The following is a 205690-nucleotide window of genomic DNA, read 5'->3' as shown; positions in this document are numbered from 1 at the left end:
TGCCAGCTGGTCTCTAAAAGAACCTGAGCTAAAGGTCAGACATTTAGTGTAATCGAGCAGGAAGAAAAGGATTAGCTACAAAAGCCCACTCTGGCTTTTGTTGCCAGTCAACATTAAGCTGACTTGTCTCAGCTTAATGTTTCTTCTTTTTTCCTTCAGTTTTCAATAAAAAATCTATTAGCTCAACTAAAATTTGTTCAAAACTTCCACTGGGCAGTCCTATTCAAACTGAAATAGTAAGTTTGTCCTGAAATTTGACTCAAACCTCCTTTAACTATTATCGTAATGCTTGAAAGTTAGTCTGTTGTGTTTGTACTCATGGATTATTTTTCTAATTATGAATTGATGAACTTTAATGTGACACCAGTAAAGTGTGAGATGAGCATCTACTTAGGATGACCACACGACTCGGGGGCCCTCAAGCTACCATGATAAAATATATATTTTAAATAATATATACTAAATGCAATTACACATGAAAAAACAATTTCTGTACTATTTTAGTTGTTACACAAATAATAGATTAAATTAATATCTTCCTGCTGTTAGCTGCTGTCCTGTTGGAGAAATATAACTTAACTTGTTTACCATAAATTTACTGCTGACATTACTTACAAATAGTAAAAACAATATGGCACAGTTAAATACCACTCTACTTTTCAAAATCCAATTATTTTTTTATTTGCTACTCCTGCATGGTTAAAATCAAGAACCACAATAACACTAGTTTGATGTGAGCTAATTACAAGTGATGCTAATAATAGTAGATATGTTACATACATAGAGTAGCTTAGGAGTGATAAATCATCTGGTTTTGACATGTTGATATGGGAGAGAGGACCCAAATGAAAATCTACTAGGGCCAGCCCTGCAGCAGAAACATAAACATGTATACCGAGGGTTGATGTTCTGCAACTTTTGGATTAATTCCTGGTGCAACACACCTGAATCAAATGGCCTGTTTACCAGATCCTAAAGAAGCCAGCAAGTTCTCCTGAGTCCTGCTAATTACCTAATTATATGACTCGGGTGTGCCCTGCTGTAGAGACTGGGAAGGAGATCTTGTGTTTTCTGGAATTTCATTGCATTAAGTTTTGCTTGAGGAGAGTCTTCTGGCAGGTCCTCTCCACTCTTATTAAGATTGGCAACTATTTTAAATGTTTCCCGTATGGGAATAATAATTTTCCACATAAATATAAGGACTTCAAATAGTTTAAGAATTGATTTACAACCTTTGATTGATCGATGGACGTCAACAATTGACTCTAGCATCATTGCCATTGTCTTTTTGCTGTGACTTGTGAGTCTTGCATATTTAGCTAAATGTGATGTCAAATTATGAAATATTAGTCCCTCCCAATTTGAGGATAAAGTACAATGCAAAAGCACAATGTTTCAGAGTATTTTTGGTCTAATTTCCTATGTATCTCAGTACACTTGAAATAAGACAAAACTAACTTGCAATAACTCTTGTAAGTTAGTTTTTTCTTACTTCACTTGCACTAAGATAAATGTACTAGAAACTGGACAACAAATGCCAGGTAAGATTTTGTGTTTTTCAATGTAGCATAGTGTTATTGAGGAACATATCACAAATTTTGTCAGTAGTGCTACCGGTTGTGTACCAAACATTTGACTCCAACTGTGGCCAGTTGAATCAGGCAATGAAATCCCATGACAGCACTTACTCGGTCAATAGAGGCGTGTTAACGAACCTATTTAGTGTACAGCAAACATGAAAGCAGCGGCTCAGATCCAACACCATGGAAACCCCCGCTGGTTTATTCCTGCAGTGCTTTTAGCAGAAGAAGCTGTCACCATTGTGAATGAGCCATAAAAGACATTCCTCCTTGTGTTCCTCTCTTTAGAGTTTAAAATCTGAATGCAGAGTGAATCTTTGGACAATTATTGTCCAGGAAGACGCACATTTAAAGATTTAGGTGTCAGTGTCTCTGAAAATATAACGTTTTATTTCATATGTTGAAATTAATGAGCAGTTGTAAATTAAACGTATAGCTACTTTAATGCTTTACTGGAACAGCTTAGTAGTAGCTTCTTATGTTGAGCCAGATTCTCAGTAATTCTCTCCAATCAGGCACCATTTATTTAGTCTTAGTAGAGATCCATTCTGTTATTCATTTCTTTTATTTGAAATAGGTACAAGTCAATATAGAGGATAATTTTTCTTTTATGCCGCCTGAAATGATACTACTGGTCCTTTGTAAACCACGTATTCAAGTGCTGCTGTTTTGAAAAAAATTGCTGCTAAAATTTTGAAGATTTTCTAACAGCTAATTACACCTCAACTCAAGTGAGACTTGATGATTATTTCCCACTGGGATGATATTCATTTCAGATCCTCTTTGTTCGGCTGAATTACACTTAACAGGAAACAAGGACTTTCTGTATGTTTGAATTGAATTTAACTAAATATCAAAATATTCCAAAATTAGTCACAATTGTTAATTTCTCAAATAATGCCATCGTTTTGTGATCCTAACACTTTTTCCTAATAATATATTACAATAAAGCAGATTAGACAAAATTTGCATCTCAGTGTTCAACAATACATGTCCAAAGCTTTAAAATATAGCAAATATTTAAATAAAGGTTAAAACTTTTACACAGACCGTTTTGTGAAAAACACAAGAGGTTGTCACAGCAACCAGTAATCATCTTCTTATAACTGTAGTCATTTATTGATGCCCACAACCCACCGCAGGCCTACCTTTCAGCCAGACAGTAAAATTACTCATGTTTTTTTCTTCCTTTTCTCCGTGTGCTATTTATGTGCAAATTTAACCTCCATAATATACTTGCCATCGATTAAATTAGACATCGGCCTCCATTATGCAGGCAGAGGGCTGAAATGTAAACAGAATAATTGTCGTTGAGGTTTCACCGACCTCTCCAGATCCGGAGCCGTGTGGTAAAGCACATGATGACGGACATTAGTGAGCACAACTGAATTACCTGAATCTAAATGGATGTATTACTGCCCTCAGTGAAAAATCAGCTTTCAGTCAAGTCGATTTCAAATGCAGCTTCTTCTTGCCTCCATGTAATAAAACAATTCTCTATATATGGCATTAAAAAAGAAAAGCTTGCTTTACATTGGTTCACACAACGCAATTTTAAATTTACAGTCAGTAGCTTAGCAACCGTAAAGTTGATGTAAGAAACTTTTTTTTGACCACTGCACGTCCTAATAAGCATCAGGTGGATTTTTCTTGTGGGCACTGTTGACAGCAGCGCACTGTCTGGAGGTGTTCGAGCCCTGTTTGATCTCTGAAGCAGGGGTGAAGATGGTTATTTGCGCCGCAGTAATGAGCTGTCGTTTTTCTTACTGTTCTAACGATTGTGACTCTTCCTGCTCTGCCTTTGTTCACCCAGGTCTCTCTCTTGCCGGACAAGCTGCTTCACCTTTTTAAAAAATGGAAGGAGTACATCTGAGTTAACGCCCCCACTCTGTTTTACTCTGAGGTGCCGTATTTATAGTAGCCTTTGTTGTTTAAGGGGTTCTGGTGTGCCGCTGAGTGAAAAAAAAAAGCAACTGATGTCAACAGGGTAGTTTATGAAGCTGAAAAACCTACAGGTCACATAAATATTCACAGGAAGGAGAATGGTGTTTTCAAAGATGATAATGAAATAGACTTGATTCGATTGGCAACCAAACTTTGCAGCATTTGTTACATTTTCGGCTGATTTGGTTTGCTTTCACTGCACTGTCAAACAAACCATAAATACTTCAAAATCCTGTTCACCCCTTAAGAAGTTTGCCCATTTTCCTTGTGTTTTTATTTCTAACTTATTGCTAGATTAGTTCATACTTTAATTATGTTTAGTTTCTTAGTTTGTTTGGATCTGTTTCCTGTATGTTTGCAATTATTTCCTTGAGATTATAGTCAGGTTTTGTACTTTTCAGCTTCTTCGTCTTAGTCTCCTCCCTCAGATTTTTCTCCTTGCCTCAGCTGTCACATGTTTCTCCCGATTAGTCCATCTGGTTCTCATGTCACTTTACCACTCTTCCTCAGTATTTAAGTTATATTTGTTCCTCTTTAAGGTAAAGAAGTGGATTCTTCCATTTATTTTCTGTTTCATGCCATTTTGTGTCTTTGTTTATTGTCCTTGTTCTGCACCTGGTTCAAAGTTTTATAAGATGTTTGTTAATATCTTCCTATTGTTATTTTGTTTCAAAAATTTGTCAATGCCATATCTCTAAATTTATATATGAGACATTTAGGCTGTAATCTACAATTAGAATAAAAATCATTTCACCATGAACAAACCATGTCCAGGTGATTCTCGCAAAATTTCTAACAGTCAAAAGAGGAATCAGAAGAGTTATCCAAGAGACAAAAAGCAGAAAGTTAAGATTCAGTAGGTTCAGTTTTTCCATGAAAATGATATCGTTTTCATATTACTTATGAAACTTTCGGTAATATCGTTTCATAACGATGTGACAGTGGTTCTGTAATCCACTGTACAGATTTGCACTGCTTCAGACAAAGAATTTTAAGATTTGTTTCAGAACATCTGGATAAGCCAGTGAAATATCAGGAGAATAATGCTAGATGAGACAAAAGTTTGACTTCGGGTGTCTTTGCAGGTTTTGTCATGATTTGAGATGGTGGTGAGGAAACGCAGCAGACCCAGGTTATGGTTTAAGAGTGATGGATGATGAATTTAATGATAAACACTACAATCCAGAGTCCAGGCAGCACAGAAAGGGTGGAAAGCTAAGAGCTCATAGCTGGTAGCAACTGGTAGTACAATAGACAGCTGACGACAGACGAGACACCAAGACGAGGACCTGACCAACAAGGAACACAGGTGGGTTTAAATACACAGGGAGACAATCAGGGCAAACAAGAAACAGGTGTAACTAATCAAAGGGTAGATGGGACAAAACTGAGACTCCACAGAACACAGATCTAAATATAAACCCAAATCCCTACAGTTTTCATTCATCATGTTTGGAGGAAAAATGCAATTATATACCATCTCATTAGAGTGATGTTTGTAGGTGGGAAAAATATGATCTGAATAATATTTTTAGCATGCAGTACTGTCAAATGTCATATTAATGAATGACTGATAAACTGGGAAAAATTGTTTTTTTTAAAAGATTGTGCAGATAAAATGAGGATCAGTTTTGTTTTTAAGAAGAAATTACCTCATAATAGACCCGTGGAAGGAGATTTGGAAAATGCTAAAACTAAAGTTCCAGACTTTTAAGGTCTGACTACTGCAAGACAAAATCTTTTTACAAAAGCAGTTAGATTTTCACAAAGCAAACCTACAGTAGGAAACATTTATTGAACATGTCAGCATTTTACTCTAGACCAGTGCTTCTCAATACCAATCTTCAGCCCCCCGCTCTGCATGTTTTAGATGTACCTCTATTTCAGAACAGCTAATCCAGATGATCGCGTTACCTCTTCTGCAGGCATCATTTACTGCAAAAGCCTGTTAATCACCCATAGATTCAAGCCAGGTGTGTGGCAGCAGGGAAACACCTAAAACATGCAGTGCAGGGGGGCCTGAGGACCGGAATTGAGAAGCACTGCTCTAGATCCAACCTGAGTTTGCCTTTCCAGTTCAATCCATTCTCTGAGAGTTCTTGCAACTGTGTGACCCAAAACTGTCATATTGCATACATACATGCATACATTTTGTTTGTTTGTAGTAATATTTATTTCATGCACCTGTAGAGTTTAATATAACATCAACAATCTGAAAGACACTACAGAAGCTTTCAATCGCCTCAATTGGTCAACAATCATTTATAAAGGCACAAACAGCAATTTGAAAGATAATACACTATACAATTGACCCAGTACATGAAAAATACAATTTATAACAGTTACAGCTGCACTTACTGTCGCAATTACAGCACGGATATATTACTTTATAATATCAAAATCATATTTTAAATTTCAGAAAGGAAAAATGCCACACCACTGGCTTCAATATGTAGGAATGATCAAAATTTGTGTTAAATGCTTATGTTCATGTAGGACTCATGCAACTCGGCCTGAGTAGAAATAAACATACCTGAGTAATGAAATACTATATGAATTCCAAAAAAAAAAGCGTAATTATAAAAGAAGAATACTGTTACTGCAGAGACAACTCTTTAAAAAGTTGTCTCGTTTTTTATTTTCTAAGTTCAGGAAAATGATTTGTCTGAAGTAATATTGACGATTCCAACGTAAAAACAGCAAAGATTTGATATGGTAGCTAAAATTAACAAGCTGAGATGCACCAGGTGGGTTCTACTGGTTGCACAGAATCACTCATCTAATTCAGAAATCATTACTACTTCAAGTGATGCAAATTTTATTACCACAGACTAAAACATACTTTGGTCTATTTCACAAACAGAACAAAAAAAAGATTGTTTTTCAATATAAGTATCAGCAGAACTTGATGGTTGGTAACAAGCGTTTCATATGGCATTGTTGTCGATTTCAGTGTGAAATCCCATTAACTGGAATTAATAATAACTGCAAACAGATTCGGCTGTGCTGAAAAAATGGAACATGTATAAGTTAAGAGGTATTTTCTGCTGACTTTGAACTCAGTTCAGGCACTTGTGGTGAATGAGTTTTGACATTGATAACTAATGTTGTCTTTCTCCTTTTGATTTCCATGAAAAGAGTTTTGATTGTTGCACGTGTTCTGGAGGATTGGACAGTACCTGCTACTAATTAATGTCCATGTAATTGGGTTAGAAGTTCAAAATTAGTTCCTATTCTTGCCTGATTCAGTGGTCTACAAAGACAGAATATGTAAGAAAACTGTTTCCTACTTAAATTGATCTTCAGCTAAGAAAAGATCAAAGGTCTGATCATTTTTCAGACATTAAAAAATTCAGTTTCATGAGCGTCACATCTTTGGGATGCAATACATGCCATCTACAGGCATCACTTCTATAAACTTTGCAAAAATGCTGAACAGATTTCATAATAATGAACTAGTGGCATTTACCTCGGCATAGTTAATGCTTAAAGTGACTGACATGGCAGAATAGTTGGGCTTATTTTCCCGTTGATTCAGCTAATAATTATTTCGATCACTAAGGGGCATTCATAGATTGTATAGACCATTGAACATTCAGCCCAAGATGGTTGATGTTGATTACTATATACTGAAAAATGTGATGCATCAAAAACAACCTGGCCTATCGACATGCTTATAACACAAAATTTGGAACAGTTTGGCGCTACATATATATGTTGCAGAACAAAATGTGCTTAACATTTTGTGTACGTGAACCAGATCTATTTAATTAAATGTTTTATTTTTTTAACTGACTAATTAAATTGGTATTGAATAAAGCTGAATTGCTACCACCCTGAAGAAAAGTTGTAGTTATTATGGACATTTCCAACACAACTTTTCTAAGCTACCACCAGGCTGACAAAGTGAAACCACAGAAAACACTAGGCTAATTAGAGTGAGTGGGAGTTCACCTCCTATCATAAAAAATGCCTCGCTCACCTCATCTGATCCATTCAATGGGATCAGAAGGAACATTACAGAATAGAAGAAATATTCTGCCTTGTGTACTACCGTTTATTTTGATTGTTTTGAATTCATCAAAGAGCTCCAACAATAATCTGTGTTCAAGTTAACATCGTAGGTCAATTAAGCATTTACCTTCTAGTCTTGAACATCATTTGATCGAGCTGCTCCATGAATTATTTTTTTCTGTGTGCTATAAGAACTTCCTTTTCATGTTAAATGAGAGTGTAGAGTCTGTAGAGAATTTCAAATGAATGCTCACCATTTCCAGGTAATTGGAGAGTTACAGCAGAGAGTCAGAGTTTGTAACCTATACCTACCCACACATTTGACCCTTCCATCTGTGGAGGTGTGTAGCTGGTGGTGTGATGAGCAGAGCCTTTCCTTACATGCACTGGAAAGTCTCACATATAAATAACTACATTCCTCTCTGATGTTGGTGCTTTGATGTTTTGAGCCTGCTAAGCTCACTAACCAGAATCAGGACACTTACTCTGACAAGATTAACCCACGCAGCAGCAGCAGCATCATTTCGGGCTGCCCTAGATTATACCTGCATGGGCAGCTGCCAAGGTTTGTTGTTGATTACACTTTTAAACATTTTCTTTAGAAAAGTTTTTTCTTTTAGTTCATTTTAGAGCTCAAGACTCCCCATTATGCACATGACATGCAATGTTCGCAGGGGTTAGGAACCACAATTAAAATCCACAAATACTTAAAGGGGACCTAATATGGATAGGTTAGGATAGGATAGGTCTATGAGCTTTATTTTGAAAAAATTAAGCTTTTCACTTTAAGTCCAAACAATCTACTGCTGGTCAGAACCCCCAACTCAAAGTTTACTATAATTCATACATCTATGAAAAGCAGAAGAGACTCCTGCAGAACCAACAAGGATGCAGCAAGTGGTTTCTGGATGATAAGTCAACAACAAAACTCTTGTCTTTTCCAGCAGCCATTGTACAGCGCACACAGCAGTAAAACCAGCTGAGCAAATATGCTGGAGCTCAGCTTGGGTTGTTAGGTGACAAGCTGGGCTTCACTGGAGTTGCTAGTTGACAGCGCAGTGCATGCTAATTTGAGACGTTACATTTGGAAGGTTTTTGAAATGGCTCATTTTCCAGACACCATAAAACATTAACTTATTGCCAAAAGATGGCTGGGTGGTTTTTTTAAGTGCTTGGGCTGCTTTTAGAAGCAGTTGTTACCCAAATGGAAATATTCAAACATGCAAAATGTGAATTTTGCATAGGTCTCCTTTAAGACTTCCTTTAAAAGCACTTTTAACTGCCTATTTTAATAGTTCAAACACAAAATATGCCTTAATATTCATTAATATGCACAGAGGAAACCATCTTGGCATCATGGTGGAAGCTAACATCCCTGGGCTTCCATATCTGTGCTATCTTGGGGGATCAGATTTCCAAAATCAACCAATAGCAAGTGAAGCAGCTAGACATTTCAGCTTCAAAAACCGTATTTTCTTTTGAATACTTCATATATCATCCACTAAAAAAAAAAATCAGTGAAGGGATAAACAGAAGGCAAAGGTTGCTAAATGTTAATGGTATCATGTCAGACATGCAGGCCTAGAGGCACAGATAATGCAATAAAGAGTCCTCTGTCAGCAGCAAGTTATAACACCATTACAAGGAGATTTTTTTTTGACAGACAGTAATAGGGGCACACACTTGTTAGCACACAGTGTTCAGCAGCTAGACATTTATGAGACAGATATGAAAAGATGAGCCGTTAACGTCTGTGTTTCAAAAATCCTGAAATCAACTTGATGGTTCAAAAAGCCATGTATTAATGGTGCATGTTCAAGTTAATTGGTTCAAGTATCTTCTGGTTCAGTTAGTAAAAGTGACACTAAATTTGAATATCCTAATAAGTAAAAATGTATTTGAAAAATTGCATTAAATTTTTTAACTCAATTCCTAAAGTATCAGCTGTGACTAAACTTTCAATTTCTTAAACTGGACTAACCTTGAACTCACAGCCACACTACTCTTTTGAGCCAACACCAAAAATTATGTTTTCTTATTAAAAAAAAAAGCACATGTGAATTAAAATCATTCAAATGAAAATAACCACAGTATTCACCTAAATAAGGCAACAAAAACATGCACATTCTTCCATTTATACCAGATCCATATATATATTTAGATGTCAACATACAGATTTAATATTTTCTTTAGCTGTTTGCATATTTTTCAGTCTCTGCTACACTTTAAACAAAACATAAGTAGTAATAACATTGTAATAGTAACAGACACAAGATAAAAGAGGAACAATACCACTAGTGAGAACCCAAATGCTTCTTAGTAAAATAATCTCTGCTTTTACAACACAGCTAAGTCCAAAAATGCAGCAAATCTGTATCAATAAATTCAAGAATTTTTTTTTCTCTTAGTTTTGCAGCATTCCAGCCAGAACATCCATATGATGACAACAGTAGTGTTGCTCACATGTTGGCCGGTCCAACATGCTAAAACGTTTACACTGATTCTCCACAAACCCATAAACACGGCTCTCGCTTACGGAGATCCAGTGGGTGAGCCTGGCACCGGCGAGGTTACAGCTTAGAAAAAGTGTCTCTGACGAGCCTGTGATATGTCAGGAGGAACAGCACATACAAACAGAGCAAAACACACATTGTTCACCACTGCAACAGGAAAGGAAAAATCAGACTCCAGAGCACAAACTGCTCTGTAGACAGTGCTTTGCATCAATACCCCTTGGATTGTTTTTTTTTTTCTTTAACATTCGGACACATTACAACCACCAAGGTCAATATATATCTATAGGATTTCATGGAACAGACCGACACAAAGTAGTGTAATAGGAAAGAAAGTACATGATTAATATATTTTTAGGAGCAAAAATCTGAAAGGCATGCCATACACTTCAGTTCTGTTCCCCTAAATGCAACTCATTACCATTGGAAGGCACCTGGTTGGGGGATAAACAGCTATTTTATTTAGTAGCCCTGAGTTAATACTTTTAAGAACCAGATTATAATACTGTTACTGCTGGAAAACCTTTGCAGGATAGCTCAGTTCAGCCAGATTGAACAGAGATCTACTGAACAACAATTTTCAAGTTTTGGAACCGATTCTCAGTTTGATTTAGGTCTAGAAAAGGGTTCTGCATCACCCTCAATAACTAGATATAGTTTATTTCATGGAACAATTTCATTTAGTTTCCAAAAACAAAATTACTTTTAAAACATTTTTTCTTGTCATTAAGTTGGTAAATATGTGACTTTATTTACATACTTTCTGCAAACCTCAACATCCCATAGAAGATAATGAATTGTATGCATCCTCTTTCTTGCAAAAGTGTTAGGTTTTCTTTATTTTAAAAGAATAAAAAGAAAACAGACATAAAAAGATAGTAATTAAAAATAACACTTTTCTTATAGTAGATATATACCAGAAATTATAGATTGCCTTTTGCATTTTTAATTACATTTTATCTTGACTTTATCTTGAGGATAAAAACGGTTCTTTGGATTGTAGAGGTTGCAGAACCCTGGTCTGAACTTTGACTAGGCCAATCTGATCCATCCATTTGCTTTTATCTGAACATATCCATTGCAGTTTTGGGGATTATTAAGTATATTGTGGGTTGACTTTCGGCACACAGTATGCTGAAAGTCAGCCATAAATTTCAATTTTGGGCTCCTATTCTTTGTTTGCTGTGTTTAAATATTAATCATAGCTTTCTTTCAGAATTTACAACCTTCTTGCTATGTTTCCGTAAAGGCCAGATTTGTGTAAGTCCTATCAGATGTTTCCCCCACCTGGATCTCTGCAGCTCCTCCAGAGTTACCTCTGAGTAATTTTTCTCTTGCTACCCTTGTGACACCTGTGACATATTCTGGATTTTTAATGAAATTACACAAAGTTGGGCTGTATTTACTAATACTTTGTAATTTGTTGGATTGAATTTTACTTGGAAGTATCAGAGTAAGGGGGGCTGAACACTAACACATATTTCACTTTTCAGATTTTTTTATTGTAACAAATTTGAAAACCATGTAACATTTTCCTTCCTCTTCAGAACAAAACAGTATTTTGTGTTGGTCTATCACGCAAGATGGCAAGATAAAACACTGAGGCTGTTGTGAAATGGAAAAAAAAAGTTTAAGGGATATGAATACTTTTGCAACGTCACTGTGATGGTACAGCCTTGGTTAGCATAGTATCATCTGGTATGGAGTCTGTTTAAGGCCTCAGACAGAGCTGGGGTTGTAGCAGAGCATGTTTAGCTGCAGGTTTTCATCCCAGTGTCTGAGGATGATGAAGAGCTGATTGGCAGCAGCCTTGATGGAGGCTAAATCTTTCCCCTCTGGGATGTCCTGCGCATTCAGCCACATGCTGGCTTTGGCCGCCACCAGCTCCCATTCTGTGAAATAACTGGCAGAGCTGTGCTCCAGCCAGGCCAGGGCGACAGCCGTTGCCCACACCATGTTCTCCGGATCCTGCATCCTCTTCATCGCGCTGCCAGGTGACGCCGTTTCTGAGCCCTCTGAGAAAAACTGGGGTTCAAATGCAGCGGACTGGCCCGCGTCCGGCCAGGCATTTCTGGATGGATAAGAGGGGCTGTTGATGCCAGCAGAGTGATCTGCTGCCGGCTGATAAGGGTCTGGCTCAAACGGCAATCTGGACCCGTCGTCGGTGCTGTCAGTGCGCCGGCTGCCGGAGTGAGACAGGTGGCCTAGGCTGGAGCGGTGGCTGGCGAAAGGCGACGTCCACTTCAGCTTGTCCATCGGCACGTTAATGGCTTCACAGAGAGCTGAGTCCAGGGGAAATGCGCCGCTCGCCAACTGCAACAACACCTGCACAGAGGGGAGTGGAAATTATTCTCTATTGTTAGTCCTTCTAGAGGGAAATTTCAAGTGGAGTATCGTATTTACACTACAAATCATCTCCCAATTATATTTGCTTTCAAACGTAGCTTCAATAACACAAGAGGAGAGGGTGCACCTGAGCTCCTGATTTGCATGCATGCTCCTCATCTGCATGGTTTTATACATTCCAATAACAATGGTCTTTTACAGCTGGAATCAGCCCCTTAAAGGCTTCCTGGTTGTTATGGAGGAAAAAGTTCTTTCTGCATATTTTTATTCCACGTATTTACTCTCAAAATGTGTTTTTTCTTTCCATTAAATTTGTATAGCAATGAATTGGCTAGCAATAGCTAGGTCTCTGAGGGGTGCATGTAGAATGCATATAATATTAACAATACAACACAAAAACAACAAAAGCTAAATAATTTATATTTTCCGCACTGATTTAAATAAAGTCAAAAGGAAATTTATCAACAGTTGGAAACAAAACTGTAACCCCTACACCCTCTGTGCTGAGTCCCTCCAGGAAGTAGTGATGTTACGATTGCAACTATTAGTCCAGCTTTTCCACAAATCTGACCAATCACTTTAACGTTTTCTGTATGTCCTTCTTTTCTGACCAATCACTGCAACTTGTTGAATTTTGACCAATTCTCTGAGCCCCCTTCTAATTTAACTTCGTTTTTTTACACATGATTTTAATTGATGGCTGATTAAGTGGGTCTTTGTTGAATTGCAATCATCTGACTGGGGTGTGTTGAAGCAGGGGAACTTCCAAAACATGCAGGTCAATGTGCGTTGAGGACCACAGTTGGGAAACAACTGTGAATTTTTTTTGTTTTTCAGATTGGCCATTCGGCTCATGTCAGAGTCTACATCAATAAGAAAGAGTGATCGTCTAAATTTAATAACGTTTCCTTTTACAGTTGATGCACATTGCAAACCAAAGACTGAATAGATTTGGAGAGATGCTGTACACCTTATCATTCAACAACTGGTGTTTCTTGTTCACATTTTCTGCCATTAATTCATATCAGTGACATACAAACATGCATGTTGAAATAAACGGAATAGATCTGAGGCTCACCAGGGGAATGTAGTCTTTGTTCTCGTTTTCACTTTCTCCTATTGAATCACCAGACTTGCTGTGCGTTCGACACATGAATCCTTTTGCAGCTCGGGTCAGGAGGCGAGTCCTGCTGAGGGCCAGCCTGACGGAGGAGAGGTAAAGCGCAGCAAACACTGTGCGTGCATACAGATGCTTGCTCTGAATATTTCTCTGAGTTATCTATCTTTTTCATATAAGGACCAAGAGGAGAGGTAAACAAGAAAAACAATAATAATGCAAGAGTTTATATTTTTTTAAAAATTTATCTTTTATCATTCAAAGTTTCGCATTTAATTTTCTGCTGTATTTTTACTTATACCTATACATAAATCATTCCTGCATAAAAAAAGGAAAACTAAGTGCTTTAAAATAATTGGTATGCACTTTGTTGTCATAGAAACTTGTCATAAAGTCACAATATTTCTTGCTATTTTTCTTCCTGAATCTACATTTGAGGAAAATAAGAAAACTGTACCATAACTTCACAGATCTTAACAGTATTTTATGCTAAATAGATGGAAACATTTTATGTTTTTAACAAACAAGTACTGAACTTTCAACTGATCAGACACCAGCTCTTTGGGAGCCGTTTCTCTCTGCAAACTGTTATATTTTTTGAAATCTCACAATAAATGCAACCAAATTGTGTTTTCTTTTTCTAACATTTTAAGGTATGTTTTATGTGTGGCTGAAAAAATCTAAAGAACTTTGAAGGAAATAGAGGACATTACCACAGCTAGTGGTTTCATTATAGACTTGTTTTCTCCTTACCTGAAACAGCACATCAAGTTTACTTTAAAAGATTTAAAAAATGTTTTTGTCTTGTCAGAAGTAAAATCTTGCAATGCAAAACTTTGTACCTCACTATCAAAGTGGCATTTCTTGCAGATAATCATGTTTTCTGAAATGTCTGAAAAAGCATTGCTGGAAGCAACAAAATGTCATATTTGTTGAAGGATCGTAATAATTTTCTATTACATAGAACAACTGGTGATGGATAAAATATTTCCTGGATACTTTGAGAGCATATCTTACATGTCCGAATACATATTTAGAGCATTTTCTGGTCTATCAGTAGCTCCATTTCATCATCAATATGCTCAAAACTTTATCAATATTCCACAAATGTTGATAAAACACAATTTGAAAAAAACAACTAAAATCACAAGTGAATAAGTTTGTTCATATGATAAGACATTAAAAAAACATGCCGTGCCATTATCCTCCAACTACTTCCTGTCTTTGTGGTTTGCGCCTGTGGCAACATCTGGTTGTTGATCATGTGACTTGTGTGATGCAAAAAATAAACCAATTTTGATATGGCCAGAAAACCACCTCATTCTTGCACCAAAACATTTGATCAAAAAGTTAATTTTTTTCAAAATCAATTAATTAAGTTTTTTAAATGTCAAACTGCAGTTATATAGTCACTGGTGTTCTTTGCTGAATGCAGCGACGATACATTTAAACACCAGCCGAACTCTAATCACATACCTGGCAGAAAAAAGACTCTCCACCGATTTCTGTGATTGGTCTGAGGTAACAGATGGACTCCTTTGTGGGGCGACTTGGAGACAAAGAGGCAGATGGAAAAGAAAAGAAGCAGAGGTCTACTTATCATCTTTCACCATCTGGTAATTAACAAAACTATGGCACAGTGAGATGTAACAGTGAAAACAGAAAACATTCAACACACTCCAGCATCTCTGTCCTGTCCAGGCGAAACATGCCTTGTTTATATTTGGGCCTTCAGTGGATTCTCATGTTACAAATCGTCAGTTTGAGCCAAGATAAAAATTGCCGACCTCTGTTAACCTCTCCAAGAGTAGGAACTGTAATGTCAGTGATTTACAGTTTCACATTTGGTAGAAAATGTTGCTGTGTGAGGCTGGAAAAGGCAAGATCCACTCAGACGTTGCATTTCAAAGGTCTTAGTGGGGGAAAAGTGAGGAATTGCAACAAATTTGCTGATGTGCTTACCCTCTGTGAAGCTGCATTTGTCCCAGCCGGCGGAGGAAGGGGTGCTGCATGGAGAGACGCCGTCCTCTGCATCTGAAACAAGAATTAAAATCATTTTCTAAAGAACCATTACAGAAGAATACATTGTTTCTGTTAGTTTATTTACAAAAACTCCAGCATCAAATAAGCCTGTCACTTTGCTTGATATGGCCTTGGTTTGAAACCATTCACTCAGTTTGCTTGCTACTTAAACGAAAAATTGGAATTTCAAAGACAGGCAAGACAAAAAAATCTCATAAATGTCATAATGTCTTTCATTTAATTGTCAGCTTTCCAACATTTTGGTTTGAGTCATTAAAACCTTAAAGCTCCTCCATATCCAAGCCATCTGTACTATTTTTTTTAAACCAGCATATGCTTGAACATCTCTTGCCCACATTAGCTCGTGCTGTTGCTATGCCATCACTGAGGATCCTTTTAAAAATGTTGTCTTGCTGCTGAAGTTGTTATTTATAAAATAGCTCACAAAGTTCTCTGAGAAATCCACATATCTCACAGCTCTTTCCAGTTTTACATGAAAGCAGGTTTAAACTGACAAAAACAAATACAGTTGCTTTCAAACATATGTTACATTTTTACATGAAGGATCAAGAAAAATTGTCTATAATTCTGAAGTGGAAAGTAAATGATGCATGGTTTTAAAATTGTCACCATCCTAAGATAGTGGCCTAAATTATTTTTGTCAAAAGGGATTTTTTTTTTTTTACCAAAATCACTTTAGGCAAAAAATAAAATAAATCACTTATTAGGCATGCAATCCACCAATTTATTGTTAAAGCCATATGAAGTCATATTTCCATTTTACATGAGGCATGCAAGGACAGGAAGTTGCTCTTGTCAAATGAGAACAAAGGTGAAATTTTTGGCCTTCATACCAAATTCATAACAATAACATTAATAATAACATCACCAATGAAAATTTTCATTTGTATGCTGATGTTACAGTTATGTATAGATCGAGCCCTTACTCAGTTGAAACAGGTTTTTAATACTGCAGAGGCTAATTTTAGTGCTTTAAAATCTGTTTTAACTTAGAAAACAAAATGTTTGTTACACTCAAATTGGAAATTAATCAATCACTCCTTCTCAGGTATTTTATTGATGACTCCCTCTCCATCAAGTCTCACATTCAATTATTAGCCAAAAGACTACCGTTAAAATTGGTGTTATTTTTAGAATCTTGTCCTGCTTGACATTTCATACTAAAAAGGATTTGTTGAGGCCACTTTCATGCCTGTGCTTGATTATGGTGATGTGCATGCTTCATCACAAAGCCTTGAAAAATAAATAAAGCCACATACTGTAAGGCAGGAGAACATCTTCGGCTTCCTCTGACATGCCGCCGGACTGAGAACGACCGAGCCCGATGGAGTATCCTCTGTTCTTCCTGCTTCCTGAACAAGACCTGGAGCCCCTCTTCAGGCTTGCATCTCCAAGAAAAATGGAAGTCATTACAATCTTGCTTGGCTCTGCAGAGTGCAATCAACACAGCAGATCTATGTTTTTTTCAAACTGATTTTCTCAGTTAAAACTCGGGAAAATATACAACTTAACCTCGATCAATCCCATATTTACAAAATCAAACAAATTTGGTGTCAATTGACTGTTCTGGAGCCGGGTTGATCTCTGGAAACCTTAAAATTATAGCGACACTAACGAAGCTTTTGCTGCACAAACGCAGCACAAATGTTTGACACCAGCTTCATTTAATTTGAAGAAAGTGGGAGGGGGTGACTTCAGTCAGGAGAATCAGAATCATGTAACTTACCCACATTAATGCATTCAACACTTGTTGGCAAATACTCATTGGTGTCCAGGTCAATGGGAACAAATGCTGTGTATTTGCTCAATATATTGCAGGCTTTGCTAGTGTGAATAACGTAAACCTGGTACTTCCTGCCAGAACCTGGAAATTAAAAAAAGCATACAGTAGCTACAAAAACCGTGATATATCGAGTAATTTTATATTTCATGACGTTTTACTTCTTTAATGAATTGTACAAAATATACGTATCAAATTACAATATTAAATGAAGGTGTAATGGAGATGATTACTATAGAAGTGTTAAGCGAGAAATCGAGAAATATAGTGGTGAGTTGTGTGTATCGAACACCAGGATCTAACTTAGAATTATTTACTGAAAAATGAATAGAGCTTATTGAAATGAGTAAAAATAAAACATTATTTCTGTGTGGAGATTTTAATATAGATTTAGGAACCCAAACTGATTTAAATAGTATGTTTGTTGATACAATGTGTAGTTTGGGTTTCTTTCCATTGATATCAAAACCAACAAGAATTACGACACACTCTGCCACAATAATTGACAATATTTTTACTAATATTACGGACGGAGAGGTGCTGAGTGGACTCTTCAAAATCGATATAAGTGATCATTTACCAGTTTTTGCTATTTACAAAAATCACCAGAAAATTATTACTGTACCTGTGCCAACGAAAAAAGTGTTCAATATGTCAAAAAAAAATTTGAATAAATTGAAAAATGATTTGTGTCAACAAAATTGGACTAATGTATATGTGGATGATGTACACAGAGCATATGATGAGTTTATGAATATTTTGGGAGTTCTGTATAAAAGACATTGTATGACAACTAATTTTGTTAAGAAAGATGCTGTTGACAAGCCATGGATGACAAAAGGGTTGAGAAATGCTTGTAAAAAAAAGAATAATTTGTATTCATCCTTTTTGATGTTAAAAACGAAAGAAGCAGAGGATAGATATAAGAAATATAAAAATAAATTGACATGGATTATAAGAAAACATAAAAAAGAATATTATACCGACCTATTAACAAAAAGTAACGGTGACACAAAAGCAATATGGACAGTTATACATAGTGTTTCTACAAAGCATACAATAAAATCTGGTATTGCAACACACTTTTTAAAAGAAAATACTGAAATTTATGATCGGAATGAAATAGCAAACGAATTCAATCATTATTACGTAAATGTTGGTCCAAGACTTGCTGCTCAGATACCAAAAGATGATAGCGACGTTACCCAAAAAATTGGGAGTTGTCCAAACAGCATCTTTCTTGGAGAAACGGATGAGAAAGAAATACTGAGTATCGTAAACAAAATGGCGAATAAAAAATCAAAGGATTGGGTAAATATGGATATGAAATTTGTAAAGGAAATTATGTCTTATGTAATTAAACCATTCACCTATATCTGTAATTTGTCATTCTCATCAGGAAAATTTCCAGACGCCATGAAAATAGCAAAGGTAATTCCCATTTACAAAAATGGTGAGAAATGTATGTTTAGTAATTACAGACCGATATCGTTGTTGCCACAGTTCTCAAAAATTTTGGAGAAACTATTTGTAAATAGATTAGATACATTTATAGATAAAAATAATATATTAAGTAGTAGTCAATATGGATTTAGAGCCAAAAATTCGACATCAATGGCCCTTATGGAACTGAGAGAACATATAACAAATGCTATTGATCAAAAACAATATAGTGCCAGCATTTATGTCGATCTAAAGAAAGCATTCGACACGATTGACCATAGCATTTTACTCAAAAAACTTATTAAATACGGGATTAGAGGGCCGGCATTACAGTGGATTTCGAGCTACCTGGAGAATAGAAAACAGGTTGTACAAGTACATGATACTAGATCCGAATTTTGTGAAATTACATGTGGAGTTCCACAGGGCTCAGTACTTGGACCAAAGTTGTTCATCTTATATGTAAATGATTTGGTAAATGTATCAGGGTTTTTCAAATGTATTCTATTTGCGGATGATACCACTTTTTTTTGTCAGGGCAATGATATAAAAGGGATGTTAAAAGAAATGAAAATAGAATTTATGCAAATACATAAATGGTTCAAACTTAATAAATTATCTTTAAATTTGGACAAAACAAATTATATGTTATTTACAAGGAGACAAAGAACTGTAAACACTCCATTTAAAGTTGATGGTGTAGAGATTTGTAGAGTTAGTGAGGTGAAATTTTTGGGTGTGATAATTGACGAGAAATTATCATGGAAATCCCATTTGAATTATTTAAGAACAAAATTAGCAAAATCAATTGCAGTGCTTTATAAAGTACGGGATTTTCTGAATGATCATGCACTATTTATGTTGTATAATGCACTAATTGTTCCACACTTGGTTTATTGTGTTGAGGTATGGGGAAAGGCATGTTATACTAGTACAAAATCTGTTTTTGTTTTGCAAAAAAGGGCAATAAGAGTTATTGCTCGAAAACATGGTAAATATCCAACAAATACATTATTTTGTAATTTGAGGTTTTTGAAATTCAATGATTTAGTTGATTATAATATTTTGTTGGTTATGTATAAGGCACACCTAAAAACATTACCCTTAAACATCCAAAAAAATTTTGAAAAGAGAGAGAGTGGTTATAACCTTAAGGGGACACAGATTTTTAAGAAACCTAAATTCAGAACTTGTTTGAAAGAACGATGTACTTCGATACAAGGAGTCAAACTGTGGAACGACCTGCAAAACGATGTTAAAAATGTTAAATCATTACACATGTTTAAAAGAATGTTAAAGATTGTTTTTTTGAAGAAGTATGAAATAGTATAAAGTCACAGTATAGTATTGTTCAGTTGAGATTGATGATTGACCTTGTTTCTTTGTTCTTTCTTTGTTTTCTTTTTTTGTCACATAAGACAAATCAAAAAAATTTTAGTTTTTTTTTTTTGTTTGTTTGTTTGTTTTTTGTTGTTTTGATCCATAGTTGAGAAAAAGGGGCAGATATTATAAGATTATTTTCTTCTTTCTGCTACCTTTCATTTCATTTTTAAATTATTTTATTTTTTTCTTTGTATTGTATTGTATTAAAAAAATTTTTTTTATTATTTGTATTGAATGAAATGAATAAAGATTTAATAAAAAAAAAAATAAATAAAATAAAAAATAATTAAATATGGTTAATAGAATTTGAAAACCTCATCCTTTGACATTTGAAATTGTTTTCCAGTTGTGTCAGACAAGTTTCTAAGCTCACCTTGTTCTATCTCAGACTCTTTATCAGCCATATGCTCAAAGTCGTGTATGATGGAGCTCCCGGCCAGGTGGTGAAACGTCTCGTTCCACAGCTCCTCGTGAACCTTTTCCTCACGTTCTCGGCCGCTTAAAAACGGCTCGATGTCAAAAACCACCTCCCACTTCATGGGTTTCCCACACAGCAATCCCGACACCACTGCTTTGCAGTCTCCTTTGTGATGGCTGGTGGTCCCCAGATGTGACATGTGGGTCTCTTGAGGGGTTTCTGCTTGACACATCTGATGGCCATATCCATCTGAAATATCAGAGAAGTAACATTTTAATGCATGAAAGGGGATTTAGGGATATACTACCTAAAATACAATATGTACATATATATATACACCTCATAGCAAAGGGGCCACAGAAGATGAAGTGGAACTCATTTTTATGCAACCATTTCAGTCAGAATAAATATAATTTTAACCACTGAAGAGCCAAGCCAGTAATTCTCACTCATTGTTGTAGTTCAGACATCAAAACTGCAATGGAAACATTGTTTTGCGTCACGAAGATCACATGATCAACAACCAAATGTTGCCACTGGCAACAATTTTGGGCTTTTAATAGAAATAAGTATAAATTCTGCCCTAAAATGACAGACTTAACAAGTGAACATGTTTTTGACACATTATCTGGCATAAAGAAAACATTTCCCATTAAACCAGAAAGGCTTTCTTTGTGTTCTCACCTGTGTCTCCAATGCTGCCAACAGAGGGGCTGTCTGTGGACGATCTGGACCCATCATCCCCAGCAAGGTTGCGAGCCACAGGCACCCCGGTGCCGTCGCTTGGCTGAGGGCCATCCTGTAGCTGGGGTTGGGGATGAAGCTCAGAGTCCTCCTCCTGCTGTGGAGGCGGCTTGTGACCGGTGCCAGGTCGCCCTCTGAAGGACGGGGCGCACAGACCAGCCAGCTGTGGCTAAAACCAAAAAACCCAGGTGGCATTAAAGCGAGATACAACATCAGCCCATTATTATTCTGATCATTTCTGTGAGCTCAAACAAGCTCTTTTTTGATAGTGTCATGGGATGTTTGAGCGGGAGACTCTGCTGGTAATTTTTAATTAAAGAAAAACAAATGCCCATAGCCTGAAGCCTAAGATTGGAAACTCACAGAGACTTGCTTAAGCATTCATATAATTTGAATTTTTCCAGTTTTTGTCCTGTTACAACCACAAATTTTAGTTTATAAAAACAATAAAAACTTATTTAAAATATAAATAAGATCTTAAGAACAAGACTATTTTCAGTACCTCGAAAATATGCACCATTTATTTTATTGTTTATCATATAAAGTCCAATAAAATACACCAAACGATGTGATTGCAACATGACAAAATGCAGAACGTGAATACTTTAGCACAGTATTTTCTTGATTTATCCGATTATCAAAAGAAACACAGAGCAGAAGCTCGCTGTGTGCCAAAACACAAATTAGTCAGATAAATGGAGGCAGTCTGACAGACGGATTGTTTATCCTCTTGAGAAGTTCAAATGCCCCAAGGTTTCCATGTCTCATGACCTCCTTTAATTCAAATAAAGATTTACTATATCTATTCATTAAGTCCGATTAAGCAAGGATTCTTCAATGGAATTTACCTGGAGCAGACACAGCATCCTCCTGTTAATTCTGTTTAGTCATGGCAACTTGATTCCTGAGTTATTCTAACCTAATTGTGATTCATTAATTTTGCCCTTAATTACTGAGAAGGACACGTTAGTCTCTTCTTGATTATACTCCAATCCAGACAGGGGTCAGGCAGCTCCCTTAGCTGCCAACTCTTTCTGAATCCAAATATCATTTTCTACTTGACAGTATGACGACTCTATCATTAGATAAATCCACAATCTGCTGCTTTAATTACATGCTAGCGCTTTATTTTGTGTGTAGGGACTTTAAACAAGCAGCACACACTAATCAGATGTAGGGAAAATGGTTGACCTGATTTAGTGGTAACTTTCAACGACAAGTTATACCTGGCAGTCGTTCTTCCAGTGCATTTCTTGCTCAGGGCTCATCTGGCCTGTCAGGTCCTGGACTTTGCTCCTCCGCAGGGGATTCTTGGGCACCACAGAGTTGGGGTCACTGGGAGTAAAGGATTTCTTTGCTGGGTTGTAGTCCATGAGCTGGTTTGTGCTGTATGCACGTCTCCTTGGTGATGTGTCATCTAAACGTGTTCAAAAATTTACAGTCACTACATTAGAAACCAATGTTATACTTATGTACCAATAATAATTTAGTCCTCAGGGTATTAACGCAAATTTCAGCAAATTAGTATATAGTCCCATACATAAGCAGGTATAAATTTATGCATGGTAGGGTCCCAAAGAAATTGACTATAAGTTCATAATTGAATATTATTTATAGTCATAAAAATATAAATATTTTTATCCTGTTGAGATATGAAGCAGGTAACTCATCCCGTTGAGTGGTTTTTGGCTTATTTGATTGATATTATATATATCAACACAACTCACTTAATTTGGATTTTACCAGAGTTGTATATAAAGAGTACCGGTACATGTCTCATGTCTACTCAGTACTTTAGACATTTTACCAAATACATTTTCACTCTTGAGTAATTTCTTGGATGGCTACTTTTAACTTTTGGAATAAAAATATGTTGAAGTAGTGCTACTTTTACTTGAGTGTGACTTTTGGGTACTCTGTCTACCTCTGTCTACGAGTAAACTATTGCTTAAAGTAAAAATTTCTGCACTTTATGATAAAAACCACACAGATTTAACAAACGAAAGGAAAACCGCTAGTGCAGTTCTTACCTGTGAGGTCTGGCTCTGTGATGACCAGGCCACTCTCTGTCATGGTGTCCTGGTAGGAGTCATGCAGCGTGCCGCAGGGTGCTTCCCAGTGGGACCCCTGACTGTCCGCTCCAGTCTTCCCCGCCTCCTCCTCTTGTGAGTGGTAAAACACCGAGCTGGCTGACTCAATGGAGCGCATCATGCTGTATCGCCTCCTTTTATCCTGTTGAGATGTGAAGCAGGTGACTCATCCTGTTGAGTGGTTTTTAGCTTATTTGATCAAGCAATTCACAAGGCTTCATTTATTTATTTTTCCATTCAGAAAATATTTGTCAAGGACTTCCACTCGGGATTTACCTTCAAACTGTTTTTGTAGTAGTAGCAATTTTACAAGACAGTTTGTAAAACAGAAAAGGTTGCTTTTCTGACCCACTGATAAATTAACCTAATTGTTACCCTTCAACAGGTGTCTTACAGATTTGGGGTTGTCGTGGTAACGGGTAGTGTCGCACACCACACTGTAGCCAATCAGACTGTCTCCTGGAAAGAGGAAGGTGTTGCCAACAGGGGAGAGCAGCACCTCTTTGGTTTCAGGAAAGAGCCATTCGATGGAAATGTCACTGAGTACCGGGGACATGGTTTTCTTCAGCGACTTTATCATCTGTGGAGTAAAGCCATAGAAATAACACAGCTTCCTTCTGATAGTTTCACAGAGGGGGTGGTGTCTCACATATGATGTCTTAATGGGTATCAGTAGCAGGCACTCGGTGTATTGAAATGGCTGCATAATGGCTCTCCGGTGGCCTTCAGAATAACTATAGATGTCATTATGAGTGACACTCCATGCTGGAAATGAGTACCTTGGGCTGCAGCCTCTCTCCATCAGCCAGGAATTCAGCTGTTCCTTTGGAAACAGCCGCCAACCCCTGCACCAGCCTCCGGCATGCATTTTGTCCAATGCCAAATGTGAAACATCTGCACAGAAACATTAAAGGCAGCACCTTCAAGGACAGATCAGGAGATTTTTCAGCATAGCAACAGATGTGCTCACAGGATGGGTGCACATTTCCATCAAAAATCAAAGACACAATGCACACAGAGTCTTGGAAAAATAGCTCAGCTCTTGAAGTTTTTTAGATTTTGCCACATTACAACCAAAAATCTTGATGTTTTATATGCAGTGGACCAAAATACATAGTTCCCAAACTTCTCAACAAATAAAATTCCAAAATAGTTTCTACAAATACAGGTGGAAATTAGCCTGGTAAAAACCAGCCCCTTCTTCTGTTTATTTTGTAGGATTTTCAAGACTCTCGGATATTGAGAAGTCATTGTTTCCTGGAAGCATGGACTCTGTTGAAGTTTTAAACGTTACCCTGTCGCTAACATTTGTCTGTGACCAGGGGCGGAGCTTCAGGGGGGGCCACAGGGGGCTGGGAGAATATGACTTCAGGTATCCAACCCTTTATCATGTCTGATGAGCGCTGGTGAAAGCGGGCGAGTATGGTGTATGTAGAATTATATAGAATGGTACCCCAGTAAATTATATGGTAGGCTGGCCCCAGTTGTTAATATTAATTCAGTATTTGGAAGCAACACGGACTGAACAAATTCTTTCACTTCCTCCATTGCCATTGCTAAAACTACAAACCAATTGCAATCATAAAACAACGCTGAAAAGTGATGTTCTCGATCACAACTTCTTCTTTTTGCAGATTAGTCTGGTAGAAAATCAATGTAGGCCAATGAGAGAAATTCCTTACAGACCAGTGAAGGGAGATGAGAATTGTCAGAGTAAATGTAAATGAATGCAAACTCCACTTTTTTTTATTTATTAAAAAAGGAAAATAAATTATGTATTATTCTCACTTCCACTTGTGATTATGCCTAAGGAGTATGAATGCTCCTGCAAAGGTTTGGAGTTCAAAGCATAATTTCATCTTTCATGAGGACTAAAGTTCCTCCCAGCTCTTACAATTGAGTGAAATATGTTTTTAGTTGCATAATACAGTCAGTATCTCAAAAATGGATGGGTCAGCTAATTGCATTGCACCAATACTCTCTTGAATTTTTAATGACATAAAGGATTGCTGATTAGAATGAGTGTGTGGCTTTCCATGCAGTTTAGATCCTGACTTTAGTCTTTTGGAGATTCATCCTTGTTTGATCTGGTCTCTGAGTGGCTGTGCTGATTTGTAAGCATAGAGCGATAATGACCCGGGAAGTGTTGATGAGTTGGCCGAGCTTTCCGCACATAATGCAATTATCCCGGGGCAGTCATCCATTAAAAGGGGAAGACAAAAGTCAATTATTTCCAGAAAACGACTCTGGACGGGGATTTCACAGCGTGAGTCTTAAATGCAAGCAGCAAAATAAAACGACTTCCTGGAACGCTGCAGATTTGTTGTGTCATGAGCGCTCCCTGCAAGTTGACAGATGGAGCTCACATGCTGGTTTCTTATGCCTTCATTCTAGCATTCGCGCAGCTTTGTTGTGGCTGAAAGCTGCACAGATGTTTCCTCCAGGACAGATTTGTGATGTTGGATGCTTAAAAGAGGTAAGACAGGCTCCATGTTCCCACATTTCATTTTAAAAGGATTACAGCTTTGTGGCCTGGTTTTCATTTCAACACCTAGATAAACCCACAGTAGTGATTTTATTTTGTAAATAAGCTGTTGATTTGTCTTGTGGAGCATTAGAAGATGATGTCTTAATTAATTTAAATCTGCCTTAGCTCTACGTTTTTAAATAGCATTACAAAATCGAGGAGCTAGTGTCTTGCAAAACTATTCACACCCCTTTAACTTATTCAGATTTTTATATTGATGTCTTACAACTAAGACATCAATATAATTTATGTTGATATTAAGTAATAACGCATAATGTTAAAGTATAAAGTAAACAACACATGGTTTTTGAAATGTTTTGAGAGTTAAAAAATTGGAAAAGTGTGTTTTTGTGCTTTGCCCCATTTATCCTGAAACCTCTAAATAAAATCCCCTGCAATCAATTGCCTTCAGAAAGACTAAACAGGGCTTAATTTTTTAGTACAAGTATTATTCTCGCTGACCTCAAAGGTTTTTCAGAGAACATTAGTGAACAAACTGCATTATAAAGAGTAAATAACAGCAAATGGAGATGTTTTAGTTTTAAAATTGTAATCCATATTTTCACCATCTCAGAGAGTACTGTCCAATCCATCGTCTGAAAATTTAAAATGTATCATGTAAACAGAAACCCAACGAGACATTAAATGTTTGCATTCACAGTTTACTATTAGTCATAAGGTGACAGAGCAAATATGTGGAAGAAAATCATCTGATTAGATGTAAGCAAAACCCTGTGTGTGGCCAACAATTTAACTACAGTACGCAAAACTTCTACTCAAGTAAGAGTAGCACAATTTGTAATATTTCTAAGTAAAAGTAAAAAGTATCTGTCCAAAATATCACTTAAGTAAGAGTAGAAAGGTATTTGGTAAAAAGGCTACTCAAGTACTTTGTACCTGATAAAAAAAAAATCTATCATTTAACATAAAAAAATTACATAATAAGACAGAACAAAATATAAAGCTATGTCAAAATGTTATTTTAAATACCAAAATGAAAATTATTCATATAAAAAACATAATTACAAAATAACAAAATCAGGCATAAGGAATATTTTTCCAAATCAGTTTCTTAAAAAGAAAATTATGAAACTAACAAAAACCACTGATATGTAGTTTTTGTTAAAATGTCTGGGTGTGCGTCTGGTGTGAAGTTTTGGTAAAAATAAGTTTGTTCTTCATTCAGTCAAGTTACAGTGGGTAGAGAATCCAGAAATTTTCCTCAAGTAAGAGTACCAATACTTCATAATAAAACAACCCAACTAAAAGTAAAAAGTTAAACATGGTAGTGGCAGCATCATGCTGTGGGTACACTTAGATTTTGACATTTATCATTTTTCATTTTTCTTTCTTCTAATTATACAACTGCCCACTGCCTTGTGTTTTGTGCAAGATCCCAAAGGAAGGTTGAAGTTTGTAACTGTAATGTGAGAAAATGTGTGAAAGTACAAAGATGTGTGAAGGTGTGAAGCACATTTTTGATCAAACATCAAGGTTTTTACAGTCCAAGACAGCTTTAACAAGAAAGCCTGATGTTATACAATATTGATAACATTTCCGACAGCATAACGTATTGATCTGAGTCATACAAGAAGATGTGTTGACGGTGATACTTGCCTAATGTAGCATGCGTGGCTGCGGACCAGCTCAATAACCTTGCCTGTGTTGCTGACGGCTCCGTCTGTGAGCAGAAAGAGCAGCCTGGGGTGACCGCTGAACGTGGGCTGCCTCACAATCCAGGTGAGCGGCGCCAGCATGTTGGTGCCCCCCATGTCAGCTCTCATCTTCCTGATATAATCACAAGCCTGCGCCAGGGCCTCCTGGATCATGAGGATAAGTAGGAGTTAGTGAAATATAGAATCCTATTCTCACAAAGAAGACGAAACAGAAACACCTCTAATCCCTTAGATACAACCGAATCCACTTTTTCAATTAACTGAATTAAAAACACCAAATCATTAATGATTAAAAGTTATGAGCGTAAAACACATTAAAGTAGAACAGAGAAACTGATGTCATGAAGAAATAAACATGTTCATCTTTTATGTAACAGACCTGGCCCAGCTCCTGATGTTTTATACATTTTTTCCTCCTTTATTGTGAGGTAAACAAAACTAACAAGAATAGATAAACAGACGAAAAGAGATACAAAAATATTACATATTAACTATGCACAGTACGGTATGTGTGTTGCTTGATATGGTAATTAAAATAATGCAATCATCAGGAATAAATTAGAAATAAAATAAGTTGAAAAATGCTAAATAAAATAAAATAATGCTCTTAGATGCAGTAATAATAATGATTGTTATTGCTATCATTATGTTTGTTATTACTATCATTATTATCATTAAATTATTATTAATTGTAGCAGTAAAAGTAGTATAATTAATAAAATTTGATAAACCAAAATGTGGAATCATACAGTGGTGCCCCCAAGAGGAGGGCAGGAGGTGCCATGCCCCCCTCTTGCAAAATGTTGGCCACAGTCTTTGCTTGGGTCACACAGGAGTACCAGTCATCCATCTTTTATAGGTAACAATATTTTGAACACTGACAACAGTCCAGGAAAGTCAGCATGTCGGTTTGCAAAAATAAATAGCCTGATTCATGGTTGCTATTACTAAAATAAAAATCAAGAGACTTAACTTGCTAACATAAATTCATCAACCTCTCAACACACATTTTATCAGAGAAATAAGCCATCAGCGCTACAACTCTAATTTAAAGGTGTTTATTTTGTATGAAAGAGTGCAAAATCACTTCTACATAAACTGCTGTCTCATTTGAGCTTCAGACCTGAGTCTAGCATTTCACCCATTGTAACAAAAACTATGCTAGCACACAGTCATCCAAGCTAGAAGTTTGCACTTGTTGATTTAGATCTTAGCACTGATGTTAATGCCATTGATCTGCTCTCTTCTCTGCAGACTGGATTTGTGTCACTGGGATTAAAGAAACAAAAGTCTCCTCATTAAATTCATGTCGATAAAACAGATTGGAAGCAACTGACTCCAACTGTGTGCAAGACTTCTATTGAGAATGTACATCATGAAAATGTTTAACCTTCTTCTAAGTTATTTAATTTAGCCCCAAACTGTACTCTTCTTTAAATTCTCAGAAAAGACCGGTTGTCATTATGAAGGTTTTTATCTTTTAGGATTCATATCTCCTCTGTTATCATCCTGAATACATTTTAAAATATTCTAACAAACTGTTTACACCTGAATTGTTGAACCACGACTTTGTTTCAGGTAATTGAAGTACATGCCTGCATTGTATACTCTTACCTCCTCGTAGTTCTGGCTGGTTGTGAAGAGTGATTTGAACATGGATCCAAATCCAACGATGTTAAAAAGGCAGCCAGGCACCAAACTCTTCAGGATAACCACCATGGCGTCCTGGAAGAGAAAATCGAGAGCCAATTTGGATTTTAAAACTAAAAACTGTCACCACTCATCTGCGAATGTTGCACTGATAAGTGAACAGCATCACACCTTGTCATTTCACCAATCACTGCCTCTTCACCAGCTCAAGGGCAGTTTCTGAAATAATACCACTTACCTCCACTTTCATTCAGGTGAGCAGCGTCAAGGCTGCATTGATTCAAACATGAATACAACTCAGAATTCAATTGCATTTAGAAAAGGAAAGAAAAAGAGCTTCAAAGAGGAAGGTTCCACTTTTTTATAAGTATCTTTTAAAAGATTTGTGGAAAATTGTCATTATATCTGTCAAACCCACTCAGAATGACCATGAGCCCAGACAGTGTGATGTCTGACAGATCCAATAAAAGATCAAATGTGAGTTTGTTTTAAAAAAAAAAGAAAGAAAAAAAACGGCTGCTGGCATCACCAGTCAAATAACATAAATGTTTAAAGAAAGCCACATAAATAAATAAAAGTTGCAGAATTCCTCGAGTCTGGTTGAGAATATTCATTAAACATGATGCAACCTAACAGAACCTGCTAACAAACTGGAGGGATGGAAGGACAGACAGTATAATATCCATAGACCACAGTTTTACACACCTAAAATCCCCCCTTTAAGCCTAAAATTGGCCTTCAGTTAAGCTGCTTTTAAAAATAAATTATGTGTTGATAACATAATTATACAAAATCAACCTTGATAAGTCAGAGTCAGAGACACAGGAAGTATTTGTATGTAAATAACAGGAGCTAATAAAACAAGATGACATGTCAAGCTGAGGTAATAACACCTTCACACGGTGGATGTTGAGTCCGCTCATGCTGCCGCTCCTGTCAATAAGGAAGATGAATTCGCCGTGAACTTTCCTCAGGTCTGAGCAGATGGATTTGAGGTTGGGACAAAAGTTCAACATGACCACGGGGTTGTGGAGGATGTCCTTATGCAGCCGTCTGTGAATGACGTCTACCTGGATGAAGAAGCGGAGCAGAATGATAAATAAATTACTGGGGAGATAATGAACTTGAGAGGATTTGCAGAGAATTCAATACAAAATGCACAAGTGATCAGATTGACAAAACACATCAATTATTGAAAACGTGCAGGAAAAAAAATCAGGCAGAATGAGCCTCGCCTTTGGAGTGTTTCCATAGAAACCCATTTTTATGGCTAAGTGCTCTTCCCCTCCAGTTTAGGTCTGCTGGTCACTTAATAGTCTCATCATCAAAGCTTGATGTGAATGGCCCCATGCAGAGATAATCGCAGAACTCAACCTAGACCCAGAGCAACAAGACTGTCTTTTATGATCAAAGAGCCTAGATGTACACAATACAGCAGAGATGTCAAAAGATTTCTTCACATTGACCAGAATTGTCTGGTCAGAATTATTACCAAAGAAAATTATCATTTCTAAACCAATTTACAATCCTAAAGAAATTCTATTGCCCTTTTTTACCTGCTTAGCAACAAACTAAGCACACAATTATTTAAATACACAAAGTAGTTTGATGTTTTTGCAAAAAAAAAAAAAGGAGTGTATAAACCGTGTCACAAAATTTAAAAAGAAATTTGCATGTATGCTTTATTAAAAAGAAATTCAAGTTGCAAATTTTTGGAGGCTCAAATTTAGCTATAAAACAAGATCACATTTTGGATAAAATTGTGGTGTATTTAGGCACATTTAATAAATAAATTAAAAGCGGATTCTGGTTAAATCAGAGTATAGGTTGCAGAGTAGTTGTGTTCCTGTTTACTATGAGGGTAAAGGAAATTCAAAAAATTATTAACAATCAATCAATCAATCAATCAATCAATCATTTATTTATTTATGTAGTGCTTTACATAACCAGACCAAAGGGCCTTACAGGATCAAAAAGAATATGCAAGACATAGCAACAGGTAAATACAAAATACACAGCAAAGTGATGCAGAATGAGCAAAACAAAACCAAAAGTGTGACCACACATTTAAGTAGTAAAAAAAAAACAACAGATTTTTACTTCGTATTGCATCAAACATTTTCCATTATAAGAATATCTTAACTTGTTTGTAATAATTTTGTCCTAATTAAAAAGAAAACATCTGCAGTACAGTATGTTGATTAGCAGATGTGTAGGAGTTGGATATACAGTACAGACCAAATGTTTGGACACACCTTTTAATTCAATGAGTTTCCTTTATTTTCATGACTATTGACATTGTAGATTCACACTGAAGGCATCAAAACTATGAATAACACATGTGGAAATATGCACTAAACAAAAAAGTGTAAAACAACTGAAAATACCCCTTATATTCTAGTTTCTTCAAAGTAGCAACCTTTTGCTGTGATTACTGCTTTGCACACACTCTGCATTTTCTTGATGAGCTTCAAGAGGTCGTCACCTGAAATGGTTTTCACTTCATAGGTGTGCCCTGTCAGGTTAATAAGTGGGATTTCTTGCCTTATTTTTTTATTTTCTTTATTTTCATGACTATTTAGTCATGAAAATAAAGAAAACCCATTGAATTAGAAAGGTGTGTCCAAACCTTTGGTCTGTACTGTATGTACAGCAATAAATCAATGTAATGCCTGAAGAAATTAATAGCTTCTTATGTTACTGTAAATTAGAGCCACTCTTCTTGTCTGATTAACACTGGTTTCTGATTAACACCCTTCTTTAAAGGTCCTGTGTCTTTAAGGTTTCTTCCCTAAAGAGCCTTTCCCTCTGATTGAAGGAGCCTTGACAACAACTAAGGCACTTCAGGAAGTGGAGGAGCGCTTTCCTGTGTGTTCTCCATCGATGGCACTGAGGTATACAAAGCTGTCAAAAAGGAATATCCCCATTACAGGGATTCTCCAGGTTTTGCTTTTTTGTTTTGTAAAATCTAAATGCTTCAGATCACCAAAAAATTATATTTTTTCAGACAAAGATAACCTGACTAAACACAGAAAGCAGTTTTCAGATGATGGTTTCACTTGCCAAGAAACTGGGTTTAACAACAACTAATCCCAGATACAACTTGAAAGGCAAACTTCGTGTTTCAAAATGGCTACTCCTCCTATCAACAGTAGTATACAACAATGTAATAGGGCCAATGTAGATAGAAAAAAAAGAGTAAATTTCCACTAAACAAATTTGGAAATTTTCTACAAAAAACAAGGAAACTTCTGAGTTTGAAAAGTCGAACATTTACTAGAAAAAACTTTCTGAGTTCACAGAAACTATTTTAAAAAATTTATAAAGTCTAATTTCTTGACAAAATAAGTTATAACAGTTTAATTTGCATTTGCAGTGAAAGGGAAAATTAATTATTGCTAAAACATTTTTAAAGGCTCATTTGTATTCAACCTTTTGAATATGGAGGTCTCAGCAAATGTAAAATCAGTCAAATATTTTTAAGGCTCAGATCTAATTTGACAAAAACCTGAGATTAGAAAGACCAAGTCATAATTTGATTACCTCAGAAAAATATCATATTAACTTTAGGAAGGAGAAATACAAAATCTTAACGGGAACTTTACGTAGATGATGAGGAGGATTACATTTATGAGACACTGAATGAACTGAATTATCTATATCGTTTTATTACAAACTTATAAAAATGTCTGCAGTTTTAGAAATATTCAACTATACAAGCAACTCCCAGATGTTTCATGATTATATCAGAATTATAGTCTGCTGCAGACTATAATTAAAATAACATAAATGCATCTTTTAAAAAACATCTGTTGCAGTTCTTGGCTTTTATGTTGACGCCTTCTGAAAAGAAATGGGTATAATATTGTTGTCATCAGTTCAAGTAGAGAAAGCTAATGTTGGCGACACACTCACTTTCCTCTGATTGCTGGAGTCCTTCTTGGTTGCTTTGATGAAATCACTCCGACTGTGAAGAAACTCGTCGTACTCCTCCTGCGTCATGTCTCCATTCTCGACGAGAACGTGCGGCACATGGGGCTCTGGTGTAGCACAGCGATGGAGAACATAGACATCAAGATGAAAACTGTCAGTTTCTGTGACTGAAAGCTTCACAGGGGAGTAAAAGAGGTAATCCAAAAGCACAGAATTACACCCACACTGATTGTAGAATTAATTATATCACAGTGGGGCTAAAGAAAAGAAAACTAAATGAGAAAAAGGATTAAGTTTCTCTCTTTCTTGTTAAGGGAAAGGATGAAGATTTAGTGAGCGCTGCAGTCGGCACACTCTTCCAAGTATAGGGTTTTACAAATCAGGATAAAATAAAATTTGGATCATTGCCAGGTTTTAAAATAATAACAATTTCACACTGTCACTCAGTTGAAGTTTAAACCAAAATAGAAAATTCACCAGCTTAAAGCAAACACTTTTCTGTAACTTTTTGTTTTTATTCTGTGTGACTTTATAAAGCTCCCGCATCATTTTGAATGAATTTTGGCCTACTATTTCCTTCAGTTCATTAAAGCCCAGCACCTCAATGGACAATGGACCCCCTTTGACTGGTCCACGTAATGTGAGACCTACACACCCTTTCTGGCTTTCTATCATAAAGACAATTAGGTCATTCAGTTGGGAGGAACATGTTTATGCATCCCTCCCAGTCCACCTTATGTTTCTGATTTTATGGTCAGAAACATAAAATCTTACCAAGTATTTTAATATTTTCGTGTGCAATAAATCTTAGCACACTTGAAACAAGGCATAACTAATTTACAAGTAACTTTTCAGGAAGAAATATAAGCTTGTTTTAAGTCAATAATTTCTTAATATTGTTGAAAACGTATAAGCTATTACTTATACTTTTTCACCAATATTGAGGAAGTATTAACTTAAAGTAGCTCATATTTTTTGCTGAAAAGTTACTTGTAAGTTAGATTTTTTATTTCAAGTCTACTAAGATAATGGCACAAGAAACTAGACTTAAAATACTTGGTAAGATTTTGTGGTTTTTCACTGTGTCGGTTTCCTAGACATTCACGCTTATATAATTTTTCTTCTGATTTGCTCCTTCTTTAACTATTTAAATCCTCTGTTCATCAGCTCAAATATTAACGTTGATGCATTTAATTTAGCCTTGGTAAACATTGTGTTATGCATAGATGCCAGAATTTCTTGTGAAAGTAATTTTGCCACTCCTTTTCCATTTTTTCTTAATTTTAGGCCATTGAAAATTTAAATAACTATCATGAGATTTAAACCTGGACTAGAAATATGTATAATATATGTAAACAGTAATGCCTTTTAAGGTCTTACATTTCACATTGTATTGTTGGTAATCGAAACACAATGCTGTTGCTAAAAGCTATGTGTGAATGTTTGAAGCACAGCTCTGTCTCCTTCATCCCTTGGCTGAAACTGAGCCTCCATGTTGTGGCAGAAGCAGCAGCACAAGTCTGCTGTGAATTAGATTGTCCCAGACTGACCGCAGGTCTGCTTGTGAACAAAGTGCTCATAAGATGCCCATCAGCTCAGTTTGTCCACGGCTCATTCCTGCCTCAGGGCGACAACCAGCCCACACATCCTGGAGATCAAGACGGCATTGAGGGACAAAAAAAGAGCAACATAGGAGGAAAAACCTTGGCAATGTACTCTTACACCATGGAGAGAAACTCTGCTGGCATGCAATTTTTTCTTTTTTCCTGGACAGGTACTCTAAGAAAGGTAGTGAGTCACCTCGCTGCTGATCTGATAACAGGCAACATATTGTGTAAAAGAAAGAAAAGCTAAGAGCCAATTTCAGAATGTTTTACTTGTAAATGAATAAAAGCCTAAGTGCAGAGCTGAGTTTTAAGTTATAAACCTACCGCTGGGGTAGATGAGTATTTCGACAGGGCAGTCGTAAGTGTACTTGTCAGCCAGTGTGATGACGACGCTGGTTGCCGAGCGGGCCAGAGGGTCTGCATCAGCTCGAATGGCGTGAGAAGGGCTCTCCACTCCTACACAGACCAAACAACAAGTGGCTCTAAAACGCCGGCAATTACTCCAGTCGCTAACAGCATCCTGGGCACACATTTCCAGAGGAATTCACACACAGAGGAGGCAGCGTTAACAATCAACAACTCAACAACTCAACAAACTTACCTGTGCAGTTTAAATAAAAAGCTGCAAATAAAGATTATTTTAGTAATTGATTAATCCATCGATTATTCTGACAATTAGCCAATTAATCAGATAAAAATATTGGAAAATTCTGGTGATTTTAACTAAGCCTTTTCAGTATTAAAAATACATTAAAAGATACAAATAAATAATTCAGTTCCTTTTTAAAATAAGAAAATAAATGTTTTATTTTCTGAAATGCAATATAATGTTGCATTCCTTGATCATTTGTATCAAAGGAAAAAAACAAAAGATAAAAAAATAATCCTAATAACATGCGAAAAGCTCAACCTTTTCTGTTCAACTTAATATCAGTACAGTGTTGGACTGATCTGTTTATTATTATTTTAATTAATTGATTAATAATTGATTAGCAAAATATGCCAAATTTTTTCCACCATTTGAACTGGGCGGAGCTAAAAGTATGCCAGTTGGGGTGTTTGGAGCCAAACATATCTACAACATTTCTTTGCATCTTAACTGCAACATTTTGTATGATTTTAGCTTAATTAATGCTCTGAATATGTTGTTCTTTCAGCAAGTGACCTGAAAGAACATTTCAGGTCATTTGAGTTAATATAGACTCATTAACTGGAGTCTATATACTCCAGTTAATGATTCATTGATTACTGAAATAGTTGATTATCATCTCAATAACCGATTCAACACAATTAATCGTTTCAGCCTTAGATATAATCTAGCCCACTTTTGTATTAGAAGGGAGATGCATTGAAGCTACACAGACATTAAATAGGGTCACAAATTATGATATAAGATAATATGAGTGGCTGTGTGTGAGATTCACCCAGAAGCAAACACCATGAAAAATTGCAAATTTAATCTGGTTGGTGGGAGACTGAGAGAAGTTGTGACTTTTTCAGTTTGCAAGTCAGAGACTCAGTGATCAGCTCAGAAACAAAAACCTTGATTTTGGACTTTGCATGATTGTCTCTGACTACAGAAAAAGCATGTTTGGTTGTGAGCTGTATTTGTGCAGCTTCCCCTACATTTTCTTATGATTCAGAACAGCATCACTGATGTCTTTTTCTCCAAATAAACTGATGGTGCAGAAACCTCCCAAGTATGTTGAGAAATTCAGCAAATATCAAGAAAAACTCCTGGTACTCCCAACAGCGTATTTGTATTAGGATAGGTGCATGTATTTTATTTTATTTTTTGTGTTTTTATTATTGCATGACTGTTCGTGTTACTGGATATATGAATGTCTCTCTTGGGGATAAAGTTTGTCTGCCTGAAGCAGAAAAGTGGCATAAAACTGAAATCTTTTAAGTTACTGAGGATTCTTCTAAAATAAAATTTATCACTTTAGACAAAATATACAAGCATAGACATATGCAACACGGAAAGTGTCACCATGTTGGAGGAGTTTTCATATTACAGATGTTAAGAGTCTCCAATAATTGCATGTAAAAAAACAGAGATCAAACCTGCAAGAAGGTACGGAGCTCGAATCTCCAGCTGGAAGTTAAATTCATAGTCCATAGAGTTTATGGCCTCATCCTCCAGCAGCGTTGCCAGCCACAGCGGAGAGGAGTTTGGATTCTGATCGTGAGGACTTGAGGCACAAGTGGGTCTTTCACGACTAAAAATGTAGATATTATTTTTCAAGAACTTTAACATTCCACAACAGTCATGTTCAATATCTTACTTAATATGTATGTATTTAAGTAAATTTATGCATTTCAGTAACTCAAGCCACTAAGTGCATACACTGCAAAAACACAAAAGTATTTTTGGCCTAGTTTCTGGTGCTAACATATTAGCATGTGAAATAAGGCTAAATTAACTTACAAGTAATTTTTTAGCAAGAAATATGAGCTTGTTTTAATTAAACAATTTTATAATTTTGGTTTTTTAAAGTACTAGTTCCACTAGCACATTATTTCACCTATAACAAGACATTTTTCCCACATTAGAAGTAAAATAATCTGCAGTTAGTGGAACTAACACATCAATGTCAAGGAATTTTTTATTTAAAATAAGCTTCTATATTTTTGCTTGAATGTTACTTGTAAATCAGCTTAGTCAAATTTCAAGTGTTCTAAGAAATTTGGACTAGAAATTAGACCAAAAAAATGCTTGATAAGATTTTGCATTTTTGCATTGTGTTGCAATTAGTTGTACATATACTGATGTTTTTCTAGTTGTCAATGTGATATATTTTTTGCTTACAGTGAATGAAAACACAACATTCAAGATTAGAATATTAAGTGTTCATAAAACCAAAATGATTTAATGAAAAGTAGGTTTAATGTCAGCTTAAAGATTGTTATTATCTAAAAGTACTTTTAATCTGAGTCTCACCATAATCAGACTTATTGAAAATAACTGTTAAACCTACATTTAAAACACAATAGAATGTAATTTTAACACACATCGGTTTTTCATCTGGTTTTTGATCTCTTACGTTCGGGAGAAGTTTGGCGACAATCCCTGCTCCTCGTTGATGGTCCTTTGTACCCGAGGAGTACAAACTGGTGGGGATGAGACCCTGATACCTCCACTGGGCAAAGTGGTGAGCTCAGACGATGTGCTGACCAGGATATGTACCGTCTCCATTGGGGGGATAATTCCAAGGTTAACCACTAGCACAGTCCTCTCAAAGTCCTCATCCACCAGTATGTTCCCTGTAGCTCCAGTTTAGAAAAGATAAAATATTATTTAGTGTCAAAAAACAATGTAAATGTATTTTAAAGTAAACTTTAATAATATCTACATTTTAATAGTGGATTCTTTGGTTAATTGTTTTATTTTTGCTTTCAAACAACTTCCTTGTTACAGCACAGTTTTTTGCAGACAGAAAAACTAATTGGTCTGCAAATGGATCTTTAAAGATATGTCTAATGTTGGATTTAAAATAGTAGCTAGGTGAATTTTTAGAAACCCTTTTGGGCTGAATTATTAATGGTGCTTGCAGTCTCTGAAAATTAATCCAATATTTGCCATTTTTATTCTCTGAGTATGAAATGACAGAGCATATTAATATAATTACAGACAGAAAAATAAGTATTGAGCATTTTAACATTTTCTCAGTAAACATATTTAGGACACTTGTTCAGTAGATGTTGGTAACATCCAAAAATATCCTCACATACAAGAAAATCATTGTCCATACATAAAGTATTTTATGTTATTGGCAATAAAGTGAGGGGCCAAATGGAAAACCGATTGTATTTAAATAGTAGAAGACCCTATTTTGATGTTGATATTATATTATGTAGAAAATCCAAGCTGCTTTATTTTCTTTCTCTGAAACCAATTGAGCAGTTCCTTGGCTTTGCTTGAGGCAGTCTGCCACTAAGAGCACAAAGGAGCATCATCATAGATTCCTCCTTCCAGCAGCTGTCAGACTCTATCCATCACTGCTCTCAATTATTTGCACAGTTATTTGGACATTTTTAGTCATTTTAAATAAAATTTCTCCTCACATTCTCACATCTCTGTTGTTGCACTGTTTTCATTGTCAGTTACTGTCATTGGTCTGTTTTTTTAATTCTCAAATACACATGCACATTTTTTTTGCACATTCCTTTGGAACAAAGTAGGTTATTTTTAATAACTGCACAATGTTTATTTAGTAATTTTGTCCTTATTGCACAATATGGTATTCTATATTCTGTTTATATATATTCCTTGTTTCATCCTCGGAATTATGGTAGATTGTAACAGATTCACATTATTAATAATATCTCAGTAAATTCACTGTGACATGATCTTCACACCACCAAATGTTAGTGTTGCTGAAGCAAACTTTAAATGAGTGTGTGTTTTCTCTTCAGCAGTGGAGTCTGGTGAAGAGAGGTGGCATTGAAGCTGAGTGTGTTACTTCTTGGGTTGGTTTTTATCTTTTAATCAATAGTACAAATTAAGTGCAGGTTCTTCTACAACCCTCTACAAGAGGTCCTTGGCTCCTTAACAACTCTTATTATTATTCTCTTGACTCCACTGCTGCTAATATTGTGAAAATAATTTTTTGGCCCACTTCTGGAATATTCAGAAGTTTATAAATATATATTTGACAAATGTCATCAGTATTTTGAGCAAAACTGAGGTGGTGAAGGTCTTGGGAGAGCTTTTTTCCTCATGTCACCATGAAATACATTTGTGTTACCATGTAAAAGAGGAATGTCTTTACAGGCTATTAATAAAAAAATAAAGCACCTGACATTAATTTCTGCTCAGGGAGGTAGAATTGCTTTCTAAATACTCATTAGTTTGCCTTTCTTCATTTCTTTGTATGTAATTTCCCCCAACTTTTCTTCATGTTTCTAAATCTTCTCATTATATTGTACATGTGGATGACTAATCTGTTGTAAATGTCATGTCAAAAGCCTCAACAGAAATATATTTACAGAGAAGGATTTTGAAGTGCAATATTCATTTTCCTGCATATGCCTAATGCATTCATTAGGAATACAGCATGAGTATGAATAATACCCATGTCTCTCAGTAGCTTCATTGATTATGACTTGCCTGCTGCAAAAACACTGAACCAGACAGTACAGAGGAGGATCTAGGATCAACATTAACACTTTACAGAGCTGGAAAAGATCCTCAGACTTTGATTGTGCTGTTCTGCGCTTTCATCACAGCAAACCCCCTATACGCCGCACAAATAGAGGCCTTTGGACTGAGCTCATATAGCAATATTGATCTGAGTCACTTCAGCCTTACCGGTGCCGCTCTGGAGAGCCCCGTTAGCGGTGTGGCAGATGTCCTGATAACAATCATCAAGTTTTGCCTTGCCTTTTATTTGCAGGGTTATAATTTGACTGGATATCATAGCCTCAAACCCAACAACAATGGAATTTTCTTCCAGTGGATATATGAAGATACCTTCAGGGAAGAAAGAAGAAAAGACTGATGCTCAAAGGTTTGAATTGCCTCAATATGGCTGTGGAATGCAGTCGTCTCGCTTACCCTCAATTGCATGATCCTCAATATTCTCGTAGGTCATAGAGGCCGTCAGAGCCAGAGTATAACCCCTGACGCAGCAGGTGATGTCAGACACACTGAGGGGCAGAGCACACTGGCTCTCCTTGTTAATGAGTCCAGGCATCCTGCTCGCTTTAGGATTCTGCTTTGAAAAGCAAACAGAACCAAATCAGTACATTTGATTAAATAAAACAGAAAAATTGTTGGATTTTTTTTTTTAATTATTTTTACTTCACACAGTGAGAACAAAAGAAAGGTTCTCCTTTACTCTTTACATAGGATTTGTGATGGAAAGCAGTAGTCAGGTGCTTTTAATCCCCAGTTAAAATTCCATGCTAAATCTTCCAAAACCTTGTGAGAGAATTGTTGTATTTTGGTGATAGAGCCACACATTACCTAAGACAAGAACTACATTTTTCAGATGAAGCTGAGGTTTTTGTCAAAGTTGATCAAATTATAACTAGTTCCAAAATACCAGCCAGCTTAGAGCTAAAACATACAAATAAATTAATATATTTCATTTTCATCATCACACTGACACCAAGCACACAACCAAATCAACAAATAAATCAATTTATCAAGTTAAAACTGAAAATGCCAGCACCTTCTTCCCAACAGAAAATCTGCAAGGCCACATAAGGAGAGCTGTGCACAAGATATGTTCTCACCTCCTGGTAAATTTAGAAAACTTTTCCAAGGCAACGTGGGCAAATAGAACAAAGGGGAGATGTGGGAAGCTGACAGGTGCCTGACAAAGAAGACTGGCTGCCGAAATCAGAAGATGCTTCAACAAAACACCAGCTGAACGCTGTGTACACGTACACTTTTTTTTTTAATTTAATGTAACAGATTTGTATGTCATTATGTCGTGTTTGCATATTAAAAGTGAAGTTATATGTGGAAGAAGTTCTAAAAAAATTGTTGTGATCTCATTTTACATAACCAAAACTTGGCATTTTAACAATCAAGCCGATTGTTTGATTAACCGATCAACTTCTACAAAAGCAGAGATTTTTAAATAATGTGCCAGTGTATGTGTATCAACACAATGCCAAGATAGAAAGACATCAGCATCGAATTTAACTGAAAAAAATCAGCCTGTTGCCACCTTTTTCCAAGAATAACATCCATGTGTAACAGCAATGCTCACATATGACAAAGTACACATTTTTCCATCATCTACCTGTCATCTTCTCTCTCAGGTTAAATATTAAAGTTTGCTAAGCTGCAACTGAATGATGAGGCTGCTGCATAATGCACAGTTACATGTTATGGAGTTTTTCCTGAATGTCGCAACTAATCGCATAACAGCTTCAAGTATTTTTTTATAACCAATAATTAGTTGTGCCAGTTAGAATTTACTGCAATTTTTGTCTAATCTATACTGCCAACATCTAATAACTTCTGGTTCTTATGAGTCAAATACAAGTGTTAGCATCACTCGTATTTGCAATATGCCACATATTAGGAAAGTTTTTAAAAAAAACACTATATGCAAGTATATACAATTCTGATTAGGACAAATGTGGATAAAGGAAAATCTATTAAAAATCCAAACTTGTGCACCCAATTCTTTTTCTTAAAAAAAATCTCCAAGCATGTTAAATATATTCACTCAGTTTGGCAGTGAAAGCAGGAAAGGATTTTTTTTTAGAAAAAAAGGATGTAGATATTTGCTCTTCTCATGCTCACAACTTTTTGTATCTTTCTGCAAAACATGGGGCTTTCGCAGATGAGCAAGATGATCATTTCACAAGCACAATATGAAGTTCTAATAATGAAAACAGATGCTAGCTTTCAAACTGTGCTTCAATAACAAGCTGAACAACATCTCTTTCTTTGTTCAAAGAACACATTTCATTTCAAAGGGAATTTGACAATTTATTCTGTTCACCACTGAAGTTTGTTTTCGTCAGCCTTGATATTTCTGATAGGCTCTTCTTTTGCATTAACCTGTTTCAAACTAAGGTAGTGAGCAGTGAAAACTTCCATCCATTGTGCTTCTACTGTCTTTTTCTGTAAAAATATGTTTTTCTTTATGTTTTGCACTCTTTCACCTCCAATAATTCAAAACTCTACCTCAATATCTTCCCAATATTATTTATGAGCTCCAAATTTCCGTTCAAATTGAGCACTCTGCACAGAAAGTGATCTTGTTTCTTGTTTTTATTACTTTTGATGGCCAGTATCAATAAGATTAAACACACACCAGGGACACATTACAGATTCAAACACTACAGCTAAAGCTGTCAGTGGAGCATTCTTTATTGGTTCTCTAGCCTCAGTAATCCTCCTCAGTGTGATGTAAAACTAAGAGGTCTGGGGTAAGGTGACACCCGTGTTAAAATCATTCAAGATAAAAGTCGTGGCAATAAAAACAAAGATTTTAAGGTGACATTGCCATTGCTGTCCAGCAAGAAATTTGCAGGTAAAATACAGATCTTAGAGATCTATTGATAAAACTAAAATGTTCAGATACATTAAAGAGATAATAAGAGCAATTATTCTGTTTAATAAATGCAGTATTCTTCTTACTTCTTGGAATCCTTGGTAATGATTTGTGATAATCCTTAAAATATGTTTTTATTAATTTTTGCAACAGCATAAGCTCAAAAAAATTGGGGGAAAATACAACTTTTAATTTGAGTACATTTATTCACGAAGGGAAAATACTCAGACAATTTTTTATTTACTGGTAGAGTGGGTAATATGAGAAGTAAAATATCTGATTTTTTTTCATACCATAGCCGATATATATTTTTTATCTATTTTTAGCTTTTTTTTCCTCCTTTTCTTCAAAAGAAATGTTACATAAGAACAAATACTTTCAAAAACCTTTATTTCAATAATCTGTTCTGGGAGTTGACATGAATTCAAAATGAAATACAATCTGTAAAACAAGATGGTCACTGAACTACAGATGCCCAAGCATTGCACAATCCAGATTTTTCCAAAAATGTAATCTTTCTTAACTGCCAATTTGATTAATCGATAAAATCAATCAATTGCCCAACGCTACCGAACAGAATCTTAAACTGCAATGTCCAACATGCAGCCCAGCAAGTTCCCAGGGACTCACAATAACGCCACAATACTCTGCCATATTTAATACTTGGCAAGAGATTATTTTCCATATTAATCCTTTGCTTTATGCCATACCTGTCTATATTGTTTGGTGCCAAAAGATCAGCTTTTGCCTCATCTGGTCAAAGAAAAATCCTTAAAATTTTAACAAACTTCAAAGATGTATACATTGTGATGACATAAAAGACTTTTTCATGGCATGTCTCTCAAATCTGGTCTTAATGGTTTTAAAATGTTTGAACTTGAGATGTAACACTTTGCAGCTGAAATAAAAGATTTTGTTTTGATCTTCCTTATCATGGAGCTCATTGTTTTAGCAAGACAAGGTTGTCACGCAGGCTTGTTCGTCTCATTTTCAGTTATTTAAATTATTTAAATCTGATTTGAGCAGATTTAGGTGAGTAAGTATTTTTGTGCAGCAATTTGATAAATTTGAATAATGTTCAATATGTTGTGATTGCCTTGAGTGCAATGTTCTCTTATCTTTCCTGTTTTGAAGAACCATAAGCTAAAATGATCCTGTCTGTCAGATTGCATAAGTAAGGGTTTTTAAAAAAATACAAAATAAATATGCCAGTAAGATTTTTCTTACTTGAATTGTTAACAGTGTCAACAATAGTGTAAAAATCAATTATTTCTTTAAAGGGAATTTCAATTGGTTTTGTTTTTCTATTGTTTTTTGTAGTCTGAGATTACGCTACTGTAATAAAAGATTAATTCATTTTAAGGTTCTCCAATTTTGCTAAAACAAAATTAGCTGCTGCATTACGGCTCCGGTTTATTGTTTGTGCCTTCTCCTGCACAAGTAATCTTGCTGTCATGGGGTCTGCATCTGCTGCACAACCAGAGTCCCTCTGCACGAGCTAGATGGGAAGTGTAATGACGAAAGCAATATCCATAGAGACAGCTCTGCTCGCCTGCTTACCTGCATACTGACCAGCAGCATCACCAAACTGCATTTAATCTGACAGTGAGACTAATCACACTTTATCTCACACCACAGGTGATTTCTTCTCACAAAAAAAGAAAAAACACTTTAAAAATAAAAAAAACTTCAGGCTGTAATGTCAGGTCTCATATTCACAGACATAGCCAATAAGCAATAAACTCATTAATTTTATGATAATATCATTCTCAAGTGCTTTTTCACTGTGAGGAACATACATTTTAATGCACTTACAGATTTCTGTCATCTCAATACTGCCATCATGTGTCCAACCAGACACATACTGAGAACCAGACAGGAAAGCTTTATCTGGACATAATCAAGTCTTGTATAAATTAAGCAAACAAGCACAACTGGACTTGATTATATCCACACATGTGCAAAGGGTGTTTTATTTTTCGCAAAAGTTTTGTTTTGAACTGCTTTAAATCAGTGATATTAGTTCTTTTATGTCTTCCAGTTTTAGTCTAGTCAAAAGTGGGCTCTCTCCTGATGGGCTCACCCTACCAACCTCTGGATTTTACTAAAAACACAGTGAAGGCATCAACCCTGAACTCAGACAACATCCTTCATTTGGGTCAGAACAGACAGCTGCATGCTGTGTCACCACCTGTTGAGGCACAGTGTACCTGTTTACATCCGCTGACAGATTCAACCATTGACCCTTTTCCTCCTTCAGTTAAAACTACTGACAGTGATGTCTAAAGCAGGAATCGCCAGACGGAAGCAAACCAGCATTAAAATGCATTAGTGTTTCCCATTGTCTTACCTTTCATTTGTGTCAAGTGCACCGTGGATCTCTCTCTATCAGAAGTCCACTTATCATGAAAGATATCCTCTCCTCGTCCAGACTCTCCTTTGCTCTCCTCTCCAATTGCTGTTTTTTTTTTTTTGTTCGCTTTTGGTGGCGTACAGGGAATAGGAGTGCTGCCACAGGTGGCAGGAACTACACATGCAGACGCACAATGCAAGGAGGGGAGAGGGTAGATGCTGCTGCAGCAGCCAGTCGTGGTTTAGTCAAACCCAGCAACATGTGGTTGCAGAAACTGTTTCATTTATTTCTTCCTCTGCCTCCTCCTCTTCATCCTCCTCCTCCTTGAGAGGAGGATGCAGGAGTTTGAGGTTCAAAGAGAGAGAGAGAATCCAAAGCAACCTCCCCACCTAACCCTATTCAAAGCACCATCCCCACCCACTCATTGTAAGCTCTTGTTGACACTATCAACAATTCAGATATCCTTTTTAATAACATGCATGTCATGCAATGTAACAGCAGCAGCAGATGGGTGGAAGACAGCGCACATCGTCTGTCATGCAACCTCAACAGGCAGGCGGTTGCACAGGAGCGTTTTAAATCTAAAGTGGGCATTTGTCTGTCTCAGGGTTTCGTGATCACTTTGTTTGATACATCTGGGGGGAGGGTGGTTTGCTCTGCAACCGTTTCCATGACAATTAATGTGTGTTTGAAAAATCATTTTGGTGCTGTTATAAATGTGGAGATGGTCTCTCTGCATGTGTGTGTGTGTGTGTGTGTGTGCGCATGCGTGTGGAGGGGGGCGGGGGCGCGTGTATGCGTGTGTGTTGGTGGGTAGCTGGGACTCAACATCCGCCTCTAAATTGGATTAACCTGCAGCCAATGGAACTCACCCCTTTGTCCTCCCCCTCTTTCTTCCCTCAGTGCCACTCTCGTTTCCTCGCTGTCTCTTTTTTTCACAACCTAAGGAACAACAGAGGGGAATGTAGTCAATTTGTTGCCAGTATCTCTAAAGTTATTCACATAATGTATAAGATGTGAATATAACAAAAGTGAAATCATCATCTGTAGGAGCCGAAATAAAGAAAGTGCAAGTTTTGGTTTGAAAGAATTTATGGCACTCCATAAATTGTAAGCTTTTCTTACTTCCTTTAGAGCCTTGCCATGCTGCACAGTCTTTATTTTGAAATGTTGCCCTTACTGTACGGTATTGTTGTCTTTATACTGTTTTTATATGTTTTATATTCTATCTTTGTGTGAACCTATTGTTTTGATTTTCTGTCTCTTCATTTGCTGCTGTTGCACTGGAATTTCCGCATTGTTGGAAAATTTAAGAATTTAGATTAAATTCTATTTTACAATTTAATAAAATTGTAAAATGTTATTAAATTGTAACATTTAATAATTTTACAATTATTATTAGTAAAATTATTGATAATAATTTTATTATTTTATTATTAAAATATTAATAACAATCTTGATTTGAAAAAGTCGAGATTCAGCTTCAACTGTACTATTCCATTTGTTTAGTCTATTGACAAAGATGCTCAGGAATGGAGGAGCTTGGTGGAAAATAAAAAAGAAAACTGAATAAATTATGTCTAATTGCAACTGGCATTGTTATTATTGTTGGAACATACAGTACAGACCAAAAGTTTGGACATAACTGTGTCTAAGTACGGACCAAAAGTTTGGACACACTTTCTAATTGAATTCAATGAGAATGTGTGTCCAAACCTTTGGTCTGTACTGAATACAGTACTGTATATTTACAGTTATTGACAGGGAAATATACTTAATGTGGAATGTACCAACTTAATTCATGAAAAATATATTTTGCCTAAATGCAAATTCAGTATTAATTTGATGCAGACTTTTCTACTGATGTCAGGAATGGGAAATTTCCTAATCAATGCCAATCTTGATAGGAATTTTTAATTACGAGGGAAATTGTTATGTCCTCCAGGCACCACTAGGGGGAGACTGCATCTTTGGGAACCTCATTTTCCCCGTCGTAATAATTCGCTGAGCAAAACTTGGATGCCTTCAGGTTATTATTCCAAGTAAAGTGAGTACATGTCTTTATACAAGCATTTCGGGCGTTTCAATTTTAATCTAAAAAAAGCAAATGAATTAGAAGTATTTTTTTTAATGAATACAAAAATGTTGAAAAGATATTTAAATCAAGTCATTCAGAGGAAAAGTAGAAAATAACTGAACGAGTTAAACAATTTATATAAAAAAAACTTTTTTCAGAAAGATATATATTAATTTCACCTCTGTATAATCTCGTAAATAATTTTTATTTGTAAATAATTTATTTGGAGTCTATTTAACACTTTTATTGAACGTCCATTTTTATCGGAGCTTAAAATTACTATAATGATAATGGTTGTGAAGGCAGCAGTAACCGTTGAGTCTAAAGAAGGCAACGTGAGCACAAACTTTTGTGAAAGGTTCGGTTCACTTCTTAAAATGGCTGAAGACTCTTGGGCGTTAGCAGTGGACGTTCAAGAGGCGACAACGCCATCATTTCAGGTTAGTTAAATGTCTCATTATATAACACCTGTTCGTTGCTCGTTAGCAGATTAGCATACGGTGTTAGCTATCTGATGCTAATTGCCTTGAGTCATGTCTGACAGTTTCAGTTCTCCAAAAAGATCAACAGAATACGAGGTCCATTAAACGTGAAGGAAGACGTAAATGGTAATTTAATATTTTTTGTCTTCATTAAATTCTAGCTGTTTAAGAGAGCTAAATTTCCGCGGTGGTCTCTGTTTCCACCTGCAGCCAACGTGGTGCAGAACAAGATCCAAAATGAAGGGGGTGAAGGAGATGGCGACAAAGTTGACCTTGCCGAACAGTCTTTGCTTAATAAATTGATCCGCCACTCTCTGGTGAAGAACCGGAACCAAGTTGAGGTCCAGCAGGCGGATCCCAGCTCTCCTCTGTTCTCCGTGAAGACTTTCCAGGAGCTCAGACTGTGAGCTCTTTGGCGAAAGCCATTTTTTCATACGGTTTACTGCTTATTTAATTATTTTGTGAAACCTAACCCCGAGGGCCTTCAATGTTAGGAAACCTGAATTGTTGCAAGGTGTCTTCAGCATGGGATTCAACAGACCGTCCAGGATCCAGGAGAATGCTTTGCCTCTGATGATGGCGGAACCGTGAGTTGATATTTGTACTTAGGAAGTATTGGGGGAAAAAATTAGTTTTTTTTTAATATGTACTATCTCCAGTTGAAGTCTAATTTGGTTGACTTAACAAAAATGTCATCTACTGTTTTGTAAAGGAATTATATGTTGTCAAGGTTCACCAAAGCTTTTCTGACATTCCCATTCATCATAGAAAGGAATGCCTTTCTATGGCTTGTCCCTACTATGGTACGCTCAGTCAAGCCGTAATGTTATGAACATCAACCCCTGAATATTTAAATCTGGATTTCCCAAGTCCAGTATTCGAGAGCTACCATCCTGCAACTTTTAGATGGGTTTCTTCTCCAACACACCTGGATCAAATGAATGGCTTGTTATGCCTCTGCAGAGCTGAGTTACTGCTAGAGAGGGAAGTCAGCCTTTTGACTCTGGTGTGTTGCATTAGAGATGTATGTAAAAGTTGCAAGTTGGTAGGGTTGGGGACCATTAGGTTAAGGTATCTTTGTTTCTGTTAAAATGTTGATGTTTTTGTGTAAATGTATTTAGTTCTGCCTCACCTGGTCTCAGTGCTGCCCTCCTTAGGTTGAACAGTGGCTAGTTGAACAGTTGAATTTTCCTATTGATTAAAACTGTACAACTTAAGACAACCATGTCAGGGAGCCCTATGTTCAGGTATAAAACTATCTCACTCAGACACAGTTTTGAGTCGGTTGTGAGCATGGATATGACCGGAAAAAACACATTTATAGGGTTTTGTAGTCGTTTTATTTACTTGCCTGTAAATTGGTACTATTTGTTTATGGGGACCAAATGGCAAAATGTGGAAGCAGACAGATGAATTGACCAGAGCCAGTGGTGAGCAAAAGATCTGAGTGCTCTGGGTTTTTTTTTACTTATTTTTTTGTCATTTTAGTTAAATGCATATATTGACAAAGCATTAAGGAGCTCTGTTCATTAATCAAGGCTATTAAGTTTGGTGTAACATCAACTTGGCTTTAAGTGAATACTTTTTCTGTTATTGGTGTTTCTCATTAAAAATGTAAAACATTTCTTCTTCCCATGCATGTTCTCGTTCTGTCTAGACATCAGAACCTGATTGCTCAGTCGCAGTCTGGCACTGGTAAGACTGCAGCTTTCTCTCTGGCCATGCTGAGTCATGTGAACCCTGACAATACCTGGACTCAGGTGAGCAGAACACCTTCAGAGCATCCGACGCCTCCAGTGCCAGGCGTCTTTAACGAAGACTGAAAATCTCTCTTTTAGTGTCTTTGTGTTGCGCCAACGTACGAGCTCGCGTTGCAGATCGGCCAAGTGATCGAACAAATGGGCAAATTTTGTCCAAATGTGAAACTGGCCTACGCCATTCGAGGGAACAGAAGTAAGATGCTGAAATGGCCTTTTTGTTTTTGGTTGATAGGATAGTCTGTGTTTACCTACTATATTTACATAAGTATCACAAAACTTTCAAGAAATCAATTAAATCTAAGGAATTAAATCCTTTATCTAAACAAGGAGGAGCTGCTTTATCACATCATTTATAGAAGAAAAGAGGAAATTTTGTTTATCGTCACTTTCCAAAAATAATGACTTAAGTCATTTTTTGCCAAAAGTGACTTTGGCAAAAGAAAAAAAATCTTTACAACACCCACTGCCCCTGCCCTCCAACTTTTGGCTAAAAAAATTATTTGGGCCATTAATTTAGGAAGGTGATGATATATAGAATAACATTTGTATACATTCTTAATTACATTTAAGTAGGGACTGAATTAAAAACTAATTACTTAGGCCTGCTAAAATGAAAACTATTTGAAGAGAAACATAAAGGGTGAAGGAAGTTAAGTATGTTAGGTTTCTAATGCACTCAAGTTTGCTGTTCTTTATCATCACCACTGATGTTTTATCAGTGGTGATATAAAACATCAATGGTAATGCTTTATATCTGCATGACACTTTGTGTTTTCTAGTGGAGCGACATGTCAAGTTGCAAGAGCAGATTGTCATTGGAACCCCAGGCACTATCCTTGACTGGTGCACCAAGTACAAGCTTATTGACCCACAGAAGATCACAATGTTTGTGTTGGATGAAGCTGATGTGATGATCGCAATGCAGGGTCATCGGGACCAGAGCATCCGGATCCACAGGTGGTTTTCTTCCTGAAAAACCCGATGTTGAATTTAAAAAAAAAAAACATATCTGATAACTGCGTTCCGTTTTAAGGCTGCTCAACAAAGACTGTCAGATGCTGCTGTTCTCTGCAACGTTTGAGGACTCTGTAATGAAGTTTGCCGAGCGAGTGATTCCCGATCCTAATATAATCCGACTGAAACGAGAAGAGGAGACGCTGGACACAATCAAGCAGTTCTATGTGCTCTGCAGGGAGAAGGAGGACAAGTTCACAGCGCTCTGTAATCTGTATGGGTGTCTGACTATTGCACAGGCAATGATCTTCTGCCACGTAAGTTGAAAGTTATTTTTCAAATAAGCTTTAGAAATTATTTTTTAGTATGTGAAATAAGTCTGTTTTGGTTTTCTTGCGAAGGAATGCTACTTGTTCCAGTGTTTTTTTCATTATTGTTCTAGTTTGCCTAAAAAGTCCAGTTTGGGAAGGTGTGAATGCGCAATCGAACTGTTACGTGGACCAAAAAAACAACAAACTCTGGTCCATTGACAAACCTAAGTCTCTGTTCAATTGAAATGAACTTTGGTGAGGTTCAAATGCATATGAATGTCAAACGGACAATTTGAGTTTTTCCTTTTGTCGCAGACAGGAAAATTACAGAGACCTCGCCAAAAGCACAAAGCATTCTGGGTAAATAAAACTAAAACAAATCCGTGTGTCTAGAGCTAGCAGAAGAAATAGCTTGTGGTCTTTTACCAACAACAAAAGAGAAACCTTTCAACTGCTAAAATATTGATGCTGCTCAATTTTTATTAACATTTTATGAGGAAGGAAGTTGCGCACAGTGTCTTCAGAGGTTTTCATGCTGTTTTCTTCAGTACTTCATGGTGTAGCTCCACCACGGGTGAAGGGGGGGAACTGATTTTTTATTTTATTTTATTTTTTTAAAGGGTTTGGTTTGTTTAATACTGCAGTGTGAAACCAAACTGCACAAACTTAAAATGTAATAAATATTGAAATTTTAACTCCCTCTTAACAATATCTGGAAAACTATCACTAATGAGAATCTATAAATAGATTCTCATGAGAATCTATTAATAGATTCTCATTAGTGAATCTATTAACAAAGTGACACCACTTTGTTTCAAAGTGTTGGGAGTTTCCTTGATCATGCTCAATTTGCTTGTCAGACTCGGAAGATGGCTGCCTGGCTGGCCTCTAGCCTGATAAAGGAGGGCCACCAGGTGGCGCTGCTGAGCGGGGAAATGGCAGTGGAACAGAGAGCCGCTGTCATCGAACGCTTCAAAAACGGCAAAGAGAAAGTGCTTGTGACCACCAATGTGTGTTCCAGAGGCAAGTAGATCTGCAATTAAAACTTAATGATGCTAAGGGTGTTTATAATATCCCCGACACATATTTCTATCTGTTTGCAGGTATTGATGTGGAGCAGGTGTCCCTTGTGGTGAATTTTGACCTCCCGGTGGATTTGGAAGGGAACGCCGACAACGAGACCTACCTGCACAGGATCGGCCGCACAGGACGCTTTGGCAGAAGAGGCTTTGCTGTCAACATGGTGGACAGCATAAACAGCATGGAAATCATTAAGCAAATTGAAATGCATTTCAGTGAGATTTCTTTGTTTTGATAAATGTTTCTGATAATGACATCATCAGATCCTAATTTGAGTTTTTCCTTTTGTCCCAGACAGGAAAATTACAAAACTCGACACCAGCAACCTTGAGGAAATGGAGAAGATGACAATTTAATGTTCTGCTGCTTTCCAGTAGTTGACACTGTTTACATTGTGTCACATAGTTTGTTTTCTGCTAGTTTGCTATAAGACACTGTTTCTGGTACTTTTTTTTTGTTTGTTTTTGTTCAGATTTTTTGAGCTGCTTCAACACTGAGGTTGTACAGTCACCATAGGCTGCTAAAAGATGTGTGTTTGCAGTGTTATTGTTAAGTGAAATATCTGTTATATTATGTGACATGTATGTAGTGTATATATTTTTTCATGACATGTTTGCGGTTGTTTGAAAAACCTGTTTCAGCCCAGTGGGGACTTCAGTGTCAGTTTCATAATGCATTTCTGTGCAATATTGTTTTAAAAAAAACAAACATACAAAAAATCTTCTCTGCTGTTTCTGGCTTCCTGTGTTCAGTCGTGTTGAGCCTGTATTAAATACAAGAATCCATCTCTTCTTTTTTTTTTTTTTGCAATTTGTTTGAATAAATTTGTCAGAGTGACCAGCAATCATCCGAAGTTCAAATAGAACGAGTTTTATTTTCTCTCGTGGATGCAAAGCTTTTAAAGTTTCAATCGTGTAAGGCTCATTTTGTGCATCTTTTTAGTGAGATTAAATGTAAACACTTGATTTAAGCATGTTTGATAGATAAAGTCAACCCACTGTGAGCTGATTGCTTTCTTTAATGATTTAATGCTTCATCAGCTCAATGTTTAAAAGCTTGGGTCTGATGAAATGATGGCATGCAACATTCTGAAAAGACTAATTTCATAGTTAATGGCATTGTTAAAAAAAACATTAGCTGATATGAAAAAATTAAAGAGTTGGAGAGAAACCTTCAAATCAAAAGAGGGTGTTGGTTTTTCAAAAATAAATGCTTAACTCAAAAATGCCTTGACATTTTAGATATAGTAAAGCTTATTTCAAGGATGATGCATTATCATGTACAGTTGAAACCAAAGGTTTACGTGCACTGATGAGGACTATTTTTTTTTTTCTTTCTTTCCTGTCTGAGTTGAAATCTGACCAAAACGTCTCATTTTAGATCAGTCAGAATTACCAAAATAATTTTTTACAAACTGTTTTGAAAACAGTTTTTTCAGAAAACTAATTTGATTAAAATCTTCACTTTTTAATTCTTCAAATTAAAATATGTACATATATTTGGTCAGTGTATCAAGACTGACTTACCATGACTTGGGTGAAACCTTTCTGGCTCTCACCCTTCCAAAAACCTCAGATTAACACATTTTGTTGGTATAGCAAAAATATACAAGATTGAATTAGAAAAATCAATCGAGCCCAAAATAATTGTCACTTTATTTTAAGGCAAATCTGCAAAATGCTTTCAGTTTTTCTACAATATTTGACTGTTTAAAACACAGGTGTCAATATCCAGTCCTCAAGGGTTGGTGTCTTGCAGTTTTTAGATGTGCCACAGGTACAAAACACTGGAATGAAATGGCTTAATTACTTCCTCCCTGTGTAGATCAGTTCTCCAGAGCCTTGCTAATGACCTAATTATTCTATTCAGGTGGTGCAGCAGAGGCACATCTAAAAGTTGCAGGACACAGGCACTTGAGGACTGGAGTTTTACACCCCTTGTTTAAAATATTACATGCTTAATTTATTAAGCAGGTAAAAATTACAATATAATCTTTGTGACTTTAGTTTTATTTGGCCCACAAGTACTTTTGATTTATGATTTTGGCCAAAACAGCGAAAAATTTGGACACCTTGGTCTCTAGATTGCGTGTTATGCAACTGGCGACGTGTTCAGGATTTACCTCCAGGAATAAGCAGGTATAGTTGATGTTCTAATTTGAGGTGCATTACTAAATTTTATTTAATTCTGTTATTGAACGTTGTTAAAGTTTATACCAAAAATGGTTGGCAGTTTAAAAAAAGAAAAGTATTTGACCTGCTGGTCACCACACAATGAACAAAATCGACCTATTCCTATTTCTGATTGGTGCGTTGTTTGTTGCTCAGAAACGTGGCTCATCCACCAGGTTAATTCAAATCCAAAACTACTTTATTGATTTGGCTCAATAAAGTGTGGTATTTCTGCATCAGCGGTTTGTTTAATAGTGCTGGAAATGGTAAGAGATGCACAGCACTGATCTGTTCAGGATGCCACACTGCTCCAGGGTCATGTCCATGTCTGTAAAGGTTCTGCGTGGCACATCCATGGTCTCGATGAAAGCCTTTCTGTAGGTGGCAGCAAACCGGGCCTCTGCGCTGGCTCTCACCGTCCGCAGGGTGTCTGTGGGGTCAAAGTACTGCTCAAACCTCCGACCGCACGGCGCTCTTATAGCCAGAAGCAAACTGCCTGAATTAGGTGTTAGTGCTGTTTCTGAGGGTTCACACCGGGCTCCCATACTGAGCTGTCCATCTTTTCTTTTGGTCACTTCTCCAGACAGATTGAGCTGTACCATCATTTCATCCAAGTTCTTCGGCGACCTCTCCTCGGACTGCCTGGTCGGTATGGATGGAAGGACTTGGTACTTGTTTAGAGATGCTTTAGGAACAGCATCATGCTCCTGCGGTAGCAAGTGCAGAAGTTCCTCCCTGTTCCACCGCCGGGACTGCCGAAGCTCAGGCTCGGACAGGGAGCGGACGGTTCCGTCCGGCTTGCCCCTGAGATGATAGTTTGGGGCCTTCGGGTCGATGTGTGAACCACCTGGATGTAGCAAGCTGTCAACGGCGGGTCTGCTCCTCCCTTTCGAAGACTTTGGTCTTGCTAAATGCATTGATAACCTCCCTCAGCTGCTCCACTTGATGATTTACAAAGTGTCAAGAAAACGCTGTTAGTTTACACGACGACTCACACTGAGAGGCCTTTTAAGAATTAAAACCTACTGTAAACACAAGTAAATGTACTCACAAATGTATATGAAGCGTAACTGGGTCGTTTACCTTTCACGCAGTTGAAGGAGTTCCTTTCACTTTTTATCGGCGTCGGCAGGCGATCTGGTAACCATGGTAACCGGCTAAGCTCGATTGACACCTGGCGTTGGAAATGTGCAACTGCAGCAAACATTTCATCTCAAACTAATTTTGAAGGACACTGTGCTGGTTCGGTAAAATCGCCCCGGACGAGCTTAGAAACATTAAGAACTAAATACACGGAGGACACTTTGTTTCTGCAAACAAAATAAAATGTCGTTGTGTTTTTAAAGCATTGCTCTCAAGGATGAATAAATACTTAAGGTCTGAGCAGTCAAAATGTGTAAGATTTTATAGCAAAATATAGTACTAAATACAATGCTATCCTTAAAAACCTGGTAGAGGTTGCAAAATATTCGTCTTTCAGCAGGAGACTGACAAAACATACAGTCAGCCAGAGCTACAAAGGATTGGTTCAAATCAAAGCATATTCATGTGTTAAAATTCATTAGTCAAAGTCCAGACCGAAATCCAATAAAAATCCGTGTCAACACTTCAATTTTCTGACTGAGCCATTTACAAAAACAAAGATCTCCAGCTTTATGTACCAAGCAAATTGCAGCAAAAATTGTTGAAACAACACTTTTTGTTTCAACAAAATGTTGACCCAGTTACGATGAATGCAGAGGCGCCAGTCAGATAAAACATCATTCTGCACTGTTTATTTAAAAAAAAAAAAAAAAAGGGTTACAGATAATGTAGTTTAAAATAACAATTTACATTCAATAAGTAACCCATCAGCGCTTTTGTGGATGTAAATTTCTATCAGCCCTAGGACAAATGTATTAACTCTTGATATGGGCTGGATATATAGCAATACAGTTTCTACCAATCAACAAAATGTTCATGTATACAGACATTATTCAACAATGCCATTTGTATTATGCATTTTATTTACGAGATAAACTTCTGAAATATTTATACTACTTTTGCTGAAATTGATTTAAAATGGGAGTAGATTTTTTTGTTCAATTCTTTTCTGTTTTTACAATATGATTACCTATAAAAAGAACATAAAGCAATTAAAATACTGGCATTGTTTTTCGCTTATATATGGTATCAAGCTAGATTTAAATAGAACAACTGATAGGCTATCTACTGGTATTAGGTAATGTATCATTTTTAAGACTAATTATTTGTTTCATGAGTAATGTGTCCACAGTTATCAAATACCTCCTGCTTTTTAATTTAAAGAACACCTAAGAAACGGTAAAATGATCAATTTAAGTTACATGACAATGAGTCCAAGATAAACAGGCAATATTTTACCTCAAATTGTAATGCAATCAGTGTGAAGAATTACTCTTAGACATAGCACACATGCTGGGATAATCATACAGCAGCAGCAGTTTCCACAGCACTCCAGCAGGAATAATTTACAGACAGATAAAATCTAGCACTTGTTCCCTTTCTATGGTAAATCGTGCAGGTTGTGTTTCTGGTAAAGTTCCTCTGTGATCTGGTACACCTCACAAAGGAGAGGCACGGCCTTCCCCAGGACGTCCACGACCTGCTCAGGTGTGCCGACGTTCATCACTTCAAAGAAAGCCAGTCTTACAGGAAGGCTGTAGAAAGCCATGCCAGCTGACTTACGGATCAGCCACGGGTGGTGCTGGGCCAGGGACTCATTGTAGGCGTCCCTGCACATGACTGAAGTCTTGTCGTCTTCCTTGCTGGTCCGCAGGCGTTCCAGGAAGAGCTGAAGCCACCTCAATGCACGGTGGAGCCTCAGCAGAGTGCGGCAACCCGACTCAGGATAGATACCCTTCTTGTCCACGTCCACCAGTTCATTGTCCAGCTCAAACTTGACCATGGACTGCACTGTGGCGTAGTGAGGGCCGTTCTCACTCTTCAGGTAGTTCATCAGGATCTGGGTCTTGCTGACAGCATCTTTAGAGATGAAACCGAAGAGGCTCCCCAAGCTGTTCAGAAGCCTATCGACAAGACAAACAGACACACCGTGTGAGCACTTTTATATTTTCTTACTGCAGTCAGTGTGCTTACAGGAGTCTAGCTCCGAAACATAATCAGATAAGAGTTGTAAGAATCTACCAGGCTTAACCTCCAGTGTTTCCTTTTCAAGGCCCATGTACATATGAATAATAAAATTAATCAGTGACAACTGATTGGGTCATAATCAGAACGCTAACATAAATATTGAAAAGCACTGTTAAGACTCAGATATTCCCTTATGCGAGACATATATATTTATTCTACACAAAGTTGTGTGCTTCATGCGCTTGTTTGCTAATTCTAATGAATATGGCATATAACTTATTAAAACCAAAGTTTTAGTTCCACAAACAAAATATTACATAACACTGCTAAAAAAGATCAGAGATATGACATCTTTGCCATCCTCTGAAGGCTACAGTTATCCTTGCTACTTGTGCACCTTGTTTTACCACAGTTTTTCCTCCCACTTAACTTTCTTCTACAATGAGTGGATACAGCTTGTTGATAGGTTTTTTTGTAACTTTTTGTGTGTTACTCTCATAGTTAAGAACAACTTTCCAGTAAACACTTTTCCCTATGACAGTGTAGACCATAACATTTCTACGTTAAAAACCCTTTTAAGTTTACACCATTATATTTTACTGATCATAAACCAATATTATCAAAATGAATATCAGAAATATTACTTTGCTTGTGGAATGATATATTTTATGTATGAGATTCACATTTTTGATAAAAATAGAACAAAATAAATTAACTTTTCACTGCAGTGCTGGAAAGTTCCATCAGTAAAAGAAGTGGTGTCGTCAGCCATTACTCCTAGCATCTGTTAGACAATTTCAATATGTTTTTACATTCCTGCTATTATTTGTACATCCCTGTTGTTTGCACTGTTATTTCAACTTCTCGTAGATTGTCTGCTGTTATTTTATGCACAAATATGCATACGGTCAAAAAAAAAATCCAACTCAGTTGCACATTTCTTAAATCAGAGTATGCTGTTTTTTCTTATGCTGTAAATTACTCACTGTATGGTTCTGATTTTGGTTTCTTAGTTCTGATATTATATGTTTATTACTATGTTAATCTACATGCTTTGCCTTATCTATCTCTTTGCTGCTGGTACACCTGAATATTCCCACTGAGGGGAAATAAAGGTTATTTCTGTTCTAAATTAATTTACTGAGATGCCCCTGTATTGTGCAGCCCTACTTCAAGCAGGGATTCTAGTTTATTTTTCAAATAAGGAACTCAAATTACAAAGTGCAAATGGATTAACTAGAAGTGACGTCGTCCTTGAAACAAATTCGCCTTGTGAAAAGCAGATAAGCAGGAAACAAAGTACAAAACTTATGTGAAGAATATGGCTTCAAGCTCACCAGCAGTGAGTTTGAAGCTACAGTGTCTAAAGAAGCAGAAGGAGGCTGGCAGTGTCATGGCCACACGTTAGTGATCCAACCTGAACAACACGTTACCTCGAAAACCCAAGACCTGAAAGGTTGGTTTGGTCAGCTTTCAGGAATCCAGTCATTGTACTTTACCTAACCTGCTTTTTAATTTAGAATTTAATTAGCACAAGCCTTGTACCTTACTAAAAATGCTTTTTCTTTAAAAAATATCCAGCTATTTTCAATTACTTTAATCTAACCCATTACTATGGAGGATTAAAACACGACAAAAATATTTAACAATCACTTACTTCACAAGACCCCTCCATCCAGAAACGTAGTGTTCGATGTAGATTTCTTTTTCTGGCGATAGACACGATTTAAAACTCTCCAGGACCTCCTGCAGACAGAATTTCTGGTTCTCCGAATCTGCCATTGTGGGTTTTTCCACTATCAGGAAGCGAACTAAATAAATAAAATATAGCTGTTTAACAGCGACCGACTCTTGAAAGAGGAGTCAGGTGTAAAGAGAGAGAGTGAAATGTCGAACACATTACCGGTGAGAAAAGCTCAAAGGTATGGTAATAAAATTCGTCATTGCAGTTTTTCTGCAAGTTATTCCTGTTTTTAAGTCCATACCTACTGCGCAGACTCGAACCGGAAAAGTCCCGGAAATTGAAGAAATGCCTTCAAGATAAAAGTACGCGGAATGTTAAGTCAGACTGATTTACTTTTATAATTGAAAATTCGTCGACAAGCCAAACAACGCACATGTTCCAAGTATTATTTACACATTTATGTGCAAGGAATATGCAAGAATAATCACAATTACATTAATTTTGGTTTAACATTATCAATCAAAACTAAAAGTAAATCGTGCCATACTAACTTACAACGTTTTGCAGGAAGCCTCTTTTGTGGTATAAAGTTTTAAAGTATTCCTCGAATTGCGATTTTGGAGGATGCTGTGAGAAAAAGCTAGACTTTATTTTTGAAAGCTTTTATTTTGGAAGCGCTTACCGGAAGTTCAGTTGTAGCCCCCTAGCTTAATGTCACTGTATGTAGCGCATGCACACCTTTCAACAACCATTTCTTTCTCATTTACTGTGTTTAGATAAATTATTATTAGAACTTTAGACGCATTACTCATTAGTCTACAGAATCCAGCAGCGGGCCGATGATACAAAATGCCTGAAATAAAAGTAACACCTTTAGGTGAGTATTGTTGCCTTTTATCCTTAGGCTAAGCTAGTTCCGTCAACATTACATCTTTAACTTCAATTTAACAACTTTAAAACTGCGCGTGGCATTTCACTCTCTTCCAGCAAAGCTTCGGGGTTTTTTGCGCACGTGTATCGATAATATAATAATTGTTTTCAACATTTTCACTCACTTTTTTAAAGCAGAATTGTGTTTGTAGATTCTCAATTTCTGCATTCCCTATCCAAGGTGCTGGACAGGATGTCGGTCGCAGCTGCATTCTCGTGTCCATCGGAGGCAAAAACATCATGCTGGACTGTGGGATGCACATGGGATACAACGACGATGTAAGTGAATCTAAAATATATAAATACATGTGTGTATCTATTAAAAGTTCAGGCCTGTGCCGACACAAGGTCAACTTCATATGTTGATTTAAAACGTTCAAAACACTTATTGGTACGGTATCATTGTTAAAGGTGTGTAAAAATTCTTTGAACAAATTCATATTTTACTTTTATTCATAAAAGGTGCGTTGTGTAGCTTTTATAAATAGTTTTTGATGGTCAGTGTTGTAAATAAAATCATTTTGTATGTCAAAATGTTTCCTTTTATCTTCTTTGAAGGGTGTTGTTTAGTCAAGTTAAATGTCCACATAGACATGAAGTACATGGTATATGGACAATGACTGTTTTTTTTTATTCCAGAGGCGTTTTCCAGACTTTTCCTACATAACACCGAACGGCCGTCTGACAGACTTCTTAGACTGCGTGATCATCAGGTTTGTTGTGTTTTTCTTCAATGCTCCATTCCTGAAACGTTCATACAACCAATCTTTGTGCTCACCTTGTTCCACCTGTTCTGATGCTCAGCCACTTTCACCTGGACCACTGCGGCGCCCTGCCTTACATGAGCGAGATGGTAGGCTACGACGGACCCATCTACATGACCCATCCCACCAAGGCTATTTGTCCCATTTTACTTGAAGATTTCCGAAAGATCACCGTTGACAAGAAGGGAGAAACCAACTTCTTCACCTCGCAAATGATCAAGGACTGTATGAAGAAAGTGATTCCTTTGAACCTCCACCAAACTGTCCAGGTGCCGTGCTGATGTCACACTTTCGGATGACTTTGTCTAATCCCATCTTGTTCTGTGCCAGATGCTCGACCCGTTTGATGGCAAATCAAGCTGTTTCTGTTGTGCTCCTGGCAGGTGGATGATGAGCTGGAGATCAAGGCGTACTATGCAGGCCACGTTCTGGGAGCTGCTATGGTGCAGATCAAAGTGGGATCAGAGTCTGTGGTCTACACTGTGAGTGTAAACAAGTTTGCACTGTGTCACAGCAGGTGATTGTAATGACTGCAGCCTGAGATAAATCTCTCTATCTGTTTTAGGGAGACTATAACATGACGCCAGACAGGCATTTAGGGTAAGTTGTCTTTGCCATTTTTCACCGGTGGTTGTAAAATGTTGCTTTACTGCAATTCAGCGCAATCTTGCAGAAATAAAGCATGAAGCAGATATGAAGAGAGTGGTGAATGCCTTACTCGTGTCAAAGGGAGCTTTGCAAACTTATTTTTAATTAAATTGTCTTATTTAGATGTAATTTTCTTATGTTTAAAAGAAATGTACTAATTTTACCCATTTGGATGCAAAATTCCTGGTTCAAATTGTAAAACTTCACATAGATTTAAAATAACTTTTCTTGTAGAGAGACATCACCCTATTAAACACATAAAAAAATAAAATAAATGATGAAAATATTGGTTTCAGTCCATTTCTACCAACAATTTTACCTGTGTCTTTAATGATAACTCATTGTCTATTGCCCACATTTAATTCAAGCAAATTTAAGTGTTTAATTTTCAGAAGCATTCTATGAACATTTCTTTCAGCTGAGATGTGAATTGGCCAAAGACCTGAACCACACAATTTTCCATAAAACAATTCTTCATATTTTTATGTATCATACTCCAACACACCTGATTCAAGTTCTTTAAGAAATCTATTATTGACCCATTTATTTAAATCTGGTGAAGGATAAAAATGGAGATAAAAACAGGATAAAAACAGGAGAGTGAGTCCTGAAACCTAAGGTTGGGTCCACTGCCTTTTTGGATAAAGTTTTTTTTGAGGGCCAGTTTTTCCTGTCAAACAGGTCAGAGAATCTCGTCAGACTCAACAAATGAAGGGCTTTTTTGTTGAGCATCAGACTGTCGCAATCAATGCAAAGGGAAACAAAAAACTGAAGAGAAGAGAACTACTAGTGCAAGAAGAGTTTTAAAGTATTAAAATAAGTCTTAAATGATATCAACATTTCGTATATCAGTGTAAAAACATAAAGAAGGGAAAAAAATAAAAGTTGAATTTCTGTGAGAATTAATGACCCTCAAATTTTATTGGATTTTATGAGAAGTTATGATCAAAATTCACAAAGTATTGCTTAAGTTTAGCCTTTTTGGTGGTGGGAATAAATATCTTCCAAATTGACTTTATTCTGCCAAAAGGTCAAATTTGTTACTGTAGAATATGTTTTTACTGTTAAGAACTCAGACAGAATATTTTTCCTCTTGGTAATAAGGCAGAATATTATCTTTCTGATTACATATTTCTTATATGCTGGATTTTAGGCAAGTCCTGAAATGAACCATTCACAGTCTAAATATACTGAATTCATTTTTTTATAAAACAATTCATTGTGTTTTAAGCTATCAAACAGATGGTATACAAGTGGTAGACATTTGCCATTATGAAGTTGGGTAATTTGTATGCAAAATTAAGCATAATTTGCATAACCCACCGCTAGATGGCGGTGTGTTTTATATACAGTGTTTCCAGTGCATTCCTTGATTGACGCAGAATAGTCTATAAAGGGTCAAAATGTTGATCATTTCTCATTTTGTTAATGGAAAACATCAGCTAACAGACTGTAATTAAAAATAACATATTCTTCCTCAGAGAAAACCTTGTGCAATAACTAAAAACTGCTACATTGTTAACTTGACTAAAAAAAATGTAATTCTGGGTATGTTTACATTATAAAGGTTGGACATTTGTAAAACTTTGACCCAGTTTACCACATACAAAACTGTATCAGCAGTGTAATCACCAATCAAATGACTGGAGCACAAATGGCAGCTGCAGGCTTGTTGATAGCAGCACGGCTAGACGCAGGGAAGGTAAATGAGGTTTTTATTCCTGGAAGAGAAACTGTTGTGATGCAAAATATGCAATCTGAAATTATGCATCTACAAATTATCACATCTGATATGTAGCTCAGGAAATACTTTTTAAAACAAAAGAAGAGGCTGCAGTTACAGTCAGATGCTAACAGTAAAAAGAAATAACGGATGTTGAAATTTATTGGTAAAAATAACTTTGTTCTGTATTGAAAGTAGAAATAAAACATGCTAAAGCCTAGAGTAATTGTGCAGCCGCTACATTTTCAACATTGTTTGTGTTTTCTAGCGCTGCTTGGATTGATAAATGTCGTCCTGACATCCTAATCTCGGAATCAACGTACGCCACAACTATCCGTGATTCAAAAAGATGCAGAGAAAGAGACTTCCTGAAGAAAGTTCATGAAACCATAGAAAGAGGAGGAAAGGTAAAAATTAAATCTATTCTAATTTAATATTTTGTTACTGAATTAGAATGTTGTGTGACATTTCTGCTTTAAAATTCCCCAGGTCCTTATTCCAGTTTTTGCTCTGGGACGTGCACAAGAGCTCTGCATCCTGCTGGAAACATTTTGGTAAAGTTTACTTTCAAACGAAACATCAGAATCAAAGCTTGAAGCATTTTTACACATTTATGTCAAAGGAAGAAAATAAGAAAGCAAAGGCAGTGATGTGTGGAGATAATTGCAACCTGTTCCCTGATATCAGATGTAAAGCTTTTTTTCTGTCAAAAGATTGTTGACATTCCAGTTAAATAAAATAAAACCTCTCAGCATGAAGCAATTACTTCCTGACTGCAACACAAAAAGCAAGGCGTCTATCTCGACAGCTCATTATATAAGATGCATTCATTTTATTAGGCCTGAAAGAATAATTACATGATATTAACATTTTTTGTTCACTAACTGGGCTGTCTTTAATTCCCTCTTTGCACACAGGGAGAGAATGAACCTAAAAGCCCCGATCTACTTTTCCACTGGGCTGACAGAGAAAGCCAATCATTACTACAAGCTTTTCATAACATGGACCAACCAGAAGATCCGAAAAACCTTTGTACAGAGAAACATGTTTGAATTTAAACACATCAAGGCCTTCGATCGCTCCTATGCAGATAATCCTGGGCCAATGGTGAGCTGGCTTTTCTACAGATGTTAAAGTTTCAAACTGCTGCAAAGTTTTTAAGATAAGCCTGTTCTTTCAGGTGGTGTTCGCCACACCGGGTATGCTGCATGCTGGCCAGTCTTTGCAGATATTCAAGAAATGGGCTGGCAATGACAAGAACATGGTGAGTCTTTTATGCAAAGGAAAATCTTTTTATGTTCCTAGAGTCCTTATTCCAAATTTTGTACAAAGTTTACTTCATTCACACATTTTATGATCCCTTGTTTGGAAACCTTCTCCTTAAGAAGAAAAAGTAGCAAACAACAAGCACACCTCTCTCATCCAACGTCACACAGGACACAAATAATACATTTTCTGCAGTTAAATTATTTTTTTAATGTAGCATTCATGTAATTAATTTACAGTTTAAAATTAACTTGTCATTTATTGATATATATACAAAAGTTTAGCATGAAGAGAAGTGGTTTGGAAGAAAACAATCTTTGAAATGATACAGCACTCTACTTCATTATACTTTGACAGCTTATATTTTATTACAAAATTGAGCTATTGCCTTTCGTTTCTTCAGACAAGATTTGTTCTGTAAACAGAAAATGTTCCATTTGTTTTGTTCTGATTTTTGATGTTAATAAACTGTTTGATCATCTCAAATTATAAACGCTATTTCTTTACGTATTTTGAATATAACTTGCAGAATCTACATAGTAGTCCACCAAATCATAAAATTGTATACATTTTATGTTGTAAAACACTAAGATAGGTTGAAAGCACATTTTAAGCACATCGATTTATGTAATGATGTTCTAAAACAGGACAGCAGTATGGTCGTCTGTTTCCTAATCACACTAAAAAATGAAAATTTTCCCATTGCTTTGATCATGGTGGGAGCGACCTGTTTTCAGTCCATCAGTTTGAAATGATCTGTTTTGAAAAAAATGAAAAGACCTTATTTTTATTTTTATATGGTAGCACTGGGAAGTTTTCTATCCTCCTTAACTGACACTACTGAATGATAATTAAAGAAAAAAATTCTCTTTTAAGGTGATCATGCCCGGGTATTGTGTGCAAGGGACTATTGGTCATAAGATCCTTAATGGGCAACGAAAACTGGAGATGGAAGGAAGATCAACGGTAAGATTTTTCTTTTCTTTTCAGATAACTAACATATTGGGTCAGATTATTATAATGCATCTTTTTTACACCTCATCTTTCCTAATAGCAACACTTTTTAGGCTTAAAGTGGAGCATAAGATCCTTCTCAAAGCAAAAGCAAATCTTTAAAAAAGGACACAAACTTGTTTATTTTGAGTAGCATAAAGGATTTTATTTTAAGAAGAGCTAAAGAACGATTTGTAGTTTTTGCTTCACGTTATTCAAATTCAGTTAAAAATAAATAAATAAAATAAGCACCTTTTAATGCCAATTATTATTTGGTTAATAAAAAAAATAAATTAAATGATCAAACATACACCAAAGGAATGCTATAGTATTGCATTTTAGGCAATAAATTGATTTTCTTTTTCTTATTTAAAAAGAAACTGAATTATTTGATTTACTTTTTTATGTATTTCTAATATTTCAGCAAGTAAGTGTAAGTGGTTAAATTAAAAATATGCAGAATGGCTTTTTTTATCTGATTAATCGCTCAATTGTCAGAAAGATTTATTACTAAATTAATCATAAGATGCAGCCCTAAATAAATAAGCTTGTTAATCTTTTTGTCCGTTTTTCCTGCATCCACATCTGACTGTGATCGCTGCAGTTGGATGTGAAGCTCCAGGTGGAGTACATGTCCTTCAGTGCACACGCTGATGCAAAGGGCATCATGCAGCTGATTCGCATGGCAGAGCCTCGCAACATGCTGCTGGTGCATGGCGAGGCTGCAAAAATGGAGTTTCTCAAGGGGAAGATTGAACAGGAGTTCAGTAAGTGCTGCTGAAGACACAGCCTCAAACATCTGCAGTTAATTTATTGTTTTGTTGTTTTGGAAGATGTTTTGCATCTGGGGGCAGAAGGGATTTCCAGCCTGGTTAATTCTAAACTCTTTAAATGGCAGGTATAGACTGTTACATGCCAGCCAACGGGGAGACGACGGCCGTGACGACGAACCCCAGCGTTCCTGTGGACATATCGCTCAACCTGCTCAAGAGGGAGATGGTTCTTGGAGGTTAAGTGTTATCTAGTGGTTTTTGTTCATCCGGCTTTTTGTCATACTTTACGCTTCTTGCCGCCTTCGTACAGTAACTTGACCCAGATCAGTTGGAATGATAAGGTCGACTAAGTAAATCCAAAACGGCTTGATTACTGAATGCATAAATGGTTTTCCTGATGTCATTTTATTATTGTGGTTGGGTAATTCTTTGATTAGAAATGTTAATAAAGCCAAAAATTTGCTTAATTATTTACATGATATATATGATCAAATCAAATCAATATGTGTCCTCCATTTATTCATAATCATCACCCTTATTAAAGACACTAGTAGGTCCATAAAAAATACATAAAAAATAGAAGTTATTAATTAAAAATTATCAATACTATTAGTGAGGATTTTTATGTAATAAATACTTATCTTATACTGCAGTAGCATATTTTCACTCTGAAAATGTAGAAAATGCATTAATTTAAGTATTTTTCAGTGTGTAATACCCCGCAATAAGAAACTATAGTTTTTCTTTTATTTATGAGAATTTTGAAAGCCATGGAAAAATATTCTGTTTTGTTTGGTGTAGAGCTGCAGCCAACGAATATACTTTAAAAAATGTTTTCTAGTTTATTTGTTAAACTGTATTGTATATTTATATACATATATATATATATTTTTCTTTTTTTAAAGGCCCTCTACCTGATCCTAAAAAACCCCGCACCATGCATGGAACCCTCATCATGAAAGAAAATGTAAGTTTTCATAGTTTTGGGTCACATGGTTTGTCAGGAATATCTTACCACTAAAATACAGCAGAACTGCAGTAAAACCTGCTTTCGTATGAGTTACAAAAGATACTCAGTTTGCACTTTAATGCTTTTCTAAAATGTATTTATTTTAATTGTCAAACATAGTGATATTAGCCTAAATAAAATCTCTGTTGTTGAGTGTCTTGGAGAAGAGAGATGATATTGTATTAAGACATATTAAGACAATAGTGATTGATTTCAAAAAATTTAACAATAGACCACCTTGTGTTGTTTTGTAGTATTACAGTTTTTAATGAAATATACAAAGTATAAAAGGTTCAGGTGAGTGTGTTCTCTCAGTTTAGCTAAAATGAATTTTTTCAGTTTCTTTGAAACTGAAAAAAGTTGGAATTTTTCAGAAAGATTTAAAGTCACAGCCTGTCCTCCAGAGTTTTTTTCCCCCATAAATTTGCTTAAGCTTTGTATCTTAATGATTTCAGCTGTGTTTACATTTAAAATGTCAGCTGTCATCAGGATGCAGATGCAAATTGCAAATTGTATCCAGCTGTAATTAAAAGACTGTCAGTTTCTCTTGCCTATTAAACCGACATCTGAGTGCATCTGTTGTTGCTCTCCTTATGACATTCTGTTGCATTCATCTCATTACTGTGTTTTTTTTGTAAATTTTGTTTTCTGGTGTCTTTTTGCTGCAGAGCTTGAAGCTGGTGTCATCAGAGCAGGCCCTGAAAGAGCTGGGCCTCAACGAACATCAGTTACGCTTCACCTGCCGCGTGCAACTCCAGGACCCGCACAGTGACTCCGACACACTCCACAGAATCTACACACACCTCAAGAGGTCAGAGCAGTCCTCACCTTACCACCTCCAACTCATTCTGCTTTATGTTGCATTTCATCCTCATCTTGAATGTTTTGTTTTTGGTGTTAGTGTGCTAAAAGATTACACTATCCAGCACCTTCCTGATGGAACAGTCATGGTGGAATCTATCGTTATAAAAGTCTCCTCTTCGGCCGAAGATGCCAACGCCAAAGTCCTGCTGCTGTCTTGGAGTTATCAGGTACAGCTACGTCATTTTATTTGTCATTCCTATATCAGACCAATAAAAAGCTATTGTTAATATACAGAAATGGAGAGTTAATGAAAAATCTGTCTAATAACTGCTTAAAGAAAAGGTTTTAATCCGACCAATGAAGCTCATCAAAATGCATATTCTAATTTATTGAATATGACTGTACAGAAAGAGAGCAGGGTTTGTTTGGATGTTTGACATTCTTGAAAATCTTTGAATTTCAATTAGGTGGTCTCAAGGTTGGGCAGTGCTTAATTTCAGTACAAATTCCTTGAAAGTGCTTGATATTCAAACTGTGCAGTTTTCAATATGTAATTTTTGATTAAAAGCCTAAATTCATCAAATTTTATTTACAATTAAAACCAGATATTGAAAGCAGCAGCAGTAGGCAAACAATCTAATTAGTCTTTTCAGAGCTTAAGATTAAGAGTCAAACACATTAACAGAGTTTCATTTTTGCCATGTGCAGTCTTGAGTTTACTCTGTGACCATAATGCAGAAAGAGAATGACAGTCTTGTGGAAACATGGTACTGGCGATGATGGGTTTAACTGTATGGAGTGAAAGTAGTTGTGTGGGTGGACAGAATGAGACAGGGGGCTTTGTGAGTAACAAAAAATAAACAATGAAACCAGAAGGTGGAGTTTCCGTGGTCTCCTGCGTTCCACGCACAATGCAAATAAATGGCAAGGGGAAAAAAGAGAAACCTGATGTTTTCTACCTTATGTATGTATGTAGGTATCGGCTATGAAGATGGTATTTTTTATTAAATGTGAAAAGTACATCAGGAAAAAGTTTACTTCTTGGATTTTTTATTTGTTCTTCAAATAAATGAATAATTTTGACTAGCAATAAAAGTTTGTCTTATTTTAGTTTTAAAAGTTAGTCATATATGAATGACTTAGATACACTAACAAATATTTAGATATTTAAGGCTTACAGAGTATGACTGCTAACAAACTGAATGCTAATAGAAATTGAGATTAACCTTTATGATGTCCATTTTAAGAGACTATACATTCTTATAGGTGTATAACATTAAAATCTCTTTTTGTTGTTTCCCTGTTTTGTTTTCAGGATGAAGACCTGGGGAGCTACCTATCATCTCTACTCAAGAAGGGTCTTCCAACTTGACTGTTTTCATCTTGATTATTTTTTTAGTTGTTTTTGTTTGTTTTAGAGCAATGTAACTTGGAAAGATTTGACTCTTAATGGAACGTTTCCATCACCTGCTCTTCAGTGCGGAAAATGTCAGTTCGTTGTCTTGTCAACGTAAATACTGAAGCTAGAGCTGCTTCCTTTTTGTTAGCAGAGACACTTAACAACTACAAAGGCTCCATTCCCGTTGGTCAAATGACTGAAGCTTCCAGAGAAATTCAGATTTTGATTATTTTATTTTGAAATTTGCCACCATTATATACAGTTTTACAGAAAGAGCTTCATCTCTTAATATTGTACCTATTTATCCAGTGTTTGAGTTGTGTGTTTACATCGACACTAGTTGTAAAATGTGTGCACACCCCTGTTTAAAAGAGACCTTAATGCATTTACATACTTTCACTTTCAATGTGATATGTTGTATGCTATACAACATATCACAATTCCTGTACAATTCAGCTGAAAAACAAATCCATTAGTTGTAAAATATAAAAAAATAAAGCTGAAGTTCTGCGTTTCATAAGTTTGCACATTTGTGTTGAATTTATTTCAGCTGTCAGGTTGAATAAATTTACACTTGCCTTCAATGTTAAGCAATCTCTTTAACCTTGTAGAAGGGATAATGAATAAATGCACAAATACATTACAAGAATTGGATGTCTTTCTAAAATTGACCAAAAGAGAAAATAGAAGCGGGTCAGGGAGGTAGACAAACATCTGTGGCATATAGCAACAAAGAAGGAGTTGCAGAATTTTTAGCAACTACTTGTTGTTTTACTTGTGACAGGAAACATCTAGGCTCAAGATGAAGAAGGGTAGAACTGAACCTGAAAGGAAATCTGTGGATAAGAGATCTCTTCACAATCTGACTGATTTGCAGAATTTGTTATGCAATAGGTTACTGTTGACTGTTTTTCAGTTCAAAGAATACATTAAAGTTAAAAGGCTTTAGAATGTATTCACACCAGCCAGGTTTATTTAGTCCTATTTAATGATACTCTAGTTCTTTGCCTCAAAGGCTTGGTTCATCAGATGTGTGAATGCACAATCAAACTCTGATGCGGACAAATAAAGCAAACTCTGGTCTGTCTATAAACCTAGGTCTGGGTTTGGTTGAAGGTGAACTGTGGTGCTGCTCAAATGTGAATGCTAAGTGGACCGGAGATCACTCCAGAAATAGTGCAAGAATATTGCATGTGTCTAGAAATGGCTCATGGTTTATTACCAAAGACAAAATAGAAAGCCTGATAACACTAAAATCTGACGCCATTCCATTTTTGTTTGCATTTTACAAATAAGGGAGTTGCAGTTGTGTCTTCAGAGGTTTTTGTGTTATTACCTTCAGTGGTTCTTGGTGCAGCAACACCACAGACGAGGAGCTAAACAGGTTTTTCCTAACAGTTTGGTTCATTTCTCAGTGCATGGTGAAAGTAAACCGCACCAGCTGAAAATGTAACAATTGTTGCTACTTTGGTCTCCAATCGAACTAAGTCTATTAATCTATTAGGTGTGAAAAGCTTTCAATTTTTATATCACAAAGTCTTTGCATTTTACAGGGTTCTCTGTACAGGCGTTATTATCTCCTTCAGGTCACTTGAGATGGTGTAAACGCCCCTTCTCCTGCTCACTATGCCCCAAAGCCACGACCTTTTTAGGTGCTCCCATCTGAAATGGCTGGTGGTTATGTAGTAGAGCACAGGGTCCAGGCATGTATTGAGGGTGATGAGCGCCATGGTAACTCGTCTGGCGTTGTAGATGGAAGTCCGGACGGAGCAGTTCTGGATGACCTCCAGGCGCTGAAGAAGGTGCAGGAGGTAAACCACATGGTGTGGCAGGAAGCAGAACAATGTGATGGCCAGGATGGTGTAGATGACCCTCACAGCCTTCTGAGCTGTTTTGGTGCCGATCATGGAAATGCGTTTGGCTGCCAGCGGGTAGCACACCAGGATGATTACGGAGGGCATCAGGGAGCCAAAAACTAGACTGACTATACTGTAAGTCCTCAATCGGTCGTTCCACTCTCTGGTAGCGAAGTTTTCAAAACAGCTGTGGTCATCCCCTCTCTCCAGTGGACCCATGAGGATGAAGACCAGTATAGCCACTCCACCAAAACACCACAGAGCCACACTTACCAGCAGAGACCATTTTGGGTTCCGCATTCTCAGGTAGGCGTGTGGATGCACCGTGGCCATGTAGCGGTCCACGCAGATGCAGGTCATGAAGCAGATGCTCATGTAGATGTTGGCATAGTACAGAAGCCCAGTGAGTTGACAGGCGAAGTCTCCAAACTCCCATTCGTTCTCATGGAGGTGGTAGTGGATCCGCAAGGGCAGCATGCAGAGGATGATGATGTCCGCCGCGGCCAGGTTGCTGATGTAGACACTAAAAGCCGTTCGAGGGCTGATCCGGATGGTGAAGACATACAGCGCCACCAGATTTCCCGGAAGGCCTATAATTAAAGCCAGGATGTAGACCGTTGGGAAGAGATAGTACTGGAATTCTGCTTTAGGGTCGGTGCAGTTTGTCTGGTTCATCATGGATGTCTTTGTTTATGTTCAGATCAGTTTTTTAAAGAAAAAATACTGTAGGTTGATTTTCAGAAACCAACGTCACCTGTAAGTGAAACGAAAAATTTATTTCCATTCAGTTTTTCCATTATTGCTTTCACACAACTAAACCAACCCATTGAAAAAATATAAAGTACTGATTATTTATTCTTAGGTCATCTTACATGGACTCCACATATACAGTCAAGGTTAAATTTATTCAAACAAAAACAAGGATGTGATTATATTTTCAGGTCCATTTGAGGACTTGCAGTAGCGGTAAAGAATGAAGTGAAACGAGGCTGGAAAGCACCAGCCACAGGTGTAAAAGACAGAATGTTATTCCTAAATAACGCTAATTATTTTAGATGTATGTTTAAATACTTTTAAAGTTTTGCACAAACTTTAACCCAAAGTTAATTGACTTTATTTGATTCATCACGACGTCACGTATTTAGCAAACATCTCTATTTGTTTGAGGTGACATTTAAAACATCAAAAAAATTGAGTCATAAAGTTACTTACTCAGATTTTTAAGGCTGCCAGATCCATAAAGCTCGACCGTACCTTTAAAAAACGTGATAAGACCTGCTGCTTCTCTAAGCGCAGTGTGAAAATAAGCTGCTGCTTTCTTTTTTGGTGCAGCTTCCTGTTTCAATGTGTAGATGTACTGTGATGAGTGGGAAATTATAGTGCCTGAAGAGGCGGTCAGCCACCCACAGCAACTTAATGTCATGTGTTTTGTTTCTAATTTTATTTATAGCATTACTGTGTACTAAAAGTGACCAGAGGACATCTCAGTTCATATTTAATGAAAATTCAAGATAATTTTGAGAGAAAACATTGATAGGAAAATTATTGTCTATATTGTTTTGTAACCTCTATATTTTATCTTATAAAATGTATATTCTTCTTTTGCTTGCGGGTAAAGGAAAATATTCATTTTTAATACTTTGTGGTTAAATTAAACATGGTAAAGCAATTATGAAGTTATTTAATTCAGAAGTTCATGGTAAAAAAAAAAAAGCAAATGCACCATCTTCACAGCATCTCACAGGGACAAATCATACAATTGGAGAGCTCTGTTATTTTCACATCATAAAAAATAAATGATTTCCATTTTACTACACAAAGTAAGTATTTAATGCAATTGAAAAACAGAACTTAATATTTGGTACAGAAACCTTGTTTAAACAGATCTTCTCCAACAGGTCTCTGAGCTGTCATTGGGTAACTTTGAGTTTCAGCTCTTTCCAAATTTTTTCTATTCGGTTCAGGTTTGAAAACTTGCCACTCCAGGACCTTAAAATGCTCCTTATTAGGCCACTCTTTAGTTGGCCTGGGAGTGTGGTCATTGTCATTCTGGTAAACCCAGCATCTTCAATGGTTTTACTGGTGGAAGGGGCTTGTGGCCCAGTCTTTTTTCTCTCTTCAATATGGTGCAGTCATCTGGTCCCCTATGCAGAAAAGAACCTCCCAAAGCATAATGTTTCCACCTATTTTTTTTAAAAAATGAAACAACTTTGCTTTAAAACTTGCATACTTTCTTTTGGATATCTCTTATTTTCATTCATCATTAGTGTGGAGATATTTATGCATCTTTTTAAAGTATGTTGATTATTTTAAATAGGATTGCCAGGAACTTTAACATTTTGACTGGAGGGATCTGAACTATAACATACAACTTTTTTTTCTTCTGCAGAAGCATGTATCTTTTATTATTCCACTTGCACAATTTTTTAAATTCTTTTTGTGATTTAAAATATCCTTAACTCTGCATTTATTTGTATTTTGATATTATTTTATGTTATTTTGTTTTAGAATTCAAAAACCATGTATTCTTTTGATCTGCCACTTTCAGAAGTTTGGCTACTATTTTTTTTTTTTTTAATTTGACATGTACTAATTTTATGGTTCTATTTTATTCTATTATTTTATCTTTGTTTTATTGAATTTTATTTTGAAAATTCTCTTACTCTGAAAATCAAAATGAACAATGAAACCGGAAGTTTTCAACAGTGCCGCGGCAGATGCTTTATTTACATCGTCTCGTTCTCGTGTTGGTTATAGTTGGTCAGTTTTTCCGTTATTATAAAATCGTCAACTATATATTAGTGGATTATATTTAAAATGTGCTCTATGAGTACAATAACATTAAGATAAAAGTTGAAAACATCTTATGATTTTATTGCATTACCTAACTTTATAGCTAATCACTAGTGCTACTTTGCCATTAGCATCATAGCAAAACACAAAATCGTATTTTGTTGTAATTCTCGAACACTCCTACTAATTTATTGAAGTCATGTATTAAGGACTTAATACCTTGAGTAAAATATAACTTCTGTTTCGTCACCAGTTACTTCGTTTGAAGTAACTATTATGGATAAACTCGTCGCTTTAATCTCAGTTGATGGAGAAACTGTTGACTCAATAGCGGATAAATGCTACATCTGCCTTTGTCCATTTGAGAAGCAAACGGTGGGCTCATTGGATCAATGCCCTCACTTTTTTTGTTTTCAGTGCATCTACCAGTGGTCTCAGGTAAACACTAATAATCATTGTTCACAGATTTCTATGTGTTTATACGCTTGTCTAGATTTTTCCAGCTGGTATTTGCAACACTGTTGTGTTTTTGTATACGAGTGTCCATCTCGCTGTAACAACTTCTTTAAAACAATCGTTGGCGACATCTGGATTTCCAGCACGAGAGAACACCATGTCAAAATTAATAACAACCTGGTAAAGAGGTCATTAAAGCTATGGAGCAAAGAAACACCACAGTTCTAGACTCTGTGTTTTAAAAATCTCATCAAATTGTCCAGTCACTAAGGACGATTCACATTTGATGTCTTTTGAGAATGAAAACTATTTGAAACTTAAATATAGCTCTGTCACGTGTAGCCGAGGTGCTGAACATTAAGTAAAATAATTATTTGCTATTTTGTTTTTCCATTTAAGACAGCCAACACATGCCCTGTAGATCGGATCAGCTTTGCTTTTATCCACCAGAGACGGTGTCCTGGAGGGGACATTCAGAAAAAGGTGCGTTTAATAAAGTATTTCTTTTATAAGCTTAGAAGTCTCAAAAAGGTTAAAAAATAACACTTTTGTGTTAATAAAGAAATTTATTGAGAAAGTAAATAAAAATATGTATAGAATGGTCTCAGTGACCATTCTGTACGTGGTCACTGTCACAATAAATGCAAATTACATTTATTTGCTACTTTTGCAATAATTTCAACATTTTATTTTTGAAATATTTTAATTACTTTGCCAATTTCTTTTTCAGTCTATGTATTTACAATTGTGTTTGAATTTGAAGTCTAAATCTTTATTGAACAAATTTTATTTTTGGATTTTGACTTTTTTTTCTCCTTTGTATGCGTACAGTTAAAAGTGACGCCACGCAGAAATGACAATGAGTCTGAAGAGGACTGGAGAAACATAGTAATCTGCGAGGAATGTGGGCGCAGCGGCCGCACTGACCGACTGCTGGTTTGCAGACTCTGTGACTCTGGGTAACTCTTTACATTAATTACCTCCATAGTTTTTTCTTATCTTTGTATTTGCATAAATAAAAAGCTAATTTGCCATGATAATACAGGTATCACAAGGACTGCTTAACGCCGCCTCTAGATAGGGTCCCTGAAGGAGACTGGATGTGCCCCGAGTGTGTGATCACTTCTAAGAACACAGGTATTTATTTGATGTGTAAGATGATCGGCAGTTTACTATTGTTGCTTTTATTTACTCATATTACATTTCATAATGTGTGTTATAATGGAATAATAGGAGGTTAAAGTGATTCAGTTGGGACCAATTGTGCTTTCGCTATTAAAGCATTTTGATATGCTTCAATAGTGGTAATAAATTGATAATAAAACACATGATTAGTCTGCATATTATTTTGGTAGATGTTACATCCATAAATATAAACAATATCAAGGTTTCAAAGGCAATTTTACGTTGTCAGCAGCAGCTATCCAAGTACACAAACCTAAAAAAAAACTGATTTGGTGAAATGTCTCTGTTCAGAGAGCTTTTTGGCAGAGGAGGAAGACATCAGTGACGGAGAAGTCACAGACCTCCTTGCTGACATGGACCAATCTCCGTCTACAAGTAGTCGCCTCCGGGCATCAACTGTGAATCGTCCTAGCAACGTCACAGAAAGACGGTGGAGTGTGAGGCTCCAGAGCAGAGGAGAAAGCACCAGTCTATATCGACTCCCCGAAACCTCATGGGTGAGTTTAACATTAAAATGTAGAGTATCTGATTCTTTTTTAAAAAGGAGAGTTGTGTGGCACCTTTTTACATCATAGGGAATTACTGCACTCCTCTAAACCAGGGGAGATGTGGACACATGTGATTACGTGTTTGATTGCAGTAGCATAAATCTCTTGCCTACACAAACTGGATGGAACAATGTACTTGCTTTGGCTTTTTCATGCACCATGCTTCCAAGATAAATTTCTCCTATGGGATACTAATAAAATGATCTTATCTTAAAATAAGTACTGAGAACTTATATTAGTAAATATATTTAAAAATTGTTTAAAAATATAATCCAAGTTATCCACACAAACAAAGACATAAAAATATGGTCTGTTAAGCTATGTTTATGAAGTAAACAAATGCATAGAAAAGTAGAATAGAAGGTGCAAAAAGACATCTAAAGCCAAGAAACCAGCTGAAATCTGTCAGTATTTTAAAAACAATCGTGGTCCCAACAGTGTGAATTATTGTCAGCTGGTTAGTTTTAACTAACAAAGTAAAGTTTTGTATGGATAAAGGAAAAGACTTAGAACTCTAAGGCTTAGAGTTTTATAATCCTTATTTTTCTAAAACACACTTCATACATTAGTTACAGATGAATTCCAACATTTCTGAGTGTTCTAGTTGTTGGGACCATAATACAGATTCCAAACTAGAAAAAATTAAAGGTATCTATGGTAAAGGCGATGGTGGAAAGTATTAATGTCTTGGTTACTCTGTCGTGGCTTTTTACTCAAGCGCTAAAAACATGAATGACTACAATAAAAGTGTTGGTGGGCTTTTGCTGTTTGTCGCCGACGCATCAGTGACGCATTACTTTATTACTATCAGTGTTCATCAAATACTAACCATCATACTCTGTGGCATTCTGTGGTTTCCTTAAATACAGAATATTGATGAGGAAATTTCTAAGAGGTGGTTCAGACTCAGATCTAAACTTCATTTAAGCAGCTAATCAGCATCTTGTTCATGCAGCTGTCAAGAGACTCAAGTCCAGCATCACATGACAGTTGATGCTGGAAAAATCTTTATATGGAATTTTTAATACACACACATATCTTTCTAGAGTTTTTTCTCTATAATAAGTTGCAAAAGTTCTTCTTCCAGATGTGCACATCTGTCATATTTGCTTGCCTATTAGCTTTGTTAAAGGTCTTGGAGCAACGGGAGTCAAACCAGTCAGACAGAAACACAGATTGGTCGTCCTCTGTGCTCATCCACTTTATGCACAGCTTATCTGCGACTGTAAAAGCAGCTGCATGGTGCTTACCCACACTTCCTGTGAAGCTTCATGTGTCGCGCAGTTACCCATGGTTGTGGTAAATTTTGTGGAAATAACTTCTTGTTTTTCTGCTGCAGCTTCCCCGAGACTCATTTCTGCTCAGAGTATCTGTCAAAAGTACTTATACCTCTTGAACTTTTTCACATTTTTTACATTATCACCACCAATTTTTCATGTATTTTGTTTTTTGAGGAAGAGTGCCTCATTGTGAAAAGGAACAAAAAAATTGCAAGATTTTTTAAATTTTATATAATATATATATATTTTACAAATAAAATTTTTTAACATGTAGCATTTGTTTAGTATTCAACCCAGTTCATTCTGATACCTATAAATAAAATGTAAATGCAAAATAAAGTGAAAACTGTTGTGACAAAATGCAAATATTAAGTTTTATTTAGCAAACAAAATTAAAAAGTAATGCAAACATATATTGACAGAGAAAAGCAAAACAAAAACATTGCAGGCTGTTCAAGGGTAGTAAGATTAAGTAAATATTTCTATTTCACTAGGAGCCATGCTTAATACACCAAATTTGACTATATTTTATTGAAATATATGTGTTGCATTAAAATGTGTATATTATTCAACTGCATATTTTGTTAGCTATATTGGATTTTAAGTTTCTTTTTCATTGATGTAATGTATTGGCTTTAATTTCCTCATTTAGGTTATTCCTTAAGTTAACGCCACACATTGTAATACAAATTTGTTTCATTGATCTGTTAACTTTTATCTCACTATTCATGTTCTTTATTATTGCTAGAACATAGATAACACAGCTGCTTGACTATAGAAAGAAATGACTAAACTGGGTTGCTCATTGAGTTTAAGATTAAACTTTTAAGACAAAAATGTGAGCAAATTTATCAACAAATTTAAATCTGATTTATTGCACATTTCTGATGAATCTTAGTGTGGTTAAAACTAAATGTGCTGTTAAATAGGGATGTCAATTTGTGGATTGTTTATAAAATTGTTAAAACATGCCATCTTTTCCTAAAATATATAACTGTAAAACTGCTTTAAAAATGTTTTTATTTTTCAGCATGTTCCTAAATACCTGATACGTGCATCAAAACCTCCAGTAACAACTGAAAGATCTGAAAATCTTCAAGGTGTCAATATGACTTCAGACAGTAAGTAATCCACCAAACTTTAACTAAGTCCCTCCTGTGGCAAGATACTCACTTACATGAAATTAAGGTATTAAAATACTTTGTTTTTTGTTGATAGAAAAGAAAAAGAAAAGAAGGAAGACTGTAGCTTGAAGAACCAACAAGCAGAGGAGGTTTTTCAACATTCAGTGCCTGAAAAGACTTACCTTGTACCCAGAAATGGTACCAGCATATGTGGCCACAAGATGGCAGCATTGTGTCAAGATGTTAAAAAGTCTGAACCTGAATGAGCCTTTTTGTTTAGTTTTAATACATTTGTTAAATCTGTTGCTTGACATTTTAATTTTTTTTACTTTTCCCTCTTGTTTTTTGTGCAGTTTAATGCTATTAATAGACTCATCAACGCTCATCCTAGTATAGTCTTCAACTTTACACCTCAATTAGTGCCTTTTTCGCTTTTGCTCTAAAGTCTATAAAAATATTTTGACAAAACAAAACATCAGACTATTCAGATCCAGTTTAAATATTTGTGTTTTAAGTTTTGTGCTTTGTGACTTTTAAGACTACAAAAGAGAAGAGGACTAGTACACTATTTGTGTTTCTATAAGCCAGTAAAATGCAAAGTTTATGAATTTAAGGAGGATGCCAGTTCCTGCCCTCAGGAAAGGGATATCCCTTTACAAATACTTTGAATACATAACAGAGAACCTCAGAAATTATGCTAAGAGCTAAATATCTGGCCAGGTTATTCCACAATAACATGTCCTGGATGATACCATCAGTTGTTGGCAACCACTGCTAATCTGCCTCATTTGCTTTTATCGCTCAGTTTTAAAACTCTGGCCATATGGTTAGAAAACTGGACCGAAAGATGTTGGAGTAGGGAATATAATCTTTGTCAATTATGATTGATAGAAGAGATGGTCTGATCTTCCTCCTTAGCCCTCTACTACTGGATCCACAATCATGAATCCTTGTTTTCAGCTTTTGTGGAAGTTTTTAACCAATTACCCCCAGAGCCCACGTGTTAGTTAATAGAGTCCATTTGTGTACAGTTTGATCTAAAAAATTTGGCAAGGCATTGAATGAACAGTAAAGGGCCTGATATTCAGCCACGTGAATTTTAAGGTGCAGTAAAGCCACTGTGGCATAGATATCAGATCCCTAAGGTTGTGGGGAGTCATCAGACTCCAATACCAAGCAAATCCTGTGATCTTCCTTCATCTCATTGCCTAGCAACGCTAGCCTCTGTGCTCGCCCATAATCTCCTCGAGACATGCTCACATCTCCTTTGATCTTAAATCCGACCCATGAAGTCCTCAAAGTATCATTTGATGAATAAATCAACTGCACATAAAGTGGTTAGCAAGGAAAATGTCTTGTGAGGTAAATAAAAATTACAGAAAACCTTGTGATGATAATATGGTGAAATCATTGAAGCTCTGATGTAGCTGTGTTCACGTGGGTGGCGTGTGTGTGTGTCTGTTTTGTTTTAGGAGATGGGAACTCAACAAGCCTGTAGCTCTTTCTGCTCTACTTTCTCTCAAAATAACATCTGCTGAAAAAACAACTGCGGTTAACTTTCTTTGGCCATTTTAGCAGAACTGAATGAATAAGATGTACTGGACAAATCATAAAGCAAGATGTTCCATCATCTGAACTGATACATAAAATTTCCCTCTTATCTTAGTATTTTGTACACTGTAATATATAAAACAGACAGGAACTCCTAACTGCTCCTCAAGCTGTCGTGAGACTGTAATTTGTTCTTTTAACACCACAGAGACATTTGAAAAAAACACCTACAAATTTTTAATTTGTAATATGTTAGAAGAACCACTATCAAACTGGTCAAGCTGTGTGAATTCATCCATTCATCCAAGTGCCTGTGCATTAATTTAAAAAAGCAGTAAGTTGGCCTTAAATACATTAATTATAACTCATTATTGGCAGGACTATCCCGTACATTCTATATATTTACATATATATATGCTTTTCTAACAGGATTTTTTGTCAGATAAAAGTTTGAGTTGGACTCAGACATTTTCATTGGGTTCTGTGACTACCGTAGTTGGTTGAAGCTATCGCTAACTAGCTGCTAATATACCCTTGATAGCTAGCAAGGTAGCTAGCTAACGTTTTTTGTGTCTATCATGGGTAATTTATCGTCAGTTGACTTCACCAATTTCTTATCTCCACATTTCAGTGGAGATACAGGCCTTAAGTTCTATTCATAAACATCTTAAACCCTTCAATTGGGTTTCACAGTAAAAAATAATAAAAAATTTAAATATGTATTGTGGATATTGTGCCACACTACTGAGTAGTTCAATAAGTTATTTTAGCAGCTTATTGTCTGAATAAATTGTAGTAAAGTATAATTTACTTGACTTGGTGTGTTTTCTTATTTTTCAAATAATTTAGAGCGTTAATAGTAGAAAGTGTTGTATTCTGGTCATTTATAAACAATCCTTTCTTCTTTAGAGCATTTTATGTTACTGGAGAGGTCAGCCTTCCTGCTGGTAGGATTTTGACTCTGAGTCGACCTTTGTGACTGGATGACCTGCTTTCTGGGGCTGGTTTGGTTTTATTGTGCTGATGAAGCATAAGAGGCTTCCTGAGGAATATTTTCTTTTGTTTATTCTTCCATGTCGTCCTTTTTGATATCCTGACAAAATCTCGGATTACCAACAGATAAAGTCAAATGCAGAGCATTAGGAGGTTTGAATTGATTTGTATTGTAAAGTCTCAGACTGTTTTAACAAGTTAGTTTTTGATTTGTTTTTTATAGTTAATAACATACTAACTTCTTAGCCTTTAATTTATCATGATAGAGTAACACAAACCTCTTCTTTAACCTATTCTGCAAGCTACTTCTTTTTCTGCTAATGTGTGGAGATTTTTCTGTTTCCTTCAAATGACCTTCACTGTAAATGCTCACTTTGATGTGAACCATGTTAAGAAAGTGAGCTTAATTCAAGTTGAGGCTTTTAAATGTTGAATGACAATTACTTTCCTGAAGTACTTCTGCTTAGAGAAAAGGGGCAATGTCAGAGGAGATTAATTTGAGTGCTTTGAATGTACTGACGCTAATAGATCTAAAAGGAAAAGGTTTGAAGCATTTACTATGAAGGATAAAGCTATATTCTTTTATATAGATGAAATGTAAACATGTCAAAATTATATAGCATGTTAACAAGTGAATAAAATCTAAGGTGATAAATTTAAACAAAAAAGCCTATGGCGCTGCAGAGGAAGAGCTGTAGAGTTGAATGGTAATAGCTCTGTTGTGTTGCATCTGGAATGTCTTGGGCTGTGGTTTATAGCTGAACTTAATTAAAAAATGAGAGACTGGTTTTAAAAATGAGCTACTCTTGCTAATGCACTTGGGCAGGAATGCTAAATAAGTCAGTAGTGATCTTACATTGAGTGCAAACAGCTTTGGGCAATGTCAGTCTCAGACTCAGAAAAGGTCATGTGTCAACTGCCTTCGGGGTGTGACCCAGTATGCAGAATGTATCTTATTTAAATAAGTAATATCAAGACATTAGACCGGGGTTGTTGGGCTCGTTTAGTGGTAAATGAGGTCTCCTGCCTTAAAAGGGTACTTCATTCATTCTTCATGGGTTTGGTGCAGTTTTTTCAGACGTAAAATGAAAAATCCCCCTGTTATACAAGACCAGAGGAATTATGGAAAGTGTGGAGATGTTTTCTATTTGTCTTCAAAGTCAAAAAATGGGATCTGGAAAAGTTTGTTAAATCTAAATTAACAGAGCTCCAGTTGCAAGTCAGACAACATGTGGGTTGTTCATTAAAAAAGGCTGTATAGAACAATGTGTGACCGATTTAAAGTGCAAAAACATGTATTACTGTTACTTTGTCAGTAAGGTTTCAAAAATAAACTTTATATGCACTTATGAAATCAGTCAAAAGCAGAACTGCACAACTAGTAACTACATTCCCTTCATATCTGAATGCTTGAAAAACAGAGCAGTATTTTTTTTTCTTATAGTAATTAGCCTGCCTGCAGATCATAGGGAAATGACTGAAGCAAGACCAGACAGTCACTTATTTGCTATGCGACTGTTTTTATATTTACTGTTTGATTTACACACAAGACAACTGCGATCGTTTTTCCTTCCTGTCCAACTGATTAGTCTTTCCAACCAGCATCACACAAAAGCTGATGGGAACATCATGGCGAGAGATCAACATAAATTTTTAAGACTATTTCAGGTATGTTGTTTTAAAAGGGAGAGGGAATGCATGCATAATGCATACTACTTATCTGTCGTTTGTACAAGCTTAATTTGTGGCTTGTACTGTCTTGCACCTTCAGTCAGAAGGGATAACATTACATGCTGCACACCCAGCAGTTTGACTTGCAGCTCTCTCCAGCAGACTAAAGAAGGGAACAAAAGTAGGTCACCATCCAAGAGCCCATGTTTTTCTCAGTGATTCAGTGCTGCAGTGGTGCTTGGGATGGCTATAGGAGGCAGGATTCTGATGGAAGCATATTTGACATCCAAAGGCTTTCTTCTTCATGCACTAAGGCACAAGGCACATTTCTAATAGTGGTGGACACCAATAGTACCACAGATATAATCTTAGGGGTTTTTCACACCTGATAGTCCATAAACTCGGTTTGATTGGGGACCATAGTTGCAACATTTGTTACATTTTCAATTAGTGCTATTCGCTTTCACACTGCATTGTCAACCAAAAGAAACTAATAAGAAAACCTGTTTCTCCCCTCAGCTGTGGAGGAGCTGCACCAAGAACCACAGAAGGATACGATAAGAAAACCTCAGAAGAAGACATTAGTGAAGGTTCCTTCTTTACAAAATGTAAACAAAAATGTATAGTAGCATCACATTTTAGTGGTTATAGGAGTTCTCTTTTGTCTTTGGTAAAAGACAATGAGCAATATCTCAAGCTAGCGCTAGACTCGCATTTATTGTACTTACCCAGAAGGCCCTGCACTGTAGTCCGCTTTATGCTATTGGAGAGCTGTCCGGTCCGCTCTGCATTCACATATGCATTCTAACTGTGCCAGAGTTCACTTCAACCAAATGGAGACCTGATGTTTAGACGGACCAGAGTTCTATTACACATTCACACCTCCTCAAACAAACTATTAAAGTGGTGAAAGATCGAATTTGTACAACCCACTGGACTCATCCAGTTACTTAAAATGGATCTGAAATTAGATAAATATTTACTTTGATGCCAAAATCACTTGAGTACATCCTCAAAACATATTAAAGGAAAACTGTTCCTTTTGTTATCAGTAGTTTGCATCATGTGGAAATTTATACACAGACTCTGTTGCAATACTTTTCTGTAACATCACAGAGTTCCTGTGTGTTACATCCATAGATCATGTACTGTGTTAATAAAATCCATAACAGAGTTGATTAAATGCTTACAACCAACTTTGCCACTAAGTTTATTTTTTCTGCTGCAGCTTGCACTTTAGCGTCAGCCAACTGCTGACTCAACAGATTTCTAAAGAGGCTTTGATCTCAGATTTGTAAAAGTAGCTGAGGGTAGTTAAAAGGAAGTATAACGGTTTAACAGTTGAATTAACTAAAGAACTACAAACATAATACATGTGACAAAATAGATTTGTAGTAAAGGAAATAATACAAGTATTTTAAAAATTATTTTATGATTGAAATATACCAGTTTTCGGAGCTCTTTTTTTATCTTTTCAGAATGAAAAAATACAATATGGATAGCTTAGATTCTTATTTTGTTTATTTAGTGCTTGATGGATTCATTTGACCAATTTGTAATTAGTGTACAAATAATCTCAGGAAGGTTTTTGCAAAAAGAAACCCAACTGTTCTTCTTCTTTTGTCTTTTAAGAGCACAGGTCACTAATGTCTAAGAAGACATCTATTGTGATGTTCGGCACAGAAGGGAAATCCTTGTACATGACTGTATGACAAGTGGGTCACTTAAAATAGCTTAAATAACTGTGGAGACAATATACAATAGTTTCATGTACAATTTCAAACACCAAAAAAGAATCTGAGAATTGCAATATTGTATTCCTTTCCAAGAGAACAAAAAAAAAAAATCCTGTTTTTTTTAATTAATGCCAAAAGATTTGTTTCAGGATCCATCAAAAGGTTTAAGCAATATAATTGAATTCATAATAATAATTTGTAGTTTGAACACAACATCATTGCCTATGAAAGTCATGTTATTTGTCATAAATATGGTTGTGCAAGTGGAGACATTGGTCATGATAAATCTGTCTGAAAGTCAATGAAATCTTTTCCCTTCATGACCTCCAAACAGGCGCAGGAAGGAAAAATGACGCCAGCGACCCATTCCGTAAAATCCCAAGCTCCTGCACTTCCTCTTGGCTGTCCTCCTTCCTGTTAAATAAAGGTAATCTTTCCAGGGAAAGATTGTAACAGCTCTGCACAGCTGCATGGGAAAGTACAGAGGGAAAGAAAGTTCATATGAAGTGCTCTTTGACCTGCCAGTGAGTGAAAGAAAAGATTTCTCAGGCAGTAAAAAAGGACATGAGCTCAAATTCTTTGTTTATTGGAGATGTTGAACTGCCAAAGCATAAATTTACTGTCGGATTTTAATTTTTTTTTAATAATAATAACAAAAAGAAGAAGAAGAGGTGTGGGAAATCAAAACTGTTATTATTCAAATGAGTTTGACGTCAGTGTTCTAAAATGTTGCTTTCAAATGCAATCCGAAACCTTTCTTCTAACATAATATGTGTTCACGTTGCAATTTTATTAAATCAGTTTTATTTTAAGACAAAACTAGAGCAAGATTTTGAAAATCTCATAGTCTACATGCAACCTTGAATTTAGTCAAATCGGATATCTGTATACCGACAGTCTGATAATTTATATTTATTTTATTTATTATTTCATATTTTACTTTTATTTGTAATATTTAATATTATTTGTATCAACTGACACTATTTCCTCTACAACTTTAATTTAGCAATATATATATAGAATAAAATATAGGCTATTGCTAAAATATATATATATATATATATATATATATATATATATATATATATATATATATATATATATATATATGTCGTGGTTTAAGATTGGAGTTATAAAATACGAGTTTATCATGAACGCAGCAGAGTGTGCTGTACTGAGTGGAGTCGCTTCGGATCACCAGAGTGGCGCTCAGTGAGTAAACTGCCGCTGCAGGGGTAGGAGGATCGCTCTCTGTCGGATACTTACCATCTGTGTACTTCAACCCACTCGGGAGATGCAATCCGTGTTTTAAATCGTGTGGAAACTCCTCACCAAATCCAAGATGACGGTTGATTTTGAAGACTGCATCAAGGATTCTCCCCGATTTAGGTAAGAATGGAGGGGTAAAAACCGCGCCAGACCGATTGTGTTTTTGTGGTTTGAACTGTTGAACGCCTCAGTCTGCTTGGTCTGGATGACATTATTCTCCTCGGAGCTGTGAGCGACCGGAACTGGGACACATGGCTCGATCGGGGATCGGGGACACAATGTGAATTTAGTGGAGCAGGAAAGTTTGGATTGGAGGATCATCAGTCACATTTTAGTCGCGGCTCTTGTCTCCTAACAGTTCACTCTGCGTTATTGATGAGCAGTCACATGGACAAAACACATGACACTAATTCATCCAAACCTATATGAGTTCAGTTATTTATGCAGATAATGACTTCATCTCTTTAAACTCTCTGATTTCTGTTTTATTTCTGGTCAAACCCATTGAAAATATAAGTTTTCAAGCTGCCGAAGCTTTCACAAATAGAAGAGAAATGTTCTACACACATTCATCCCATTATGAACCTGTTTGTACAGGATCTTTTAATTCTGTACACTTTACTTGAAGGAGAAGGGAAAATCTGTCAAATCTGCAATTTTACTGCAGGGGTGTCCAGACTTTCTTCTTTTTATACCAGATCTGATTTCCAATTTTTCTAAAAAAAAAAAAAAAAGAAATCATATAGAGATGCAGATAAAGATGCAATTTTACCAGAAAAAAAACATATTAAAATTAATAGAAAAACATTGTTTTAATGAGGGGAAAAATAACTTCTGTAGTTATATAGTTCTATAGTAATCTTTTTTGGAATAGACTCAGTTGTTTCAAAGTCCTGCTACTGATAATAATTTGATGCTGATGTGTTGAAATATTAAGTATTTCTATTAAGTATTAAGTAATCTGTCAAAGTCATACCAAAGCGTAACTTGACAAGATGGTCAGCATTCCTCATTTTATTTTTTCATTTTCTTGTGTTAGAGATCTCATAAAATTACTACTTATTTCTCCAAATATTGCGACAGTATTCCTGTAATATTATCACTTATAACTTCTATTTAAAAAAATAAAAAATTAATAATCTGGCCCAAATATTCAATCTTAGAGTTGACTTAACATTAAAGTCTACAGTAACAGAGGCTGTAAAATATGCCTGTCAAACAAAATGTTAATCCTTGGGTGTGGTGACATCACTCTGAACTTTGGAAAGCAAAGGTGAAAAATAATCCAGATTTTCCAAAAATGAAATCTTTAAAAATCACCGATTATTAAATTTAGACACGTGTTATTCCTACGACTAAACTGTGTCTCGCTAAATAAATAAAAAATAAAAGCATAAAAAATATAAACAAAATGAATCCCCAGTTTTGATGAAAAACTGGGGATTCAACATCAAACGAACAAGTTCAATTAGTCTTATTTACAAGAATTAAGATTTTAGTTCAATTTTTTGAAGGTGATCAATGATCCACTGGTTCATCTATGTTTCGGCCCTCACCTACAGTCATGAGATGTGGATCGAGACCAAAAGCATGTGAACCTTGATATGAGAGGCCAAAATAACCTAATTATGTTGGGTGATCGAGTTTATCTACAGAGATAAGGTGAAGAGTTTGGAGCATCTTATCAGGATGCTTCCTCTGCGCCTCGCGTTTTTCTGGGCATATCGTTCTAGAAGGAAGACCTGGGACCGGCTCATTTCATCTCAAATAGACTTAAGATGATAGGTTGATAGATGGATTGCCTCGATTTAAAAAGTCAGCCTATTAGGTACTCTTTGAAACATTTTTTGAAAGAAAAAATAGAAATATGTTAGCACAGATTTTCCTCTTGATCTCTCAGGTGATCATCTTTTTATATTGACAGCATGTTATATTTTATTTTAATTTTTATTTTGTCTACAATTGCTACTCAGTGGTGGTTGTTGTCTCTATGCTGCTGTAACTGCGAAATAATTTCCCTGCTGGGATGAATAAAGTAATTCTATTCTATTCTATTCTATTCTATTCTATTCTATGAAGGTAGAGAAAATTAACAGTATGAATTCATCCACTGTTAACGTGATTAAAGACAATATTAATGAAGGTTTCCACTTAGAGCCAATAGAAAAATATAGGCAAATAAAAGTAAGCTTTAAGAATAAAATTAAGATTTTATTAATTAATTGAATTAAATTAAATTCTTTGATTAATTTGTTATAATTCAGCAACAAGGGTCAAATACCGGTGTGGGGTTGTTTTTCACTTTTTCACTGTTCTTTCTGGGTACTCTTGGTTAATTTCCCTCTTTAAGTTGTAGGGCTGCAACTAACAATTAATTTAGTAATCAATTAATCTATCAGTTATTCAGACGATTGAATAAAAAAATTGGTACATTTGGCAGATTTTTCATTTAACCAATTAAGCCTTTTTTATATATACACTATTAGAAACACGATAAAAGATGCAAGTAAACAAATATTTAATAAGAAAATAAACATTTTATTACCTAAAATGCAATAACAAAGCATTTCTATAGTGAAGACTTTATCATTTGTTGCAAAGGATGTATATACAGTTATAAAACACTGTATATTCATGTCAGCCCTTCACATGTCAAGGCTGACATAAAGTTCAGCCCTTTTTGCTTGACTTAATTTCAATACAATGTAAGGCTGATTTATTGACTTTTTAAAAAATTAAATCAATTAATAATTGGATAACAAAAGAAGCTAGATAGAAGTTTTTTTAAAACACAATCTTAACCAGGTGAAACTAAAACTCTGCCACATGATGAGTTGCGGCTCGACATTTTCTAACCAAAAAAAGATTGTTTTTTTCATCTTGATGAAAAATGTCTATGTTTTTGCACAGTTTTGTCTTAATTACTGTCGTAAGTGTGTTGTTCTTTCAGCAAATAGCCTTTTTTGAGTCCGAATACTTAACTATTAATCGATTACTAAATTACCTAATAATTATTTCAACAATCAATTCAACATGATTAATCATTTCATCCCTATGCAAAATGCAAACCTTTAAATCTCACCAACTGCAGTGACTAAAAATGTAACATTTGTGAAACAATGAGGTTCTGAAAGTTCAGAGTTGTGGATCATTTCTTTGCTTTCCAACGGAGCACATGTTTCCTCCTGCAGATAAAGTCTGCTTGAAAATCAAAGACTTCCACACTTGGCAGCAGCACCGTAATCACAGCCATCTGCAGTTGGAGAGAGGCTCATAACCCCAACCGACTCTTTTGTTGTCTCACATGTTCAGCAGAGCAGCAAAGGGCGTTCATGCTCAGGAGACGCCTAACTCATTATTTAAAGCGCTGAGATCCTTCTTCGTGTCATCAGAGAATGGATGGAGCTATCTTATCTTTCTCCTTAGATGTTGCATAGATTTTTCATAATACCCCGCCTGTCAGAGAGATATGCTGTCATGCTTGGACTTTATCCTTCTGCTAATACAAAGTTGAGAGTTTTTTTTATCTAAGAGAAGCTGAAAGAGACGGCTGCAACTAATGATTATTGTAACATTAGAAATACATTAAAAGATGCAAACAACTAAATAATTCGATTGCTTTTACAAGTAAGAGAATAAAAATGTTATTGGAAAAATCTTAAGTGCAATTACATAGCATTCCTTTAGTGAACACATGATCATTTGTAGCAAAGGATGCATCGGGAGCTAAAAAATACTGTCTAGTAATCTTTTGATTATTTTTTGGAATAATTAATTATTAATTACATAAATGGATAACAAAAGGTGCTCAAGAGGTTTTTTTGGTTTTTTTTTTACAGAATTTGAACCAGTTGAAGCTAAAAATAAATGCCCAGGAGTTCTGGGTAGAATATATTTACAGACTATTAATGTTTTTTTGTCTTAAATGTGAAATGTGTATATTTTTTGTACAGTTTTGACTTTTTTACTTCTCTAAGTGTGTTGTTTTTTCAGCAAATTGCCATTTTCAGAGTCTGTATACTCCAGGTAATGATTAATTGAGTCCTAGATTAGTTAGCAATTATTTCTATTATCAATTAATTATTATTAATCCGATAAAATAAACAGGCATCCAAGCCTGTAACACGGTTTTCCTAAGGCTTCTTATGGAGCTAAATGCTCTGCTGCAGCAGGCTGTGGAAGGAGGTGGAAGGCTAGAAGGAAGCAGGTTGAAAAAAAAATCTGGTTTATTTAGCCGTTGGGATTGACACACCACTATTTCCCACGCATGTTGGGAATCAGGTCTGAGCAGTTGTGTCTGGTGCTATTTAGTTTCCAGCTGCTGGAGCATAAAGCACTTAATGCTGGAGCAGAACAGCAGGGTTTGGTTTTCTTTAGCTGCTCCTGATTATATTGATTATATTTTAACAGGTAGCATGTCAGGTAAACCTTCAAAGGGACAAGTTTCATAAAAGACTGTATCTGGAATTATTATAGTTCAAATATAACAATTTTCCCAACATTGCATTGTGTATTGGTCATGATGCACAACCAATAACTACTACTTTGATGTGTTTTTAAGAGGGCATTTTTATGTGATAGACCAATACTATGGAGTGCATATTTATTATGAGGCTCTGAACCCTCTTTCTCTGGGATTACACTAATATTGAAGCTACAGTAATTCTGGTTTAAAAAAATAGTTCAAGCTCAATCAGGTTGGATGGAAAGTCTATGAACATTGATTTCCAAGTCTTGTGACAAATTCCTAATTGGATTTAGGTCTGGACTTTGACTGGGGACATTTGCAACACACGTTTTACAAACGGCTCAGATTTGATCTGAACAAGTGGTTTGCAATCTTTACAATTCAAAGAGCCAATTTTACCTTCAGTCCAGCTGAATAAAACCAGTTTAGAGCCTCAAATGTTACATAATCTTTTTGACAAAAAGATCAGGCATAATTTTTGATAAGTATCTATGCTAGGAAATGTGTTTTCATTTTGAAAGAACTACTGTTTTATTGATATTTTAAGGTTATTTTTCATTTGCGTGATGTGAAAAATGTAAAAAAAAAATCTAAAAAACATTCTTTTTTTTTTTCATCCATGTGTGGAAATTTTCCAGCCCATTGTCAAAAAAATAGATCTAAAAATATATTACTGGTACTTTTAGCATTATTCTGTTTAAATTTAAGGACATTATCTCATGAAAAGACTAAAAAAGCAATAAAAAGCGGAAAAATTAAACATATATTACACTTCTGAATATTTTGCATTCTTTTATTTCATTGTTGAGATTATTCCACTTCTGACACACATCCTACTTTAACATTTCTCCTCACTGGAAGCTTTTTGAATATAATTTGTCCTGAAAGGTTGTACATATTCTCTCTTATTTATTTATTTTTGTAAAGTAAATATTACATTAAAGTTCTTTTACGCCCTCACAGAACAGCAGGATATTGGATTAAATCACATGAAAGTGGACTCTTTGTACTGATTAGGTGATTTCTGAGGGCATTTGTTTGAGTAAAAGCTGAACACAAACATATTTACCACACTTCTCTAGTTTTATCTGTTAAAAAAAACGTGAAATCCATGTCTCCCACTCCTTTAATTTTATGTGGGGATTATTAAATCCCAATAAAATGCACTGAGGTTTTTCTGGTTCTGTGAAAAAAATGTATAAAGGTTCAATAGATATGTTTACAGCTCTCCAGTATCTGTTCCATGTACGTGTTTCTTTTTGCAACCGTTTTGGTTCTCAGCCAGATTCAACAGAGTTTCTTTAAGTCATTTTTACTTTCACTTTTGGCTCAGGACTAGTTGGACATGTGTCAGCCGTATCTCTGCTTGATGTTACCCCATGAAAGTTTCTCCACCGTTTGTCTCTCTGTGTTTTTATTTTATTTGGAAAAATATATTTGTTGTCGTTTTGGGGATTAGACAGAACATACAGTATTTTCTTACTTAACCTGCTTTCTAGAAGAGCTGTTGGTTTACAGTAAAACCGACAGAAGTGTTACCTGTGTGACGAGTAAGCTTCACTGAGTTCCCCAGGCAGGAAAGTGAAAGAAGTTCGATTGTGAAACTGCTGAACACGAGTTTTCAAATGATGAGGTAGTTTTATGAGATTTGATTGTATCCCCCTTGTTTTGTGAAGGGGATTCTCATTGCCTACTTCTGTTTCTGTTGATTAGATCTTAGAAACTTACACACAATCACATAAACACTACAGAAACTTCAACCTACTGATCGACAGTGGACCACAACTTCCCACTAAAATCTGAGACCCCCCTCTAAAAATGCGTACAAATGCCTATTTTAATAGTCCAAACACAAAATATAGCAGCTCGAATGATCAACTGATATGTTTTATTGAGAAAACAGTTTCCTTGTAAATGGCGTCTTCTAATTTTAATTTTGAACGCTGCGGATGATAAAAATGTCTGATTTGAGTCAACTTCCTTCAGTAACACTATCACACACACTGCCTTAGATTACTGTTAAGGCAGTAATCAGATACTGAAATATCTGAATCGAAGCTGTATTTTATGACTTTCATTGTTCAGCGTGGCACACTGACCCAACTCATCAAAGCCAGATGTGTCACTGGAACCAATAGGGCTCATCTGTGCTGAACAGACTCCTGGGTTTGTGTTTAATGTGGCACAACACTGAGAACAGGCAGTTGTTTTCTCTGTGCAAACATGCTAATTAGAGGTCACACTCTGAGGAAGATAAAAACAAACAGACATAAACAACATTAGGTTATGTTCACATGTTCTGCTTCTTCTAATCAGAACTTCTCCCAATTTCTCCATATGGTGAGCTACTTCATTCTGGCGGGAGTTTCAGCTCCATTCCCACTGAGCTTCCCAGCCTCCAGCTGAATATAAGTATTGTCCGGTGAGTTTGTAACTTCCGCTGGGAGACACTCCAGTCTCTGTGTGAATAGTCCAGGGCAGGGAGTCCTCCCATGTGGGGGCAGCAGAGATGATGCCGTCATGACGAAGGGCCACACAATGAGTCACGGAGCAGAGCCGAATCCGAGGCCAGTGACCTGTGGCGCTTACTGCCTTTGATTTCTCATTCTCTGAGAGAAACACGGCTGGACACATAAATTCTTGACCCAAATTCAGATTAAAGGCTGAAGGAAGGTTGCATATTTTAGATGGTTGGACTAATGAGCATGCTTAGTAATTGATCCATTGTTCAAAGAGAAATGAGATTGAGGCCAAATATGTAATCTGGGCTTTTCACTTATCAGAATTAAATAATGAAAAAGGAAATCTGGGCTCTACCAGGTTCAAACATGATTTAACTCTAAACAGAGTCATCTCTGTCTTCGCTAGTTGTTCTGGGCTTAACTAGGACACCCCAATAAAGTGAACCCCCATCTTTTCATGGCTCAGTGTTTGTGGTTTGAATTCACCTATTCACACATTTTTCTGTGGAACATCAAAATTATTTGCAGAAAATCTGCATATTTGTGGATTTTTTCTTAGAGCATTTCTTAAACATCTGAAAGAAAAGCTGAAATACCTGAACGAAACGCCACACACTATTGACTGGTGTTTGAGAAGCAGCCAATCCAGTAGTGCCATTAATTTTCTTTGGGGCTGATTGGATGTAAGACGATAAGGTAGACTGTCGATATTAACGTCTGCGGCAGTGCAAAGACAGTTTCCAGTTTGTATATTAATGCATACTAAAGTATTTTTGGTCTTTCGCGGAGGATCTGCCTCTCCAGCTGCAGGAGGCTGGAAGGGATTTTAACTATGAGATCTTGTTGTTTCTGCTCTAGTTCAGACTGACCTCCTTCTAACTTGAATCTGTGTCAGTGGGCCTTCTGTTCGGTCAAGGGTGCTTTACCCACGACTGTGACTCCATCACTATCATTATTCATCATTATTACATCTGATAAAATAAGTTGCCTCTGACGCTTTTATTCACAAATCAGTATAATGCTTCACATTGAGATGTTTACCATTAATCTAGATGAACAATAAATACCTGAATAATTATCTTGGCTTTCCTTATGCAGCAGAGAAAACAATTTATTCTGTTGTCACAAATCCGATTTTATCCAGCACACTTGCATCTGTCTCCTTGGAAATTTGGTAAAAAAAAAAAAAAAGCAGCCAAGTCCAAAGCTTTTGAGGAGAAAGATAAAACTCGCCATCTGGAACTGATTAGTGATCACTGAGCTATTCTTTGGTTTTGCTTTGTTCAGTAAGGATCAGAGGAGCTTTTTAATGACGGAATGGAGATCAAGAGTGACAACTTTCACTTTTAATCTTTTTCTGCTTAAACAGGGTTTTTGTGAGGGTCTTAAAAAGTTTTAAAAAGTCTTAGATATATGTAGTATTTCAATAAAAGGCATTAAAATACATTTACCTTAGGGCTGCAACTAACGATTATTATGGTAATGGTAATAGCTTATTCTATTGATTATTTTGATGATTAATCTGATTTTTAAAAAAAGACACATTCTACAGAGACTTCATTTAACCACTTAAGCCTTTTTATACAATATTAGCAATACATTGAAATATGCAAATAAATAATTCAACTCCTCTTTTAAATAAGAAAATAAATGCTATGCGATAACATAGCATTCCTTTACTAAATCTTGGCCGAGTGAAGCTAAAACTATGCCTCTCAAGAAGTTCTAAGTAGAACATATTTACAGTCAAAGCTGTTTTTATGTTAGAAACAGCATGTATATATATTTTGTACAGATTTGGGTTAATTGCTGCTCTGAATATGTTTTTCTTTTTTCAGCAAAGGGCCTTTTTTGAAACTTTATACTCCAATTAACAATTAATCGATAACTAAATTAGTTGATTATTTTAAGCGATTAAGCCAATGAATCGATTCAGGTATAATTGAGTTACATCTCTAAGTGTTATGTTTATGCAAAAGAGTAAAAAGAGTGATGCAGTAAAACTACTCCCAGAAGTGCATGTATTTCCAAAAGTTACTCATGTAAATGTAATTAAATGCCACTTACCTCTGAGTGTAGAACTGGCAGAGAAATGTGTTACAAAGTGACAAAGCACATGATGGAAGCTAATAACCCCATCCAAAGAACTTTATTACAGAACATTCTACCTTTCAGTGAAGAGTTCAACTGGCAAAGACTATTTTAATAGTTGTTTTTAACCAGTCGGGCTCATAACAGACATGACTCTGACAGCTTACCAATTGTGGCATTAAATTCAATTGCTTTATTTTATCCAAATGTAAATAAAATGTTGTCATAACTCATAATATTCAAGTTTCTCCTGTATTAAATGAGATTTACTGAATTTTTAATACCCAGTACTGTAGAGCCTAAAGTTAAAATCATAGTGGTCATGAAATAGGATCTTAAAAAATGTTTTAATGGCCTGTAATTTGCACCTCCAGTGGGTGTCATTGTTGTGTTCAGGTTAAATGTTCACTAAGAGTGAAAGAACATTCTGCTCCTTTAGCTTTTTCCTGCTTGGTTGATTTAATGTCGGTGGAAGCTCAGTGAACTTATTGTTGAGCTTTTCCAGAATGTCTTTTTTTTAAAGGACTTGGGTGAACTCATTGAACTGCAGGTAATGAAAGTGACGGTATTAAGCACAGTGCATGTGAGCGGCGACGTGTTTTAATCAGGGATTGGCCTACATTAGCTCTCTCAGTCCTGTGCACGATAAAGTGCACCACCTGGAGGGTGAACATCTCGTTCTCATACTAATCTATTGATCCCCAAAACAATGGCTTCTTGATTACAGTGTTTCTGCTCTATTGGCATGCAACAAATACAACATCAGTAACTTAATACCAGCTTAGATGAAGGGCTTTTTTCTATTCGCAGCATATGAGCTCAGTATAGGCTGCAAAGCAATTGGGCTCAACTCTAATACAATCTGTGATTTTTCCAAAATTACGTACAACGCAACATTTCATCTGCTTGAAACACAGAACACAACTCTTTTCCTTAACTCAAGATGTACTTCTTTGATCTTATGAGTCATAACATTTTATTTAGGAAGTTACCAAACATGGCAGCAGATCTTTTTTCTTCTTAAAGAAAAAAAGTTTTAAAGTCCCTACATTGGCTTCCTGTAGCTCAAAGAATAGACTTTAAAATACTGTTGTTAGTTTATTAATCACTAAACGGCTTAGCACCACAATACATTAAAGATCTGCTGTTGTTGTATCAACCTTCCAGACCCCTCAGGTTTTCTGGTTCTGGTCTGCTCTGCATCCCCAGAACCAGAACCAAACGAGGAGAAGCAGCATTCAGCTTCTATGCACCACAAATCTGGAAGAAACTTCCAGAAAACTGTAAAACAGCTGAAACACTGACTTCCTTTTAATCTTGAATAAAAATCCCACCTGTTTAGAGTTCTATTTGAAACTTAATCAATTCAGAATTTAATGATGGCATTTGACTTAATGTAATGTTTTGATTGTTGATTCTATGTTGCATGACTTTGTGTTTTTGTGTTTGTTATGATGTAAAGCACTTTGAAATGCCTTGATGCTGAAATGTGCTATACAAATAAAATGTAATTGATTGATTAAAGGTAATGAAAGAAAACAAAAAATATCTCAATTATTCACCTCTGATTGGGAAGTAATGCCTTATAGAACAGGTGCTGTAAGATTGGATTTTATTGCTGAAGAAGATATATATCTCCTTTATAAAACCGGTAATAGCTGCTTAATCATTTTTAGAAATTTAAACATTCACAAAAAATGCTCTATTACATAGTAAGTTTTGTTTACTCTATAAAACAGCAGTTTTGTAAATCAAAAGGATTAATTACATTACACAACAGAATAATGAGCAAAATGAGCATGAATTATAATTATCAAAATAAATGTAAAAACTTTATATGATTAAAATGTAGCATAAACATTAGATTTGTAACAAAATTTTAAAAAAGTAAAATAACGTTATATAAAACATGAAACAATAGAAAAACAGAGTTTATGTCAAGCAGATTATAAAAGTAAATTAAAAGAATAAAATTTATAGTTAGAGTTAATAAAAATAAATATAAGTATAAAAAGTTGAAAAATACAGACTAATTACAGTATAGATTTTTTAAGCCAGCCTTGTCACAGATGGTGGAATATAAAGTTATATACTTGAATTTTAGATCATTAGAATATTGTTTATGCTAAATAGTCATACTTTTCTAAACTGTTCAAAAAATTACTGATCAGGAATTAGACCCACATAACTTTATATAGTTTTTTTGTTATTTTTTTTAGCCTTTATTTATTTGCAGTATTCAGTTGGCAGTGAGAAAAGGGGTTAAGAGATGCAGAGGAGATCCAATTTGGGAATCGATCCCCGGACGCCCCATAATTTTATGTAGAGTTTTTAACTTCTCCAGTTGTTCAGGTGAATTTGTGACCCTAAGGTGATCACATCGCTATTTAACTCATCTGTACTGTGTAAAAATAAAGTAGGTCTATTTATTCATCCTGCCTGCTGCTAAGTCTGCTGCTAAAAAAAACTTTGGGTTCAGAGATGATGTCACCCTTTTGTGTTGTTTTTGTGTAAAAGGAGGCGATTCCCTGCTGGGGCTCTGGCTGTCCCAATCCTTTCACATTCATGAATAGGAAGACGTTTTCCAGACGGGATACACAAAGATCCATGAAAAAACTTGGCCCTACAGTCTTGGACCTCTTAAGGGGTTGGAGCTGCTTTCAGTGCGTAAACATGTTCAGAATATTGAATATATTAGTTTCTGTTAGCAAAACTTTACAGTTTCCATTCATTCAAGTGTCTTTCTGTCGATTGCTATTACCGGAGTTTGAGTTTGCAGATCTGAATCAGCTCTGTAGCAACATTTTAATGCTTAAATGATGAAAATGTTGGAGCAAATTTAAATTAGTATTCCTTGCAATGGCCATTGTGAAAGAAAACGGCAGTGACTTTTGTGAGGAGCGCACACGTTCTTTGAGTTCCTTTCTCTTTTTCCAACCTTTGGTCTCTTTTCAAAGAAAATTCCTCCCAGCTTGGTTTTACTTTTTCCTTGCAGATTAAATTACGGTAATGGAAGCTGAACATATGATTTCAATTTTTTCCCCTAGAAATCAAATGTCTTACGCTGTTCAAAGATGAAAATCAACTTTTCTTGTAATGCATGGCAGAATGCTCGCAATTAGCTCAGGACATGTTGCATTATGTGTTTGTCAAAAAGAGCAACAAGTGCAGTGTTGGAGATTTTTTGGTATTATCATTTTATTTTCTTACTCTAGTTCACATTAAGTATGCAGGTTTTTGTAAGTATAAAGAAGCTGCTAAATCTCCTTTTTATAAATCCAGAATGTAATTTTTTTATTGATTGCATTCTCAAAACGTAGAAATAAACAGAAAATAAAATAATCAACCTTTAATTTAGTAAACTTCGATTATGGGCAACACAATATTTCACTTTTTTTGTATTTGCATGGATATACGGCTTGATTGTTGATTTTATTGTAAAATGTTCCTTTTTATATGTTCAAATGTGATTTTGGTTTGGTTTCTGTTTCCAATCTCTGATTTTGTGAAGGTTTGATTTGCCAATTCTGATTTCTTTTTTTAGGATCCACAGTGGAGTCCCACCAATTCGTGGTTTAGTATTTGTGCATCATCTATTCACAGATATTTTTAAACTTGTACTATGAATAGCCAGCATTGAACATATTTTCTTTTGTAAAAACAGAAGATTGTTTTCTGTTAGCTTTGTAGGACATCTTCAGTTTCCAACTGGCCTGTCAACAGTATCTAATTTTTATTTCAATTTTCTCACATCTTTTTCACTACATCACATCTGAATTGTGACTCATCTTTTAGTAATATCTTTCAACCAAGCTGTATTATTTTTCAAGCGATTTCCCTCGTGTGTAAAACAGCATACATGTGAGGTGTCGTTTTCTTGGCTTGGCTCTGTGTCATTTGTCTTCAGAGTCACGTTAACCTGTGTTTGCACTCACACTTTGAATAAGCTTTGCAGCATACTGTATCTGACTAATAGTAAGTTATGACTACCAGATTTCTTTGTTTAGCGTCATATCTGGGAAATGACTTCTCCGAAGAACAAGCTGCCTGGAAAGCCTCTGCCTTTAAGGGAATATGGTTGGGTATTCCGCTGCTGTGGCACTTTGGATCAAGAAATGGGGTAAAAAGTTGTGGATCGGCGTTGAGATTTCATCTCCTCAGCTGTGGCCCTTTGTGGCCACCAGGGGAATAAAGAATGACTTTAAGTCCAGCCACTGAGTCTCCTCCTCTGCTGAGATTTGAAATGCTGAATCACACGTGGTTGAGCATCTGTTTTTGATTGCTTCCATCCCTCTCTCCCCAGCCTCACACTCTCTTTGTCTCTTCTCCTTTTTCCTTTTCCCTTTTCCTTACACTCCTCTGGATGTGCGGGGGCAGATTTCTGGTCGTGGTTCGGCTAGAAACGAGTCTAGGGATGGGCCAGGAAATGCGTCACTTTGCTCCAGTATTGAAAGCAGATTCAGACTAAAGAGCTCACATGTCGCTGGGAGACGACGGAAGTGGCTGACTCTCCTGTTGTAACACCCAGCTCTGAGTCACAAGATCAATCCTGTTGACCTCTTCAAGCACTGATAACATTAAGACCACAGACCACCTCTACACACAAGGGGGGTAATCTACTTTGCGTTAGTTGTTTTTTTCCCAATTAGTTCATTTTTGTGTGTTTTTTTTACTTGTTGAGCCATTTTTAACCCTCTATTGATCATATCCTGTACATGTCAAATACACACTGAAATACTTTAGGGACAAAAAGCTCCCAAATATAAACTAATAAGTTGTTGAAGCACCTGTTGTTTTCATATCTGCTCTCAGTGCTTACCTTTGTAAAAACACCTTCTTCACATCACATTTCAGAGTTTTAGTCATATTCAGGTACGGGCTCTGACTGGGCAACTCCCAAACCTGGTGAAACAGTTCTTTATCTGTATCAGAAAAAGGTTTGGTACCAAGAAGTTCATCAAATACTTTAGGCAGACATCAAATCTGTTTTTGAAAAAACAGATTTTCACCTGGAAGATTGAGGTCTTTGACCAAAACCTGGTTCACCTCCTGTTGTTTTCCTTGTGAAACCAGATTTTTTTGCTTTCTTCTGAGGCTGTAATTCTCTAGACGACCATTTTTCTGCTCTGGTGACTGACACCAAGCAGTTATCTCAGGGTATGCTTGACTCCACTTTGCCAGTTTAAGCATCTAAAGCTGCAGGCTGTGTTTGGAACACTTTTTTGTTGTGCTTTCCTGCTGGCAGTGTCACGATACGGTCAGGCCTTTGCTGGTTCACGGTATGAAGGGAGAGGGTTAGAGGTCATGGAGAGGAATCAGAAGTGATATGACGACCAAGGGGAATGCTGCGAACCTCAGATCAGAGGAAACACTTGGAGGAAGTGACCACACCTCCATTGTCTGTTACTGAGTGTCATCAGACATGATGACACTCATGTGATGGCCTACTGTTTAACACAGTTTGGGACCTTTGGGCTAAAAAACACAAACGATGCGATACCATCCAGTTAAGGTTATCTAAAAGTTGCGTAAAAGCTGCACATTGCTTACACTTCTGTTTCTAAAGCTCTTGTTTTTCCAAAGCTGCGAGACAGGAAGGAGCTGAATGCTTCACAGGTCTGGTATGTCTTTTTAGTGCAAGCCAAGCTGCATGTTTAACCCACAAAAATGCCGGGAAGACTCCCAGCTCTCGCCGCTGCAACACATCACGCCTGCTCAGGGATTTTCAGTGGGGGGAATTCAACTACTTCACCAAAATGTCAGTATTTCACCGTAGGATTGGCTTACTTTAGCTATTCTGTGCTGCTTTCTTCCACAGTCAGCCCTGGTGTTGTGCCCAGAAATAAGGCAATAAGACGCTCCATGTCTGTGCGCTTTATTGTCTTGCTCTCTTCAATGGAACATTGTGCAGGCTGGTTCTCACAGTCCAGGCCTCCTCTTGTGTGTTCTTTCTTTCGTCTCCATCGCACCGGGCGTCTTCTTCGACATTTTTGTGCATTGCAGTCATCTCAGAGTTGGACCACCCTGTCTTAATATAAACCGTCACCGCCAGCAAAGACCCCTAATACTCTGACCTGTCGTTGCCCTGTCAGCCTGGTGATCAACAGTGGGGCCTCCTCCGCACCCAAGCCTACAGTGACTGTTGAGACGTCGCCTACATCCTATGCAATAACAAACACACGGACTGACGCTGTAGTTCAGTCTGCTTCCTTTGCAAAGGAAACTCTAACCCATCTCATGGTATAAATAATACACGTCAGTTGTGTTGAAAGGGTTAATCTATGTCACACTTCCTCTATATGACCCTTTTGTTATTGTTCACCCACTGCCTGTGGTGACCTAATTGTGCAAGCAACCCCCCTCCTGCACCTCTTGAATTACTGGAACTGTAACTGCCATTTGTAATGTGTTAAACTCATTACAGACACGATTTAAAGGGAACCTATTGTACAAAATTCACACTTTACTATTTTTTTTTTTACTTCCACTTGGGTCTCGACTGCTTCTAAAAACAATACAAGCACTTAAGAAAGCCGCCCATGTGTTTTGTCAATAATGTGTTGACTTACCATTCAGAAATCACTTGCTGAATTCTTGTTGGTTGTGCAGGAGGCTCTGCTTCTGCTTTTCAAAGATGTATGGTTGTATAATTGCGCATCTATTTGCAGCCATTTTCATGTGGCTGCAAATAGATGCAGCCACATGCAATGTGGTCCCCCAACGTTTGGGGGGCATTTCAACGCCCCCCAAACGTTGAAATGGGGGGCGTGGTATGTTCACTGACTGGAAAAATATAAAATTTTTTAGTTTTGTTCAGGCCAAAGTCAGATTACTTACAAGTAGATTTTTAAGCCCTTCATTGTCATATGTTCTACTGGAAGCCTTATGCTGAATTGATCTGACATATATTTAGAATTATTTAGCTTAGTAAAATTGTGTTGGTTTAATCTATGTTAGATGTTTTCATATTGCATTGTTGACACTGTGTATATATATCAATAAATTATATCATCACATACTTTATAAACAAAAAATATTCCTGATGTCTCATGTTTTACCCTAAAGAATTTAATTGCACTAATGTATGTTTAGTAGCTGTCAGCTTGCTTTTTTTTTGCTTATGTCTGGTATTACCAAACCGCTGCTCACCACAGAAGACATAGTAGTGTGGTTAGAACAATATTTACAGCATGAAATTTGTCCAAATGTAGTTACAGGCTGTTGCATCAGTGGCTCTGCTCTCCTTGTTAATCGCTTTGCTCCACTGGCTTGCACACTGATCTTTCATCGAGCAAACGGTGATGAGACTTTGAGTGAGAGCTGGATGTTTGTGTCCTGCTGTTTTCGAGATGCCCTAAAGGACTTCACCGCTGACCCACAACATCTCAAGGTCCCTCAGGATTTGCTGACCAAGTTCCCTTTCATTGTCTTTTTGCATTTTTTTCTCCAAAGTGCAGCAGTGTCAGCAGGAAGTTTAGCCATGTCTTTCACTAAATTCAGTCCAGACACTAAATCCTGAAAATGTAATTTATGAACTGGTCTCATGGGATCCTTTTGAGTCTGTCTTCTATGTTAAAGCAAATTGAGCTGTTCTGTTATCTGTGCTGTTATTTGTCGTGCTCTTGCAAGAGAAAAAATTGTCTTCTTAATACTCTGAGTATGGAAAAATGTAAGAAGGAACACAGAAGAAGACTAATGTCCAATGGGAGCGTCGGGCTGTTTATACAATTTAATTTAATCTCCATCGCAGCTCTTTTGGAAAAAGGGCATTTTACATATTTTTATTTAACTATAATTAAATTTAGAAAGAACAAACTAAGACTGTTTTACAGCTCTAAAATAGTTTTAGCAGAACATATATTTGATATGTGCAGTCAACTCCCGCCTTTTAGTTCAGTATTCGCAGATTTTTCAGTGAAACATACAGAGCTCCAAAATATTCATGTGTATTTCCATAGAGCATATTTAAGAAAGAAATTACAGCTTGGAAAGCTGAATACCTGCTCAGAATGTTACCTGACATGCTTTTTGCTTGTGTTTGCAAAGCAGCCAATCCAGGAGCGACACTCATTTTGCTTGACACTGATTGGCTGTACCCCCAAGAGTTTAGATAAGGACTTTTGTGATGGTGCTAAGATGCTTTCTGCTGTGCGTATTAATGTTATGCTTGCTGACCCTTTGAACTATTAAAATAGACTGTTAGAAGCTTTCTTTAGAGGAGGAAAATAGCGGCAGGCTTGCTATTTCAAGCGATTGTGGTAGTCCCGTATTGTTTTTTTGAAGCTGGGTAGTTAAAGCTCTTGTTTTTACCCATATCCATGTGGCATCCAAATAAAGGATAGCTGCCATATTTGCCAAATTTGCATACCATATATTTAAAAGAGCTGCTTTATCCTCTTGTGATTATTCTTCTGACCCTGTTTGACACATGTGTAGCTAATTATTTTCTGTAGTCCACATGATTTGAATGATGTCTGTGTAAGCAATGCTTTGAATTTGAATTGACTTTGAGAATTACATTAGTGCTGACAATTTCACTATAACATATGTTAAATTAAGTCAAATGAAGTCAACATTCTTCAAGTAACCTCAGTATCAAAGTATGTACAGAAAACAGCTTTCAGGTTATTAAGACTTAATGAGTAGGCTAATATCTAAATATATAAAAATGTTTCCTCCTCCCCCTCCACTGTGATGATTAGCTCCTATTTTAAATGAGGAGTAAAGACAAAGATCTTGACCAATTAGTTTTATTCATAAGTGTGATTGTTTTTCACTATGTGAACACTATGGAAAGAAAAATGTGAGCAGTCATGTGTGTTTTCTTCATCAATACTGATGGACATATGTCAAACCTATGCCAAAAAGGACATTTTCTTGATCGAAAATGACATATTTTGGACATATTTCCCTCAGTTTCCTCGCATATATCAGAGAAAGTTCTTGGCAAGAACAACTGTTGGACTAAACCTGGCTGTAAGGTTTTGGTTTGATTTACAATGTTTCTGCTTGAAAATGTCTCTGTTCCAGTTTGCTTTGTTTGCATGTTGAGTGAATTGGACTCATCTTCTCATTCTAAGTGGGAATGTTATCCTCAGCTCGGGGACTGGCTGACTGACTGACTGGCTGCCCGCTGGCCGGTATGCTTACTTTACCACATGTGAAACGCTTGTATGATGGACAGCAGCACAACTAATGTCTCGCAGAGGGAAATTCAGAAAATATGTGCACATGTTGCTCAAGGCCCGGCATGATACAGCCTGATCCTGCAGTGGGAGAAAGCATAAAATTCCAATTTTGGCACACTTAGTGTGGGAAGTTGTTGAACATTTTCTCCAGGGAAGTTTTGAATACAATCATAAGTGTTTCTTTTCATTCTTCTCCCTCTCAGTTGGGAAAATCAAATGTTTTTTCGAACTATAACATCTCAGGATTGCAGTTTGTGTTTATACTTAAAGAATACTTCAAAATTACTTTAGCATTCGTGCAGGTAGCTTAGAAACACGTCTTCACTTTAAATCTGAAGTTTCCAGGAAGTTGCCCAAAATTTCCAAATCCATCATGTTTCATGACAAACAGAAGTTGAGAACAGAAAGGATAAAACTGAGAAACTTACCTGCTCTCTGTTCTCTCTCATTTTGTTGCAGCTTGAATGAACTGCAGACATGCCTCGACATGTTAGATATCTATTTTTTCTTTTTTAAATAGTATGTTTCATCTCAATTTTGAAAATAAGAGACACTGACTTTTCTTCCCTCAGTAACGGTGTCCGTTAAAGATGGTGTTGTTGACATGGCATGGTTACATTTAGAATGATGCATTCTCCTACAAAAATAATGTTTTTGAGTTTCAGTACTAGCCAAACATAAATTATCAAGTATTTGTGTTGAAAGATCAACTGGATTTCCCATTTGATTTACTAATTTCATTTTAAAATGAAATCCGTAGTATTTTCATGCAAGTTATTGCCACAAAATTATTACATTTCTCTATTTTTATGTAGTAACTTGTAACAATCACTGAATCGAAGCTTTGTTTTTCGGCCTATATTTGGTTAATTTGTTTTTGTTCTTGATAATAATATAGGGTGCTGAGCCATCTGTTCTTCTGGTAAAAATAAAAATCATCTAATCCCGACCAAATTTAAACCAGATTTTAAGCTGAAACTCAATGAAACATATTTGTTTCTTAATTATTAGTTTTTTTTGCTTAATTAAACTGTAATTTACTACTCCATATGAAAGTTTAGAGTAAATAATTCTCAGAGAGCTTGAACTTTTAAAGACGACACACATACTGATGTTAATCAATCTCTTACAGTCGGCATTTAAGCAATTCATATGTTCTATAACTTTTAATGTTAATTTGAGGTTTTAAATTCTGCTACAAGATTATTGATGCACTTCCTAAAATATTATTTAGATGCCCAGGCTCCTTCTTTCCTTTGGGGTTTATGAGCTGTGGTCTGTGGCTTTTTAAGAGATTCACCACACAGCTAACATATAAGATAATTAAAGGGATAAGTGGCAGGGGTGTGGCAGCGTGTTAGAAGGAAGAAGTGATAGCGGAGTAGAGAGCAGACGGGCAAAAGTTCATCCTCAGCAGGCAGACAGGCCATCCGAGGCTCAGCACTTAACACGCTGACAAACTAGATATGCACTTCAAACTTCAAAAAAAAAAAAAAAATCCAGTGTTGATTTTGGAAAAGCTCTGTGGAATCCCAAGAGACGAATATTTACTGTCAGCCAACTCCGGTTTACCTTTCTCCTCTACTTTCCCGTTTCCCGCAGAAGAACAGAGGTTGTTTTCAGGATGGATGGCAGACGGAGTGATTGAGCAACTTTTTCTTTTTGGCTCGTTAGTTTCCTGTGCTGCTCTGACAGTGAAGAGGTTGGAAATCACAAGCAGCTCAGTTCACTGACATGATGAAATTTGGTTATTGGAACAGCAAGAAGTGTTTAACACTCATGTACATAATCACAAAATTAAAAAAAGACACACCTGAATATGAAGTACTGTATATCGTCATTGTATATTGTCATGAATAGAAATGAATCCATGACTGTTTTTTCTGACAGTGGAGGCTCCTTGTAGAAAATCCTGTGGTGCTCTCTGTATTTAACACTGGAAGAGTGTGTGGGCTTGTAGAAACGAAACTTGCCAGTCAGCTGTTCGGCCACACACAGCAAACTGGCAGAGCAGACTTCCATTGGCGGGCTTTTTATCTAATCCAGGGATCTGCAAGCTTTCCATTTTTGCACTTAGTTCAGCTAAACAGCTAAAACAGGCTTAGAAGCCACAAATATTACCTGACATTTTGAAAAAAAATCCATCTTATAATTTTTGATAAATATCTTTTACAGGAAATCTCTTATCTTTAAAGAACAACAATTTTACTCCTATTTTTAGGGGGGGGAATGGTTTAACAAAAAAAATCAAGATTTTTTTTTTAAATGGCTGGTATGTTTATATTTGCACATAGTTTCCAGGCTTACAACAAGAAAAATAGATCTAAATACAAAAAGATTGAATGATTTCCTACTTTGTTTTTTTCTCTCACTTTTTTATTTTTAAAAAAGCGAGTTTATAGGAAATTACAAATGACAGAGAATACTTGTAAAGTCCAAATGAATAGTAGTTATAAAACACGTTTCTCAAACGAGAAAGTAGACTTTGGGCGTGCTGACGTCAATCTGCACTATGATGAATGGATTAGTGAAAAACTAAATCTTCAAAAACATAACATTTAATAAATTTTTAGAAAAATTATTTATTGCCCATCCTTAATTAGCAATGTCATTCTGTTGTGGGGACAAAATGCAATTGTTTAATAAAAAAAATTAAGATAAGTATAACCTGCCTTTGTATATATCTATTTTTAAAACTTCAACTGTTTATAATTTGTAGTCAAAGTTTTTACGAGCCATTGTGGAAGGTCCCAAGAGGTGCAGGTTGCAGATCCCTGGTCTAACATCTTCTCCTCTAGAAAAGCTTATCTGAATAAAGTTATTTTGTTTTACATGGACTTAGACATGTGTGATAACACAGTGATGCTTTTCTGCAATTTTCCAAACAAAGCATGCATATTTTTGTCTTCAAGATGAATATTTATCATTTTGCAAAGCTATTAATAATGCAGATGTTGCTTCATGTTGGACTTAGTTGGAACCAGAAATATGAGATTCCCATTCCCAGACAGAAATCCAAAGCAGTTTTATTATGAAGGGCATGTTTGAGCTTTCGAGCTGAAATAAAAGCTCAGGAACAATAGTAAGAGGGTGTCGAGGAAATTTAAAACCCATCCATCTTAAACGTATTATGATTGGGTTAGTTCAAAGTAGAGTGCAGGGTGAGTGCACAGTATTACAAGGTGAGGTAATGTGACACCAACTGCTTGAGTGCATAGATTTCTTTTAAGGTCATTAGTTTAAGGCTAGCAATATTATTTGGTAATAATAATGTGGTAGTAATGTGTAAGATTCAAGAAAACCAGGGGGAATTGCAATGGCAGCATGAAGTAAAATACACCTACTGCTTGATTTGCCAAGAAGTTACTGATGGAATAACTTTCACAAATGACCTGAAGGAAAATATTAAGTGCAAAGTTAGTCCTCTATGTAGTCCTGTTTAATCTCTGTCTGTCGAGTGCTCTACACGGAGAAAACGAGCATGAAGAGGGTCAGAAGGCATTAGCAAACAGCAGACTAAGAATAACTCAAGCCTCAAGGTGAATATTGAGTTCTTCCACCCACCTGCTCCAGTGAGCCATCCAGCTTTCTATTCCACCCTCATTTAAGGTACAAAAACATCAGATATCCCTCTCAACATTCTCCAGCCCCTCATGGATCCCAAAGTGTTTATATTTGGTCCCTCGGGGAGGTTGTTGGTCCTCCCTGGGGTCTAACTCCTATAGATAAGAGTGCCACCTATATGCCAAGCTTTATTATACCCTAATGGCTGAAAAGCCAAATTCATCCCCTTATTTTAACGGGTCATAGTTAGGGATGCACTAGTCCATTTGTTTCACTTCCGATACCGATATCTGAGATTTAGTATCAGACGATAACGATCCGATACAGAAAAACAGTTCTAAATTGAATTAAATTTTTTTTTTTTTCAAACACAGACATGAATGTAATAAATTACAAATTTATTTCATAACTCTGCACCAATACCACACACTTAAATATACCAATAGCTTCACAAACTTGGTCAAACATGTAAAACCCGTAACTGGGCTGTTCAAACTGCTGTGAAAGAGTTGGATATGGTCTGGTGTCGCATACAGGCAAAACAATGCATTTGCTTGCTGATTGAATGTAGCCCAACAGAAATACATCATCTGCAAAAAAACGTAAGACAGTTTATTCAATTTATTCACTTACACAATTTAATACATTCTATGATGAGCTTACAACATACTGTTTTACCAGATAATACAGATGACAGATTAACAGATCATAACTCGTGTTGACAGACTCGTGAAGTTCCAAAGCAGACGCTTGAGATTCTGTCGATGAACACCACAAACAGGACCTGGCACCAGGATTGGCACTGGTGGAGTCCAACCCACATTGGGAACAAACTTGACTTGAATTCAAAAAACAAATCATGTTTTGATTGCACAAGGACTGCCAAAACATCCCCTGCACCACATACTCACTCGGCAACCCATGTTAACCTCCGCTTACCAGTAAACGGTCGTAAGACATTCCTGGATCCACAAACCGCATGTAGACAACAACAGAACTTGTTCAACCTTTTTTGTATTCATTATATTATGTTTTTCCTCCTTCCTTCTGCAGGGAAATAGGGGGGGAAAGCAGAATGATGATGAAATTCTGGAATTGTTAAACTTTTAACCCATTACGGCTTTAACCCATTACGACCCATTAAGGCTCTATTTTCCATCCTTACTGTTATCCTGGCCTACCCTGCAGCATCTCTCATGTGTTGCTAATTTGATTTGAATGGCAGCTTACAGCTACAGAAATCTACAGAATGTTTTGGGGTTCTAATTTTTTTTTGGAGGCACATCCTGGACCTGGTGTCTGCTTGCTGCTCAGAATCCCATCACCAAATCACCAGACAGACAGATTTGCTAAGACATCTGCTTCACATACAGCATGAACTCATGCAAAAACGTTAGAGTTTTAGCTTCTTTTTAAAAACAGTTCTACTCCAATATCTGTATTTTCTGCTGGTTGCTGCAAAGAAATGCTCCTGTTGTTTACTTAAGGTATCGCAGATCAGAAGATTTGAGGACTCCAGGCTTTTCTTTGGATTCCCAGTCAGCATGTCACCGGCCAGAAACCACCAGAGCTGCCGCTTGCTCAGCAAATCTATTTTTATTATGCTGTTCATGCACTGCCTAACTTCGCTGCTTTCACACATGCAGGCCTGTTTGGCCACTTCTGCTTTTAATGCCATCTGTTAACTCCTAATCATCCATTAAGGACAGGGTGTGCAGGAGTAGATGTGTGAAACACAGGAGGATGTACAGCAGTGTAACAGGCTTTAACTAGCCACCTGCCACAGGAGCCCTGTTGATCGTCGTGTCGTTGCCTGTGCAGTTTGTGTGAACGGGGTTCAGCTCGCTTGCACGGCTGGGAGATCTCCGTCCCACTTAGGAGACGGTTGCCATAGCTACGGGCCCAGGGCAGCATGTGCATCCATTATGGGAGGCGTGTGCAGTGAGACAGAGGACACAGCCTGAGGGCAGCAGCTGTCCTGTGAGTCAGAGAGCACACATCTGCTGCACTGCTCCGGCCGAACCGAGTGTCGTCCACTGAACACCCCGACTGCTAACAGGTGGGATCCTTGTTTGCCACTGCTGGAAAAACTAATGCTGTCCACAGTCTTGTTCTTTTTCTTTTACAGTATAAAATGATAATCTTGGAATTCAGATTGTCTTGCAAAAGAGAAAAGTATGAAGAGGATTAGAGCCACTTAAAAAAAGAGAATTTGGACTTTAATCTAAGATCTCAGATTTTTTTTGTCAGAATTTTGACTACAATCTTCTGAATAAGTAAAAAAAATCTGAGATTAAAGTCATAATTCTAAGAAAAAAAGTCCAAATTATTTTTTTTTCCAGCTGCCCTAATCCTCTTCCGTAGAAAAGAGACTCCTTGTTTTCAAAGTTTTTGTTTTTTTCTTACAAAATAAGATGTAAGCATACTACTCACCTCCTAACTCTTATAGCCCATAAATAACACCTTTCTTTAAAGAACATCAGTTAACAAAGAGAATCATGATGACCAAAGCAGGGTTGGGCTTTATAACAAGATTCCCAAGTTTTACACAAATATTACGGAGCACTTTTCAATCAATCCTCTGAAAATTGAAAGAGTTGGGTTGCCACTGCAAACCGAAAAAAACCGGACAAATCGGCTTTGCAAATACCAGCTTGTTAGCTGGTCAACTAGCATTGCGCTTATGTAGTTCAACTTCCCAAGCTACCTATTCTTTTGAACACATTAGTTATACTTTCCAAAAAAAAAAAGAGCAAATTGACAAATAAGCAAAGAAAACTTTGTGACTCCATAAATTGGCAGATGTCCATGCTTGTAGACGTCTGTCTGACAAAAGCAGAAACAACTTCTTGTGACTTTAAGAACCTTTTTCAGTGCAAATCTTGAGATGAAGTCAAAAGATTCTCACAATCCTTCTTAAAAATATCTACTATATCTGAAAATAATATGCCTTCTGATTAAATACAGGAGTTTTTCATGCATAATTGAACTTCAACTACTGGATGATATGGCTACTGAGAGGCAATATTAAGCAGCCTCTGACAAACCGCTGATCATCTGAAAATAGTAAAGCTTCTGAAAGCCAGTGTTGACATTTGGAAAATAAAATCTGACATTTCAGAATCAGCTGGCAGCAGTTGAGAGGCATGAGGACAACAGGTCCAAAGAAAAGCCAGTGGCTGCTAAGCTTTCCATTATCACATAAAGCAGTAGTTTCACAAAAAAAATTGCTTCAGCAGTGAAAACGGCTTTACACACTGTGACCGTACCCCAAGCTGTGGTTGGTTCAAAGCTGTTCAGTGGGGATCAGTCCAGTTTATAATAACAAGCATCCACATGTGGAATAATATGGGATTGGTTATTTAAGTAATGCATATCTCCAGTCTTTTTGAGTTACGACTTTTGACATGGATTTCCTCTCTGGACGATTCCTCCTTCCTCTCTCTCGGTTCATGTAAAAGGAGATGGAGGGAGGTGGAAGCTGTGGGGGTGGACAACACGTGCCAGCCTTTGTCCCCTGAGCCGGCCTGAGCGGGCTAATCCAGCCGGAGAGGGAAGAGATGAGGTCCAAGTTATGTCTGGTGCCAGCCGTGGCCGAAATACGCCACAAATGCTCTCATCAGGAGACTGCTACATGATTCGCAGCATAACCTCAGGATCAAATGAAGTCAAGTGTGTGAAGGAGTGCAGCTGAAGGAGTTGCCAGAAATAGTCACCCTTTTCCTTCCAGATGAAGGTTTAGGAAGAATTTCTGAATCAGTTAATCAGGAATTAGGTCATTAATTATTGCTCTGTTGAGCTCCATGAACATTTATGCAGGTGTCAGCAGATTCCTGCCCCGATCACAGATTTAGCCCGCGCAGCTGACCATCACTTTAGTCTGGGCTTAAAGTTGGTGCAACAAATGGAAAGATAGGAATGAACGCAATGACAGGTGTATTTAGAATGGGGCTGGAACTAACAATTAATTAGTTATTGACAATTAATCAATTAATCAGATTTTAAAATTGGTCACATTCTGCATATTTTTCATTTCAGACTTTTTATGCAACATTGGAAATACATTAAAAGATTCAAATAAATAATTCAATTCCTTTTTAAAGAAGAAAATAAACATTGTATTGCCTAAGAGGCGGTAACAAGGCATTCTTGATCATTTGCAGCAACAAAATAAAAAAATTCTTCTGTCAGTAAGTGAATATTGAGTTCTTTCTGCTTTTACTTCCTATCAGTACGGAGGGCTGATATGTTGATAATTTCTTGGATTAACCCATTACTAACTGGACAGCAAAAAAAATGCTTAGGAGATTTTGTTTTTATGTTTTTATATTTATATCTCCTCGTTAGTATAGTGGTGAGTATCCCTGCCTGTCACGTGGGAGACCGGGGTTCGATTCCCCGATGGGGAGTGAAGTTTGTTTCAGGTCCCTCTTGAAAACGAGATCTAGATCTCAACGGGATTTACCTGATTAAATAAAGGAATGTTTTTTTTGTTTTTACAGAATTTGAACCGGGTGCCACTTGAGAAGTTCTGAACATCTTCACAGATTACAGCTTTCACTTAATTACTGCTCTTAGTGTGTGTTTCCTTCAGCAAAATGTTTTGAATCTGTATGGTCCTGTTAGCAATTACCGGTAATCGATTACTAAATTAGTTGATGATTATTTAAATAATTGATTAACTGACTAATCACGATAAATCTGATTAATCATTTCAGAGGTTATTCTGAATATTGTAAAAGTGAATCCATATGGTTTCTCTGCACGTCAGCTGCTAGTTCCCCCACTCTGACGTCAGCAGTGTTTTTGTAAGGGCTGCATCATGGAGCAGCATGTGTTCATAAATCACATCTTTCTCTCTCTCAGGGGCTGGGGTGGGTTCTCCAGATGCGGTTGGGCGTGGATTCGGTGGTGGCGGTGGTTTCAGCAGTGTGTAGGTGGTTTGTGTCATGAAACCGCCGTAGACATGTTTCACCTCGCTGTCCGGAGACCACGTCTGTCACTGTGTTTTGACAGATCCTCACTGCTCCCCAAACGGCGTCTCGCCCCAACTCTCTCAGCGGGTGCAGCTCAAACACGTCTGGCTGCTGCTCCACAAAAAGCCGATCTGTCACTGGCAGATTTATGGAGTGTCGCAGAACTCTGCGAGAATGTGGGAAAACACTAAACTGACTGGAAAACGGCTGTTTTACTTTGAGATGAATGACCTTCGTGGAGTTGTGCGGTAAAACATTGCTTTTCAGGCACTGAGTGATTCACGTCTCTGTTTCCTTTTCAGGGCAAATATTGATGAAGTGGAGACAGAAGTTGTGGAGATCGAAGCAAAACTAGATAAGGTAAAAAAAAACAAAAACACTGTCATTACTGCTAAATCACTTCATTAAGTAAAAAAAAAAGGAAATGTGAGTTGTGCTTTTGTTTTCAACATTTGTTACATTTTCAGATGCTGCAGTTCACTTTCACAATGCAATATATCAAGCAAACCAAACCCTTTGAAAAACTTGTTCCTTCTACCCCTCACCTCTGGTGATGCTGCACCAAGAACCACTGAAGGAAACGACACAAAAGTTCCTGAAAAGTACACTGAGCGCAACTTCTTTTTTTAAAATTAGTAAGCAAAAAATGGAGTAGTATCATAATTTAATGGTTGTAGGATTTCTCTTTTGGTTTTGGTAAAAAAAAAGCACAAGCCATTTCTCCCGCTATCACTAGGCTCTCATGTTTGTTTTGGTTGTATTTACCCAGAATGCCCTGTGCTATGGTCGACTGACTGTTTTGGAGTGGCAGAATTCATCTCAACCAAACCGAGACTGCTGCTTTTAGGCAGTCCAGAGATCACCTTTTCAGTCCACATTAGAGTTTGATTACACATTCACACCTCTCCAAACGGACTGGATTTCCAGGAAAACAAATTAGAGTTCAATTAAAGCTATCTAAACAGGGCTGGTGTGAATGCACCCTTGGAGAACATTAGGGAACACACTTCTTGGCACATACATCAGCCGCAAGCCACAAGGGAAGTTATGATGAACTTACTAGCATGACGTCTGTGTTAACATAACTTGTGTTGTGGCTTTTGTTGTTTTGTTGTGGCTTCTATTACTATTTGTTCTTGGGACTTTTTGTTGTTGTTTTTGTTTGTCTTATTTCATTTCCCTTTGGGATTAATAAATCTCTATTAATTGAATTGTTGCAGTTTGGAAAGGCAGCTTTTACATTTTGTTGACCCGTCAGGATCCACATAAAAACACTTTTATACAGGAGCCAAAAAGTTACAAACAGTTGAAGCAGCAGCCTCAAATCTGCTGTTTACAATGTTAGGTGATCAGGGCTGCTGCAATCAGATTAAAATATTTCTCTTTCAGTCTTGGCTTCATTTGCTGTATAAGAAAGAGCATCCAAATTCTATACACATGATTGATTTCACATGCTCTGAAGGTTGCATGTAGCCCTCTGTCCCTTTTTATGGAAAGGGAATAATTCCTGCAACATATTGACTTTGTGTTTTGTTGTGTTTTTTTTACAATGTGGCATTGATCAGAAGTAAAGCAGCATGGTAGTAATCAAGAATACCAAAAAGGTAGAAGGAGAAAAAAAGCCATTTTTTTTCATGCTACAGCATGTTGCAGCATACATCAGACACAGTGATCCTGTTAGATTCAGAACTTCCATCCAAGAAGTACCTAATCCCTTACGCCTAACATTAATCAGTTTCGCCGCTGGCTGCCTTGTTTCTGCTTAATTGACATCAAATGTCACTCAGTCCTTTTAAACAGTTCAGTGAGAGGTCATCAAATTGTGTCTTGGCTTTCAGAGCCTCCAGTTGCCCTTTAATGAGGAAGCCAGATGCTTTTCCTGTAATGCTTGTGTCAGGAGTCCATCTGGTCCTGTCCTGACCCTGACCTTGACTTTGAATCACAGTATGTCGGATGGAGACTGGATTAGTCAGACTGGCCTTTTAATGCCATCAATACTGGAAACCTCTGTGATTTTTTATCTTCTAATCTTCCATCCATCATTTCCAGTCTTCAAACCCAGTAACATCTTTACATGTAAAATAACTTAAACCTCTGGGGATATATTGTAGAAGGAAAACCGGTCCATGTGTTTGCTACTACTTGGCTGGACAATTTTCATTTTTTGCTATTAGGATCTCCCAAATTCGTAGCTCTGTAAAAGTCCTTCAGCTGATCCCAAATGCTGCAGCAATATTAAAATTAAAAGGAGAGATCATCCATCCATCATCTATGTCTGCTTATCCATTCGGGGTCGCAGGTCAGCTGCTGCGGTCTCTTGCGGTCATCAGGCGAAAGGCTTGTTATACCCTGGAGAGATCAGCAGTTCATCAGAGGGCAGAATTCATATTTCTTCATTTTTAGCTTCTATTCATTAGCTATCATGATAATTTTTACATGTGAAGCTCTGAATGACCCAGTTCTATCCTGTTTTATATCCTATTTATACATACAACAGAGCACTGCTATTGGACTGTATGAGTGAATTATATTGGATTGAACTGGATCTCAACGGGATTTTATATAATTGGATGTGAATTGAAGATGTTTTTTCTAAAAGTAGAATTTGAAGCTGATCTTTATTCATTTGGCTCCTTTCCTGTGGAACCATCTGCTAGTTTCTTTCCATAAAGTCTGCTCCCTGTTTTCTTTTGAGACCATACACTGTAAAACATTTGGAAAGTGGTTTAACTTGAAAATGAAGGTTCACATTCTGCCTTGAGAATGCAAGTAAAGTCAATAACAACATCATTTTGGATTTAAGAAAGTTGATTTAACAGCCAGAGACAAGTTTCTAAACATTGTTTTTTAGATTCTAATTTCTGTGAGACATTTAGACTTTATAGTGTAGTTTAAACCAAATATTCTTTTCACAAAATGCAAGAAAACTGCAGTCACCAAGTTGAACAAGCACACATTTCTGTATTATTTTCATTCACATTTTCAAGTTAAAATAGCTACTTATTTTAAGTTAGAAGAACTTAAATTGAGCAAAATATCTGACCTGGATTGGGAGAAATGACTTGTGGGCTTTTACCAATGACAAAAGAGAAATGCTACAACTAGCAAAATCTGACACTCTATTTTTGTTTACAATTTGTGAAAAGGGGAGTTGCGCTCATTGTCTTCTTCAGCGGTTTTTGTGTAATTTCCTTCAGTGGTTCCTGGTGCAGCGCCACCACAGCTGAAGAAGGGAACTGGTTTTTCAAAGGGTTTGGCTCATTTGAAAGGGAACCACACCAGCTGAAAATGTAACAAATGTTACATCCTTGTTCCTCAGTTGAACCGAGTCTGCTGGACAATGAGGTGACGGTAAAAAACTTCCTTAGCTTCTTCTGTAGAAAGTACTCCAGGTCGACTGTTTCTGCATGTACATGTTTCTACCTTCTGTCCTTTCCACACCCAGCTGGTTGCAGTACAGGGACGGAATGATCTGAAGCTGATTTTGGAATATATTTGGGCAAAATCAGTTTCATTTGGACTTAAATAGATTTGAATTCAGCCTCTTCTTGTTGTAGGATTCCCCCTTATGATGACATTTACTTGCAAAGTATTCCAGGCTCAAAGCAACAAAAACTGAATCATCAAAAATACGACTTTGTTTGGACTCCATGAATTATTCATTTGTCGTTTGATTGAACCATCTGGGTGACTTTTCTTCCCCCTCCAGCTGGTGAAGCTATGCAGCGGGATGATCGAGGCTGGGAAGGCGTACATCAGTGCCAACAAACTGTTTGTCAACGGCATCCGGGATCTGTCTCAGCAGTGCAAAAAGGATGAGATGATCTCGGTGAGGTTCTGACAAGTTCACTTCCATTCCACCTGCAACATACAAAACTGTGTCTTTTATTTAGTACTTGATCTTTAAAGTGTTGTCAGGGAAAGAGAAATCCCCTAATGTTTTGGGTGTTGGCCTTGTAGCTCTGTATTTATGTGAACAAATGTTATTACTAACAGATTAGTCAGTGAGAATCAGATCAGGCCTGGAAAATGTGGCTGGACTTTCAGATCGTTTTAATGGTTGAAGACAAAAGCTCTAAGAAAAGTCTCCATGGCTTCTGCCTTGTGATTAATTGTTATTTTCCTATTAAATTCTTGTTCTTGTTTTCACTTTCCATAATAAAGTAAGGAATGATTCAGGAAAAGACGTGAATCAGCTTCAGTAATAGCTATTTCCAGTAGGTTGTTAAAAAACACTTCTGTTACATTCCTCCGCTGTGACGTCCAGATCACTTTCCTACAGCTGGAAGTCAAATAAATAATGTTTTTTTGTGACAGCTTTTATTTGCGTATTTATTTCTCAAAAGGTTAATAATGGTAGAAGAAAATGTTTTGTGTGCAATTTGTATTTTTATTTTATTTTTTTTCAGGAGTGCCTGGAAAAGTGCGGGGAAAGCCTGCAAGAGATCATAAACTACCACATGGTAAGTTTATAATGGACTGCTGATACAGTACAGCAACACAATGCGAGTACTATCTGGTGCTCACAGCAAGCATGTTTTCCAATTAGTGCAATGTGATGGCCACAATTTAACTAACTCCACTCACTATCAGTATCATATTCCACACAACAAACATTTAATTTTTTCATAAAAACATACCAGTTTAATAAGAGCAAATAAGTATGTTACTTTATAAATTAATAAAAACAAATGTAATCAATGAAAGATTGTGATGGACTCTCATCTGCTTTTCCAAATAATAAAAAATAGTCAAACCATAATTTTTATGTTGAATATTATTATTGTGTAATTTGTTCCCTTTTTGGCTTTTCATACATCTAGTTCTCACTCTGTACTGCTGTAAATTACTGGTAACTAAAACATTTTTACAATGCTGATTTTAAAAAAAACAACAATCTGGTCTTGAAACTCATGTGCATCAATATCCCAGTCACTTGTGCATTGTTTTGGCATGGAGTGCTTTATGTAGAATCGTTCAGTAATTTTTTTTGTTTGCATTCCTTAAAATGTAGTATGCCATATCACAAGATGTTCATCCAATATAAATAACAGTGTTGGGAGGACACAATTTCTGATTTACTGTTATGTGTTGATTTGCAAATCATCAAGTTATTTACTTTAACTGTAGAGGAGGCTGTTGTGAGTGATCCAAAGTGGACGTCACGCTGTGAACTTTGCACAGCTTGGCAGATAAGGAGGATTTGTGTAATATTTCTAAGCAAAAGCAATTTGGTGACAGATAGGCTTTGCATCTTATATTTGTGGTTATTCAGTAAAATATTATGTAGACTACAGTGTCAGTAAGTTAATGTTTTTTGGTGTCTGGGAAATGAGCCATTTCAAAAACCTTCCAAATGTAATGCAACAAATCTGCAAGCACTGCCCTTCTAGTAGCAACCCCAGCAAAGCGCAGCCTGTTACCTAGCAACCAATGCTGAGAGCCAGGACATTTGGGGAGCTGGTTTCACTGCTGCATGCGCTTTACAACGGCTGCTGGAAAAGACAACTGTTTTGTTATTGATTTACCATCCAAAAACTTGCTACATTCTTGCTAGTTATGCAGGAATCTATACTTATACTTTTCAAAGATGTACAGTTGTATAATTGTGCACCTGTTTGCAGCCATTTTTATGTGTGAGCGTAAATGTTGAGTTGGGAGGCGTGGCCAGCAGCAGCTTATTTGGATTTAAAGTGACATGAGGCCCTAAAACAGCTCATTCTGAAAGAAGTTCAAAATAGACAGAACTGAGCAGACTAAAATCTCATAATGTAAGAATGATTTTGTGCAAAAAATGAATTGAACATGTTTTGTATTGCCCATAGACCTATCCTACTCTGTTTATTTTTAACAGTGAGATTTTACAGAATCAACCATGATTTATGGCAGACCAAATTGAACACTTTTAAAAGATGTAACTGAGCAGCTTTGTTGTCGTGCATTTAGCTTCCTGCTCACTGCTGAAGTCTCATGACCAGTTTGAAAATAGCAACATGAAGGAACAACAAATTTGAGTTTGTGCAACCAAACAAGAAAATTGACTTCAGTTCGACATTACTCTCCATAAAGACATTTTAAATATTAACTTAGAGGAAGTGAATTTGAAAAGATGTTAATTTTTTTCTAGAAGCTTCTTACTGTGCTGTCAGTGCAACCTGGTAGTGTTTAGGTATAATGTAGTTACTGCTAAAATAAATAAATAAATAAAACATAAGAACACACACACACTAAAGATTGTGATTTCAGACTGACCAATCACTGACAAAGGCCGTATCAAATTCTGGTCAACTCATTTTTTAGTGATTGGTTGCAGAAAATTTACTTTTTATAGGTTTTTACATTATTTACTTGTTTTTAAAGATATTTTAATATTTTTATGTTTAAACATTGTTCTAGATTTTGCATCAGCTGGTATAGCTGCTTTAATCTGATAGTTTAAGTTAACCAAGAAAAGCATAGGTAAAAATTGAGCTTTTGAGCTACGTTAAAGCTGTATATTTTTCAATTCTGTTTTAATTTTAACTTTGCTTCAGTGTTTGTTCAAAAGAAATGCTAAGTGTGGAGTCTTCTTATTTCTGGCTTTTGTGTTTTATTTTTACACAAAACAGAGCATGTGCTTCACTGCTGTGTTGTTCCCCCTCCTCACTTTTAAGGCTCCTGACCTCCTTCACCTCTGTGGGTCTTTGTGGTCCTTCGAAGTCCTCCTTGCTTGTGTGTACAGTCTCTGACATTCCTCTCTGAAGCTGCAACGATTGGGAGTCCAAATCAGCTACTCCTTTCTTTCCTTTTGCTCCCAATCTATTGATGTGGAGAGAGGCCAGACTTTTGAACAGCAATTGGAGCTTTAATTGTTCAGGTCATGTTGGGAGGCATAGATTAGATTTAGCTGCTGAATAATAGTAACCTTGCACAACTTTGACATTTTGCAGACTGCATTACAAAAACTGCATGTATGGATGTTGTAGGGACCCCATGAGCTCCTCTGTGGGTTCAAGTTTCTGCTTTAAAAGACCTACGGGGCTTTGGAAAGTATTTTAAAGACTTCAGTTTCATTTCAAATTTTCCTTGGCTGCTGCATGACAGTAAAGTCAGTCATAAAATGTTCCTGAATGAGACTGCAGATTGTTATAACCTTGTACACTAGACTTTGGACACTATCCCTAGTTCAGAATTGTGGCTTTATTAGTTTTGTTTGGGTTCAAGTCTCACCAATTCAATGTTTTTTATTGTCATGAAATGTAATGTAACTGTAATGAATATAATTCTGGAAACAAGTTGTTGCCACTTATAGATTTTCCCCATTTTCACTTTTTTTATTACTCTTAAATGTTTAAATTCTCCAAACTTTAAAAAAAGATACAAAAAGCTAAATTTCAAGCTATGATTATATTTATTAAGAAACAAAAAACAATTCAAACCAAGCAGTTTGCACGGTTTCAATCTCTGCTGCAAATGAGGAAATTGGAGCAACTTGCCAAGAAAAAGTCTTACAGACAAGCTCCTGTAAAAACACAAACTGGTGTTAACGTTTAGGGGGAGAAGAGATTTTTTGGGGGAGGAGGGTGGAAAATGCATGGTCAGCAGTGAGCGGATGTTACAGTAGAGAATGGTTTGACAGAGGTACTGTTTCTCTGCGACACTGGTGATATTTCTTCTTTTTAAACACGGTGACCACAAGAACTTTTGCATCTGAACCAGTAAAAATATTCATCAAACTGGTGCAAAAGTCTTTCTAGCATGCCAAAAATATAAATGGTGATGTCGAATTTGCATGCACAGCCCTCAAAATGTAATATTTTTACAAAAATAACATCCCAGGAGTTCTTCTCTCAATAATATTGCATTAACAATTGAGGTTTGGCACAATATGAGGCTCTACAAAACCATCCTGGTACCCTTGAAAAAAATCTTAACTTAAGAGAAAGAAGGGATGAGTTGGGCTTGGGCCACATGGTTGGTCTTATTATTGAGTTAATTGAACAACAATAATTATTTTCAGATCATTTGTGTGAGCTTTGTAACCACAAACAAGAGTTTTATGCCACTGCTGTGATGACCACTACATAAAATGTGCTTTTATATACCAGTTCTTAACCTATATTTTTTCCCAGAACCTTTTTATCCACCAAAGTTGTTTAATTTTCCAAAACCAGGCTTTTTACATAGATTAAGTACTCAGACTGTGAGCAGTGAAGGAGTGTTGCATTGATCTAGGAACACAGATTTCCACCAACCACTACAGCGGAGTCCAGAATATCATTCAAATCTGTAAGATCCAGCCAAAACAGCCAAAGTGCAGTTATGGTTTGAAAGCCACAAAGTTCAATACCAAAGCTGTGTGGAAAATAACTAGATTGAATTATAATTGAACTGCACTGAGACGACTCCTGACTATTTATGGGAGAGAGAAGAGGACAGCGGAGCTCAGATCAGGAAAATAAACTCGCTATAAAAAGATATCATTTAGGAAACTTACGTCGTGGTTAAGCACTGAAGCTGAATTAAAATCACTTGTAGCTCAGAAGAGAGCCAAGATGTGGCTTTTAGAAAAATAAGCCACACACACAGACACATATGATGACTTTGAAGAACTAAAGCAAAAATCCACCACAGAAAATTAAGTAATTTGTTAAACACTGACAAAATCACTGTCTCATTTCACATTTCAACCAAAAGTCATACAAATGACACCATATACCACTTTCTGTTGGTCAGGTATTGTTCTGTTGTTGTGGCTCATACATGAACAGCGGCACTTCCTAACATTTCCTGACAATAGCATGATCTCAACATCCTTGTCATATTCTGAACTGATAAAACATTAATACTGCTCATTTATCTTGGTCAAGGGAAGCCATTATTCTTTTCTGTTTACTTCTTAACTTGTGTTCCCTATGATACACTGTCCCTCCTTTTAATTAACTTTTTCACGCATTCTGCTGATTTTGTATTTGTTTTCTCGTCTTTTTTTCCCCTTCAAAACCAACACACTAACGGTTCAACAAGTCAATACAATTATATTCTTCACACAATCACACTGAAAAGAGTGAGATAAGTGGTGAGATAAGGCCCTTAAGAAGAACTTTTTTGTTTAACCTGCATTACTTCCTTAACTAAGAACAATGCATTAAAGTTTTTCTTGAGGCTATCTGGTGTCTTGTTTTATTGAACAAGTAGAAGTGTCTTTTGATTTTCTAGCACTCCGTAAGTTTATTATATGAGGGCTTTGAAACTTTAATGTTAAAAAATGCTTCTTTTTTTTGTTTTCACCGCTTCCCACCTCGTATGAATTGTAGATGTTTGGTCTCCAGCCGTCTGTCAGTGACTCTGTCAGGCCGACAGATCTTCTGTTTTGTCTGGTTCGGTGTGTGCGGCTTGGCCTGGGATCAGCTGGCGTCCTCCACCGTTGGCTCAGCTGGGCTTTCAGCCTCTCGTTTTTCCCTCTTCTTCCCCTCAAATCTATCAGAGCTGACAGTCTTAGTGGACAATAATATAATTCATCAAAGGTTTTCTTTGTTTCTTTGATGTAAAGTAGAACAGGGAGGGTGCATGCGAGTGCAGCAGGACGAGGGGATTCCCTCGAGACGAATCAGCGATGTGGAGGAACATTTTTGCCCTCTTCTTCATGCTCGTTTTTCAGTCAGAAAGCGCAGCATCCGTATTTAACTGTGTTGCACTCCAGCCGCGCCTCAATGAATAAGAAATGATGATGGTTATATTTGCCATCGGAGAAGGATTTCCCTCTTTGTGCACGCTCTGCTGCCCTTTTGCAGCACACTCTCAAGAATATTAAATGGCAGTGTGCGCATGGGAGCTCTCAGTGCCAGCCATGCTTGTCGCACCCACGCTTAAATGGCTCTAAAACCCTGGGAAGATAAACAAAAAGCGCATCTGGTTGAGCATAAACGTGCAAAGACATCAGCACTGATCTATGAGAAGTGCTAAAGAGTCTTGGCCCATGCTTGCCTCAATTTCCTGGTGGCTTTTGCCAGTCCAGCACTACGCTCCAGGACAAACACGCTCTGTTGGTGTGTTGGTAGAGAGAAAGCCAAGTCTAGCTCCTTCCTCCTCCAGAGATTTTTTCGTTCGCATGGACAGAAGAGACGGTGTGACCTGAGCAACAGTCAAGGTTCCTACACAGTTAATGACTTGATTTACAGCCACATTGTCTATATGATAAATAACTGAATTTTATTAAATATGTTTTTCAGTACTGATTTTTAGATAAAAGAGGCACATAGTAGTTTTGTTGTCAGGACTACCTAACACAAGAGTCAAGACTAAGACCTCCAGTGGGTCAAGAGATTTTCAAGACCTAAAGTCTAACACATGATTCAAGATTAAAGTGGCTGCAAAGGTTCAAATACCCATTTAATTAAAATATACATCTTCTCATCTTTGGTATGTTGGGACACAACCAAGAAAATCCTTCCTTCCCTCCATCCATCTTTGTTCACAATTTAAGCAGGTTCCATGTTTAAAGTTGCAGTATGCAACTTTTATAAACAATATGTTATTTTAGCATATTGTGACACTAGTATGAGAGATAATCTGTGCACAAATTAGGCTTCTAAACCTCCACCAAGTGCTACTACTGCTGTCTGAACAATTGCAACACTCTGGGTCAGAAACAACTAATAAGAGCCAGGAGAAAGCTTAACGCTGTCAGTCATGCTCGTGTATGCACTGTTGAATGTCCTGATACTGGGAAAACAACTTAGCATTACAGGAAAACTATTTACACAGTGTTGATGGTGGGCGTGCTAATTAGCCTGAGCATTCACTGCAGGGTTTGATGTGGAAAGCTAGCTGTAGCCTAGCAGAGAGCAAGGGGAGGGTTTGAGCAGCACGTACACAATCATGGTTGGTTGTTTCTGATCTAGTGGTGTTTTTCTGCAGATGGTAGTAGAACAGCAGGGAGAAGGCAGAGCAGCAAATTTTTTTCACAGATTATTTGCCTCTTGTCACAGCATAGCCACAGTTTTAACAAATGTTACTTTAAAAAACATTGTTTATAAAAGTTACATACTGCGGCTTTAAAGCCTAAGCTCTATAATTGTCGGAGATCTCTGGAAATATTTTGTAACTTTTTTTTTCATTAATTTTAGCTTACTTTGAGTTTGATTAATTATAGATTTATGTTTGGCTTTTTCACATGCATTAGTAATGAGGGAGACTGACTCTAATATTCAAATAAAGACTTCCATATGAGCCGTCATCACTTATTCTTGAAAAGCATGGATGTGCAAAGAAAATCCTCATCATTCATTCTTGAATTTCCTTTTAAAAACAATCTCATCTTTTGCTAACTATGTAATTGTTGATAAGACATATATCATAATAACTGGGCTTTCCAATCTATAAAGTCCATCATGGCTCCACAGTACTTTTCCTTGATCTGAGGACTTTTCTACTCATGTCCCATATTTTTCTTGTATTTTTCTTTTAAACCATTATCTCAGAGCAAAGATATGATTCTCTTATTTGTTGACAAAACAGTTTGATGGATAAAAAAAACATTTCTCTAAACTTGCCAGATTTTAACATAACTTGACAGGCAGGGTGTCAGCCCATCCTTAAAAAGTCTTAAATCTGTGTATCTAAAATTAAGGCCTTAAAATTTCCTAAATTAATTTTAAAAAGTAAGTCGGCCTTAAATAATCACAAGTCTTAATTGTTGTCTTACCATGAGTATTGTATGTTTTTTGTTGTTTTTTGTGTTTGCTTCATCGTGACCTAAGATAGTGGAGGCTATTGGTAACTAGATTCTAATATATCTTTGCTAGCTAGCTATCTAGATTTTTGTGTCCATCATAAGCCATTTCAAATTTACTGACAATTGGCTGGACGACAGTCATACATTTCTGTGGAGACCCAGATATGAAAGTCCATTCATAATGGTCTTCAAAAGTCTTAAGTTTGAGCTGGTGAAACCTACAGAAATCCTGTAAAGCACAGGCGTCAAACTCTAGTCCTGAAGGGCCACTACCCTGCAACTTTTAGATGTGCCTCTGCTGCACCACCTGAATAGAATAATTAGGTCATTAGCAAGGCTCTGGAGAACTGATCTACACAAGAAAGAGATAATTAAGCCATTTCATTCCAGTGTTTTGTTCCTGTGGCACATCTAAAAACTGCAGGACACCAGCCCTTGAGGACTGAAGTTTGACACCCCTGCTGTAAAGGCAACCTGTTTTCTCTCCATTCTGTGAAACTTTGGTGACAGTTGCCACAAAGCAGTCTAAGAATGCAACAAGCTGCAAATTTAGCATAGCCAAGAAGTCTTTTAACACACAAACACCATAGACTGTGGAATGCTGGGTTAGCCGACAGCTCTTAGTGTGTGGTTAACATAGTGCCACCATCTACCTCAGACTCACCACCTCCGTGCTCAAACTAACCTGATGCTGTGCTGTGCTGTTCATTACTGCTGTGCTGCTTGTTTTGCTTTCAGTCACCATGCATTGGGTGGCTTGCATCACCACCTCCAAGCCATATTTCTATTTAAAGAGTCTGTTAAACCTCATTTTCGGTAAGAGGCCCATTCTAGTGCTAAGGAATGTAGTTGGAATCTACAATCTCAGTGCTGAATACTTATTTTAATCCAGTTGTTTTACAGGGCAGTACAAGCCAAAATCATCCCAAAAATGACACCCTTGGTGGTTTCTGGGAATCTACTAAAACTCACCACTTCCATATTTATATATAGAGTTTAAATCTGTCCTGCAGATTGAGGCTGGAGCAGTATGGCATGCTCATGTGTGGATGACAACATGTAGGTTTGGGCTGGATCTTCTGTTCTGCATTGGATGTGACTGCTGAGCGACATTGAACCAAAAGCCTCTCCTCCTCCCCTCCCTCTCTGCCCGAATGACCTATTTAACAGCAGCAGCAGACGATGCATTAAAGGGGTGCAGGAGACGTTGAAGGGGGCCTGAACTTAAATCCGATAGCAGCCTGTTATTGTATTAGAGTAGATATGTTTAAATTAGAGAAGCATTCCCCCATTCACTGGTTTCTTCAGGCAGTCTTGATCAATTATGAATCACTTGTATGCATCATGTCGAACCAAACACAAATTATGTTCTTTGGCGCCCCCTATTGGAGAAACCATACAGAAGTGGTCTCCCTTCAAAGTGACTAAATTAGAAATACTTTTGTGCTTTGCTCTTCAAATAGATTTAAGATAAACCAATTTAACAATCCTTTAGTTTTGTTTGATGCAAATTGTAATCAGTCCATTTTTTCCTCCACAATTCTTTAACAAGTGACTAAAACGTATTGTGTTTTTTTTTCTTTCAGATACTGTTTGATCAAGCCCAGCGTTCTGTGAAGCAGCAGCTGCACAACTTTGTGAAAGAGTGAGAATATCAGCAAACATTTTAAAACCTAGCCTAATTTTTCTTTCACTTCACATTAATGCACTACTATTGGTTGTTTTAAAATATAAAATCGCAATAAAATGTGTCAAAATTTGTATTTTTAGCTTGATAAAATATAAAGAAGTTTAAGGATATAAATACTTTTTCAAGGCACATGTCTTTTTTACTCTGCAACTGATTTTATTGTGCTTAACATACTAATCTGGGAAAAACTTATGCATCAGAAACATCTGAAATGATCAGCAATGACTTAATATACCCAGAATTTAGAATTTTAGGATAAAGTTTAGTCTGAAGGAATTGTCTGGTTTTATCTATATTTTTTGTGTCTACTTTTGACAGGGATGTTCGGAAATTCAAGGAGACCAAGAAGCACTTCGACCGGGTGCGGGAGGATATGGAAATAGCGCAGGTAAAGAACGCTCAGGCGCCCAAGAACAAGCCGCACGAGGTTGAAGAAGCCACCAGCGCGCTAAGCATCACCCGAAAGTGCTTCCGACACCTTGCTCTGGACTACGTCCTGCAGGTTAGAAAAATGAGCAGTGCAGATCCTCAGACACTTGGATGAAAATTGACCAGTTACATCAACAAAAAATATGGTTTAGTCTGTTTGAAAGCAGCAACAACTGTACTTCCCTTCAGTTGTTTGTTTCATTTTATTTTAACCCCAGAAATGACAGCCGGCGGGGCATAATGGAGACAGATTCAGAGTGGTCCCACGGGTTGTTCTGCTCATGTTTTTCTGCTTCAGTTTGTCTCCTGGCATCCTTCTCATGCAGCTCTTAGACATCTGACCCTTTTGAACCCCTCATTTAATGTGTCTCTATGCAGAGAAGGTCAAAGCTGCAGGGCATTTCACTGAACATCTAAGTGACAGATTAAATGTAGCACAAAATATATTTTAGGTTTGCATCGGTACGACATGCAGTGTAAAGCTTTTAACTCTGGAAATCCCCCTGGGGCTGTGTTCGCCACCGCAGTGTGAAGGGAAAAAAGTCAATGTGGACATGTGCAAGAGGGCACGTTGAGGATTGTCTTTGTCAAAGTTAACTCCAGTCAGGCTTTATGGTGTTCCTGCACTTTTTGAAAAGGGAAACAAAGGGCTTCCGCTAGAGGGAGTCACCTCAGTAGCTGGATTTCACTAATGTCTTTTGTTTTACTCTGCAGATTAACGTCCTTCAGGCAAAGAAGAAGTTTGAGATCTTAGATGCGGTACGTCAGAAGAAATTTGCATACACACATACATATGATTTGAGACTTCAAGAAGACCTCTAATGTTTTCCCATGCAGATGCTGTCCTTCATGAACGCCCAGTTCTCGTTGTTCCAGCAGGGCTATAACCTCCTTGATGCGCTAGACCCGTACATGAAGAAACTTGCTGCTGAGGTGAGCAAAGTTAATGCGAGTCCCAACCCTCTGCTTTCACAGAGGCCAACAGGGGGCATAATGTTATATTCTCCAAACATAACATTTATAGCATTTAAAGTTAGATTTAGGTTTCTTCACTGCAAATAATTTTGTTCAAGAGCTTTTGATGTTTGTTTCTGTGCTCTTTGGTTTAGTCATAGCTTTATCTGGGGAATCAATCATGGAGCCCGTATTTCTTAAAGTGCCCCCATTTGTAAATCTTGTACAACTGGATTAAAAGCTGTATCAAGATTCAGCTTCACCACTTTTTTCTTGATCCAGTTGGCCAGCTGAATTTATTAGTCTTAAATTAAACATGATTCCTTATTTTCCACTTCTTCATTAGAGTTTGAAGAACTTTTAATTGGATTTACTAATTCCTTTTTTACATCAATACCTGTGTATATAAACTTTTAAGGACAACTGTTTAAGCAGCATAAATATAGGATGTACTTTGTGTTCACATTTGCCATTTTGAACTGACTTTCAGCTCGATCAGCTAGTCATTGATTCTGCCATGGAAAAGAGGGAAATGGAACATAAACATGCAACTATTCAGCAAAGGGTGAGTTCCTGTTTCATCCTGTTTTCCTCTTGAATATTTGAATAAGTCTGTGTTGAAAATAATAAATTGCCTTTAGTTAATTGTCCTTATCAACTGCCTACAGAATTTCATGCTATGCTGATGATGGTAGCCTGTTTGTACCCAGTATTTTAATCTTTGCATGTCTTCTGTATGTTGTGATGTTTCTGCCACAGGTTTGTATCTTTAAATAGGTGGACAGGTTGCTGCTGAGCTCCTCCTTTTGAGTTTCAGTTGTGACTTGTTCCTTAGCATCTGTTGTGACCGGGAAGGGATTAGACCTGTGCAGCTGGGAGGTGTTTAATTAATCTGCCAAACAAAGTACGCCGCATTGATTTAAGCTTCAAATCAGGTGGAACTAAGTGTTTTACGATGTTTTAATCCTACTGTTGTCGTCTGTAGATGGTTGGCAACTGTCAGCACATATGTGTGCCGATCCATAAGCCAGAGCTTAAAAGCAATTTTAGTCTTGTAAGCTACTGACTGCAAAGTTTATTTGTATTTTGATAAAGGTGACCCTATAATAGCACTGACAAACCCAGATTGGATTGAATTAGAAATGACATTAACTTGGTGGTAATTACAAATTGTTTAAATTTTTCATGGACCATTTCTGCTATTTGGGTATGACTTAGGAAGATAATTAGTTTTCAGTGCTGGTGTTGCTGTGGATGTTTTTTTTTTTGATAGTGCCAATTAATAGCCACTGGAATAATAGGGACACAGAGTTACATCTTGCCAATTGGTGCACCATTTATGATGTTGTCAGGTCTCAGGAAGACATTGTCAGACATCAGACTAAGCAGCTTTCAATATCAAACTGAAGACCTACTACAGACTTTGAACTCCATCAGTCCAAACCCCATCAGACCGAACTCCATCAAGCCAAACCATCTTAAACCAAACCCATTAAGTCTGACCCTCGCAAGTCCTAATCCCACTCGTCTGAACCTCATAAATCCAAACCCTTTCAGTCCATCCCCAACAGACCAAACTTCTTCAGACCAAACCACCTCAAACCGAACCCCAACAATCCAAACCTCATCAGTCCGAACCTTACAAGTCTAAGCCTCATCAGTTCAACCTGCCTCAGACCAAACATCAGACCTGAGAAGGTACTATATTGTGTCTAATGCTGACCAGACTCCTTTGGGCCAAATATCCTCAGGTAAAAGGCCATCAAAACAAACACCAAACCCAAGGAAATGTCTCCTACAGCAAAGCCATGAAAGTTGAAAGCAGTTCCAATGTTTTATGTTGTATGTTATAATATAAAGTGTAAAATATCGATGCCATTGCGTCGAAAATACTGCACTTGACCTTCCACTACGATGCCCTTATTGGTTGAGGTTTAATGACATTCATGTTGACACTATTTTAGCTACAGCACTTATTTTGCATTATAGCAGAGACCAATGTATTGAATAAGATATTGAATAAGGATGTAAATACCGGTAGTTTATTAAGCAATACCAAAACCAGGTGGTTTCAGGAAAGTTTCTAGCACAAATTAATTGAATCCACAAAGCAGGTCCTCATTGTCTGGCATCTCCATCTTAAATAATGTGCAAAGTGTTATTTTCGGCAGGCCTATGTGTGTTGGATGTACACCCAGGATCAGTGGCCATCTGGCAGACAGCTCTGCTATGTTCTCCCTCCAGGCGTTGTAGTCTCTGATATGGACAGACCCAGTGGGAAGGGTTGGGGTTCAGATGTTTAGCCAGTTATTGATGCATTTCTGTCTGAGCTGTTAGGCACCTCACCAGCACCCTTCACATGGAGACATGTGGACATGTGAAATAGGTAAACTTTGAATGACGATATTATTGAGTCTGATGGGTGATGTTTTCTGCTGCTGAAGCGTGATTGAGGCTCAGTAATGAGGATAATAAGCAGTGTGCTGAACCTGAAAGATTATCCCATTATCCCAGTTTAAACCATTCTTCTGCTGCTGGACTCTAATTCTCTGTTATCTTTTCTGTCTCTTCCATCTCCCTAATGGCACCATGTTCATCACCTCAGACCCTCATGCAGGTGAGTAGGCCTCCTTTTGTTTTTCTATCTGGATTTTGCTGGGTTTTCACTGGAAACTTTGGTTTAGCTCATGCAGACTTTTGTCTTAACTTGAAGTCTGCAAACATTTACTGCTTACTCTGTGCTTTATCAAGCTGTATTTGAACTTTAGAAGATTTGAGGGCAGGCTAAAGTGGGTCCTGAATAATTTACAATGCACAATCAGAAACCAAACTTAGTTTGAGTGGCCTACATAGAGTCAGAAAGTTAGATCTGCCAATTCAAAGAGCAAATATAACCAATGAGGAGCTCAAAATAAATTATTCTTATATGGATGTTCATTTAGTGACAGACAGAAATAGTTCTTAAAAGGACTTTTTTTCCCTGTTTTTATACTTTCATCCCCTTCAGCCATGCACAGTAAGACCTAAGTAAACCTACAAAGGAGAAAGAGCATTAAGAAATAAGGAAAGCAGAAAGTAAAATTAGCTCTAAAACAAAAGATTGTTACTGCTGCTGGGTAGGCACGCAGAGAAGCAAAAGGTCCCAAATGTCAGAACCATTTATTTTTAATCTGTGCTTTAATGTAGAAGTCATGTTGGAGAACGTCTTTGCTTCTGCTACCTGCTGCTCCTGCGCAACCTGGGTTTATTTTTACTGCCTGAAGCTGCATGTTGATGTTGGAATGAAATAACGACAGAATATTTTAGCTTTTAAGTTGTGTCCTTTGTTTTATTTATTCATTACCTAGGACAACTTAGTTCTAGTATTGAGTACAAAACTGTCACCGATGATGTAAAAAGGTGAAACGGAAACGTTTCACCTTTGTGAAATGTGGCAACTTTGAAAATCTTCTAAATGATCAGATTTTTTATGTTTGTGTTTAATTGCCTTTAAAATGAGTTTGGTTTGAATGAAAATGGAGGAAATGGGGATACTTTATCTGCCAAGTTCATATATTATGACCAGGTGCCCTTCACAAGATCCCGAGGCATTTGTGAATTTCCCATTAAATGTTGCATTCATCCATTTAAACATCCAAACATTTATCCATTTCAATCTCTTTTCCCTGTGTCTCCTGTAAATTTATAGAGAACTCATATATTTAAACTTTTAAAATATGTCAAAATTTGATTGAAGACTCTTGAAATATGAGCCTGGATGAGTAAAAATGATAGATCCTTTATTGTCCCTCAATGGGAAATTTCTGTACAACAGCAGCAAAGTGACAGCCAATCAAAGCAAGAAGACTCACACAAATGCACAATATAAACTAAATCAAAACATAACATTAAACAAAATAAATTTTTTACTGTTTGATTTAGTCATGGGCTGCACAGTGGTGCAGTTGGTAGCACTGTTGCCTTGCACAAGAAGGTCCTGGGTTTGATTCCCAGCCCGGGGTCTTTCTACACAAAGTTTGCATGTTCTCCCTGTGCATGCATGGGTACTCTCCGGGTACTCTGGCTTCTGTGTTGCCCTGCGACAGACTGGCGATCTGTCCAGGGTGATCCCGCCTCTCGCCCGGAACGTTAGCTGGTGATAGGCACCAGCACCTCCCGATCTAACTAGGGACAAGGGTGTAAGAAAATGGATGGATGATCTAGTCATGAGAAACTATTTTCAAATCGTAATTAATGATGCTTAGAATGGGGTGCTGTGGTGGCGTAGGGGTTAAGCACCACTCACATAAGGAGACCATAGTCCTTGACACGGTCGTTGCAGGTTCATTTCCTGGCCTGGTGACATTTGTCGCATGTCTTCCATCTTTCTCATTACCCACCTTCCTGTCTGAGCACTTTCAAATAAAGGCCACTAGAGCCAACAAAACCTTGAAAAAACAATTCTTGGAATAATTGTTGTATTTTGGTGATCATTTAGCCTAATTTACTTGGAAAGCCATATAAGGTAGCTGTCAGGTTTGGTTAAGTTTTGATAAATTCTTTGATTACCTTTAAATTACATGACAGATATATAAATTAAGTACATAAGCAAAAGCAGATTATCCGTTATCTCAACTCAGAACAACTCCAAAAACAGTTGTGTGAAAGATGAGGGAAAATAGAAACTATTCCCAGTAGGCTGTGGGAATCAATGAATTCCTAAATCTGAAGCTTTGAATCCAGGGAAATCCGTTCTGATGAAAGTTGTGCTTGCTCTTTAGGCACGTAAAGGAGATGCCAGTAATCCATTTACGTCTAAGGGCTTTCATACAATCTCATTTTCCAATTTAAGTATTAACCTAAGCTTGATGATTTTGACTTACTTTTGCATAATGATTTGAAGGTTGTGGATGCTTATATGATCAATATGGGATCTGATATTGCATATTTTAGTTGAGGAGCAGATGTCACAGTGACACATGAAATCTGCAGTGATAATGAGGTCCAGGGTGATCCTGCAGGTGATTCACACATGTTGCCAACTGGGCAGCATGAGGTGTTCCAGGCATGGTCTGTAGGCTGGCAGGAGCAGCAGGTGGATGACGCATCGCAGCGCGTTTCACTGCATCGTTCCATGTTCCTGCTTGTTCCCGCCTGCTGCTCAACAATTTTACGTGTTTTGCCCATAACGTTCAGAAGTCTCCTGCTTGTTTAATAATTCACTCGTGCTCTTTTTGGTCTGTGTGACGTTGGGCCGTTAAAAATAGATGATCTTTGTTGTAGAAGTAGAGAGTTTTCAGAGCAGCACAGAAGTGCGTTTTCTGTTTCTGATGTCCTGCTCTTCATTTAAGACAGTGAAGGTAAGTTGTTTGTTTTTTACGTGATCTATTGGAGTCTGAAGCAAGCAGAGTCTCTGTAGATGTTAAATGTATCTTGCTGAGGTTTTTGTTTGGTAGTCTTGGCTGCCATCCAGGGTGGATTCCTGCTGGGTCACCATGGGGTTGAACATCTAACCTTCAGCAAGAGAGGCACACTGAAACAGCTGCAACTAATGCAAACCAAGCAGATCTGCTACTAGTTTCTGGGTCAAGAGCAGCTGAAGTGTTGCGGTGTAAATTAAAATATTTGCGGTCATGGATACGGTGGCAGCTGTATGGTAATTAGCTGTAATCCCAAGGCTCAGACTGCAGTGCGCAGGGGTCAGAACGTGAGTGTTGGAAATACTCTCCAGAGTCCGGTAGCTTAGAGGTCCTGCAGTTAGAAAGTGGGGAAAGACATGATCCTACTCTCAGACTTCGGCTCCACAGACTCTGGTTTATAGTTGTGGAGGTTTTTGAAGATTTTTTCCATGTTGCTGAAACATATCCAGTGTTTAAAAATGAAGATATTTTGTCAGTGGAATCGCAGCTTGGTAGGTTGACTTGTATTTCTAAACATTTTCATGTTTCTAGAAGACATCTGATAGTATTCTTGCCCTTTTTCATGCATATTTATTTGATTCCGCTGTTAGTTCAGATTAAACTTTATTTTTTCACTGAAATATTGTTCTTGATTTCTTTTTCAACTTCTGTACAAAAATATTTTGCTGGAAATAAACAGGAGGTCGTGGGAAATAAAAACAAGAGGACTCTGAGCCAGATAGACATAATACGGTGCTTTGCGTGAGACGTTTATACTTCTTTAACTTTATCTCATTGCCACATCAAGCCATTAACATCACTGTTTTGTTTAGGATTTTATATAAGACAGACCAGCTCTAATTAGTGCATTACCATGAACCAGAAAGTTTTTAAATTTCTTGATAAGTACAGATCTGAACACTGTGGAGAAAAATAAAAAATAAACAAGTCACTTTCTCTTTGTAGATGTTCTTGTCAAAAGTCACAATTTGCATATATAAAAAAATTTGAGTAAATGTTTTTCTACTGCATATCTGCCTTTTATGACTTTACAACCATAATTTAGGCTTCTGAAACTTTTAGGACTTTGCATATCCCTCATAGCATTTTGCTAAGTCTATAGCTCAGTGTTGTGGTGCTTGCAGAGGAAATGGGCAATTTTTACAGCAATCTGGAATCAGATAGTCAGGATCAAGCCTACTCATCTGCTACGTTATATCATGCCACCTGTATGAACAAAGAAAAAAAACATCTTTCTTTTTACACATGATTACAAAGTTTAAAAGTATTCAGTTTGTCTAATGTGTATAATGCTCAGCAAACAGAGGTCTGCTGGTCTTCTAGAGGAATCCACCTGCAGCCTCTTCACAGGGTTTTCTGTCCTTTGTTGAGTGTTTAACATCCAGAATTAAAATCCTTTCCCTTCTGCAGGATTTTTCCTATGACGACTCGAAAGTGGATTTCAACGTGGATGCCCCTAGTGGCGTGGTGATGGAGGGCTACTTGTTCAAAAGGGCTAGTAACGCCTTCAAGACCTGGAACAGGTAACCGCCATGGCGAATCATTTATTCAGCAAGTCAAATATTTACAATCATTCAAATCAGAGAGCTTTCCCTCTCTGTTTCTGTTACAGACGGTGGTTCTCCATTCAGAACAATCAGCTAGTCTATCAGAAGAAGTTGAAGGCAAGTCCATTTATCTTTAAACCATCAGCTTAAGATTATAGCAGAAATATATTTTGATATTGCAGTGATCTTTTCTGAAATCTGTGTGTTTGAATTCGAGGAGATGTGAAAAATATTTCTGCAGAAAAATTTGAGATACTAGCAGATATCTGTTGACACTTTGCTGGTGGGGATTTGTGGATCCCAGTAGAGCTGCTGGTTCTCTCTTATAACTCATTTCAATAGATGGAGAACTTGTAGAGATTTCCTTTTGCAGGAAGCATATCAGGGATAGAAAAGCTGTTCTCCTTTGCTGTTACTGTTCCATGTTAAGAAATATAACGAGTCATTTTTTGTGAACAGGATGTTCTGACGGTGGTAGTGGAAGACCTCCGATTGTGTTCTGTTAAACCATATGAAGATATCGAGAGGAGGTTCTGCTTCGAGGTCGTCTCCCCATTCAAGTAAGGAATACTTGAAAGGGGTATGCTTAGATTTGTTTTGGGGACGGACCATCAAGAAAAAAAATTCCCTAGATAATGGTTCAGTGACATTTCTGCAAACATATATTTTTGCCTTTTCTTGACCTGTTTCTTTCTGGGGAAATCCTTATAATAAAAAGAAATTAAGACCTTCAAATGTCTTAAATTAATTTAAAAAAATTTAAGTTGGCCTTAAATTTGTTAACAACAGGTCTTAAATTTTGTCATGGTAGTACCACTTAATTAAGTTTTTTTCTCGTGAGTCTTTTTGAATCACACCCAAACATCTTCATTGTATTCTGTGATTAAATGCGGTTGAAGCTCCCAGCAACTAGCTGTTAGCATATTCTTGCAATCTAGCTTTCATGCCTCTATCATGGGATTGTAATGCAGCAAGTTCCCCCAACCATCCCATATATTTCTAGTTTTTTTGGCCTTAAATTTCATTCAAGTTGGTTTTAAGAACTTGGTCAAGGTTTTAAATTTGACTTGCTGAAACCTGCAAATACTTTCTCTTAGCTGTCTAAGAGAACATCTAACAACCCAACCAATAATGAAATCATCCAGCAAAATCAAACAGACCAACCATCTAAGAATCCAACCACCCAAGCTATCTAGTGATAGCTGTTCACTAGATTAACCCATGAACAGCTATCTATTCAATATATCTAACTAAATAAACATCCAAAAGACCAACCAACCACATATTGCTCCTACAGTCCACTCAACTAACCATATAGCACCTAACAGAAAAGCCAATATATCAACTAGCCATCTAACAATCCAACCAGCCAACAAATAGTCCAATTAGTCCTTAGACCAAACTCCCATCAAACCATCCATCCCCCTCACTATCTAATTGAAATCATCATATCAATAATCTAATACTCTTGCAACCCAACCAACCATCAAATTTCAACACACCAACCTATACACATTCAAAACAGACCAATCAATTTGTGTTGCAGGAGCTGCATGCTTCAAGCTGAGTCTGAGAAGCTAAGACAGGCTTGGATTCAGGCGGTTCAAGCCAGCATTGCTTCAGCGTACAGAGAGAGCCCAGACACTTTCTACATAGAGGTGAGTCATCACTTGGTCATGAATAACTTGAGGGCAACGTTTACAGGTTGTTTATGAGATTCACCACATGTTTGTTTTTCAGGGCTGTTAAACACATGACTCTAATTATTGTAATTGGATATAGTTTTACTCAGACTTTCCTTTTCGTTCTGTTTTAAATGTAACAATTTTCGGGTCACTTTTGGGGTACATCTGAAACATATTTTGCCGCCCTAATGGATTTTCATGTCTAATTTCAGCATCTGGACAGAACTGCCTCTCCATCCACCAGCAGCATCGATTCAGCCAGCGAGCCGCGGGAGCGCAGCGCCCGGGGTGAGACCATCCTGCAGCGCATCCAGAGCCTGCCAGGGAACGAGCAGTGCTGCGACTGTGGTCAGGGCGACCCGCGCTGGGCCTCCATCAATCTGGGCGTCCTGCTGTGCATCGAGTGCTCCGGCATCCACAGGTGGGAAACAGAGGAACATGCGAGCAGTAGCTAACTCAAACTGCCTTATTAGAACAAAAACACAGGCTGAGGTTGACTAATGCTGAAAATATTTACTTAGTCATAAACCTGCCGAAGGAAGTTTTCCAGTGTTTTTCTGGAAAATAAAGGAATTCGATTTTAGGGGGGTTTATTAGGTTTGGATGATTTATAAGATTGAAAGAAGAAAGTTAGAGAATGGGGAAAAAAACATTAGGTTAAAACATCCATCAGTCCATCTGTCCATCCATTGAACTGTTCATCCATCCATCCATCCATCCATCCATCCATCCAATGTTGGATTTGTACTTCGAAAGTAGGAGAATTTTCAGTTTTGTGTCTGAAAAATGTAAATTCAAATAAAAATTTTTAGGAATACTATCCTAAAGAAAGTATAAATATAATTTCAAAGTGATTACCTTCAATACTTGGAAGGTAAATAAAAAATGGCACAGCCTAAAAATAAAAAAGACAAAAAATAATAATCCTTACAAAATTTGAAATGCAACTTTTTTTTTGTTCACCAGACTAGAAAAATATACAAAACCGTATGTTTCCAATTGTAGGCAATTAGAAACATAGTTAGGGTTCAGGAAACATAATAAAAGATATACAAGTATTTAGAAAAACCAAGGTTATTATATCACAGGATTACCCTGAAAGCATATCCTCATGTGCTGATTTTAACAGTGTAGCATGGCTGCGAAAAGCAAATTTATGCTCCCTAAATCAGCTTGTTTTTTCTTTTTTTTTACAAAGAGAAGAGACCTTTTGTTACATTAATTCAGTGTCAGAATTAAAAAAACAAAAACAATCTGCAGGATTTGCATGTTTTCCTTTGAAGTAAACCCATTTTCCTTTTACTCCCACCTGTTGAATATGCATGCTCCCTCTCCAAGCTCGTCCTCTCACAGTTCAGATCAGACGTGCTCTTTTGTCACAATACAGTTTTCTTTCTAACATGCCACTATTGCCCAGATACTAGACAGTAATTTGCATCACATTAGGCGTCTGGAATAACAGAATATGTGACTGATCTGTTTACCTTCCTTCCTCCACATCCACACAAAAGAGGAATAACGGCTGCATTTCTTTTCTTGAATCAACGACCATCTCCTGCTTTAACTTATCATGAAATGTTTTTATTCCAGGAGTCTTGGGGTCCACTGTTCAAAAGTGCGTTCCTTGACGCTTGACTCATGGGAACCAGAGTTATTAAAGGTATGGTTAATTCTTTGAATACTTTGACATTTTGTGTTCTTACAGATTATCAATAATATTTATTTTATTTGCTTGCAGCTGATGTGTGAGCTTGGAAACAGCGCCATCAACCACATATATGAAGGCTCATACCAAGAACAGGGTCTGAAGAAACCATTACCATCCAGCTCAAGGTAAAGATGTGCAAAAATGCAGCAAGCTTATATTTGAAGTATTATTTCTGAGGCAGTAAAATTAATTGAAACCTGTTTTGGTGCAGGCAGGAAAAAGAGGCATGGATTAGAGCAAAGTATGTGGAAAAGAAATTCCTGAAGAAGCTGGGCTCCACTGAGGCCCTCGTCAATGGGGAGAGGAAGTCGGAGAGGCACTGGAGTGTGAAGAAATGCCGGAGGCACAACAGCGCCACTACTGTTCCCAAAACACAGAGAAGATACAGACAAGAGCCTGGCAGCACGTCCCCTTCTGCTCTCTCAATTGGCAAGTCCAATAATCCAGTTGTTTTTATTTGTAATCATTACAGAATTTAGAAACATTGTACTTTCTTTTTACAGTCTCTGTAAAAAGAAAGTAAACCCTTCATCAGCCCTGGAGTCTTATTGCAAGGATATAGTAACAATTATGTAGTCTTTACAAGTCATAAAAAACATAAAAATATATTTGAAAGTAGGGCTGAAACAATTAATCAGATTAATCGTGAACTCCTCAAGTGTCATAGTTTTGGCTTCAGCTGGTTCAAATTCTGTAAAAGAAAAAATCTCCTATTAAACACTTTTTCTATCCAACAACTAGTCAAAAAAATTAATTGATCAACCTTTCTCTATATTGATGTTAAGTTGAGCAAAAAGGGCCGAGCTTTTAATATGTTGATGTTAAGAAAAAGTTGAACATTTTAAAACTCAGACAATTTAAAACTCAGAAAATTTCCAAAAGTCCAAAAGTTTTTTTCTAGTAAATTTTAGACTTTTCAAACTCATAAAGTTTTTTCTATTAAAAGTTTGAGATTAATTTCAGAACTTCTGAGTTTTTTTGCAGAAATGTACTGCATTGTGCACATCCCTTGAATTGCGAGTCAGATATTTTTATTTCTAATAATTGCACAATATTTTATGTGTCATCATTACTATTATTGTTGTTATTGTTAATCTTTATGCACTTTAAGACTGATTATTGTATGAACCTTTATACCTGATGCTGCTGAATTTCCACCATTGTGGGGAAATCAAAGATGTTTGTGTTCTAAAAGTGGGTGTACTTTGTTTTTACTGTATTGTGGAGAATGGACCACAGAATCATCGGGATGTATAACACTTAACTTGCGTTGTTCATTTGTCTCTATCACAGCAGCGGCCAAATTCAGACGAGAGTCTTTGTTTTGTCCTGATGAGCTGGATTCTCTCTTCTCTTACTTTGATAATGGATCTGGTCCTCGAAGTGAGTTTGTTGCTTTTTATACTCCAACATTCAATCATAGACCCACATGGGAACATTGTGAGAATAACCAGAAATCTAGAGAAAGCGGATGCATTAAATTAACTTTGTTTCTGCAGGTTTGAGTAGCGACAGTGGCTTGGGAGGCAGCACAGACGGAAGTACGGACATCCTGGTGTTTGGCTCGGTGGTGGACAGCGTCACAGAGGAGGGTAGGTCTTGTTTGAGAAGGTTGATGTAACAGCTACGGGGTTTGGTGAGCAGCTCCACATACTTATATGATCTGCAGAGTGCGAAGTGTCTGAAGAGTCAAGCGGTGAGACTGAGGCTGAGACTTCAGACCCGGAGGACACGAGGGAGATGGATCCTGGAACGCTGCTCTATAAAGCCTCTAAAGCTCGCAACCTGCCCGTCATGGCGGAAGCTCTAGCCCATGGCGCCGACGTTAATTTGGTTAACGACGAGGATGAAGGAAAGACGCCTCTTATCCAAGCTGTTACTGGGGTGAGTTAGTCTAGACAAACTGTTCCTATAATCAACTCTTAATGGTGATAATTTATTTTAAAATGTGACTGAAATTATCCCTAACTGTAAATATGTTCTGCTATTTTTGCTCTATTGTCTTTAGCAATAAATTTCTTAACTTCTAACTTTGTTTTAGGGTTCTCTGGTGGCCTGCGAGTTCCTGCTGCAGAACGCTGCTGATGTGAACCAAAGAGATGCAAGAGGGAGGGGGCCCTTGTACCACGCTACTTATCTGGGACACACAGGGTGAGTCAAAATAAACCATTTCCCATCTCTGCTCTAAAATGTGTGTGGACAAGTTTATAACTAGTCTTAACACGGTTTATACAAGATTTAAATAATGTGCCTCATGTGACTCCTTAGCACTTTAATATCAAAACAGCTTTAAGAGATGTTTTTTATATAGATGATAACATAAAGTATAATTAATTGAATTAATTGAATTTTGATCATTTTGATTTAGTTACAAGTTCTGAGTACTCCACTTTGCACCAAAAAGCTACTTGATTGATAAACTGGAAAAGCAGGAGGGATTCTGACGAGGTCCTCTCAACCGATCACATGTTTATTGGGAGACTGTTGGGCTACTTTATATAAATTGCCAATAAGCTTCTAAATTAAGAAAAATCACATATGGGGTTCCCCTAGGCTCCCTTGTCAGGATACTTTTAATTACTATCTGCATGTTCTACATAGCTGTTATTTGATAGTTTTTACTTAATCTCTTACAATATCTCTTACATCTTTTACAGACACTGTTCGCTCATTTAATATTAGCTCTTGTCTTTGTAAGGTGCTTACCTTGTGTATGAACGGTGCTATACAAATAAGCTTAATTTGCCTTAGAAAAATTGTAAGTTTCACCAAAACTAAATATCTAATCTTATTCGCTCAGTTATTGTTTGCTGCTTTTGACTCCAGTTTTTTGTGTATTTCCAGGCAGGTTTGTTTGTTCCTCAAAAGAGGAGCTGCACAGAATGATGGAGATGAAGACGGCCAGGACCCTTTGAGCATAGCCGTGCAGCAAGCCAATGCAGATATAGTCACGCTGTATGTTAATGGACTAAAACACTTCAGATCCAGTTTTGGTGTAAAATTCAGAGTCGGCTCATCCTGTTGTGTTTTTTCAGGCTGCGACTGGCAAGGATGAACGATGAAATGCGGGAGTCAGAGGGGCCCTTCGGACAGCCAGGTCAATACCCGATCAGCAGCCCCACTGAGCAGCAGTATAAGAAGTGCATTCAGGAGTTTATCTGCATCCATATAGCAGACTGCTAATCAGGTTCAGTCAGGGTCATTTGGCATTTAGGGTTTTCTGTACTCATCTGAATATCCTTGCCATGCTGTGTCTGAGGGATTTCTATACCTTAAACCGTTCTGCAGTCATTTCCTCTCTCACACTTCAGCTGGAACTTAGTGTTGATCTCCAACATTGAAGTCAATCTTGACCAACTAATTGAAAAAATAAAAATTTCAACGCAGATGATTTTTGAGCACAAATAGATTCTGTTTAAGTTCTCAGATTTAAGTCCTTAAGTGGCCACAGAAATTCACTAATGCTTTTAATCAGTCAACAAATGTCAGGTTCATTCAACCAATCTCAGGCTGAATGAACCTCCCTGAAGTTGTGAGTTCATGTGAAGATCTTAGTTTTTCCTTTTATGCTGTCTTTGAGTAAAGCTTTGTCATCCCTGCAGTGAGAAGACCTGTAAAACCTGATCCTAACTGTGACCAAATGATTCTCAGAGTTGTTTCTATGTATTGATCAGCAAACTGATCAAGTGAAGCTTTTATGATGCACTTTTGTGACAAACGGGGATTTCATTTTCTCTAATTTTATTCTTGTCAAAACGTTCTGAGCAATGGTGCAATAACTTTTTTAGTACTTTTTGTATTGTTAAATAATGTGTCAGGGGAAGTATTTTCTTTTTTTTTACACAGGGTAGATTTTGTTAGATGAGCACTTACCCACACAGTATTCTGTTTTCATTAGAAAATTTAATTTATTCACTTGTTGGTGGATTTATTTTGCTTATTAAGCTGCACTGGAAGATGGGATTTTTAAAACAATAAATGGATTTTGGAGAAAATCCATTGTATAAAATGTAATCTGTAAAATATTTGTTTCAATGCTTTATTACAACTATACAACAAGTGAAGTTGTATTTATTTCCAATGCATGAGAAGATGTTGACTCTGTCCTCCAAATTCTCATTGCTTCTCAGTTTATGCATTTAGTATTGCTAAATAATGTTGGTATTTACATTATTTTTGCCAAAATATAGTGGAGCATGTTTTAAATATTTGTTCCATATAGGATTCTTTTTCCTGCTATTACTGCCTGGATAGTAAATTATTTGGGTTTAGTTTTGACCAAAGAAAAAGAAAAGCCAGCAGTTTTTAAACACCTTTTTCTTATTTCTAGTAAGACAGGAATGTGTTTTCTTTTAACTGTACAGAAATTGGATGGGGGCTACAATTTGGAGTTATGCTACATTTATTGATTCCATGTTTCATGACACATTGGTATAATCATAACTGAGGTGCAAAATTTGCACATATGGAAACTGAAATGCATGTTTTGGTTTTGTTATTATAAAACAGATCACTGGAACTTTAAGATGGAACTGTTTCAACACTGCATTCTTGCTTTATATTGGATTACCAATTGTCTCTAAGTTTCACATCAAAAACGAACATTAAAGTTGTTTCATCAGCTTTAGAGATAATATCCTGCCCTTAGTCCGTCGCATTGTACAATGATCATATAATGTTTGCCATTTTGTTTAAAGTTAAATAGTTCACCAGCCGGAATCTTGCTAATAGTTAGGATAATCAGGCTAATGCTAATATGTTTATGTTGCATACAAAGCTCACAAGTCTGCTGATTTTCACCTTTTAGCTTTAAAGACAATTTATTTTTTCCGGTGAGCTTCACTTTTTTTTTTTTTAGTGCACATTAGAAAAATGCCATTTTCTTATGAAAAGAGTCAACCTAGATCCGCAAAGCTCCCATAGCTAGTCTTTCAGTCTTGGTTTACATAGTTTGTTAGCTGTCAAAAGTAAAGTTCAAAACTGTGAAAAATTGAGGAAAGATCTACCTTTTATTCGACTGACATTTCTTATTACTTTCTGTTCAAGATGAGGAATATATATTTTTGTAAACCACATCCATATTTTTTTGCACAGTCGCTAGTTTGTATTTACCACCACTAAACATTTTTGCAGGTGTTTGTGGTGATGAGAGGAGCAGCCCACTCATTTTCTCTTCTTTCTCGTTATTGATAGACCAGAAGCACTTTTTCATGCAGCCTTTTTCTAATTTGTCGGCAGTATCTCACAACAAAATTCATAGTTTTCAAGTGAAAAATGTTGTGACTAACAGTCATTTCCATTAAGCCAATGAACGATTATGTGTTGTATACATTGTGGTGTGTGTACAGTGACTGTAGTGAATACTAAATCCTATTAACACATCCTTCTTTTGGCATCTCTATTTCTAACTTCCTTATAGATTTTTTTTACTTTCTGTCTGTTATCTGTAAAACTTATTTGAATAGTGCAAGAAATGTTTCTCTAAATATTCTGTACTTGTGCTTATTAACACTATATATGTATTCCTTCTGTTTCCTTTGAAATGATACTGGAAATAAACAATGTGTACCTAAACACTAACCTCTTTGTGCTGTGGCTAACCTTATTACTATTTCTTTGCTAAAAGTTGAAGAACTATCTTCAAGTGCATGACATAGTTACTATGCACAATTAACATAAAACCTATCTGTCAAAGCCTCCACGAGAAAGTTTTGATAAAGTACTAATTTTCCTTGTAGTTTTCCACATATTGCCATCTTAATTAAAACTACAAACATGTATTTTATTGTGATTTATGTGACAGATCATCATAAAGCATCAACCTCCCTGTTTCTGCAGGAAAAATCAGACCCACGATATGATGCCTTAACACAATGATTAGTGGCACTGGATTTTATTTAGAGACATCAGATCAAGGAACAGCTGTATGCCACACTTTTCAGATTTCATTCGTGAATATAAGTTGAAAACCATGTCACATCTTCCTGCCATTTTACAAAAGTGCTCTGCTCTTTTTCTCAATCACAAGAAAATTCTAATAAAATAGTTTGAAGTTTGTGAATGTCTTGTAGGAAAATATGAAAAAGTTCCAGGGTAAAATAATACTGACTTTGTGTCATTTCAGCTTAATTCAAGTTCTTTATATGGCGCCATTTTACAACAAGTGTTTCAAAACCAGCATACTTAGTTACAGCAATCCTGTAATAAACTGTAATATAGGCAGTATGGAAAAAGCATTAATTATACAACTTTGATCAGCTTTGAATAAAGTTAAATCAAACACCTGATATTTTTTTTGGAGTTTAAGATAAAAGTTTGACTAAAAATAACAAAGAAATGGGTGGAAGAGTGAAGCCTTGAGTAGCTGAGGTCAAGCATCCAAAATGAGGGAAAATTTAAAAGAAACGGATAATGTGTGTTAAAAATAGGGAGCGGTAAATAAGTAGTAATAGTAAAATCGCAAATACGTTCCTTCTGAGCACCAAGTTTGAAACTTGATAAAAGTTTAAAGTTTGTTTCCCTTTCACATTGCAACTCCTGGAAGCTTTTCCAGACACAGACACGGCTGCTTTTGTTGTGTGTGTATATATATTCAATGGTTACCGTAGCAACGAGAGGCATGAATGCCAGGTATTTGGGAAGCTGAATGAGGGGAAGCTTCAGGGTGCCTCAAAGCCTTCTTTTCTGTGTTTTCTCTTCATTTTCCCCTTGTATTTTATTTTGTGGCCATTCAAAGATAAAAAAAGAAAGATCCTGGTCTCATGAGATGATTTTTCATTGATGTTTCTTTGTTGTTTGTATCCTACTAGGAGACACAACATACATTGACATCTTCAGGGAGTTTTCCCATATGGCCTCCCACAACCCGGAGAAGCTGAAGCGTAGGAGTTTGCACTTCCGACACTCCTTCAGGTAGTCCTCTGAATATCTGGAGAGGAAGGCTGCCTCCCCTTCATACTTGAGATTCAATAACAAGTGACCTGGAGGAAGAATCTGAAGCTATTCATCATTCATCCTAGGGTGCCACTTCCTGTCCCGCCTTAAAAATGTACTTAAGGTAGATAGATTATGTCTCAGAAAAGACTTTATTTTGGTAGGACAATGTTTTTTTTTTTTTTTGAGGATTTGCTGGTCTTCTCCTTTTCAATATGACTATAAAAACATTATTATTCCTTCAAAAGGTTAGATAATTACTTGTTTTTTCTGTAGTATATACGGTATTTACCAATTTATTCTGTCTGGATCATTGAAGGAATCTCATTATTACCTTATTTTTCTACATGCATGCATTACATTTCATACTTAAACTTTCAAATACAGCTAGGAAGTGTTACATTAGCCATCATCATCATCATCATCATCATCATCATCATCATCATATTCTTGCAGTGTTATTTAATGTGCCGTCTATTTTGATGAGAAATATCTTCTGTTTTGCATCGACTACGCTGGTCTAGTCCTTGTAAAATTTTGGTTTGAATGTAACTTGCTTTACCACTATGAGATGAGGTCTTTTTTGTCCTGTAAGCATGCTGGAGAAGCAAAATAAAATGTTAATATATCTTGAATGAGAGACGAGTGCAAATAAAAGCTTTTCTTTTACATTCTTGTGCGTTTTTCTTATTTGGTGAACAGCAGCGCCCCTCAGTGGTCATATTGGTCATTCCTACAACACAGATTCAACAGATTTTGAAGTATTGTTTCAAGAACACCCCGCCTCTCGCCCGAAACGTTCGCTGGAGATAGGCTCCAGCACCGCTCCCAACCCCACTATGGACATGGGTGTACAGAAAATGGATGGATGGGTTTCAAGAACATTTTACAGATGTCATTAAACAATAACCATCTGAACCTGTTGTGTGTCTGTGTGTCAATGTCAAGATGGAAATACATTAATAATGAACTTCAAGAACAAATTAATGGTGTCAGATGGTTTAAACTTTACATGATTATTTCTGGTAAATCCGAAGTCTATCACTCCACAGTGTGTAAGGCTATATGCGCGGTTCAAAAAAGTAGAAGGTTATTTTTTGTCACTCGTTTCAGAAAGTGAAACTGATGTTATTTAGTTTCACTAATTATTTTGATGATTAAGGGTTACACATTTTGAAAAGAAAACCAAAATTCAGTATGCATGTATACTTCGCTCTCTCTCTTATTTCCGGCTCCTTTATTGCATAATAAGGCCAGTAGATCCCATAAAAACAATCTCAAAATAAATAAATAAAACAAAACAAACGTTGTTACATTTGTTAAATCAATTAGATAATTCAAATGAAACTTAAAATGTATCAATTCTGTAATATTTTTTTATATTTAAAGTAATTAATAAATCGTTTAATAAATTGGAACAAAAAGAGTGCCAAGTGTTTACAATACATTTCTAAAAAGTCTTAAAAGAGGTAGAATTTGGTTTGATTATTTTCCAAGTCTCCAGAAAAATAGGCGAATAATGATATAGAAAAAATATTTGAATTTCCATATTTCAGAAATTATTAATTCAAGCAAAATGTTGAATTTTTGTTTGAAATAATGAGTTGGACAAATCCTTGTGAAGATTACAACACTTTCGCCTGAATGATTACGACGGATAGGCCAAACTAAGAAAAAAAATAAAATTACGAGAATCATACGCGAACAATATTAGACTGTATGTTTGATTTGACTGAAGAAGAGACGAGGAAGATGTATGGCTCCAATAGACGATCTTTGGCAGTTTTACTCCCTTCACTTTGCAATGAAGTTCGAGCGCTAAGAAGTGACTGATATGGCTGAAATAGACAATCTTTGGTTACTTCCAGTGCGACTTGCAGTTGGTTTCGTCCACAAGACAGGAAGCAGGCCGACGATTTGTGAAGATGGTGCTCGGTCCAGGCTCCGCTGCTTATCGTAAAAATATGTGACATCTTCACTGTCACCGTGGAGGTTTTGCTCGCTGGATGCACGATGCGCCTGTGGACTCGGGTCAGGTATGACTCGTAGCCGGCTGTTATTAGCTTAGCTAGTCGCTGCTTCGCTCGCTGCGCAGGGCTCAGCTGATTCGCTGCAGCGGCGCAGACTGGCTGAAAGATGTTGAGGCCTTAGATGTCAGATTGGCGACGGTGTGCTCGTTCAACAAACCCAGGTAATGTCATCCACTGTTGGTGCTTTATTTTATTCTGGTTCAGTAGACGCTGGAGGCGGACATTTGTGTAGGTTCATGTGATATTGGTTGAACTTGACACAATGTTTTGGTGTGCATCTCTTTTCTTTGTAAGTATCTTTTACATTTGCGTTGAGCATAGCAACATTTTTTATATATATATTTATTTGTGTGCATTACTGTTGAATAGCAATAACATAAGTAATTTACTATTTTTGGTTTGTCTCTTGTGGGGTTACTGAGGCAAAAATGCAGAGGGTTGCAGAGCATGAACTCTTGTGTCTTTTGACATAAATGGCTTATAGCTTATTAAAACATACACTCAGGAAGTTAGCATACCAATATAAAAAAACTGGAGATTCCCTGCATGATAAAGTCTAAAAGGGATACTGTGGGCTACTTCATTTTATGTGTACAAACACAAACACACAGTAACAACATACTAAAATGGAAACGTTAACCAGTTAACCAGAACGTGGAAATTAGATCTGCAGTAGTAAATTAAAGTTTTTTTCTGGTTAGTTCACAACTATTAACAGAAAAAAGTCACCATAACCTGATCTTGCTGTTAGGAGAGGAATGATTTGCATAAACACCAATTGAAAGATGGGGGCAAGTGAGACAATTTGCATACATTTAATTGAAGAAACATTATGTTCAACACCTTAGAAAACCAAAAGGTAGTAAAACGATAATATATAGTATTTTAGAAGGACGTATTTCTAATTTTAACTCCGTGGGCCTCAGCTCAGATCTTTTCATCAACCACATCACCTCAAAAGATTTCAGCAGTAATATTTCAACAGGTATTCTGTGCAGACATTTGCAAAATCTACAACAGTCATTTGTTTCTATTACAAATACTACTACACCAATAGATTTGATTGAACTTGGGTGACAAAACACTTTATATATTGTTCAGTATGGCACTAGAGGTATTCAAAGTTTAATGTAATATGAAAATAAGTTTGAAATGTTAACTTTACAATGTAAGCATATTAGATAATCGTACCTAACACTGTCTGCAATGCTGAAAGTCTAAATTATTTAGACTAATATGTGTATGTCAGCATTTTAGCTCTCTATAATGGGCATCATATGCAATTTTAAATATTCCGATGCTAGTATTAGTTGATAATTGCATATCATTATGTTATTTAACAGTAACTAACAATATCTGCTATGTAACCAGCAGCTTATTGTCCTTTATACATTTTTTAATTGTTAGAACTCACTCAGGTTTAGAGATTTCTTCTTGCAAGTCAGATAACAGTGGAGTTTGGTATTTGTTTTCTTGTTTCCTGCTATTGGCAACAACAATATTATTCTTTCCAATTGATATTTACAGTATTACTATGTGCATGAGAAAGAAACCATCAGAAGTCCAGATAAATAGTTTACGTCTGCAACCTGTGCTACGTTCTGTGGACATGACTGGCAGCCATATTGGATACAAAACTCAGGGCTGTTCAGGGCTATGCTAAAGTTAGCTTTGGCTACTACAATGCTATCAATAGCTAAAGTGCTACTAATAGGAATTATAACTCCATTTAATAGTATTTATTACACTAACAATAATAATTGGGAACTATATGCTATAAGCAGTTCCTTCTCTCATTCACTTAAATTCTAAAATGCTAACATAAGATTGTTTGCTTTCAATAGTGAACAGTAAGTATTATGCTAGCATTAGCATAAAACTAGTATAATACTTAAAACTTAAAATTTTGTAATATTTTTGCTTTTCCTTGTCCCTACTACGTAAAATAATATAACAAGATATTAACGATAATAAATGATGTCATATAATAGTGAATTGAAACTGTCTCCTTTAGTTCATTTGTATTGGTTTTTTCTCCAAAGTGTGCTGCTGGAAACATTTGATAAAATGCTGCAAGTACTTGAATTTTACTGTGTGAAAAATATACAAACTCTGGGCAAACTCCTAAGCCCCGGTGCCACTAGCTATCTTGTAGCTAGCTGTATTTTCGATGTACTTGTAGTTCATTAAAAATACAATAATTCTGGCCTTTTTCTGACATTTAAACCGAGTTTTTTCAAAAGTATCCACTTTGTCTCAATCCCATCTGCAGATATGTCCTCGCAGCTCCAGGTGTTCTCCTCCCCCTCTGTTTCCTCCAGTGCCTATTCTCGGCCAAAGAGGCTCAAAGTGGAGAACCCCACTTGGGATGTCTCCAACCGGTTGGCGGACAGCGGCTACTATCAGCAGAGCCCTTCGCAGGCAGCTGCCCCCTCCACTTCTGGCTCTAACCTTGACCTGGTGTACAACTCCAATCAGGTCCATCCCCCTACAGCCGGCTCCAGGGAGCAGACGGTGGTGCGAGCTGCAGACAGCACAGGAAGCGTTCGTGGACCTGCTTCCTCCTCCTCCTCTTCCTCTTCCACCTCTTCCAGCCGGCACATTAAGGATGCAGGGTCCTCCTCCCAACACTGCGAGCTTTACCAAAAGCAGAACAGCTTGAAGAGGAAGAGCGAGGAGGTGGACAGCAGCGACAGCGTACAGATACTAGAGGAGCTTTCGGCGCCTGTGGCATCGAACCGCGCCGGCGGCGGAGGGGGAACCACCACGGCTCAGTCCATAGCTCACTCCACCTCCACCACCAAAAGTAGCAACTCCCACAGCGAGGGCGATTACCAGTTGGTCCAGCATGAGATCCTGTGCTCCATGTCCAACAGCTATGAGGTGCTTGAGTTTCTGGGGCGGGGCACCTTTGGGCAGGTGGCAAAATGCTGGAAGCGGGGCACCAATGAGATAGTGGCCATTAAAATACTGAAGAACCACCCGTCTTATGCACGACAGGGGCAAATAGAGGTGAGTTTGTTGTGCTGAATATCTCAAATTTAGCAGTGTTGATAGATCGCTTGATCAAATATTTGGTTTTTGAAGATTTAATTTTTGGAAAATTTAGATTTTTCCACCACTGCTCTCATTGGATTTCTATAGTTTAGAGTGATGTCAGCCTTAAGGGCAGCATTAAAACATCACAAGCACCTTTTAAAGCTTCTATTTATTTGGACTTTTAATTCAGGTCAACTCTATATTAAGTACAGGCTATGGTTTTTTTAATTTTAGTTATGAGAATAAAGTAATAGAAAATAATCTAAATAATGCAAGGAGTAGTAATTTTATGAGAACTACGACATGGAATATAGCAAGTAATTTAAATGAGGATTGTTGCGCATTGTGCTTTGGTATAAGTTTTACAGATAATACTTAATAGAAATACTTAGTCTTTTACACATTGACATAGAAATTATGGAAATAATTTGAACAATCTGACAATACTTTCATAACTGATAATAAATAGAAACATAAAATTTCCATTTTGTAGAAAGAACCACACTGACTGAGCTGCTTTTGTCAGATCTTGACATGAGCTTTTTCTTATTAAAACAACTTTTTTCTCTTTAGACTTTTTAAGCTAATAACATGACTATATTCTCATAATTAAACTAAACTTCTCACAGCCTGGTCCTAGTAATTATTTTGTAATCAAGACCTTCTATGAATCTCTTATCCCCATCTTTCCTCCACCGACAGGTGAGCATCCTCAGCAGACTGAGCACAGAGAACGCAGACGAGTTCAACTTTGTCCGCTCGTACGAGTGTTTCCAACACAAGAACCACACGTGCCTGGTGTTCGAGATGCTGGAGCAGAACCTTTACGACTTCCTGAAGCACAGCAAGTTCAGCCCTCTGATGCTGAAGTGCATTAGGCCCATCCTGCAGCAGGTCGCCACAGCACTGATGAAGCTGAAGAGCCTGGGGCTGATCCACGCCGACCTTAAACCAGAGAACATCATGCTGGTTGACCCTCTGAGGCAGCCGTACAGGGTGAAGGTGATCGATTTCGGCTCTGCCAGCCATGTTTCCAAAGCAGTGTGCTCCACCTACCTCCAGTCCAGATATTACAGGTCAGGAATCTGATCCACACCAAAGGTTTCTTTAAGTTCTGAGTTAATTCAGTCTGTGTGTGAATAACTTGGTGTAATTGTGTATATGCAGAGCTCCAGAGATTATTCTAGGTCTCCCTTTCTGTGAAGCGATCGACATGTGGTCTTTGGGGTGCGTCATTGCTGAGCTGTTTCTGGGATGGCCCCTTTATCCCGGTGCATCAGAGTACGACCAGGTCGTCTGCACCACCTGCACATGCTATGCACTGTAAAGGAGTTTTCATGTGATCCTGACCCATTCAGATCATTCAGGTTACATATTCTTTCAGACTGAGGAAGATTGGGACAAATCAATTTGTAATCAACAGAAAAAAATGGATGTTTTTTTGTTGACAGAGGGAATTGTATTAAAGATGACCTATTATGCTTCCTTGAACAGGTTAAGTTGACTCTGTTTTAGGACCTCTTGTCACTTTGATTCCAAATAAGTTCCCCTGCAAACAGAGGCATAATTGTACAAATTTGCATCTTTGAAAAGCAGAAGTAGAGCTTCCTACACAACCAACAAGAATGCAGCAAGTGGTTTCTGGATGATAAATCATCAATAAAACACTCGTCTTTTCCATGACATACAGTGGAAAAACCAGCTGACCACATGTCCTGGAGCTCAGCTTGGGTTGCTAAGTAACGGTGCAGTGCCCGTCTGTTGTGACCTAAGAATTGGGAGGTTTTTGAAAGGGCTTGTTTTCCAGACACAAGAAAAACCACACCAAAAAATTGATTGGTCTGTTTTTAGAAGGAGTTGAGACCCAACTAGAAGTATAACATGCAAAATGTGAATTTTGCATAATAATTCTCCTTTAAACCTGTGGGTTGAGCTTTACTGTTTGTTCTGCAGATCTGAATGGGTCAGTTGCACAGTGTAAAAATGTACTACGCCTGGAAATATTTCCACCCTGGAAAGTTTTCCACATTTTATGTACTTGGGGTGGTTTTGCATGACAAACAAACACAAAGTAGAGCATAATTGATGTGGGGGAAAAACTTGTAATGTGTTTCTAAAATCATTTTGTTGCATGCATTTGTATTTAATGCCCCTGAGGAATGGAATAGTACTACCTTTGACTATGCTAGCGTATTGTTTTATGCTGTTAACCAACTTTAACCGTATTCTTCACTGTTTCTTAGTCATTATTATGCTGTTTTTCAGTAAGATTCGTTAACAAATCTTACTAATAAAACAGCTGTTTTTTTATGTGCTGAGATTGAATTACACCTTGTTGATTTCTGCTTACTAGTAGTTACGTGACTTTTGAAGACAGATTGTTTCCCAGGATATCAGAGTAAAGGGGCCTAAATTCAATGCACGCCACACTTTTCAGACATTTGACAATTTATAGCTGTAACTTGACTTTTCACATTTAAAGTTTGTGGTTGTAATGCAACAAAATGTGAAAAACTTCAATGGGCACAAATATTTTCACAGGGCATTTAAACTTTTCACACAAGCATCTTCTACATTTTTAAAAAATCTTCCTGTCACCTCAGTTGTTTTACATTTTGTTTCTCCATAGTATAATATTTGACAAATTAACTTAAAAGTACATTGTAAAAACACAAACTCTTAAATAATAAGAAAAAAATAACTTGCGTGTAACTTTTCAGCAAGAAATATGAGCTTGTTTTAAGTGAATAATTTCTTAAAATTGATTTTAGTTCCACTGGCAGATTTTTATTCACTTATTGCAAGAATTATTTCTCATGTTATAAAAGAAAAAATGTGCAACTAAAACTATTAATGTACTAAGATATTAGCACTTGAAATTAGACCAAAAATACCTTGTAAGTCTTTGTGTTTTTGCAGTGTGAGCAGCTTTTAATGTAAAAAATGAGACTGCATGTGTGTAAAGCTTCCTTGCACTGCTCTCTCCCCAGATCCGGTATATTTCCCAGACTCAGGGTCTCCCAGCAGAGTATCTGCTGAGTGCAGGAACCAAGACGAGCCGTTTTTTCAACCGAGGCCCCGATGCAAGTTACCCTCTCTGGAGACTCAAAGTCAGTGCTTCCACTGAGTTTTTTCGGCACAGTTTAGATTTGTCTACAATATTTAGGAGTTCGTCTTCTTCCCCTGCAGACACCTGCTGAGCATGAGGCAGAGATGGGCATCAAGTCTAAGGAGGCAAGGAAATACATTTTCAATTGCCTGGATGATATGATGCAGGTATAAATGTAAATATATGATGTGGTCATTGAGTTTCGAGTTGCCAGGATTGCTGTGGGATATTTTACAAATATTGACTTTCCTGCAGGTGAACATGACCAGCCTGGAGGGCACGGACATCCTGGCGGAGAAGGCCGACAGACGGGAGTTCATTGACCTGCTGAAAAAGATGCTTACTCTCGACGCAGACAAGAGGATCACACCCATGAAGACGCTGAACCATCCTTTTGTTACCATGACTCACCTGCTGCACTTTCCCCACAGCTCACAGTAAAGAGATATATCAATTTGGATATATTATAAACTTGTTTTGCTTGCGGATTTTTACAACTTTATTTTTCCTTTTCATTTACCAGTGTCAAGTCTTGTTTCCAAAACATGGACATATGCAAACGCAGATGCAGCGCATTTGAGAACGGGAAGAACATGTTTGCCAGCAGCAGCACTCCGAGCGCAGCCGCCAACCTAACTGTCACATTCAGCAGTCAGCTTAACCAACACAATCAGGTGGGAACGTCCGAGCTTTTAATCTGCATCATGTTCTCACACAATAACGCCATTTTGTTCCCACAATCTTAGAAGTACAGCTAAAGACAACTTGTCTAGAGTTGGAAATGTTACATGACCTTTTAAATAAAGACAAGTTATAGTTTCTGATCAATATCTACTATAGGAAATTTGTCATTTTTAATCAACCATTTTTTAAATTCATATTTTTATATTTTTAAATAAAGAAGTATATGATTTTCTTCAATGGGATGTTGGTATGTCTGAATATTAGTTTCCAACCTAATGACAAGAGAAGTACATATGTAGCAGTTTAATTATGTTGTGGAAATTAAATACAATTATTTCATTTAAAAATGGAACATCTACTAAAACCAGCTATTGTTATTATATCTTTATTTAAAAACATTAGTTGTTTTCTTTTATTATTTTAAGAACCACAGAACTCTTGCTCATTCACAGGGAAAGCATCCCCATAGCATCATGCTGCCACCACCATCTTGCAGTGTTGATGGGATTATTTATATTATGTTTAAACATTTAATTTGAGCAGGAAGACCATTTACCTAAACATAAGCCAACTTGATGAATATTTATTATTATTATTTTGCAAGGCGCTATATATTTTGTCCTCATCCATCTATGCAGTAATATTTATTTCTCTGTGTTGCTGTGCAGTGCCAGCTGATGTTTGGGAACATTTTTCTGTCGTGTCTTTCAGATGGCGTCCACAGGGGGACAGTCTCTGTCCCTCAGCAGCAACGTCCCGCTGCTCAACTATCAGCCGGGTCTCTACCAGCAGGCCACCATCAACATCCCGGGCCTGACCCAGCAGAGCGTTCCTCTGCAGACCCGACCCACGCAGCTCTGCGCCCAGACAGAACCGTTCCAGCAGACACTCATCGTCTGCCCTCCGACCATCCAGGGTGAGAGAGTTTTGGATTTTGAAGATTAAAATATTTTTCTTCACCATTGCGCTCTAGTTCAGAAATAATTTGTTTATCAAATTATTTTTATTAAAAGTGAAAACACAGTTTATATTCCTCTGACAATTATTCTACACCTGAAAAACTGAAGTACAATTGTTTGTAATATTCATCCTAACATTTAGTTTTATAAACAACAATATATCTTTATTCATAGTTTGTTTCTTTAACTTTTGAATCACTTCTGTATGCACTTTTGAACTCTAGAAGCTTTTTTCTTCACAATTTGAAGATGTTCTCCTTTTAAAATTTGTTTCTATATTCTGCTATTTTTATAACTATATTCTTGTAATTACTCAAACATTCTAGTAGCCTGACTAATACTCATTCGTACAACTCAGAAAGGGTGACTGAAAATCCACTTTTTGAAAGTATTTTAGGTCATTTGTAATTTCTTTTTTAGAAAAGAAAGTGAGAAATGCTGGGATATACTTATTTTCTCTACCTAGGTCTCCAAACCACCAATAAGCCTTCTGGTTACCCAGTAAGAATGGACAGCTCGGTACCATTGGTCGCTCAGAACCAGTCCTCCCAGTCTCTCCACCTCCAGCCCAGCATGCTGACACAGGTAAGTCACCCTGCCTTTCAGAACCGATGTGAACTTCTGTGTTTAACTAAATGGGTTTTTTTTGTTTTTTTTATGTGAATGAGCAGCAGGGCTGGCCGGCAGGAACGCAGCAGATCCTCATCCCTTCTACCTGGCAGCAGATGCCTGGCATGTCCATCCACAACCCGGGCCAGGCCGTGGTGCCCGACTCGCCCGTAGGCGCTCCAGTGCATGACGGCCAACAGGCTGCTGGGTGGAGGTAGGTTCAGCTAAAGACTCTGCGATGTACGAGCACATATAGACACGTTGCAATGTGACGTCACGTGCACAAAGTCCCGCAAAAAAACTTGTCACCGACAATGACTGTCAACATAACATGCTAAATCTTAAATGCATGCGTGATATAGAAAAGAAAAGGGGATGCAGTGCTTTGCTTCTAACTGCAATACTTACATCTACACTTTTCTTTTTGTTAATGTTCTACTGCGGTAATGCAATAGTAAAATGGAAAGTGAAATAATCGTCTTTTAGCCTTCCAGCGTTGTACGCATGTGGCAAATTTTCCAGATCTAAACAATGATATGCAACTTGTCTATAAAAAAAGTTGTTTATACATGTTTTTTTTTCTTTTCCCCCCCAGGGGTCGTCATGGTAACCAGTACGATGGCGTCAGCCAGCAGGACTCTGGCGTCAACCGTCATGCCGGCGTGCAGAACCACAGCTCAGGGGCTGCTCACGCCAGATCTCAGCAGGGCAAGAGGTCAAAGGGCCGACATGCAGAAAACAGAGCCAGGTGTCTGAGTAGAATGAGAATTTTACTGGATTTAAACTCACAAATATATACAAATCTTACCAATAAATCAGAATAGTATTGATCAGTAGATATAGATTAATTACACACAGATGGATGTTTTCAATCCTTAATTATGAGGATTTTCTGTTTACAGATAAAACAAACAAAAAAAAACATTTAAGAATATTACATGAGACCAATAGTGGTGGTTTATGATGTGGGCTTAAAGTTTTATCACCATATTTTGTGCTGCTATTGTCATGACGATAAAAGCTACAATACGATCTCTTTGTTACCTGGTTGTGGCTGCGTGACACAGCAATCATACACAAGTCTCATAAAGAAGTTTGACTTAAATTACTAAACTGCACTTTATTCCTTTTGGAATAAAGTATTTTTAAAAATTTAATTTTAATAAATAATTTGGGGCACATTTGCAACTAAATATTCATGTTTTCAATCACGATTTATGTAAAATCGGTAGAAGTGTGCTTTATCCATTAATTTAGTGCTTTAAAGTGCTTTTTTCCAAATATTTTTGATGCTTTAAGATTTTATGGCTCCCACAGTCCAAAAGCATAATTTTTTAGAAAGTAGACAGGCAATGTTTATACTGATAAACTGATTTTTCAAGAAAATACCAAAGAGGTCCAAGGGACAGAACAACTGCATTGTGGGTAACAAGAACAGCTTTAGTCCTTGTATCTGAAAAGTTTTCTTGTTGACAACGCGTCGCTCTCTTTATCCTCCCCTTCAGACTGCATTCAGCTTCCACAGTCGTCCACAGCGCTTCTTTCCCCGGTGACCAGTCTCAGCCCATCGTCATTTCTGACACGCCGAGTCCCGCCGTCAGCATCATCACCATCCACAGCGACTCGGAGGACGAGGGCGAGACGAAGGTCATGGCTGCCTGGTGAGCTGAACTTGAGACGTAACCTTCATAAATATGCTTTTCAAGATCCATGTTTTACATGAACCCTCAAATATCCAGAGACAGTTTTGTTTATTTTGAGTTTAGGACTCCAAAGCCAAATGATGTGAAAAGTAAATGCAGGGAATTGGAAAGTGTTATTTTCGATTGAAACCAGGTATTATCATACATCTACTTACATTTCTGGCAAAAAAAAACGTTGAGTTTTTTCCTAGTTTTTTTTTTTTCCAGAAATTTCAAGCTCAGAAATTTCCTTGTTTTATTTCTAGAAAATTTCTGAGATTAATTTCAAAATTTCAGTTTTTTGCCAGAAGTGTACTTCTACTTTAGTTTTTTTTTTCTATCTACGATGACCCAAAAAACGCTTCAAAATGTTTGAAAAGTGCTTGAATTCTCCTGTGAGAAAAATATACGAATCTTGTAAATGGTGCTTCAAACTTGCAGCTCCGGAACGAGTCAGAGAACAAATGTGATCAGCTGTGTGACGGTGCACGACTCCCACGACTCCGACTCTTCCAGCACCAGCAGCCCTCTGAGCCCTGAGACCAACTCCCAGCCCTCCAAGTCTCTGGCCGTCGTCGTGCCCTCTGTGAAGCCTCAGCCTGCTGAGAACGCAACCACCAAGCCAGCAGCAGCCCCAGGTCCAGATCACCCTCATATTTCTGTTATTTATTAAGAATACACCCTTTATTTTAAATCTTCTAGCTACAGCTGGCACCAGCTTAGGGATGGGTGACAAATAGATTTGATCAATTAATCAAATTTTTTGATTTTTGGAAAATCTGGATTTCTTTTTTCTCATCTTTTTTCACATACTATTTTTTTTTTTGACGAGCATATTTTACAGCTTCTGTTTATTTGGATTTTGAATTTAGGTCAACTCCATGGCAAAGTATTAGATTTATTTAATTGAAATACGAGGATAAAGTTGTAATATTTGGAAAATATAGAAAGTCAATTTTGTTTACAACACAAAAAATAACAAAAAACTAAAATGTTATTCTGGTATAAGTTTTACAGATAATACTTAATATTTTAAAACACTAACATCAAATTATTATCTGTAGAAGGACTTTGAAATGATTATGCAAACAACTGAGTCTATTTCACACAAACTGCTATAGTCACATCAGATCCTGATAACTAAGCTTTTTCTCATTTATAATGTTTTCCCAGATAAAATTCTGCCATTTTCTGCTAATATTGTGTCCATATTGTCATAGATAAACAACCTCATCTCTGTACTCTATCTTACAACTCACACAAAGGATGATTGAAATGAAAGACAATTTTGAAAATATTTTTGATTTAGAAAAATTGATTAAATCGGATCTGGTATAAATAAGATTTTATTTTTAAGCCATATTGCCCAGCCTCTCAGTTTCCTCTCTGGCTCTGCACCAACAGATCCTGCAGTCGGAGCCTCCGCCAAGTCCAAGAAGGCGTCGGCTCAGTCGTCATGCCGAACAGGAGATTCCAGCACCGTTCGGCATCAGCGCGCAGCATCCAGCAGAGCTCAACCTCTTAACCTCAGTCAGGTACCAGCGATTACAATACCATCATCACAATTACAAAAATATGCACAACCCTCAAGCTTTGTCATGTTAAGTAAATTATTTTGGGAAGATTTTATGTGATCCACAACACAAGGTAGTCCATAATCTTAAAAAGGAAAAAATGCCATCCATTTGTACTTTAAAACCCCTAAATAAAATTGAATTAGGCTAATTAAGAAATAGGCCTGTCATAATAACAAATTTTGGTGGATGATAAATTGTCCCAGAAGTTATTGCGATAAGCAGCATGCTTGTTTTAAGACCATTTTCAAGATGTGCAATGATAACGCAAGCACAACCTCTCAAAGAGCAATAAACTTTAATTTCGAAAGAAATTTTAACACCGTAACTGGAAGACATTTTAAATACCCCAAATAAATAAAACAACAGATGCAACAAGTAAAATGGATTATGAAGTCGCTGTAAACAAAATTGTCTTAAAAAAATTGAAACCAAAGCACCAGTCAAAAGGCTTTATTTGTGTTTATTTGTGTAGCACTTTTCAGCCACAAGGCAGTTCAAAGTGCTTTACATCATAAAAAGCACTATGAAAATAAAAACAATATAGTCACCGCTTGAGAAACCAGTAACAAACATTAAATTTGTCATCTACTTCTTGGTAGAAAGAGCTAAAGAAAAAAATTAACAGTAAATCACACAAGTAAATCAATAAATCATGCAATTGGAAATTATTGAGCTTGTTTTTAATTTATGTATTGCGTATTGTGACAGGCCTACTGAGAGAAGCAGCTTCCCATCTAAATCAGTTCGTTATGAATTTCAGGTGCAGCAGTCCGTGATGCCGTCTTCCCACAGTCACACAGGAAGCGGTGGCTCCCTACGCCATCAGCCCACATACCCGCCGCCCATTTCCTCTCACTCCTCCTACCGCCTTCAAGACGCCGCCCTTTTCAGCTCCACACCGAACCTGTACACCTACCCGGCCTCAGCCGCCCTGGCCTCCGTGTCCCAGGCCGTAGACCAAATGCAGGGCGGCCGGCCGAGCGGCGCCTACTCCTCCCTGGCTCTACTGCAAAAGAACGTGGGTTTGGCGCTCAGTGGGTCTGCAGCCGGTCAGTACAGCAACCCTCAACCCCAGCCTTTCCACCGTTCCAGTGCTGCTTACCAGAGAAAGCTTAACCAGTTCCCCCCGTACCTGTGATGGCTACAGCAGCACTCTCCCATAATCAAACTGGGGCTGGAGATGAGCACAGACCTCGTTTCTGTGCTCTTAGTTTAAACATGACTCCATTTTTATTTTAATCTGCTCCACTTTATTTCTGCTGCATCACTGTGACGAGCGGCGCAGCCCAACCGAAAGTTATCCAACATCCTGAGTTGCAACATTTCATTGAGTAAGAGGTCTGTGTGCTGCCTTTTTTTTTTTACAGTATTTTATTCACAAACTCAGCTGCCTTATAAGGGCAGCTTCCCTTTTTTTTAAAAAAAAATATGTAACGTCTGCACATTGTGGTAAGTTGGATTAATTTGTTCCAGTAATGAATGTAGTGTGTATGTATTTTAACTTTTAATCGAAAACAAAAAAAGTTAACATACTGTGCTGTGTACTGATGTGTCAGTGTTTTATATGTGACTGAATACAACCCTTGGGGTCAAAGGTTAATTGTATTGAAAGATGCCGTGTGTTATGGATGAATTCAGGACTTAAACATCCCGTAGAGGCCACATTATGGGAGTAGATCTCAACAGAAATTTGTAACCGGTTCTTCAGTCAGATTTGAAATTTATACAAGTGTTCATTTTTTTGGAAAAATGTTCGTTTTGTTTTGTGAAGTGGTGTCTGTGAAGTAAACTGTCCAAACGTCTTAATTGGGTAGAAGTCTGTGGGGAAAAAAAATTACTGCATTTGATTTGACGCAAACCTGACGATGACAATTAGCTAAAAGATAAATTAATGTTCAGATGTTGCTGTTTCAAAGTGAAGCATCAGTTTGTTAACGTGATGGCTGTCTGTTCATTAATGTGCAACATTAGAGAGAAACACAGTGATCCTGGACCTGTATGTATGCAATAAAATCTCAAAAATATAAATCTGCCTCTGTGATTTTATACTTAAAGGAACAGTTCAACATTTTTTTCTTATAGTTAGGTTCTGCAGTAAATATCTTACCTGTGGCTGTCATCTAAGTCAAATATATCTGCTGCAGCTCTGCACTGGTGTATTTTTCTAAACATTTCTTTAAAGTTTAACATGTTGAAATTTTTTTCTCTGTAATTGGTAATTCATTTCCATACTGAATTGAAGACTGGGAAGTTTGTGCATTTTGTTTCTACAAAGAATTTTACGTGAATTTGGAGTAAGTATGAATCTGTACAATGGCGTATTAGGGGCATTGAATATTTTTAAAAAAAAGTAAATTTCCTCCAAAAATAGAAGTTTTGAGCTTAGATGTTCCTAGAAAAAAACTTGGAAATTTCTGAGTTTGAACAGAAACTTTTGGCAAAAATCAACAGTGATTTCAAAAGGACATTAATGAAAGTGTGTAAAAATAAGTATTGAACAATAAAGCCTCACTTAAAAAAACTAATACATTTAACAGAGTGAGTTTACAAATATGGTTTCACTGATTTTCAATTTAAATTGTTACAATTGTTTTTGGGAGAAGTCGGTTAATGGTAGAAAAAAACCAATAAATTTAAACTTGTATTTAATACACACAAAAATGCATGTGTATCAGCGTATACAGAGTAAATCTAGAATGTTGTCAGTTTTATAATAGAACAAAAGATTCAAATTTCATTAAAAAATGCACTAATTTTTAACTTAACATGTTAACTACAGGATTAATGCAGATTTCTAAAGCTTCATTTAGCAGTTTGCTTCTTTACACAAAGAAAACAAAGCCATTACAAATATTTAGTTGTGTTTTGGTTGATAAATGTTTATTTGTTGTACATTTTAAAAAGCCAAAACATTCTGTTATTATAAATCTTATTTTACAATCGAATCGAGGACAGCACAACCAGCAGCAGGATCCCAAACGCTCCATGTGGACTTCTTTTTTTTCTTCATGCTTTTAAAAATAATAATAATTAAAAAAAAATACCCAGAGAATTTCACAGAAACCTGAATAGTTATGAGGAACCAACACAAGGACACCCACAGTAAATAAGTGCAAGGCATTAAAACATTCAAAATTAAACGGGTCAATAAATAAAATCCATCTTCATCCACATGAATAAAAGTATAAAGAAGTTAAGCTGCTGTTAGAAAAGTCAGAGCTTTAATCATTATGAAAGAAAATAGACATGTTGCATTCAGATGCAATTTATTTTTCTGTTCATCAAAGTAACAACCACTGGTAATATATTAATTTCTTTCTTAATTCTTTTTGTAATTAGCTAGTTTGGATGAAGAGCTATGTGATATATATATCTATTTGCATATATATATATATTTTACTGATGCAGCTTTTAGGAACATTAACAGGTTTTCAATCAATCCAATTATTCCTACTGTGACACTTACAGAAGAGCATCAGAAATCAATTTTAGAAAAAAACTCAAAGCAATGGCTTATTAATGAGACTAACTGTCTATATTACATCCAAGTAGCTCTGTTCTCTCCAACAAGCATATGGCTATGCAACAAATGTCAATATTTACACTGTATACAGACATGCTGGTGAAATGACTGCACCAGCCAACACAAACAGTACCTTCTGGGCTAAAATACATCATATACACACATTTCACAATTTAAGAAATTTATTCGGAAAAGACAAAATCCCCAAATTACCGTTTGATGTTGCACAGAAAGTACATCGTGTTAACTTTCAATGTTTGGGGGAAAAAAGCCAGTGATGGGATAAAACAAACAACAGATCCAGACTTGTCCCTGAATCAGATTTAGGAGGTGTGTGTAGGCGTGTACGGATGCGTGTGTGTGTGTGTGTGTGGAGGTGGGAAGGCGTCTGTAAGCTCTGTGCTCAGAATTCCTCGTGCACGTTTCTGGCGTAATCCATGAGCTTGCTGCCGGTGAAGTATTCGCTGTACCTCAGGATTTCTTCCAGCTCCAAGCGGTGGTTCTGGTTCTCGTCTGCAACTGCAATCATCTGCTTGGCCTCGTTCAGAGCGTTGTGCTCGTTCATCGGGTCCATGTACTCCTGGGAGACAGAGACGGGAACATTTAGAACACCATTTTTAAATGTTGAGATATTTGAGCAAAATTATAGAAAAGGAATTTTGAAAACATTGTCTGTGGTGACCACCATGGCCTAAAATTATAGTTATGCTAACCCTGAAACATTAGTGATAAACAATAATTGCACCAATACTAAAGTGCTATAGGAACATAGTAATCAGTGGTAGATAATGTTAAAGCGCTAGTGTGAGTTACTGCAGATAAAAGCATTTTATCTGCAGCACAGGGCCGCCCTTCTGTGACTCGCCTCCAGCTCATTCATGGTTACGATGCCGTCACGGTCCGAGTCGATGACTTCCTCAAACTCCTTCTTTCTCTCTTTGACCCAGTCGTCGTCGATGTCCTGCCCCTGCTGGTTCTCCACGGTGCCCACGGGTAAAGAGATGAACTCCGACAGGGTCAGCTTCCAGTCTCTGTCCTGGTCTGCAGGAGAAACACAGGACACCTTTAAATTACACTCAGCATAGCTTAAATCAGGGATGCACTGATTCACTTGGTTCACTTCTGATGCCAATATCTAAGGCTTAGTATCGGCCGATACCTATCCGATACAGAAAAAAAAAGCTGAATTAACAAAAACAAAAACAATAGATTGACTACCTTGGTCAAACAAGTAAAAATAAATTGCAACAAACCTTTCAAATGGTTCAGAAAGTGTAAATAGGAATTCTAAATATAATGTAAAATATCTAATAAAACACAACATCGCTCAGAGCATAATTTATAGAATTAGCCTGAATACTTCTGCACATTGTCACTGACATCTGAGCTAGATTTTTTTCCGATATTGGGACTGATACAGATATTAGTATCAGATTGGTGCATCTCTAGCTTAAATTATCCTTCGTTATACAGTAATTATTAAAACCAGAGCGCATTTCAACATCTAATATTTTAACTTAATTTATTTATAAAAACTGAACCAGTCAGTCCTTTACTAGTGGTTCGAGGTTCGAGCCAATCAGCACTTAAAGTAAAAAATAAAACATCTAAAAACATTAAAAATGAGAATTTTTAAAGATTGCACAAGTCTGGTTCCTTGATACCAAAACAAAACAGCCTTTTACATTTAATTTCCCCATCAGTGTTAGCTCCAATGATGACTTACAGCAAGTTTATGTAACAAAGATTTAGAAAATGTTAACATACCCAAGTCTCGCACTATTTCCTTCACCATGTATCTGAGCATGCCTTTGCTGTGCTCAGGGTGGAGGAAGGAGAGGAACTCCTCTTCATCCAGCCGCTGGTCAGCAGGAGGATTATCGGCTTGAAACCAGCGGTCCTTTAGGCTCTCCAACACCTCCTGAGCTGCAGGGATAAAAACAAGAAAAACAGTTTATAACAAAGATTTAAAGCCTTTCATCATTTAACACCAAAGCATTAAATCTACTTACTTTCCTCGTCCAGTTTCAGCTCTTCCTTCTTCTTTATTTTATCAGTAACTTCTGTTTCATTAAAACCTTTGCTGGCGAGAAACTTGACTTTGTACTCATTCCATGTTACGTAACCTAAAAACAGCAAAAACAAACAACTATTTAGCTCATGAATACATTTTAAATATCTATCAATCTGAGACTCTCACCGTCCCCATCTGGATCAACGGCCCGGAAACTGTTCTTGTTCTCCTCCATGGCCTCCTTGAAGTGCTCCTTCGTCTTCTCCACGATCCAGTGCTGCATCTCCTTGGCACTCACACTCCGATCCTTGTTGACATCGACTCTGGAACGAGAGAATTCACAAAAGAAAAATCTTAAGTCTTAACTTTTTCCTAAGCTTATAAAACAAAAATAGCAACAATGGGAACAAAAAATGCCCTTCCTGGTTCAGAGGTATAAGAGTTTCATATCAGTTTGTATCGATAATATCTGAAATACTGCCAAATTGGTGGTATGACCTTTGCTGTTTTATCCACAGTTTTCACTCTACACTGTTTATTTTTAAGCAGCTATGAGGCACAGTGGCGAAACCTTAAACTGCTGCTGTGCCAGTTACTCAAAAGGTTGTTACTAAGTAACCAAATAGTGAGTGAGTTGTTAGGTAACCAAAGAATGAGTAAGTGAGTTAGTTAATGTCACTAACCTGGCCATTAGAGGTTGTGCTATTAAAGTTTTCCCTCTGCCTACATCTCCCAGAATGCCATGTGGCTTTGGATCAGAGTTCAGTGAATATTCTATTGACATCACCATATGTCTATATCAATATATATTGTTATTGATTTATTATCCAGTCGTAGTCAGATGAATAAAACTTTGCAGGGTTTGTATACTTTAATCATCAGAATAAAATCGAATTAGTTGCCGCCCTCGCTTGATTGCATCTTTTTACATCATCATCACTGCAATTTGTCGCTGTTTCTTGCCATGCTGGTCATTTTACTACCTCAAATATTTGACGTTAATGTGGACGCTCCACTGTCAGCAATTAACTGTGTTTGCCTGCTTCTATAAACCTGTTTAGTCTGTCGAAATGGAAAACATAAAAATTTAAAGTATAGGACATGAAAACCATGCAAGACAGAGGAGCAGTGCCTATCTATTTTATATCTCTTCTTTCTGTTGGTCGTTCCACCATCTTCCCTGTTTAAGACACTCTTAAATTCACTAAAAGTTCTCCTCACAACTTCAAACATTTTGTCATATTAGGATTTCTCTTAAAGTCTAAGATGCTTTGTGAATAAATTTTATCTTACCCAGGTAAAACTCCAAGAAAATTTGTCAAGTTTATTTGTTCAGCACATTTCATCAACAAGACAGTTCAAAGTGCTTTACATGATAAAAACACAACACAAGCAATTATGAGACACACAACAAACATCGCATTTTGTCAAATGCCATCATCAAAATCCCTAAGAAATAGTTAAATTAAATTATTACAATTTGGGAAATTCAAATAACTGTCCTTAAAAGAGGCCAGTAGAAGCTACTTTTAGTATTTTTGAGAATACAGGTCCTAAACTAAAGTTTCTTTGGTTCAAGATTTCATCACTTAACTGTGTCATAACTGTGTCAGTTTTGCAGAGGTGTAACACACTAAGAAAACAAGACAACTCACACTGTAGAGGTTTGAAATGCTAGTAGTTATTAGAAGTGAAACATTACTTTGTTTGTTTGCTCTGCAGGTCATTCTTGGACTCCAACAAAACAATTCTTTCTTCAGAAAAAATGCACAAATCTCATTTAATGGCGTTATCTGTTAGAAATCCATGGAATCCATTTAGGTTCAAGATGCCATCAAGTTTCAAAAATGTGTCTTTTTTTCTATCTTTGCTAGACTGATTTCAGCTGAATTTAAGAGAAAGTTCCAACTTTTTTTTGTTTCTAAGTTGCCACATTAATTAAACGTGAACCAACACAGCTAATGCAGACGTACGTGTGTGGTTACTGAGCTTGCTCTTTAAATTTTTCTCCACCATCATCTTCTGTGCAACATAAAGAAGGCCTGAAGCGAGCAGAACTGTGACTCTGCATTTACAAAACCACAGAATTTCTGCAGTATTCCAACATTGCAACACACCCTTAACTAGATTCCTTGCAGCATTTTTGGCTGTATTACAGTTTTTATGTTGTATAACTGACCTTTCTGCTGTTTTTATCTTATTGGTTATCTTTCAGCTTCCATCGCTGATTACCACCATGAGGGACAGTAAAGGATACTCTTTTGTTTCAGTGTTGAAATATTTAGCAATTTCAGCCTTGACCTTCAGCGTTACAGCAAATTGATCTTATCACGTCTAGCTCAGGAGTGCAGAGACTCCAAGCTGACTAGATAGTGCCAGAAATAAATTTCTTACTTGGTAAAAATCTCAATGAGCTTCTTCCTGTTCTGCTTTGGCTCTGAATCCTCTTCAAAGTCATCCATCTCTTTCCCCAGGAACACTTCCTGATGGAAGTCCTTGTTAAGGTGGCCATCCATTTCCATCTTTAACCCATTCAGGTGGTCCGGTGGAAGGATCTCGTTCTCGTCCTTAGTGGCCGGAGACTTATCCTTGGAGGATGACATGTTGGCGGGACGCGCGTGTACATCCAAAGTTAGCAGAAAGTAGAAGAGCAGAGAGAGAGCCAGGAGGTTCCTGGACCACAGATCTCGGCAAAGAGCCATGATCGCTTCTGGAAAAACATGAAGGCAAAAGCTTAACCAGATCAGCTTTGAGAAATTGAACAAAAAATATATACAGTTTTTAGAAAAAAAAATAGAATCATCTCTAGACATGCCTCAGAAATTTAAATAAACTATGGGTTAAACAGAATAATTGTGATTAATCAATTACTGAAATAATTGTCAACTAATTTTGCAAATTGGAGCTTACAGACTTAAAAAGGGCCATTTGCTGAAAGAACATCATACTCAGAGCAGCAGTTAGGCCAAAACTGGACAAAAATATAAAGATTTGCTGCTTTTACCAGAAAAAAATCTAGATATGTTCTAACTAGAACTCCTAAAATGGACTGGTTTTAGGTTCACCACATTCAAATTTTGTAAAAAGAAAACAAACCAAAAAAAAATAAATCTTAACAATAATTAATATTTGCCATCCAATTATTAATCCAAAAATAGTCAACAGATCAGCCTTGAACTCTATTATTAAGGCAAGCAAAAAAGGGGCTTATATTTTCACATGTTAGAAGTATAAATATATGTTTTTGCTACAGATGTACGCTTTGTTACAAAAGATACATCTGTAAAGGGTACAACTGTAAAGTAAAGCTGTTATTGCATTTTAGACAATAAAATGTTAATTTTCTTATTTAAAAACAGTTTAATTATTTGTTTATTTGCATGTTTTGTGTATTTCAAACACTGGAAGGATCCACATCTGCATTTATCTGGTTAATCGTCAGAATAATCAATAACTAAACTAATCGTTAGTAGCAGCCCTAAAATAAATATCCCTTTAATTCCAGATCAATATTTGAAAAAAAAAATAATAATAATTTGCTTTTATTTCAAAACCTCTCCTCCTGTGAGTTGATTTGAATTCAGAGTGCAAGTAAATTGTAAAACTAGATGGTAGACTCTAGGCGGGCTGACATCACTCTTAACTGCGGACACCAATTTTTCCAAAATTTAATCATCAAACAGCTAAATAATAAATTTTCAGTCATAAACAACAAACAAGAGTTCAGGAATACGGGTAGGACAGGTTATTATTTCTAAAATGTGTCTGTCTAGTTGCAGATAGACATTGAAATAGTATTAATTCAATTTCTCCAAAGTTTATAGTTTTTATTAATTATTATTATTTTCCTTCAGAAAGCTGGAAAATAATTCATATCTAATTCAATCCAAAATCTACGGCTGTAAAACTGAAAGTGCTTTAATACATTCAAAAAGCTATAGGTGCAAAAAAAAAAGTATTTAAGTTTTCTTTTCTACACAGGTAGTGTTCAGCTTTTCATAAAATAGTTATTTATATAATTTCATTTTTGTAGATTGTACATTCATCATTGATCAAACTGTTGCCACAACTTTAATGCCGCATTCACGTCTGTTCGGAGTTTTCTGTACCTCAACACGCCCACTGGAAAATCCCACTTGTGAACCCTTATTCAGACTGTCTTAGAGACGGGAAAAAACTTAAACAAACAAACAAACAAAAAAAGCAAAAAAAAAAAAAACAACAACCGTGAAAATAAATTTTAAAATCTAAATACTCCGACCGTATAGGTTTTAACTAAGTAAAGACGCCTTTAATGTCTTGTTTGTGGTCTAATTTAAATCAATAATTGATTTTGAACATTCGAGATGTGACGGGTTTTCAGCCCAATTCACAAGGTCAAAACTTAAACTTTTCCTCCTACTGTTTATACAGTACTGCAGTAATAAACAAGCACAAAAAGAAAAAAAAATTGTAGCACGCAGTTCGAATTAGTTTCACCCGTAAGTGAAGTACAATCGTGGTCACTAGCTACTACATTAGCGCCTTCTCTGTCAGCAAATAGTCTCAAATATCCACCTGACACTAAAATGCCATTTGCAATGATAGTAAAAGTGACTTTCAACGACTCTACGGAAGACTGGAAACACATCAGCAGCTAGCTAGCGTTAATGTTTGATAGTTCCACAGACCTGCGGTAAGTCAGTCAAGATGTCACTCTGCGATGCCGGAGTTAATTGATCCTCCGACCCAAACCCTCTAAAAAGTGTGGTGCCGTTCGGTCCACGTCAACAGAAAAGACACACAAGAGGAAGCGTGAAAAATGGTGTCGATTTCCCGATAATTTCCCAGGTCAGTCAGTTGAACTGGTTAGCCGCTAACACTGTTCTAATGAATTATGTAACCACTCGCATTCTGAGCTACCACTTCCGGAACAGCATTTCAAAACAAAATAATGGTAAATTTGAGTTCAACAATTTGTAAATGGTAGTATAAATGTTAATATGATGAAAACTAACTATGTGCCATTGAAAAAAGATTGCGAGACACCCTTTATTGAATTTGATGATAGTTTTAGCTCACATGGTTGTTTACGGGCCCAGGAGGCAAAGATCTCAGACAACTGTCATCTGGCCTCAAGTGGGTATTTATCGTTTTCAGTTTTGTCCAGTAGTAAGAATTTTGATTTTTGTTGTTCTCATGACAAATTCAAATTATTGAGGTTTTAAGAAAGACAAAACAAACTGGCAGCATTGTTGGAGTTATTCTATTTTCGTCAATGTTTGTTACATGAAAGCATCAATAAATATTAATAAATTCAAAAATATGGTTAAATACAGTTAGTTTGTGCACTTTACTGATACAATTCTCACTTATTTATGTGACTGGTGAAACTGATGTTGTTTTTCATTATTTTTATCATAAATAGTTCAACAAAATATTGTCATATCGTCCAACCCTATTTCAAATTTTTAAAAATAATAAAAATAATATCTTTGTGTTTTGTTAATGAATCGTAAAATGAATGAAAATAAGTATTAAATTGAAACATCTTTGAAATCAACATTTTCGTTCTCTGTACCTCTGTAGAAAATAAACTTTGTCCAATTCATGTTCCTTTTTTTCAGTAAAAGAAGTGAAAGACTGCATTTTTTTAGTGGCTAGAATGTGGCTGTTCTAATTTTTCTTTTTTTTTTGCCAGTTGTTTGTTGATTCTTGCGTTGTGTGTGAATTGTGAGACAGTTATTTTTTTTTTTTGGGCATGTGCACCGACTGATGGCACCCTTTGAATTTCGTTATCCTTGTGACAATGACAATAAAGATTCATCTTATCTCTCTATCTTATCTATCTACTCTTATTTTATAATATAAAACTACTTCCGGTTTTCTGTTGCATAGGCGAAACTTGAAATTGTAATTTGTACAGCTTCCTACTACGTTTACCCAGCTGTGCCAGCGAATACAGGAAGAGATGACGCAAAGTGTGGCCGGACTGTACTTCCATTGGCTTCCTCTAGATGTCACTATTTTCAAATTTAATGCCATAGGAGCAAACAGACAAGCTGTCTGAAATTACACGTTAGAAAGTGAAAACCAATACACAAATTATTCCAGAAGCATTTCATTTATGCAAAAATAAAAAATTATTGTATCTGAAAAACACACATAATTTCCTAAAATTAGAATTATATTCAGGGAAATTTATAAACTGTGTGTATTTTCTAGAGAAAGGTCAATGAGCACCATTAGGGATTAAACATAAGGGCTCAGGATGGAATATGCTCCCATGTGGATCTCTTTGGAAGTTTTTCTGAACTTGTGGTCACTTAAAACTTTATGTTTGTTTCTATTTCCATCCCAGATCTAAACACAAGAGTTTGAAAGAGTAAGCTAATACTGAGCCAAAATGACAGATACAATAATTCATACAAGCAACACACATAACTTTATTGTCTGCCAAAGAGCCTTCTCAACTCGACCATTTCATCTATGAGATAAAGCAGAGCAGAATAGGCTTATATGGTTGCCAGCAGAGAGAGGCAAAGCAAAAAGAGAGAGAGAGCGAGAGAGACTGGGGCAGGGGGTGGGAGGGAGAAAGGGAGATGATAAAACGCCACAGTGAGCCCTCCTGCAGGCTCAGAGCAAAGGAGCGACTTAGACCAGACTGAAAAAAGGGCAGAGAGTGCAGTGGAGCAGGCAGAAAGCAGCCGGGCAGACTCTGAGGCAGACTCTCTGCACATTGACTAGTTGGAGCAGTGAGCAGCACCTGAGCGGCGTCAGGCATCTGCTACCTGTTGAGTTTATTGTGGAAGCAGACAGGAGTGACTAATTCTTCAAGGAGAAGTATCAAAAGAGCAGTTCTGGATCTTAGACTAATTGATTTAAGTGCTGTCCCCGCAGCTTTTTGAAATTCTTTTTTAAGGAAACTGATTTCTTTGGATCTTGCACCACTTTGTTGCATCCTGGAACTTCTTCTCAGTGTAAAAACCAGCAGGAGGGAAAAAAAGAGAACTTAACTATCCATCTCCAGCGGCTCTCACAGCCCACCCTCTCGGCTTTGGACACCCCTCCTCTCTCTTTCTCGTTCTCTTTCTCACTTTCTTCTCCTCTTTTGCCCCCTGTGCCCTCCCTCAATCACCTCACCTCCCCCCCAACAGAGCAGAAAGCGTGAAAAATCTCACTAATGGCTTTATTTGCTGTCAGTTCTGTGCCTCTCTGTCATTCCCCTGGACCATTCTGCTTCACACATTTCATAGTTGAGTAAGCCTCCTCGACTGTCTGGCTAGACTTAGCAGTGCCCCTGCAAAGGCTGTGCTGGCTTGGAGCTCATCAAGAGGGGAGGAAACACAGCAGCACCACTCAGTCTGAGAACTTTGTGGACAAGGACATTCAGAAACTTAATTCCTCACGTGTTTTTTTTTTTTAGCCTTTAGCATCTTTAGCATCACCAGGCGCCTTGGTGCTGATTTGAAGTGTGAAGATGAGGTGTGGATGTGGCCCTCTGGCAGTGGTGGCTGCCGTGTTTTGGACTCAGTGCATTCTTCTGGATGGGGTGGAAGCCAGGAAGGAGCGAAAGAGGCCAAAGGAGGCTGCGCCGCAACACACAGAGTCGTACAATGTGACTCTGTCCAACAGTGAGGAGGTCGGCGGAGGCATCAAGGTAGGGAGCAGAGTTTCACACTGCTAGTCTTAAATCTGCACACTGTAAAACATTTTATTTGGATGGTACACTCCAAAACACAAAATCTCAAGTATTTTTGGTCTAGTTTCTTTTGCAAATATCTTAGTGGACTTAAAATAATTCAAAACTAACATACAAGTGAATTTTCAACAAGATATGGTTTGTTTTAACTCAACGCTTTTTAAAGTGTTGAGTCAAAACATTATTTGACTTTTTTTCAAAAGCATAAACTTTTGAAAAAACTTTTCCCTTGTTTCACGTACAAGGGAAAAATATCTGCCAAAGGAATTAATACTTTTTCATCAATATTAAGAAATTATTGACTCAAAATGAGATCATGTTTCTTGCTGAAAAGATCCTTGTAATTTAGTTTTGTTTTATTTCAAGTCTACCAAGATATTTGCACTAGAAACTAGTTCAAAAGTACTTGGTACGATTTTGTGTTTTTGCAGTATATTTGATTCACCAAGAAAGTTGCAGATATTTGTGATGTGAAACAGAAAACCCCATGTTTACAATTTTCTTCCTTTTTTTTTTTTTACTAAGAACCTAAGAAAAGTTTGGGTTGTACTTGAATTCAGTCCCTGCTCCTGAATAAAATCACCTCGGACAACCCTGCTCTAATTCAAACGAGAGTCTAAGGTTAATCCACAGATGTGAAGGTCTGGTTAGAGGAAGTAAAGTGCAACAAAAGGCTGAAGCATCACAGGACAGGTGTGCTCCTACAGGTCAAGCTTCAGGATGTGTGACAGACGAAAAAAACATGTGAATCCCTGAATGGATGACTACCGTAGGCATGCTAGGAATGTGGACATCCAAAGGCTGATCTGTGCATCAATTAGTACACGCTGTGGGTGTCTTCATCCAATTTTCCAGCCCAAGTAAACAAATAAAGATGCTATTACTTGCAAGATAATTTATGCATTAGAATGAGGAATTGAAAATAGCTAATGTTTTCATTAGATACAGGAACTACCAAAGGTATCTACACCAGCGCTACAAACTATGTATTTCATTGGGATTTTATTTGATGGTTGAGCACAACCATCAAATAAAATGAACAAGTTTGTACTCAGACCCTCCTTTAATCTAGTCCCCACAAAAATAAATTCCAGTTTCACCAAATGCCTTTAAAAAGTTTCCTAAGTAGAGTCTAACTTTGTGTAATTTAATCTCAGTTTAAATCCAGCTCTTCTGTAAAGTCTCTGAGGTTTATTAGAGAACTTTAGTGAACATACAGCATCGTGAAGACCGAGTAGCACAGGTGAGAGGTCAGGGGTAAAGTTGTGGAAAATATTAACGCACGGTTATTTTTAATAGAAACTATTAAAAAATTTACATATCTTAAGGAAATCTGTTGAGTCATCCAAAGATAGAAACAGAATGACATAGCTCCAAACATACTAAGACATGGATAAGACTGGGTGAGCTGCAAAGATGTACAACTCAGATGGGAGAATCTGTTGACTGGACAACTGTTCCAAACATAGAGGTGATGGGAGCATCAGGCTGTGGAAAAGCTTTTCTTTAAGAACTGGGAAGCCAATAAGACTAAAAGGGAAGGTGGATGGAGCTTAATGCAGCACAAGCCCAAAGACCGGAGACTATGAAAGTTCCGAGACTTTGGCAGAAATTCACTTTCTAGCAACAAAATAACCCAGATAATATATCTAGAAAATAATAGAATGATTTAGGTCAAAGCATGTTTATAAACTTAAATGTAAGTTTGCAGGCACCTTCAAATGTGATTGAGCTTGAGCTATTTTCCAAAGCAAAGTAGGCAAGAATTAAAGAAGACATTTCTTTAATTCATTTCTGAAATTACAAGACATTTCAGAAATGTCTTGTAATTGCTGCAGAAGGCAGAATATGAATGTACTCAGTACTTTCCAGATATTTAATTGTAAAGTAAAAGAAAACAGAAAACTGTTTTGTTTTACATTTTGTTGGTCTATTGCACAAAAAATCCATTAAAATACATTGAAGTTTGTGGTTGTAACTTGAGAGAAAAAATTAACTCGGCACTCACTTCAGTGAAAAAAGAAGAGCAACGGTTGCCCACCGACTTTATATTTTTGTTTTTCTTGTTGGTGTTGCATATTTCTGATGGTTTCCAACGTTTATTTATTTTGCTTTCAGCCCACCCATTATGTTGGCATTCTCATGTAGCTCTCACTGCCCTATATACCAGTCGTCACGTCTCGTGGTAACCCCTCCTCCCGTCCTGAAACCACACAGTCAGGTCTCCTTTGTATCTTTAAGAACACTTTGTAGGTGGCTGTGGCCTGTCCCTGTTTATTTGACTTGGTTAGCCCTGTAAAAGCAGCAGCTATGAAGGATGACCTTATGTCAGACCCTGCAGCCTGTTGAAGATTGAGCCTGCGCGATGTCTCACCTCTGTGCTACGTCCTGCACGGTGTCTTTGCAAACCCCCCTATCACCATGGTGCCTCACAGGATGTGGCAAGGCTAGGAAAAGCTAGGTGGGAAGATATTAAAAATGACATTTTATTAAAAATTCACATTTTGAATGCTTTTGTATTTCCATTTGGATCTCTGCTACTTCTAAAAACAGCCCAAGAACTTAAAAAAAACACCCAGTTGCTTTTTGTTACTAAGTTAATATTTTTGTGTCTGGAAAAAACCTTCCAAGTATAACATCACAAATCAACAGGCACTAACCCTCAACTAGCAACCCCAGCAAAGCCCAGCCCGTCACCTAGCAACCTACTCAAGCCCAGTTAGCCAGTTGTGTTTTTTTCTTTTTCTTTTGAAACAAGCTTGTTCTTCATTTTGTGAAGTTAGAGTACCCAAAACTGTACTCCAGTAACAGTAGAACTACTTCAGCATATTTTTACTCAAAAAAAAAAAAAAAAGTAGTCATCCAAGATTACTCAAGTAAGAACAAAAAGGTATCATCACACAGACCAAAATATAAAATTTTGCTATTTTGGTATTGGTATTTTATAGACCAAAATGAAAATAATTTATATTAATAAACTAATTACAAAATAACAAAATAAGACAAAGGAAACATATTTCAAACTTTTGAAACTTTACTATGAAAGTGGTGAATGCTTGGTGAAAACAATGGTGTTCTTCATTCAGTGAAGATACTCAAGGAAGAGTAGTGATGCTTCATAGTCAAATTATTCAAACAAAATTAAAATGTACAGCATAATAAATATACACCTAAAAGTACACTTTTCCCAAAATGTTATTCAAGTAAATGTAACAATAAATCTTACGACCAAACTCTGGGTCGTAAGAGTTGGGAATTGCTGTACAATATTGTACAGCAATATTGTACTGCTGTACAATAGCTGCTGGAAAAGACAAGTGTTTTGTTGATGACTTAGCATTCAGAAAGCTCTTGCTGCATTCTTGTTGGTTGTGCAGGAGGCTCTACGTCTGCTTTTCAAAGATGTATGATTGTATAATTGCACATCTGTTTGCAGGCATTTTCAAGTGTGCTGGGGGGCCTTGGCCAGCAGCAGTTTATTGGGTTTGAATTGACAAGAAGCCCTTAAACAGCTTGTTCTGAAAGGCACTCAAAATAGGCAGAACCGGGCAAACTAAAATCTCATTAGCTTGATTTTGTGCAAAAATGTCATGAACATGTTTTGCATAACTCATAGACCTATCCTAACCTGTTCAAGGAAGCACAATAGGTCACCTTTAAGAGACCCAGAGCAATGTTGTTCTCAGCACATCGATTCTGTCATGCATGGACCCAGTCTGCCTCCACTGTGTCTGGGACATCCGATAGGAGCGGCATGGTCCTGAAAACTCGGGCAGCATGCCATGTAAGCCCCTCACAAAGCCCCGTAGAAAAGGCCCTGAAAGGGAACACCTGAGTGAGGATTAGGCCCGGGTGCCTCCCCCTTTTCTTTTCATCTCATTTTCCGCAATCAGACGTTAATGACATAATCACTCTTTGGGCAAACTGACAGCACCTTGAAATAGTTCTCAGACAATTTTTCATATTTTGTTGTTAGAGAACCTCTACCACAACATATTTTATCAGAATTTTATGAGACAGACCAAAGCAAAACGTAAATAACCGTGTAAAGGAAAGAAAATGATTTACTTTGAATTATTTACAAGTAAAAATCAAAAGTGCAGGGTTGTCCAAAGAGTGGCCCTTGGAGCAATTTTGTGGGGCCCGACTTGACTGCTGTTCAAGAATGGCCCTCCAGTGAGCACTTCTGTTAATTTTTAGCATGAAAATTTGAATGACAAATTGAATTCTTCTTCCAGTTCAATTCAGTTCAGTTCAGGTTTATTTGAATCCCAATAATCTTACATCAAGAAATAAAGGAAAGACATAAAGTCATAAAAATGACCAACAAAACATAATCAGTACAACACTTTTCTTTCTTTAAAACATTATTCTTTTAATAAACATGTATTTTTATTTGAATTTAATAGTAAATAGGACTATAAACATCCAGTTACTTTTTACTGAAAAACAAAATAATATGAGCACATTAATTCTTCTATTAAACTTGGTTAATCCCTACTTTTCCCCCCAAAAGTAGGGAAACTGTCTGCTTTTTATTGAGACAAAAATAATTCCACTTTGATTCATTAAAATATTGCATGTTTGACTTATTGCTGAAACCTGAGTCACAACAAAATTATTTTGCATTTCAAGTTGGAAAAACAATGTGACTCCTGAGTACTTTCAACTTTGGGATTCTGGCCATTGTTGCAAACAGTTTGGACTCTGCTGATCAAAAGATTGACATGAATTCTTTGCAAAATAGCTAAGGCTCAGTCAAATTAAACAGACAGCATCTCTGAACTCATATTTTAGAGCCTTAGCATAGATTCTCAACTGGATGTAGGTTTAAACTTTGACTGAGCCATTTTAAGAGTTAAATATTCTTTTGTTTAAGCTATTAGCTTGTTGCTTGGCTCTACAGACATTTGCTAATAACCCATTTGATTCATGTGTGCATGTAAGCATCTTTTCCCACATTTACAGTATCCAGTATAGCAAAAGCAAACTTTAAATGCAGTAACTCTCCTGTCAGAATCTCCCACCAGAGATGTGGATCTCTGCAGCTCCTCCAGAGGAAGCATGTATTTACTTCCTCCCATTCACAATTACAGATCACTTTGTACCGGTCGGTCTTTTAAAATCCTACTAAACCAATATGAAACTTGTGGTTGTAAAGTGGCTGAATGTCAGCAAGGATGCATTGTTATTTGTGAAGGAATATAAAAAGTTAAGTACCATGCAATAGTATTATTTTGGTGAAATAAATTGTTGCACACATTATTAAAATATGACAAACTTTGTTTTAATGGTAGTTTGTACGTTTATTCTCTCACGCTTCTGTTAGGTCTCGGAGAAGAAGCTCATCCAGTTGCGGCTGTCTTGGCGTGTTGTGTTCTCTGACCAGCCAAACATTTACACCCGCATTTACATTTTTTCCCCTTTGTGGCCAGTGGAAACCATTCTAATGATGGCATGTCTATCTGACCAATCCTGTGTGTGGGCTGCTAGCAGCGTCCAGTTGGATGCAGCATTCTTCTGGAGATTTTCCGTCTGAAACGGGTCCCAGTAGTCGTCTTTGTAACAAGAGGGATTCTTTCGTGCAGAGAATGAACATTTTAGACAAGTCTGACCTCTGTAACCCGTCGTATTCTACAATTTTAGAGCACAATGTCAAATATTTAGGCCTTATAGAGATCCCTCCTTAAGATGAGTAGAATCTGTCACTGCTTCAGAGCAGCCAGGGATCTATGAGGGCTGTAATGGAGAGACTCAAGTCAAACATCACGCCTGGCGTGTTGAGTAATAGCAGGGTTTAGCCTGAAGCAAAGGTTTTTGTTTCCTTTCTCTCATCCCTGGTGATGATTAATGCCGCAGCATGTGGGACCTTCAGAATCAGCCCACACATAGGAGACAGGGCCAAGTCCCACAGGAAGCAAGACCACTGCGCGAGCACGTGCTGCTCTTATCCTAGACCTAACAGGAACTGTCCCCAGTCTGCATGGCATTGTGTTGGCGTGTCAGAAAACAACAAAGGTGACGCTTATTTAACGCTGAGAAAATGACCCCATGAAGTCATCTGCAAAAGAAACAAGTCGTAAACAGTCTTTTTGTCACCACATCTGGGATTTGCAAGCAAAATAAATCAAAAGGTTTTGTCTTTCCCTTGCAGACACAGTGCAGTCGTTCTGTTTGGATTGATGTCAGATTTATGGAAATCTCTTAATCTTTCCTGATTCTGCTCATGCATCAGTCACTGCACCAAGATTTATTTTTTCATGGCTTTATAGATTAATACATGTGCACATGTATCTGAAAAAAAGACAGAGCTACATTTCAACTTTATCCTGCACGTACATTGAATGTGCATTTGGACATTTTGTTGTTCAGAAAATGTGCATTTGAGATTAAGTCAGGTATGTGGCATTGTAAAGATGAGAGTGTAATTTATGAGTAGTGGTTCATGATCAAAAACTAATAATTGAGGAGGAATAGAGGAATGCATAAACAAAACTAGTAGATTTTGCATATGCATGGGAAAAATGGTGAGATCTTCAAAAATATTTTTCTGTGTGCTAAGTTATTGTTAGCAACATCGTTGATATAATAGAAGATTGGCCAGGATTGTTTCTGTAAGCAAAAATTTGTAAATTTAAAATGTAAAAATATTTTTGCATTCTGTAAATTTCACAGTAGATTTTATGATATCCAATTGGTTGATATTCATTACATTTTAAGCAAGAAAGGCCTGCTTTAAAGTGGTACAGAAGAAAGACACATGTTGTTTATGGATATTTTATGGCACATCCAGCAAGCAGCATAATTATCACAATTAAAATCTTTATTTTTCCAGTCCTAAATTAAAAACAAATCTTGAAAATTTTGCTCTGTATTTCTTGCCAATAGATCCCTTTTAGCGTTGCTTTGGGAAATTTAACGCCTTGCAGGCCCTGTTTGCATCCATCAAGCTCTTACGACTCAGCCCATCCATCAGAGAAAGCTGCAAAAAAGTGAAAAAGGAAAATGCTTTCAAACTCAATTCAGAGCCCCTGATGAGCTTAGATGGATGTTCTGCCTACAGTCAAATCACAGAGTAAACTCTGTTTCTGGGTTGGATCGGGATCCTACTGCGTTTCAACTTCTCATTTTACCTACCACAGGGAAAATGGGCACTCACTCTGGCAATAGAGCTGTAATTTGTACAGACAACAGATGTTAGCCTGCAATCATGTTTCTTTTAATCTTATATTGGCTTTTTTAGAAGGGTAAGGCCAAGGTTTTCTCTGCTGATCAGGCAAGCATACAGTGTCTTTCAATAGTATTCAGAGCCTTAAATTTTCACATTTTGTAATGTTACAACCATCAAATTCAATGAATTTTATTTGTTAATTTTTTTAAAATTCAACTTTGGCTGTAATTGCAGATGCAGGTCTTTGGGAATCTCTCTACTTTTACAGCCAGAAACAAAAGTTACTGCTCATTTTATTGAATGGAGATCATCAGAACATCAAAATGTTGGTTTTCACGTATTTCCACAGATTGGATTTAGAGCTGCACTTTGACGAGGCCTTTTAAACAGATGAATGTGGTTTCCTCTAAATGATTCAACTCTAAGTCTGGTCGTATATTTAAGAACATTGTCTGTCTTATTAGGAGGTAAATTTTCCAAAGCAGCCTCAATTTATTTGCAGCCTCTAACAAGAATCCATCTCTACATCATTTCTAACCACAGCATGATGCTGCCACCATCGTGTTTAAGGAAAGTGAAAGTGTGTGATGTTATTCTTTTATGTTTTGCATGTAGACCAGATCCTTCTGGCTTGTGGCAAACTTTAAGTAAGCAGTGGATTTCTTCTTGCTGTTTATTCATAAAGACAAAATTTATGCAGCTAAAGATTAATCTTGGATCTCTGCATTTTCTGTAGGATTATTATGAACTTCTCGAGTGCTTCTCTGATTAATGCGCTCCTTCCCTTTTAGATGGTCTGCCATGTCTTGGTAGTTTGTTGTGCCATACTCTTTCCTTTTTCAGATGACGATGAACAGAGCTCTGTGAGGTGTTTAAAGCCTTAAATTTTGTTTTACATCCAAACTCAGCTTTAGACATTACCATAGTTATTTCCTTGCTCTCTCTGCCGTGTTCCTTGGTCTCCATGATGCTGTTTTCTCACTAAAGATGACTCTCTGATGCCTTCACAGAACACAAAAACTGAGATTAGATTCCACTCATGTGTAATTTAATTAGTAATTAAGGGACTTCTGAAGGCAATTGCACATACTATGTTCTTTTTAGAGGTCTCGCATTTAAGGGGTCCGAAATTATATGCAATGATTTTCCAGTTATAATTTTAAAGGTATCATTTTCCTTGCACTTTGCAACTATTCAGTACTTTATTAGTTGGTTTTAAACATTGAACTTGTAAACAATACATTCACTTCAAAAACATAAAATCTTAGTGTATACTTTTGGTCTAGTTTTTAATGCAAATATCTTAGTACACTTGAAATAAATCAAAACTAATGCACAAGTAAATTTTTAGTAAGATATGGGAGCTTGTTTTATATGTTTTTTAACTACGGCTAGCAGTCCATAAAATCTTAATACATAGAAGTTCAAAGTGCTCAAATGGAACGTGTTCATGGATTGTCTATAGTTTTGCAAGCTACTGTTTGTAAATTTATTTAATCTCTCACCAACATTCTCAATAACACAGTCAGACCACATTTTGCCCAAACTTTCTAATGTGTTCCTGAAATGTTTATGAAGCCACTGACAGAAACTTGATTGTGTGTCAGGGTGATTATGTTCTGCAGAGGATGTTTTCACATTGTGTAACAGAATAGTGAAAACAGCACAGAGTCAACATTGCATGCCTATCCTTATTTAGCTCTCCCGCAACAAATCCACAAGGTAATCTGTCTCTTTGAAGAGTAGCGATGGGGAACACGGAGGTGGATGTATGATGGCTGGGATGCACGCAGGTTAACAGGATAAACTCATGCCGGAAAGCCTGGGAATCCCTGCCTGCCGGGGCGGCATCGGCCCCACATTGGGCCCTTCCAACTCATGCATGGATGACTGCATAGGGAGCAGTGCAGCAATGTAAAAACAAGAGATTATAAAAGACTTTCCATCATCTCGCTCAGTCTTAAACCTCCGTGTGCAACATTCTTTATCAGCAGCTAAATGTTTCATGCCGTCTCGTGTGTACATACAGGTAGGAAAACATAACGCTGACGTGAAAACAAGATAAGTTAAGCAGGAGGAATTCAGGAGCTGCCTGTAGAGGAGTAGAATTGCAGTATCTGGTTGCGGCCCCAGAGACATGTTTTAACAGTTGTGTTTGTGTTTTTGGTGGCATGCTGCCCCAGGGAAATATTTCCCGTTTTATTGCTTCAAATAAATTCTACCTAATTTTCTCCAAACTACATGAAAAACACATTAAAAGCAGTGAACACAGAAGAGCTCTTTTCCTCCGAGTAATAAAATCTCATGGCCCAGTGTGAACAATCTATCATGATAACAACTGTTTCACCAAATAATCCAAAACCTCCAAACCACCCGGCCAGAGAGAAGTATGAAAAATAAAATAAAAATATGTTTTATTGTCCGTTATGATTACCAGAACAGTCACTAGTGGAAAGACAAAGCATGCTTATGTGGAAACTTCAAGGATGCACCATTGTTGCATTGTCTCTTGATTTATTTGACTGCCAGAAACATCTATGATTAAGATTTTACAGAAAAGATCCAAAAGTTCATGAAGTACAACAGTTGTTTTTTAACATTTTGCAGAGCATGGAGAAGAAAAGGAAAAGAAAAACACAGTTTTTGCAACAAATCTGTCAACATAAATTCAACCACAGACAATATGAATAAACTGAAGTCTAAATTTTGTTTGCAGAACTTGTTGTAATCGTTGGATAAATTCATTTGTTTCCCTTTGAAAGGCCCCAAAGCACAAAACAGAAAAATCCATGTTGTTTTCTGTGTTTAGAGAGTTCCCAGTAAACAAACTTAAAGCTTGATTCCCTTCCATGTTGGGGTCACAGCTTGATAACAAAAGTCTCAAAATTATGCAATAAGATTATAATCAACAACCTTGGAAATTAACCCTGCAGAGTTAGGCTCAGATTTCACAATTAGCACTTCAGAAAAACCAGCTTAGTACATGCACGGTTGTAGGGATTTCTTTTGTTTTTGGTTTAATATAAATTTTAATGTCTAATGATGATTAACAGCAGTGCCACTTCCAGGAGCCAGTGTGGCTTCCTGGGATGATTTTTCTACTCCCATCATTTGCAAGGTAGAAACCAGAGTCAAATCAGCGTATCATTAGAGAAATCTACTAAAGAAACAGACCCTGAACATTGTGGGTGTTTTTGCAATTAGCAGAATACTAAACAAATCTCATTGGTTGAATATTCTTAAACTTTTCTTCATTGCTTGTTTACACCTAAGTTTAATATGGACAGAGCTCTTCTCTTGTTTCCTCAGTCTTGTTATAAAGCAGACAGAGGAAACCACATCCCTCCATTTTATTCAGACAGCACTGATTCATTTCCTCCACAGTGTGATAACTGTCTTTTCAATACATTTCATATTAAAAACTGATTTATTTTTGGTTATTTACAATATTAAATTGAAATTCCTAAAAGTTTATTTGTAGTTCAAAATGTTTCAAGTACTTTCAGTCACTTTTGCCTTGTCAGTCCTGATATTTATTTCCATACTGTCTGGATCACACAGTGATGGCGTTATATAGCAACTTCTTTATTTTTTTAGATGTATTTTTGAATTATTGGATTGGGATTCAGTATCAACCCATCCTCAAATCAAAATGAAATGACTTGGACTCTTACTCAGGAGCAGAAAAACCTGATCAAGACATTGCTAATTTATTTTCCTTGCCACTGAATACTCTCCTTGCCCTGAGAGTAAATATTAACTTCCGTGTTAGCACTAAGATGGTTTAAACTGTACATATTTTTTTCTTCAACCTTTATTTAATCAGAATAAAACTCCTTAAGATCGAAGCTGTCAAAGGTGTCTTGACAACAACATAGTTAAACAATTAGTTAATGCATTTTAAGGTATAGTTGGTGTTTGAATTTTTTGCTGTAAGCATTTCTAGAGGAGATAAAATGCATTTAGATTTTCTTAGATGTGGTGTTCATATTTAATCAAGAAGATATTTTTCTGTTCAAAGACAATCCATTCCATTAGAGAAATTGAAATAATAAAATTCAGGATTGGTTAACTTATAACGTATTATGAAAAGACACTTTATATACCGATTTTAAAATATTGTATATTTCCCGTTCACTTTTGTCAAGCTTCTTCTTCATCGTTTGCTAAATGCCTGCTGGATTTAACATTTTATCAAAAAAGATGAAAAGTGCCATCAAGGATCTTTCACCAGGGTTCCTTCTTTAAAAGAGGATTACGGCAGAATTGTTGAACTCAGTCTTTTTGTGAGGTAAAAGTAAGATTACTGTCCCACCAGAGAACACAGTGCTCCCCATTCTTTAGCAACCCCCTCAACAAGGATAACAACTGTCTGGAGGACTTGACATTTCTCACCTTTACGCATGATAACGGACACATTCTCATGCACCGTGCTGGGAGGGCGTGCGCTTGAAACTGCTGATAGATGAGACAAGTTTAAGGCCCTCACACATCAACGGTGATCAAAGACAGAGCACCTCTGTTCTTCATCAACTCTGAGCTCTCATACCTGCGTTCGCTCCCTCACTTGTTAACGGCTTGCTCGAGCAGATGCAAAGAAATGTCGGGGGAATCCGTGGTTCATTTCACACCCTAGTCAAAAGCAGCCAATGAGAAATGGAAAGCATCTGACAGCAAGCAGTAGAACGTTTTTTTTTTCTCCTTTTTTTTTTGGATCTGCATGTGCACACTCTTTGAAGTTCTTACTCCCACCTGCATACAATAAATCAGACATTTTTTTTTTGGCATGCTGTATGTGTGATCCCAGCCATCACTACAGCTTATTGTTTCTTTGATAGTATGTTGAAACGAGACCAAAAAAACAAAAAACAAAAGCGAGACAGGAACATGGTGTGTTTAATGGAAAAAACTGAACATTCCTTCATTTGATGATTCAATTATTTATGCAGTGTTATTCCATAGCTCAAAAATGAAGGTAATAATTACCTTAGTTATAGTCTTTCTTCTCTGAGCACAGAATATCCCTGAGGGGAATAGTTTAATGGTTTAATTATAATGTTGTGTTTCATACATTTGAAGAGAATGACTGATATCTTGGCAAGGATTCTCCTTTTTTCTAATGTAGCACGTGTGGGGCAACTCTCAAAGTGTTGAAACTCAAAAGGAACACAGTGCGATTTCACGGTGCTTCAATAAATAAAATGAGTAGATAAAGTTTTCTGGATGTCAAAAAGGCTATTTTTTATTGAGAGTTAAAGAACTCTGTGGTAAATTATATGAATTGTTAATATAAGCTTTTTCAAGGCTCATTTCAGAGCCTTGAGATTGGCAGAAAAATGTTCACATATAATTTAGTCTGGGAGCTTTTGGTTTATTTTTAATGTCTAGGGGCCGTTGCAAACACATGGTGACTGACTTGTCTGATGACACAATTGGAAAAAGCAACAATCAGTCTAAGCATGCCATATTTTATTATAGGAGCAGAAGAAAATATCTAACAGGATTTTTTTCTTAAAGTGAACCTCATAGTGTTTTGCTGATTGAACCAATATCCTTGAAATAGTTTTTATTGCAATATTATAGTAACATGGTAGTAAAATTCTAGAAACATTAAGAAATTATTGCATAGACTTTTGCTTTTCTCTTTAATACACTTCAAAACAGGAACCATGTAATTTAACTGAGGCATATTGATTTTTTTAGCCAAGGAATGGTTCCAAAAAGAACTGACTTATATTTGCTCATTTCTAAAATTGTAAGATTAAACTTTTCAACTAACATACTGCAAAACACCATATGGCAAATGTTGGGTAAGGTGAAGGATCTGTGATACTGTCGACCTGTTTCCCCTCCAAATGCCTTGGGAACCTTGTCAGAGTGTATGGCATTGTGAAGAAAATTTGATAAGTCGAGGCATATGAAAAGTCTTGCCTTTCCCTGGATCTGTAACTTTGTAGCTTTATTAGCTTCATGACACCCCAGGTTCCATTAAGGAAACAGATGAATTTGTTCGTTACACATGACAGAAAAAACATGCAAAGGGCTCAGAATGGTAAAAGAAATGTGAAAGCCACAACACAATCAGAAATACCTCAACGGAAGTTATACTAAAACCCCAGTTTTAGCTTAAAGCTAGAATGGAAGCTATGCTTAAAGAAATCTTTGCTAAAACTGAACGTTAGCTTATCGAAATTTATGCTAAAATGAAAGCTATGCTAAAATGGGAAGTTAGCTTAATGAAATGTGTGCTAAAACAGAAGTTGGCTTAGCTTTCATTGTGGGTTTTGGTGGATGCCACTTGGCACCTGACTAAGCAGGCACAACACATAGTTTTCAACCCAGCCGTCCTGAACCTGGGCTGTTTGTTGTGTGCTCTGTCGTAGCCTTCTCTTGTTGCCCTTCTTGCTACCAACCTACCATTGAATAGTAACAAGTGTCATAAAAAAACCTTTCAAAGATATAAAGAAAATTCTTAATTAATATGAAAATTGTATTTCTTAACATCTGATTTTTACAAACACTGAAAAACTAATTCAATGCTTGATTTTTCTAAACTTTAAAATTCATAGAGGCTTTCTGTCCAACTGTACCCCAATATTCAATTTTCTTGACACTTGATCGCTTTTAGTTTTGATCTGTTTCCAAACCTGAAAATAACATCAAATAGCATATACAACAATCTGCCGGCAGCTGGCGCAGAATCTGTTTATTTTGTCTGCTGTCAGTGAGAGACAGGGAGCAAGTGCTGCAAATCCCAAAACATAAAAAAGGGAAGATTTTTCCTGCAGCATATTACAAAGACAAACAAGGAGTTACTTTGTTGCGGTGCAACAAGAGGCATGTCTTCAGCAGAGCAGAAGGGAGCATGTTGGTTTAGTAGATAAGTGATCCGTGTTCTGCTGCCAAACCTAAACAAATTCCATTTCAGACAGCTCACCTCCATGCCTCGTCTGTATCTCCTCTTCTATCTCAACTGAAGGCTCCTGGATGTTCAGGGGAAAGTTGGGGTAACATTTGTGCTCCATTTAATTGGAATTCATTCAGCCTCTCATTTTACCCAAATGAAAACAAACCAGTTGCACCACTGGACATAAAATATGTTGCTTCCAGAGGCCTTCGTGCTTCCTTATCTCTCCAACAGATCATAGTCTGTTTGCCGCTGTAATTCATAATAAATGAGGTATTCAAGAGTAATAAAAAACTGACTGTTATCTTACCCATATATATCCACGTTCTGCATATATTTGCCATCTTTCTTGTTAGAGCTCAGTTATTTTCATAAGGCTTGAAATCAAGACTAAAAAAAGAAAACCACTGTTCTGACTCAGAGGAAGGAAAAAAACATTGAGAAATGTTTTTTCCTTATCATAAACTACAGTAAATGAAGTCTGTTGTGTACAGCATTGAGATCACATAGAGCAGCAGGGTGCTTATTGAAATTTTAATGTGGAAAAACTCCACAAACTTTACAATGTATATTTACATTAACCCTCCTTGGCTATTTTGCGCATACAGTCATTTTCCTTGACCTTTTCCAGGAGTTTTATGTGATAGAGAAAATGCCAAGTAGTGTTTAATTGTGAAGTGGAAGGAAAATGAAACGTTGTTTTGAACAATTTTTTAACAAATTGAAATCTGAAAAGGATTCCGTGCATTTTGATTTAGCATAACATCTTCCCTGCAATTATCTATAGACATCTTCAGACTGACATATCTGTACATTTCTGTTTGTAAAACAGGTTAGATGAAGATCGGAGTGCAGTTTCCAAGTCTTGTAACAGATCTTATGCTGACATAGATCTAGACTGACTGAACAACTGAATGTGATTTCTTCCAAATAATTTTTTCTGCTTGTATGTTTAGTGTTACTGTCCTGCTTGAAGGTGAACTCTGAAGGATATTATTTGTGGGTATCTGAGAAAAGAGGCCTGAAAACAAATGTCCAATAGACTATTCAAATTGCTATTTGCAATAAATTGAGAAGCTATTTTCATTTTACGTCACCACTCTGCACAAACTTGTTTTTCATTTCTGGTAAAATACATTAAAGTTTGGGGTTACAGTGTGAGAGAACATAAAAACGTTTGAGATGCAATTATATTTTCATGATTGGCAAAATAAAACGGGGCTCCTGTGTGAATTAATTAAGAAGAAAAAAAGCACATGAGGAGGACAGTGACTAATGCCAGTGTGAAAAGCCTTGATGCTGATGAGTTATGAGAGGAAGAGAGGAGGAGGTTTCCTTGTTTGACCATTCCCTGCTGTCTGGCACCATTTAATTGTGTCTTAGCATGAGCTTTTCCAAAAGTGGTTTTAAAAGAAACAATAATGACTTTGTACTAATCTTTATGGCTCTTCTGCATTACATCCCACTGGGCAGAATTACTTTACTGTAAAATGAAGGATTAGTTTGTTGACAAAATTTTTATATATTTTTTCTTTAACAAGCCAAAAAACTTATTAGGCTTTAAAGAAAAAAAGTTTAAAATACATTTGCATCACTGAGAAACATAAGGCAGAAGTTGCAGATATTTCTCTTGATCATGCCTTTAGAGCCTTATTATTTCCATATTGAAGCACTATAGTTGCTTACTAGATAGTACTACTGCCTCATAAGAAGGCTCTGAATCAAATCCCAATTCACATGGTTAACAAAATACCTAAGCCACAACATAACAACATAAAGCTACAGCAGAAATTAAGCTAACATTAGCTTTTGGATAGGTTTTGTGTTAGCATAACTCCGGTTTTAGCGATGGTGGGAAAATTGATGTTCAAAGAAGAGGGCCAGTCCTGAAACACTTTAATCATACTCTGTTGAGTGAACTTACTCATTAACAGGTTGTGAAAATCTCTCACAAAGATGTAGACAGAAGGAAGCATTTGTAGAAAATGGATGGATAAATCTAGCTAATCACTGACAGTCTTCTTCTTTGCTGCAGACTTCTGATCACCAACGGGTGGATCCACTAGGGTCATGGATGGATTTTGTCAAGCGACCAGTTGGAAACCTCCCCAGAAAGTGTCGCAAACGCAGACCAGCTCTGGTAAACCTAAGCTGTCTTTTCAGTCTCTCAAAAAAATTTTTACTGTCACTGATTATCTATACAAAACGATAACTGAATCATTCATTTCAAAGCATGACTGTTTTTCTCTTCCAATAGCCTGGACCACCAGGTCCTCCAGGTCCCCCGGGCCCTCAAGGACCTCCTGGCTTTCCAGGGGCTGAAGTGACCCAGGAAGTTCTTTTGCAGGAGTTCAAAGACATGATTAAAGGTAAGCACATTACTGCACAGAAAACCCTGCATTCATAGGATTTAAGAGGAAAGGTAGCTGTCAGGTGCTGATCATCTTTATAAACTAGGATTTTTGTCAGTTTGCTAGCTTGTAGTACAAAATGTTAAAAGTACATATGATAGCCCAACAGAAACAATTATTGCTACACATCAATCTATGAAAAGTTATAAGTCTATTTTCAAACAATTGGTTCCTTCCCATGTCAGTCAGACATTTCCTCTGGAGGAATCCCAAGGCATTTCCAAGCCAGCCAAAAAGCATAGCCTCTCTAAGGCAGAGCCCACTGTATGGAGAAAACTCATTTTGGGCACTTTTATCTTCTATATCATTCTTTTATTATCTACCTAAAGCTATTGCTGCTAAAAGTGGTTCTATGTGGATTGTGACTTAACAATTGAGAGTTTTTTGAAACTACTCATTGTCCAGACACCAAAAAACATGAACTTTTTTGCCAAAAACCAACTGGGGGGTTTTTAAAGCGCAGAACATCATGACAGAAAAGTTCAAGTTTTGCTGTGAGGTGACAACCAGGCTGTATTCCTCTCAGAGGCTACAGAAAGGAGGGCAGCGGCACTTGACAGGCAAACAAGCCCCAGCCAGCAACCTACAGCCCTCCTGACACTGGAGGGAATGGCCTCCCACCGCCGAATACAAGAAGCTTTCCACTGCAAGCTCAAGGGACCTGTGGTGGTGGACAAGAAGACGCTGGTGGAGCTCCAGAACTTTCAGACAGTGAGTTTGTTTAAAACCAAGTAAATGTTTATGAATCAGTGGAGCTTTGCTCCCCTACTTGAAAAAGTAGAGTTGTGTCTAATCTTCCTCTGAACTGTTATTTGCTTTGTTTTTTTGTCTTAGCTGTGAAAGAGTGAGTGTTTGGTAATTGTTGCTTACTTTGGATGTGGGAGAATTTTGAAAGGATCAGCCCTCACCTCCCCCCTCCCTGGTAAAAGGCATTGGCAACACATGTTGTGCCATTCTGAGACTCAGACTGCCTTTTTGGTAAAAAATATCCCCTTTTTCAATCCTACACATCACTCCCTGGGCAGCACACAAAGGAGACTCTGTCTCAGACTTGGAATAATGTGTGGAGAGGACAGAAATAGAGACTGTTAGAAGAAGCATGCAGAAGAACTATGGGCTGTTAGGACGGGCTGACATACTGTGGCTTGAGGAGGGATGATTACATGCCAGTCTGTTTAATATAATAATAAGGCAACATGTTATAACAGCATTAGACAGTTATAGTTCAGGATTTTTCAGAGTCAAAAGAAGAAAGTTTAAAGAAAGCATTTGATCAAATTGTGCAGGGTCAGAATTAATCCTCTTTGGTAAAATATAATTTAGTGAAAAGAGATTTTTCGCAAACTCCAGCTATCCTTCTCCAACTTTTAATAGCAGTTAACATAAGCAGAGTAGCAAATCTTTGCATGCCAGACTACTTATGATTGCAAATCCATTGACTTAAGTCTGAGATTTCTAAGTCTGCCAACTCTTCCAAGTCCAGGATGATTAAATGGATGAAACTAAGCGACTTCTTTGTGATCTCTTCAGCTCACCTGTTATCTGCTGAAGTCAGTTCCAGGTCATGTTCTCACTTTGACGAAGAGTCACCAAAGTGGGCATAAAATTGTTGACCTCCTGTCCTCCATAAAATTGTTGACCTCCTGACCTCCAGGAGAGGGAGCTCCTGAAACTTGAAACAATTAGGCCAAAATTGCAAAAGTATAAAATGGTCAAAAAAAAACAAAATGCTTGCTCTAATTCAAATGAGGATGTTAACGGCAAAAAAGCAAGAAAAAGGTGGCTTCATTAGCAACCACAGAGAAATACTGTAGCATTTAAATGTTGTGATGCAGGGAGGAGCACAGATAGAAATTAGGTGGTGCTAGAGCACCTGCACTTCTTCCTCTGGACAAAAACTGCCCTTCTGAAATCGTTGTTTTTTTTGTTTGTTTTTTACAGTGCAGTGTGGACTGTAAAATATCTCACACTACTAAGGCATCCAGCACTTCCAAGTGCCGCACAAGGTGCCATTTTTTAACATTTGAGAACCTGCAACCCAAAATGTCTGTGCACACCTCTGTTGTGAAAACTCTATGCCTTTCCAGGTTCCTGCAAAGCTTGGTGGCAGGAAAATGATTATTCAGCAATTGGATGAAGGTGTCAAGATCATGTCGTATCATGAATTCCAATGTCAGTCCAACTCATTAAACTCTCCTTACTTTTCAAATATTTTTGAGACAATATTTTAAATTGCTATGTTTAGGCAGTGTAACTGATTTATATTCCTCATCCCTGTTGCCAAAGTAATCTTCATAGACTCAGCTTTGACACATTTAAACAAGCAGTTTGTATTTTCTTTCCGAATTTATAAAGAGAGAATAGTCACCAGTGGGGCAGTTGTCCTACAGGGACCAGCATGTCACTATAATAAATCATCCAGATATCAGTTGAGTTGTTTTCTTTGCTTTCAGCCGCCTGCTAAGGGAGCTTTCCTCAGGGGAAAAGGAATGGACCAGTCAACAGGGAGGTTCACAGCCCAAATCACTGGGATATACCAGTTTTCTGCTAATGTCCACATCGGTGAGTCACAGTAACTTTCCTTAATGTAATTTATTACACAGTAAAGCCTTAAAGCCCCCTATACACCCATATACATGTTCAGACTCTTGCAAGCAAATTATAAGGAGACAGCGGTTGTTTACATTGACCTCACCCTGGCACTTATGTGGATTCTGTTGAAAAGTTAAAACATCATCATCCTTATCCACACATGCTTAGAACAACCAAGCAATGGCTTTGATTTAGATTATGTTTACCTGTTCACATACAGAGGTAAAAAAAAGAGAGAGAAAATACACTTGTTTTACTTTTTATTTCTGATATGAATCTGTTACAAACTGTTGTAAAAAGCAGATTAAGTGACACGAGAACTATAACTCCAGTGGCATCTGCACTTTTTTGGATCCCAAGTGAAGATGTTTTAAAAGCTTTAAGATTTATTTCAGCACCATAAATGTTACAAAGTAAGGATTTATGAATCTTGAGGGTAAAACGTTTTGTTTGGGAGGCATGCCAGGTAAAAGCTTCCATCGCAAAAGAAAGAAATTTGGAACAGGGTTATGGAAAAGGACGAATATGTGAAAAGTATCTCTCTCTCACTGTTCTCCACACATGGATGACATTTGTGATAGGGCCTGAGAACCTATTTAAAGTGTAAGAGGACCTCTGTGAAAATGCCAGGACATTTAAAATGCAAATCTGGTGTAGTATTTGTGATGCTGTGGGCCTGTTTGTCTACCACCACCCCTGGGAACCTTGCTGGAATCTTAAGCATCACAATATAAAGGTTTGGAAATACTGAGACATTTTAACTAAATATCTGGGGACTCATTTATGAAGCCTGAAATTTGCATAAGTCACTTTCCATGCAAAGTTTGGGATCTATAAAACACACAGTTGATGGGAAAATGTGTGGTCCCTAACGCAAACTCTGACTCATGCGTACTACCCATGCTTGTTTTGGAGACAGTTGCAAAATGTCGACACAAATAAAAAATAACTCAAATACCATTTTGACAAATGGATGCACTGGGATGTGGAATTCAAAGGTGTGATTATCCTCGATGTTGGTGCACCTTTTCCAACCACACTTTTTCCTTCCATTCAACTTTCCATGAATATGCTTGGATATAGTAATCTGTGAACAACCAGCTTCTTTAGAACAGATTTTTTATGACCTACCCTGTGGAGGGTGAAAGTCTGAACATCTGTTCAGTCAGCAGTTTTACCCATGACTGTGTAGCCTGCAAACCCAGACTGAAAAATCATATAGACGCAGGGGTGCCCAAAGTCGGTCCTCGAGGGTCGGCATCCTGCATGTTTTGGTTCTTTCCCTGGTTTAAGACACCTGGATCAAACGATGGCTCATTAGAAGACCTAAGAAGAACATTGACATGCTGAAAAGGTTGTTGGTACTACCAGGGAGAGAACTAAAACGTGCAGGATTCCGGCCCTCGAGGACCGACTTTGGGGACCCTTTATATAGAGACTCAGAAAACCTTCACTGGTGTTTTCACTTAGTTAGCTGATTAAGGTGTGGCATCATGAGTTTCCAATATGTAGGCCTATTTATATTTTTCACAATAATCAAATTTTCTGAGTCATAAATCCATACATAAATCATCACAATTACAAGAAATTAAGACTCAAAATATTTCACTTTATAATGGATTTCTGCAACATATGAGTTTCACTTTATGAAATGTAACTTTTTCTTGGTATTCTAATTTTTTTTCAGATGTATCTGTATTCCATACAAAAGGAATTAGCACAACAGTTTAGCAGTTGAGTGCTGTTGAAAGTAACACTTGTGGTTTTGTTAAAAACATTTAATTTCCTTACATGGAACCCAGTGAGTTCCATGTAAGGAACCCAGTGAACATAGGAAACATAGGAAACATTTTTCGCCTGTGATTCTGTGTTGAGGTGCGAGTGTCATTTTTTATTTCCCCAGTGTTTTTTTCCTCTTCTGTCAGTATTTTCTTTCTCTTCGGCTTGTAATTAAGTATATATTTTCTCACTAATATATACTTTACAAAAAGAATAGACCTGCGTGAAGTACCGTGTGCACTTGGTTGCTCTTGTTTATTTCTTTCCTTTCTGCATTAATGTGGGTTAGGAATAGTGTGTCAGAGTCCATTCTTTTTGCACTGTGAATACAAGTTAAGCTATAATTTTCTAAATTTCTATGAGGTTTGCTAATATTTGTCATTTATGATACATCATTTATAGTTTTTATTTCTAATATTTCTGTAATTTATTTAAAATACAAGGATTTTACACATCTGGATCAGGTGTGCCAGTATATGCAGAGGAGATGTTGGGAGTTTTAAAAGAAAATCACTGTAAATAAGCTTCTATGATTGTATGATGGTAACTGTTTGCCTATTTGCAGATCACAATGAGGTGAAGAGGAGCAAAAGTCAGCTTAAAGCCAGAGACAACGTCCGTGTGTTGATCTGCATCGAATCACTCTGCCACAGATACACGTAGGTGTCCTGGAAAGCATTTAATCTTATAAAGACTAATTTGATTAATCTGTGAATCTAAATCAAATTTGCAATGCCAGTGTAATTGTATTGTATTTCCATTTAGTATTTGATGGTAAGTAAAACCCAAAAGTTCATAATTTAATTTAACGAAACTTGCAAAACAATTGCACTTTGCATGCTTAACATTCTTGCTCAGACAGTTTGTTTACCTTTGCCTTAAAATGGTGAAATTTAAACAGAGTTTAATGCTGCCTCAACTTTCACTGGAATTTATGAGCTGTTAAAGGTGTGGTCTGTTACACTTTGCATGGGACCAGTGTGGCATTTCCTGCATAAAAGCAGCGCATGTCTTTAAGGGAAATGTCCCCTCATTTAGAAAAGTCGTCCCTGTCGCCAAACTAATCTTTATAGACTCACCTTTGACACTTTTAGGGAGCCTGTTACATACAACAGCTCTCATAGTGAAATGCCCTTATTTGGGATTTGGGAGTCAGAGAATGAAGAACAAAATACTGTTGGCTGGCGTGGACAAAAAAGCAGAGCAAGTCTTTGTTCTTTCACGTATTTCAAAATGTCTGTTTACACAAAGTCAGAGAAAAAGGTTGAAATTAATTACTCCCCAATGTCTCCCCAGAGCTCTACATCCACTCTTCTAGTGTGGTACAATAAGAGAAAAATATAAATAATACTATTATGATGGGTTGCTTAACCCAAAAGAGTACTTAACTTTTGCTTTTTGAGCCAAAATCCCAGTCTGTCTCCGGCTCCCACACATGAAAATGAGGAGAATGTGAAATGAGGTTCACTGGGATGGCAGTTGGAGCAAAGACCAATAAGATTGATTCGCAATAAAAATTTCACATTTTCCACTTAACACAAGCCAGTTCCTTCACTATGCGGTCAAAGACGGAGAATTACTTTTAACTATCTATGCAGGACAAAGCAAAGTAAGAAACTGGTTTATTTGATTTCTTGCTTATATACTTTAGCAGCTAGGTAACTTGCATTTCATTTTTTACATGCTGTAGATCTTTTTGGAAGAAGCCAGGAGAAGATTAACAAATCAACTTTTGTTATGTTATATTCTGCTGATAATACAAACAGACTGAAAGGCCACAGAAAGTGGATATTTTTGGAAAAGTTCATCCAATGGGAAGATATTTCAGCAGATTTATTTATAGTGATGATCAACAGACAGGAGAAACCAGACACAAAGTTATTCCCTGTTTGGGAATCTCTGTCAGAGAATGACATAGATTCCCAGATCTCTGAATTTTACCATAACCATGTCCATTTAAGCCTGCAAAGTATAGATGACCTTTTGCCTAGAGAAGATAAAGATTCATGCAACAACTAAGTACACCAATTCACTTCTCTCACTGCCCTGCGTCAAAAAATCCAAACCAATTGAAAAACCTGTTCACCCCCTCGCCTGTTGTGGTGGTGCAACAAGAACCACTGCAGGAAATGACACAAAAACCTCTAAAAAAGACGCTGAGCAAACTTCCTTCTTCACGAAATGCAAACAAAGGGGAGTAGCATCAGATTTTGGTGGTTGTAGAATTTCTCTTTTGTCTTTGGCAAAAGACTATGAACCATTTCTTGTAGTACATGATATATTTGGGCTTATTTACAGAGTACATCTGAGGTACTTAGGGGTACCTTCTGGATTGAGTTCTTGGTAAATGGTAACTTAATTAAAGTTTGATTACAAGGTACAGAGCTTGGGACTTTTGAAGTTAAACTGTATTGATCGGGTACTCCAAAGGTACCTCTGGTTAATTACAGGGGCACTTATAAGGCACTTAATGTTAGGTCATGTTTCAAATAACATTTTCCAGTATATGACCACATTTTAAACATACAATAGATAGAGTGATTTGTTCGACTTTAGCACCTTTTGAATCTACACTAATAATATAAATAAAAAATGTCCCTTCAGCAATAAAACTGTGATTTATTTAAATTGTTCTCTTCTTGCTATTTTCGTTACAGTTCACTTGAAATGATTGTTGGATTAGAAAGCAACAGCAAGATATTCACTGTGAGTGTTCAGGGTCTGCTGGAGCTACAGGTGAGAGAAAAGCCAAACAAGCACATAATAAAATAGCTCAGTCTTTCATTAATGCCAGTTTTTATGCGTTTCTTTGCAGGTTGGCCAATACACTTCCATATATGTGGATAACGCAGCTGGTGCTTCCATTACAATACAAAGCGGTTCGGATTTCATGGGCATACTGCTTGGTGAATAGCCTCACACTGGAAAAGGGCATCCCCAAGCCACCCACTGGTGTCTTATGGTTCTTTGTATCTTTGAATGAACTGCCTCTTAAAACCATGACACAAGACAAAAACCACAAGGGACTTTTGAAGGAAAGATGAATGGCTAATATTGACTTTACTGCCCATCAGATGGTGAAAGGACACTGTGAAGAACTTCAAAGCTGAGTTTGTTTTTCACAATGCACTGCCACTTCCATGGGGAACCTGGATGCATGCTGCCTCACGTATGAAATAACCTGAACATGAAATGGAGATTACGTTTGCATCAATATATTCTTAAGGCTTTTTAAGACCTTTGCAGTAAACCAAACATTATTCTTGTTCACTGTTGTTGGTGGAAAAGCTAAAGAACATGAAATATCACAGTCATCTGTTTAATATATATTAAAATGTAATTGTTTTGTCTACAGTATTTGTCATTTACACACTTGTGAGATGGTATTTTTTTGGATTTAAATTCACAATTTTATATAAATTTATGTATATTATATAGTGCATAGACTCTGTGAGTACACTGGATGATTAATGCTGGATAGGCCTCATAATTTGGCATCATACAAACATTAAAAAAACTAAGTACACCCATATAATTCAATAGCTTGTAGAACCCCATATTTCTTGTAATTGAAAAGCTAGTAGCAGCAATAATTCCGTTTTTTTTTTTCATGTATTGCCACTTTGTTCACTCTGCTTTATAACATTTCTTCAGTCTGTTGAGTTGTGTGGCCAATCATTTATTTCTGAAGGCCATGCAGTTTTGATGCCTTGATCACTTTATTTTTCTGGTCTTCTGTAGTTGTGCTTGAGAGCGTGTTAATGTGTCAGAGAGATGGTTTTACATTTGGCTGCAAAATATTTTGGCATTGAGAAGAGTTCATGGTCAGAGGCTCCTAGTTCATGCAGAAAAAGCCAAAAACATCATACTCCCACTACCATGCTTAACAGTTTGAGTAGCCCAGACATTGGCCATTGCAACACATAGTAGCTAAAAAGTTTTCTTAGCAATTCATCAGTCTTTTCCACTTAGCTTAACATAGCCTTGTAGAAATAAATTCCAATATTTATTTCTTTAACAAGTTTTTCCCATGACAGTGGCTTTTTATAAATTTTTTGCAATCACAGAAAATGCTCAGAAACTACTGAAAGGATTATGAGGTTAGCCACCAGGCAACATTTTCTAAAAAATATTAGTTAGTACTTATACATATATTATGGCATTGTGCATAATATACCTCAGAAGACATGCTATTTAGCGAATAATGACTCATGCTAACATATAAACTTTTACAGTGCTATTGTGTTAGCAAAATTGTGCTTTGCATTTTCATCTGGAAGTTAAACTTTCTGCGTTCCATGTCAGAATAATCAATAGGGTTATTGGTTTCATACTAATTATGAAAATCCATTCTGTGCATACAAAATAAATTATGGTTCCAACTGTACATCACCAAACTTCCTGTCCTCCACTCCAGCTGGACACACAGAACAGCAATAACTAGACACTGCTACTGAAATGGTGTCACGTTTTTTTATGAAACTGGTCTATGGGCTGCTGTGAACAGTTTGAATAAGACACAATTAAATGAGGTGAGGCGATTTACCAGTAATAATCCAAAATAGAGATGTTCAAACAAAGGAATTATCAAAAATAATCTGGTGGGTAATAATACTTTCTCCAATAGCTTATTGCTATGATTACGAGCACTGGTATTCCTACGAAAAAGGCCATGGAGAAGTTTACGCGTGTGCTTATCAAATTCAGCTGACTTTCAGCTCGCAATGGCAAGTGTGGAAGACCAGCTATTTCAACAAAAGAGAAGGAGACGGTGGTGGTGTTTTTATGTGGAATTTTGGGGTAATTTGCTTTCATTCCAAAGATTAAAAAATAACTTTGCTGTTGTTTCCAGCCTTTTTTCTGCCTTGGCCTCTATTCTAACTTGCATTGTAAATGTCCATTGTCCAGTTTTTAGAATGAGAAGCCTTGGATGGTTTTTGTCCTTGCCATGTTCTGTAGATGTGTTATTATGGCAATGTTCCCATAATTTTTGATTAAATGCCAATAACTTGAAGCAAGACTGAAATTTTGAAGACCAATCAGTAAAAGTTTCAACTAAAATCTTTTGATATCAAAATGCAGTGTTTGTTGATCCTTGTTTTATGTTGCGTTTTTATGTTTCTGTGCAACACAAAATGTGTTCTGCTAATTATTTCCAACAAAAAAGCAGCAAAAACTTGCCAAAAATGTTATCGACATCAATTGCTGATGATAATATTCATTAAACCATCATTTTATATTCAACCTTTAAATTCTCTTGAATCTCAGTTGTTTCCTTTGCTGTCTTAATACACCCAAATTGCCAATAAAGCTGCTCTCATTCATCTACTATTTTTCTGATATTTGTTATTTGTAAAAAAGAATTCAATAATAATACAATCTTGATTTAGAAAGCTATCACACTATCACACTTGTGATGACAAAATAGAAAATGTGCCCTGTGTTTTTGTTTAGTTTAGACTGAATTTCTGTTCAGAAAGTCAACAAATTCTCTTGAGACACTTTTTACAAGCTGCAGGAACTCAATAAAATTACCATTTTGTCGAGTCAGCAAAAGCCTGAGGAAAATTACAGCAGTAGTAGACCCCAATAACAATTAAATACAGAACCTGTAATTAACACATAAAACAAGTTCCTTTTTTAATCAATTACAATTGTCAGAAAATATATTTTAGAAGATCTCAAAAGTATACAAAAACCTGTGAAGATATGTTTTTGTAAACTTTGTAAAACTTTGTCCACCTTTTATGTGAAATTCATTCGTTTTTCTTGAAATCCCCTCCTCCTTCAAAACTTTAAAGCTACCACCAAAATCTCTGCATGATGGCTGTTTTTGCAAACAAAAGCCCTGGGAGGACGATAGTCCGTATTTAACTTCTTGTGCTACAACTGATCACCAGCGAAGAAGCGTCAGCTTCTGAAACGATTAACCACACTGCAGAGAGCAGATCAGGTAAAATTGAAGAAATTAGGGGTAATGTAATTGCATCCCTTAATGATCTGTAATGATTCAGACTACATAATCTCTTGGTTTCCCTGACCGCATTCTCAATTTACAGCAGAAAACTACCACTTAACCATAGTAAATACACAATTAATGTGTTCTCTGTAATTTAAAGCATGCAAAACACCAAATGAATTCTCAACTAAATTATATTTTTACCTCTGTTCTTGTTTGCTGAGTACATTTTTTCAGGTCACCAGCCTAATCTTTGAGAGACAGAGAGTGTTTTATGATGATACCATGATGTAATGTTGATGTCCCAACATATTTCTTCTGTATTCTACAAGAAACTGTTTGCTTACATGTAAAAATTACATATTACAAACTGGACATACTGATCAAAGATAACAAATCCCTCTGCTTGTCATCTGGATGAAATGTTACACTAATTAAATTAAAACTGGATGGCTGCTGTCCCTCAGACCACACTGCAACCTTGGCCTGTATAGTTGTTCTTGTGGTTGCTAATAGCTACTAATATTGGTTCAGAGTTTCATGGGTGGTCTCAAAAAGCACTACAATGTTTTGACTCTATGGTTTGATCATTAGTACAGCCAGTAAAATAAGCTGTTAGCATCATTGCATGAATGCCTCTGCCGGCTTCTTTGGGAGGCATTACTCAGATGCCAAGTGTCATATACTGTACCAGAGGTCCGACCACAAGAACGTCACACCCACGTGCTATTTCAGCCACCTACTGTAGAGCATTTGTCTGGCAGGAATGGGTTGCTTGCTAAACGGTCCAGCCATAATTTGTAAAGAAAACATTACATTATTATTCATTATAAGCCGACTAACCAGTGTTTTTAAGGCGCCACTTAAACTATAGCCGTATTTTTCACTTATTTTCCACATAACCAAGCAGTAAAAAAAGTGACATGAACATATATAGATGCTAAAGTACATATTTAAAATCTACAGTGTGTTATTGGAGCAGGATTGTCGGAGCGTAGCCACTTTACATTTTTTCATAAGCTGAATCTTTCAACATCTTTAACTGAGCAGGGATGATAGATGATATAATATTTGCCTTTTTACTGCTCCAGGAGTAAGAAAGTGACACACACTTGTGTGTTTTGATTGTCTTAAGTTTTTTTCCCTAAATGTGTTTGATGACAGCTATGTGTGCATGCTGTAACGCATTCGCTGCCCTGCAGTGGAACGTGGAGCCTGCCAAAGTGGTTGTGAAACCACCCTGCGCCACTGACTCTGACAGGAATTTCCCATTGCCCTATTATCAGTATCAGACAAGCTGAGTGATTGCAATTACATCTGCCTGAATGTTAAGAGCGACTGCTTTTTCCCTTTTTTGCCTTAGAGAAGTGAGGTATTATGAAAGGCCCCATTGTGAATCTTTGAGGTTCCTGTCTGCCCCGTAAACCAACATAGTTGGGCTGTATGGCTCTAATGAGGCTTTAATTATGAGATTCCTCCACCTTAGCGACTGCCTCATTGGGTGACGGCTTTACGCAAATCCTTCTGTGTGTAGTTTATGAAATCCAGTGGGACCCAATCCCACATATACCAAACAAAGACACAAGTGAAAACTCTGAAGAACCAACCAGTGTAAAAGTAAAAGTCATGGGTAAACGTTCACATATTTATTGAATGACCTCAATCTGTAAGTTGCTCTTTCATTTTTTAAGCTAGCCAACCTTTATGACTGACATTTCATGATTGGCTGTTTGATATCATAAGAGCAGAGTAAGATTAGGCATTAAGTGGGTGTGATTGAGATATTAACAGTTTAGAATAGGACTATGAGCTATACAAAACATGTTGATTAATTTGTTTTGAAAAAAATTATTCTTAGATAATGAGATTTTAGTTTGCTCAAGTTTGCCTATTTAATCTTTCTGTTTTAGAGCCTCTTGTCACTTTAAATCCACTTTAAATCCTGCTGGCTATGCTCTCCAACTCATATGCTTACATTCACACATGAAAATGGATGCAAACCAATGTGCAAGTATACAACCGTACATATTTGAAAAGCAGAAGTAGAGCCTCCTGCACAACGAGCAAGAATGCAGAAAGTGGTTTCTGAATGTTTAGTCAACAACAATCACTTGTCTTCTCTGCTGTACAGCACACAGAGACAAAACCACCTGACCAAATGTGCTGGAACTCAACTTGGGAAGGTAGGTAACAGGCTGGGCTTTGCTAGATAATGCCGTAATGCCCGTTGAATGTGACTTAACAATCGGAAGGTTTTTGAAATGGCTAATTTTCCAGACACCAAAAAAACATCACCTTGTTGCCAAAAATAGCTGGTGTTGTTCTGAATGCTTGGACTGTTTTTTGAAGCAGACCAGATGCAAAATGAAGTACGAAAATTTGCAAAATGTGAATTTTTTATAATACCCTTTATGAGATTTAATTCATTATTGCAATAATTAGTAGTGATAAAAGGAGAATTATTAGTCACAAAGTCAGACATTTTAATATAGACTAAAATATATACATACAGCTCTACAAATAGTTGCATAAATGCCCCTTTTTGCCTATAGTCACCTCAACATGGCAGCCATCGTAAAGCTTCTGGCTTAACACTTGCCCACCCCTTGTGGTAGAATTGCTAAAGTTAATTTAAATTAGCTGTTTCCCTTGGGAAGGCAGAAACTTTAAACACGGTCAACAGATTTTCAATAAGTTAAATGTGGAGCTGTTCCAAAAGCTCAACATGACCCTGTTCTTATCCATTCCAAAACAAGTTTGATTGTGTTCTTGGTCTCTCTGATTGTTGAGCATTGTTGCATGAAGGGTCACAGTCCGTTACGCTTCTGATTTAAAACATCTGGCCAAACGTCAGGAGCAAACTGAAACAAGACCAACGTTTTTAAGCCAAGAATTTATAGTGAAAGGACCAGTGTGTTTTTGTGTCAACTTTGAGGTGCTTATTTCTCACTAACGATGTCGACAGTTGTAGGGATTAAACCTATCACCACGATAAATGTGCAACATAACATCAATAGAGACCCTCTCACGTCTCTCATTTTATTTATTTATTTTTTACATCTAAGGCCTTCTCTCATTAGTTTGATCAGTTGGATTTTGAAATGTTTCTTTGGTGACTGTGTCTGCTTTCTTCTGCTCTTTTGCAAAACCAGCCAAATTCCTGCTTATATTGCTTGAGTTCGCAGTGCTGCTGATTAGACCGGATTGCTTTCACCTGCTGAGAAGTGCTGCAGAGTGACACAAATGTTTCTGCACACCCATCTGTTACTAAAAGCAGATCTACGCAACATTGATGTTATTGAGCATCAAACTGTGTCAAAGTTTGAGCCACCTGAACCGAACCATGACCTTGAAATTGGAGAAATTAAGTCAGTGTGCCAAAGACCATTGCTGGAACCACCAAGACCTTTTGCAAACTGGAAGCTGCTCCAAAATTGATAACTTAAAGTTCAAATAAAATGATATTATTTTTTGCTAAAAAATAGCGGTCAAATCACCAATATTATTATTATTATTATTATTATTATTATTATTATTATATGTGCCAGGAACTTGTGAATGACAGCAGATAAAATATGGCTTCCCTTAATAAGAGACCTTTCTGTTTATAAGGAAAAAAACAACAATTCATTCAGATATTTGTGCTCACTTATTGAGTTTACATTTTTTCAACCTTGTTTTTAAATGATCATTGGATGCTGGTAGAAGAGTGGTGAGGATAGAGAAAGCCCAAAGTAAAAAAATACATTCATGCGCATATTAAATGTCCAGACTTCTGACCAGAACTGTAGATCTTTCAGCTCACTAAAGTTTTTCTTTTTCTCCCTCATTTTCAGATTTTATAAAAACATCCTTCATATAGGGTTTTCTTATATTTACTGATTTCAGTAAATATAACGAGGGCAGTTCTTCCCTGAACTCCATGGCCTCAACACAAAACTTTATATAGAGTCTAAAACCCAACCTAACGAGCTGCCGTGTTTTTTTTTTTATCCACATCATCCAATTGGAAACTTGGTGTCATAGCAACCGGTTTGTAATCATCAACCTTGGTATCAGCAGGGCTTGGGCTGCTGCACTTTGCTTGGTGTATCTTGGGCTGCTGAGAAAAAATCCAAGGCATGCTAAAAACATAATACACAGGAGCCTGGCATCCTTAAGAGAGAGTCTCTGTGTCTGCGACTCTCTGCAGGTAGCCATGTTTGGAAGTGCTGACAAACAGAGAAGAAAGACAGAAAGGATCGGGTTGGACATGTTGTTGTCTGCTAACCCGGGTGTCCTATCTGTTTCACATTTGGCCTCCAACATTTGTCATCCCACTATTAAAAATAATCTAGAATGTGCTCAATAATTGCATTTTTATGCTTCACAATCATTCTATTCTGGAATAACAATAGTTAAAACAAATCAGAAAACAAACCAAAATTGATGCCTGCGAAACTTCATGAAAACATCTGCAACTTGAAAACGTCTTTCACATTTTGTATTTATATTTATCTCACACACTCAAATGTAATTTTTATTACACAAATCCCAGTTTCTATGACAAGATTCGGACATTTAGATGATCATGGATCCCCAGATATTACGTATCAGCATCAGCAATAATGGAAAGAATTTGGTCCTTGAAATGCAGATGTCTGATGAACATTGAAAACATTTTTGTAGTTTATTTAATGATCCCCATTAGTCTCTAAAGTAGTCCTTTTTATAAATATTTGCACACTTAAAACCAAAAAGAGTTGCATTTTCCCTTTTTAAAATCAGGCATTTTTAGGAAGTTATTATGAAATCAGAAAAAAAACACATCATTTTTGAACAACTGGTTGGTCTGCCACTCTTTTCTTTAGGCTGTCTTGTTTTTTAAGATAGGCAAACATGTTTGATCTGCCGTGGAAGTTTAAAAAGCACATATGCAGTTAAAAAATATACAGTTTTTAAAAGAATCTTGTGGCTTTTGTTTTGCTATTCTTGGTCATTTAGTCACAAATGGGCAATGGATTGAAGAATTAGTCTTCTTCCTACAGGTATGTAGATTGACTACAGTATTAATTGTGTATGTAGTAGGTTGCTTCTGGAGAACCAAACAGAACATCAGTGTACTGATCTGTTATGATCTGGTACAATTATGAAAGGCTAGAAACATGAAACACATTTCTGGAGCTCACTAATATACAGATGGAAGAAGCAAAGCAGAACAAAGATTTATAATCATTCTAAGCTCAGATTGATATTGTCCTGATAAAAGCACTCTGAAACTTTTAATGCTTCTATCATAGGAGTGTAAATTACTTTCACGGGCACTGACCTTTGGCTTTTTTGTTGATAACTGTCTGGATGGTAATTTTCATCTATAACCTAGAGAACCTCATGTAGATTTTGTCCTACAGGAATCCATATTTGCCTGTTTGCAACATACAGTGCTGTGGAAGACAATTTGCAACCTTACACATTTCCTTCTGTTTTTTTCAAATTTTTGTCACACTTGCATATTTCAGATCATCAGATGATTTCAGATCATCAGATGATTTCAATATCAGAACAGGATAACCCGAGTAAAGATAAAATGCATTTTCTTAGTGATGATTTTATTAATTGAGGGAGAAAAAGATATCCAGACCAACACGACCCTATGTGAAATACATAAGCCCAGTTGTGTCACCATTGGCGGCAAAAACGTCCAGCAAATAATTTTCTGTAATCTTTTACAACTGAGTGTTAAAATTACAGGAATAAAGTCACAATAACATGACAATGAATTTGTACAAGAATAAAGTCTTAATAGCATAATAATAAAGTTGTAAAATGAATTTGTTCTTGTTATATGATTTTATCCACAATATACTATGACTTTAATCTTGTAATTTTATTCTTTTTATATTCTTAGCGTGGGGCTAATCCTCTGTTGTACTTATTTTTATATCACTTTGCATAAATTTTGTCATTTGTCAATAAATATCATCACATTCTGATATAAACTCCGATGGACTCTACTGAAAAGCTGAAAATGGATAATTATTGTGTTTCTCAGCAAGAACACAATAATTGTGTTTCTTGCCAAAACATTTGACCAAATTATTAAAGTCACAGGACATAAAACCAAGCCTCTATGGAATATGAATCCTATAGAAAATATGTAGGTTGAGCCAATGAAAAGATTCATAAGAGAAGATCCAGGAATCTAGTAACCTAAGTACTGCAGGAAAGTATCATTATATACCTGTTTGAAATGCTTGTCGGAAAATTTTCTCTGCAATCCAGAGAATTTTCATGTTTTCCTTTTGCAATAATAACATTGTTGAGAATAGTCTAAATACCCGACCGTGACTATTTTCAGCAATTTATATCTTAAACCTCAGCTGTCGTGTTCATTTGCTGTCATCCCTCAGTCCATGCATGGATCCTAATATAAAGAGTCATGTCTAAATCTTGTCTTTCTATGGGCATGCTTATCCTCAGGGGCCATTACACACAGAGCTACATGAGGACACAGCGTGCATTATAAACGCTGGTCCTGTTTGATTTTCACTCAGACAGCTACGCTTTACCACATAAGCAGACAGCAGGAGAATAATCCGTTGTAGCTGGAATGGAGATGATGGAATCTAATGACACCAATAATTGTCTTCTGTCTGACATGAATCTGTCATTAGCGTTTATTGTTTGTTCTGACACCCACCTTCTGCACCATAAACGTGTGTGATTGCACGGTGGGGTTAGCAGATGGGTTGTTCGGATTCCCCTGAGCCGGGCAGGTTGTGTCCAGGAGCCCATGAGAGACCCAAACTGGAGCCACTGGTGAGATTGGTATCGTATTAATGACTCCACAGGCTCCAAGATACATAGCAGCAAAACCATAAGAGGCACTGGAATGTGGAGCTCCCTTGAATCATTGTCATAATTAGGGACAATTGCACTACATACTCTGAACCCGTTGTTCTCATTTGGAAGATGTGTGCTCTGACTTTTCTCATGCCTCAGTATGCTGCTTGATTTTTTAAAACTGTTGCTCAGATGCTACAAATGCAATCTTATTCTATTTTATTTGATAATCAGCTATTTTTACAAATCTAAGTCTAAAGAGAGGTTTTTCTCTTCAGCGTCTCTAAGTGAATACTTTGTAGAGCCAACTTTCAGTGCAAATAGCTGCAGTTATTTGGGATGTGTCTCTACCAGCTTTACACCTCTGGAGACTGAGCTCTTAGCTCATTATTTGTAAAATATTTTACATTATATGAGCTTTTCGTTGGTGGTTGTGGTCCACGTTAAATACCATGGGGTACACTGTGATGAGCTGTTAAAAATCAGATGAATAATTTGATGAATAATGCAGTCCGTCTCCTATAAACTGCAAGATGTTTTCAGGCCTTCTTGTGCAAAAGCAGCAAAAAGCTTAGATTTTACGAAACTCATGCCAGACCCATCTGTATAACACATAATTGGACCTTAATAGTACTATTGGCACTAATAAGGGCAAATATCCCTCATTATGTTTTTCCTGAGTGATAACAGTGATGGAGATGGAGGAAGACTTCAGCCGAGCTTCTGGTCTTATCCTGGACCAGTAG

General features: G+C 36.9%; 11 protein-coding genes across 17 annotated transcripts; 6 read left to right on the top strand and 5 right to left on the bottom strand.

Moving 5' to 3' along the window:
* Positions 1 to 8373: 8373 nt before the first annotated feature.
* On the bottom strand, positions 8374 to 45474 carry vwa5b1 (von Willebrand factor A domain containing 5B1). Of its 3 annotated transcripts, none has more exons than XM_028011613.1 (22): positions 45183 to 45474; positions 40369 to 40528; positions 40123 to 40284; positions 37856 to 38081; positions 36876 to 37030; positions 35133 to 35264; positions 33184 to 33308; positions 30162 to 30338; positions 29233 to 29343; positions 27560 to 27762; positions 24195 to 24309; positions 23810 to 23995; positions 23356 to 23557; positions 22552 to 22742; positions 21266 to 21494; positions 20537 to 20830; positions 17284 to 17421; positions 16817 to 16945; positions 15477 to 15548; positions 14991 to 15063; positions 13476 to 13599; positions 8374 to 12376 (listed from the first exon to the last, which is right to left on the bottom strand). In XM_028011613.1, the coding sequence occupies exons 2-22, from the start codon at positions 40505 to 40507 to the stop codon at positions 11771 to 11773; spliced, it is 3789 nt and encodes a 1262-aa protein (XP_027867414.1). In that variant the 5' UTR covers positions 40508 to 40528; positions 45183 to 45474; the 3' UTR covers positions 8374 to 11770. The 3 variants fall into 3 exon arrangements, with proteins under 3 accessions (XP_027867414.1, XP_027867416.1, XP_027867415.1); XM_028011615.1 differs by having other exon boundaries at positions 37856 to 38075; XM_028011614.1 differs by having other exon boundaries at positions 40369 to 40525.
* Positions 45475 to 47452: 1978 nt separating this feature from the next.
* ddx19a (DEAD-box helicase 19a) lies at positions 47453 to 52702 on the top strand. 2 transcript variants are annotated; one of them, XM_028010066.1, is made up of 12 exons: positions 47453 to 47702; positions 47807 to 47870; positions 47955 to 48147; positions 48239 to 48331; positions 49402 to 49504; positions 49583 to 49697; positions 50284 to 50461; positions 50538 to 50775; positions 51085 to 51129; positions 51630 to 51792; positions 51873 to 52064; positions 52144 to 52702. In XM_028010066.1, the coding sequence occupies exons 1-12, from the start codon at positions 47547 to 47549 to the stop codon at positions 52203 to 52205; spliced, it is 1602 nt and encodes a 533-aa protein (XP_027865867.1). In that variant the 5' UTR covers positions 47453 to 47546; the 3' UTR covers positions 52206 to 52702. The 2 variants fall into 2 exon arrangements, with proteins under 2 accessions (XP_027865867.1, XP_027865868.1); XM_028010067.1 differs by lacking the exon at positions 51085 to 51129 and having other exon boundaries at positions 47459 to 47702.
* A 1495-nt stretch (positions 52703 to 54197) lies between these two features.
* Positions 54198 to 55226, bottom strand: ubxn10 (UBX domain protein 10). Of its 2 annotated transcripts, none has more exons than XM_028010108.1 (2): positions 55104 to 55226; positions 54198 to 54961 (listed from the first exon to the last, which is right to left on the bottom strand). In XM_028010108.1, exon 2 carries the CDS (start codon positions 54935 to 54937, stop codon positions 54269 to 54271), a length of 669 nt encoding a protein of 222 aa, XP_027865909.1. In that variant the 5' UTR covers positions 54938 to 54961; positions 55104 to 55226; the 3' UTR covers positions 54198 to 54268. The 2 variants fall into 2 exon arrangements, with proteins under 2 accessions (XP_027865909.1, XP_027865910.1); XM_028010109.1 differs by having other exon boundaries at positions 55072 to 55197.
* A 952-nt stretch (positions 55227 to 56178) lies between these two features.
* On the bottom strand, positions 56179 to 59146 carry cptp (ceramide-1-phosphate transfer protein). The gene is made up of 2 exons (XM_028011740.1): positions 58789 to 59146; positions 56179 to 57067 (listed from the first exon to the last, which is right to left on the bottom strand). Exons 1-2 carry the CDS (start codon positions 58911 to 58913, stop codon positions 56545 to 56547), a joined length of 648 nt encoding a protein of 215 aa, XP_027867541.1. The 5' UTR covers positions 58914 to 59146; the 3' UTR covers positions 56179 to 56544.
* A 356-nt stretch (positions 59147 to 59502) lies between these two features.
* On the top strand, positions 59503 to 69644 carry ints11 (integrator complex subunit 11). The gene is made up of 17 exons (XM_028010967.1): positions 59503 to 59692; positions 59927 to 60024; positions 60385 to 60458; positions 60550 to 60778; positions 60893 to 60991; positions 61075 to 61109; positions 63149 to 63287; positions 63370 to 63434; positions 63798 to 63987; positions 64061 to 64144; positions 65023 to 65112; positions 65744 to 65906; positions 66038 to 66148; positions 66818 to 66879; positions 67590 to 67732; positions 67823 to 67952; positions 69041 to 69644. Exons 1-17 carry the CDS (start codon positions 59665 to 59667, stop codon positions 69095 to 69097), a joined length of 1797 nt encoding a protein of 598 aa, XP_027866768.1. The 5' UTR covers positions 59503 to 59664; the 3' UTR covers positions 69098 to 69644.
* Positions 69125 to 72320, bottom strand: LOC114140761 (lysophosphatidic acid receptor 6). The gene is made up of 2 exons (XM_028010968.1): positions 72193 to 72320; positions 69125 to 71734 (listed from the first exon to the last, which is right to left on the bottom strand). The coding sequence occupies exon 2, from the start codon at positions 71656 to 71658 to the stop codon at positions 70672 to 70674; it is 987 nt and encodes a 328-aa protein (XP_027866769.1). The 5' UTR covers positions 71659 to 71734; positions 72193 to 72320; the 3' UTR covers positions 69125 to 70671.
* A 1345-nt stretch (positions 72321 to 73665) lies between these two features.
* LOC114140762 (PHD and RING finger domain-containing protein 1-like) lies at positions 73666 to 80732 on the top strand. The gene is made up of 8 exons (XM_028010969.1): positions 73666 to 73740; positions 74027 to 74211; positions 74629 to 74712; positions 75061 to 75188; positions 75275 to 75366; positions 75706 to 75911; positions 78273 to 78363; positions 78461 to 80732. The coding sequence occupies exons 1-8, from the start codon at positions 73698 to 73700 to the stop codon at positions 78493 to 78495; spliced, it is 864 nt and encodes a 287-aa protein (XP_027866770.1). The 5' UTR covers positions 73666 to 73697; the 3' UTR covers positions 78496 to 80732.
* Positions 80733 to 85493: 4761 nt separating this feature from the next.
* Positions 85494 to 145065, top strand: acap3a (ArfGAP with coiled-coil, ankyrin repeat and PH domains 3a). 2 transcript variants are annotated; one of them, XM_028010099.1, is made up of 25 exons: positions 85494 to 85706; positions 112638 to 112695; positions 116045 to 116164; positions 116745 to 116798; positions 125638 to 125696; positions 126060 to 126243; positions 126885 to 126929; positions 127008 to 127103; positions 127615 to 127689; positions 129730 to 129741; positions 133934 to 134046; positions 134136 to 134187; positions 134530 to 134630; positions 135617 to 135728; positions 135968 to 136176; positions 137346 to 137415; positions 137494 to 137588; positions 137675 to 137892; positions 138757 to 138846; positions 138963 to 139055; positions 139133 to 139347; positions 139505 to 139614; positions 140308 to 140418; positions 140499 to 140560; positions 144273 to 145065. In XM_028010099.1, the coding sequence occupies exons 1-25, from the start codon at positions 85660 to 85662 to the stop codon at positions 144377 to 144379; spliced, it is 2508 nt and encodes an 835-aa protein (XP_027865900.1). In that variant the 5' UTR covers positions 85494 to 85659; the 3' UTR covers positions 144380 to 145065. The 2 variants fall into 2 exon arrangements, with proteins under 2 accessions (XP_027865900.1, XP_027865901.1); XM_028010100.1 differs by having other exon boundaries at positions 140499 to 140650; positions 144273 to 144382.
* Positions 145066 to 146251: 1186 nt separating this feature from the next.
* On the top strand, positions 146252 to 160113 carry hipk1a (homeodomain interacting protein kinase 1a). Of its 2 annotated transcripts, none has more exons than XM_028010098.1 (16): positions 146252 to 146587; positions 148699 to 149438; positions 150168 to 150541; positions 150633 to 150756; positions 152456 to 152575; positions 152655 to 152741; positions 152830 to 153011; positions 153098 to 153248; positions 153970 to 154174; positions 154684 to 154802; positions 154892 to 155040; positions 155422 to 155574; positions 156332 to 156487; positions 156950 to 157146; positions 157913 to 158043; positions 158846 to 160113. In XM_028010098.1, the coding sequence occupies exons 1-16, from the start codon at positions 146548 to 146550 to the stop codon at positions 159221 to 159223; spliced, it is 3306 nt and encodes a 1101-aa protein (XP_027865899.1). In that variant the 5' UTR covers positions 146252 to 146547; the 3' UTR covers positions 159224 to 160113. The 2 variants fall into 2 exon arrangements, with proteins under 2 accessions (XP_027865899.1, XP_027865896.1); XM_028010095.1 differs by having other exon boundaries at positions 146253 to 146587; positions 154889 to 155040.
* An 828-nt stretch (positions 160114 to 160941) lies between these two features.
* sdf4 (stromal cell derived factor 4) lies at positions 160942 to 168499 on the bottom strand. The gene is made up of 7 exons (XM_028011183.1): positions 168293 to 168499; positions 166017 to 166332; positions 163809 to 163945; positions 163621 to 163734; positions 163376 to 163534; positions 162474 to 162649; positions 160942 to 162188 (listed from the first exon to the last, which is right to left on the bottom strand). The coding sequence occupies exons 2-7, from the start codon at positions 166322 to 166324 to the stop codon at positions 162012 to 162014; spliced, it is 1071 nt and encodes a 356-aa protein (XP_027866984.1). The 5' UTR covers positions 166325 to 166332; positions 168293 to 168499; the 3' UTR covers positions 160942 to 162011.
* A 1728-nt stretch (positions 168500 to 170227) lies between these two features.
* Positions 170228 to 197492, top strand: c1qtnf12 (C1q and TNF related 12). The gene is made up of 8 exons (XM_028011024.1): positions 170228 to 171261; positions 187417 to 187521; positions 187639 to 187750; positions 188319 to 188503; positions 190246 to 190354; positions 192729 to 192822; positions 194821 to 194899; positions 194979 to 197492. The coding sequence occupies exons 1-8, from the start codon at positions 171082 to 171084 to the stop codon at positions 195075 to 195077; spliced, it is 963 nt and encodes a 320-aa protein (XP_027866825.1). The 5' UTR covers positions 170228 to 171081; the 3' UTR covers positions 195078 to 197492.
* The last annotated feature ends 8198 nt before the right edge of the window (positions 197493 to 205690 follow it).

Source organism: Xiphophorus couchianus, chromosome 24, assembly GCF_001444195.1.
Source record: "Xiphophorus couchianus chromosome 24, X_couchianus-1.0, whole genome shotgun sequence".
Taxonomy (NCBI): domain Eukaryota; kingdom Metazoa; phylum Chordata; class Actinopteri; order Cyprinodontiformes; family Poeciliidae; genus Xiphophorus; species Xiphophorus couchianus.
This window is presented reverse-complemented; position numbering and strand designations above follow the sequence as displayed.

Coding starts and splice junctions, on each gene's coding strand:
- sdf4 (XM_028011183.1), bottom strand. CDS start 166,324: ATGGCTCTTTGCCGAGATCTGTGGTCCAGGAACCTCCTGGCTCTCTCT. Junction 163,535..163,620: donor GCTGAAACTGGACGAGGAAA/GTAAGTAGATTT, acceptor TTATCCCTGCAG/CTCAGGAGGTGTTGGAGAGC. Junction 162,650..163,375: donor GGAAATAGTGCGAGACTTGG/GTATGTTAACAT, acceptor TTTCTCCTGCAG/ACCAGGACAGAGACTGGAAG.
- vwa5b1 (XM_028011613.1), bottom strand. CDS start 40,507: ATGCCTGGACTCATTAACAAGGAGAGCCAGTGTGCTCTGCCCCTCAGT. Junction 20,831..21,265: donor TGGCAGCATTGGAGACACAG/GTGAGAACACAA, acceptor CTGATATTTCAG/ATGGATATGGCCATCAGATG. Junction 12,377..13,475: donor ACAAAGACTACATTCCCCTG/GTGAGCCTCAGA, acceptor CCCTCTGTGCAG/GTGTTGTTGCAGTTGGCGAG.
- ints11 (XM_028010967.1), top strand. CDS start 59,665: ATGCCTGAAATAAAAGTAACACCTTTAG. Junction 60,779..60,892: donor ACCTCCACCAAACTGTCCAG/GTGCCGTGCTGA, acceptor TGCTCCTGGCAG/GTGGATGATGAGCTGGAGAT. Junction 66,880..67,589: donor CCCTCATCATGAAAGAAAAT/GTAAGTTTTCAT, acceptor TTTTTGCTGCAG/AGCTTGAAGCTGGTGTCATC.
- ddx19a (XM_028010066.1), top strand. CDS start 47,547: ATGATAATGGTTGTGAAGGCAGCAGTAACCGTTGAGTCTAAAGAAGGC. Junction 48,148..48,238: donor ACTTTCCAGGAGCTCAGACT/GTGAGCTCTTTG, acceptor CTTCAATGTTAG/GAAACCTGAATTGTTGCAAG. Junction 49,505..49,582: donor CTGACAATACCTGGACTCAG/GTGAGCAGAACA, acceptor TCTCTCTTTTAG/TGTCTTTGTGTTGCGCCAAC.
- hipk1a (XM_028010095.1), top strand. CDS start 146,548: ATGTCAGATTGGCGACGGTGTGCTCGTTCAACAAACCCAG. Junction 154,175..154,683: donor CTGCCCTCCGACCATCCAGG/GTGAGAGAGTTT, acceptor TTCTCTACCTAG/GTCTCCAAACCACCAATAAG. Junction 156,488..156,949: donor ACGAAGGTCATGGCTGCCTG/GTGAGCTGAACT, acceptor TCAAACTTGCAG/CTCCGGAACGAGTCAGAGAA.
- ubxn10 (XM_028010108.1), bottom strand. CDS start 54,937: ATGCATTTAGCAAGACCAAAGTCTTCGAAAGGGAGGAGCAGACCCGCC.
- c1qtnf12 (XM_028011024.1), top strand. CDS start 171,082: ATGAGGTGTGGATGTGGCCCTCTGGCAGTGGTGGCTGCCGTGTTTTGG. Junction 190,355..192,728: donor TTCTGCTAATGTCCACATCG/GTGAGTCACAGT, acceptor GCCTATTTGCAG/ATCACAATGAGGTGAAGAGG. Junction 192,823..194,820: donor TCACTCTGCCACAGATACAC/GTAGGTGTCCTG, acceptor TTTTCGTTACAG/TTCACTTGAAATGATTGTTG.
- LOC114140761 (XM_028010968.1), bottom strand. CDS start 71,658: ATGATGAACCAGACAAACTGCACCGACCCTAAAGCAGAATTCCAGTAC.
- cptp (XM_028011740.1), bottom strand. CDS start 58,913: ATGGCAGATTCGGAGAACCAGAAATTCTGTCTGCAGGAGGTCCTGGAG. Junction 57,068..58,788: donor GGATGGAGGGGTCTTGTGAA/GTAAGTGATTGT, acceptor TCTTGTCGATAG/GCTTCTGAACAGCTTGGGGA.
- LOC114140762 (XM_028010969.1), top strand. CDS start 73,698: ATGCTTTATTTACATCGTCTCGTTCTCGTGTTGGTTATAGTTG. Junction 73,741..74,026: donor TCTCGTGTTGGTTATAGTTG/GTCAGTTTTTCC, acceptor TTTCGTCACCAG/TTACTTCGTTTGAAGTAACT. Junction 75,189..75,274: donor TGCAGACTCTGTGACTCTGG/GTAACTCTTTAC, acceptor ATGATAATACAG/GTATCACAAGGACTGCTTAA.
- acap3a (XM_028010099.1), top strand. CDS start 85,660: ATGACGGTTGATTTTGAAGACTGCATCAAGGATTCTCCCCGATTTAG. Junction 125,697..126,059: donor CTGCACAACTTTGTGAAAGA/GTGAGAATATCA, acceptor TACTTTTGACAG/GGATGTTCGGAAATTCAAGG. Junction 139,615..140,307: donor ACTTATCTGGGACACACAGG/GTGAGTCAAAAT, acceptor GTGTATTTCCAG/GCAGGTTTGTTTGTTCCTCA.